At 46.0% G+C, this 288,358-nt stretch overlaps 1 protein-coding gene and 1 non-coding gene across 2 annotated transcripts; both read right to left on the reverse strand.

Moving 5' to 3' along the window:
* Positions 1 to 6,003: 6,003 nt before the first annotated feature.
* On the reverse strand, positions 6,004 to 240,413 carry LOC8052370 (calcitonin gene-related peptide type 1 receptor). The gene is made up of 16 exons (XM_040216633.1): positions 240,154 to 240,413; positions 210,360 to 210,556; positions 198,039 to 198,164; positions 191,943 to 192,037; positions 186,437 to 186,528; positions 175,797 to 175,944; positions 128,130 to 128,280; positions 123,296 to 123,356; positions 122,485 to 122,551; positions 112,754 to 112,839; positions 98,744 to 98,758; positions 82,771 to 82,906; positions 75,785 to 75,826; positions 69,357 to 69,514; positions 69,213 to 69,226; positions 6,004 to 6,125 (listed from the first exon to the last, which is right to left on the reverse strand). Exons 1-16 carry the CDS (start codon positions 240,411 to 240,413, stop codon positions 6,004 to 6,006), a joined length of 1,770 nt encoding a protein of 589 aa, XP_040072567.1.
* On the reverse strand, positions 33,606 to 33,678 carry Trnak-uuu. Its single transcript has one exon. It is a non-coding gene; the product is annotated as a tRNA-Lys (tRNA).
* Positions 240,414 to 288,358: the final 47,945 nt, after the last annotated feature.

The raw sequence follows: 288,358 nt of genomic DNA on the forward strand, positions 1-288,358 counted from the left end.
AAAACACAATAAGAAACGTAAAAAAGTGTTCCGACGCTATGGAGCCCAGAATTACGAAAAAAACGAGCGTAATCGTTTTACATCTTGGGAATAATATGTAACGAGCAACGTAGCCACATTACTCGTTACTCGAAATATGTAAGGTAAGTACGCTACACGTTACTGTTTTGAAGATGTAGCGAGTATGTTAGGGTTAACAAAGAAAAGTACCGCGTTACCAGAAACGCCGCTACTAGTAAAGCGCTAGCGCCAACACTGTACTTGAGTAGTCCTTCGGTTTTCCACACGTCTCGAGGTTTTGTCTTAAAATATGGTTTCACAGGAAGGCGCTGCATATTGGTTAAATGACTAGATAAAAGTTGTGTCTATAGACAACTGTACGCCTTCACGTGCCGACCCAGTCAAGCAGTTTGAGTATGTTCTTCCGACATCTAGGATATACTGGATACTTCGTCGCGCGTTTGCGCGTGCATTCCATATCAATCTCAAAACGTAAAAAGTAGCTGGATGTTTTCGTCTCAATTCAAGCAAAGTTTTGGGGTAGATAATTAAAGATTTGCAAATATATTGCATTTTTATGTCTCTGGTGTAAATGAAAGAAAACGCCAAAGGCAAGCTTGGTGGAATTTTTTGTTTTGTTTGCATGTTATTTACCATAGAAGTGGCCAACTCTGGGACTGACGTCTCTCCCATCTGTGGGGCATCGCAAGTTTGACCGCTTGGTATTTTGTCATTTCTCAAGCAAATGCACTAGGACTCTTCTCTTACACATTCAAGATAGATGTTATCAAGTTAAATGAAAAAAAAAAGATATATCTTTGTATTTCTTAAATAATAGAACAAAATGTCTAATATTCTGTTTGTGATTTTTGGAAAAGTTTTGCGACTTTGTGAGTGAGTACTATTGAGGATACTTTCTTGTCTTGGTCTTGGTTTGCGAACGCAAAAGAAGTCAAGGGACACACAAAAAAACGCCAGAAAGCTGAAATGTCGCTATCTTATTTCATATAATTTCGATATTACACAAACTAAAATGTGTTGTATGCATTTGCTTCATTTATCAACGTATTATCGTGGTCTATCAGGAAATTTAAATAGAATATAATATTGTGTGTATATAGCCGGAAACAAATCTTGAATCTTGTGAAATCTGCGCTGGAGAACGGCAAGTGTTCCCTGCGAAAAAAAAGTGGGTATCAATTTTATCACGGTAACATTCAAACTGGATTATAGTACCGGAAATCATACCGTAAACTATGCATACCCTGACCAAACTGCATGGCCAGTGTATACCGTAATCTGAACTGGATTACTGTATACCGTAAAATGAACCGTATACAACAGGGTGCTCCAGTGCGTCCAGAGGCCGGTCTTGCGGATTGGGAACGGAGGGTGCGCGAGTTACGTTTTGGTGGTATCGGAAAATATACGCACGGAGAAGACTGGGTCTCGATGCACAAAATGTAACCCTGGTTGGACTGGCGTGGGTCATCTCAGACGCTCTATATCCCACGCCAGTCCAACCTTGACATAGTCCTTGCTCAGCCTCAACCTGTTGTTGGGGAAGTTAATGGTCAGCAAGTAGTCGCCGTCCTTCAGGATGTTGTGGCACCCTCAGACATTTTACTCCAAGCCCTTCGGGCTGCTGACATACCTGTTACGCCACCCACTGAACCCGACTCCGTTGAGTCCGCTTCTGAACTCTCTTCGGATGAGGAGGATGACACCTGGGCCGTTGCGGCCGATTGAATCTTAAGGTGGCTCTCTGACCACCCAGCACCCGATGAGCTCCCCTCTGATGGAGACGACGATGTTGATCATGACGATTCGCGCCGCCCAGTCTTTTTAGAGCCGCACGAGTGGCACCCTTTCCGCCCGAGGGCCCCCGCCAAATGAAAACTCGGATCTTACGGAGACGACTTTCTCCTTTCACACTCTAGAAAAAAGGGTGTAGTGGGTACACCCGCAGGGGGTGTAAGTGCTGCCACATATACTACACCCATAAAGGTGTACACGTACATCTTAAAGCGAGGTGCATATATACACCCTCTTTAGGGGTGCATGTGTGCACCCCTAAAGAGGGTGCACACATGGTAGTGTCCATTCTCTCAGCAGCCGTCAGAATTATTTACCCAAAATCGTGCCGGCAGTCGTCACTCATTGGCGATATAATCACTTTATCGAACGGCGTTTCATCGACAGCTCAGGTTAGCTTTCCTCTATAAGCAACTCTTCTCTTTTTTTTTTGCAATGAGCCGCTCCAGACTATATGCGCGAGGTGATATATACGGGTATCACAGGTAGGGTAAACGTCTTTTTAATGAGCCGCCGCATACTGTCGCCACGAAGCGACATGACGGGTGGGCTGAGTCGGTGAGCTCAGAGACACACGCACGACGAAATGTCCCTACAGCGTGTATTTCGCGTAACGAGTGACGTTGAAACTTTAGTGTCGACGAAACGTCTAGAAAACATCTATCAACGAAAAGGTGTCCATGAAACGCGTGTTCACAAAACGCCCGGAGAGTAAGAAAGTCACCTGCAGTTTTCACATGACTGTAGACAGCTAATGGCAGGCGACTGCCGATAGAATTTCGGGGAAATTATTCTCCCGGCTGCTAGAAAATAGACACCGCCTAATTTTAGACGTAATCCGGAACGGAACGGTCAATTGCTGCAAAGGAGTAGGTTGCAGCGCACTTACGATGAAAATACCGGACTTGAAATATGTAATCCGAGATAGATGTTGACACGGGCACTGCAGAACCACACAAACAAAAAACACGGAAAGAAAGGGGTCTGTGACGATTCAACACGATGTGGCTGAAGAAGTAATTTGCCAAATCGAACACTAAACGCATCACATGAATTCCTTGGGCTCTTTTGAAGAAGTCGCGTTTTGCCGATGTACGTTGGACTTTTCAAACACTGGAAGCCTTGGTACCCTCGAATACGTTGTCACAGACGAAATCTCTCGCAGCCCCGCTGGTCGCAGCACAGCACACAAGAAACTAGGCCGGGAAGCAGACATTCCCGGATCGGAAAGAGCTACTACGTCACCCGTGAAACCTTTGCCACATGATCACGCTCCTGCCATTACTTGCGCCCAGACGGCGGACTCAAGGATCAAAAAAGCCTCCGGTTCATTGGTCCGACGACTACGTAGCCTCTTCCACGCTTTCAGCTTAGGGAGAGAAAGAAAAGAGAGGAGTATACGAAAATAGCAGCTCCTTCAAGGCCAAAAGTGGCTGCCCACGCGAAGGCTTATCTTCAGGGTTATCCCAACAATGAACACAGCTACAGGATTTGTCCCCTATATCCTCTTGAAAGTTCGACCCAAAGTTAATAGTGCAGTGGATGCTACCCGTGGCCTTGGCCTTCAGGCAGGTGCCATGCTCTGCCTTATTTCTAGCTTGGAGACTGTAGTCACGTGATCCTACCCGGAGACCCGATTGGCCTAAAACAAGCATAGCGTCTACTCGACTGTCAATACCGAGTGAACAAAACAGTTCCATACTTCCTAAGAAACTGCCCAACCCAAAAGTGACCCCCAAGAGGGCATTCAAGCACACGCTGAACGGGGCGCGTGGCTAGCGTGGTGGTGCACTGATACACCTAGAGGTTTTTAAGGGAGAGGAGGATGCTCATTGTCGGTGCACAAATACACTGGCTGAGCAACGGAGGGTGCATCTTTCAGAAAAAGGGTGCATGTGCTGCTGATACACCCGACTACACCCGATTTTTCTTAGAGTGCATCCTCCCTCCGATTACTCATGTCTGCGGAACCCATGGAAAGTGGCCTCTGTCGTAAACAATCACCCCCCCCCCCCCCACCCTAAAACTGACCAACTCCCTGTCTTAAGAGACGATGTTGCCTCCATGCTGGCATCTGGCCTTATCCGCGAATCCCAACCTGGACCCTTCCTCAGTCCAGTTCAACTGGCCCCTAAGTCCTCGACTGAATCTTGTTTCATCCTCGATGCCAGTCACTTGACACCACACCTTCCTGCACCAACCTTCCGGTTTGACCCTCTTCCAAAAGTCCTCCTCCAGGCCCCCCTTCCACCACATGCATACTTTACAATGGTGGATCTGGCGGAGGCCTTCTATTATATACAACTGCACCCACAAGCCCAACGGCTCACTACGTTTAGGCTGGACGGACGCTACTTCTCTTTTACTCGTCTCCCCTTTGGGATACGTCCTGCACCCTTCTTTATGCAGGCCCTCGCTACGGCGTTGGCCCGCACTCTTCGAGGTCGCGGTCTCTGGGCCTGGGCCTGCATCGACAACTTTTTATCTGCTCAATCCGACCCTTCTTTTTTGTCCCAACAAACCCACCATTTCCTTTCCGACTTAACGAGCTGTGGGATTCCTGTCAACCCCCGGGACGCGCTCACTACACCAACCCGTGACATTCGTTTTCTCGGTTTTCACTTGGACACTACTAATGGTGTCATCCCTCATACGCGCCAGCGCATCCAGTCCCTACACGACACCATCCAGCTCCTCCAGGCCCCTCAACCAGTGTCCCTGTACCAACGCCTTGCCGGAATATGGTGCTTTTAGTTTTCTTTATATCGGTCCCGGTACCACGCACTCCGACCACTTTTTGACTCACGTGAAACTGATGCCTCCACCGCGCGCATGGTGTGCCATTTTTTCTTTGTTGTGGCAAAATTTGCCCCACACCGTTCCCCTTGTGCCCCGCCCACCTACCGAGGTGTCTTTTGCTGACGCTTCAGCACACGGACTCGGCGTTGTGACCCCAAGTGCGGCCCTCGCCATCCTCACCAAGCCCGACCCAAGAATTTTTCTACGAAAGACTTTGGCCTGGACCATCGTGGCCCTTCTTGCGCCGCCCAGAACCATCATCTACACTGACAACAGTGCCCTGCGGATGGGCCTTACTGCAGGACACCTTCGCGCGCTCCCCTGGGAGCTTTGTGTTGTTTGTTCTTTTCTCAAAATAAACGTGGACTTGTGCTCAAAGTGGATCCCAACTGACCTAAACCCGGCTGACATGCCCTCACGACTACCTCACATTTTCCGCCCATTCGCGTCTGCGATTGGCTGAGGGCAGGCCGGCGAAGAGAGAGGAGGTTCTTGGTATAAAAGGCCGCGGACCATCTCTCCTTGGCAGTTGGGATCTAGAGCGTGCGCGGTGACCCACGTTAGTCCAACCAGGGGGGGGGGGGGGGGGGGGGCAGTCGGGCGCACAGGGTGCCACTCGCGTGGCTCTAAAAAGACGGGGCGGCGCGAATCGTCATGATCAACATCGTCGTCTCCATCAGAGGGGAGCTCATCGGGTGCTGGGTGGTCAGAGAGTCACCTTAAGATTTTATCGGCCGCAAGGGCCCAGGTGTCATCCTTCTTATCCGAAGAGAGTTCGGAAGTTGACTCAACGGAGTCGGGTTCAGTGGGTGGAGTAACAGGTATGTCAGCGGCCCGAGGGGCTTGAAGTAAAATGTCTGAGGTTTAAACCGTGACCAAACAGTCTGGCCGGTGCATACCCTAACCGGAACTGGATTACTGTATACCGTACAATGAACGTCGTTGCCCTACTCAAGAAAAAAACATATAATTTTCATACGGGTTGACCCGTTAGGGTCATATGATGTTATGGACATACGGGGCCCCGTATGCAAACAGGTCGTCCTATAGGTGAACGGATCGCAAACAGGGGCACCCGACCTGATACGAGTGGACCTGTTATGTAGGTCGACCTGCTTTGCGGGTCGACCCGTGTTGCAGGACCGCCCGTACAATTCCTGCTCAGAAAAAAGGTGAGCTAGCAATCTCCGGTCTGCCCTTCGTATTCCGAGGCTCTCCACTGAAATGAAATGCCGACACCCTTCCTAAAAGGAGCAGGCAAAAGGAACTTAACAGAATGACTCGAGTGAAGGTACAGTTGAGGAAACATATATTGCACGCATGACAAAGCAAATAACCCAGCACTGTCATGACATCAACAGAAAAACTGAGTTAGCTCTCAGAAGCAGCTTAAAACTGCAGCTTCCTTTTGATATATTGAAGTTGCTCCGCGATATACTTGTTCATGAGACCCTTCCGTTTCCTAGGCGGCACATACAAGGGTGCTTGCCAGGTGTACACGCCGAAAACAACTGAAAATGAAAAGAACATAAAAATTATCAATATATACCGCTGTTAAGTCAAACCCCTTTATGTCGAACTCGCAAAAAGACCGTCTACCAGTTGGATATAGCGTGTAATTATATATAAAAGTTTTAATAAATTTGACATCGAACAAGTACGCCACATTTAGAAAAGTTGTTTACTCTTGATTACAGAGTTGTGCCCGTTACCGAAAAAAAGTAACGAAATAGCGTTGCTCGTTAGTTTGGTAAAAAGTAACGCGTTATTGAGCTACGTTAATCTTTTACAAACGTAACGATATACCGTTACCGTTACTTTTCAGAAATAACGAACGTTACTTTTACGTTACTTTTCTGTTCGAGTACATATGTTTGGCCGAGACGTATGATAAGCCTCCTTAACAAGCTTGGATAAAGATAAAAGTTTACAAAGTGGTTTCATAGTATTTTGATGCGCAAAGCAGCTTAATTTTCGGCATGTATATTAGGCATTGAAACTGTAAATCACCTGATTTTGTCTCCTTTAGTTGATACATTTCATTCAGACCTGCTGGGCATGGCAACGGACTTTCGTTATTCATGCCCATCTCACGCGCAGAATGAGTCGGAGATGTTAGTCAATCGACTTTTATAAACTACAGCATGCGAACGAGGCCCTTGTGGAACACAACCAGCCAACCAACACCCCTCATCTGTACGCCGGTCTTAGTAGCAGTCCGGCTCATACTATTACCAGAGACTGATTTACTTCACTATCTGGAACAGGACACCGGTTACCAGCACACTGGCTATAATCACTTGCTGCCTCTTACCAGCAATAACTCTTAATTTTTCTGTAAAAAAAAAAAAAAAGGTTTGGTGTTTGTAAGTTTTCTTTCCAGGTTTGAAACTTTTTTTCTTTAATTGTTTTATCATGACCTTAGGGAATTAAAGACTAATCAAGCGAAAGATTCTTCTGTGTACAAAAGTAAATCAGGAACTTTCAGGCAGCGAGGGGGAGAGCGAGGGTAAAAATATTCCACAAAAGATGTTTATTTTTATTTTTTTTTTTTAAACTAGAGAAATTAGAAAATCGCTTTGCCACTAGTTGTCCACTGTTGTAAACGGATGTCTCTCCACGGCTCCCCCCCCCCCCCCCCCCCCCCGCTGCCCACTTCTGCTGCACAAAGCAGAGGGGGGGGGGGGGAAGAGGAGGGAGGGGAGGGGGCTGTAACGCAGCCATTTGTTCAAGCTTTGTGGGTGGTGACACTATAAAAAAAAAAGGAAGATGAACGGAATTAGCTGGTAGCCGAAGGTTTTTTTTGCCTTCGAGAAGTGAGTTTTTTTGTGGTTTTTTTTTAAACTTTACTGTGACGGATGCTGGTTCCGTGCAGCGATAAGTTGGTGCAGGATTTTGGGATAAGCTCGTGCAGGATTTCACCAGTTTTGGTCAAAAGTAACGAGTAACGAGTAACGAAATTTGACAGCCGATACCGTAAAAAAGTAGCGGAAATACTTCACTCGTTAGTCACTCAGAATACTAACGAGTACGTTACTGCGTTAGCGAAAAATGTCACGCGTTACCAGTAACGTCGTTACTAGTAACGCGTTTCCTCCAACACTGCTATTGAAGTAGCGTCTTTACTCATGAGGGACGCTCCACGCGGCTATTCAGTGGTCCCTTCTTCGTTTTTAAAGGTCTCACCGGCTCACCCCCCTACTGAAAAAAACCATTTGGCGCCTATATGAAAATAAACGGGTTCATACCGGTAACAGTTTAACCATACCGGTCTCCACTTTGTCAAAGGGGTCGCCCGTATGGCTCAAAGGGGTCCCCCGTATGAGCCATAACGGTCAGCTATTTGGACAAACAGGTCACTTTTTTGGCAAACGGGTCGCTCGTCTGGGCAAATGGCTCGCTCCTTTGGGCAAATGGGCGACTCGTTTGGGCAAAGTTGTCGCACGTTTGCTCAAACCGGTGACCATGTTGCAAACTGCACCGGTTTAATCAAATGGCTTTCCGGAGCCCGTTTGATACTGAACGTACAGATCGGCGGCGTGGGCACGCCTAGCGTTTCAGCCGTGGCAGCCAATGTTTCCGGAAGGCTGGGAGCGCCGGTTCATCGAATTCAGATCGCCCGCGTAATGCAAGTGATTATATTTATATTTCAATTGCGCTGATGTTCGCTTATACTGCGACTAAAACTAACATCTTTTTTGTTGTTGTTGTTGTTTTACGTAAACGCGCGACGTTGGTGAGCCAATATTTTTGACAGAACTTTAAAACTTTGTCCATCTTTGTTGCCTCAATTTACTTATTCAGCTCGAACCTCTCTCGCAGAAGACGCGACCGCGTGAAAGAATGTACGTCTAGACTCCGTTTCACTTTAATTCAAGACGCAGCGAAGGTAGCACGCGTACACGCGGCTGCAAGAACATCGAGCATTGTGAGAGCACGCCCGCCGTTGCAGCAGTCAAACTACGAGCTCGCGCTGAGTATTTTCTTCGCTCGGGCGAAAGCCGAGCTTCTGGCCGCCCCGCTGCCATTTCACAAAATTCAAGCGTGCTAAAATGCGCGCGCGCGCGCGTGTTTTTTTTTTTTTTTTTGAGGTTACAAAAACACATCTTTCTGGAATGCCTGGGGAGAGGGAGAGGGGCTGTTTCTGTGTGTCCTCGCCCCCTCCCTCCTTTCTTGTCACCCGTCACGTGACCCGCACCCGCGCGCGAGCTACACGCTCATAAGCATCGAGTTCCGGAAGGGTGCGCCTAGCAGCCGCTTTTTTCTTTATCTGCTTGTTGTCAGTTCCAGCTCGAACTTAGCGCGTCCACCTGCTTCGATCTGTCGTCTAACCCTGCTGTCTTATTAGGATGTCTCTCGACAACGTATTTGATGTGCACCAAAGCTATTAGTGTTTGAAAAGTCCTACGTCTACATCGGCAACAAGCGATTCTTCGAAGGAGTCAGGAATTCTTGCGGTTTGGTTGGGTTCGGCAACTGACAGCTTGTGCACCACATCGTGTTGAAACTTCCAAGAAGCCGTTCCCTCTCATTTGTGTTTGTGTGGTTCTCCTGCTTTGACCGTGTCGACAAATATCACGGATTACATCTTTCAAGTCCGCTATTTTTATGGTAAGTGCACTGCAACCTACTTCTTGGCAACGATTGACCGACTCGTACTCTTCCAGATTATCTATATAATTATGCAGCCACTATTCTCGCGGCAGCCGGGCAAATAATTTCCCGAAAGTCTACCTTCATAGTCTAGAATTACCTCGGTTCTTGTTTGGTTTGCTATCTTCTCAGTTGTGTAAAAGCTTAGAGTGCCTCTCATATTTCACAGATCGCTTGCACGTTTGTGCTTGTCTACAGAAGACGTAATAAACTTTGAGGAGAATTGAAAACAATCTTTTGTGTCTGTTTTCCTGTCCATTTGCAACGCCTACGTGAGCACATTTGTTCTACGTGTTTCCTCCATGTTATAAATAGGTTTATGAGTTTCGGAACGTCTTAAAAAAGTTTAAGATAACCAAGATAAACAAGGAGCCATTGGATGGTTCATGTTAAACTCCCAGATGAGATGCAGCCAAGTACTTAAGAGTGAATGTAGCCTCAAGGAAGCCGAGCTACAAGCTATACTGGCAGGAGCCAAACAAGCGGCCACACACTGCAACAAGACAGAAGCCCTTTACAAACACGTATGGGTATTCACTGATAGTAGGGAGGCACACGCAGAATGCGACAAGGTTGACACCTATAGCAACACCGTCCAACAGCTGCGAGAATTAGGCCAGCAATTTGCAGATGAAGGACGCGTCCTTCGAATTGGATGGGTACCGGGACACTCCGGCATATATGGTAACGAAGAGGCCGACAATGCTGCCAGAACGGCGCTTGAAGCTGCGCCTGCGAGACCAGACCAGGAGCAACAGGAACAATGTCAAGAAGGTGAAATTAATGTCCTCCCCTTCGACCCCGACGAGTTTCTGTCCCTGGGAAGGACGAAGAGGCGCAAGACACTGAAAGATCTGGTCCCTCAAGATCCGGACGGCGAATTACCTGCCGAATACAGCCGGAGCGACCGCGTTATTCTGCGCCGGATCCGCACCAACACGGCAATAACGCCTGCCCTGCAGGCTAAGCTGGACAGAGCCAGACGAGCCCGACATCCCGATGACCCCGGGCCGGTTATCGACGGTGACTGCACTCGATGCGGGAGCAAGAGTCCAGCAACTATAATACATCTTCTCTGGGAATGCAGAGCGACTGTACTCTCAAGGCGGGCCACCATATACAACCTCCCCGCTTGTCATCGACCCAAAACTTTCGTAGAGTGGACGCGACCAGGGGGCGACATACAGCACAGAAAGATTGTGCTGGACTCTCTGCTTAAGTTCATTCGAGAAGCCGGTATCCGGCACTATTTTTAAACATTTCATCCTCATCGTATTCCCCATCTCTCACCCCTCATCTTCCCCACAAATGACGTAAGGTCAAGGTGGTGAAAAAATCATTAAAATACGTCTTAAACAAACAAGAAGATAACCAACCTACCAGACGATCCCCGTTTAGGGCTAGCGCATAATTTCCCGATTCGAATGGCACGTTCAAACGTGTGGTCACGTGCAAGGTCGAACGGGCACCTGTATCAAACGGGCGCCCGTATCAAACGGGCACCTGTATCAAATGGGTACCGTTTCGAGGGGGTACCGTTTCAAACGGCTACCCGTATCCCATAATCACGTTTGATCCGAACGGGTCGACAAGTTTGCACCCGTTTGATTTACCAGTTTGCCACCCGTTTGAATTTCAAATGGTTTTTTTTTCAGTAGGGCCGCTGCCTGCTCCCTACGCAGAAGAGAATTTTATTTTTTTCTTCCGGGGGGTTGACGCGGTTGTCCAAAACAAGAAAAAAAAAAAACAGCTTTCTCTGCGAGCTGGTTTTCCACCAACAAGGTGCCACCATTGGGGAAAAGCCAGCCTGCAGAGCAAAACGGCGCTCTTGGCAGATCGATCTACCGGAAGACGCTGCAATTTTCGTTCGATTTAACCGCATTTTTTGCAATGTATTTTTACTGCAGCAGGGATAGTTCAAATTAACCGCGTTCGATAGAATCGGGTTTGACTGCAGACCTAAAAAAACATTGCAATCACATGTTAATTTGTTGCATAGTGCACTTATTAAAGGGCAACTCCGCTTAATTTCAAAAACTTTGAGATAGTGGCCGATTTTGCTTTTTGAAGCACTCAAAAACAATCCCCAATCCTTTGTTTCGCGAAAAATAAAATATTTTTTGGTTAATTTTATTTTAGCCATGATCACAAACCGAAACCGAAACGGTGGCAAAAGCCGGACAACATTGTATATTCGGCATCACTAAGCATGTACACCCACGTGATATACAATGGGAAGAAGGAGCTCCCCTCTTATCAGGATCCTCCTTTGTGCCTCCTGGATTTGCATAGGCGTCGCTATTTTCCCCCCAGACGATTATAGAAGATTAACCTGTCACTCAAAATTCTTACAAAAGCAGCTTCCCTCTCAAGGGAGAGCACGGCGCTGGCGCCACCCGTGCTCTCCCCGTGAAAGAAAACAAAATTGAAAAAAAAAAAGAAGCTGTACATGCTTGATGACGTCACGGACGTGCCGGTAGAAGGAATTTGGAGGAAGCGGAAATGCAGCCGGGCAGTGTTGTCTGGCCCGCACGTCTCATCCAAAACCAGCGGATTCGTGCTTGTCAAACTTTGACAGCGATTTTAATAAACTTCTAGGCTGAATTCCGTCGTAATATTTGCCATGGGGGTTTTGTAGATGATAACAAAGAGAACTGTATAGTTTTGCACTACTGGAAAAGAAGCGGAGTTGCCCTCTAAGGTACAGCTGAGAACAATTAGCAAGGATCTTATTGGTGTACAACGCAAAATAGGTCAGCAAAATTTTTTCCACCTTGAATGTTACCACCTTTTTAATGACAACTGTATTTCAAAATCGGCACAGCTTACCTGCTCTGAGCTAGGCTACGTTCACCCTAAACGGAGAGTGCCTTTGGCCGAACCAATCAAAGGCCTCTCCCTGGTTGCTTGAACTCTCTGCACATAAGTCTGCATGGGGGGGGGGGGGGGGGGGGGGGGGGGGGGCTCGTTGGTGACTGCACCAACGAGCACGCAGCTTCTACGGCAGTCAGCATAGGAATGAATGGAGTAATGACGGCTTGCGAAATCAACGGCATCTCGTGGCTAGCACACAAAACGGCCAGGATGGGTGCACTGAAGTGTCAGGGTGGGTTTATTTGACAGTTTACATGAGCTAAGCAAATATTCACAGCATCTGGCGGTCTAAACGAAAAGCCGTGAAAGTAGGTTCGAAAACGCCTCATGGAAATTACCAATAACTGTGGCCCATCTAGAGGTTGATCACATAATGCGGTGACAGGTGATCTATCCCAACGTTTCAAGAACATTAGTCTTTACTGAATATAATAAATCATAGCACGGAAGTTTAGGCATATGTCTATTATTGCTTAAATCTGTCACTTCAATGTTTTCAAGCGTTATTTGGAATGTCGTTTAGAAACTGGCGTTTATATTGGATCACGCCAATGTACTTGAATTTGGCACTAATATTTACTTTCTCACAAGCACTGAAAAATGTTTCTTTTTGTTGTAATGCACACAAAATCAACAGCGGATATAAATGATGATCGCCTCTGCCCCCCTTGCTTTATTAGATTGTCCCAAAATGAACAGAACAGCTTTATAACACTTTTCTGAACAAACGGCAGAACAGGATCTGTCATGACATCTGTAAAGATTATACATGACCGGGGAAAACTGCAGGAACACTGCCGCATGATTGAAACATTGCTCATAGAAAGACGGTAAATGATTGCTTTATGGAGCCTGCCACCGTACTTGGGAGCTGAGCTAGCGTGAATAAAGCATTAAAGTGAGAAAGAAGTAAAAAATATCAACAACAAACAAGTTTTTTTACGCTCCTGCAATGAGGGACCCAGAAGAACGAAGATTGAAAAAAAATTTTTATATCTAAGTCGAAGCCCATTTGCCCTTATGCTTACATGTCGAAGGAAGCCTCAAAAGCGGTTTAGTGCAGGCGATGGGTTGCAGTCTGAAGGTGTGTCCTTAACCAGCTGAAGTGTTCCTTTTCGGAAGGCACAAAACGTGAATTTAAAATGCTTCTTTAAGAATTGCTGCTTCTTGACATCAGGCTTCGGATCAGCATAAATCTACCGAGGCTGCCCTCCTCGTCCAGAAAGAATTCATCTTGCAAAATCTTGAAGAAAAAAAAGTTGTTCTTGGTATATTCATAGATTTCACAAAGGCTTTTGATTGTGTAAATCATAATATTTTACGAGCAAAATTGGATACATATGGGATTCGAAGGCATGCTTTGCAGTTAATGAAGTCGTATCTAGAGCATCGAATGCAACTAGTTTATATTGATGGATATTCGTCAAGTTCGAAGCGTATTCTGCCTGGTGTCCCCCAAGGAAGTGTATTAGGTGCTTTTTTTCAATATTTACGTTAATAATATTTGAATATTAACTAATCCAACATTTATTAACTATGCCGACGACACTAGTTTGCTTTTTTCAGCTGAAAATGTCGGTGTGTTATTTGACATGGCAAATCAGGCGTTAACTGCATTAGCAATTTGGAGTCATATTAATTCCTTACAAATCAACGTAGATAAAACAAAAGCAGTGATTTTTTGCCCAAAACATAAGGTAGTCACAATTACAAAAGATATCGTTTTGAACTCATCCAAAATAGAGGTTGTAAAAGCTTTCAAGCTCCTTGGTGTCATTTTTACCGAGACTATGTCATGGGATAGTCATGTTAACTACCTTATTTCTAAGCTGTCACAAGTAGAAGGTTTGATAAACCGCCACCGGTGCATGTTACCAGTAAGGGTAAATTTATTAATATATAATTTGTTATTTTACTCCCACCTAAATTGTTGTAGTTTAGTCTGGGGTACAACAACGTCGACGAATCTAGAAAAAATACACTTGTTGCAAAAAAAGCCTTAAGAAGACATTCCATTTGACTTCCACACAGCTAGTTTATTTAAGAAGTTTCGCGTTATAAATATACACGCTCTCTTTAGCTACAGACTTCTCAGTAGTCTAAGACTAGAATAAATTAGGGGTACAATCTTTTTGATAAACCTTGGACAGCTGCCTGAAAATATTCACACGTATTCTACCCGTCGTGCAGAATGTTGGGAGGTGGTCACTGCAAGAACGAACTATGGCACACAAGTGCTCGAGCATACTATCCCAAAAATACTTAACTTACTTGGAGATGAAGGATTTGAATTCAGTGCATTGTCCTTTGAGAAATTAGACTAATTTTCTCCACAAATGAATCTGAGTTTGAACCAAACATTTGGGGTCTTATAACTTCTGTCTGCAAATAGGCCACTTTTCTGTTACAGCCGATGATAAAATATATAGTCTGAAACACACTTTGTTAAATTGTGGTAATCAAAATTTGTAAATGTTCTTTTGTTTGCGTTGCTGTTATTGTGCCTTGTAGGCGGTCAAGGACTTGTCAAGCTGTGCCATACAGCTTTTTTCCTTGATCGCCATCATCAACATTCGATGGAAATAAAATCATTATTATTAATATTGTTATTATTATTATTAGTACCGTGGCCAGTATGAGCTGAAACGACAGGTGCGGCGCTTGGCACTATCAGCGCCGCCTTGCACATAGCTCCGTAATCACTGGCGCCGCACTGACGCTGAGAACAATCTACTCCTGTGCTCGTGCCAAAGCGCACTTCCGGATGTCTGGTAGCGAGATGGCGGCTGCGCTAAGTGCGAAGGCGACGAGGTCACATTCGTCATTCTCCATAAATATGAATGGAGATCTGCGTGTCAGCCACTTATCGCGAACTGATCGTCGCACAAATCGACGCTGTCCACAAACATACCGCAGAGCTTGCTTTGATTAGATTTTGCAAATGGTTTTACGCATAACTCCTGCCATTCAAGAGAACCAAGGATCGAGCTATGGAACCCAGGGCTACTTTTTCGCTCGATCCGGTCTGCCTGTTGTCGTATGGGATGAGCACAATACCGGCAGGTCGTGCGCTATACTGCTGTCTGATGCCTGTTAAAACATTCTCCATCTAAATTTCCCATCTACAATGCAGCGGCAGAAATGTTGGTTCTGTGTGCATGTTGGTGAACGCTCCAGAAAGGCTTAATCGTGCAGTTGTTTGCGGAAGAAAGTTAAATTCACTCAAGCGAAAAGCAAGCTAATAAATAACAATTTAATTTGTCCTTTCAGTGGCAAATAAACAGAGGCGGATTATCTAAAAATGTGGCCGTCACAAGTATCTATGGACATTGTGTTGCATGGTGCACTTATTGTGACGGGAATCGGAACGGCGTAACGAGCACTGGAGCAAATGTGTCTCGGCCCCACCGTGCGCAATTGATTGCCCAGTGATACGAGAAACAGCACTAAAATTTCCGAGCACAAATGTTATGGAGTTTCAGCTCATATATGCTGTAATAGTACCCAATATTCCCCTGTAACCACAGCGAATTGTGGCTACGTGGAGAAAATTAATGAGCGCAGCTGTATACAAAGCTACGCCTTTGACGATAGCCATAGCGATCTTAAGTAAACGGGGGTTAAAAAAGACTAATTAAATTCCTGCATGTTGACAACAAGAATGACAAAGTTGGAAACAATTAAAAATTATTTAACTGAGATACTAAAGACTGTTCAGTATGTGCAAACAGCACCTTACCCTATAATAAGTAGAGCGATTCCTTGTGGGTGTTAAATATCATAACGCTCTGTGCAGATGTCTGTGAGCAGGAAATACTTCCGTCAGGCTTGTCACTATCATAATGAATGGTACCTTTCTTCACATCGAAGCAACGTTTTTGCACATATTTCATTTTGTATATTATGAATAAAGATGCCAATCTCTCAAAGTGGGATATATGAAGTCATATTGATGGCTGCAAATAAATAACAGAGTTCGGCGTATTGGGAGCAAAGAAAAACAACTTTCTGCCCACGGCTGCCAGCTTGTCAGTGGTCGGTGCCCTCTTTGGTTAGGTAGTCTGAATGATGGCAGCAGGCTTTGGCAATCCGTTTGTCATCGGGCACGGCCGACTTCCTCCTCTTCACGTAGTGAAATAAGCCCGCTGAAGAAATCAAAGAGACAATCTCATAAAACACTGGAAACTCTAAATACTTAGCGAATTATATTTTTAACAAGGCTGTCTCAAAAGGGCAAAACGGTGTTTTTTACTGAATAAGATAATGGGAAAAAACAAAGAGCATCTAAAGATGGCAGGGTATCCATGAAGGACAGCCAAAATTAAAGATAGTTACGTTATTAGCCTACCGAATATTTTCTGGATACCGGATTGCAGTTCCTGAGCAACATGGAAAAACTGCACTTTCTTAACGAGTTGCAGTCATGTGGTGGACACTTTCCAAGAATATCCAATGCAATAAGGGCAGTCCTTTGTTTTCGGATAAGCCCCATATTCTCCCGAATAGTTGTGGAACAAAACGTTTAATGGGGTAAACTTATGCCCAAAACAAAATAGAAGATTAGCGTCGCAGGCGTTGATGTCGGCGAAACAGCACGATCAAATGCTGGGGTAAGACTAGCTCAGGCTCGACACGCGGAGCCTTATGTAGACGCGTGGGCTTCTGAAACAATCGGCGTAGAAAGTTTAGCGCGAAGAACATTCTAGCCTCGAGTAAGCAACAAGTTTATCGAATTTACCAGAATGCGAAATTACAGAAAAGACAAAAAGGTGTATCCGCGGCCAGGCATCGAACCTCGGTTTTTCTCGTGGGAAGCAAGCACGATAACCGTTAGGCCCCGGGAGCGCTGCCAACTAGGCCAGCTGTGCTCGGCAATATTACCCAATTTTTGAAACCCGAATTGGTTTTATAAAACTCGGGTTAATCCCAATTTTCTTCTGAAAGCCCACCTACCTGAGAGGCGAAAACCAGTTAAAGGTATGAAAATGATGAAACATTCCGGATTCATTTCAAAAGTACCTCTATGGTTACAAAAAAAATACCCTAATAATGGCCATATTTAACGATATTTAAGCATCTCTTTTTTTACGCTCCCCACCTTCTTAAGTGGTTTAGGACGCTGAGGGAACAAAGAGTACATTTTGATTCGACAAAGCGCAGAACACTTGGATATGCACAGTGGCGCTGCGTGAGGGTAAACGCGCGAAACTGATAACATTAACTTATCTGGCTTCGCAATTGGCCATAACCAATACACATATTCTTCTGAGCGGAAAATAATAAGTAAGATTCTGAGATCACTATCCTAAGTCTTTATAAGAGTTCTTATTATCCAGGTTTGAGAGCGATAAGGTAAATAAATAGAGTTTGAAAACTGTGGAATACACGAGAACATCACCTAGTTAACCCCCCCCCCCCCCCCCCCCCCCAAGTAGTGGCGCAACCGTCCCACCATTGGAGGGGCCGTATTATGTAGAAAAAAATCCTTTTCTTTCATTGAATTTGACATTTTATTTTCAACAATACTTTCAAAACTATTTGAATTTTGTGAGGAAAAAAAAATGGTTTCACTGTGTTATCATGTTGTCAGAGGTAAGCCTCGCCGCAAGTTTCAGACCAGTCAAAAAGTTGTCCAAGAGGCCCTGTAAAGGGATACTGAACCGAAATGGTTATTTCCCAGAAAGGCCTGAGGACCGTTCATTGGAAAGCTACAAACCTCAAGACATCACTTTTACAACGCTATCCTGACCGGATATTTTTGAAAAGGAAGACGCGATTGAGCGAAGCTGGCGGGCCGTGTGACGTCATCACGTCACATAGCTCCTCCTAGGCTTGCCTGGGGACAGAGGAGAAGGCAAGAAGCCCGGTAACGTGACGTCAGCTTCGCTTAATTGCAATTTTGTTTTGCCAAAAATACGGCAATCCGTTCGACATATTGTTATGAAAGCGACGTCGTGGGGTTTGTAGCTTCCAGCTGAACACTGCCTTTTTAGACAAAATTCAGATTTAGGTTCAGTACCCCTTTAAGCACACAACGTAATGCGTTCTTTTATTACGGGGCACACAGTGCTGCCGCCTTTTCCCGATTCATTCTCTTGGTGGCTACAAGAAAGTAAACATGTCAGTCAACAGACAGAGCCGAGTGTGTTCAAAATCAGCTAAGGTCGTCGGAATTCAAAAGAGTGCAATTTTATTCGGCAGCACCTGCTGCAAAAACGGAGGTATATACACAGAGATTATGTCTGAATATAATGTTTAAATATTTTAATAGCATTTTTATCACTAAACAAAATTAGTTAAAGTTAAAAGAAACGGAGACTGGTATGTGTTTTTTTTTCCACAGAATTAAAAAACATGGAGATAGCTAGTTTAATGCCAACAGAATTCACTGTATATTTGTGAGGCTCGGCAGAGCTTAGATGGGTGAATAATTATTGTGGACCGTAACTGCTACAAGTGCAAGCTAGATGCTTTGGATAACGCGCCAGTCGCTGCTCCGATCAAGGCTACCCGCTCGCGCTAGCACAGCCTTCGCAGTTAGTTCATGCTGAGGCGAGACGATGTATTGTGCCATTTACACATCCAAGAGAGCAAAACCCTGCTCATGTCGGCTCGGAGCGGCATGATGATGATACCGAAGAGCTATTTCCCGTGTGGTCTATAAAACATATGCAATGCATGATGCCGAACCTGCAAATTGCTGCATAGTTTGGAGCCGGGAATGTGGACATGCAGGAAGGCACGCACCTGCGATTGCATCCACTTTGGTAGGTGTGATGTGCTTCCTTCCCAGGGCTCCATAATTCATGTTACGCCTGTGAGGCTGGCTTGTCAGGCTCCTATTGATTAGGTCCTCGTTCTTGTAGAGGCACCGGGCCAACAGGATCAGCAGCGCGCTCTGCCTCCGGTGGGACGTTTGCCTCTGGGTGCGTTCCCGCATTCTGACTGCTCGCTCAGTGACAAGTCGATTCCGAGATGTTCTTTGCTGAAGCTCGAGGGTCATTTGATGCGCAAAGCATGTGTGCGACAAGGAGCCGCACGCGTTCGCTTTCACGCTGCCTGCACACACAAGAACACGTCATAAACACTCCGAAAAAAAAGAACTGGAAAAGTAAAACGAATGGGCGAGCACTCACCAATTAGAATTGGTGAGTGCTCAGGTGCCGAGAAAACCTATGCAGTGTTCAAACCAGGTTGGCAATAAGCAGAATGAAACTTTTTTTTTTCAGATTTTGAATGGATGTTACAGAATAAATGCTTCGAAATGCGTAACAACTCCCGAACCCATGCAGCATGAAACAAAACATAATCATTACATTCAACCATACTGCTACTCAACCAGATCGTTTTAAATACTCCTTTTTTGTTCGGTGTACAGATGAATGGAACAAGCTACCCGCACATGTTGTCAATTCCGAAGATCTCATGTCATTCGCCAAGGAACTAGAGCTTATGTATGCATGTAATTAATACCTTTTCATTCATATTTTTTTCGGTGCATGTAAATATGAGTTTTTGTTTATGTTTGGTATTTGTACCACCCCTGCCCTGGCCTTATGGGTGGCAGTAAAGATAAATATATAAATTAAAAATAAATCCACAGCTGGTTCCATGGGCACGCTGGCAGCTGGGACACTTTCCTTCCCAAGAACGTTCTTCGATGTTTTTTTTTCGAGAGCCTGAAAGCTTCGAGGCCCGAAATTTTGTAACTAGCTTTGTTTTTGTGTTCTGTTACGATGGCGATGGCGATGCGATGATGCGGCGAACTCGTTGGTTCCGACAAAGTATATTTGACTCAACGTGAACCCAAGCAGCACGGATTTTGGCCAAGCAATGGCCAATGTCTGGCGATGGTCTTTTGGCCAGAGGCCAGAGAGTGGCCATTCATTGGCCAATGCTTGGCCGATGGCTGATGGCCAGTGGCCATTGGCCAATGGCCAGATAAAGGCCAGCCACCGGCCAGTCTCTGGCCACTGTCTGGCCACTTGGCCAAGGACCATCGCCAGCCATTGGCCGATGACTGGCCAACTCTATGCTGCTTGGGAATGTGCTTGTTTTAATCGACTTACATTTAAACTTTCAAATATAAAAAAGACTGTTTTAACATTTATTGAATTATTTGTAATAAAACATGTTGGAGTGTGTTGTGAAGCGAAAAAAAGGGACTCTAACCAAAAATTTAATAAACATTTACCCGACGTTTCGGGACCAGTTCTGGAGGCAAGCGCCCTCGCGGAGCACGCTGAAGCAGCCGGCCACACACACGACTTCGAGGGAAGCACCGTGCTGGCCTTGGAGAGAAATTGGCGAAAGCGGCTCTTCGTTGAGTCTTGGTTTATTCAGCACACGAACGGGAACGCGAATAGTTCTTCGAGCTCCCTGCCCCGCAGCTACGTCTCGGGACTGCGTGACGTGAAACAAGCCCCCTACATCCATGTGTGCTTTTAGGCGATGCGTGTTCCTTTCTTTTCGTCACTCACCCGTGAACAAGAGACCGAACGGCTCCCGGAACGTCAGCTAAATGTTTATTAAAATTTTGGTTAGAGTCCTTATTTTTCGCTTCATGTCTATTCCTAACCAGACAGAGGGCTGCCGAACGTTTACCTTCGGAGTGTGTTGTGTACTAAGCTGAAGCTTGGCTTCGTTTCATTTTCACATAGCGGCGACCAACGTTTTTCATGTGCCGTGCTCAACATATCTGTTGTGCACCGGTTCTCCAGTTATCCGCTTGCTGCGATCGGCATCAGCCAAGTGTTGCCAACCTATTTTTCGAAAATACCCCACGTCAGCGTCCAGGAAACCCTGCATTACCCTACGAATGTTTCTTATTACCATACATTTCGCCCTACGAGGCAAATCTTTGCTTAAATAATACTGTTGCATGAATTATGATGATACAGGGGAATATTATTACAGTACAAAGCGAAGGACACGCATGCACGCGCTTACCTGCTCTATCTTAGAGCACCATGCTTGCATTTGCGCTGTTTAGCGTCAGCACAACAGTGATGTAGCTAGCGCACAGACATCCCCAGCCAACATGTTTAGCCGATGTGTCGTCAAACTAAAAACTGGGCTACGTGGGACCAGCCCTCGCGGCGACAGGCAGGGCGGCTTATTAGAAAAGAAAGCTAATCCGAGCGGTATATTAGCTTCCTTGGGCGTACCGCCTAGGGATTCGTCAAACTAAGGTACTATTTTGACAAACTAGGGAATTGCACCAGGGAAGGATATGAAACCGGCGGTTCTTCCGTGTTCGCCAAAGCGCACCTTACATCAGCGCGTAGAAAAGCCATTGAATAGGTGGCTGCCGGTTCTGGTGGGCTCGGGGTGGTTGCGCCCGCGGGGCCGCGTGTTTCGCAAGTGTAACGAGGACCGCAGGATGGACCAGAGTCATCAGAGGAAATTTGCGAGAACATGTCCAATGGGAAGATAGCTCTTCTGGCTCCAAAATCCCTCTGCGCAACTCCCACTCCTCCCACCACTTCCACCTGCTCCAGCTCGCCAATAATCTCCAACTTGGTGTGTGTGGTCTGGCGACTTGGATAATTTCCTTTTGCATGATTTCGCGGTGTGACAGCACACGGGTTGCAAAGCTATACGAAACTTGCGTGGCAGCTTTTATTTGGGACTTTTACTGTTTTTGTCGGTTGTATTATACTCGCCGTTGAAGAAGCAATGTCTGAAAATACCCTACTTTAGGCGTGGAAATGGCCGGACGGCCCTACAACCCTACAATGTAGCAAAAATGACTAAAATACACTACAAGTAGGGTAATGTTATGTCAAAACAGCCATAGTTGGCTTACTGATGTTTAATATACACAAGAAAAAGGAACAAGACTGGCCTATGGCCGTTACAGTCGGGAACCAGGAATCGAATGCCTCAGTCCGGGGGCCACGCTCAGCAAGCGCGCGCCCTTCTTTGTCCTGCTGCTGATGATAGCTGTTTGCAGAGCAACTGCGAACACATCAATTCTTCCCCCCTACGACGAAGTCCTTTTAACGGTCTGGGGGACGTCTGGCCCGTGGAGACCGCAGTTGTCTTCCGGACACTTGGGATGTTTTAGTTGCTGGCAGTTGTTGCGGAGCATCCGGCTCACCCAGGTCATCTGTCACGCTCCACCCTGCCGGTTGCGTCGAGGTCTCTTCTGCTTGTGTCGTTTTGCGAATATGGTCCAGGTGGCGACGTACCTTGCTACCGGCGCATTCAATGAGCCAAGAACGTGGACCTGTCCGTCGCAAGATCTTGCCGCGAACCCAGTCTGGCTTGGTCAGGAACTGGCGGACCAGTACTCTCTCCCCTCTGGCGAAGCGGCGAGCTGGACCCAGTGGATCTTGACTTTCCTTGGCCTCCGTTGCTGTCTTCGGCTGAAGTAGGTCAAGGGGGCAGGGTAGCTCTCTGCCAAACATCGCTTTCGCTGGTGTCACTCCCGTAGCACTGTGGGCCGTGGAGTGCTGTCGAAAGAGGAAGCGAGCAATTCGACGCTGTATGCTTCCGCTTGTATCTTTTAGAAGTGCCCTCTTGAGTTCAGCGACATATCGTTCTGCCTGTCCATTAGTTGCAGGGTGATATGCTGCTGCAGTTACGGCCTGCACACCGTTTGACGCGTAGAACTTCTTAATCTTGTTGGAGACGAATGCGCTTCCGTTGTCGGAGACAACTTTCCGCGGAATACCAAACGTAGCAAAAAGGCTCCGTAGTGCATTAATAACAGCTGCCGATGTTGCTTGTGGCATGTGACGTACCTCCACCCACTTTGTGCACGCGTCCACTACAACAACGTAGGTCTGTCCGTGCACTGGCCCTGCGAAATCTAGATGCAGCGTGTGCCAGGGTGTCTCTGGATGTTTCCAGACAGGCATTGGAGCCTTTGGTGGGTTCTTCTGTGTCGTTTGGCATTCACGGCAGTTCTGTACCGTCCCCTCAATCTCGCTGCCAAGCCCCGGCCACCAGACGTAGCTCCGTGCACACTTCTTCATTGCCACCATTCCCCTGTGGCCTGCGTGTATAAGCGCTAGGACATGAGGACGTGCTGTCGTGGGGATGATGATCTGAGAACTCCAGGTAAGGCATTCTTGGTGAAGTGCCAGTGCTGCAGCTCTCCGCTTGTATGGAGTGAACCTGTCACCTTCTAGTTTGTCCACTGCGCCGTTCTGTACGGCGGTGTGCAGCTCACACAAAGTGCTGTCTTGCTATGTCAGACAAGCGATCTCCGTGGCTGTGAATGGTGGTCTTGATAAGGCTTTAAACATTAGTATGTCACCAGGTGGCCATGGCTCATCCTCGCTGTCTGGTAGTGGCAGACGGCTCAATGCGTCAGCGTTTTGGTGGTTCTTGCCCGGCCGGTAGACAATGTTGTAGTCATATGAAGACAGTTTCATGCCCCATCTGGTCATCCGTGGAGAGAGGACTTCAGCTGTCGGTTTCTTTAGGCCCAGAATGCCCAACAAGGGTTGGTGGTCAGTGATGAATGTCACTTTCCTTCCCGCGATGTACTTGTCGAATTTCTGGGCTCCAAACACTACTGCAAGGCCCTCTCTGTCCAGCTGGGCATAGTTCCGTTCTGCTGGTCCAAGGGTACGTGAAGCGAAAGCGATCGGTGCCTCCCGCCCCTGGTCGTCACGTTGGGAAAGGGCGGCTCCGACGCCATAAGGCGAAGCGTCGCAGGACACAAAAAGTTATTTCCCTTCGTCGTAGTGTGCCAGTACTGTCTGCTTGATGAGCAGGCTCTTCAGTTGTTGAAATGCTTTCTGGTGCTTGTCTTCCGATCTCCACACAGTGTTCTTCTGAAGGAGTTCATAAAGACAGCTTTTCTATAGCTGCCCTGTCCTTCAGGAATCTGTCATGGAACGCAAGCATTCCTAGAAATGACCGTAAAGCCTGTTTACAAGTCGGAGCTGGAGAATCCATAATGGCTCGAACCTTCTCCTCTGTAGTGCGGACGCCCGATTCGTCAATTCGGTGTCCCAGAAAGAAGACCTCCCGAACCCCGAAGCAGCATTTGTCTTTCTGTGGCATCCCTTCCACCGACGATCACATCATCCAGGTAAGTGCATACACCTGGGATACCAGTCAACATGGACTCCATGAAGCGCTGGAATATGGCTGGCGCAGCCGAAATCCCAAATGGAAGCCATTTGACCCTGTAAACTCCTTTCAGCGTGTTGAGGGTCAGCACCTCTGCTGTCTCAGGAGCTACGCGGAGCTGTTGATAAGCCTGGGTCAGATCCAGGGTGCTGAATACCTTGCTTCCTCTCAAGTTGCTGAGGACTTCGTCTGCTGTCGGAAGTGGGTACGCTTTTTAGCTGCTAAGTTTAGTGTGCAACGGTCATCGCCACAGATGCGTAGCGTGCCGTTCTTCTTACGTACCAATACCAGAGGCGTTGCCCAGTTTGAGTGCGGAGTTGGCTCTATTATGCCCTGGTCTTGCAGTCGATCCAGTTCAGCTTCTACAGCTGATCGCAAAGCAAAGGGGACCGACCGTGCTTTCAAGAACTTCGGTGCTGTGCCCTCGACCAGTTCAAGTTTTACTGCAGGACCGACATGTCCTGTGATGCCTTCGCCGAACACAGACTTGTACTTGTCTCGCAGCTTGGCGACAAATTCGCCGTCCGACACATCATTGATCCCAGCGATGTCTATCCCGAGGTGTGAAAACCAGTTCCGCCCCAGAGGGTTACACCCGGCTCCTCTGACAACCAGGAGTGGCAATTTGCTGGTCTTGCTTTTGTGCGTTACCTGCACGTCTGTGGTACCCAAAACTCGAAGCGACTGGCCGGACCACGTGCGCAGGAAAACGTTGCTGGTTTCCAGCCGCGGCGGGTCGTTAGTCCATGTGGAGCCGAATGTTGCTTCACTGATGAGCGTGCAGGCTGCTCCAGAGTCGACTTCGAAGGTCAGGCACTTGTTGTCAACCGACACTTTCAGTGTGAACTTCGGCACACTGTAAGCAGTTGGCACCGAGTTGAGCTCGCACAGTGTCGACGTGTCCACTGAGCGTTGGTGACTGACGTCTGGTGCAGCTGTCCGCAGCAAGGTGTGTTGTGGTAGCTCTATGCTGTGGGTCTTGTGCGAGTTGTCTGTGTCTTTTCGTTTTTTGATGCACGCTTTTTCAATGTGCCCAATTTTCTTGCAGTAGTTGCAGGAGGCTGTCTTAAATCTACAAGTGTCCGGGCTGTGTTGTGCGTCGCACCGCCAGCATCGTTGAGCGTTCCGAGCTTTCGGACGGTTCCTGGGCCGATCTTGGTTCCGTGTCTGGCAGCTAGTTGCACTTGCCTTGTGCACGTCTTTGAATTCCGACTTAACCTTTTTTTGATCCTCCACGGCGTTCTCTGCTCTCAGAGCGAAGTCGAAGGCTTTCTGAAAGGTCAAGTCTTTTTCAGCGAAGAGGCGCTGCTGCACTTGCTCGCTCCGTAGGCCGCACACGAAGCGATCCCGCAGCATCACTTCCAGGGGAAGGACAGTCGGGATTGTCGCTTGATCTGCGCTGGTACCGAAGTTACAGTCGGCAGCGAGCTTCTTCAGGGCTGTCACGTAAGCACTGACCGTCTCGCCAACCTCCTGGTCGCGGCGTTGGAAGCGTGCTCTGCTGAAGACTTCGGAAGGGGTCGGGTCAAAGTGAGCCTTCAGAAGTTGGACGATCTCGTCGAAGGTCACCTGGCTTGGCTGCTTGGGTTGTACGAGCGCGCAGACCACGTCGTAGGTCTCCGCCCCGCACAGTGTGAGCAGGTGCGCACGTTTCTTCGAGGCGTCCTTTACATCGTTAGCCTAAAAAAAAACTGCAGCCGCCCGTACCACGATTTCCACGAGCTGGAGCTGCCGTCGAACTCTGGAATGCGACCAAACTCAGGCGTGGCCATGGCGTTGCGCTGTTGGGCATTCGTTGTCGAGGCAGGGTGTCCGGTGGGTCGTGAGGTTCCCTCGTCGCCAATTGTTATGTCAGAACAGCCATAGTTGGCTTACTGGTGTTTAATATATACAAGAAAAAGGAACAAGACTGGCCTATGGCCGTTACAGTCGGGAACCAGGAATCGAATGCCTCAGTCCGGGGGCCACGCTCAGCAAGCGCGTGCCCTTCTTTGTCCTGCTGCTGATGATAGCTGTTTGCAGAGCAACTGCGAACACATCAGGTAATTACCCTACGATTGGCAACACTGCAACAACAGTATTGTTTGCCCTCCGGAAAGAATATCCAGTCTTCTTAGAAGGAAGGCCCCCACTAGGACTGCTGGGACCGTGGCTCGGATGTCGTCGGCACCCACGAACCGCGTCTGCGAGCTTCCCGTAATTTGCTTGGTTCGTTTACGTTTCCGGTGACGAATCTCCCAGCCCTGGCCTTAGCCCTACATGACGTTGCTGGTGAACAACAATCTACGACAACGCAACGTCTTTGGAATGCGACTACTACGATCTGAGGCTCCTAAAACCTCAGTAACCCCCCTTCAATTGTAAGCTCGTCCATGTGAACGCACTTACCTTCACAGTGCCCCGACTCCTCGAACGATCATTCTACTGAGGACGCTGTGAGACGTTCCTGCGTTCCTTCAGCTCGCAGTGTGGTTCTCAAAATGAGCACTTGGTTCCGGATAAGCTGCTGCACCTTCACTCCCTCTCCGAGACGCATCCCAAGATACTTTTAGCGAAATGTAAAACATGGATGCAGGATTCGGTTTATGGCGATCACGTTGTCGATTAATACAGTGGAGCACATTGCTTACAGAAGAAATCATGCTAAGAAATGTAGAGGTGTGCCGTTCGTGGTACCTTTCCGATTGCTCTTTTGGCGACGCCATAACCTGGAGCTGGAACCTCCCACAAGCATGGCAAGCTGTTGCTATGCAGTGCGACCTGTCCAGCTTCCATGAAAGCTGAGTCCTACGAATTGACAGCGAGCCACTGCTCCTCATTCCTGCTAAAATTATTTAAATGTGTGCGTACTAGAAGTCTTCAAGTCGAGCCGCTCAGAGTGCAACTCGACTTGAAGATTATGAAACTATTTCCAGTGGGCCAAGTGCTAGACAGCTCGACGGGACAGTGTGCTCAGTTCATTTCTTTCTAACATGTTTATCGAATATCATAATGCCTCCCTGCAATCGACTCCACTCCTGTTACGGACGACCTGATGTTGGTGCCGCTTATCAGGAGACCCCGGAAACCACGAGGGTTTGCAGGACAACATCGACAAGGTCTACTACAAAGAACCAGCTACGCTTCTTCATACAGCATGTCGCAGTTTCGTCCTAAACGTACAGAACGCTGCGTTTTGTACTTTGCGTGTCCAGTGGAACAGGCCATAACACACTTGGGTGTCTTTACAGACCTGTTCCTCCTGCACCTAAAGTGTCGCAGCTCTATATAAGACTCTTATGAGGTTTATCTTGTAAGGTCGATTGAAAGTGTTCAGCAAAGGGCAACTTACGCTATTCTTCGACAACAAAGCTGGCTCCGGATCACTCACTGCTCTGACATTGTCTAGAATTCTGGCACTTCACTGGACGGTCATGGTTGATCTCAAGTCTGGCCCTTCAGTTTTTTGTCTCATCATGCTTCCCAGACAATGTTGTGCAACTACAAGGTCACGAGACAGCACTGATGGGAGTTGTTTGCAAGAATTGTGGCAGTGTAATTCAACTGTTTCCTACCGTAGTGCCCTACGGTAGGTGTGATTACCACTGTCCTTGATTTCCCCTTATGTGTACTCACGCAGAACCCCCCTAACAGTCATCGTAAGCTCAAACACTTTAGTGGATATGCAACTCGCCACCCTCACTCTCAGTGAGGTAGAGCAGTGATTATGGTGCTTTATTGTGAATTGTAGACTTTTACTTAATTTCTATTCAACATATGTTTGTCCTCACTCCTTTTTTACAGCGCAGCTCTTGGCCGCCCTTTGCCGGGCACAGAGTCCGTCCGAACTAAGACAAAAGTCTTCGCAAAATTGCGGAAATTTTTTTACAGTGCGTAGGTATCTTCTCACTATCAAAACCATGATTTCAATCACAATGGCCGCACAATTCACAAAGCAGCGGGGCTGCTTTTAAAGGAGCCAATATCTTTATTCGGGAAAAACACGTGGAAAGGAACAAATCAAGCCACATAAACCAACAAAGCTGAGATGGGACGCTAGGCGTAGGGCAATACCGCTACGAACCTTAGCACTCGAACAGCGCCAACATTACATTCAAGGCGTGTAACAGGAACAATTGTTTGCTGCAGACTAAATCGGTTGAGGAGATCTTCGTCTAATCATCTCGGTAAACGCAGAACGACTCTCACTTACAAAAGACAGCTCGATTGCATGCTCTCGATCACTCCACAGATGCCGGCAGCCATGTTTGTTATTGTTTAAACCGGAGCGGAAAGGCAACCTCGGGATATTTTTGAAAGCAATAATGCCACCAGTCAGATTATGGTCGTCAAACATAAAATATTGTCGATTAAAATACTATTACAACACGGCGATAAAATTCTACAACCAACATTTTACATGTCACTCATCTCCAACCTTTGAGAGCCGAGAGAAGGTGGTTAGTTTTGTAAGCACAGGGCGGGACCTAGAGCCCCAACCTAAATTGCGTCTAACAGCGTAAATATTGCCAATAATATATTTTGTTTGTAAAATTTCTTGTTTTATTTTAATGTTCTTATTTTTTAGATATAGTTTTAATGGATGTTGAGTGCGTATGTCAACGGAAGCATTCTTAAAATCTTTTTACCACTGCATGACCAAATGTAAGTGTTGCATTTTTTAAATGCTTTCATGAAGATTGTTAACAATAAAATGCAAGTTGAATAATTGCGCGTTCTAAGCTCGCCAAAAACTGTGTTGCTGCTCTTATCAGTAATGTAAAGAAAATTATATAGTATGTTGCAGATATTTTATTGGCTCCATAATCAATATCTTTTGTGATTGACAAAGGCATGTTGCATCATTATTATACACTGCGATTTTGTTTTCATCTTCCTGATAAATGAATTTAGTGCACACCACTAAATGTGCTGTGCTGAACTCGACGAGTATCACACAGCCCTTTGGTCGTAATTCTCATCTGCAGTGTGAACCAGTACCGCCATACCTCAAGGCCCTCTCACTCTGATTATCAACGCAACTTTTTTGCATTTGGCAGAAACGGTTTTATAGCTTAATATTTATTAGGACTCCTTCCTTTTTGCCTTTTAGCCAGATTTGAAAAATATGTTATTTTCAATCAGACTCTATCCAAACTCTCTCGAAGTCTCCTTTTAGGCGAATTTCTAAGAATCCGGACTGGGCTAATCGGAGACGGTTTTCCCAGACTTTACCCGATTTGCCTTTTAGACGGATTCCTCAAAATCTAGTATGGTCTAGCCGGAGACCGTTCACTCAGACTTTGCCCAACTCGCCTTTCAGAGGCATTCTTCAAAATCCAGGATGGGCTATACCCGTAGACTGTTTTACCACTCTTTATCCTACTTGCCTTTTAGGCGGATTCCTCATACTCCGGGGTGGGCTAGCCTGAGACTGCTGGGTCCGGCTTATTCCAAGTTACATTCTAGACAGATTTCGTAAAGCCCAGCTTCTTCAAGTCGGAAACTGCTTCTCTGAATTATTTCAAGGCTGAATTTAAGCTGGATTTAGTTTTCCGAGCTGATTTCAAGCCGCCTTTTTTTTTATTGGGGCAGATTAGCTATTTAGAGAGTAAACTGAAATATGAAGGAATGGGCAGAAGATATCCAAATACTGGGTAAGCTCCAAAATTGATTCCGAAGATATAGAACACTGGAAGGTGACTAACTTGATATCACTCAATCTATAGAAATAGAAATGAATAAACAAACTTCTTTATGGTTAGCTTATTTGGACAGCAGAAAGCATGCGATAATGTCAGCCAGGAAAACTTCAGCATGATTGTAAACCTGAGACTGGGGCAGAAAAGAGAACACAAGAGAAGGTAGTAAAAGAGGAGGCAACGTCTCACGTCTTTGAGCAGTTGAAGGATTATAGCTTAGATGCAAATCGGGTTAGGTTTCTTCAGAATATCTGCAAAGACAATAAGGTAGGTATAACATGCGAAGCACAAACTACACAACCATCAGCAATAGAAAGAAGCCTCAGACAGGGCTGTATACTGTCATCCTACATTTAAAAAAAAACATATCAGTGAAATGGACATGTGAATTAGGGAAAATCGGCTTGTTTTTTGACGCGAGTTATATGAAAGGAGGGAGAAATGTCGTACAGTTAATACCAGTACTGATGTATCCGGACAACATACTACTCGTTACAATTAACCAGGACACATTACAGGCACTAGCTCAGATATGTGAAGAGGAAAGAGACACCCTACCCATGAGTTTTATTAGTGATGAATCTGGAGTAATGGTGTTTAATGGCGAAATCAAGGAACCCCTGAGGATACAAGACATTGGAATAGATCATGTAGGAACATCCAGCTATCAGGGAGTCTGGATAAATCAGGGAAGTAAATATCTAGAGGAACACGAACACAATATAATTAGAAAGGTAACAATATTTCATTAATTAGGAAGCTTAAGACAGTATGGAACTGTAATAGGTATGAAGTGGTAAGTGGTACATGGAAGGGAGTGATGGTGCCAGGACAGTCTTTTGACATTAAGGAACTGTGCATGAAATCAGAGGTTCAATCAGGATTAGAAATTTGACAAAGAAGCGTGGGCAGTTTTGCATGGGAGCACATGGACATACACCAAATGAGGAATTACAGGTGTATATGGGCTGGTCGTCTTTTGAGAACAGGGAGGCAATTAGTAAGTAGAAATTATAAAGAGAGAACCGAAATCGATGAGAAGGGTTTGTGATGGAAGGTTTTTAAGTATTTTTACAAGAGAAGTTTGAGCACAAAAAAAACCTAACGCGAAAATTTATTTTTAAATACCGACACGCTAGTGGTGAGGCTGAGCAGATTACTTCAGTGGAAAACGAAATAAAAGAGGCAGAAAGGAAAGTGTGGTAAGGAAGAATGCAAGACGAATCGCCTCTAACAATGCACAGGTAAAAAAATAGGCCGCTAAAAAGAAAAATATGTTTGACAACTCTCTTGAAAGTATTTTACTGTTTGAGGCGAGAACGTGAGTTTTGAATACAAGGACGTATAGGGCTAAATTTCAGGAGACAGACACATGATATGCCGCGAGCCAGCTAAGAGACCAGTGGTGTTTCCGTATATGCATAATGTTAGCCAAAACATTAAAAAAATGTAGGGAAATCATGGCCCCCATTTCGGTTCTCCTCTCATCTTCACAAAAATTAAGCAAGTTATGTGGAAGGGTGGAACGTGGAGATTAGGGCTGGGGAATTAATCGATTAACGTCCCGATTAATAGATTTTTGTTTCAATCGCGATTAAGATTTCTTAACCTGTAATCGGTAAAATTTTAGCGAACCAAACTAAGTAAAAATTAAACGCTTTAACACAGGCCTGGACGAGAACACCTGTAAGAAGGGCAAACATAAGGGGAAATTTTAACATGAATAAATTTATTCATGTTAAAATGCACAGCTTAAGCTGTGCAAGCTGGGGTTGAAATTCCACAAAAGTACAGATGATCACACGAAACTCGGCCACTTCAGTGCCGTACGAGGGTCTATTTAGCACAGCAGGAACTATTGTAAACAATCAAAGAAGGTCGTCTTGCCGGTGAATTTCAACGAACCATTTTGCCTCATGCAACTGAAGTGTGTGTCTGTAATATCTCTGAATTTGCGTGCCTTTAAACTGTTCTTAACTACACATCGAGGTTCATTTACCATAATAATTGTATATTGCTCCATCTATCACATATTGATCAGAATCAAAATGGAAAATATGATTTCGTCTTTTTGCGCGAGACTGAATAATTAATTCATTAAAGAGTGGCGATTAATCTGATTAAAATTTTTAAGCGACGCCCAGCCCCACTGGAGACACACAGGTAAGTATGTGTCAAAAAAAAAATGCGCGCGAAAACTTACGTGAGCTGCAAAAGGGGGTTCTATACAGAATTACTCTGTCTTGTGGGAATGTGTACGCGGAGCAGTCGGGGAATTGCGTGAGCAAAAGGCTGAGTGAACATGCCTTGTCGTTGAGGTCAGCCCCTGATGCAATCCAGCAGTGCGTCGTAATAGGTGTGAACGTATATACCTTATTTCGACAAAACCGTTCTCTTGGTACGAAACAAGAATAGAGGGGAGAGTGAGATAGCGGAAGTCTTTTATTTTATTTCAGATTGTGACGAAGGTGCTTGTGTTAGTGCCCCATCAGTAGCCCTGTAGTAATCGGAGCTATCGCATTTACGCTAATGCGCAGCGTGAAACCGAAAAATGGGATGAGTTGTGAATTGAAGTGAATATGATGTACGTATAGTCGGTTACGCGGTGGCTGTGTTTTTCCCAAGATTAAACCAGTTGTAAGTAGCGCTGTGTGGTGTGCGTCTCTACAACTCGTCTGCCGTTACTTAGCACTTTTATACCCTAAACATAAGGAGCGCGAGATACTAGAGCATTTGGTGTTGAAGGGCATGGGGCTTGGCCCTGCCCTGCTTGAGGGGGTGAAGGATTTGGCCGCGACATTGGGCTTTGCTGGAGGGGATAGAATGACGGAAGAGAAAATGTTTACAGCCACAAGGAGGCGATCAGGGGATTGGTGCAAAAGTATCTAAGGAGAATTAAATGTTGCACAACTGGCCAGCACAACTGAGGAGGGGCGGTACAGGGGATTTAGGAACTCCCTCTCGCAAGGCTCCGGCCCAAAGTCTAAACCCTGTCTCCCAGTGTGTCCGGCGCTGTTTTAACGCCGACAAGGTTTGACCGGAGGAAAATTGGCGACTTCCTCGCCGGGGGGTGGGGGAGTGTGATGCTTTTAGTTTTTTTCCACCATACTCCAACGCTCATCCTAGTGATATCTCACACTGCCTGGTGATAGTTAGGGGGAGAGAAGGGGCTTAGAAGGGCGAGAGGAATCACATATTTTTCTTTTCAGACTTAGGCTAGGTGGCGCAAGCTACCGCTCGTTACAAAGCGTACAGCCAATAACATCCATCCATTCATCGATTTCAGCTCAAAATTGTTTTGAATCCATTAGATTCTTATCATCAAAATGTTCAAGGTAAAGAAGCTCTGAGTGTGCGCCAAATTAAAACCCACATTACCGGTATTCGTTCTGAACGGCATGCAATTTCACCGACACACTGACAATAACAAAAAAAAATTAGTCACATGACGTCGCAGAACCTCACGTCACATGTTGCATTATGGGAAACGTCCCTCCTCCCTCCCTGCTCCTCCTTCTTTTCCTCCTGCCTCCTCCTTCTCGAGAGCTGCGCTTTAATTTCGCGTTACAGAGATTTGTAACCGTCTTTTATTTTTTGACGAAAATAATCCCTGGGGAAGGGTACCAAGAGGGACAAAAGACAAACACAAATCTCCAAACACAGCTAGGTGACTGGTGCGCGACCGAAGAAATCCGCCTGGTCCGGGTATCGAACACTGAACCTCTCCATTAAAGGTGGAGCGCTCTACCAACTGAGCTAACCAGGGGTTAGACGTCGGCAGAGCAAACGGGTTTTATCAGCTGCCACCAGTCTAACACCAACAAAGGTGAAGCTTGCTATGTAAGGTTATAATTATAATGCAATTAAATGCAAAGATGCAAGCGAGCTGGACAAGAATGACGAAAATAATCCCTGGAGAAGGGGAACAAGAGGGACAAAGGACAAACACAGAGCATTTTTTTAGAGCGCAGCTCTTAGGCACCCGTTTCCGGCTTGAGCGGTACGCCGTCGGCGTAACCGCGCGGTGCATAATAGGAAATGTCCCATAATGCAACACGTGACGTGACGTCACGTGACGTCACGTGGCCCTGGTGACGTCACGTGACCGTCGTGAGGTTACGTGAGCCTGGTGACGTCACGTGACACTCCTGAGATCACGTAGCCCTCGTGAGGTCACGTGAGTCTCGTGAGGTCACGTGACGTCATGAGGGTTACGTGACCTGATGAATATCACGTGACGTCAGGAGGGTCACGTGACCTCACGACGGTCACCTGACGTCACGTGACCTCACGTCACGCGTTGCATTATGGGACATTTCCCATAATGTCCGAGAGCAACGCAATGCTAGGATCAGATAGAGCCAATCAAGCAGAGCCGAAAATTCATTCTGCGCTCGTTGTCTTTGTGGGTTTGCGTATATAACCAGCTAAAGAACTCGCGCACAGAAGAAAAGCGCAGGATCGCAGTAAACTGATTTTGCGCGGTTGGTTTTATTCTGGGATAGCAAACGCACGAAGGGGATTAACGCCTCCTGTGCCAATCAATCAGTACTTTGGGTGCTGATTGATTGGCTCCATCGGATCGTAGCTTCGGGTACAGTCGGACTTGAAGTAAAACTGAGTATGCCGAGCGCAAGTTCGTCTGCTTCATGCACAGGGGTTGCGATGATGCCAGAACACGCGGCACTCATTGACTGATTAAAAAAAAAAAGTAGTGCGTAGACCTTGAGGCATCTAGCATTGAGGCCTACCCACTATCCTTCCAATCAAAGCCAATCCGATCTCGGCGTCGTTCTGACGTCACCGCAACCCCTGCGCAAGAAGCAGGCGACCTGCTCTCGGCATGGAGGAGCGTCCGTGAGAAGATCATTTCTGCTACTTTCGCGGTGGCTCCTTAGAGGCGTTTTTCTCGAATAAGTGAAGAATATGCTATACAAGAATGAATCAACGACAAACAGTATGCGGAGGTACGTTAAGGATGCGACCAAGCACGGCGGCTTGGGAGTTTCTGGAGTGGACTAGATGTGAGACGGGAGTAATCTATTTCCCCTTAATTAAACTAAGCGGGATTCGCTATGTGCAACGGGTCCCATTTAATCAATGCGTATTACACGCACTCTTACAGCACCATTGTCAATAAATATATGCGACTTCATCGCGGTCGCGTGGGCCTCCCCCGGCTCCACTAAGTGCTGCGGTCTCACGCGAAGTCGCTCCAACTCATATTTCTAGTCGCGGCAAACACGTTTCCAACGTGTAGGAACGGAAGTCTAGTGGACCTGCGAACCTTACGCGGAGCGCTGAGAAACCTGTCTAAAAGATGCATTAAAGAGGCATCACTGTATCGCGTTATGCGGATCAAAATACCGTAACAAAAGACATATGAAGCAGCTTGCTTATTCAAGATTAAATCTGTTCGTCTCGTCGCAAATCATGCCGGAGGCGAAACTAAAACATACAATAAAAAGAATACGGGGTGCTAAATTTTTTTTGTTTTTTGTCGAGTTCAGAAGCTAGTGGAGCAGGCAAAAAGTCGTGGTTGCTCACTCGTGGAAATTACGACAGTTGTACTTGTTTTTTCTGTGCATCTATAAAGAGCATGGGGTCCTAGTTGCTTGAGAACTTGTTGCTAGTGAATGCATGTCCCCAAGTAGCTCATAAGATTTCCAGTTTCCTACTTTTTGGGTGTTCACAAACATCATTAATGTATAGCTGTAACGCGTGTAGTGTGCAACGCACCCACAGACCCATTCTTCTGCCGCCGATGTAACGCTGGCGACGGGTGGAGTGGCAACTTCAATAACGGCGTCTGCGTTACATTGGCGGCAGAAGAATGCTGGAAAAAGAAAGAAAGACAGAAGATATGCCCCTCCTTAGCGAGGAGCCCCAACGAGCGATTAAAGAAAACGAAAAGAACAACGACAACACACAATTAGGGCGCTAACTCTGGCCATGAGTTTTTTTTTTTTTTTCTTTATTTGTTTCGCGGGTTTGCCGCGTAGGGGGCAGAGATAAAGGCGTGATGCCTGACAAAGCCTCTGCCCCCTAAAGTCCAGCAGCTCAAAGTAGTTACATAATAACAGATTCTACAAAACATCATACAGTTAAAATAAAACAAGCGAAACAAGTCAAAGAAACAAGAAGAATAGACACTATATTCATTTCCTAAAAAAACTCTATAAACGAGTGTTGGTCGTAAGAAACCAAAAACAGTAACAACAAACAGTAACAACAAAAAACTAGAATGCAATATTGTGCTCCTCCGACATATCAGCATCACAAGCAAGTTCTCATGAAGGAATACAATGAAAACAAATCTTTGAAATTAGCTATATCTAGTGATTGTATTCTTGGTGAAATACACTATCCAAATGAGAATGCGATTTCACTGCCAACCAGGAAACTTCTACAATCCCTTTTAAAACCAGGTAACGTGTTGTTAAAGTTAATGTTGAAGTCCGTTCTATTTAGAGTTTTAGTTGTTTGAAAAATGAAAGTTTGTTGACCATAGTTGGTTCTTATGGCCGGCATCCTTCGCTTCGGATTTCTAATCGGATATGCACTAAGGCTGTTCGCTGGTGTGGTGTAAAGTCGATTTTTATGTATCCACAGTAAAAGTTTGAAGTAATATATTTGATCTGCCTTAAGAATATTATATTTGATGAAGAGTGGTTGTGTTCTTAAATTTCTGGCATCCCCTTTATAATTTTCACACATTCGTAAGATTTTTTTTTTTTTTTGCAAAAGGATAATTTTATTACAATTCGCCGCCGTCGTCGTTCCCCAGACCAGAATACCATAACAAATTTTGGAGTAGAATAAGGAATAATACAATGTGTGTTTTAACCAGGTCGGTATCAAATTTTGTATTCTATAAATGCATCCTGTTACCCGGGATAAATCAGCCTTTAGTTTGTTTACATGGCAATTCCATGATAGATCCTCAGCAAACCAGACGCCCAAAAATTTTTGTTCTGCTACCTGCTCCAATGTTGTGCCTTCGTATATTACTTTAATGGAACTATAGTCTTGCTTATTTGCTGGTTTAAAAATAATATACTTAGTTTTTTTTTGTATTTAATTGTAGACGATTTATTTGCAACCACATTGATAATTTTGAAATATATTCATTAGCCAACTTCTCGACGCACTTTTTCGTCGCACCAGCAAAGAATATATTTGTGTCGTCGGCATACATTATTAGTTCAGGGGAACCTGGTATTGTCGTAATGTCATTAATGTACACGAGAAATAACAGAGGGCCTAAAATAGAGCCTTGAGGAACACCATGTCGTATTTTCAATTTATTAGATGAATGGTCATTTATAGATACATATTGATAACGATCTGAAAGATACATTTTTATTAGTCTTAGTGCAACTCCTCGTACACCGCAGATTTCAAGTTTTTTCAATAGAATATTGTGCTGCACAGTATCAAACGCTTTTTGTAAGTCCAAAAAACTCTAAGAGTCAATAATTTGTTTTCAATATTTTCAACAATTTTATCCTTTATATCAATTAGTGCTTGTTCCGCAGACCTATTTTTCTGAAAACCGTATTGAGCCTGCGTTATTGTTTGGTGCTTCTGAAAAAAAAACTCGTTAGCCTGTCATTGATAATGCGCTCAAAAATCTTTGAAAATACTGGAAGAACCGAGATCGGCCTATAATTATTAATATTTTCCTCTCCTCCTCCCTTATACACAGGAATTACTTTGGCTATTTTTAATTCTTCGGGGAAATCACCAGACTTTTGCATCATATTTATTATATGGGACAAAATGGGATTGATAATGCACGCGGTCTGTTTTATAGGTAAAGATTTTATTCCATCATCTCCAGCGGCCACATCATTTTTTAAGTTTCGAATTATTCTTTGCACTTCATTTGACGTAGTTGGAATTAGCATGATAGACTGCATCTGATTCATCGTGGACACACTGTTATTTGTGCTGACACTATTCCCCATGTACGTGCCTACGTCAATAAAATGCCGATTCATTTCGTCTGCTAGTTCTTTTCCAGATACATTTCTATTGTCTATTAATATTTCCTTCAAGCTATATCGTGTTGACCTTCTATTGGTTAAATCATTTACGGTGTCCCATACTTTTCGACTATCATTGTGATGATGCAGAAACTTATCTTGATAATAATCGCACTTCGCGCTCTTCAGATCGATGTTCAGTTTGTTTCGAAACCTTTTGAATTCAGTTAAAAGAGAGAGATCCCGACTTATGATGAAAGCATGATACTTGCGGTTTTTTTCTTTTATTCTTTCATACAGGCCGCCAGATACCCACGGTTTTCTTATTTTCTTCCTTCTTTTTATCTCTCTCAGGGGAAATGCAGCATCATAATTCTGCCTAAATTTGGTCTCAAAAATTTTATGGGCACGGTCCGTTTCACGTTCTTCGTAGACGTCATCCCAACTTTCTTCTTCTATAAGGCAGCGAAAAGTTTGCAGTGAGCCGTCATTTATTGGGCGGTGCCAAAACGTTTGTTTTTCGTTGTTGTGCTCCCCAGTTAAATAAGACCCAAAGCAGAAGATGGGAAAATGGTCCCTAAGGTCGTATAATATAGCGCCAGCTGTAATATGACCACTATCTAGGTTTGTAATGCAGACGTCAAGAGATGTAGCAGTGTCTGTAGTCACCCTGGTTGGCAGTGTTATCACATTGTCACAGGCATACTGATGGATGATGTCGCGCAATTCTCTCGCATGACGGTCACCTGAAAGCGTGTCTATGTTCACATCTCCGAGAATAATGAATGACAGAGATAACGACCCGAGGATGCATAGTGCGTTTTCAAGAAATTGCATGAATTCAAACATATTGCCGGAGGGTGGTCTGTACAAGGCAGCAACTACAGTATTAGATGTTCTAATGAATAAGCTTTCGACATTTTCATCCATTCTTGTTAGGTCATTCAGAACTTGAGACTGTAGGTTATTTTTTAGATAAATAGCTATACCACCGCCCCTCTTTTCACCTCTGCTCAGATGTTCGCATTTATAACCCTGCAGGTACGGTGGTGTGTCTTCTTTAGATAACCAGGTTTCAGTGAGTACTATGGCTTCAAATTTCGCACTCAATGAGTGTAAAAATATTTCGAGGTCATCTACCTTATTTTTTATGCTTCTTGTATTTAAGTGTATAGATTTAAACTGTCCTTCACCTTTTCCATATTTTTTATTAAATGCCTGAGAATCGTAATAGTTACCATCAGGTTTAGTGTCCTCCATTAGAAATGCTTTGCGTGTATGGTCCAATGAACTTGAGCAGACTTGCTGCTAGACTTTCTAGCTTTCCTCGCGCGTCTCACGTGTGATGAGGTTCACGGGTGCGTGCTCGAGATGGGCTGGCTTTAGACGCTCGAGAGCGATGGTGTCTCGTCGTCCATTGATCTGTGCAACGAAGCCACTTGGCTTCTTTTCCAGAACCGGGAACGGTCCCATATAGTGTGGTTGGAGCGGTTTCCGTCTGGCTGTTTGGCGCACGAACACATGCGTTGCACTGTACAAGTCCTGAGAGACGTAATGAGTCTTGGCAGATACCGCGCGCGTAGGAACTGGTCGTAGGTCTGCAAAAACCTCCTTCAGCTTTGTGGCGTAGTCTTCTGGCCTCGTGTTTGGAGACGGGTCGACCTCGAAAACGTCCGATGATAATCGGAGGGTCGTCCCATAGACGAGTTCAGAGGTTGCACAGCCGAGGTCCTGCTTCAACGCCGTTCGAACTCCGAGTAAGACGAGTGGAAGCTGTTGTACCCATTCCTTGGATTTCGCGTGGGCCATGAGCGCGGACTTGAGGTGTCGATGGAAACGTTCCACCAGGCCGTTAGACTGCTGATGGTATGCAGTTGTCCGAGATCTCGTCATGCCTAGGATTCGGGACAACTCGGTGAACAAGTTGGATTCGAATTGACGCCCTCTGTCGGTGACGATTTCAGATGGGCATCCGAAGCGCGCCACCCAGGACGAGACGAATGACTCGGCGACGGTGGCTGCAGTCATGTCGGGCAATGGTGTAGCTTCCGGCCACCTTGTGAAGCGGTCGATACAGGTCAGGATGTATCGTTGCCCTTGAGATGTCGGAAGGGGCCCGACCAGGTCGATGTGAACCTTGCCGAAACGGGCATCTGGTGGCAGGAAGCTCGTGGATGAAGGCACGGAATGACGGTGAACCTTGGCTCGTTGACATGCCAAGCAGGTCCGCACCCAGTCACGCACGTCGGACTTCAGCCGAGGCCAAACGTAGCGATTGGCCACTAGCTTCTGTGTTGCCTTCACGCCGGGATGCGACAACGAATGAATGGCATCAAAAAGCGGCCTTCGTAGCGCCATCGGAACGAATGGGCGATGCGTTCCTGTGGACGTGTCGCAGACGATGGCGATGCCTCCTGGGAACTCAACATCCTCTAGCTGGAGAGAGTTGTTTGATGTGCGGAGCTGCTGTAGCTCCTCGTCGGATGCCTTATGACGAGCCAGCAACGTGATGTCGAGTTGCGGAGCAGGCGAAGGTACGGCGTCAATTCGGCTCAGTACATCAGCGGGGACGTTTGATTTCCCTTTGATATGCCGGATGTCCGTCGTAAACTCCGACAAGAAGGCCAGCTGGCGGATCTCTCGATGGGTATAGACAGAGCTTGAGTCGCGGATGGCGTAGGCGAGTGGTTTATGGTCCGTCCAGATGACGAAGGGGAGACCTTCGACAAAGTGTCGAAAGTGCCTACGGCCAAGTACGCTGCGAGCAGTTCTCTTCCAAAGAAGCTGTAGCGGGTCTGGGCGGGCTTTAACTTCTTGGAAAAGAAAGCTAGGGGCTGCCATTCACCGTCCACCTGTTGTTGTAGGACCGCCCCAACAGCCGTAGCTGAAGCATCTGTCATGATCGAGGTTCTGGCATCGTGTTGTGGATGTCGTAGAAGTACAGCGTCTGCAAGTACAGTCTTTACTTCGCAGAAGGCTTGCTCCGCGTCTTCACTCCAAGGCAGGTTGATAGTGGCACGTGCAGTCTTGGCTAGTAGAAAATCAAGAGGCTGGAGTAGCCTCGCGCAGTTCGGAATGAACCGACGGTAAAAATTTACCAGGCCGAGGAACTGGCGAAGCTTTGTGATCGAGCTAGGTCTTGGAAAGTCCCTGATCACTTGCACTTTCGACGGCAAAGGTCTGATGCCGTGTCGGTCCAGTCGATGTCCCAGAAACTCGAGTTCTGATCTCCCAAACTCACTTTTTGCGGCGTTGATGATGATGCCGGGGTCTGAGAGTCTCTGGAAAAGAGGACGGAGGTGATTGGTGTGCTCCTTCGTTGTCGAGCTAGCGACCAACAAGTCGTCAACGTAGGCAAATACGAAGGGAAGCCCGCGCGTGACAGCGTCGATGAATCTCTGGAATGTTTGAGCCGCATTACTGAGGCCAAAGGGCATGCGGAGAAACTCAAACAGACCAAACGGAGTTGTAATAGCTGTCTTTATGATATCTTCGTCAGCGACGGGGATCTGGTGGTACGCGCGGGTAAGGTCAACTTTCGAAAAAATGGTCGCGCCTTGGAGGTTGACAGTAAAGTCCTGAATGTTTGGGAGGGGGTATCTATCGGGCACTGTGCTCTTGTTCAGTGCGCGATAGTCGCCACACGGTCTCCAATCTCCGTTCTTCTTGGACACCATGTGTAAGGGAGATGCCCAGCTTCTTGACGAAGGTCGGATAATTCCAAGCTCGAGCATGTGCTCAAATTCTTCGCGAGCGATGCGGAGTTTCTCTGGAGCCAGACGACGGGGTCGGAAGTGAACCGGTGCGCCCGTTGTTTCGATGTGATGGTGGACATCGTGCGAAACCGGTCTGGTTCAGTCAGGAGCTGGCGTGAGGCTTGGAAAATCCTGGAGAGGAGGTCGGAATGGCCCGTCGATGTTAGAGCAGACTGACGCGAATCCTGCGGTGTCAGTTGTTGAGACGCCTTGCACGGAGAGTCGCGTTGTAGAGTCGAGCAGACGTCTTTCCTTGACGTCTACAAGGAGGCTGTGGTGTTGTAGGAAGTCAGCGCCGATGATCGCGTTGCCTACGTCTGCGACTAGGAATACCCATCGGTAGACTCGTCTGAGGCCAAGATCTATGGTGATGGACCGTTCCTTGTAGACGGGGATCGACGAGTTGTTCATCACGTCCGGGTCACCAAATATGTGGGGGGCCGCGAGGCCCTGCCACGTTATTTAAAGTGAGGACATAGAACGAGACAAGCGAACGACGTGTCTGCCTGTGATGGCGGCTTCAGAGCATTCTCTTGCACGCGCTCTCCGAGGCGCGTGCGCGTGCTGCGCCTTAAGCCATCTCTTTTATTTTCATGAGAAGAATGGATCTGTGGGTGCGTTGCACCCTACACGCGGACAGGATTTTAACCCTGGAACAATATGATTTTCATCGTTAAAGGTACTCATTGTTTTAGTGAGTACAGTCGTAGTGCCGAAATAAAGCAATGGTGCCGTGAACTATCGCATGTAGGGGTCACAGACTCATTCCACAATGCGAGCCAGATTGCCCAGGCCGGAGACCAACGTAGAGCCGGGTGTAGTCGAAAGGTTTCTGGGGCAAAGAAAAGCAGTGTAGGTGTTTCACGTTGCAGACCAGACCAGCCTTTCGGCGGCGCGCAAGAGTTTGCATTTCCCGAATTTCAATTTCGAATATAATACGGAGAAAAACTGAGGACAAGGCAAAGATGAGAACACCTGGGAACGTCATAGAGCCAAACCGCAGGATTGCAAGAATTAGGGGGTACCCGGAAATGATATCTGCCGCTATCTACATTTAATCAGAGCGTACGAGAGGATCGTCTGGTCCTCACCCAGCGTCAAGCGTACGAACGCGCTCGAACAGTGAGTTGAGACAAAAGCAGCTCACCTTTTCGTCCACTCACTATCCTTCCAATAAGAGCTCCACACTCTGACATACACACGCGCTCAAATTTTGTCCTCCACCTCAGTTGATCTTTGTATCATTCATGAGAACCATCTTGGTTCCGCCATTTCGAACAAGGGGCAAACACGTCATGAAATGAAACTGAAATCGTAGTCAGGAAAAGAAACATTTCTTAACACCCTTTCGTGATTCGAGCTTCAAACTCCTAAATAGTTCAAAAAAGCAAGTCGTACCACACCAAACTCTTAAGGCTCGTTCACACATTATTGCATCGACTACGTTGCGCTGCGTTGCGTCGCGCTGCACAGCCCCTCCCCATTGGCTCGTCTAAAGGGTCGCCATAGAAGCAGCTCAACGAAATCAATCTTAATGCAATCAAACGCAGCCAAACGCAAATGTCTGAACCAGGTTTTCCTGTGCGATTGACCTCTTACGATTCCCCTTTAGTGTTTGCATGAGTCACTTTAGCCAATATTTTCCTAGGAATGGTAAGGATGTCGTGCCTTTATTAAGATCACCCAGTAAGGATTAGTGATATAGCAATATGGTTGGTGGCTTTCGGGAGCGAATTTAAACTTATCCATGACATATATAAAGACGGGGATGCTTAAATCGGCATAGCTGTGTGTGGGTCACAAAGCAAGCTTCTATAACCAGATAAGGCATATTCTTATTCAAGCTATAGAACAGGCGATCTAACTAAAGTTAACCATTATGCAGCATAATCAAAGCACACAAAAACCTGTAACCCAACAAAAAAGTCAAACATTTATTTGAAATCAACCATTTGCACACAACTTTTCACCGCAACATTTAAATATATAACACGTTCGGTGACAACTTTTCAACAGCAAGATGACATACTAAGCATCAAGGCATTGCAGAAGAAAGCCCCGTAACCATGCTGCATGAGAAAATCCAACAGTTGCTCTTATTGACGGTGTCAACAGTTATACTGCAACCACAAACGCCACAGCCACAATATATAAAACGTGTTTTATACCAAACATCACACCTAAAAGAGTTTTCACATATTGGGTACATATAGTTGGCAAAAAAAGAAAACTCATCTACGCGTCACTCGTATCTATAGAAACTTTTTTGCGTATTAAAGAAAATGTATACGTAAACACTTTTATGGATAATCCAGTTAAAGCCATATTTCCAGAGCATCACAACCTGAATTAAGAAAACAAGTGTCGTTTTGAGTGGGAGGAGTTTTCGGATAAAACATCAAGTGAATAAAACATGCGCCACCCTTAATACATTTCTAACAAGTACCCCTTGAATCTACAGACAAATATACCCTTTTCAAAACCCCATCAAGCATCATTAGAGGTCATTATTTTTTTTGGCAGGCAACGTTTGATTGCAAATCTGTCTACACCGAACGCTGACTCCATATTCGTTTTTAATACATGCTTAGTCGTGTTCGCACCGAAAAATGATGCATCTATTGTGTCCACTCAGATAATTATAATGCAGCTACTAGACTACACGCACATATAAAAAGGGTATATTCATCTCAGCGTGATGCTCTATATTTCGTAACAAAATATTTGAAACAATCATTATTCCACAAGGTTGTACAACTTAAAAAAGAACACGAAATCAAAATTCACGTTGCAAAAAATGTCTCATTCGTATTACTCGAAAACAAGCTTTAGGATAAATGTATAGACACTCAATCCGCCCCTTCTCTTATTGAAACTCTAACTGTCCTGTATTTGGTGATTAGTTAGACTTTCTTAAGCTTTGTGTCCTTGTTTACTGCGTTCGCTTTGGTAAATGCCCCTTAATAGCGCAAACAACCGACTCAGGATTGGTAAAGATGTGTACTCAATGGATCGTCGCTCCGGTTTATATGCAACTAAAAGTTAATGCTTCGAATTTTTCCCCATGTTTTTTAAGCTCCTATTAAAAACATTTTCAAATACTAACTTCTTTTATTCCATTCCCCCGTTCCGAGCTGGAATATAGAAATCATATCACTTAAAAAGAAATATTTTATTAAATGAATGCCTAGCCAAATACTTAGATGTGTTTTTACGTCACATAGAATGTTTTGCTCAGAACAGAAATACAATCCAATTCGTCTTTAATACAAGACTTATCGTAGCTTTCCTCGACCTTCGACCCGACGAGAAACCCTTTTAGTCGTACCTGCTATTCGTATCCTGTGTCGTGACGGTTGTTTGTCAATCACCCCCACGCGTTTTTCGCAACTACTGCAGATCAGACGAAACGCAGCTGCTTCGCCAATGAACACCAGAATCAACAAGGACACACCAACGAGCCAAGCAAGAAAAAAGGGTCGCATGTCGCTGAGATTCAGAACCAGTTTGTCTGCGTTACGCACGCCGAAGAACCGGCGTGTCGCTGCACTACCATCGTAAAAAATATGTTCTTTTGTACTTCGTGAATGCATATTTCCTTTAGTACAGGCCAGCCTTTACCGCGCGACTCAATGTCGCATCGATGTCTTGGCGGTAGACTGAAGATTCCCTCATTTCTGCCCTACGGGGTACGAGACCGCGGTGTTTTCGGTTTCGACGTAGCCTTTATCATAAAGCTCTTGTCTCAAATCCTCGCCGGTACCCGTTCGAAAGTCGAGGGTAAAGAAGGTGTCCTTTCCGTCAGCGGCGAATTTGATCTGTCGATACTTCTCTGAATTCAAATTCCAAACATGAAAGCATTCACTTCCTTTCTTGACGGAACTTCCGTGTTCGGAGATCCATGCTGTTGACCCCTGCCTATAATATTGGGTAGGTATTTCATGGATACAAATCCGATGACCTCTGATAAGAAGGTCCTGAAATTAAACAAACTGCGCGCGACCTCTCCGTCGAGCAGAAGATTGTTTAAAAGCGACGTGATACGGCCCTTGAAAACAGTCGACATCACGACAAACATCAAGGCCATTACGCCGTACAGAACCCGATACGTTTGCGTGTTCAGCAAACGGCTGCGATGTTGAACGCTTTGTTGAAGGAATGCCGCCACCATCAGAAATATGACTACTAATGCATCGGCCTTCGGCCTTAGCGTAACCTTCGCAATGAAGCCATAGGTTAAGACCAGTAACCGACAAGAAGCAATAAGTCTTATTCATACCTCCTTCAAAAATGGCAAGATAAATATTGTGTCCTTGGGAACCGGATTTAGCTTGCGAACTTAAAAGGAATAACCAGCCGATCCGAAATGATGGAGAGCAATAAAGACGTCTGACAAATCCCTATCTCAGCGATTGTTTAGACTACTTACAAACTAGCTCAGATACATATCATCAATGGTAATGTAACGTCCTTGGCTGACTGAAGCTTTGCGGTACATCAAGAGCATTCTGGTAACGTTGATGCTTGTTTGGTTGCAGTTGTTAGGGTTGACACATTAAAAATATATAAAGCTCCCGTTGCGCGTTCTCCGCTGTTTTGACAACAGATCACTCGTGAGAGTTAGATGTTTGGCGACATTTCTTTCGAACTCGCTCGTCAAAAAAATAGTGCCGTTCTAGAAATCTATTACGTATCTACCGCTGGCTCTACCGTAAGGGGGCAGAAATGGTACATTAAGAACCGATGAATAATAATCTAGACAATGACTGGCGTTTTCCACTACGAGGAAAACAGTCATCAGGTAATTTGTCCCGATGATACGCAATAGGTTATTTAATTCATGATTAAAAATTAAAACTGCACAGGGACACGGACAAGAAAAAGAAGGTAGACGAACAAGGCGCTGACTTACAACTAAAGTTTAAACATGATTGTAAACCTGAGACTGGGGCAGAAAAGAGAACACAACAGAAGGTAGAAAAAGAGGAGGCAACTTCTCAAACTCAGTTGCAAAGTTTATTTCTACACGCCTTATATACCACAACTCAAACGCCGTCTCTACAAAAAAAAAAAGACAATTTCTTCTCATATTTTTGTTTTTGTAGAGACGGCGTTGCAGTTGTGGTATATAAGGCGTGTGCGAAATACAATTTGCAAGTGAGTTTGAGACGTTGCCTCCTCTTTTACTACCTTCTGTTGTGTTCTCTTTTCTGCCCCAGTCTCAGGTTTACAATCATGTTCAACTTACACCAGCTCGCCTGCACTCTGACTATTTTTTTAACTAAAGTTTATTCGTGCTAGCATGAAGTATACATACATAACGTCTTGACACATAAATAAATATAAAAACAATGTAATGGACGTTACGTGCTCCTTAGCCACCGTTATGCGCTGTCACTGTGTGTCAAGAAAGCCACATTCTTTTTCTGATAAACATCTGTTTATCCGAAACAGCTGGGTCGAACGCTAAGGCGAGGCTGACTGCAAAGCGCCACGCGGAGCCCTTTATGTATGCGCGTTGGCTTCTGGAACAATTGGCCTGGAACGTACGGTGACTAGAACATTCGGAACTCGATCAGTCAAGAATGTTCTCGAACTCACGAGAACGCAATGTTGAAAGAATACATAAAAGAACATTCTACCGACTGGAATCGAACCTAGAATTTCCGCGCGACAGTCAAGCGCGGTAACCACTCGGCCACGCACGCGCTCGCGCGCCGACGCGCGTGGCATTACTTCCGCCTTTTAAAAAGGACTCGTCTCGATGCCACGTGAAAGACAACTAAACAGAGCAATACCCCTGTCAGACGTGTTCTAAAAGTGCCTTTCACTAAGCTCCTTTATAAAATCGGCGAACCAGCGCACGCCCTAGGGCACGTGCGAACTCAACATCGGTAGCAGATTGGCCGATTTTATAAAGGAGCTTAGTGAAAGGGACTTTTAGAACGCTGTCTGACAGGGGTACAAGACGAGCAAAAGAATAAAAAAATACGGACGCTGGCAAAACACAATCCTCTCAAGGGTTTCAGAAGATCACAGTTCACAGTCTTATCGCGTTTATTACGGCTTGAGGCGCACGACGTGGACGACTTCCGGTCGTGAAGGGTGGCGTGGTGAGGTCTGTGTTCCGTTGGGAATCACCTCGTAGTTCAAATCCCCAACTCGACGAAGTACTTTTTAGGGTCCGGAGTAGCGCTTTGGGAGTTTCTCGCTTAGACCGCGTCGTCGTATGGGGGTCCAAACACACACACCGTCTCCGGGCTTGAAGCGAACGTCGATCCGGCAAAGGTTGCACCGGGTAGCGTCGACACGTTGTTGATCTTGAATTCGGAGTCGGGCGAGCTGGCGAACTTCTTCGGCTCGTCGAGCAATCACCTGGGCGTCGGGGATTCCATAGTCAGCTGGTTCGTGAAGTTGCATCGCGTCGAGCATGCTCGTTACTTTTCTGCCATGCACCAGCTGAAACGGGGTTATTCCTGTGGTCTCTTGCACCGCTGTGTTGTAAGAAAACGTGACGTAGGGTAACACCTCGTCCCATGTCTTGTGCTCTACGTCGACATACATGGCGATCATGTCGGCGATAGTTTTGTTTAGCCGTTCTGTTAGTCCATTTGTCTGCGGATGGTACGCAGTGCTTGGACGGTGATCGGTGCCACTGAGACGAAGGATCTCATTGGTCAGCTGGGCCATGAACGAAGATCCACGGTCTGTAATGAAGATTTCTGGGGCGCCGTGCCGGAGGACAATGGACACGATGAAAAACTTGGCGACTTCAACAGCCGTACCTGATGGAAGGGCTTTCGTCTCAACGTACCGTGTGAGATAACCTGTGGCGACGATTATCCAGCGGTTCCCTGACGTTGACGGCGGGAAAAGGCCAAGGTAATCTATTCCGATCTGGTGGGACGGCGTGGACGGGAAGAGATCGGATGTAGAAGTCCTATAAAATTATAAAATACAATAAAATACAATAATATACGCGATGGAGCGCCGATGCCGTGCCAACGCCAACTCCGACTCACCGGCTTCTAGCTGAACTCTGGGCTTTCAAGTACGTGCTTTGTCGCCGCTCCATCGCATAACACCTCGCAAGACCCAACGCCACGAAACAAGAAAGCGATAAGTTGTTAAAGTGAACTTTCGGGTTGCCTTTGGCGAGCAGCATTGAAACAGTGTGCCAACATTGCGAGAACAATCTGTCGAACGTGCATTCCTGTAACTATTTCCCCAAAGTCATACTATTTGTCGTTGTTTTTTGTGTGCAAATTTAAGTAGTGTGTTTTCTTCTTGGCATATTGTTTTCTAATATAACGCTGTTTTCTAATACAAACGGTCTCGTCTCTCTTAATTCACGTACCTGGTACTCACGATTCTTCACAATTGGCATCGCGATTTGTATTGTCTTGACGGCTTTGTTGGCGGTTTTTTACGTCGCTGACAGTCATGGCATGATCGAGTGTAGAGGTGAATGGTCTTCGGTAGCCTCGGCCAATAGTACTTTTCTCGAATCCTGGCGAGCGTCCTGCTGTAGCCAAGGTGTCCAGCCGTTGGGTCGTCATAGCATCCTTGCAAGATTTCTTCTCGAAGACTGTAAGGAATAACCAACAGCCATGCTGCGTGATTATTGACGAAGTTCTCTTTGTACAGCACCCCTTGCCGTATGGAGAAGGTAGGCAGGATTCGTAAGAAAGCACGGGAACAGCACTCGCTTGTCCCTCTAGGTGCTCGATGAGCGCTCGCAGTTCAGGGTCGTCACGTTGAAGTGCCGCCATGTCGCTGACATCCAGAGCGCCGAGGAAACACTCATCGTCGTCGTCTTCGATGCAAGCAGGACTGGCCTCGACTGGGGCCCTTGACAGGCAGTCGGCGTCATTGTGTTTCCGGCCGGACTTGTACACCACAGTCATGTCGATCTCCTGCAGTCGTAGGCTCCAGCGTGCGAGGCGTCCGGAAGGGTCCTTTAGGTTGGCGTGCCAGCAGAGCGAGTAGTGGTCCGTGACGACGCGAAAAGGACTTTCATACAAATATGAGCGGAACTTTGTTATTGCCGAGACGACAGCAAGGCACTCCTTTTCAGTCGTTGAGTAGTTCGTCTCCGCCTTGGACAGCGTCCGACTCGCGTATGCGATGACTCGCTCTGCCCCGTCTTGCATTTGGACTAGTACCGCGCCAAGTCCGGTGTTGCTGGCGTCCGTATAGATCTGTTTCAGCAAACTGGCCGAAATGGCCAAGAATCGGGGGCGCCTGCAGTCTTCGTTTGAGCTCATCGAATGACCGCTGGTGTTCTTCTGTCCATTCAAACTTCACGGCGTCCTTCGTGAGGTTCGTCAGGGATACAGACAGCTTGGCGAAGTCCCGAACAAATCGTTTGTGGTAGGCACAAAGTCCGAGCAATCTTTTTACGGTGTTCTTGTCAGACGGCGGCGTAAATGCAGCTACGGCGCTGGTCTTCTCGGAGTCAGGGAGAACACCTTTGTTGCTCACAACGTGGCCAAGGTAATTAAGTTCACCATAGGCGAATCGACACTTTGTTAGCTTGAGTGACAGGCCGGTGGTCTTGATGGCTTGAAGCACGGCTCGAAGTCGTCTCAGGTGTTCGACGCAATCCCGTGAGAATACCACGACATCGCCCAGGTAGACGAGGCAGCTCCGCATTTCAGACCTGCCAGCACGGTGTCCATGACACGCTGGAAGGTGGCTGGTGCTGTACAAAGTCTGAACGGCATCACTTTGAACTGGTAGAGTCCGTCGGGAGTGACGAAGGCAGTTTCCTCCCGGTCGCGTTCGTCAACTTCAATTTGCCAGTAATCACTCTTCATGTACATCGACGAAACATATCGGGAGTGGCGCAGTCGGTCTAACGTATCGTCGATGCGGGGGAGGGTATAGACATCCTTCTTCTTCACAGCGTTCAGTCGACGATAGTCCACGCAGAACCGCAGGTTTCCGTCCTCCTTCTTTACAAGGACGACTTGGGACGCCCACAGACTTCTTGAGGTTGAATGATGTCGTCGTTGAGTATTTTCTGGATTTGATCTTGAATCACCTTCCGTTCCTTTAAGGACACTCAATAAGGCGACTGGTGGACAGGTAGCGCGTCGTCGTCGGTAATAATGCGATGTTTCGCCTTTGGTGTTTGGCGAACTCTCGACGATGTGGCAATACAGTCACTGTATATGGCGAGGAGATCAACCAGTTGCCGGCGCTTAGGAACTGGGAGCTTGGGGTCGATGTCGAGCGGCGGCAACGACGTGCTCTTTTGCTGTGTCGAACAGGTTTGCTCGGAGATTGCGGTAACCACGGCTAGCGCCTGAAACTCCTCGACGTAGCCCACGGTGGTACCCGTCGTTAGGTGCGGCAGCTCCTCTCGAAAGTTTGTCACCAGAACATTTGTACGTTCTTCTTCGAGATCCGTTACGCCTCGTGTGACGCCAATTCCTTCTTCAAGGAGCAGTTGGACGCTGTCTTCCAGAAGAGCTTCACTGTGCATGGCTGCGTCGGTTATGACGGTGACGAAAACCCTCGACCGCGGCGGCAGATTCACATGGTCGGCTATAACTTGGATTGCGGATGACGTCATGTTGGCCTCCACCGGCGAGAGAACAGGCTTTCGGAGCGTCAACTGGTTTGCCTCGAGGTCGATGACGGCGCCATACTTGCAGAGAAGGTCCATTCCGAGCATAGCGTCCCTCGAACAGTCTTGCAGAACGATGAACTTAACAGTGCACGTCTCATTGCGGATTTCGACGCGAGCAGTGCATCTCCCGACTGGTGTGATGAGGTGCCAACCGGCGGTTCGTATTTGAGGGCCTTTCCACGGCGTTGTCACTTTTCGCAGGCGGCGAGAGAGCCTCCCACTCAAGACTGAGCAGTCTGCTCCGGTGTCCACGAGTGCTGATGCGTCGTGACCGTCGATTATAACGTTTAGGTTGTTGGACACCGAAGCAGGAGTGTCGTTGTAATGCGCAGCGTCGGGAAAGTGGGAGCGCTCCGTCGTTCTTGGAGGCTCTTTACTTCGGCCGTCTTCGGCAACGCCACCTCCAGGCGTTGCCGCTCCTAGCTTTCCCGGCGACGTAGGGGAGATAGTCTCTCTCGGCGGGGTTGTGCCGCTGGAGATGCTGAACGTTGTGGCAATGGCGAGCGAGATTCACGGTGAAGAGACGGCACTGAAGAGGGCGAGCGTCGGAGGTGCTCCTCGATATCGCGAGGGCGTTCGCCGTACCTCGGGCGTGGGTCGTTTGGGTGGAAACCACGCAGCCCAAGTCGACGGTAGGGGCAGCTGCGGTAGTGTGGTCGGCTTCCCCTCAGTGGTGGCATTGCGGGCGTCGGTTGGGCGTTCGCCACACGTCTGTCTTCTTCGGCGAGGGTTGCTCCGGGCGGAGGTCCTGGACTTGTCCTTCCTGGCGTTGAGGATACTGTGGCACCGGAGGGTCTCGTGGGGGTGGCGCCGTGGCCTGGCGGTTAGCTTGCGGCGGTCGTCGGGCCATGGCGGCGTAGCTCAAAGTCGGTTCCTCTGGCGTCGTCGTGTTGATGGGAACGTCAGGTTGGAAGGCTCGGTGAACTTCCTCTCGGACGACCTCGGCGAGCGACAGTGAGGACGGGCGATTCGCAGCGGGATGTATCTTGCGGAGTTCTTCCCGGACGACTTCACGGACGATCTCCCGAAGGCTGTCGACACCGCTGGTATTCAGGTCCAGAAGGGAAGCAGCGACAGTTGGAGCAGCAGACGCGCCGGCGATTCGGTGGTAGTGGCTTGCTGGGGCCGTCAGTGCGCGCGATTTTTGTGGCTTGACTCACAAAAGCATCGTCGGTCGTCGGGGGGTTGCGGCCCAGGCCTCCGAATATTTTTGCTCTGACGCCACGCATGAGGACTCGGAGTTTCTTTTCCTCGGCGGCCTCCGGATCGGCTCGGGCACTTAGCGCAGGACATCCTCAACAAAGCTGGTCACGCTTTCGTTGGGGCCCTGCACTCTTGTTTTAAGTACGTCCTGTGCTCGCTGGCGACGGTGGCGGTTAAGGAAAGTCCGCTTCAGTTCGGCAACGCACGACTCACATGTAGTGAAGGGGACTTCGTGGTTTTCAAACCAGTGCCCCGCAGTGCCTTCGAGCGAAAAGTAGAGGTTGTGGAGGCACTGCTTGGCCGTCCATTCAACGTGGCGGGCTAATCGTTCGTAGTGTCGCAGCCAGTCTTCAATGTCCTCATGGACCTCCCCGTGGAAAAGCGTTAGATTTCGCGGTGTGATTGGCAGGATGATGACGGGGTCGTTGTCGAGCTCTTCTTCTTCCGGTTCTCGGGCAAGAGACCCAGTTCGGGGTACTGACCTCGGGTATGACGGCTTCTTCGGACTTCGGCGTCTTCGGCGTCTTTGTCGAAGGGAAGCGTTCCAGGGCTGTGCATGTCGCTTGGCTGGGATGTCTTCGGAGGAGTACGCTCAACGGGCATAGAATGCAATACCCAGCACCTCCCCCAAAATGTCACGGGTGGTGGTGACAAAAAGAACAATAAATAACCAGGAAGAAATAAACGTTTAATGTGGCGAACTTGTGCCGAAAATAAAAAGGAAACAGACGATAACAACAGAGCTTCGCGTGCGTCGAAGTCGGCGAAACAGCTGGATCGAACGCTAAGGCGAAACTGACTGCAAAGCGCCACGCGGAGCCCATTATGTACGCGCGTTGGCTTCTGGAACAATCGGCCTAGAACGTTCGGTGATTAAAACATTCGGAACTCGATCAGTCGAGAATGTTCTCAAGCTCACGGGAATGCAATGTTGAAAGAATAAATAAAAGAACATTCCACCGACTGGAATCGAAACTAGACTTTCCGCGCGACAGTCAAGCGCGGTAACCACTCGGCCACGCTCACGGTCGCTCGCCGACACGCGTGGCAATATTTTGAAGTCAAACACCAGTGCACCATTGACCGTTTGCGCCAAAGTAACTACGCCAAGGCCAGGACGACAGAGTTAATCTAGACTTTAAAAATATTGCCGATGTGAATTTTTTTTTGTTTCTTTTATCACTGGATTGAATTTTTATTTTATTTTTTCCAGACACTTTAGAATATTTGGAATGTCAACTCTTTCCCAAAACTGTTTGAAGAGCCAATCGCTGGGAATTACCGAGGGTTCTGAACAAATAACGGGTTTATTTAATGCAAAAGAAGCTCTCTGTTATGGGGCACAGAGAAAGAAGTTTCACTGTGCTCAGTGCCACAGCGCAGATAATATTTTTAGTCTAAACATATCATCAGCAACGATATTCGTCGAGCGCCCTCTGTAGGTTGCAATGATTTTCTACCCCAAAAATTTGGGGGTGAGCAGACACTCAAAATTTATTAGAGTGTCTAGTTACTGAAAGTTTCAGAAGTGGAGAGCTTGGCATAATATTTTCAAGCGTTTGCTTCGTGATTTGTTCTTTGAAGTTCTTGCCGACTCATGCCGAAATTTTATTGGCTGGGGAGCGATGATAAACTGTTCAGTGATCTCCCACGCCCCGAATTTCTTGGGCTGTCCGTGAATATAGCGAAAACCAGTCACGAGGTGACCTTAAAGAGTGGGAAATTGCTCCCATAATTGGATGAGGCTTGAAAGTGGGTTTGAAGATGTTTTATTGTTTCGCTCTTATTTTTGGACGCTGAATGTAATGTGGACAATTAAAATCGTGTTAGATAGAAGTAATTTAACTGGACGCAATTTTATGGACATTAGATGTGTATGACATTTATTTAACTCGATGGCGTTAGTAGGCCTTGCCGCAGAAAATCCGGCGCCGGCGTTGACGTCCATTCGTGCGGAAAATCCCGGTATGTACCGGATGACGTTTCACGTCACATAACACGTAACGTTACATGTGACGCCACGAGGCTTACATTTTCCCGCTAAATTCGGCGAGGAATTTGCTCCTTCAATCTGGCAGAAAAACGTTTCCGCAACATTTGGCGGGAACAATTCCCGTTAAATTTAGCGGGTCGATAGAGTTGTGACGTCTTAGCCGCAGGTTACGTCCCGCGTGACGTCAAACGTGACGCCATGCACGTGTCGTCGCGCCGCCGGACCTCTCACGGGTAGCTCAAACAACCCACAAAGCTCACGTGTGAGGTAACGTGAAGCGTGGCGCAACCGACTAGACCACGCACACAAACCTGCACTTCTTGGGAACGAGCGTGGGTTTATATGAGAAGGCTTTGCGAACGGGGCCCCATAACTTTATCGCGTTCCACTCTTGAAAGTGAAAGTTAATCATCCCCCATTCATTTTTTTTTAATTCATCGATACTTGTCCGTTTTGTCGTCGCCCCGTTTTCAAGTGGCAGTTATTTGAGACGCTGAGACGTGCCGGCGAACCGCAGTTGCTTGAAAACCGGTTTCAAGCCTCTTGTGATACTGCCGACCGGCAGCAGTTCTACGCTGTCGGTCGCAACTCGACACTAGAGCGTTCAAAACCGGTCGTGCCATAGTCGGTCGCAGTCGAAGGCAAGTGTGTTAACCGGCCTTTACGAGTTGCAGATACATCCTCGTACTGGGGCTCCAAAAGCCGGTTCAGGCACTTACGACCGGAAGGGCTAAAAACCGGTTTTAAGCCTCTGGTGAGTGTTTACAACCGGCACACCTGTTGCGGCAGCGGTTGTAAGCACTCACAAGACGCCTATAAACTGGTTCTGAGTTCTTGTGGTAGTAAGCAGTCGCAGGCTTGAGAAACATTTTTAAGGCGGACGCTCGACGAGAACGTCTGAGAGATTTGTGACCGCCGCCATTGACCAGCGACGCGATTGACCTTTGGCGCTGGCCAATCACAGTGCGCCACTGGCGAATCGCGTCGGCCGGCGATCCCGCCTTTTTTTATGGCGGAGTGTCCAACTTTGAGGCACTTTTGTTGTGCGGAGATCACCCAGATGACTGGCATTTTGATAGATGTAAACAACCCCCCCCCCCCCCCCTGTAGAGCCTGAATGCTGCAAAGAGTTCCTATGAAGGTACACTCAGCGACTCCCATTCCAGGCACCGCAGTCAGAAAAACCGCGTCTTGGGGCGGTCGTTAGCGAAGACAGCGTCAGTAGCTGAAGTTTCACTTTTATAAAGCTGTTAAATCCAGAAAGACACAAAACAAGGTGGTATACTCCGTCTCATCCCGCCATGTGTATGTCACGGGTTCGTTGGAGAGGATTGCCGCGACGCGAAGGTCGCCAACACGTTCACAGCGCTCGGTTGGCATGGGAGAGCTCGTAGCGTCCAGTGCGGTTCATCGATAGGGGGGAAAAGGAGCATATATCTCGTACAGGCGGTAAAAGCGTATACGTTTAATTTCAGATACCGGATCGGACCGGCAGAAGGGTTATTTTATTCCACGACGAAATGTGTCATAAAGTAATGGGTCTGTATGCTACGGAATACGTGATTCTAATTGAATTTTCCACAGATAAACTTTGTGAAAAAACATGCGCCTAAACTTGTCGCACGGCTTTCCTTCACAAGCGTCCGAATGAATATCGGAGTCAGTCAGTTCACATCATTATTGTCAGGTTTCAACGTCTCTTAAACACTTGCTCTAATGGCGAATTCCACTGGTCGTTTTGGAGCGCGCCGGGATCGACTTTTCTGGAGCGAGCCTATTTCATTGGGCGATCGGGATTGAGGCCGACATGTTTCACTGGTCGTTTTGGATTAGCTCCCGCTCCAGATCTTGATCTGGATCCGATAGCGAATTCCACTGGGCGTTTTGGAGCGCGCCGGGATCAGTTGACCAGATCCGGAATGGAGCTCACAATCCGAATGGGGTCGCGCCGGCGATGGATCCCCCGTGGAACATGACCACTGCTCCGGGATCGGCATTTGCCTTCATGTCATTCGACTGCCGGGGAATCCCCTTTCCGCGGCCGCCGCGGCCGTTTCGAAGACATTTTCGCAATCGCGGTGCTAACACGTGTTAGACGCACAAGCGGCAGGAATGGCTCAGGAGCTTCTAGCAAAGATCGCCGAAATGCCCGTAGCGCGGTCAAAACCTTCTCTTCTCCTTCCTGGAAAACGAACCGGCTGTCGAGCCAAGAGGTAAAGGTCCTGTCACACTGAGGGGACAGTTGGACAACTCTATCCGGCAACACGGGGAAGTCGTGTTGCCGGCGACCCTGTCACATTGTCACATCGCGGCAACAACAACAGTCGGGAAACATGTTGCTGCCGCCCGGCAACAGTGTTGCCCGATTTGTTGTCCGACAGCCCTGTCACACCGCGCTGACGGCGAGGACAATACGGGGAACACTCCGCCATCTTGATTGTTTACCTCCGTTCGTGTGCGGCGCGGAATCGCTGGAAATGTGACTCTACAAAGTGCTAGTGCGTTCGAAGGGCCGGGAATTACTACGGTACGACATCAACCAGTGGCTGTAATTAGAAAACTTGACACGGGGAGTATTTTCCGCTCTTTATTTTATCGAGATGTTCTTCATTCGCTGACAAAGCAGATAGCCCTAACCGAGGAAAGTGACATCGCTGATATATGTTTGGCATTTACGCCACCGTATGAAGTGTTTCTGTCCGGTTCTTTCATGCAATTCCTATTTCTACTGTGAAATTGCGTTAGCACCGGCAGTACCCCAAACCGTCTTTTGTAACGTGGTGTTGAGCTGAACTGACAGTGCTTCAAAACTGCGACACCGACACCATCGGCCTTCATAACAATCGGTGGAATAAATATTTTTCAACGTTGTCTACTTGTCTACCGCCTGCTATGTGATCGATTCATTCCCCCAAAACGTCCTGGGTATTTTTGAAACAAATCAGGTGTCTGGTAGCGGCTGGTTCCAAGTTCCAAGCATCAACGTTTTCGAGATCGCGGCGCTAACACGTGTTCGCCGCACGAGCGGCAGGAATGGCTCAGGAGCGTCTAGCAAAGATTGCCGGAATGCCCGTAGCGCGGCCAAAACCTTCTCTTCTCCTTCCTGGAAAACGAATCGGCTGTCGAGCCAAGGGGTAAGCAAGCGGCCATTACCATTTCTTCTGAGGCGAGATCAGGCGAGATGCCCGCGAGAAAGGAAGTCACGTGTGTGCGCCGAGGACTGACCCGGCTGGCTTCCGGTTGAATCCGCCGAAATCGGGGGAGCGACTTTTTTCGGATCCAGATCGAGATCTGGAGCGGGAACTAATCCAAAACGACCAGTGGAACAAGTTCGTCTCGATCCCGATCGCCCAGTGAAATAGGCTCGCTCCGGAAAAATCGATCCCGGCGCGCTCCAAAACGACTCGTGGAATTCGCCACGAGAAAAGTGGCTCCCACGATTTCGGAGCCCTCGGCGCACGGGAGGCACTCACTTGATCGAATGACGTTTTAGCGAACGCCCACGTTTCATCGAACGACACTTTAGCGAAAGACGGACGCCGCGAAGCGGCGTTTTCGGGTGGGCCAAGTGAGTTCATAATTTTGTAATGAGTTGCCGCAGACTGTCGCCGCGAAGCGGCGTAAAGCGCAGCGCGACGGATGGGTTAACGCGCGCCCCCGTTATTCGCTAAAACGACCATTCGCTCAAATGTCGCCGTTCGCTAAAATGTCATTCGCTCTTGTGATATGGACCCTCGGCGCACACGCGTGACTTCCTTTGTCGTGGGGCATCTCGCCTGATCTCGCCCATCTCGCCTCAGAAGAAGAAGAAGCACGTCGCGGGCTGGGCTCCTAGATTGTCTCGACATCACAAGAATTCGTAATGGCCGCTTGCTTACCCCTTGGCTCGACAGCCGGTTCGTTTTCCAGGAAGGAGAAGAGAAGGTATTTGCCGCGCTACGGGTATTCCGGCAATCGTTGCTAGAAGCCCCTGAGCTATTCCTGCCACTTGTGCGTCGAACACGTGTTAGCGCCGCGTAGCGAAAACGTCTTCGAAACGACCGCGGTGGCCGCGAAAAGGGGATTCCCGGGCAGTTGAATGACGGGAAGGCACCCGCCGATCCCGGAGCAGTGGTCATGTTCCACTGAGGATCCGTAGGCGGCGCGACCCCGTTCGGATCTTGTGCTCCAATCCGGATCTGGTCAACTGATACCGGCGCCCTCCAAAACGCCCAGTGGAATTCGCCATAAGACACCCGCAAATCATGGCCGCTCATTCCAACCGCCAGAACCAACTGCCCCCGAGCTACCACTTCTTTCTCCTCAACCCGGTGGCTCGGCTGTGCGTGGCAGCGGTCGACGAGTCTCGTCGGCCAACCCGATACCTTACAATCCTCCCCCCTTAGATTAAATGTTCAGCCGGTCTTCACAAAACTTCAGCAGCTGGTCAGCATGTGCCAGTATTGCTGGTCGTCCAGTATTGCGGTCCTTCAAGCGATAGTCGTTCAGCCCCACTTTCCCCACCACCACGAATGGCCCCGAGCGTCTCGGTGCCAATTTTGCCGCCACGCCCTTGCTGGCATCGCTTAGAGTGTGCAGATCACGGAGAACTAGATCACCGATCCTAAAGTTACACTGTCGTCGATTTCTGTCGTAGTAGCGGCGCTGCTGCTCTTGGGCTCTTCTCTGGTTCTCTAGCGCAAACTCGTGTGCGTCTTGCAGCCTAGATGTCACCTCTGCCACGAAGCCTGGGGCTCGGCTGTCTGGTGTAGGAAGTTGACCGGGGTTTTGTTCCCATGGTTTGCGGAGCTGGCGCCCATAGCACAGAAAAGCTGGCGTGTACCCTGTGGTCACACTTTCGCAAGTTCTCATTGCGAATGAAACTTCAGGGATACGTTGGTCCCAGTCACAATGGTCATGGCAGTATGCCACGAGGCACTGCTTCACTGTTGCATTATGTTACTGCGTTGCTCAGACCACCAGAAGCGACGGTCAGCAGCCACGACGCCGCCGTCGCCGCCGCATCGGAGTACTCCGTGATCTGACTCGGACGTCCAACTTCGTCGCGGGGTGCTGGTTGCCCCGCGCTCCGTCGTCGTCGTCAATACGACGACGACGACGATACAATTATCACTTCCTTTTCAGGCTTTAGTAAAATTTGAACGCCGCGGAGTTGTCGTTGAGGCAGCCTGGGGGTATGAAAGCGTCCAACAGGTTATTCCCAGGATTGAGGGAGAGAAGAACTTCGTTAAGGATGTCTACCAAGCTCTTCAGAAGACTTCCTTGGCCTCCATACTGGCGACTTTGAAGGGCTACGGTGCTTCTAGGAACACATCCAAGAAGGTCGGCCCTAGTGGTAACGACAGAATTTCTCATTGTCCAAGAGTGTTATGTTACCCAAGGTCCCACTTACCTTTCCTCACTGTTAACATGCTAACTGGGTTAATGATACCTTAGACATTTGAAACAATTTTTCTTACTGATAACCTTTTCATTGGGCGACGAATGCACGACAGAGGGTTGGTAAGCTTTAACCATTGCATGTATATGTCGGTGACAGGTTACAGTAAAGTAGGAGCTCCAGCCATCCCTTTCCACTTTAGCAGAGTGAAGGCTGGAATGAAGGTCGCCTCCCCTTCAGCGTTCGCTTTCATAAAGTGGAAAGACGTTGGAAGAGCTTGCACTTTGCTCTTAGCATAACACCGACTATACGAAGGGTGGAGTGTATATTGCGTGGCGGTAGGAAAGCGTAAACATCTCTTTGCTGGCGCATGTTGGCGTCCACGGTTGCTAAGTGCTCTTGCGATTCAACCGCTGAAAGAATAGCAGTATAAGAGGAATTGTAGCGAATTAGATAATCTATATTTGGCGCAAACATGCGCGTGTCTGCACACTCTCCGGGTTAAACTAGATGACAATGTTGAAAACACAATAACAAAAAGGAGAATGGTCAGATGTGAATAGGCCGCTTAAAAATCGGTTTGTACACGTGATTTAATCACGTGTACAAACTGATTTTCAACGTGTACAAACCGGTTTGTACATGTGATTTAATCACGCGTAAAAACAAGCTAGGTCTATTGAAGCTCGCGCCTCAATAGACCCAGCTGGTTGAAGGCTGCCGAGGATGTATTCTTTATATGGGTCCCTCAATTCAGGTTCTTATTTATGGTCACTCCGAGGTACTTGTAATCATCAACCTGAGCAGTTGGAATGTTGTTTAGCCTGTATTGGAAACTTGAATGGTCGTTTCTTGTTTGTAATCTGAAGATAAAGTTTCAAGATTTAGCCTGATGTTCCACTTATAGGACCAACTTTGAATTTCGTTGAGGCTTCCGTTCTTTAATGGTTGAGCGTGAGCGCCGCAGATGGGGCATTTTTACATTTTCGTCGAAGAAAACAACCGCAAAACAACAGTAATCACAGTGGTCCCACGGCAAAGGCACGCAGACTAGCCCACGCGAGCTGCTGCCACTCACTCAACGCCAACACCGAAGCCGAACGCAAGCAGACGCGTCCGGGGACGGCCGGACCAGAGTACGGCTCTGGGCCGGACTGGATATGAAAAAGAAGCTCGCCAATCCAGTCTGGCCGTGGGCCGGGCGTTGCAGGAATGCAGGACGCTTTAAGAGGAGTCGACAGCAGCGCTCCCGTCGGCCTAATTTGTAGACCGCCTCACCTCAAAACATGAGCGAGAGAGGGCGGTGACCTCACTACCCGATTCTAAGCCACTGTAGCGCTAGGAACGGAATGAGAGCCACTTTTCCTTGACTTCTCAGCCTCGGATATCAACCCCCTTTCACACGATGGCGCAAATACGCATCGTTGGCTAATACGTATATCCTTTAGCTCTGGCGCACTATGGCCTTTGTAGCTGATGCGCCAAAAAAAAAAAACAATTCCATTCCTTCATGTATGTCTTTCTTGACGTTTGGGACAATTTGTCTGCTTTAAAAAGACTACAATCAAAGAAAGTGATTTTAATAGTGAAACTGAGTTACGACACTTGGAAATCGTATAAAAAAGAACTCTTTAAAGAAATATAAAGAATGTGAGTGTGCTAACTAAGAAACAAACGCAGATACAGAGTCAGACGAATCCTTTATTTATTCAATAAAAAACATAAGAACGCGTCTTTGATGCATTACATATATAAAACCTTGGACTCTTTGAAAATAGCAAAACTTTCCTTTATTTGTTTTCTTATTGTGCGTTAAGTTTTAGCAAATGAATGTCACATTCTGCACTAATACACTAATAATAAATTATTAATTTATTTGCAAAAAAAAAAAGCGACATACGACATTTGCACCGCAAACAGGAGCGGTAGTAAGGGTATTATGGTTCGGGCCGTGGGACGCCGCCTTAAAAAACCTTAAAAAAAAAAAAAAAAAACAGTTTTTCTTAAACAGTTTGGTTGGGACACGCGAGTCGAGAAATACATTTTGCGCAAAAAAAAAGTTTTTTTACCCCAATAATGACGGTGAAAGATTTATTTCAAATTCTGCTCGCAAGTCCATGACGTCGCGGAATGGTCATTCGCTCAACGAGATGGTCATTCGGTCTTTCCACCTCAACGTGAAGGCAAAGCCGATCCACCTCTCTTCCCCTACGCCCCAAATGCCGAGAGAAACCAAGTGGAAAGGAGGTGGCTACCTACTAAATCGCGTTTCTTACCTCAATATTGCTCAATTTTTTTTTTCGCGTAAAATTAACTTTTTTTATGCGTATCCCAACCAGACTGTTAAAGAAGAAGCTTTTCTTTTTTTTTCTTCTCAGGGGCTCTTTAAGAAATTACGAAGATGGTTGAAGCTGGTAGGAAGGACGAGAAATAAATCTAAAAGCTAGTAGATTTTTCGTGAAGAGATATGGCTCTTGAGGGGTTCTAAAGAAAAATAAGCATATCCATATATTTGCGAAACTTGCGGTACCAACTGCGAGTTTCACAAAACCTTTTTTTAAGTTTGTTAATTCTCCCTAAAAATTTTTTGAAGGTGTTATATTTATTTACTTATTTATTCCTAGATACCCTGAAGTCCCTTTCAAGAGTATTGGACGGGGAGGAGAAGAGAGAGGGGGTATTTATGATATAAACACAAAGTAGAACCCAAAGCGATACAATAATATCAAATTGTATCATGGCGACGGTTTTCAGCTTTTTGTGCCTATTTTGTGACAGGGCCTGGCGACATACATCAGTCAATCGTTATTGAACCCTAATCAAATAAGCTTCGATTGCTATATAAACAAACAGTCGCCAAGCTGACAGCGCGATAAGACACGGTCATGCAAACGATACGCAAACAGTAGGTTATAATGTATCTCCTTTTTCTGGTGTGCGCTTGTCTCTCGGCGCCTTCAGTTTGTAGAACAGAATTGACAACGTATACTGTACATTGCAGCATATATTTGACGAGGGTTTCACTCAAGCTCATAAAATAGGTTAAAAAGCTCGTTAAAAAGAAGCAGACAATGAGGAGCAGGTCACAGACATGGTGGTAGCACGATGACCGAACTATCGCTTGCCTTCATTCTCGTTTTGCTTTTTCTCATCATAAACCACCCAGGAAAAATGCGCGTCATTGGCAGATATCCGCATTGGCCCAAGAGCCCTTTGGAAAGTCACGCGCCGATGACTAGATGTCCGTAACTAACGTCCCTACGTAACACTATGCAAGGTAGCGACAAATCCTCCTCCGCTCTCCTCCCATTACCCCTGTCGTCTGCTAGCTCACCGGTCCGCCATGTTCTTCCTAACTCGCCCACAATGGCTGTGTTGAAAATCTTCCTAGTTACTCCGGCGGGTCGTGTCACGTGACAATCCAGATAGAACAACGCTGGACGCGTGTAGGTTTTCGAACGCCAAGGTACCAAAGCGTTAGTCGAGAGTGAGGCCGAGTCAAATCCGCCATGTTCTTCCTAACCGCAAACTAAACGTGGGCACGGACCAATGGGAGAGTTCGTCGGTACATCACTCGCTGTCACTACTAAGCAAAACAAAGCGTTTATCGAGGGACTTTAGTCGTAACAACTGCACAATGGTGGAACAACTCACATCGTAAAAAGTGCAAGTCATTCCATATAAGATGGCGATCGTCGGAGCGCGGCCAATGCTAGGAGACGACGAGAAACCCGAACAAAGTAGAAAGTGCAAAGTAAATGCGTTCACCATATCTAATCCAACCAAACGCATCAAGTGCGCCGTGATGTTGCGGTTGTACTCCGCCATTGTGTAGGATTTTCGCAGCTGCCAATAGAGGGCAGTTTTCGAAAGGGCCCTATACACGTTTGCAAGAAAGGCTCTTGTGCGAGGTCATTTTGAGCGATCCACGCGCCGCGTAACGTTTCCGACATGCTGGGGTGCGCTGGGGTTATTGTGAGCGAGGGCAAGATGGCGGCGTCTGCTGCATTGGCGACGGCCAGCGTCAGCGATGCACTTATTGTTTCGAAATGCAGGAGGAGGTATCCACACAGAATCACGGTACCCAAATCGAGTATCTGTGGAATAATATTAGCGCGAGTCGTCTCTGGTTGCTCGTTATTTTATTATTTCCTTCTCGTATCGCCGAGATAATGTTGGACACTTCGTCGGAGCTGCGGGTTAGCTTTACCTGCAAAAGGAAGTCTGCGAGAGCAGTTTTTCGAACACCGCTCGAGTCAGGGTCAATCTGTTCTGTTGTCCGCGAGACATCGCGGCCCCGACGACGCGGCGGGTGGCAACAAGTGTGAATGGCGCCGTTTTACTCCGCCCCAGTAAATTCGGTCGGCGGCAAGAAAGTTTCCCGCAAGTCTTGAATGAGCCCTAAAAGTTAAAAACTACAGTCCACCGTATCAAAAGCTGCACCCACAAGCAGTATGCTTTTGCTGTTTTTTTTTCTTGTTTTTCTTCAGCATTGTAATGCGAATTTGCAACGTTCACTTCAATACTTTGGAACAAAAAGAAATATTGTCGTTTTGCTCTCTTTTTTGTTGTTTTTCACCAGCCTACACAATTGTTACCGTCTGACGCAGCAGAGCGGCTTGTCGGTGATTCTGTTTGACGAAGTATTTTCAATAGGGCTATACCCATCCGACCCTTGCGGTGTATTTCTCCTTGCTCACAACAACTACGAATCTCAAATAGATGTAGGTACTAGTACCTGAACGTAAAGCTGAATTACATCGATAATTTATTAAACGCATCGCGCGGCGAGTCTAAAGCGTCTTATAGTGTCGCCGCGCTGCCAACGACGTATAGCGGCGCATTGGCCGATAAAAACGCGGAAGCTCAAAGCAAGAAGCGCCAAGACAATAAAACACCCCCTCCCCAATGCTTCCATATCTCTCAGTGAGTGTAGACTTTTCCAGCGCTTATGAAACGCCGAATCAATGGGATGAGAACGCACACTTGGCGCCTCATATTTCGTGAGAAAGAGCTACAGGGAACACTCAGAACGCCTGCCACAGCCCATAGGTTGGATTCCGTGTTTTCGGAGTTTATTTTTCGTCATATCCGAAGCGTGTTTTTTGGAGTTTATTTATTTCCGAAAATTCGGAGTTTATAGGAGTTTATTTCTGTTTAATTCCAACATCGCCGAAATTCGCAACTTATAAGTTCGCAGTGTTCCCTATGAAAAATAAGTAAATAATATTCACCTATAAACGTATGCTAGATAAAAATAAAAATAAAATGCGCTTATATTAAGCAATATTTCAGAAGCTGGATTTGGTATGGGTGCCCTTGCCATTGAAAACCTTAATTTGTCCCACAGCAAATGTTGCACACATGTGTGGCTTCGATAAACGTCGATACCTTAAAAATAAACTCCTGGAGGTTTTCGCTGAGAAGCACGTATTCATCCCATCCTGTTCTATGCTCCCCCGCAGCCAAGCGAAGTAGAAGCGTAAAGGACGTAATAAGGAAGCTTCAACTGTCCCTCTTCCCTATTTCATGCAGTCTCTATGGTCTAGACCAGGGGTGGCCAGGCTGACCCGGCCTAAGAGCCGCAAACAGAACCACGATACTTCCAAGAGCCGCGGGGGGGGGGGGGGGGGGGGGGGGGGGCAACTTTTGTTCAGGGCTATAAAGAAATCTCGGACTACTTTCAATTTATCCGAGTCAAAAGCGGTCCAATTTACGTAAGGTATCAGTAGCACAAAACTGCCCAAACCGCAACCTGTCTTTCGATTTAAAACGCGTTCCCTTTCTCTTTTTGGGGAAGTGCTCGTGTGACCGGGAGGGAGGCGGGAGAGGGAAGGGGGGGCGGGTTAGGGGAGATAGCTGCGAGCCGCACTTTAACACGAGAAGTGCCGCATGCGGCTCGCGAGCCGCAGTTTGGCCACCCCTGGTCTAGACTCTATAGCTTTCACTCTTACAAAAACACAACTTCTCCTTCCTTGTAAAACACAAATAGTATGGCCCAAACTGGAAACCAATACAGAGGCTTTTGTTATTACCCGAAAGTTCAATGACATGTCGTCCTGAACATTGACGAGATAAGCGGTAAGACCCCTTTTGTCAATGATCCGACATTTCAAAGATAACTCTGGTGGCATTTTCCGGGGATCATTGGCCCTGTACGCCGATTCAACTTAATTGTAAAAAACCTACTTTATTTTATTTCATTCTTCTTTTTTTGTGGGAGGGGGGAGGGAAAGGGGGATTGGAACATAAAACGTCGGAGTTTATAGGATAAATCTCAATTGACCAAAATTTTACCGACAGGTGTTTTTCGGAGTTTTTCGGCCGAAATTATGGAACCCTACCCATAAGGAGACAAAGATGGCAGCGCCCTGAAGAAGAACTCTATCTTTTCGCCAAGCATTTTTTTTTTTCCGAGAACTGTAAAAACATTTAATCACCGCGCCCTGTGCCTAACTTTTTTTTTTTTTTTTTTCGCGAAGTCTTTGTGGTTGTTTTCTAAGCAGACAAGAAAAAGATAGCCACGAGGACAATACAGCAGAACGGGGGACTATACAAAAGTCGACAGTAACGCGACCGCGATCTCCGTAACTGCTCGAGTCACTAAATAGATTCGCTGCTGGAGATAACACCTTACTATTTTCGGTAACGTAGTAACGTACATCTTACATTCTCAAAACGTAAATGATGACGCACTTTGGTCACTTATTTCGGGTAACAGATAGTGTACGCAGTCATGGTCCTCGTTATATCTTCCCAAGACTTAAAAAAAAAGAAGAAAAAAAACTTACACTTCTGTTGCTGGTTTTTTGTGTGCGTTGTGTGTCTCTAGGCGCCATTTATTTTAATTATTGCGCTCATCCCATGTACCTTAACAATTTTGCGTCACTTTTACAAGCGCCAACACTCCCGCTTCTTTTTTTTCTTCTTTTTTTAATATGGCGTTTATGCATATTTATTGCTACGTCAGAGCACTAATACATTTAAATTAGTAAAAAAAGTGTAAAGCAAAGTAACATCCGTTAGTTTTGGTTGGTAACGGTAACGCGTTCCTTTTATTTTGAAGTTACGTTGGTCGGTAGGCTGTTCCTTTTATCTGGAAATAACAAGTAACGTTTTGTTACATCTGTTTTCTTTTTTTGGTAACGCCCACAACACTAAATAAGCTACGCTTCGAGTATCGGCACTCCATGCACCAAATTAGTTTTCTGGTGCCGCCATTTAGTGCTTCGTGCAGAGCGAACGCAAATTGCGTTCCTTACGATTGACTAATGAAGAAATAAAATGTTCTTTCAGTTTTTTGGTCGCGAGTGTCATGAAGCTGAGCGCCACATTGTTCTGCTGTGTCGAAGACTATTTAAACATCTCCGGAGGATAAAAAATCGTTTCCTCTGCTTTCAAATAAAGCTACAAATTGGCTGGCAACAACGGTTTGAAGCACCAAAGATGTCCGAAATGTCGTTACTTCGATGCTTAGATTATTTAGTGGTCCTGTACTTTGTATCGCCTCGAGTCCGGACGCACCCGACGCTACGATCTGATGGCACCAGTAATCAGTGTCAAAAGCACACCATCATGGTGTTCGTCATGTTTCTGTAATGGTACTATCATCGCAGAACCAATCATAAACAAAAATAATCCCTTATGACTTGAGCTTTTGACGCTGGTTGATTGGTCCCCTTACCTCGTTGCGTCCAATGCGCCTGGACTTGAGCTGAAACAAGTAATATCAGTCCAGCTCCTTCTCGTCCTTCATAGAGGTGAACAGAAGATTAAGAGTGTCTTCGTCTGGAACCGTCGTGCGTGCGACTACTCAGATGTACCCAGCACCCCATTGGTCCGAAGGCGCCAGAAGACAGTAGTAACATCTGACATCATTAAATCGTGGCAATGGCGTCCAGCCACTTTGACTCCCACCGGTTGACCGGTTATAACCTGCATGGAGAGAAAGAACAGGAACGAAGGTCACAGTATGCCAGAGAAAAAGCGAACTATGCTGGCAGAAGCTGAGAGAGAGGAGGAGAGGAGATCGAGGGGGGAGGGGGGGATGTCGGAACGCCGAGCTCTGGTTGGAATGATTAGTGGGTACACGTAAAGCTACCTGCCTTTGTGTACAAACGCGGAAGCCGGACGCCGGCGTTCTGCGTTCTAACGGGTTCGACGTGTGCAGCAGAAATAAAGATAGGTAGCTTTGCATCTACCCACTAATCATTCCAACCAGAGCTTGGAGTTCTAAGGTCCCCGCTCACTCTCCTTTCCCCTAGTTTCTGCCCGCATAGTCACTAAGAGAACGAGAATGGCAGGGTGTGTCTTTCGAACACCCGGTCTCCAGAACGCGCTCTTTGCCTTCCGCTGTGCTTTGTCCGTGCGTTCGCACTTGGAAACTCGAGGTTTGTCAAGGTATAGGAAGCTCGCGCTGGGAGGCGGGGCGATTGAAACTCCTTCCTGCCGTTCTCGCCTTCTCATTGGCTAAAATATCAAGGGCGTATTACGGACACGCGAGAGTTTGTTGATACAGTCGGTGTGAACGCGTTACATATAAAACGAGAGTGACGCCACCCTTCGGGTTTTCTATTCAACGGGCATTCACTCGATGGCAATGCAGAAATCAAGGCGTATAGCTTAACGGGATATTTGCAGCTGCTTATTTCGGAATTTTTATTTCAAAGTCACTGAGCATTGGCTGCATTAGCATTATTGCCTAAGGATCTGTCTTTGCATTCTCTTGTTTAAAAACAAAAAATGCGCTAAAAAGCGTGTAGCCCAACGATAGACATTAACATACATGCAAACACACTACAGCGACGCATAGTTTCACAGCCCCTGATTGCTTCGGTCACACGACTCACCCTTTCTGATCAACTTTGCTAGAACTCTGCTTCCCAGAAAAAGTCTCTGACTGGTGTATTTGCGGGGTCCTAAAGAGTGATCCCTATATTTCCGCCTGATGACGTCGTAGAAGTTTTCGTCTCATTTGCTTGTGTGATGTGGTCGCCAAACGCGATCCTGGCGCTGTCACAGCACCGGCGGTGAACCAGGCAGGCGCCCATATCGCTACCGGTTCCACGGGAGCGTCAAATTCCAGGACTTGTGGCGCCGCAACGGCAGCGACACCCGCGTTGTCTCCTACTTTTTGCAGGTACTTCTAGCTCCAACCACCAGGATCGAGGCATCATCCAACACCATGACCCACCGGCTTCTGTGACGTCATTTGTTGCCGTTTTGGGACCACTTTTGATGTATGGGCCGGAATGGACGCTAAACACACCAATCGAAGAGCGAGCCCGGCACCGTACAAGATCTGAAGGGCGTTGTGGAGTCCCGTTTCCCTGAAAGGCTCCCACCCTCCCATAGGTATCTTAGGGACGAGAACTAGCTTCAGTTACATGTCGAAATTTGAATATAATAAGGAGAAATGTTTTTCTTTTTTTCTTAAAGTAACGCGTTGTTGTACGGGAGGCACCTTCGTATTTGGCAAACCCACGCACCTTGCATCTTGGGCCTGCAAAGACACGTTTGGATCCTGGCTGTTGCCGAAGGCGTACATGCGAATGCTGGTCCGAGTGGAGCGCCGCAGGCTGCTCTCGCGGGCGATCTTGTAGCGCAGCTTGACGCGGTCGAACGAGCGCGCCACGTGAGTCTGGACCTGCGAGAGCAGTGGACTGCCTCAGCCGGATGTGGCGTCAGCTAGTCTCTTTAGCACCGTGCACACATATGCGACAGAGTAAGACCGAGAGAGACCGGACCGGTTTTTAAGCCTCTTGCGACGTCTTAAGACCGGGTGCGCTGCAGCGGAGCTGGTCCTAAGAAGTCGCAAGAGGCTTAAAAACCGGTCTGGTCTCTCTCGGTCTTATTCGGTCGCAAGAGTGTGAACGGACCTTTAAGCCGGGGTCACACGGCTCATACATTATACAAGAAACAGTCTGCAAACGCCAGCCAGCTCAATTTCCGTGGCTCAAATGCCGCGTGCCCAAGTTTTCCTTTGAACTCATTGTTATGCGGCATTCGAAACACGGATCTCGAGGTGACACGAGTTCAAATGTGTTTGCAGACTGTCCTTTGCATGATGTATGAGCGGTGTGACCACGGCTTTACAAATTTGGTGCTTCGCTACCCAGCTAACTAAGATGAGGGCTCTGGTCAGCATATTTTGTTTTTCCGGTTAGAACAAAGCAGTATGCGGACCAGTTTGATTTTTGCTAATTTAGCGACGACCATAACACCGAGACTTCTATCTCGAGAACATCCGCATGTCAAATCTAAAGTCGTTAGTATGCTCAGAGTACTGGCACTCCTTTTCTTTTAATGTCCGACTCCACTACGACTGTCATTTGTCTGTTGCCATCACGTGACATTTATTTACGCTCCAGCGGCTCGTTACCACCACCATTTTGGTAGTTTGAACCGCACGTGATTCGTCACCACCAGCTGTGGTTCTGAAATCTAATCATAGCGATATCTTTTTTTTTAGCAGGAGCAACTGCCAAAAATAAGACTATATGATGTCGTCATCTAGCCGTCAAAAATAAACAAAAAAACTTTAAATTATAAGTACTTTTTATGATGCTCCTATAAAAATCATCAGGAAAGCAAACACTGTCGTATAAGGAGGCGCAAAGCCATCTTTGCATCTTCTGTCAGGCATATAAATGACAGCTGATACAATTGGTAATCTTTATTCAACTCACCAATATGGCTGAAGTTTCATGACTCTAGAGCTTAACTTACTTTGCGACTCTAGTCCTCTGCGTTCGCCGTCCTTCCTCAAGCCTTACACTCTTTAACAATATGGGAGTTCATTTTTTTGTACAACATGGAAAGAGCCAATGAAATGGGATCTGTACAGAAAGAACGAGCACGAGGTTGCACTTGCTCCTTGTCCCTTCGCAAATCACATTTTTCAAGTTTAATAATATTTTAAGCTTCTTCATTTTCCTGAATTCTTCAATCGGTCGCCGTGATTGGCTGACTCCGTTCTCTGAAGAAAAGTGAGCTCGGAGGTTTTAATTAGAGGCACAGTTTAAATATACCTGTCCACATACTACAGACCGTTTCAAGCAACAAGATATCTGCAGTAGATAAGCTCTGCCTCCAGTTTTCCAGCCCAAGCAGGACGAAAGGCCACGAGCACCTGCTGGAGGCAGAAAGATCCTACTTTGCTGCACTACAGATGGCTTACCCCTGACATCTTTTGTCAGGGGTAACTTTTGTTAGTTATCATTTCTACTTGTCGTTGCAGAGGGATACAACTGCAATACATGCTGCCTATACAGAGGTATGCTATAAAAAGTGCCTGATCGGCACCAAGGCCACCACAACCACTGCAGCTGTGACAAGTAATGCATAGCCGTTCAATGATTCATACTTTCATAACCTCATGTTACACGCCTGTTTGCACGAGATGTCGCACAAGTAAGAAGAAACAGCATGCGCTTCGATAGCTCAGTTCATTATTATGCCGTCATTACCTTGTAGGGACTGAGCGGCGAGTCTGTCACTTGTTGCAAAAGGAAACACACATCCACGGGTAGAACGTTTCCTAAATGCCTACTTGATGCGAGATAAGAATACGCGTCAAATGGCATCTGAAAGAGACGGACTCTTCCGTTTTCGGCCTATTTTGTTGTGCGCCGAGAAACTGAGGGAGTGGAGGTCACGAAAGCAGGCAGGGACGTCAGACAGCCGAGCTCTAGTTGGGGGTAGATGCGAAGCTATCTGCCTATCTCTTTTTACTCACACTCGGGACAAGTTCGAGTGCGAAACGCCGGTGTCCGGCGTTCGAACACTGAGTATAGAGACAAACGCAGCTAGCATTGCGTCTACCCACTAAACATTCGAACCAGAGCCCGGCGTTCTGAAGTCACCGCGCACTCTCGTCTCCTCCTCTCCCTTAATTTCTTGGCCCATACGAATAGATTAAACCAAGAATGGATAGTCGGCAGAAGGAAGCGCCTCCGCTGAAAAGCGAGTCGTTGGCTGGCTATTCGCGCCTCCATCAAAAAGGACGGCACCTAGCTGAAAAAGACTGAACTGGCGAGAACACGTCCTTTTGTGATGTCTGCTCGTCTCTTGTGGCTTCCGTGATTACAGGTCGGTGGTTTTTGCGCCATGGAACAGTTGTCCCGGTGACTATGTCGTAACTGTAGTATCGAGTCAACTCGTTACCCAGGTTGCTCTGAGCACAACCTACGTAACCGCGTGAACCAGACATTCCGCGTTTATCGACGTCCATCAGCACAGTGAAAGGATAGTAGCCAGTCCTTACATCGCTTCTTCAAATAAAGTCAAGCTTCCGGAAGCTCGCTTACGCAAACACGTCGCCGCAGGCTCGAAACGTGCAGGATAAAAAGCGGGGCAAACCATTTTAAGTCCAGTGCTTCCTTGCTCACATGCCTCAGCGTTGTGCGTTGAGCTTGCAAATGGCAAGGCACGACCGGTTTCAAACTGCCGTATTTGACTGATGAAGGGGCGTCCCTATAAGTCGCTGCAGTCGAGAATAGGGCTTTCCAGCGCTCATCAACCGGGCGAAAAATGTAGCGTCACTGAGCTGTGAACGCAGGTGCGGCGTCTGACCTACCGCACAACAGAGCAATAACGCATGCGCAGAAGGCCTTACACAGCCCAGCAAACCAAGATGGCACGCGCAGATGGCGATTTTCGGAAAGGCCCATAGTCAACGCAAACCTAGGAAACACAAGGTGTTGCGAGTTCCTGGCATCTCATTATCGCTCCTAAGCCAATCAGGGTGCTGGATTAGCCGGGAAGAACGTCGAGGATCGAATTGCCAACCAAGAGTTGAACGTTTTCAGCTACAGATATTTGCTAAAGAGCACAAGAAATTGGGCCTAGAGCAGCAAAAAACACACTCCGGAACTGTTTTAAATAAATATTATTCGTAGAAATACCATAAAACCAAAACTAACTTGCAGCTCTACTAGTCCGCCATCGTGTCGTGACGTCAAATGTTGCATAAACATCACCAGATGGGCAGCTGGAGCCCGTGTCACCCAGCGTCAGAAGTCATCAAAAGTCGTCAGAAAGCCGTTGCTTGTGGGAAACAATGAACTACGATTGATCGAGCTTGTCGAAGTCAAACAGCGACCAGCAAACGTCACGAGGTTTATAGCACGAGACGCCAGACGATTCGCCTCCGCATTTGATCCGCCGTCATCACCTCTGATGGAACAAGCCGTCGCGGCTGCACTCGCGAAATCCGACACATGTACCCAGATGCCGCCTCGAAAGCGGAATAATTTAGAAGGTTTTGTGTGATATTACGGTACGAACTATTTTTAAGCCTGCGACAAGCACGGCGCGAAGGCGTAGTGTTCGCGTCGGACTGCCCTGACCCACTCCCGTCGCAGACTTTTCGGTCGGAAACCGGTGAGATCTGCTGCCTTTCTTTGAGATGTTATCGCTCCACACACAAATCCGCCCCCCCCCCCCCCCCCCCCTGCCCGGCACCTCTATAGCATGCCGCAGGTAGCCTGAACCACACAACAAGCCGAAAAACCACAGACTATAGCTACAATGCACCACGACGCTGCGTCATCTGGTGTCAGATACAACAGCGTCGTCTGCTGAGGCAGCGTCGTCTGCTGTCAGATACAACATTTGACGTCACGAGCTGTCCCACCGCCGCCGCTGCTCGGTGTTGCCGGAAGAGCGGAGGTAAGCGATTCGGAGGTGTAGGCGTAGACTTCGAAATTCGTTTTCCCACCAAAAAATTCGTAAATTTGATTACTTCCTAGGCATATTGAGAGGTGGATATTCTAGTAGAATGTGAAGGTTTTATAAATATCGATGACAATCAATACTTCGCCGGAGCTCTTCGGTCATTTTAGGGCTTAAGAAGGCTGGAGATGGTCCAAAGAAAAGGAAAAGATAAATCGAATTGACAGTCACTTCCAGGCATTTTGCTATCGCTTCTCAATCAATGAGATGGCGGCCTTAGCCGATAAAAACGCAGAGGTACGAATTAGAGAGCAAGGAACGTGAATACCTTCAACCACGCCACGCGCCTCTTAGGTATTCGCCAACTGCAATGTATCAATCTCACTGGCTGAGGAGTAACACTCAGATCTTCAGGACTTACCCCCCCCCCCCCCCCCCCACTTCTTCCCGCTTTTCCTAAGCTGTCCCTGTCAAAGGTAGAAGATCGAATTATATAATCCGACATATAAGGCTACTCATTCCAACCTCAAACTGTTCTTTCTGGTATTTTCCCCCCATTGTCGTAGTGTTTTTTGTTTTTTTTTCGTAGACGCGATTTGCAGAACATTACGTAGACCTCAGTATTTATTTATTACCTTGTTTATTGATATTTCCCTCAGGGCCCGAAGGCATTACAGAGGGGGAGAGCACATACATGAAACAAAGATGGTTAAATAGGAACAGGTCAACAATAGTATATTTACACCAAACAAAGAAAAACAACAGGTCATGGGTCACTGCTAAAGTAGTTAGTAATCGAATTTCTAAACAGGTTACTATCAGTTTTAGTAGCAATCTACCCGGGCAGGTGGTTCCATTCCTAGGCTGTGCAGAGTAAAAAGGAAGATTGAAATGTTGCGGTAAATGAACTTAGAACTCCAACTTTGTGCTAATGGTCAAGACGAGATAAGATGTAAAAGAGGGGAGTAATCATCTTATTGCGTTGGAGAGAATTATGAAAATAAATTTTATGAAATAGACATAGGAGTGAACTTTTACGTCGCAATGAGACAAGTGGTAATTACAAAAAAAAAAAAAAATGTTCGTCCATGCGACAGCAGCAGTGCGATGGTAGTTGGAAAGAATGAAAGTGGCTGACCTATTCTGAATGGATTCCAATGCGGTGATTAGAGTATCGTGACCGGGATCCCAGATAGAGACTGCATATTCTAATTTAGGCCTGATTAATGTTTTGTAAAGAATCAATTTTATTGAATGAGTTGCCAATGAAAATTGCGTTTTAAGTAGCCCAACGGGCAGTTGGCACGGGTAGTAACATACTGAATGTGGGGTTTCCATGAAATTGTTAAGTGAACACCAAGGTACCTGTACGTTGCCAGTTGGTCCAAAAGGTTGCCATCTAGGTGGTAACAGGGACTGTTTGGTTTGCGGGACACTCTCATGTGTTTATGTTTACTATATTTTAGTTTCATTAGCCATAATTCACACCAACGTCGGCAGTTTCGTTTCATATATCTGTAAAAAAATAAGTTCTTCGAAGGTGCTGAGGAATGACTGTAAAAGATTTTATTTCTCTCATGCGGTCGAGCGCGCACTCACATCGTCGTTCGACATGGACCTTTTCCAAACACCCGAAAGAAAAATTACTTTACTTTCTTGCAGGTTCAAAAAATTACTTCAACCACGAGTTTCTGTTTTTTTTTTTTATCGAACTGAGCATTGAAGCAAGCTTAAGAACTGCTTAAAAGAACTGCATTTACCTATAAAACAGGAGAGAACTCGCCGACGGTTCACTGTGTAATCAAAGTCCCTATCGAGGGAAAAAAGAAACAAACGAGCAAATACGTTTGTTCTGTTGCACAACAGACACATGGGATGGCAACATAATCTTACGCTCCTGTTAGGGCTCACAAAAACCGCCCTTGTCTCAAAAAAGAAAAGAAGAGGATGGTATAGAAAGGGACGTATAATAGAGCCTTACTTAAGCATCAAAGGATTTACGAGAGCTTCTTGAGACAGTCGGCATATTTTTGTCCCTTAAAATCTCAGTTGCGTACTCGAACATTTTAGCATCAAGAGTCTTATCTGTTCCTAGCATCTACCCCTTGCAGTTAACGACAGCGAAAAAGACATTCTTTGTCCGTTATGATGGTACACACACACACACACGACAGTCAAACTCCTCAAAGAGAAAACTGCAAGGATCTGCTTGGCAAAATTTAAGACTTGCGTTTCCACCCACCTCTCCACTCAGGTAGCAGAAGAGCAGCGCGACGAAGCACCCCTGCGTAGAAAACACGAAACGAGAAAAAAAAAATCGCGATTAAGTGTGCAGAAACGACAAACGCACGCCGTCGAGGCAAAAGGCTTTGGAGGCAAAAGGCTTTGGAGGAAAACCTAAGATAGCGAAAGCAACAAACTCCCAATTTCCGAAGAGTTCTACAGTGTTGTCCCAGTATTGTGTTCACCTCCGCTCCCGAGAAGAGAAAAAAAGTACAAAATATGAGTTGTTCATAAATTAAAAATAAAAAAAAAACTACGTAATCATCAAACTTTTCACGGAAAGTTCGTATATTATGTATCGGGGTACCTATATTAACGGGTTCCGTATGAACAAGGCATGACAGTATAAAGCCATGAACTCCTTTCGTCTCGCAACAAAAAATCTACAAAACTCACAAAAGACAAAGGTTTGCAGGACCTAGAATTTAAAATTTTGGTATCGCGGAAAGTGTAGTGTCCGATTGCGACAACACTGAGCCCCTTCTCTTCATTTGAAAGGCCAGAACTGCGGTCTCCTTGGCAATAAAAGTTTAAATATGCGTGCGCACGCGTATCCAGGCTTTAAAAGATGTGAGCCAAAGAGGGCGCGGGTGCAGTTTCTAATATGAAGTACGAATCGGGCCGCTCTGCCCTGTCATCATTAATGCAAAGCTTCGGACTCGGAAGAAACAGCATTCATTTGCAGTCGAGACGGACGGACGGGTACTTTAGCAGCCGACTCTTTTCGACTCGTACCACTCAATTAGTGTAGCGGCTGCAGCGAACTGAATATAAAAAATTCAGTCTTCGGCGCGTGGTCACCTTTATTGTCAGACATTCGGTCATCCCTGTACAATGAAAACAACAAAAAAAAGGCTTTTTGCGTTTGCCCTTCAGGGTTGCACTCTGACTAAACGGCGCAACTAAACAAACTCTACCGCACAACATCCATCCCCGGGGATCGATTTCGACCCTCGTTCGTGCGTCACGGAGAACCCCTTCTACGGATAATTAGCTAAAATGTTTACGCTGTGAATACATCCGCTCGCATTCCTTTTTTTTAGCTAATCTAGTTTTCCTTTGTACGCGCGTGTATGGCCAGGCTAACAACCTGTTCCCTTGGACAGTGAGCAAGGGACTGCATCATGTGCAAACACACTCTTCGCTGTTTCTGCAAGTACGTGTTTTCAGGCCTAGCGCTTCCTGCTTACCCGCTACATTCAAATGATTTGACGTTATAATGACTGCACTGGACGAAGACATATTAGGGTGATGGACGCGTGTAGTTGAGATAATAGTCTCGCTTAAGAACATTTTCCTCGGTTCTAGACTATTATAGTCCTCTAAATTATCCACTTGACCGTACGTGCTAGATGTTCTTTTTTCGTTTCGAATGTGAACGTTAAAAATTTTACGTATGTTCGAAAAGTGATGATGGGCCTAATCTTTAATATGTTACGTTCTACAGGGTTGAGGCAGTTCACTTGGCTAAGGTCGGAAAAACTAAATTTTAGCATATTTATATCCCGGCTGAAGTATGCCAACCTCGCGAACCGTTCATGGTCAAACGAAAAACCACTCCGCGCGCAGCTGTGTGTTTAAAGTGGTTGAATATTTGCGTACACTAAGCGTAAACATTGATGTTTCGACTTCACTTCCCCCTGAGTGAATATACAAACATTGTATGTACACTGTGACGGTTTTTGAACACGACTTGTTTTTTTTTTTTTTTCCTTTTAAAACTTTCCACACATATAATATACCATAAAGCCTTGATATTTTTAATTCGTGCGCGAAATCAACATTAGTTTCTGCTCTCAGGTCTCGAGCTCTTTCTAAATAAACTAAAAAAAACAAAAAAAAAAACGCATCTCCACCTGGTGAATGATGTTGATTGGGGCGAATCTCTGCTGGTGCTTGTCTGCGTAGACCCTGAGCCGAAGCATGCCGAGCCTTTCGTTCGTTTTCATCCCTGTCACGCTGCGGTCAAATGCTCAAATGCGTATATAACCACGTTCCATACCACACATTCTCTTTCTGACATGGATGAAATCGAACGAAAGGCTCGGCATGCTGCGGCTCACCGCCTACGCAGACAAGCACCACCAGAGCTTCACCCGAATCAACATCATTCACCACGTGGAGATGCGGGTGTTTTTTTTTGTGCCCTGCACGAGCACGGGAGCACGTGCTCTGCTGCTCGTGAGCACGTGAGCTCACGAGCAGGAGCACGTGCACCCGACGACGGACGGACATACGGACATGGCTAGCCCCTAAGGAGCTTCGCCCCTAAAAAACACGTCGATCTCTTGTGTTCCTTCATCTGTTTTGGGCTCCCCAGATATCTCATCTGTACAAGGCAGCCAATTAGGACAATTATTCCAGGCTGACATCTCTATGGCACTTTGACGTCCAGGCCTTTGTCTCAGAAAAAGTTTCCGCCGCACTAAAGAGAGCGTCTCCTCCCACTGACAGGGGACTCTTGCCGATGGCGGACGGCCCGACCTCATTATCGTCTGACAGATAAAAGCAAAGAACACAACATAAACCGATCGATCTTCCGAGGAAATCAAACAAGTCCAGCCTTCCGAAGATCTTCCAAAGAAATGGACAGCGTCTCCCTAATCACAGGGAGATGCACGCGAGTTGGTAAAGGAATGCAGGGCTCTCCAATTAGAGATGTCAATACGATAGACGCCCGTGCTTTGTCGATCTGGTAACTTTTGCACCGCCAAACTCTGGACGTATGAAGCGAACAGAACATGTAGTGCATTTCTGGTTTGCGTCTACCGATGGGTATTCAAGATGGTGTGTTTTCGGAGGCAATTACACCACTATTCTTCGGATGGGAGTCTTCACAGAGTGTATTAAAAAAAGAACCAGTGCAGTGCCGGTGGCGATGTACCCTGATTAGGACTGAGCATAAGAAACTTCGGTGACAAAATGGCCGGTGCGTAAATTCACTAGACAAACGATATTTCAGTTGACTCGCGCAAGAACGATACTTACGCTGGGGACACCTAATGTCCTGAGCGCAACAATGCAAAACAATACTGTGAAAAAAAATAATTAAACTTTAGAAAAGCCGTGTCTAGACTGTAAGCTAACATCATCGAGAGCTTATATGCGCTGTTATTAATTTAAAGGAACACGACGCGATACTGGGTTAGAAATTTACGAAATATTCATACAATTACTTAGACACGAAATAACTAGCACGTGAGGTTGGAAAGCAAGAAACTTCATTTTGGCCGTTCAATTTATGAAATAAAAGCAGGCTATTTTTGTCTTTCTACTAGGAAATCTTGGTGACTTTATTGCCATCTGTCTAGTTTCAAGCGCTTCCGGGCGCATTACGGGCAAACGCGGTTGACGGACGGGACTCGAATACTGAGTAGCCAACCGGCTTGCGCTCGGTAACAACCGATCTGTCGTCCGTCATACCCGATATTAAGTATTATAACAGTCAGGATAAGAACCGTTGAAAAGTGGCTGGTGCATAGCTAAGGTTAAATGGTAGGCGTGTGAACTGATAAGAACCCGGCTGGAGTTACAAACTTTGATTTTTCAGCATCTTCCTAGTACAGAGGCACTTGCCAATATCCTGTCGAATGATAAGAGGTTTTACATTAACTGGTGCGTTACGTTGCATAGTGTCCATCAAGAGAATCATCTATGCGAGGTAATGGGTACATGTACTGTTTTGTGATGCTTTTGATATTTTGGTAATCAATACAAACGCACAGTCCAATCTTTCTTGCGCACTAAGACGACCGGAGACATTACCGCGATTGACAAGACTCTTTGAAAAAATCTTACAGCGTTTCAGGTGACATCAAGGTAGCACAGACGTCGCCAAATACGTGGCATCGTGCGTCAAATGTCAGTTACGAATAACTTCAAACCTCACCATCAAATGCAGCGTCCAATCCGTTCCGTTCCCTCAAACACATTTCGAAATTCTTGGCATCGACTAACTCGGCCCATTTCCACGTACACAGAATGTAACATATATGTTCTGGTCGCCATTTACTATCTCAGATAATGGGTGGAATTACGTGAAGCTTTAAATGCAGCAGGCGAACATATTGTTCAATTCCTGCGACAAGTTATTCTTCGACACGGTGTCCTTCGACTCATCGTGAGTTGTCGCGCCTCGCCTTTTCTTTCCCGTCCGTTTTGCAAAGAAAGGGAAACGCGTGACTTCAATACGCTCAAGCAGCACCATATCACCCTTAAAGTAATGGCCTTGTTGAACGAACGAACCGTGCCATCACCGACCTACTCGCAAGTTGCGTCAATGACCCACACACCAACCGGGACACTCTTGTGCCGTATGCAGCCTTTGCCATGAACATTGCTGAACAATTAAAAAGCACATTCTCTCCATTGAAGGCAGAGCATAGACGCTCCCTCGTTCCTGTTGTGCGAAGCCGGTACTAACGCTGATTGAAACCGAAGGGCGAAGCATTTCATAAATAGCTCTTAACACCACTTGCCAACAGTAGGAAAGAAAGCTCGGGATTTCACCCTGCTTGTGCAAGAACGGACGCAGAACTCACTACTCCATCATCACCACCATCTCCTGTACGGTGTGGAGACTGCGTTATGGTACACGAACATCTTCGGAAAAAGGGCCGGGAAGAAATGTTTTTTTCCCGATACAGATGACCTTGTCAAGTCCCCCACCAGCTGGGCCCCATGACATTTAATGTTTGTGAGTACGATGAGAGGTCAAATCGTAGAAATGCAGCAATCAAAGCGCTTCGTAACCGCTTTAGGCATTACATCCCTCATTCACCGGCATTCTAGGCACCTGAACGTCCCTGGTCTCGTCATCCATTCATCTAAAGGAGGAGGGCGAGTGTCAAAAGATGCAACAGTAGAGACAAAAACAAAAGGAAGACAAGTGTGCTTGTTTTAGTCGTGAGCCAAGCAACTGGGACGCTCGTCGGACTTTGAATAGACTGTTACAATGTGTACTGAATGATGTCTACTTTGCACAGTTCCTCATCTAGCGGAGTACCAAGCTGTAAACCAGCCCCTGCAAATATGGCCTTCTCTAGTTTGGTTTACGTTGCACCTTCATTAAATTGTTTTTTTTTATATCATATTTGGCAATGAGGACTTTCCATAACGAGCGAAAGGCCACGAATGCCATTCCGATCAAAGAATTGCTTTGATCGTCGGTATGCCGGACCGATGATCCCGCAGTCTTAGTGCGAAATACAAAATATATCTTCGCCATTGCGAGAGAAAACACATGAAGCATGGCTTTCAATAGACCATGATGAGGATGATAATGATGATGATGATCTTCCCCTTTGTAACGGCCGGGCTCAGACTGAGTTCGCTCCCAAGCCTGGGACCCCGTGGCTCTTAGTGGCCTGTGATATACAGACTTTCCCACCAGACCTCATGCACTTTTTTAGGTCGCCTCTACAGTAGGCTTGTGCAGACCGCTGGAGATCACGTTCGACTTTGTTGCAGGCCTGTCTGCATGTTCTCCCCGCCCTGTTCACTTGGATTGCTGAAGTTTCCCTGTTGGTTTAAGGAATCCCAACGCTTCAGCGAGCATCAGGGGGGTCTGAGGATGCAATCCATTGCCCTGCGGCCAAGTAGGCTGGAGACTCCACGAATCCAGAACGACGTGTGCCACCGTTTTGTCATGGGTCCCGCACGCCCTGCACACACTCGTGGTCCCAGTGTCGTTGAACCGCCGCTTATAGGGCAACATCCACAGGGCCACCGCTCGTGCTTCAAACAGCGGGAGACAACGTAGACTGTTGTCGTACAGCCGGGTTTCCGAAGTGATGATCTACTTATGTATCACGTACACATCCTTCGACCGCCCCCCCCCCCCCCCCCCCATGCGAATTGCACAGCGCCATCTAGCTGGAGGCCGAAGAGCATGCTCCGTCTCACCAGATGACTTCGGCGCTCGAAAAAGGCCAGGGCTCGAAAGCGTAGCTCTGAAGAATCCTTCACTCACACAAGCACTCACGTAGAGAATGCGCTTTCAAAAACCAGGCGCCCGCGCCCGTGCCTTTGCCGGGACTCAAAGGCATATTTGAGCCGAAGTGTATCGTCCGCCAAGTTGTGACCGGCAGGGCGACTGGCACGTACATGCGCAAGAAGAGCGTAATAGAATACAAACCCTTTGCTCGCAAGTGTGGGTGAGGATCGTTGACGGTGACCAGTAGGCATTGATTCTGATCGACGACGCTACGAAATTTACAAATAGCACAGGAATCTCGACGCAACAAATATGGCAGCTCACAAAGTGTTGCCAGACGTTCGAAAACTTTCGCATATGGCATATCTACTGGCGGAAAGTGCTTATCGGAGGAAGACAAATTATCGTTGCCGCGAATGAACTGTAGCGCAGGGTATTCCAAAACTTGCGATAGAGTTGTACCGAGCACTACATAACCGCATTGTCTTTGAAAGCGGTTCTTATATTGTTTCATAAACAATGCCCGGTGTCTGCATTATGTTGCTAAGGCCACGCCACACTCAATACTTACCATTTAAGGAAGAGGGGTTGTGGATAATGAGGGATCGATAAAAGTGCTCACACCAAACGCGGAATTTATCCTCACGTTCATAAACCAGCATGGTCTCAAACAAAGTCTATAGCTGCCAAACAAAAACATGCCTACGTTGAGTTCAAATCTTGGGTATTTCCGAACACGATTACTGCTTTAACCTCGAGTAAGCCTGATAATTAGTTCTTTCATGCTAATAACTCGAAGTAGAACCACCCCTAAAGTAGGTTTAGTTTAAAAGCGATCTCTTGTGTGACTTCGAATATATCGTCTCCTGAGCTAGAGTGAGCTCAAGATGGAGTTCACTGGTAGTACTTGGAACACAACCACTTCTAGACTTAAGGTAACAATGAGCTCACTTGCATAACTTGAAGCACTGTAGCCATAAAAAAAATCCAAGATGCGAGCTTGTCCTTACCTGGAGTGCGTCGGTGGTCCTGTTGAAGTACTGGTACACCTCCCAGGCTCCGCAGAGCTGCGGCTTGCGGTAGACGCCCAGCAGGAACTGAGTCCCGAACAGCGGGAACAGGATGATCACTGCGCGCACTGCCTTTCTGCGGAGAAAGAAGAAACCCTGGCTGAGCATTCGACTATCCGTCCCACTCCACTACTACAATAAAGGTGTTTGAAGCAACAACACCTTTAAAGGCCTGCAGTCGTCGGCTTGAACTAAATTATACTAAACAATTTATATTTTGGCGGTTTTTGTTTTTACTTTTGTAGGTTGCATGTTTTAGTCGCGAAGCCCAATTTATGCTCAAAGGCCGACGACCAGACTCGAGATTCTGCAAGGCAGAAGATCCTCCTCACCGTGGGGAGGAGGGATCTGGCAACGGTAGACAGGGTAAAAGGAGCGAGAGGAGAAAGAGAATTAAAAGTGGAAAGCGCGAACTGGCCGTCGGCCTTTAATGCAGCTTAAAAACAAGTCTCTGCGTCCATTTTTTCGCAGACACTAGAGAGTGCCAATCAGTGCGATCTACGGAGGGCAATCGACAAATGACAGAGCCGAAAACTATCCCTGTGATGCGGCACTGTGCGGAACACTTCACGGGCTCACACAATGGGCAGTGTCACGCCACAAGGTTCTTTAGTGTTTACGTGTATTTGTTTATGTTTATTTCAGTGTGTCGAACCGAAAAAAAATACGGGTTCGGTTACGGTTCAGGTTCAGGTAAATTTATTTTGTTTCGGTTCAGTTCCGGTTCGATTAATTCGATCCGCGAACCGGTTCGCGAACTGGTTCGGGGCGCTGAACCGGTTCGCGAAGCGGTTCGGAAATTATAAATGACAAATTGCAACATCAAAATAAATTACAAATAAAACATCTGAAATCAGCACATACGAAATGGGATACATCGTAGTGTAAGGCTCAGGGATTTCTACCAGGAATGGTTTCTTTATGTGCACTCAAAGGTTACCTCACCGACGTTTACGCATTCGGACTTCGTCTAATTGGATACGACGCAGTAACTGTATAATCTGCGACCTCCTTACAAACCCACTTACAAGTAGAACTCGCTAACTATCCCGCCACCTCGGCGTGTAAGCAATTGAAGGAGCAGTGGGGAGAAAATACAGCTTTCTTTATTTGAACTAGTCTTCGGTAACTCAAATTAGACCCTTAAACAAGTTTTCATTATACAAGATACGGAATATGAAAAACACTTCACCGAACGCAACGCCAGGAGGACGTAATAGGATAAATATTAAAACAGAAGAGCTCGATGTCTCACAAATATGTTAGCTTCTAAATGCCTATACGAAACCGGATGCATTATTATCAAACTCAGCAGCCTTTTCTTTTCTCATTCCGATGGAAGCAAGCTTCAAGAACTCGCGCGTTCTAGAAACGTGTTATGAAATGAGCACACAGCAGCATTTAGGATTTACGAGATTGTAGAAAAATAAAATCCCGTGACGCGATTTTTTTATTCTTTTTGCACAGCCTTCCAATTCTTTTCCGTGCAAGCCGCGACCAGCGCAATACTGGTTCCTATGACAAGATTCATGGATGCAGCGTTTGTCAAGATTCATGGATGCAGTGTTTATATTCCTAAGACTGAGTGGAGAAGAAAAATATGTAAGCGAGGTGTGTGTCAGTTGACGGCACTTAAAAAACAAATGGCATTGATAGCACATTCATTGTCAACAGCGCGTGGCCGAACCGTTTTGACATGAGCCGGTAACCGTTTTTTTTTCCGGTTCAGTTCCGGTTCGGGTTCATCGCGATAACAATATAACGGTCAGGACCAACTTGAATAGGGGGGAGACCTGTCTATCGCGCGCCCCTCCTATGGGAGAGCTACTGGAGCTCTAGTTGGCGTTGCGGCTACGAGGCGGCGCGCAAAGCCCTCCCATCGATTTGAACTGGAAAGGCTGCGCGATTCACGGTGCGATACTGAAACCGGTGATTTTGTGCAGCTTATGTGCGCAAATATGTCATTTTATTGAATTCACAGAGTAATATTTTTAAAAAAAAAATATATATATATATAGCTTTTTTCACTAATTACAAAACAAATTTTATGCGTGCTTTTTTATAGAAGTCCTACAGCTTCAACACAATTCGGGAAGTCGGTTTTTCCTCTTATGACCTACTTTGCCTGGTGCTCCTCCATCATGTTTGATGCAATGATCGTCAGAAAAGGCCTCGTAAACTTCCTGACGACGACTGCAGCCAGGGCCGGTTCTGTGATCTTGTCAGTCGTTGACTCCACAGGCAAATAGCAGGTTGCTCGCAATTGCCGGCAGAACCCTTTTAGTAAACGTCAGCAGTGGCTTCCTCAGTGCAAATAACCACGTCTGGGCAGAATTGGCTGCGCTCTCAAACGTAATCAGAAAGTTGACGAAGCGGGGGCTGGGGTTGCGCGGTACCCCACGGTCCAGGTTGTATGCTATCGTAACGGTTGTCCTGTTGTGTAGAGGGGACTTGAGCTGGTGCAAGCACCTGTCGCTGGCAATGTTGTCTTCAGCCGCTCTCACGAGGAAACCTCCGATGTGTGCCTCCGCGCTGGTTTGCAGTCCTGGAGCTGGAAAACCTACCAAAAATTTTGTTTTGCGTTTTTTACTAGTTTTAATTTGTTATAAACAATAAAATGGTTCCTTATCTGGGAACGTTTTAAGTTGTTTTAAGAAGGGTTGCAAAATATTCTTCATATTTCGTGGCGGAGCAGCAGGCTGCAGTCCTGGCTTTTGCAGCAGTGCACCGATATCGAACTGTGCCGCTCCTTTGTGGAATGCCCGTAAAAACCTACAAGGATAATAAATGATGATGAAAAGAATTTTGTGCAGAAAGGAGAGGGCGCCTTAGGCATCCGTTCAGCCCCACCGCAGAGAAGGGCGACTCTTCTCTGTGTGAAAAGAACTTGGACGTTAAAACGTACTTGACTCCTTGGTCCAACAGATTGCGTGTGCACAATGCAGTAGACAACGTTCTGATTGCTAAGGCCTCGCGCGTCTCGGACGTTAGAAATACGCTGAACGACGGTGCCGTTCTCTTCCAGTTGTCCACGCACTCGAAGAATCTGTTTTCAAGCGAAAATATCAAGGGGTCCATCGACTCCACCTCGGCCCCTCTGAGGCAGTATTCCTTTCGTTCACCGGGCTCGCCGTCCGTAGCAAATAAAAATCTTGTGTCGCCATGTATAACTGTTACAATTATCCTAAAAAAATGAATTGCACGCAAAAAATAAAAAATACAAAAATAGCATTTTTTTTTTTTTTTTTTTTTTTTTTTTTTGCGATGGTGGTGCGGGCGTCGCCGGGTGTTTCAAGTCAGCTTTGAATTGCACTGTTTGTCGATCGGATAAATCTCGAACACGGAACATCGTTGGCACCGCTCTGGGTTTTTTCTTTTTCTTTTTTTTTTTTTCAAATTTACATTCTCCTCATCGTCATCTGCTGTAAAATTTTGAGAGCAAAGGACAGTGCCCCCGCTATCACTTGGGCGCCATTGGGAGTTCTTTTCGCATTTAAGAGAAAAGAACGAAAAAAAACAAAAACATTGAAACATGTCCTGAATGCCTTTTTTTTCTTCTAATACAATATGACGCTATTATTTTTATTTTTCCAAATGACTGAGATGAAAAAAAAAGTCGAGACTTACCCGCTCTTGAGATTCTTTTAATCCATTCTGCGGATACTTGGTGATGGAAATTTGTGAAATAGAAATCATTCGCCCTTTTTGTTGTGCGAGGTACACAGCGGCACGCAACAGTGCACCAATTACCCGCAGTTCGAGTCGACACTTAAATTTTCGTATCGTAACACACAGATTCCAGAGGCGCAGCCACCTCGCTTCGGTGTTTCCCAAGGCGTCCCGGACTGGATCCGGGAGGAAAGGTAGGGGGGCTCCGAGCGCCACCACGAGCGTTCGTGAGGAATGCGCGTACTACTGAGCCGGCGCTGAGCCTCCGTTCAGTAGACAGGTCTCCCCCTTATTTAAGTTGGTCCTGATAACGGTTCGGGTTCGGGTTCAGCTCCGGAAAAAATACCGGTTCGGTTCCGGTTTTCGGTTCGGTTCGGTTCCGGTTCGACACCCTGGTTATTTATTGATGCGCACCAACAGAAATGTGCCTTCCTGTCTGTGCATCATAACAAACAAAAAAGAAACATGCACACGCACAGACACCCAATACACTAACATTATGCAAGCAAGAATACCGAACCTAAAAAAAATATTAAAAATCACATACTATATTTAGACATGACTAAGTTTTTTTTTAATGCCTAAAGGCATGAGCATGTCGACTGAAGGTGACACAGCACACTTAAAGGTTCCACTCGGGTGACAGGCCAAAGCTTCACTCGTTCTATTGATCTCAAAGAGCAAGAAGACAAACAATAAAAATAGAATAAAAATGGAAAGTTTTAGAACGGAGAGATTTCGAATCGCGGGTCGAAGCGCTTTAAGTGCCCCGAGCAGCTTGCGTGAGCGCTAGCGTCGGGGGCCCCTAGTGTGAAACTCTCGAATAAGAATTGCCTCTACGAACGCTTTGGAGGAAAGTACACGCATACGCATTTTTGGAGAAACACTTATTGCTCCGAAGATTTCGGGGTGAGGAAAGAGACAAATAGCCCAGCTATTTTCTTTTTCTTAAAATTTTGAAATTCATTTTATTTATAGAAGCAACAACACAGTACTACGTATTATATATCCGAACACCGATCGGCCAGTTTCATAACGTGTCCTAACAACTCTATGTTCAAGGCTATGATTTGTATGAAGAATTAGAAAGTTAGAAAGCGATAAAGTGCTCGTCTGAGACCTTGCTGATTTAGGTCAGTGAGAGAGAGGGTCATCTAATAGCCGTTCTTTATATATTCTCCGGTACCTAAAACTGTACATATTTAAGAAAAAAAAAAAAAAGACGGAGACGTCGAACGACGATAGGGGCAAACACAAACATCCCCCTTTTCGTCCGTCGTCTCCGTTTTTTTTTGTTTTTTTTTTCAAATATCTGTAACATTAACCAGCTTACCTGTTTACTTACTCTTTCTCCACTCAAACTACAGTTTCTTTCATCTTAAATTGGCAAAGGACGACCTCTACGTCTCCTTCGAGCCAATCATAGTGAAGGAGACGAAGCATTTGACAACCCTTACCAAAGTTACACGGGCGAGACCGTAACCCAAGCATTTGGAGAAGAGGGGACGAAGGAACTCCCCCGTTAACTCAAGCCCTCTTAACTCGTACCCTCTCTTGTAGCCTCCAGACGCAGATTTTCGTTCCTTAGAGGATTAGCGAGTCACTCGAAATTCGTACAGAAACGGCTTTCCTCTCTCTCCAGCCCGTGGCTCCGGTTGCACTGCACGAAATGAGTGTGATAGAGTACAGTCACGTGGCTCCCTCCAACGCGCCGACTGGCTAACATGGACTGTATACCCGTCGCCATTTTCGAAGTTACAGTGACTCTGAGTATACTTTAGTATGAATTTCAATCATGGGCCACATTCGATATTTTAACACCATGAACTATACATTTCCGTACGCGTGTATTGCAAGTATTAGAATTTGGCGTGTTGCCTGAAATCAACAACCTGTAGGTAGCACGCAGGTTTATGAAGCGAGAAGCATTAGATTTATCTTTTTATAACTCGAGCACTCGTGCATTGACTATGCGTATAAAAGAGAAATGTCGTACTTTGTTTGCTTATTGGTTGATTCTACGATTGCACGTACTTTTCATAGCATCATTATCATAATTTTTGTTTCTCCCCACTTAATATCATGGCCGTGATCTAACACGCTGTCAGCAACATTAATCGTGGAGGTATACACCTCTTCACCCTCCGTCGCATGGGCGCTGCCATCTTGAAATCACGTGACGCGGCCGCCATTAGGTTGCTTCCACCCGCCGCTCCGCTACCCCTCCGCGCCTTGGAGGATCCGTTGTTTTCATGTTTTAGAGCGCGGCTCTTAGGCGCCCGGTTCCGGGTTTCGCAGCGTCGGCGAAACCGCGCTCCATTTAGCGGAAAGATTGATGTCACGTGACCTCAAATCCAATTCAGTTTCCCCGCTAAATTTAGGATGGAAAATGACGTCGCATAACTAGCTGTCACGTAACCTATGAACAAATTTAGTTTCTCCGCTAGATCTAGCGGGAAAATTAACGTCACGTGACCTCAACAGCAACTTTGTTCCCCACTAAATTTAGCGGCATAATACATGTTACGTGATCTCCAATACCAATCTAGTTCCCCCACTAAATTTAGAGGGGAAAATGACGTCAAATGACTTGGTGTCACGTCGCCTATTAACAAATTCAGTTTCTCTGCTCGATTTAACAGGAAAATTGACGTCACGTCACCTTAACACCAATTCAGTTTCCCCCTCTAAGTTTGGCGTAGAAAATGAGGTCATATGACTTGCTTTCACGTCACGTTTGAACAAATTCAGTTTCTCCGCTAGATTTAGCGAGAAAATTAGCGTCACATGACCTCAACAGCAATTTAATTCCCCGCTAAATTTATCGGGGAATTTCATTGCTGCTGAGGTCACGTGGCATCAATTTTCAGCTACATTTAGCGGGTAAACTGTGGGAAGAGGGGTGGGTATGGGGGAGGAGGAGGGGAGGATACGGTGAAGGAGGATGGGAGGGTTCGGAGGGGTCGGGTACGAAGGAGGGGAAAGGGGAGGAGAAGAGAGGAGGAGAGAAGAGGAGGAGAAGGAGTAGGGGAGAGGAGGAGAAGGGGAGGAAGAGGAGCAGGAAGGAAGGAGGGGATGACGAGGAGCAGATGAGGATGGGAGGAGGAGATGGTACGGAGAAGGAAGGGCACATCCTCCCTTCCGTACCCTTCCCTCCTCCTCAGGAGCTACACCCTAATTTCGCGTTACAGAGATTTGTAAATGTCTCATTGTTTTGTTCTGTTTCATCGCGTTTTCCTGCCTTACTCCATAAAGTGTAGTTCTATACTTATATTTACTACCTAATTGTAGTATATCATTATGTGCGCAACTTCTTGAGTTAATTTTGTAGCAGGTCTTGACTATTTTCAGTGTCGGCGTAACGAATACGCGTGAAGTTGAGGTACAGGAATCAGCGTTAGCACTGAGGCACATTAAGTATGCAGATGACTAAAAGAGCGCGAGCGTTCAAAGGCCAATTACTTATGACAATTCAAGTTTGCCTACTAATAGCAGAGGAACATGCCCAATAAAAAGCACATCAATAAAAGTTGTTGTTCAGTATATATGGGAACTCTTCGAGGAGATATAGGAAACGAACGTTTAACTTGACTTTTATCTAATGTTAGGAATAATGATGGCGTCACCATAACACAATATGCTTTTTAATAATATCACAACTGCAAAGAATGTTTGACGCTGCAATAGTTTTTGAAAGATAAACATTAGCTTGATCGGTTTGTTTACTAATGTAAAGAAACTGTATATCGTGCTCGATTCCATTTATGCAGTATTGCAAGTGATTTGAATATTTTAGTAACATAACCTGTCAAATTCAATTAATTTATTTCAACACAAAGGTTCGGACCTCTTGCTTGAGAAACTGTCAAGGACAGCTTGAGAGCGTCTGAGGTCCGCGTCATGCGACGACGAAAATAAGTCGCCTGCACGAAAATCAGTCGATTGCTGGCGAATAGAGAGTTTTTGCTGGCGAATAGAGATTTACTTTTAGTGACTGCTGACACCAAAATCTAGAAAGTGAATATGTTCAAACAAATGACTGTCTACACAGGTCCAGGAAGTGACGCCAGGGTACCAGACTTGAGCTACACTTTCTGAGGTCACTTCATTTACGCCCTCTAATTTTATTTGGCAAATTTTACAGAAGACCAATGTCAAACATTAATTTAAAAGGCCTGACGTTAAATATCTCATACCTTAAATACGTCGTAAACAAATGCCCATTTAACAAATAGTTTGCTTTTAAGTTCAATAGTATGAAATCATTTTAATGAGTACATTAGCAGGGCCGATACGTTTTCTACCCCCGGCCTAGTTCGAACTGTCGAATTATTTCTCGAATACTTAATTTATTTAAAAAAAGTTTGATAAAATAATACTTTTTTATATGAATTCTTTGCGTCATCATATAAAATTTTTCCAGTCTGCGAAGTTCTCGAAATGTTGGTGCCCACGAAAGCCAAACAAACTTGTGAGTTCATCTGTTCTTTTTGATTCGGCAGAATTAGGCTGTCGACCTGCTTCTTCACATTACATCATGCATTAATTAGTCTATTCACTGGTTTCGTTTTTCTGGAAACTGGTGTCCTCGGATACTGTAGTAGACTATGGTAATAATTCCTCTGCATCAGTTTAGTTGTTTATCACCAAACATGGCCGAAATTTATGATGAACGGAGTCAGAAGCATCAAAGGTGTTCGCAAAATAGCCCAAAATTAGGCTCAAAACATTGTCAAAGTGATTCAGTACAACTATTTTTGTTTCTTTTTGTAATAAAAGGAACAGATTTATGTCCCATGATTAAGCAGAAACGGCAGAAAGCTGCAAAACAGCCGCGTTCACTTTGAAACCGAAACCAGCCAAAGTCAAGCAGTCTAATGAATGGATGAAAGCATGGCTGGATGAGGCAGAACTTTTTAAATCAGGCGGCAACTTGTGTCAACTAGCCATTTTTTTCTGCATTTATTTATTTTACACAGTTATATCTAGATCTGTGGCGGCGAGTGCGTCAGAGCCAGCTATCCACCGGTCAGGCAAATACTGAGATAAAGGGGTCTATACAAACGAATGTACGTGTTATATTATGAACGACAAGGTCCTATGCAATGTAAGCGAAAGGAAAAAAGTCATTCCATAGTTCTTTAGGCAGCAGCATGCTGGACGAAGGTCATATCTCCAATGCAAACAAGAGTTAGCGTACCTTTGACCTTTTCCATAACTGTGTATATTCTTCCAGCATATACTTGAATGCGCCCCCTTCTTTCGTGTGCTAGCGCCAACTCACGCCACGTTTCCACATGCTTCGGGTAATGACAAAATCTTCGCCCCACAGTGCACCAGTGTCATGTCACCACTTCTTTAGCGCCATCTTTCGTTGAATACTGTGAACCCTTCTCTAAACAACTTTCCTTCTTTCTTTATTTTCTTTTTTTTAGCTATAAGGAGATTGTTTAATGTCCGGAACGCGAAGTTGCTCGTTTCTCAAAGCTTCAGCGCAGGGGCCTATAGCAATGCTCTACACGTTCCTCCAAAACAGGAACGAAAGCTCGTTCCTTGTTCCTTGTCAATCTTGGAAAGAGTTCTCGTTACATGTTTCAGAGGTTCGAAACGAACGCGTGCCCGTATTTTTTTTATAATATTGGAACGTCTCGTTACCTTTGTGTTACCTTCGACTATTTTACGAAATACCCTGCTGCATAATCCATGAGTGAAATAAAGCGAGCAAGTTCAAATATCCATATCGAATGACGTGTCGTGCCGCCACGACACATAACACATAACACGTATCACATAGGTTCCAGTTCTTTGTTTTTGACCATCTCTCGGGCACTCCCCCATCTTTTGAAGTCGGAGGCGTGAATTGTCGATAATAAGAAGCCCACGAAATGCCTACTACATTCGGCTGAATTTTCGGATATATATACAAAAATGAAGAAACCCCGCTGTTCCTACCGATACCTCGAAAATATAACGAGTCCCAGTTCCAGTTTCACCGATTCAAGATGAAACGGCGGCGTTCCTGCGTTCCTCTTGAAAGGAACGCGTTCCGTGCAACACCGGCCTATGTGGAGTGTAAGTTCGTCTGCTTCTTTTGCAGGGATTGTGATGACGTCAGAACGTCGAGCTCTGATTGGCTCTGATTGAAGGATTGTGGGTAAACCTCGAAGGAAACTACTTTGAGGTCTACCCACTATCCTTCCAATCGGAGCCACTCAGAGCTCGGCATTCTGACGCCACCACAACCCCCACACAATAAAGCAGACGAACTTGCGCTCCGCATAGCAATATCCCCTAGAAGACAAGGTCTGCTGATGACGTTATCGTTAATGGATCCCCGACCGGACCCAACGTAAACCGGCCCCAAGCGATAAACACGCTGAATCTGGGCGAGATCTAGCTACCGTAAAGCGGCAGGCGCGTCCGTTGTTTGCGTCGCCGCGCGCCAGCGTCGGGTGACTTGTCAGGCGCTGCAAGACGCGCTTGGCAGCGATGCTGACGCAAGGTAGAAAGCGCTACGCGGATTCACTAGAGACGACGTTTGGGGGAGTAAAAGGGACAGGGCCAATATTCCAGGTGGTATTGCCTGATGTTTGTAACCAGTACGCTTCGAAAGCTGTAGCCCGGCCATTGTGGGTGCAAAATGCTTTTTTTTTGGTGCCAGTCTGGCAACCCTAGGCACGCCTCAGCTAGACTCGCACTATCATACGCTGTAGTAGCTATGGTGCCTGGAGCGCGTATCCGACTGGTGTGTTTAGCGTCCCACGAGCTGCCCATGCATCAAAAGGGGTCCCGAAGTGCAAAAAAAATGACGTCAAAGAAGCCGGAGTGTCCTGCTGTTGGATGTCGCGATCCTGGCGGTCGGTCGTAGAAATGCTGGAGAAAAGCGCACTAGCGAACGTGAGAGTCGCTGCTGTCACCGCGTTCCGACTTCTGGCTCCCGAAACTTCCGCGGACTGTCACACTAGAAAGCGACCTCCAGCAAAACAGTCGTCTGCCGCATCGACCACCGCTGCTGGGACACCGGCAGGATCGCGACAGGTGACAGCGTGACACTTGCATGACGTCGTCAGGCGGAGATTGGGGGACCCTTCTTTTTGGACGCGGTGTAGACACCAGTCGAAGTCGCGTAGTATACACGCCAGCAGCAAGATGGCGGCGCCCAAAGGCCGTAGGTACAAACGTCAATGATTAGAGGTGACTTTGCTCGCGTGCCAAATTACTCTAACAAATGTCCGAACATTCCCAGAATACGGTGACTTTCAGTCGCAGTAAACGCCACGTGCCTAAACTCAGTATACCTATTCACATACCTCGTTACAATCGAATTACCTCCGCCATGGAAAAAGCCGCATCATTTGTTACGTCTGCTCACGTCATTAATCAAATGACCAAGCCCAGTCTCGCTACAAAACCGAGGAAACGAAACAAAGCGGAACAGAAGAAACACAGTATGAATTACCTTTTGTTTATTTTTTTTTTGTCTTCGGCAGAGGTGCTTAATTGACATAAATGGAAATAAGCCAATGAGATGAACCCAGATAAACGATGGAGCAGGGTGTGTCTAGCGCTTGTATTTGCAACCTAGCGTCGCAATCACTTTTGCTATAGCAATTACAGAGACGAATGCACTACGTTGTTTTGCCTACGTCCCATGAATACAGGATGGCATATATCAGATCCTACAGCCCCAACTTTCTCCCCTCTCTCTGTATTTCTTTCTCTCTCCCTGAGACTGGTAGTTCAAGTTTCGGATTGTGCGAGTGAGACTATAATTCATTTCAGATTAAGTCCTAGCGCAGCCAACGCTAGGATGCGGTGGAGCCAATCAGACAGGGCCAAAAGTGCATCGTCATGGCGCTCGTCGCTTTTGGTGCGTTTGCTGCAACAAGTTAGAGGGGCTTAGAGCGATAAACTGGCAGCTAAAAGTGAGCCCCACCCGGCCGCCGCCATGTTGTACATTTTTGACCACTAGACGCGTTACTTTATAGTTCTACGTCTAGATCTTAACCAAGTACCGCGTGGAGAAAATCGCCTATTGATATTTAGTGAACGTACCGACAAGATAAGTTATGTTCTCTTTGTTTCAAGTCCAAAATGTGATTTTAGGACAAAACCCGCGCAGCTTCACAATGGCTCCGCTACAGCCGCGGTACGTAATTTGGGTTTTTATCGGAGATAGACTCAGATCTCTGGGAGGGGGGGGGGGGGGGGGGGGGCTAACGATATTGAACAATAGTTTATTATGTTTTTGCAGCAACCGCAATAGAAGTCTCGGCTCACGTTTTACGTAAAAGCCTCAGGATTTGGTACGGTCACGTGTCAACTGGTCCAAATTGTACAACATAGCAGCAGCTAGGGGGGAACGGGATACCAGTTCATCGTTTTACGCCCTTCTACCACATTGGTTTGCTGTAATCAGTTAAGGTATCCCATAGTTTACTCGTGCTCAAGCTAAATCAACTTCACATTCATCGACTCGTAACATCATGAATAGAACAATTTTTAACCAATCGTACTCAGCATACTGTGGTTAGCAACCAGTCGTCACCTTGTTCTCCTGTATCATCCGGAGTCCCCCAGGACAGTGTTCTCGGACCTCCATTTTTTTTTTTTTTTTTTTTTTTTACATTTGTGAATGACCTACTTGATCACATAACATCCTGTACTGGACTTCTTGCTGATGACGGCGTAATTTACCGATCTGTATCTAAACTGAACGATAACATAACCCTACGAGCTGACCTTAACCTAAGAGCCGACAGGTGTAAACAGTGGAGAATGACAATTAACTTTTCTAAAACAAATCTCGTTTCCCTCACGCGTGCTCATATCCTCTTTCTTTTTCTTACACCATGTGCATCCAGGTAATTACCAAGTGTCCATCTTACAAATATCTTGGCGTTCATTATCTGACGATTTCTCATGGAACACGCATATAACACACGTCCTGTCCAATGCTAACCGCCCTCTTGGCTATCTTCGACGGAATCTAAAACTAGCATCATCATCAGTGAAAGAACTAGCCTACATTAGACTCGTAAGATCGCAACTTGAATACGCGTCATCCATCTGGTCCCCTTAGCAACATCCATTGATAACAAACTTAGAGGCACTTCGAAATCGCGCAATCAGATTCATTTTTTTGGATTACTCACGAGACACCAGTATCACTTCTTTACGAATGAAAGCTAACCTTGATCTGCTCTCGCCTAGAAGAAAACTATCACACCTGCCTCTTTTTCGCATGATTTACTATCATAATCATGACATCAGAATTTTACTATTATTCACAGCCACTCGCATATTTCCTCACATTGATAAAGTCTGTAAAGTTCGCCCAATTTTCGCCTCGTCAGTTTCGTTTCTTAACTCCACCTAGCCGTTAACAATAACAGACTGGAATAGCCTGCCTAGCAGTATACCGTGACCCCAGAGACATCATAACGCATTCATCTGCAGCTGCACTAATAGCAAAGTCATTTTGTGTTTAGAGAAATGATTTATTTGTGCATCTTTCTGTTTAATCAGCTGTATTTCCTTAAAGATGTTTTGAATGTTTTTTTCTTCTATTTTTGTTGCTTTATTTAACAATATTCCCGAGCATGAAACCCACTTTTTGTTGGTTCCTTTATGTAATGCTTTTTAGCAGGTTCTACGACCTTGTCTAATGCCCGTAAGGGCCTTCAAGGTTAATAAATGATAATGATGATGATGATGATGGTCATTGCGCTAAATATTCTGGAAATAAGCTTACCAGACTGAAAATAGAGGAGCCGTTGCGATTTAAGGGGGTGCGTTCAGAAAATGAAGGGGGGGAGGGAGGGGGAGGGCGTGCACACCTTCCCTAAGGGGGTGTAGGGAAATCACTGTTTTCGGCTTCTGTCCCTCTTGTTGTGTGTATCATTTCGGCTTCCTCTGTTTCGAATTTTTGTTATGCTTCTGTATCATCAGCTCGCTTGCGCACTTAGTTCTTTTCAAGTATCTTTAGAGCACCCAATTACCAACCGCGAAACACCTTTACTTAATAAAGTGGCATGTTATTAAGTGTTACGAAAACATTTTGCTGCTTTATGAAGTGGGCTCCACAAAACAAAAGGCACCATTAAAAAGCTTCACATTTCATTGAGTACAAGTTTAATTATTAATAATATAACGAACTCTATCATCTACTCAAGAAGGTACACGAAAAAAAATAACTTAATAAAGCTTAGAAGGTATAAGCAGCATGGAACTGCTTCTCCGCGCTGGCTCGGGAGCATCAGCCACGCAGAATAAGTACGTTCTTTTTTTTTTATCTTCAGCAGACGTCACTGAACTCGACACTCGAGACATCTCGAGTGTCAACGGTTCTAGTCAAGATGTTTCGCGGATGCCCCGGGGGCTTCTACCTTCTCAGGTTTGCTGACCCGCATTATTCGCCGGGTTTCCTTTAGTAAGTCAGATAACGCTTTGGCTCAAAAACCTTCTCCACGAAAAAAAGAAAAAAGAAGAAAAACCTCTTCGGGTTCATCTGACATATAAAGTTCGGGTTTCGTCTTACCCCTAACTGTACGGCCGAACACGAGAGAAACAACAACCGAAATCTCCAGAGTTCTGCGTCTGTTTCAAGAGCGTACTATACTCTGTTCACACCTATATGCCGACAGTGCGGTACGAGCTATAAGCGCTTGCCGGTCCAATCAACCGCCTTCCTTTTGTCACCTGATCCTGCTCTCTGTGCTTGGGTATGGTCGAGCGCGTGATCACGTGGCTAAAATATAGACGTATTACTGGTCCAACGAGCCCGTAGCTTTCACCGCACTGTCAGCTTAGCAAATAACGGTGTAAGGTAGCGGGAGGCATTGAAGCACTTTCCGCAGCGATGACGCGAACAAAAACGGTTCGGAGAGATCCGGTTCTCCGAGGCTGCCTGCATAATTCGCGTCCCTTTTCACGTTCGTTGGTTCTGTTCGTGGGATTTGCGATGAATAGAGATCGAATTTCCCTCGTTAGCCCGGGGCTTCGGCGCCGAAGCCACGCGCGTACAACCGCGTCGACGTGGGTTGGGAACTCTATAGAATCAAAAGTAAGTTGGCGAGGCCTACCGACTCGACACAGAAATACGTGTGCAATGGAGGGGACTAAGCCACACGCGAGCGCACGCGCAGAAAAGAAACAAAAAAAAAAGAGTTTGATGAGACTCGAGTTTAACGCTTTCAAGAACTAGCGAAATTAAAGCGTCAAAATGGAGAAGCTAAGAACACAAGCCTAAAGGGTAAAAAGAAATATGTATGACATACTGCGGTTGCCATGGCCGCAGTCTCCGAAGGGGGCCGGCCATTTTGGCACTTTCAGCGCGTGCCGAATTATAAATGTAATATATATGTTTTGAAGTTATCATAGTAGTGCCGCTAGAAATCACATTCGCACATTTTTTTTTTTTTTTTCCATTAAGGTCACAAACTTGTAAAGGTGACCCCACACGAAGCCCGAGGTGGGGACGTGAACACCTCGGTGTTTAGAAACGCGATCAATTAATCGTATGGCCATGCAGTGGACCATACGATATATAGTTAGTTGCCAATTGGAGAAAACGGCACATGCGAATCGCATGATTCGCGTGTGAACGGCTCATGCGAATCGCATTTGTGTGTAACAAGTTAACAAAATTGTTTGTGATGTTTTCCTCATTAAACTGTGGCACCCACCAGGTGTATGCTTTTTTTTACGCAACAGTTTGCTAAATTACGTCACTCGATCGAAAAAAAAAAATTCTGATTATCATGCGTCGTGAAGCTTTTTTTATGTTGCGGAATCTTGTTGATCTTATATTAGCCTGTCAAAGCAGATTGAAAGCATTATTCATTCTCTCGACTAAAGTGGGGCATCTCAGACATTCAAGCTTTTAAGTTGAAGCTATCAACTAAATTGCGCAGCTGAAGATTTAATTAGCCTTCTAGCCAAATTGTGACACTTCAGCCGAACTCAGACTTCGAGCCAAACTTGTCATCAGCCAAATTAAATGTCCAGCAGAGTTGAAAGTTCAGTCGAACTCAGAATTATGCGAAACAGAGACGTCCAGCCGAATCGAAACTTTCACCAAGACTGAAGCTTCGGCCGAATAAAGACTTCGGAAAAAACTACATGACACCGTGAAGCCACTTCAGACTTCTGACGTTTGACGGGAGCTCGAAAAATTTTGAAGATGGCTAAGAATGTTTCGTTCGAACTAAGTGCAATATTTTAATAAAAAGCGAATCCTGACGAGTAATTAACCTCACTTAAAAGCAATATGCCTTTTATCGCCATAAACGTTGCTCATATTACTAAAAATGCCATGTATTATTATGCATTTCCCCCGTTTGTCTGCATTCCCTCAAATAAAAAGAAAGTCAAGAAATTTCAAACGGCCCTCGCCAATATATGTGAAAATTCGGCCGCATAAAAGGAGCGAAATTTCGCACTCGGCATGCTGGGTTTCTGATAATAGTTTATCTCACGTCTTCATTGTTTGACGTAAAGGTTTGTGAAAGTTAATTTTTGTGCTTTGTAAATAAAAAAAAATGACGTTTCAATAAATTTATATAAAGGAAAATTCTGAATGTTTAGATTTTATAAGCGAACTGGACATGTGCATTAACATTTTTTTAATGATGCCACACCAGTCATTCCTTATTTTACTAAATGGTACATGAGGTATATCATAAAGATTATGGTCGCGTTAGAAGCATATATGTTATAATTACGCAAAAGTTATGGCAACGACCCATATATTTTCACCTTTGAATGGAGGTAAAAATATGGGTTCTTTTCAAATGCGCTGCCTAATATGACGAAACCATGTATGCCAAGGAAATTCTACTACTTATATAAAAACACACATAAAGCTTTCCATAAGAAAAATAAAAAAATGAGCACACGCATTTTTTTCAGGATTACTTTGAATTTTGTATTTTTAGCATTTCTTCTCAAATTTACAGTTTTGTTTCTTCTATATAAATTGTATCTAAAGTAGCAATATCATTTTTTATTCGTCTTAGATACAAGCTTTCATTTATGATGTTTCTCATGCCTTATATAATTGAACATCGAAAGCTAGCTAGATTCAAGCTTGGACTATTATTGTCAAAGATGCGAAATTCAAGCATATTTACTTCTTAAAATAAAATAAAAAAATAAAAAAAACACACTTCGAGAGAACTATTTTATATGAAATCTTAAAGCAATAAAAGCAGTTATAATTGTTGCGAAAAAAAATAATCTAAAAGTTTCGAGACTTCAAATGGTGCCACTCATCAAAACTGAAAAAAAATGGCAAGACGTACACATCGCGACACTGTTAGCGCGACCATGCCATCGGCGCATTTTTGCATTTTACTTCTAAATAATATTAGCGAACACGAAATTTTATCGCACAAATTATAAAACTAAATAGCTCTTTTCATAGCAATAAGAACTTGGATGTCATCCCTTGGTTTCAAAGAGAAAACTGGAAAAACCGGCGATCACTTGTTCGCGCTAACAGTGTCGCACTTCCTACCTTCCGCCCAGACTGCCCTTTCGAAGCCCAAAACTCAAGAATAAAAAGAAATGTTTTGTAGTTTGCAGTTTGCAGTTTTGTTCTAGTTAAACATTCTCCACCAACACACACACACACACACGCACACACACACACACATATATATATATATATATATATATATATATATATATATATATATATATATATATATATATATATATATATATATATATATATATATTAAACTTTATGAGGACCCATTATTTTTTCTTGCACGATTTGAGATGAAATCAACCGCCTACGAAGCACATGTTAGTATTTTTTAATAAAAATTCAGTGACAAAAAAAAAAGACGAGAAAGAAAATAGACGCGTTCATCACCTCGATTCGCAGAATGAACTGGCGACCACGGGATCAGTTGTCGAGTAATTTATATGCCGCTAAGCCTCTTTAAGGCCGACTCCCACAGTACCCTCTTCTTACGTTCCGTGCCAAGGGGCACGTGCAACGTGCAGCCTTTGGGAAGATCATGGCGGCACAGCGCAACCCTGAGTTAGATTTCAGACGCTATGTTCTTCCCAGAAGTGGCGCGCGGCACGTGTCTCGAGCATTTCCACAACAATGAATGGCGCCACTTTTCCCAGGATAGAGGGGCTTTACATAAATGCTCGTCGAGGAATGCTCACCCCATGCTCGTGTCCAACCATAGGCTACCCTCTTCTATACTCAAAAAGACCGGCAGTTTGACGACGGAGCCATAGAGCGCCTGTCGCAGATTTGGAGCACGAAGATCTGGCAGCACAGAGCGATTCACGGGGTACCTGGACGCCAGCGCACAGCTTTTGCAGCAACGGGGGCCCGAAACATGGGTTTCAAACCCGACAAGAAAAGAAGTGGTAGCGCGAGGACCGCGAGGAGCACGAGCGGACACTCCACTGCTCGAGAGAAGTGTGTTTGGGCGTCTTGCCGCAGCGGGCAACCGTCACGTGGCTCTTCTCCAATCCGTTTTCTGCCGCTCTACTTTCGCAATTTCGGCGGCCGCTTACCGTGGCGATAACCAGGCTTTGTCAGTAGAGGAAAGGCTATGATCCACTTTGTGAGCTATCAATATCGTCATCATAGGGAAATCCCCGTGAGCACGGCAACAATAGACTCGAATCACTAAGCGTTCAAAGCATGCGTGACACCGCCATAACTGTAGTTACCAAGAGGTAAGCTCCCGTGCACGAGACAGCTCGTTCCGTCTCGTGCTCTGCTTGCACAAACCTCCAGCTGAGTCGTCTCGTGTGGAGAAAGACTGCAGGTCCCACATGCTCGGGGAAAGCGGTGGCGTACTCAAATCACTCAAACTAGCTGATAAGATCGGTCTTTTCGATCCCCGTTAATGCGCCACCACAGTTCGCGAAAGCGAGTTGAAAAGAAGTGCGCTTTTACGCCTCCACATCGCGACAAAGACGATCATTGGTCAGTGGCGTTGCGTGCCAGTATAATTGGGGCACACTTGTGCTAGTAAGCTTGTACAAAGTAAGAAACATTCCAACCTAATATTGTCCGTGGTTCCGGAAAGCGTATTTGGAGAACCTTGCAGAGGAAGTATAGGGCCGATTTCTGCACACTTGTTGTCACGTTTCTAGGGATATCCCATTGGCTTAGAGGGGCGAGGGGAGGAACCATACCTTTTGTTTTTAGTTTCCAGGCTTGGTGGCACAAGCTACCGCCCGTTATAAATGGTGCAGCCGTTAGCATCCATGCATCTACCCCTTGGGTAAAGAAAGGAGGGGCGTCGAGGATTAGGTGAACACGCCTCAATGATTCAGCAACAAGAATTTATCCGGCTGTCAAAGTAGCTTACAGTTATCGGGTAAGCAAACGTGGGAGCCGGCTAAAGGCTTGTTGCTGAATACCTGCTGCGTGTTCCCCTAAACCCCGCCCTGCTCTCTCTTCCTCAGTAAACTAGATGATGTGACGTCCCTGAAAACGTGCCAAACAGAGTGCCGAATGTGACCGGTTGACTTACTCCAAAAGCTTTTCTGAACGCGCTTCCGCAGAGTCACATCCAAAGATCGCTGCTGTAATTCGTCAGATACCTTCCTGTTTCCGTTTGTTTCAAGGCCCTCTCCGACTTACACGACCCCCCAGTAAAGCAACTTACTCATCGTGGGAAAAGTTCCTTGCCTCGTAAACTCGTTAACCACGGCACTCTTTTTCTTTCATCGCTCGATGCGGAACTTCGAGGCAACCCAAAATTGCCCTCAGATTCAATTTTCTGCTCTGATGGTCTTTGTAACGGCGCAAGTAAAGAGAAAGGGAACTACAGACAAAGACCAGGACATCAAACGGCGTCAGGCCTGTGTTCATGGCTGATGTCTCGTCGTCTATAGAGTACGTATCGGACGCGCCCGCATTGCCGAAACGGAAAGGCCCAAACTGAGGTCCATTAATATATATGGCCCCGATGTTTTTCAAGTTCAAATCGGTCGTTCCGTGAGGGATCGTGCCCCTTGTTGGTCTGGTGCCATCACCGATGCCTTTGAAGACTTTTGTTGTTCTTTGGGTGTCAACACGCGCGCGATCCTAGTTCGTCTCCTCTTTGCGGACGTCGTGCGCTCGTGTACCCTCCCGATGCGTCCACGCAGTTTTGTTTCACCCTCGAACTCGGCCAGTGGCGGAGCCCGCTTGGTTGCCTCCTCATTGCGTGTGCCCTATGCGATATCCATGTTGCCTTTTCGTTGGCGTGCCCCTCCTCGCGTTCCGATGCGCCAGAGACTTTTTCCAGTACACTTGCTCTCAAAAACGACAGTCGTTTCGCATGCTATACTTCGTTTCACCTGAAGTCCAGAAACCAAGCGACGCTACGAGCTGATGAGACCAATCAGACAGCGTCGAAGGCGCACAATCATGGTGTTCATCACGTGTCTGTAGCTGTTCTATTACCGCTTAACCAGTCATAAGCAGAAAAAGAGCAGCGACTTTCACTTTTGACGTTCTTTGATGGGTGCTATTAGCTCGTAGCGTCGGCTGCGTCTGGAGTTGCTGAAACAAAGTAGAGCTATACGCTGTTTCACTTCAAGTTGGACCGCAGCCTTCTTCCGATGCAACCCATCAAGCAAAGTCAAAAATGCGTCGTCCCGGCGCTCGCCGTCTTTGTGCATCTGCTATCACCCACCAAACCTGTTCACGAGCAGTGAATGAGCCGTGATCACGCCCGCAAGTTCACAGTTGTCATAGAAATGTTTGCGTTTAATTTTTAGTATCAAGACATTTCTTTTTAATGTATTTGGGATTGTGAGGTGCAAAAACACGGAGCCGCGAACTTGTGGATAACGCAAGTTCGTCTGCTTTTTGCACAGGGGTTGCGGTGACCTCAGAATGACGCCGAGCTCTGATTGGCTTCGATTGGAAGATAGTGGGTAAATATCAAGACAGTTAGCACTGGGGTCTACTAATTGGAGCCAAACAGAGCTCGGCGCCGTTCTGACGTCACCGCAAGCCCCACGCGAGAAGCAGACAAACTTCCGCTCCGTATACGCTGCTGCAAAGTATACATTGTAGCGTGTATCTAACCTAAATAGGACGATGCGAATTTGTTTCGCACCTGAGGTACCAACGTATTCTGGATTTTGAACCATATGCGTTATGACGCAAGCAGTGGCGAACTCGGGGGTGATAACGTCTACGGCGACTTGCTTTTGCGCGCCTCTGGTGGTGATTATGATTTTGTGTAGAAGGTCGCGTGTCTACAAAAACGGACTGGCTGTGTCTTCGCACATTCGTCTTACTGCATTGTACTGGAGAGGTACGAAAAGAATATATAAAAAAGAGGCCATAAAGGCTCTTGTCAAACATCCTCATAACTCTCACCTGGCGTCCACATGTTTGGGCAAAAGGAAAAGGTAGAAATTTAAAAACATGATTGGTTCTAAATAACTTTGAACCACACGGAAGAAAAAAAAATAAGTGGTCAGGTTTGAAGGTCAATAATTCGCGAAAACGCTTATGTAAACTTACAGATAATATAAGTGCTGCTTGGTTTTTTGACAATATACATGCCGCCTTTGATTATTCGCAAGACAAACATAACACAAAAATGAGTACATCACGGCACTGCGTTAAAAAACTACAACATTACTTTTCTTTTTTTTTAAATTTCGCTGAAGCGAATCGGTCATCATTGTCAGTTTTCTCGCATTCTTCTTTCTTTACACTCAACATCGACAAATAACAAACTCGATTCTTGCTCATAAAAACTTGCAAATACGAACGTATCTATTTTGACTTGCAGAACGATCTCTCACAGCCAGTGATGCAAACTCCCATGGTTATCAGTATCTGAGTAGCAATTCTTTGATCGCTGAAGAAGCTATCATCTCTTACTGAACACAGGATTTCTTCAGGTCTTGATACTTTCAGACAGACTTGTGCCTATCTCAAATACTCTACTCAAAATACTGTATTTCAAATACGTTTTTGAAGTATCTTGGTATTTTGAAGATACTTTTGATCGAGACTTTTTGATACTCTATTTTAATCAATTTCTGAGTATCTTGTAGTCATTATCTCAAACACCTTTCTGAAATTTCGCCATTCTCCGAGTTTTTTGGTATGAAGTGGCGTGGGCGTGGCACGGGCAGAAGGAAACATTGTCTCGAGTAACAAAATCCTCTTCCTAGCTCCGATAAACTACGCATTGAGCTAGATTTAGCTCGTGAAAACATCGCATTAATGCCAATTGTGACTCATATTTCACCTTCAAAGTTCGTACAATGAAGGTTTTCCCCTCGCCTTCCTAAAGCCGCCTTTTGTTTTCTGGAGCTTCCCCCGAAAAACCTTCAAACAAAACGGGGGGGGGGGGGGGGGGGGGGGGGGGTTACGGAAGTAAAGTTTGCAACACTGAGGCGCAACGCAGACCGGAAAACAACACATAACAACAATACATACTTCAGTGCCAAGAAAATAACGAATGGAAAGAAAAATGAGAAGTGAACACAAACAAGAGCCCTTTTTTTTTCTTGATATATATTTGACAGCGCTGCTGCAAAGCGTCAAGTTTTTTTTTGTTTTTTTTACATTTCTCCGTTTTTTTTTTTTTTAGTTTTTCGGTATGAAGTGGCGTGGGCGTGGCACGAGCAAACGGGAACATTCTTTCGAATACCAAATCCTGCCGGTAGCTCCGATAAGCTCCGGATTGAGCTAGATTGAGCTCGTGAAAACATCGCATTTGTGCCGATTGTGACTCATATTTCACCCCAAAGTTTGTACAATGTAGGTTTTCCTCTCGCCTTCCCAAAGGCGCCTTTTCTTTCCTAGAGTTTCTTCCAAAATATCCTCAAACCAAAGGGGTCGTTTTACAGAAGTAAAGATTGCCACACAAAGGCACAACGCAGAACGGGCAACGACACACGACAACAATGCAGACTTCAGTGTCGGAAAATAACAAATTAAAGAAAATGAGAAGTGAACACAGAAAGAAGACACTTTTTTTTCTGCTTGTTGTATATTTGACAACGCTACTGCAGAACGTCGAGATTTTTCTGTTTCGTTTTTTTCCTTTCTTTGCGTCGTCAGTCCCGCACTTATTGCTCTCGCGAAAACTGTCCTGTAAGCGAATATTGATAAGCAGAGAACAGGACAAAAAACGAACTACGACCAGGATGGCATCTCAAAATGCCAACAAGACTCTCCCAACGTTCAGTGCCTTTCTGAAGGCAACCCACTTGAAAAGGTGCGACCTGCGCCGTGGCTATATCCTGCTAGTTATAGTTGAACCTCAAAGAATAGCCCCAGTTGGTGTTTTTTTCTGTTCTTGTTTTCCGTTTTGTGCTGTTACGCGCAAATAAACAATTCTGGTAAACCATGCAGACTTGTGCCACTGTATGACTGTGTTTGTCACTGACGTCGATACAAATTACGCAGTGCAGAAGTATCTGCAAAAGTAAGTGAATTACATTTCTAAGTACGTGTACTCTACTCAAGATACTTTACAGTGAAAGTAACTTGAGTAGTACTCTAATACCATATCAAACAGGTATTTAGTAACTTAACTTAAATACTTTTATCGAGTGTTTCGTCCAAGACTGCTTTCAGGTCATTTCACATTGAGACCAACAGTCGACAGTCTAAAATCACTTCATTCAGATGACGTGAATCAACGTCACAGGCTGAATAATTTCCTTAAACTGTTACATTTTATCTTCAACACTGAATGGTCGGTAGCATTCAGTGTTGTCGGCGTTACCGAAAAAAATTAACGAAATACGTTACTCGTTAGTTTCAAAATAAAGTAACGTGTTATCGTCCTACATTACTTCATTATAAAAGGAACGCGTTCCCGGTACCGCTTAAAAGTACCGAACGTTACTTTTGCGTTACTTTTTTGATCAGGAATAACACTATTTTACTGTTTTGACGTTACAGGTATGGATAAGCGCCATATTTCAAGAAACTTTATGTCCATGCAGAAACTAAAAATATTTTTTTTTATCTTCTATATAGTTGAACCTAAATACCCCCCTAAAAAAACGCGAAGAAAAACGCAAAAAAAAAAACAGAAAAAAACTAATACATTCACATGGCTTAGAGCCTAGAAACCCAAAAAAGTCGAAGTGTAACTTTTTAAAGTTTTGGGTAAAAAAAGTAACGAATAACGTAACTCTGTCACCAATTACTCGAGATAAGCAAATAAGTAGTAGAAAATACATGTTATTTTAGGATTTTCTGGAGGTATTTTTAGTTTATGTGAATAATAGTAAATACAACGTGATATATGGATTGATTTTAATATGTATATGTTAGGTGATACCGACATGGCAAGAGAAATGGATGTCGTTATAAAGGCATACTGATGCCTCAATGTAATAACTGAACGCACCCAAATTACCGCATCTACCCAGACAGATTGATTTATCTCTTTTCTACAAATTTCAAAACTGAAAACATTAAATCCGGGATTATATATTCCACGATAAGCGACCACCTTCCGGTATTTCTTTCTGTAGCGGGTAAGTACGATATCACAGACGGTTGCAAATAAAACCCCTTTTTCCAAGACATTTCTACACAACGTTTAGACGCATTCAGGCAAGAACTATCTGTGATAACTTGGGATTTTTGTATTCCATGTAAAATATGCTAATGAAGTGTACGATACCTTTTTGAGGGAGTTTAATCGTTTATACGCCCATCACTGTCCCTATAAGACTTTGAGATTATCAAAAAAAAAAAAAAATGCGTAAGCCATAGATAAGCCTAGAATTTGTAAAAGAAATTCGTATCAAAAGCGTCCTGTATCAAAAATTTCGTGACATAATTAATTTTAACGTTTTTAAGTCTTTTCGCTACAAATAAACAAAAAGACTGCGCTCTCCAAAAGCAGAGTACTACAAAAGTTCATTTTTTTCCACTTCGGGTAACAGTAAAATAACTTTGAAAAACGTTAATTCAGTAATGAATCGAAATATAGTGCCAAAACCAATGGAAACACATATAAAGGATGATGGGCACCTTAGTGGCTTACAACTAGCCAACAAATTCAATGACTTCTCCGTACATATTTCTGAGCTTCCAGCATATGCGGAGAAGCTTTTTTGTCTTCCGAGCTCATAAACAGTGACTAGGTTTCCCTTAGCCCTACATACGAAGCTGAGGTAATCTCGAAGTGCAGGCAAATAGAAAATAGCAGCAGTACGGACTGTGATAACATTCAGATTCGCCCTATCAAACACTTAATAGATCTGATAGCTCCTTGTTCGTCACACATCTTCAATCTTTGCTTAGAAACAGGAGTGTTCCCAAAACGTCTGCAAGTCACTAGAGTTAATGTTATATAAAAAAGGTAACAAAAATGACCTTGATAGCTATAGGCCTATTTCCATTCCTACTTATCTCTTCAAAAAGATTGTAAAAACCATTGCATAATCGTTTGACAGCTTTTTCTAAATAACACGATGTGCTCATTTCCAGCCGATTCGGCTTCCGTAAAAATAATTCTACGGAATCTGCTTTACTTACTCAAAAATAATTCATGTTACAGAACGTTGAAGGAAGAAAAATTGTACTCGGGGTTTTCATTGATTTCACAAAGGCTTTTGATCCGCTAAACCACAAAATACTACTACGTAAACTCGAGCGCTACGGTGTGCGAGGTCACTCCCCTTCTCTACTCAGTTCCTATTTACAGTACAGATAATTTTAAAACGCTTTCATATATGTCTAAGTCAGTAACGTAAAGTTCACTATTAAATCTTGTAGCTTTTTTTTTTTTTCTAACGCGGTTTATGCAAATCAGTACCTTGTTCCAAAAGTCCAGCAAAATCAGAAATGCGTCACTCGCCATCCCGTTGGAAAGAACAGTACTGCGACCCTTCTTGACTCACTGGCTTCATAGTTGTTCTTTAGTATTTCCTGTAGAGCTTGAAGTACCTCCTTAAGCCCGGTTAACACTGCTTATACCTCATACAAAAGATAGCCTTCATAGAGATTCCAAAGCGAGTCACCGCGAAATTCGTAGTTCAAATGCCGCATGTCAATGAGTTCAAGGAGAATCTTGGCACGCGGCATTAGAACAATCTTGCGGCATTATAACCGATATTGCGGTGACTCGTCTTTGCAGACCCTCTTTTGTATGATGCATGGGCAGTGTGCATTCTGACAGGTTTCACTGTTGCCGTCCTTGCACTCACCCTTGTTTCGAACACCGAGTTTAGAGCGATAGGCATAGCGTCTTTTTGTTCCCCCCCCCCCCCCTCCCTTCGCTCCCTGTTGCATTGAGCGAGGCAACAAACGTAAAATACTTCAATGGTCCCAAAAAAACGTAGTAACCATAATAATATTTAGCATATAGACAGAAAGGTTTCGGCCCCCGGTACCCTTTGTCCAATCCTAAATCATGGCTTCCTCCCACTGGCCAGTCCGGTGCCCCCTCTCCCCTCATGTTGCACCCAGGGCACGCACACCCTCCCCCCCCCCCCTCCTCCTTCACCCCGTGCCACATCTATAGGTACGCCACTGCACACAAGTCACCTTGCCTAATCGATACGCACATAAGCAGAAGATAAAAAGAGTATACCGCGTCACCAAGGCGGACTTATCTGTAAGCTGCCCAATTCTTCCGGTTTAAGATTAGTACATTCTTAACACCCGAATTTCTAGCCTCGATGCAAGAAGCAGAAACCGCTGCCTTCATTGTAGTTTTCCTCAGACTTCAATTTGCCCAATGTCCTACATATCTATATCAACAATTTAATTCTTTTTGCCTTTTTTTTAAGAAAGATTTTGATAAAAATAGTGGTCTGAAAAAAAGTTGTTACTTCCATATAGTCGCTTAGTAGTAACCCTGCACACAAACTCGACTCTCTGGTGTCACGCTTCTGCGGTGGCGCCGCTGTCGGTTGCGCGCTTCCGCAGAAGCTTCCTCTCACGAGAGTCTGGTGTTTTCTGCGCGTGCCTAGTGCCCGCACCTGGTGTGAACATGACGCGGTCTTGCTCGTAAACAGCGCGTTGGTCTATAGACCGACACACTGTTTACAAACAAGCCCGCGTTTGCCCACACCAGGTGTGGGCACTGCGCGAGCGCAGAAACCAGATTCGCGTGAGGGGAAGCTTCTGCGCATGCGCCGTAGCGACAACAGCGCCACGGCAGAGACCTGACGTCGGAGTCGCGTGCTGGTTTATAATCACGCAGGGGGTTGTGGCTCATTATGTTCGCGCTTGATGCTTTGTGATTGGTCCCTCGGCGTTTTTAATCGTCTCATGCCGCAATCTCATTGGTTGTGAAGCGATCATAAGATTCCCGGCACCCGACACGCCTTCCGTTTCTTAACTTGTCGATGTCTATATATAAGTAATACTCTCTCATATAGTAGTTTCAAAGATTTAACTCAATAATAAACTTTTTTCGTCTCCGAGTAGGGCGGTTATGCTCACTGCTTTTGACGCGATGGCAATTTCGAGGCAACTTAGTTTGCAATAACTCAAACGAGTCAATTATTTGCAATGCCAAGACGAGCAAGACGAGCCATCACAGGCGAAGACGCTTATCAACTAAAAGTTCGACAGTAAAACGTACTACTATATTAAGGTTATAAAAAATATTGAATGAGCGAGGTGCACTTCTAGGCGTCTAAACTCGTCAAACACACAGTTCGGGCGGAAGTTGACGGTGCACACCGATTGGAATAATACGATAATGATTTCGCGCTTTTTTCGCCGACGTCCAATCGGCGCGATACGTGAACTTTCTGCTCCAACTTTGTGTTTGACGAGTATACACTCTAGAAAAAAAGCCCGCGCGTCTACTTTCCCGCACAATACTCGGAGAGCCAATGACCGCAACATACGGGGGCAGCTCAGCAAATGGCGATGCCGAAACATATGTTTAGACCAAAATACGCAGTCTGGGTTGTGACATTAAAGGGGCCCTGCAAGCACTTTTTTACTAATTTTTAATTTGCACCAAACCTGAGCGCACTAGCCGTAATAACTTAATGTAACTTTTCTTTTCTCGAATTTCGCTTTATTTTAAAAGTTATAGGCAAATTAAAATTACAAAAACAAGCAAAAAATAACCTCCCTCATGACATCCTTGGTTGCTTGAGTGGCCGTGAACTAGAGGAGGGATAGTGAGCTCAACGAGCGCTCACAGTTGCCGCGCTGCCGTGTCCACGGCGCGAGAGGGCGCCACTACAGCGTGTTCTGGAAAGGCTGTATACAGCGGGCAGCCAGAGCGGCTCTCATTGCGTTTGCTGCGCAATTAAACACTAATTCGGCATGACACTTCATTGGCCACAAACGACAGCAAACACGGGGTAAAGATCAGTTCAGAATGGGAGTCAATTCGCACTGCCGTACCGCGAAATGGCCAAAATGCAAGACAAAGCTACTCGCTGAAGGCCTTCGGAACGCTCGGAGCCGGTCGGATTCTCCAGTCCGTAAACGACCGCAGCGCCGCCGTGTAGATCCGGGACCTTTCCGTGTCGGCGCCTGATCCCACTACTCTTTTCTAGTATGCGCCGCCTTATCCACCGCTCGGTGGCGGGTATGTCGAAGGGTCATTTATTGTTTCCGTACTTTATAAACTGCATTTGTTTCTTTTCTGATCTAAAGTACAGAACAAAAACTACTTTTATAAATAGTTGAAACGGTTCGCGCCACTTATATTTTGTATTTCGACTAAAAAGAAGCTTTTAGCGGCTCTGACCAGTAGTAAGCCCAGGACCAAAGACGTCACATTTCGCGCGCTTTCGGTACCGCGGGTCGCCCCCGTCGGTGGAGGAGGTTTCCGCGGCGTTCGGTTAAAATATGATGCACTGATATTCAGTTACTCTCTCTGTGCCCGCTGGCTTGCCCGAACCCCAAGAGACGTGGAAACCGCAAAAAAGGTAGACGCTTAAATATAATTGCAGGGCCCCTTTAAGCAATGCAAAACGTCACGCTTGCATTGCTTAACGTCCCAATGACACATCTTGTTTTCCTGTGTTTTATTATTCCAATTTTATATATTCATGTTCAACCCGCTCGGCCTTTACCAGTCACAACTCAGATTGCGTTTTTTGGTCTAAACATATGTTTTGGCACCGTCATTCGCTGAGCTGCCTCCATATGTTGCGGTGATTGGCTCTCCCAGTGTTCTGCGGGAAAGTAGACGTACGGGCTTTTTTAAAGTGATATAAGGCCTCTATATTTCGTTACACCTGATGTTTGAGCGCAGCCGACGCTACGAGCTGTGATGGCACGTATCAAACAGCGCCAAAAAGCACACCGTCATGGCCAGGGTGCACGGTCATGGCTCTCGTAATCTACAAAATGTTCCTGAACTCTATTCAGGCCTAAACAGATTCGTATAAATAAGTAAGCGAAGGGAGTGCGTTGAAACCTCTAACAAAGATCTATTTAGGAGGTACACTTATCATGCTCAAATTTCACGAGTGCGAGATCCAGGAAAAAACATGGAATCCTACAAAAAAACATCTTGTTTGCTTTCCTATGCGGTAGAAAAAACGGAAACCAACCGTCTGCCTCACGCCGCAACTCACAGATGGGTACCATCACTGATCTTCACTAGGGGTCTGGCGACCATCAATGACAGCCATCTGTGACAGTGCATTAAGCAAACGGGGGCTCGGGATTGAGCAAACGGGTATGAAGCCATCGAAATTAAGAGCGGCTTTTACCGGAAGTGAGCGCTTGACAGTCTTTGAACTCTTTCGAGTGCTGGTTTCAACAGCGTCCAGGGCGCTGCATTTTTTTTTTATTTTGTCATCTCAAGAGAGCCAACTTCTTGCGCAGTAAAAACGCATGCAGACCCGAGAAGTCTCCTGGGCGGTCATTCGACGTGAAAATATAGGGCGTTTAGTTGAGCAAGTGTGCCCCATATACGTGGTAACTTCCATAAAGTACCAACGCAGCACTGTCATAAGAAAAGGTTTCTCTTGAGGCCAAGGCTGGCTGTCTGAACAATCACCGAACTATAATAGCCAACACAACAAAATAAGCTTTCTAGAGAACTTCGTGCACAAGTTCCTTTCTGACCCGTCTGCAACGCTCGGACCACTAGGACGTAAAGAAAATGGAAAACTGCCCCTAGAGAAACTTAACTGAGTTCCTAATAGGAGTGGTTTAGTATACGTTTCTTTTTGTTTCGGAGATAGCGAGCATTTCCCGCGTTTGATATCGACGCAAGTTGGTGTCTTTGATGTCAGCCTGTTATGATGCCATAGGGGCCCGAGCAACGTGACCTGAATGAAGAAACACACTTACCTGAACTGAAGCGGTTCGTTGGTGTGTGCGGTACGAAGTTTGGTGACTAGAATACGAATGATGTTGCACAGGAACACGAAGTTCAGCTGCGAAAAAAAGAAATGAATCGTGGTATTAATAAGCGCTTGGTTAGACTCGGGTAAAGAGAAAAACAAATCTTGTTTTCATCCCCTGATATTTTAGTGGGCACAGCTTATTATTGAGGTGCCAAATCGGGGGAATATTTTTCGGAGTTTATTGTTTCTAGCAAAAAGAACGAACCCTTAATATATTCCACGAGGATGCAACATACCAGATAGGCCGCTTTCAGAAGTATTTGAATCTCTTCCATCTGCCAACAGTAATCAGATTTCGTCTTTTTTTCTTTTCTTAGATTTGAACCGTTAATTGGTGACCCTGGAAAACCAGCTCCAACACCATCACAAGGCAGGCTTTGACCACGGACAGTGGGTTGCAGACTTTCTCAGTTCATAGTCATCTTCACAAGTTATTCTTGAAACTGATTAAGCGGCGCAATTTAACAGACATCCTTTCAAATAATCGTCGTCACAGCGCTTAAGCCAAGAGCGGAGCCCTCTCGTAAGCGACGTCGTCTTCCTCACTTTAATTTAGTCAATTTTGCTGTCCTTAACTACAAAAAAAAAGAAGAAATGAGTGGACCATTAGCTTTTCTTTTCACAGTCAGGCCTGTTCATCTAGGTTGTAGTTAAATTGATATGTTTCGAACTTCGGTCGTGCAAGTCAAAATTGACTCCGTAAGTGCGACGTCATGGGTCCAAACAAACCGTTGCTGGGGTCGTTGTTACCGATAAATACATGTGGCTGGGTTTCGCTACGAAAACCTGACCGTTCAGAAATCAAGAGTAGGATTTAATCTTCTGAAAATCACAGGTATAGAAAGCTTGAATGTCATATATGGTTCGACACAAGTGTGCCAGTAATCGCTTGTTTTTGAAATATTTGCGACTGCAACTTCCGGTCGTCACAATGCCTACTGCAGACGACGAATGCAAGAAGTATGGCGTCTGCCACACGCCGGCATGCCAAGCCGGCGCTGTCGGTTGAATCGTGTGAATAAGGACGATATTCTGATATTGCATTTCTTTTAAATATAATGATTTTCAGTAGCTTAAAAGAATTCATAGTGGGGTGCGATGCAAAATAGGGTTTATCAAATCTCCAGGCGGCGATCGAGATGATCGTCTGCTAAAAGATCGCATTGGACCCGGGAGGAAAGCACTTCAGGCAATCGGTCGAGACCCCAAATTTTGTTTTTACAAAATACCTTGACGGCGTACGATTTCTTTCTCATACTGGCCTGCACTACGATGGTAATGCACTTCAGGTCGTCGTCGTAAATGATCTGCATGACGTGGTTTGATTTTGCGTCATTTTCACCCCTCTGAACTAAACTGGGTCCTTCACAGAAAAAAAAAACGCACATTGCGGAGGCGTCTACGGCCACGGCAATGCACTTGTTTTTGTCGCTTGTTTACCGATGCAATTCAATGAAGACGCCCGCTGCAAGACACTCCAGCATATCTATCGTGTCGTCTGCTGCCAAAGCAAAGCGGGGTGTGTTACTTCAGAAATGGCTTTTATCGTTGCAATACGACACTGAAACGACAAGAACATCTTCATAATTAGATATGAAGAAGTTAAGTTGCTTACAAAAATTTATTTACTTACTTGTAAGCAAGAATCTAGCCTCATGTGGAGTCTCCATGCATTAGTCCATAGCAACGTCCCTGGTAACGGTTTGTTTGGACCAACGTTATTAGATTAGCTCAGTTACGGAACTGCTCATAGGCGCCGCATACACGAAAAGTACCCTCCCCTCACTCACCACGAATCGCCTGGCGTCGCTCGACGCGCCGCCAGACGGCTGCTTTGGCAACTGAATCAGGGTACGTACGTTTTAACATTACTAGAAACGTAAAAACCAACGGAAAAAAAAAACATTTTTGTAGTAACTTTTACTGTAGTTTAGTACCAAATGGGGGGCGCGTGATGTTTTCTAAAATCTTTAGTTTGCAAGGTTTTACGGTACAAATAATATTGTTTTCATACAACCATGCCTCAGTGGTGATTTCAGGTAGCACGTCCCGACCTAGGCTAATCTTAACTTCGGTGGTGTTCCGCGGCGCGTCCGCTGGGGAGACGAGGGTGGCACCCCTGTAACCCTTTCCACTGTATCGATTTCGGCTCCGAAATGGCCGATTGAATCTAAAATAGCTATTACGTGCAGTTCCTTGAGTGACCGCTGCAGAATAAATGGCGGCGTTGTGATCGCCATTTCGCGCTTCAGCTGGGCTCTTTGAAACGCACAGTTATGAAACGAAAATATAGATGGCGCTTTGAAGGACGGCTGGCAGATTGAAGTGAGTGAGGGGGGGGGGGGTACCCCCCTCCGCGGGAGTTCCACAACTGAGGTAATCTAATAACGCTGATTTGGACCCAGACGCTATGTTGTGACGTCATCACTTACGGGGTCAATTTGCCAATTACTATGGTCACTGAGAGCTTACGAGAAAAAAGGGCGTGGCTTATGTTATGTTCCTTGCCTCGCGATTGGCTCTTCTGTGTTCTTATCGGCTAATACCGCAATCTTTCTGGCTTCAAAGAAATAATGAGATGCACGAGACTCATCTGATTTCTTAAAGAAACTCTTAAGAAAATCCTTCAAAGCTAACGAACAAAAAAAAAAACCTAAGGTTTTAATGCAGGCATTCTAAAAATTATGTGTCTTAAGTTTTATTTCGTCATCGGCGTGTCGGATGACACCTTGTTCGCCTTTAAGCTGGCTCGGAGATGCCGGAAATGACGTCACGACGCTTTGTACAGATATTATTGCCGCATGTGTATGTAGTCTTTATTTCAGACGAAAGAGAAATCTGATGGGCTGAGATGAAAGAAGACAAACTTGTCTTCTCACGAGAACCCCAGCCTCGTGCAGGAAATATTCGTGCAGTGATCGCCCTGCGGCAATCGCTGCACACAAATTTTTTTTCGAACTAAATGCGGTTTACATTTATTTTTGTCTAAGTTAAGTGCGATGACTCAATTTACTGGACAAAAAGCTGTAGAAGTCCTCACCTAATTTAGATTTCCCGAAAAATGATTCAGCTTCCCTTTAAGCGACTCTGACTATGTAGCTTGTGACTATAGAGCTCGTGGCCAGTGACTACAAAGCTAAATATTTCTCTGAACTTCCGCATTTTTCCATGGCGCTTTATTATTAGAGAATTCGGTGAAACAAACTGGAATTTTCCTATTGGTGGCCGCAAATTTAGCAAGCCAAGTGAAAGAGTATAATGCTTTTTAAAATTGATTTAAATTCGCAACTCTTTAATAAGGCTTGTGTGCGTCCGTTTCCTTACATATTATATTGTGTCTTGCTCATTCAATTATTAACAATCTGCGTTCACTGTCTGCTTTTATCCGGCAGTTGACAGCACTAAGATTACTGTAAGGAAGTTGCAGTAATTACGTTACAATTGCTTGGTAATTAGTAATATGATGAATTACTTTTATGGCCTGGTAATTTAGTAATGTAATGAATAAACTTCAGACAGTAAGTTTCGTAAACTTGCTAATTAATTTTGGGGTAAATGAGCATAGTTAGTTTGCGAACTTAAAAGGGACATTTTTGCAGGATAAAATGTCGGATTTTCTATATGGGATCGGTGCCAAGCAAACGTCCTCGGACAACAACAACAACTAAATCGAGAGTGAGAGAGACAAATACGGCAATCAGACAAAATAAACGAGGCCCGTTTGAGCGCAAAGCCTACGTGGAACAAGTCAAATGCACAAAGGCAGGCTCGAGAGACTAGCAGATGGAAAAAGAATTCCTGTGAAAACATCGCTGGAACGCTACGTCTCATGAAACTCCGCACAAGGTGGATTAACGGTGCCACGTCATCAGGGTGGTACTAGGCTACAACGCCAAAGGCGCACAACCATGTGAGGTCGTCCACATTAAACCTGAGACTACAGAACAAAGAGGTCTTCAACCTTTTTGCCATTTTGTCAAGCTTCGACCATGGCGACCTGAACAACAATCGTCCTAAGTAAATAGTACATCTGAAATGCCTTATCAGGAAACCGAATATTTATTGCGCAGCCTTGGGCTTGGCAGGTAACCATGACTTTTATAAGTTGTAAAAGACAAGGAAGCGAACAATGCAAGTGCCGCACGCGGTATGTCTCTGCCGTTTACTTTGAGGGTTTTCTCGCAAATAAACAAACGATCAGACATTCCCACCCGTTCGTTCGGCCATATTTTAGGAAGCTTCCGCCAGCCCCTTCTTTTCCTGGCGGCGTTTCTACCGGTTACAAAAAAAAAAATGTATATCTCGTCGGGTGGTTCTCATTTGAACCCGTTCGCATTTCTACCTTCTCGTTTTTACCTTCTCGTTTCAACCCAGCGCAACACAACTTTCGCGTTTCTCCCTTTCTCATTTAAACCGTTCTCAAAACAAACTTTCGGGTTTTGACCCTTCTGAAAACGACTTTTCTCATTTCCACCTTTCTCATTTCAAATTTTCTCAAAACATACTTTCTGGTTTTGACCATTGTCAGAAAGACTTCTCTCATTTTAACCTCTCTCCTTTCGAACCAAAATTAGTCCAACATCATGATCTCGCAATCTTTCTGCGGTATTTATGGCGAATTCGGGTAATTAATTGGCTTCGAGCCCTTGCCTGTGGCACCGGCGACCAATAACGCTCCAGCGGCGCATCACGTCACTCTCTCCACCTGAATGCAAAGCACAATGGACTGGCGTTATTATTTGACTGGGTCGCGAGTGAGCTCTGTTAACTTCTTCTTCGATCATTCTGTGGTGCCATGAGCACGCTGCATACGCCAACAACATAAATTACGACTCTTTGAGATGTGAGTAAACAGAAGCGCCTTCACAAAACTTTTCAAAATATTGACATTACCACAGTCCGTACAGCTGACGGAACATTAGAATATAAAACCAATGAAAGGGCAGATGTATAAATCAGTGTGGTGCTGCCCGCACGCGCGTCAGATTTCAATAAACTTCGTTTGAATTTTCCATTAACTGTTGCCACGGAGGCTTGCCAGCGTCGCTTTCCATATTCTGTTTACTGTTAGTACCTTTTTTGGAATCCTCAGTCTTCTCATTGCACCCACCCTCCTTGAAATTGTAATGCGTGTTCAAGTTTCAAACTGCATCACTATGCATACTTTTTTTTTCAGCGGTGAAATAACTTGTTATTACAGAGTTGTCAAATAAAGTGATGTATGATGCAGCCCGTGTCTCAGAGAAAACATACCTTGCTCAGGCTGGATAAATTCTTCCAAAAATGTTGACTTTCTTTGAAACATAAATTATCTTTCTCTTCGTTGTTTTTGCTATCTTGTCTCACAGCACAAAAGGGTGCCTGTCTTGATGGCTTCGTTTCCCACTCGAACCCGCTATTTGCCGCCTCAGCGAGTATTGTTTCGTTTGGTTCCCTATCCCGATTCGGATGTGACGATACCGGATACAGTCTGGCAGACAAGCTGCCTGACCTCTTGGAGCTCGGGAAAACTTCTGCTGGTAAATTGCCGGTACACGCCTGAGAAGCGCAACCCGAAAAGCTTGCACCCGCCAGCCTTTGACCACGCGAACGCCCTTGCCGAAGATATGGGAAAACGTTTTTTTCAGGGAAAATGACCACCCGAATTGGCCATTACAAGCAATAACACACGACTAGCACAATGATCCATCCACTCGACACGACGATCTTAACGACATACAGCGACAGAAGAGAAATGAAGTACCGAATCTGCGCTAGCACTTTTGAAACCACGTCACCATGTGACCACGTAGCTACGTCAACAGACTCGGGGTGGCACGCAGGCATAAGGAAAATTGTTTCATGTGCTATGCAAGAGATGGTGCCGCTTCGCTTCATCTTAAACCTTTGTCCTTCAACTGTTTTTCCTTCTTTCTATGCCTCACTACGGTGTTCAAATGACAACGGGTTCAAATGAGAAAGGGTCGAAACGCGAAAGGTTAAAACGCGAAGGGCGTTTTGCGAATGGGTTCAAATGAGAATGGGTTCAAATGAGACGGGTATAAATATGAAAGGGTCGAAACGCAAAAGGTTAAAACGACAAGGGTGTTTTGCGAATGGGTTCAAACGAGAAGGGTTCAAATGAGAATGGGTTGTTTCGAGATACACCGATCTCGACAGATCTGGAAATTTCAGATAGGGCCATATCAAAAATTGGCCACATATAACCTGATATGGTATATCGGCCAGATATAGCCTCATAATCAAATCAAATCAAATCAAAATTCTTTATTTTTCTCCATTTGGAGAGGGAAGACAGAAAAAAAGCAACATAAGGGTAGCTTGACAGGTCTCCATCTCCCCTCAGAGTGATATAGCCAGATATAACCTGACACCCCTGGCTAGGTATGGAAATCCCAGATCTGGCGAAGTATGGAAATTCCAGATCTGGCCAGGCATTTCAAAAGGACACAAACCTGGAATCAGCACTTTATACATTTTTATTGTCTACAATTCCCCCAAGTGCCCGAGCCCACACTTGAGGAGTTTTGGAAACGGTGGTCCTTCAGCTCCCTAGTGATCACTAGTTTTGACCAATTTCATGGTTACACATTTTCGAGTGTAATTCGTAGTCACCCTGAAGAAGCCTCCCATAGGGCTCAAGTACCTGTCGTATCACTTTTAAATTTTCTTGTCAATTGCACCGTTTATGATACTGTGCATTCTGTCCCAACTTCAACCCAGGCTCAGCCGCCAAAATCTCTTACCATAATATCATTCTCGTGATTGTTTTTTGAGCAGGAATTCCTTAAAAGCCGAGAAATCACAACAACCAAAACCGGCATTTAGCTCGGATTCAGTGGAGCTGTTTATGATATTTTTAGCGTTTCTGACTTAACATCAGCATCTTTGAAGCTCTGCGAGAATGAGAATAATGTAAGTGATATGTCTGCAGCTTACCCAGGCTGAAGGTTGGACGGAATGCACAGTACTGACATTCGCGGGACATTTTAAAAGTGGTATGTCAGGTACTTGGGTTCTGTACGACAATTGTTCAGGGTGACTCCGAATTGCACTCAAATCTGTGTAACCATAGAATTGCTCGAAATTTTCGATCACTAGGCAGCTGAAGAAACACCGTCCCCATGATTCCTCGAGTACGGGCCGAGGCGCTTGGGGGATTTAGCAAATTGTCTATTCGGGCGTAATGTTAACACTGAAATAATTAAGCTACATTTAAATCTTCGTGAAAACTAACACAAATAATCTCAAACTTAAGCTTGTCAAAGCTGAAGTTTGGGATTATTTGTGCTAATATTTAGCTCGCGAACAATGAGTCATTCAGAGTTTGCTAACAAAGAATTTTTTTCTTCTTTTTTTACTTTTTAATATATTGAAACCCGGCTGCCAAATAAGTCTCTATATACGCCAGATATGTCTGCATATACCCCATATCAGGCTGTATATATGCCAGATAAGTCTGTATATACGCCATATCAAGCTGTATGTACGCCAGATAAGTCTTTATATAGACATTTTCCGCAGGGGCGCCGCCATCTTGAATCGTCGTCACTTCAAGTATGGGCGACGACAAAATAGTAAAACGTTTCAACCTGTAACCAGTAAAAAAATAGAGGGGAGCCAAAACGAGAATGTGTGACGGTTAGGCTTATATCCTAAATGTCTTCTACTGGCGTGGCGACGGCAAAGTAATGTTTTCGCCCATACTGGAGGTGACGACAATTCAAGATGGCGGCGCTCTTATGGAAAAGGTCTATATGCCAGATAAATCTGTATATACGCCAGATAAGGCTGTACATAGGCCGTATGTAATCATATAATGTTTGATATGGCCAGATATGGCCCTGATATAAGATTTCCATGCGGGACCCAGCAAAACACCCAGCCCCTTGTGGGACAACGCGCTCGCTAACTTGGGCTCTTTTGATGTTGGGGAATAATACACCGGTAGAAAAATGTCCGGGAATCTTTAGACAACGCATTTTGTTGAAGGTTAAGAAAAGCAGGACAAATTCCACTTTCGCAAAGTGAACGATGGAGAGGAGGAGAGGGAACTGGCCATCCCCTCGAACGTTGGCACCTGCAATAGGGTTCAGCTTTTGGGAGAAAAAGTTTAGACTACGTTCGAGTAAGAAGGAAAACGTTTCGCATGACGTCTTCTCGCGAGGGCGAACTGCCATGTCAATATTTTTATGTTTGACGCGGACGACAACTTACGAAAAATCATAAAGACGGAATCACATCTGCTTTTGAGTTAAGACCTTCACCGTTGAATGGATTCGAAACCGGGCTGTCCCAACGTCTCAACGTTCTTCATCTATTCCCTCGGTGTAAACCTTCGCATTCCTCAATCTCGGGTTGCTTCAAATCGTTTAATATCCAACAGCTCATTTGCGCCCTTACGTTTTGTCCAGAGTAATATTATTACATTAGGAAATTAATTGTATTATAATGCAATTACTTTTAGTCCGAGGCGATCTGTAATGCAATTTCTCACATTTTGCGCAGTTTTCAGAAGGTAACTAGTAATTCAGTTTAATTTTTTATTGAAGTAATTTTGACATCTCGGTTCTTTTCACGTGGCTATTTAGGTATTAGACGGTATAGGAGCCGATAGAATCCTGGGGGCATGAAAGCATTTTCTATACTCAGTTAATTTCAGTCCGACAGCAGCAGACGTTATGATACGAGAGATCCAATCAAGCAAACGAAAAAAGTGCGTCGTCATGACACTCATCGCCTATCTGCTTTTGTCATCACTGACAATCAAGCACAGCGGATTGGCTCGATCAGGTCGAGTTGTTGGCTTTGGTCGAACTTAAAGTGAAACGGAGTACAGAAAACTTCATACGATGAACTTGTGGTAATTCCAAGGTGATTCGTATGTGCACTGTCTCGAGGCGATAATGTAGTAGCATGGGAAAATCTGTATACGAAGTAAGTATAAAATAGGGTGCCTTCGTGTGCGCTTTCTTTAGAGTGATGACATTCTTTGAAGTATCCGACGCCGAGAGCACGCGCTCTCGAAAATATATACAAAGAAATGGCCGGTCACGAAATATCGCCCTTAAACTTTCAATGCCAAGAGCTCGTGCCGGAAAACGTGCTTGCTCCCGCTCAGGAACATCAAAGAAAAAAAAGCTTCAGGAAGAAAATGGCCAGACCCTCAGCAAAGCACACATGAATGCACCTTGGTATTCATTGGCTCCAGGCTTTCTCTAAAATAAGCTCTTGCTAAAAAAGGAAAAAAAACGGCTTGAACACATTTCAGAAAAACAAATAGCGCAACGTATATTCTATGGTGAGTAAATGAGGGACAGGAGGAGACGCGAACGCGCGGAGGCATCAAAGCGCCGAGCTCTGGTTGGAAAGATTACTGTGAAGACGCAAAAGGCTAGCTGCCTTTGTCAATTTACTTAGAGTCGCCTCCAATCAGAACGAAAAAGAGCGTGGTCTGCTCTTTACACAGTGTCTCGCGGTCGGACGCCGGACGCCGGAGTTCGCCGCTCGAAGGCGTTCGAACAGTGGGAATACAAAGAAAGGCGGCCAGCCTTTGCATCTACCCCCTAATCATTCAATCAGAGATCGGCGCTCTGACGTCCCCACCTGCTCTCATCTCCTCCTCCCCCTCAGTTCTCCACCGCATACTAGCGAGCGTTTTATGTAGAAACTCACGATGAGACAAAGCAGGCCAGGAAAAAGGACGATCCACTCGTAGTGGTCCAGAGGCTCAATCCAGCACCTACGAAAAAAAGATTAGGCACCAACGTCGAAAGATATAGCAACACAAACTGCGCAAGGCCGCACTACGGCGCTTAAAACAATTCGGTCACACTTGCCATATTTCATACAAAGGACAGTCTGCAGACAGTGGGGAGTTTTAGAGAACCGTTTTCGTCCTTCCGATACGGTATAATGGGCCCTCCGGCACGAACTGCGCACCGTATCGGACGTGGAAAAACGGTTCTCTGAAACTCCCTACTGTCCGAGACTTCCTTGTATGACGTTCCCTTGTTCTTAGAAGACCTGTCTTCGGGCATGTTTGAAGCATGCATTTGAATAAAGCAAACATGGTTGGAAGTTGCTCTAGGTGCTTCTGCCGGAAATTCTGTCATCATGTCTGAAGACCGCGTCTTTTGTACAATGTATAAGCAGTACGACTGAAGCTTTAGACTTTAACGTCATCGGCTAAAAAAGTACGCATCAAGCGTCACAACGAGATTCACCTCTACAACATGATGGGTTTCGTGGTTAAGTATTGTCAAAGCGAGCAGCTTCGGGGGATACTCCGATCACAGTTTGCTCGTTTTTTAGCTTGAATGGCGGATTGCAACCGTCGCATTACGTTGGTCCACATTGCCAGTAAAAGGCCTTCAACTCAAATGTATCAGTCCGAAATGCGTCAAAAAGTATGTAAGCTTACAAGTATGAAAGCAAATATTTTTACGTCAAAAGAATGAAAATGCGATGACTCGCGTGCACTCACTTCGTGTCTCCGTGCTTCGCCCGAAAGACGGCGTAGGTGGCAAGAAATACGGCGGGGAAACCTGCGACGTTTGAGAGAAGGCAAAGCCGAAGATTGCGTTTCGTGACCCCTGCACTCTAGGATCGAGTTCGAGAGAACGAAAAGCCGACAGTTACGTCTCGCGACCGCTGCACGCTCTAAGATACCCGGAGCGTTTGCTTTTCCGGTAAGCACCTAATAGAGACCCCTTTCAAAAGTTCATCGAGCACCATTGGCGGTCGCCATTGCTCGGACATCAAGTACACGATTGGATCCGAGTCTTTGCCGAACGGTGACGTCACACTCGTTTTCAATACGAACCGAGCCGAGTGCACGCCGAACGCGAACGCAGCTTTCGTTTCCAATACATCGTCAGACTATGCGATTTACCAATTACGGACAGGCGTTTTGCCGCGGACTTTTGAAAAAGGTCTATTGCTGCAACCTACGAAGATAGCTTGGTGAATAAAGAAACTAATATTTTCTTTAGGCATAAAATAAAAAAAAAAATAATTTCGGGCTGGCTGTGGTATTGAGCATTATGAAATGTCATGCTCGCTGCCGCAGCGCAGGCTGTATTTTTGTTTCGGGCCTAAACATATTTCCCGTTTTATATTTCCAAGGCGATCTTTCCGTAAATTGCAGTCATTGGCTCTGCCAAGTGATTCGCAGGAAAGTATAGACGCTTTAACGTAAACAGCGGAAATAAGGTAAGGAAGGAAGAGACAACAGGAAGGAAAGAACGCTGACTCACAACTGAGGTTTTAATGAAGAAGTAGTAAAAAAGAAGATATATGTCCAGTGCGGTAACATTAACAAAGTAAGGAAGGGAGAGGAGGTATAGTTATAAAAATTAACCTCTCTCTCTGAGTCCTCCCTTCCTTACTTTATTAATGTGACTTTATTAAGGTTCGCATCTCGTTACATTTCTTGAATCAAACTGCTTTTTCCACACCTTCACAAAATGGCTTCCGCAACACTTACTCCTCTGAAACTCAATTGGTAACTTTCACGCATAATCTAAACCTCATTATTGACCATTCCTCATTTGCGGATTGCATTTCTTTAGACTTCTCTAAAGCATTTGATAAGGTATCCCACAAACGTTTACTATATAAACTACACCAACTGAACCTTGATCAAACTTCTTGCATAGATTGAATATTTTCTTCTAAACCGTTCACAGTTTGTTTTAGCTAACAATTCTAACTCGCCGCCAACTGGTGTTCACTCCGGTGTGCCACAGGGTTCTGTTCTTGGTACTCTCCTTTTCCTTGTCTGCATAAACGATCTACTTTCTTGCGTTTCTTCTAGCATTCTCATGTTTACCGATGACTGCGTGGTTTTTCACGAAATAACTTGTGATGACAATATCACTAACCTCCAGTCGGATCTTAATGCCATCTCTAAATGGTGCAAAGCATGGTAGATGAACTTAAACGTTAATAAATGCAAATATATGCGCGTATCTAGAAAAGCTAATAGTTTTTCCACCTTCCTTCTGAATCACCATCCCCTTGATGACGTCACCTCATACAAATACCTTGGTATTCACATTACAGCCGATCTCAACTGGACCGCTCACATCTCGTATGTTATTAACTACGCTAGCAGATTGCTTGGATACATCCGACGTAACTTCTCAAAAGCCCCTTCGTCTTTAAAACTTTTGTCATATAACACACTAATCCGTTCAAAACTTGAATATGCTTCATCTGTGCGGGATTCTTACCAAGAAAAGTTAATATCTTGAAATGGTTCAAAATAATTAAGTTCGTTTTATCCTATCTAACTAAAACAGAACTGCCAGCATAAGCTCAATGAAATCGAGCCTCAACCTACCAACTCTAGCATCTTGCCGTAAATTATTTCAACTATGTCCATTTCACGAGCTCTTTCATCACCCATACCTGCGCCATGATTTTATTTTACCTTCCCCGTATATCTCATCCAGGTTGGGTCATGCTCTTAGGGTTAGAATTCCACTCTGCAAAAAATAACGCTTTTTTTTTCAGTCCTTTTTCCCACGCAGATCAGATGAGCGGAATCGCCTTCCCGCACCTACGGCAGCCATCGAAGACCACAATCTTTTCAAGAACGCCTTTGCTAATATTGTATGAGTAGGAGCCTCTTATTTGTCTTTGCTAATAACTGCACAATGTTGTACTATCTTATGAAATGCAATCCACTCCACTCTATAATGACTCAGGTATTCAGGGTAAATAGATAAATAAATAAATGTTACCGCACTTGCCATCTTTCTTCTCTTTTTGTAACATCTTCATTAAACCTCAGTTGTTAGTCAGCGCTCTTTTTTTCCTGTTGTCTCTTCCTTCCTCACCTTATTTCCCCTGCTGAAGTCAACATGTCCAACACACTCGCCCAGCCACTCATTTAAGTATAGACATTCCGGATTTCTTGGCGTGTGTGCCCATTGCAGCCATGTGTTCTTTATAGACCTTTTCTGTGTACTCTCGTCCCCAGCCACCTAGTACGCGTATCCGCTATGGGTGACAAAAAATACTTAAACATTTCAACCTGTTACTAGTAAAAAAATAACGGGGAGGCAAAATGACAATGTGTGACGGTTACGCTTGTATCCTAAGTGTTTTCTACCGGCGTGGCGACGGCAAATCAACATTTTCGCCCATACTGGAAGTGACGACAATTCAAGATGGCGGCGCCCTTGAAGAAAGGGTCTATAGACCAACGCAGGGGTTTGACGTCATGGAGTTGCGTTAGTCCAGAGTCGCTGACAGCTGAAGAAAAGGCAGAGCGTGACTTATCACCACCTCGCTTCTTGATTCCTTTTTGGGCCGTTCGTATCGTTTGATGCGGCAATCCCATTATCTGCGAAGCGATAATTAGGTTATTTATGATTCTTCACGCCCTGTATCTTTTCTCAGCTGTTGAACGCAATATAAAATACACCGTAATCCCCCAGCAAAAAACACACGAAAATAACTTTATAATGTGTCTGTTTCTTTGTTTTTACCGCAAAACTATTCTACGCATTTATGAACTCTGAATGGTAAGAAATAGCTGCCAAAGTTTCAAAAACTAACCGTTATCTCGTTGAAAAGTTATATAAGTGGTTTTCTGAAAATTCCAATGGTCGGCCGATGGAAGTCTCGAATACATGGAGCCGACTGTCGCCAGTTGCTGGAAACGAACAAAAACGGGCCCCGTATTTTCCCAATAAAAATTTACAGAAAATCTTATCACTTTTGATTCAGACAACGGCTTCTTCTGAAACTCTGTCATCTGGTTTGGACAGCCGGCGTTTCATTTTAAGAGGATAATGAGCCTTTGGGCGATGCATAGTTTGTTTATTTTTTATTATCTTTTTTTTTTTGGGGGGGGGGGGATAAAAAAGAACACTGACGTATCTTGAAGGAGTGCAGAAACTTTGAAATCTAGTTTGGTTGCTTTCAAAGTCATTTCCACGTTCTACAAGCTGAAACAGCTAAGAAAATAATCAAATAAAAGGAAGTTTTGTCGGAAAAATCCTAGGAAAAACGAGCGTTCACGCGTCGTAGAACTATAGCTCCTGCTGCCTTTTAGTCTGTTGCTACGTGCGTCCCATAAAACGTTCCGCAGATCTTTTTTTTTAATAAAGATATACGTAACTAATGCGTTCGAAACGCCATTAAAACTGAAATAAATTTCGTAAGACGCGTGTTGTGCATCCTCGGGGTCTTTCATCTCTTTACCCCTCCTTTCACGTTCTGAGCTCCCGAAGCGCCTTAGGAAAGTTGTTTAACGTTGCAGCGCCGTATTCCACACCTTTTCGTTGTGATTTCTTTTCGATATATTTATACTGCACGCGTTGAATTTCTTTTCTGCTACAGCAATCGCATTCGTCAAAGAAGCAATTCCACGTCCTTTATCTTTAACTTCTATGTTTTGTGGGACGAGGCTGTTCGGGTAATGTACTTTTGAGCCGCAAGAAGTCTTCTTCATAAAAGGAATTGCGTGCCAGAATGCAGAAATAAATTGACATTTCACAGGGCGGTTTCACTTGACGTACTTCCGGTCCTAAAACTTTCTGGGCGCCATATTAATGAACTTTCGCCGTATGTCTTTGTATGCGCGTAGACAGTGTTCTTCAGCTCGACTGAGGTTATTTTGCGCCGAAATCAACTCCCTGGACAGTCGGACATATAGAAGAGCATCGTTTAGTAACCGATTTCTATGCATACCTCTTTTTATTCAGAATTGAGACCACCCGGTTTTCGTGAAGATGCCTTCGATTGTCGCTTTCGATAATACTTGGGAGTGTCGTTAGCTTGTAGCACGCACGCACGGCGGAAAACCGTCAGAAGGAGACAAGCTCATGGTGGAAGTCGGACAACCGAAAAAAAGCCCTGCAAGCTTCATTAGTGTAAATTACACCTTTCGTTAGGTAAGAGTATCCACGACGAACGCTACACATGTTACACGCTACAAACCTTACACATTAGACTATACACGTCACATGTTATATGTTGCTATGAGTAGAAAACCTACACGTCACACATTACACTCACACACACTACGGAAAGTTACACAAAAGTGGTCGTGATGAACTCGCCACAGATTGATTACTCGTTATACGTTACAGATCGCGGGTTACACGCACTAAAAATAGTTACAGACAAGTGGTCACGATGATCGCTACAGACATTATACGTTACACGTAACCTACTAAACATTCAACATCAGCCATTATGCATTGCTCATTACAGATTATACGCGACACGTTACAAGGTAGACGGAGTTACACAAGAGCGACCGCGATGAACGCCAGTCGAGAGCTCCGAATTCACCGGCTCACCCCATCCGACGCTGTAGTAGAGCAGCACCGACTTCTGCTCCGCGAAGGCCGTCGTGATGAGCCTGTTCAGGTAGAAGGCCTCGCAGAACATCCAGTGGTACTGCGCCAGCCGGAAGTACCGCCAGCCGATGATGAGCAGCTTGCACCACGCCTGCGTGGATCGACGCCGGTATAACGAGGGTATAGCAGAACTCCGCTTAAAAACGAGTTCGTATTGTTTTGTAAGAACACGTTTCATGGAGGCACGTTACGCGGACAACTCTTCGTGGACACAGGTTTCGTTTACACTCGTTTCATCGACACTTTGGCGTGTCGTGGAAATTCGTTTTGTGGACACGTGCTCCTGCGTCGTTTTGCTGACAACGTAATCTATATTATTTTTTTGGTTTGTTTACTTAGTAGAGAGCTAAATTTCGAAGTTCTAAAGGCTAGCGCGTTACCCAGGCTCAGGCGTGTTTACCTAAGCTTTGGGGCCCCTCCTCCTGTCTTTTTCTCCGTAAACCACGTGAGACTCAAAACAAGTGTATTGCGAAAATATCAGCCCTGTTGTGTTCGACGAAGCGACGCAAGTTTTGTCGATGAAAGGAATGCGGGAAGACTTTCAACGGAACGGAATGTCCATCTAACGTCGCATTTCGACGAAATGATCCGTCGACGAAACGTCGATAGACAAACTGGTTACCACCGCATAGGAAAACCGACGACCTTAACATGTTAGGGCATAATATTTTGCACACAGGCACGAAAATTCTCAGCTAACAGGACCATATAGTTTGGGGTTTTCGACGTCACCTACCGGAAGCCAGCGGAGAACAGCGATTGGTCACGAATGGTGCGGCACTGCTTGGCTCGGACTCGGGTCCAATCATTCAAGACCCAAGTTCGGCAAGAACGCTGACAAACCATTGGAGTTCAATCGCTGCCGCGCAATCACCTTCGGCAGGTGACGCAACAAATTTAACACTGCACAACACTATGGGATAGCTATGTTATATTGAATGTGTTGATCCGCAAGGCATGCTCGCCCTATCAGAGCTACAACGACTCGCGAGAGACATTGCCGCAGACATGAAACATACCCTCAGAAAAATATTTATCCATTTCCTACAAAATTTGGATAGGAAGTAATATATGGAGACCAGAGGATATTCTACTGTCTACCGGCCGTTTCACCGAGAGAGGGCGAGTGAGAGGTTGGAAAGGGCTGCCGCGCACTTTCCTCCTCGCTCTTTGGCGAAAAACGGGGAAGACCCGGATGAGCAATACTGGGTGGGTCTGTTGCTTGAACTTTTGCGTTTCCTTGTCATTTTTGCTGTTGTCTTTTTATATTTTTTCTAAATTTAATGTCAACTAGTACCTGATCATCGCGGCACCATTATTCGAGAACGTATTGCAGAAAGAACAATCGAAACTGCCTAATATCATAAGAGGAGCTCTCGTGCGTGGGAGCCACAAGGCAAGTGAGACTGAAAAGTTTTTACTCTTTACCTCATCTCATATTATTACTTTTGCCAATCACCACTGTAGAGAGAGTTCTCGCTGTATATTTCGCATAGAATGCTCGCCGAGTTCTACCCCACGGCCGCACTGCGGAAAACCATGTGGCTGTTTTGTCTGGCACACAACGGCGGATCCCATAGTTTTCAGCTGGACCGCGTTGCTTGTTTTTCTAAATAATTGTCAGGTCGCCGTTGGTTCAATACGTAAACACGGTCTCAAGTAAGCAGATCTGAACACAATTAAAAGTTTCTGAACTTTATCTTGCGTCGATGCCGAGCTCAGGCAGGCTCATTGGTAAACATCCAAAGCGACTCAATATATGCTCCACATTCTATATCTCCCGACCTTATCCGTTGGACTAAAGTACATATTTGATATTGTGTGGCTTGTTAGTGGAATTATTTCCGATTTTTTTCAGATCAATAAAAGCACACTAGTGAAACTGGATTTTTTCTACAATTACCTGCGATTAAAATATTGAGTACGCTCTTTGACCATTTAAGACTTTGCTTGAGAATAATTTGCAAAACAAAAGGCTTTTTCGCACTGCATAACCCTGACGTTTATATCTTGAATGCGGCGATGTTCACACAAATTGAAAATTATACATCGCGCAGTAGCTAAAGGATTATTCACACCACCGCGCACAAAACAATTTTGGGCCAAAGTTAGTTCCATCAAGTTTTTTTTCTTTTTTTTTTCTTTTGGGGGGGGGGGGGGGGGGGGGGTCGCGATTTCTTGCCGGATTAAAGAGAGCAGTTAAATTAAATTCCATTTCTGGTGTGAATAAGTATATACATAGTGTGAGCTGGTACTGCAGCTGAAAGTTTTAATTTCCCCCAAATCCAATATATTTAGAAGCGCAGCCTAAATCTTCCACACCGATGCAAGCTCATGCATAGATTTCAGACAACTGAACTATTTATCGTTCGCAACAGGTCCACTTTAAAGCAATTATTTTCAATAGACCGACTTCACAGTCAGTTTTATAATGCCATCGCTGCCGCCAGGCATCGTGAGAACTGTGGTCTTTCCGCACGAGGGATAACCCCTTTGATTGTCTGCGCGCGCAGAGCAAAATATGCGCAAGCAAACCGGTGCTGCCTTAATCGTTCCCTTCAATGTAACAGTTGTTGTAGTCACAGTATGTATTCGAATTCAAAACGGCCTCCGCATCACAAAAGGAGAGTACTCCACGCCATGAATACTTTCTGCCACTTCTCGTGTTTTATTTACAGCGACCTTCCGTTACGCACATTATATTTTATTGTGGCGCACGCGGAAGAAGGACAACGTCTTTGGCGCACCTGCGTCCTCATTAACAGCTATTAAGACAGAAGTGCTGAATCAATGTCCTCTGATTGCTACTAAAACCGTGGCGATTGCCAATATCCTGGACAAAAAGTCTTCGGAGTGCTACCGTAACTATCGATACAAGAAGCTGCAACACGAGAACTGCGGCAGACGACAACACATAAGACGCACAGCGAAAGCCGAAGCGCAGATTCCCCCTACCCAACATGAAAAGAGCCTACAGGGACGCCCCAAGGTCTGCTTTCGGCCCAAGCCAGCATAGCCGCAGAACCCTACGCACGCCGGAGGGCGCTACTTTATTCAACATGGCGCTGCCCTCGAAATAACGGTCTATAGCTTTTTGGCCGGGTTTTCTCTAGACATTCAAGAGCCCTTAGCTTATAGAGAATGGATAAAAAGCGTGTAGAAAACAGGCAGAAGTAGCAACGCTTCTGCCCCCTTCCGGACTACATTAGGTCAGTTTCCAGCAAAACAAAAATCGGAACATTCATTTTTGGTTTGTCACAATACACACAGGGAAGCTGCCCTCGCCACTTGCCGTGCTCTCTTAGAAAAAAAGGGTATCGATAGTCCTCCATAAAGGGAGGAACGGTCTAACAGCCTATGTTCCTTTAGAAAGGGAGAAACTTCCGCCCCTGAAGCAGGTGAGCAAAGTTCCTCCGTCGCCCGCATCTCATTATGGCAGCTATGAATCTAGCAAATCGAGCTCAATAAGGCCTAACAAGGACGCTACGTCTTTTGTACGGGACGAGAGGAGCAGCAAATAAAAGCGTAACACGAGCTTTCCGCGAACTGTGTTCATTTCCGAAGCCAGATTCCCCCGCAGGTATAGAAGCTTCCGTTTCAAAAGCAGTTACTCAGTCTTCTCGTCGTCAGCACTGCGATGTTGATACCCTGTTACTTCGCTCACTTTCCGTCTTACCTTTGCTTTTCCTTGAGTCACAATTCCTTCGTCAACCGCGCACCACGGAGGAATGGCAAACCAATCCGCGAAACCAAAAGCCGCTCCCAAAAGAACAAACTCGAAGCCGCTGTTTATCGCGTAGCGTGAAAGAAGGTTGAATCGCTTGCCACCATGCAGATGGCAGGGTAAAGCAGAGTAATGGCAATTAGCTAGGCTAGGTGGCGCTAGGTACCGCCAAATACATGTTCTACAAAAAAAATATTTTTATTTCCTCAGACAACCATTGCCCTTCTGGATCTTCGGGAACATATATTATACACACATGTAGACGCATTACGCATGCTACAAACATCAGCTGAACATACATTGAGCGCATACACATACCTGGCACATAGGAACATCACTACAATGTGACACTAACGCGATCACTACACCAGAGCTCTACGTTTCTGTCTTTTATACTGGTTGTTTTGAACGCACGGAATTTCTCGGTGGCTGCCTAAGCATTAAAAAATATTTCCAGCATGTTGATTTTTTTCCAGCAATAGTATACCTCTGAGATTATTTTGAATGGCTCAGCGGATGCAATTCTTAATAAAAAGAAAACGCTGGATCACGTCGTAATTATTTGAAAGCCAATACATTCAGCCGCCCTAATGTGGTTCGAAGCCATGAGTTTGTTTTCCCGCACGGCTCATCCTAGCCTATAATTCTATTGTAGTGTTTGTTTTTCTATTTGTGCTGTTCGCGCAAAGCTGCAACTGCCGTCTTGAATTCATCTCTGTAGAGCGGATATTCACACAGCTGGAAGTAATGCTTTACGGGCAGAGAAATCGCTATTCAATAAACTTGAATGCAGTCGAAGCCGCGACTTGCGGGAACTGTTAAGTGTACGGAGCTACGCCGTGACGAGCTCGAAAACTTGTAGTGCTCATCCCAGCGCGCCACTTGAAGGGGAGTTTCTCCAGGAACCGTAGTATATTTAAAGAAAAAAAATAAATGATAGCTTTTTTTTATATTTTACCTACTATTCTTTTTTAATGCTAAACAGGTTGAGTCCCGTCGTCGTCAGCTGATTCGGTCCAGCTGGTCCGGGAGGACTCAGCGAGCGTTTTTAAAAAGTAAATCTACCTTCGTTCCGTCTCAACATATTGAAGATTGCCGACGCATACCGTGAGTAAAACGCTACGGGCGTGTTAATTGAACAATGGACTCCGGATTATTGTCCTAAATTTGCCGTTTTTGTGCTTCGTGTTGTTGGGCTGCGTTTGCACAGCGACGCTCACCGCTCGAGTAGATGATTCGGTCCTGCAAACGAGCGGTTATTCAGAATTTCAGGAAAACTTAAGTCACCACCTATATTTTCCTGTAAATCTCGTGTGAGTTTGTTGCGCTCATCATGCGGTGTGAATAAATGGGGGAACATTTTTTACCTGCATTCAGATGCATGAACTGAGATCATTTTTTACGTAGTGACCGTAGTGCATTTTATTTATTTTGAGGAGAGGTGTTGGTGAATTTATTATGGTATAGTCACTTGAGAGTTTAGAAATGTGGGAGAGCAAGCAAGCTTTCCCAACTTTTTCTCTATTCTCTCTGGCACTGTCCTCAAGTTTCAGTTTCAGTGGACATACCTACTAAGAGGTACAAACTGTTCTAAAGCAGGTAAATGACTGGTAAGTCAGGACGGTGCGGACTCCGTGTTTCGCGCTTTTTGCGATGTGTCTGGGTAAGTGCTCTTGCAAGGTATGCGGAATATTAAATTGGTTTTGTTATGCCCGTCGTTTGCGTCTCTTCAGCAAAACGAATGTGATCATCGACTAAGGCGCAATCACAAGCCAATGTTTACGGTACCAGCGCGTTTGCTTCGGTGCTTTCTGTAGTTGCATTTTACCCTGCTCTGCAACACCGTGTCGTCATGACAAAGAGCTGGAACGGTCACTGTTTGTGCTGGCTTACCGGTTGACATAAACCCTCATCGCCCGCATCGGCACTGAGTGCACTTGGGCTTTTGATGCTCACGCCTTTCATCCGCGGCTCGCCGCCAACTTATTCGGCTGCTCAATGGTGAGGAAGCGGCGAGAGTGACCTCTGAAGTAAATGTAAATCTTCGTTCATCCAATTATCCGGTGTCAAAGTGTGGAAGATGTCTATCGAGAATTGAGGGCGGGAAGTGAACTACGAGCGTTTTTTCTTGCTTTTGTAACCGAAACCAGAGCAGCGAGATAACTGCCTTGCGTACTCCAAAACGAGGGAAGCAATATGTTGTCAAAAACTTGTTTTTAGGGTTTTAAGCCAAGTAAACGAGACAAATATAATTAAATTTCGTTGTCTGTATGCAGGAGGACTTATGTCACACAACAAAACATTCTCTTTGCAAAACGGAAAAAAGTAAAACTCAGTCCACCGTATATGGGAGCAACTTCTTCGCTGCATAACCCATGCTGGCATCGTAATCGGTTTTAATATGGCCGCCACCACGTTGCGCCGCGTTCCCGCCCCCCCCCCCCCCCCCCCCCTGGGTCCCGCAATCCGGAGACGGCCATCTTACACAATGTATGTAGGGCTGCTGGCACTGCTCCGGAACTTCGCTGTTTCTAGCGGCTTCGTTTGCTCGTTTGATAAAATTAACGGTGAACACGGCGATGCAACCGAAATGTTCTGCATGTTTGGACTAGAAGATAAAATTGCAGGCGAGCTTGGCTGCCACTGAAGCTCAATCTACTCACCAACATTTATTAAACAACGTCCGCGCGCGACGTGCTCGAAAAACGATACCGAAAGAATATGAGTCAGGAGGGCGAAAGCTTCCTCCCGTCTGCCAGGAGAAGGGGAAAAACGTCTCGTTCCTTCCCTCTTCTCGTGTCCGCTTGGGGGCGCGTCGGTAGAAGGGAGGAAGACACGCCGTTGCTACCTTTTTCCTCCATTTTTTCTTAGAGTGTGTGCACATACGCAGACATCACAAATACACACACCACGGAGCAATCAAAACGCTAGTAATTCAGTAGTGTTGACTGACCCACCGCTATATGCCTTACACTTGAAAGGCAATGATTTGAACAAGGACCATCCCAGAACACAAAAAGTTTACAAGTATTTTTTTCTTAATCCAATATTTTATACAAAATGTGGTTTATAAGGGCCGGTGGACTGCACCCCCAACAATAGGGTGACTGAAATAACCGTGGTCGACCTAGAATGAGCCGTAAAATTCGGTGCCTGCACAAATCAATATAAACTTTTCGTTAATGTTGTATTTCGCAAGTCGGTTTTATCTTGTAAAATCAGAAAGGGAAGCTCCCTTTCTGCAAAAAAGTAGGGCCGAAAAGCATGCCAGAGTCAAAGACGGACCGCGACGCAGACGACCGGGTTTCGTGGAGGGGCGCATTTGGTAAACGTATTGATAGAGGGCGTCGGCGTCGGCCGCAGCGTTGCAAGGTGTAGCCGACCAGCGAAACAAAGCAGACGAAACGCAGACACAATCTGCTGACAGCAAAAGTGCCGTCCTTATGCAACGCGCTCTTTTTTAATTTTTTTACTATAAGTTTTGTTTTCATTGTCCGCATTTCTTTTCAAACCGAAGGCGCGTTACCAAAATATTATGTTCATCTTAAAGGGATACTTCAACGAAATTCAAAATATTCCCGTCGTGTTTAAAAATAGGTTGAATATGATCCACAATATCCGTAAATGACAATCGCACGTTTCTATTTTGAGCCTGGTGGCTGTATTTTTCGTTATAAACGGCCCACTCTGGGCAAGCGCTTGGAGAAGGCCCAGCGGAGACCACGTGAGATCCAACGCAATCGTGACGTAGGTCGTCTCAAGACGAGCAAAGCTACGGCTAGGCTGACGTCGAGAGGATGGCCTAGTCGTTCCAGCCACCGAAGCGGCTGCTTTTGTACGAATTTTGAGTGACAACTTAATCTTCTGTAATCTTGTAAGGGGACAATAGCGACTTCTGCGACACACAAAAAGCATTCCCGGGAAGAGGGGAGTTCCTGCTGCCCCTCTTCTCTCGTCGTGGCCGGAGGCGAGACAACCTCCGTCACTAGCTGTCAAGGTTCCTAGACGGGCATTACAAGCGAGGCGTTAGCGACATCCACCAGGTGCTCTTTGCTAATCGTTCAATTCGTTTTAAAATTCCTTATCGTGACTTTTTTAACAAGATATTGCTGTGTTCGATGTGATGCTGCTCCTTTGAACACATATAGACCAAAAAATGAGCGCCGAAATTTCGTTGTAGTATCCCTTTAAAAGACCACAGTTGTCGCGAGGAGTCTCGATACGGAGGTAGCGCCATCTATAAATACGTGTGCCAAACGTGTCCCGCCACTCGAATCGGTCGTCTGCGTCGCCGTCCACTGCTGACCCTGACAAATGTTTTGGCCCTATTTTTTTACAGAAAGGGAGCTACGATTTGTAATTTTACATAAAAGCGGCCTGTGAAATACAACTTTCAAACAAATATTTAGATTACTACGTGGAGGTGACAATTCTTACGGATTATATTACCCCGAGTCTCGTTATTTCAGTCACCCCAAATAAAGCACTGCAAGAGGCGATAATTATTTTACGCCGTCAAAAAAAGTAAGCTCCGCAAGGAATCAACTGGGTGTTATATCACTTCTCCGCACTGCATCTTATTATTTCATCGAGTGTAGTTTATAGAAATTCTATAGAAATATGGTAACAAAAAGCCTCTTGACAAGGGGCGATAAAAATGGTCTATAAAATTTCTATCGTCTGTACTTCATAGACTTCGGTTGTAAGATTCTCTATAGAAAGTATATTAAAAATTGCCAACATGGCGGGATTGGATAGGAAATTAGGAGTCGTTAAAATGTGGACAGGATGCCTATACTTCGTTTCAGCTTCCGTCCGAGCGCAGCCAAAGCTACGTGTGGCCGGAGCCAATCACACGCCGGCAATGGGTCACGCGATCTCGCCTGCACTTTTGTATCACTCCGCTGCGCCGCTGGTCGTCCGCGCCGCCCGCGCTCTCCGAGTATTTCGTCTGCTACGGGTGTATCAACGGTATCGTCTGCTACAAGTTCAAAAAGTGCCTGTTCACCTTCTGAAATTTAGTCACAGGGGATGTGAGTACGTAGGCTGACCGCTGGTGTCTGTGTCCGAGCTTTCAACCTGTTCGGCATTTCGGCATAGTTTCGAGACGTAGGTACACAATGCAAGGTGCCCGATGACCCAGCCGCTGATGTTTCCTTGTATTGTCTGGATATACCAGGGCTCGAGGCGCAGTCCTTTGCACCAGCTTCTCGGCGTTCAATGTGATTGGCAGATAAAGGGGTACCCTTATTTCGCCGCGTATTAGTGAATTGTAGTGGCCCGGACGCTTTTCTTGTTTACAACGCATTCGCGGTACGACGCGGCCGGAGTCTCCTGCCCAATTTGAAAGCAGACATTCATCACGACCTCTCGCGCCTGACGCCCGAGCGCGCCTTTGTGAAAGGACGTTTTGAAGCGACTCGGTGAGGAAAGCAGCGAAGCACATGATTTGGCCATTACGGGAACGAAATCACTCAGAAAAACCGAGCGCTGCAGCCGTGTTGCCAGCGGATTTACGTATTTTCTCCAAACCACGTGCATTTACATATATTAATAAAAACATAAACTTCAGATAATTAATTGAGTTGCAGATCATTCTTAGCAGTACACATCTGGAATATTGTGCATTGTTTACGCACCAAACGGTTACTAAAGAAAAAATACTTTTGCGGACTACTTTGTGGTGCGTAGGAATGCTCTTCTCGAAGTTGCGAACCGGCCCTCAGCCTTTGGCTGCGCTCGGACGGAAGCTGAAATGAAGTATAAAAACTGCCTGATATATATATATATATATATATATTTTTTTTTTTCGTTTTCAGGATAGGCATACTTAAACTTGTAAAAGCTCGAACGTCCTCAACCGAATGTTCGTGAACAAGGGTCGCTGCATGCAGTGCGTTAATGCGGATAGCCACCGAGTGGGAGGAAGAGTCGAGGGCGAGGAGGGAACAACGTCAGAGTGCCGAGGTTTGATTGGAAGGAGAGTGGGTGGACGACAAGCCTATAGACCTTTCCAGCGGCAGTCTCGAACGAAGCGATTTACAGCGCGTGTCCCTGGTTTTGAGAGTGTACGTCAGTGTTGCCCGACTGCGCTGAGCTGTGGAGTTTCTCGTCAGTGGGCTGCGGCAGCCTGCGTAGGCGGAATTCCGGACGCTGGTGGCGGCTGAATTGCCGCGTTTTCTTTTTTATCTTGTGTTCTGTGGCAAACATAAATTATAGAGGTCTTTAAGAAAGCAGTGCTCTATTTTTGGGAACAAAAACAAAGAAATGAAAGCTGTTTTGGTGAGTCCGTGGGCGACAGAACAAATGCAACTGGAATATTTGTTTCATTTATGTTCATTGTTTTACGGCACCGTACACTCAGCCGTGTCAATCTATAAAGGTCAAAACATTTGACCACACAGGATATCCGTACCGCATGGATATTCCCCGCCCACAACATAAAATTCAATGAGTCTCATCAATCGAACAAAAAATATATTGTACGTACCCCACCGTGCCGCGTTATCCGGACAGGACTTGAGAAAGGTCTCAAATAACACAGCATATCCAATATACAGTGTCGACGATAGTCACTTCACGACGATCGGACGGAATCCGGCGTGTTTTGGGGAACATGTAGAAGAGAGCTCCTTTTCTGCACAGCTTCAAAGCAAATGAACGAACGTGCTTATTCCGCCGCCACACCCCGGACCCGAACCTATCAGCTAGTTTTTGCGAAGACCCGGAACACAGCCTGGAAGGCTTTTTGGAGATTATCTTGACGGAAATAATCCTCCAAGAACGTCGAACTCCCTGCGTCGCGGGCTGCTTGACGTTCGCTCTCTTCGTTCGTTTCCTGCGAAGGCCGAGCAGGCTACGAGCCCTGGTATTCTCTAATTCTCACAGTGGAAGATAACATACAAAGGGTAAGCATCCTAAACAGGCGAATAAAATAAAAACTTCCAAGAAAAGCCACCGAACTCCGAATGCAAAATGCAGGTGGGGAGTCACGCTCACCGGGTTTCCACAGCTCAGGCGGGTGCCAGAAATTTCTGGCTGATAGGGGTCGCTCGATTCGCAAAATGGCGGCGGCCAGAGCGCTCTTTTTGCAAAGGTCTATACTCCTCGACAACTTTTCTTGGCAATACAGTGGAAGGTAGAGGCCCGCGTCCCCTCTCCCATTTAGAGCGTGCGCGGGCTCTCCTCCTCTCCCCAGAAATGGGGGAAGAGGAGAGCCTGCGTTCACTCAAAATGGGAGAGGGGATGCGGGCCTGTACCTTCCACTGCATTGCCAAGAAAAGTTGTCGCGGAGTATAGCTGCATTTGTCTCCGCTCACTGTTCGAAGGCCTTTGAACACCGGCGTCCGACGTTTGAACGCGAGATGGTGCGGGAGGATCAGACGACGCTCTTCTTTGATCTGATAGGAGAGAGAGACAACAGGCAGACACAAAGGCGGCCAGCCTTTGAGTCTATACCCACGAATCCCTCGAAGCAGGGCTCGGCGTTCCGACGTCACCACGCGTATTTTAATCTTCTCATTCCCCTCAGATTTTTTCTGCATTAGTGTCAACGGGTACTGTCGTGATGTACCTGCGTGGTGAAAACGAGGCGACTGCGCTCGCCCGTGTGCTACCTTTGTTGCGTCCAAGAAAACACGTGGAGTTTGAACGGAGGTTTCTTCGAATTCTTCGTGAATGACTCGCCTTGTAATGCGCCAGTGCGTTCCCGAGTCTTGACGCGTAGGGGCCGCGAAAGCGAGAGTACGGCTTCCACAATATTCTTCGTGTTGTAGGTCGGAAGCATTTTTGTTACCCACAAAACTAACCCGGTGCTGTGATGCACAAATTACATGGTGCAAGTTTCTTCGCAACTTTGCAGATGCGACATCACTCGCGCACAAAATTCTCCGAAAAAGGTCAAACCGCAAAAGTCGCACCGTGTATAGATCCGGCTTGGGGATAAGGCGGCTTGCTCTAGCTCAATCGCGTGTAGAGGCTAGCAAAGGGTGTGAAGGTGTTTTAAGCCGGAAGAAATTGTTTCATGTTGAGAACTATTTGTAGCGTGGTTAATGTGGTGTTATCTTAAAAGTTAACAAACGAAGAGACTCTGTCGAGTCCGAGTAATGTGGGCGCATAATAAGGACTCTGGTAGTGCTTTACCGGCGTAGTTCAGCCAATGCTGCTCGCTTGCATGCGTCAGCTGTGCACTTTCTCATCGGCATCTTGAAGCGGTCCACGCCTGTCACTGCATCAGTGACAGGAGTTGCCGAGACATGCTTTAGAAACGCAAAAAAAAAATGAGATACTACCGCCATCGTTTCGGTAGCATCTCTCGAAGCAATGGCGTGACTAGGACGCGTGCATGGTCCAACGTGGCGTGCGCGCGCGGGGGCACGCGAGTGATGGCGACGTCACATCGGTGAAGGACGAGTAGTTTACGCACATTTCCAGCGTCTATCACATATTGGGCGGGTTTACGTGATGAACTTCCGGTCTGAAAACTCGCCGGACGTCACGTTGATGAATTTGCGCCAAATGTCTTTCTATGCACGGAAGCAGTGTTTTCCAACTCGTTCGAGTTCTTTCGCGTCCTGATCGACGGCGCCAGCCAGAGTATATTCACGCACATACAAGAACATCGGCTGGTCCTCGAGTTTTATACATTCCATTCAATCCGTGGGCGGACCAAATGTAACCTTGGTAATATATATATATATTTTTTTGCCTTCTGCTGCCCATAGAGAGCCATTCGTCGTGCTCGTACGTTCCACCAACACAAAATATTACGCCTTTAACTAAGCGCCTTGTGCAAATTAACAAGGATAGTGGCGGACGCGCTGTCCATCAACATGGCGGGACGCGGTTTGCCGGAAGGGACAAGACGTTTCGTGTGAACTGCAGGGAGCCCCTCTTAGATGCCCGCGGCCTCCAGCACGCGCTCATTATCCTCCGTCTTGCGTTGGATGCAGGCTCTAAGCTCGCCAGACACCGAGGTATTGTCGAAGGCAGAAAGCTGGCGCCGGAGACCGAACTGAAAATCTCACTGCCCGCTCTCGTCCTCAATACCGAACAAACCAGTATAACGTTTCACTCACTGGACTATGGAACAGGAAATCTAACAGGATTTCTTGCTGGAAAGGTGAAATCCTTTCCACCACGAAACCCAGTTAGATTTCTTGTTCCATAATACAGTTAGCAAAAAGTCACACTGTTTTTTTTTTTTTTTTTTCGGTAGGGCTGTCAGTGACGGTAGGCAATAAATACAGATTCTGGGGAGTTGACGCTTGCGCGGCGTCTTCTATATTGCGGGAAGGACGTACTGCTCACGCTCAGAGCGCGTTTACAGCCCAGGAAATAAAGGTAGCAGCTCGCAGAGGGAACACTGCGCACGTAGAATAATAAAGGCCCCCCCAACGCCCCATTCTTCCTCCATGGAACATTGAGTCCGATGGTGCCAACTCGGAACTCGACCCGAGCCCGATGCCGAGACTCCTTCGACGTGTTCATTGGACACGAGTCCAACCCCCGAACGCCTGACGGGAGCACTCGCATACAATCAGTGTCTTCGCTCGATATCGCTGCGATGAGTGCGCAGGCGTTGCTTATTCTAGTTGGTGTTGGCAGAGGGCGTTTATTAGAACGATCTATGAGCTTCGACAGGTTCCTTTTTTTTTCACTGTCCACAAGATGAACACTCTGGGAAGACCGTAAAGCTTCGCTGTACGGAAACCTAGAACATTGACAAGTCAACGCATACTGAAACTGCGTAGTCACGGTGCGTTTAATAGATTTGATTGGATACGGGTTGAAGAACACACGCAAAGAAGGATGTGGAGAGGAGGCGTGACCTTGTACTTCTGTAATCTTTTTTTTGTCTTTTCTTTTTTTTTTATTGTGGTTGCTGGTTTGTAAAGCTCTAGATAAGAGCTTTCTACACGTAGCAACATTCTTTGATGCGCTGACTGCGTGATGGTGCAGGCTTTAGGAAGCAAATGACGGCGCAAAGCAAAATACCCAGCTGAATGACGCCATTTTGTTCCAGCGAAATGAGCATTATTCGCATTGGTTGTCGTTACTTGTAACAACTTGGAGGACGGTTTATCTTCGTTTTTAAGAGTGGAAAGCGATAGCGAAATACCTAATCATATCAACTCCCACTCGCTCCCAAGCCGCACAGGTGTGCCTTGCGTGGCTTTATAACGTAGATTTCTTTCATGGGGTGAAATTATTTGACGCATGCGGCGACCTCTAATCAGTCTTGTACACGTTACTAAAAAAATGTAATCGATTACAATTACTATTACTCTTGGCTAAAATGTATTCGATTAGATTACTTGATTACTCGACGGCAAAAGTAATTGGACATTACTTAAAGAGGTAATCGTTACTTTTCCGATTACTTTATTGTGTGAAGACATATTTAGCGCTCATAACAATGAACTACTTCCAAACTATATTTCACATTTGCACAAGTATTGAAGAAGAAAAACTGGCTCCCTCTTTGTGGTCGTTGCACCTTTACAATGCGGACACAAGCCTAGAATTCGTTTGAAGACGTTTAATGATTTGGGCGTTCGCCAGTGTGTGTGTGTGTGTGGGGGGGGGGGGGGAGAGGGGGGGAAGCGGAGGGGGCTCTAGGCCATGTTAAGCTTGAGCAAGGGTTGTCGCTCAAAGTTTGCGTAGCTCATTTTATTATTCACGTGTGGATGAGCTCGCATGTTATACAAAAGAGCAGCAACTCCAAGATTTGAAACGGATCACGTGTAGTATCCATTAGCGGAAGAGATCGCCCCGACCACTTCTCAACTCGAAACATTGCTTGTCACAAAGACCACGTAGGGGAAATGGGGAAATATTTCAACTGCCTTTGTTATATTTTGCATCCGCTTAGGCATTCTTCGGTTCTGGTTCTCCTACGGGCTGCGAGTAGGTACCCTAAGCAGGATTTTTTTTTTTTATTTCTGTGTGTGTGAGTGAGGGGGCTAGTTTGAACGAAGGACTCACAAAGCTACATTCTGCTTCCTCAAACTTCGCCCTGAATGGCCTTTGCCACGCATTGTGGCTTCCCAGGGGCTTCCCACTCCCAGTTCCAGCTCGAAAAAAACGGACATTGCACAGAAACTGTACATAGAAAGAGATTGACCTCGTTTCCAACAGCTCCGCCAAAATCTTTCTTTTTTTTTTATCGAAAAAAAAAAAAAGCAAATTTTATTTTTGTCATTTCATAAAAGAAAAGGCGTGTGCCCGGGGGAGGGGGGGGGGGGGGGAGGGCCGTGGACAAATTGTAACCGTTACAAGTAATTTTATTACTTCAAAAAGTAATCAAATTACTGTTGTGATTACTGCCTAATAAAAGTAATCAACTGATTACAAAATTACTCTACAAAGTAATCGATTACAAGTAATTCGATTACTTGTAATGCGTACGGTACAAGTCTGCCTCTAATTCTGATTACATGTCATGTTTTTTAATAACTTTTATTCCACGCGTGACGTCACGCTTCACGCGGGCATGGTGGGTTATTTGAAATTCCCGCCCTTGGTCATGTGGCTGTGACGTCCGACGACAATGACGCCGGCTTTTCTGCGACGCCAGCTCCTTAACGCTCTTGCGTTAAACGTAGGATTCAGGTGATTTTGTCGCCTCTGCAGCGTTCTGAATGCTTTGACCATTACCCCTTTCTCCTGCTTTTCCTCCACCGCGCACATTCTTTCAACCTCTATTTTTGCTCTCCCACACTTGCCCGACATTATGGACGTCCCAAGACAACAAGCGGCGAGCAACAAGCGCGACCATGTCTCCATGAAAGGTGTTTTTCCTGCCCAACCTTGCTTGCTTTGCAAGCTCACTCGAAGCGTGGCGCTCGTCTTTTTTGATTCTGCTTTGGTCGCACTTGAGGTGAAATGCCTTATTGTGCTTGGGAAACACCCTATCAAATAATTACAGGCACGTTCAGGCGACCAAACGCAACGAAATGTGGTAGGAGCGTCATTAGTGAAAACAATTAGGAAAATAATGGTAGACTGGTGAAAAATGTTTGTAACATGCCGTGCACAGAGCCAAGACCACGTCAAGGAGGGCGTCTAGGACGACGTCAACGACAACGTAAAGAACGACGTCAAGGACAACGTCGCGGATGACGTCCTAAAAAACAACGTCAAGAACGACCTGGAGGACCTCCAGGACGACCTCTAGGTTGACCTCTAGGACGACGTCTATACTCTGTGTCACTAGTTGCGTGCAGTACGGGCGAAGGCAACGCCAGGCGATGGGAGATTGGCCAAGCACTAGGAAGGCTGGGGAGGAGGAGATAAATTTCCACTCCTCTGTAACGTTCCTAGTGCTTTCTCTTTCTCCCCTCGCCCTCCATTGCCCTCCTCTCCCGCCTCGGCTTCAGAGTGCTCGCTCTTTCTCTCTTGGCCTGGAGTTTCCTTCGCCTGCACTGCACACAACTAGTGACTGGGAGTATAGGACGGCCTCTAGGACGACCTCTAGAACGACCCGACGTCAAGGACGTGTGGTCACGTCAGCCTCAGCTACCAACGCTTACGAGCTTACGCGACGGGCGCTTACGTGACCTTGATTACGCGACCTTGAGCTTCAGACACGGGCATTACAACCATCAATGCCCCTACGCACACTTAAGCCTAGTTCACATGCAGCGGTTTTGACCCTAGCGGGTTTCACATGCAGCGATTTTGGCCCTAAAGCGCCGCGACGGCAGAAATCGCGCCGCGGCCGCCCACACTAGCGAGAAAACGCGCCCGGCGCGCCGATAAATCGGTTAAGCGGGAAGATAAAGGGCGTGTCTCTGCACGCGCTCGTGGCGCTGACTGTGCTTCGGCGACATTTTGTTACTTGCCGCGATCGGCGTGCCACGCGCGTTTTCTCGCTAGTGTGGGCGGCCCTTTAGGGCCAAAATCGCTGCATGTGAAACACGCTTTACCTTTTGAGAGCGTCTGAGTGCGCTTAACTGCGTTGCGGCTGCGAAAAACCAGGACATCCCTGCTAATGTCGCGTGCCAAGCTATTCCTTGAATTTAACTCCACGCTTCATACGAGCCACAGATATGCCGGTGACTAGCTTTCGTTTCTCGACGCAACGCAGTCAAACGCTCTCAAACACTCTGATGAAGGCCGGTTCAGACTAGAGTGACTTCATGTGCGCTTCGCATAGAGTGATGCCAACTGCCTCTTTCCCTTTCCCACACCCTCTTCCACCGCCATTTTGTTTCTCTCATTGTTTCCCCGTGCGCCGGAAAGTGGCCTTTGTGTCCATCGGTAATCCCATCCGAGGGGGAAAATGCTAATCCTCCCTCCGTGGGTGCCACAACGCTGCTCCGAACTTGTGAGATAAGGTGCTTGTTTCCGGGAGGGTTATAAGCCCCACGGATTATCGCCGAGGAACAAAATGGCTGCTGGTTTGTCGGCGAGTGGTATTACAAAGGGTGGCATCACCCTAGCAAAGCGCACATGAAGGCTCCCTAGTTCAGACACTTGTGTTTCAGTGTGTTTGACTGCGTTGCGTCGAGAGCCGAAAGCGAGTTACCGGCACATCTGTGCTTCGTATGAGGCGTGGAATCCAATCCAAGAATCATCTTGTCACGCGATATAAGCAGCAGGGATGTCCTGGTTTCTCGCAGCCGCAACGCAGTCAAACGCAACTCTCTGAACCAGGCTTCAAGCCCAGCTGTGCGTACAGGGCTTTATAGCTGTTAAAAATTTGGCTGTTGACGATCCATACTTGATTTGAAGCTCCTTAGAAGTCTAAAACTTCCTCGAAGAACATAGAAACCAAGGTGCGCAAGTGAGCGCTGTGTGAGTATTTTGGTTTTGATGCGTTTGGAAGCTTGAGTGACAGTCTTTCAAGTGCGCTGTAACGTCGACCAACCATTATAGGACATTACCTTGAGGACACTACCATGAGGACATGACCTTGAGGACTAGAACATTACCTTTAACGTGGTTGGGCATATAACTTTACCACCTTTAAATACCGTAAGAACTATAAAAACAATATCCCATATTTATTTTTTTCATTCGACTTACGTTGCAGTGACCAGAGGCATTGCCGAAGTTATTTACTGGACGTCATATATGAGGGTGATGTTTAGAGCGCATACTTAGGCCGTGCTAACATTAATAGGCTGTGTGGGTTCTTATGAAAGCGAGGAGTCGCGAGCGCCACAATATATTATATTTACATATTTACAAAAAGAAGTAAATCAACGTGAAGGTTGTTCGTCCGTAGGTAAGGCCGAACACTAGCTCATTCTCGTGCTATCTATCTCTTGCGCGCCTCTCGCACATCCCTGCGTCCTCTTCTTCCTTGTGACCGTAGATCCTACAGAAACTCCCCCCCCCCCCCCCCCCCCCCCTAGAGTGGAAGCGGCTTGACGAGCGTTGAGTTTTATGCTGTTTCTTGAAAACGAACTTTCTTTCGAACTCTGCTACTCCTTGGGGGCACAGTGAGGAGATCCACGCTTGCGGAAGGTTCCGGACATTCCTGGAATGCAGGCTTCAGTCGGTCGATAGACACTGTGTCTGTGCGACCACTGATAAGCAGAGTCATGTGTTTGGCGTCTCTGCGTAGAACTTCGTATGGTCCGTTGTATGGAGGTTGAAGTGATCGCTTTACTGCATCGTTCCGAATGAAGACGTGGGAAGATTTTGACAATGCTGGACTCACGAATATTGAAGATGGTTGTGTGGCTCTTGGGGGGCAGGGTCGTAGCTGTGCCATGTGCTGTCGTAGGCGGCTTGCAAAATCCTGTATGTCAGGAATTGCAGGCTCTTTGGCAGGTGCAATCAGTTCACCAGGCAGACGTAAGGTCGTGCCATAAACGAGCTCAGCGGTAGTGCAGTTTAGGTCATTTTTGAATGCAGAGCGAATGTCGAGGAGTACTAAGGGCAAAACTTCAGTCCAACGTGATGAATGCGTGGCTTGTGCCATGAGAGCTGCTTTAAGTTGGCGGTGTAGTCGCTCAACCTTACCGTTGGCTTGCGGATGGTACGCTGTTGTATGAATGTGGTGGACCCCCAACAGCTGTGAAAGATGACGGAAAAGCGATGATTCAAATTGTCGGCCACGGTCAGTTGTGATGGCAGATGGTATACCAAAACGACTAACCCATGTGGTAATGAATGCGTGGGCGACATTTTCAGCTGTTATGTGTGTGATGGGAATTGCTTCAGGCCATCTTGTAAAACGGTCTACGCATGTGAGCATATATCGAAAGCCTTGCGATGATGGTAAAGGTCCCACAATGTCCATATGGACATGGCTGAAGCGAGCGTCAGGTTGGGGAAAAACATCGTGAGGCGAGGTGGTGTGTCGATGAACTTTTACCTTTTGACACTGAAGGCAGGATTGTGACCACCGCCTCACGTATGCGTTGATTCGTGGCCACACAAAGCGCGCGGTGACCAAACGCTGGGTAGCACGTATGCCAGGGTGGGATAGTGTGTGCAGTGCATCAAACACTGTGCGCCGGAAATGAGATGGAACGTACGGTCGAGGTGTGCCTGTAGATGTGTCGCAAACTATCGTTGTAGTGCTGCCGGGAACGTTGACGTCTTGTAGTATAAGAGACGTTTGTGATGAGCGGAGCTCACTTAACTCCTTGTCCGTTTGTTGAGCTTGAGCGATAATCGCAAAATCGATTATTGGTCGGGATGAAGAGATCTCATTTATGTTTAATCGTGATAATGCATCGGCGACGGGGTTGTCCTTGCCTGAAACGAACCTTATGTCGGTAGTAAATTCGGAAACAAAGGACATATGACGGATCTCCCGCGGCGTATGGTTAGAGTTGTTGGATTGAAATGCGTATGTAAGAGGCTTGTGGTCGGTCCATATGCAAAACTGTCTACCTTCTAAAAAATGGCGGAAGTATTTCACGGCAAGGTACACCCCAAGCAGTTCTCTTCCGAAAGTACTGTATCTTGTTTCGGCTGGTGAAAAGTGTTTTGAGAAGAATGAGACGGGATGCCACTGACCGTCTTTGAGCTGTTGTAGAACTGCGCCTGCTGCGGTGTCGGATGCGTCAACCATAATGGATGTTGGGGCGTCGCATTGGGGGTGAGTCAAAAGGGTTGCTTTGGAAAGAGCCTGTTTGATGGTTGTGAATGCCTCTGTAGCTGATTCTGTCCACGTAAGTTGCTCGTTCTTGCGCTTCGAACCTGCAAGAAGCTGGTTGATCGGCTGGAGTATGGCTGCGCAAGCAGGAATAAAGCGACGATAGAAATTCACAAGCCCCAGGAATTCTCTGAGCTTGGTAGTAGTGGGAGGCTGCGGAAATTTTTTGATCGCTTCGATCCGTTGCGGCAATGGGCATATACCGAGGTGATTGACCTGGTGCCCCAAAAACGAAAGTTCTGAGACGCCAAACTCGCATTTAGCCGGGTTGATGACAACTCCGTACTCGCTGAGGCGAGCGAAGAGTTGGTGGAGATGATGAAAGTGTTGTTTACGGTCCGTGCTGAAAACCAGGATATCGTCTAAATACGCAAAACAAAAGGGTAGTCCGCGAAGTATCTGGTCCATGAACCTTTGAAACGTTTGCGCTGCGTTTCTTAGGCCGAAAGGCATTCTGGTGTATTCGTACAGGCCGAAAGGTGTTACGATTGCTGTTTTTGGTATGTCGCAAGGTTCGACCGGTATTTGATGGTACGCTTTTACGAGATCGATTTTCGTGAAAATTTTAGATCCGTGCAACGCACCTCCGAAATCTTGAAGATGTGGAATGAGATAGCGGTCTGGGGCTGTCACGTTGTTGAGAGCCCGGTAGTCCCCGCAGGGTCGCCAATCTCCAGATTTCTTTCGCACCATGTGTAGTGCCGATGACCAAGCACTTGTTGAGGGACGTACAATGCCTAGTTCGATCATGTGATCGAACTCCTGTCGGGCGATTTTGAGGCGATCAGGAGCGAGGCGTCGAGGTTTCGCAAATACTGGGGGACCAGTTGTTTCAATATGGTGCGTGATGGTGTGTTTAGCTGGCTCTTTCGCGTCGGATGACCGCAGCAGCTGAGGAAATTTGTCTAGAAGGGAGTTCCATGGAGCCTCAAGTATGGGTGCTGATATGGTGAGGTTGAGGGACTCGGTCTTGAACGCGATTCCGTGAACGTAGAGATGCGTTCCCGCGTCCAAGAGTACGTTTCTCCTCAGATCGACAAGGTGGCCAAAATTGCGTAAGAAGTCTGCTCCCAGGATTGATTGCTGAACATCAGCCACATAAAACACCCAACGAAACGTCCTCCTCAGACCTAGGTCGAGAGTGAGCGACCGTTGTCCATAGGTCTTGATGGCGGAGCCGTTGGCAGCTCGCAAGGGGGGTGTTTCTGTGGGGCACCGTCGGTCCTGTTTTGTTGGTGGAATCACGCTGACTTCCGCACCAGTATCAACGAGGTACTGATGCTTAGTGGTGCGGTCAGTGACGAAGAATAGACGGCTTGTTCTGTGGCCCGCAACGCCGGCCGCCGTCAGCGCCGGGCCTGCCTGTTTTCCTGGAACGTGCAGGGTGACTCACATCTTCTAGCACGGTTGCCAAAGGTGCGGTGGTACCAGCATGTACCGCTGCTGTTTGCAGACCTAGATTGACGACGTCGTGGTAGGCTGTCGGAGAGCTGACGCGTTGTCGGACGGCGAGTGTCCAGCCGCAGCTGCTTGAGGTCTTCTGAGAGGTGTGTGACAGTCGATGTCAGCACTCTGTTAGACTCCAGCAGCTGGGGAAGTGTCTCATCCAACAGAGATGTTCGGTGTGAAGGGTTCGGATGAGTTAGTTGGTAAACGCTGGGCTTGTTAACGTCCATGATTTGGTCCGCCATTCGAGCTAGAGTTTCGACGGAGTCTGTTGCTGAGGTGGAGAGAATCATTCGGACTTGAGTGGGCAGTCTCTGGAGAAATAGTTCTCGGAGTATGCTTGCGTCCAAGGTATTTGCTTTGTCACCCAGTAGTTGCTCCATACGACGAAGTAGCTCCGACGGTTTCCTGTCTCCAAGCTCCTCTGATGTCAGAAGCTGTTGAAGTCGCCGTTGTTCGGACTCCGTCGTACGCCGTATAAGCTCGGCCTTCAGCATGTCGTACGGCATATCTTGAGCGGGTGCACGCAGGATATCCCGGACAACCGCCGCCACTGTTTGGGGCAGTGACGAGACGACGTGGTCAAATTTGGATTGTTGGGAAGTTATCTTATTCTTCCGGAACGAGGACTCGATGGTCAAGAACCAAAGTTCCGAGTCCGACGTTCCGGAAGAATAAGATAACTTCCCAACAATCCAAATTTGACCACGTCGTCTCGTCACTGCCCCAAACAGTGGCGGCGGTTGTCCAAAAACACCGTCCAAGAGGACGGTGTTTTTGAGTCAATCACGTCCGGGTCACCAAATTGTGGGTTCTTATGAAAGCGAGGAGTCGCGAGCGCCACAATATATTATATTTACATATTTACAAAAAGAAGTAAATCAACGTGAAGGTTGTTCGTCCGTAGGTAAGGCCGAACACTAGCTCATTCTCGTGCTATCTATCTCTTGCGCGCCTCTCGCGCATCCCTGCGTCCTCTTCTTCCTTGTGACCGTAGATCCTACAGCTGCTAAAACCGGGAGTCATGGTGCTGCCGATTCTACGTTGCAAAATAACTGTAGAAGCCCGACGTCAGCACGTGCTCAGCAGTCGAGCACACAGCTATGGCCGCCAGTAAATACTCCCTATTGCAAGAGAGGGACACGAATACATATTAGCAAAGAGGTACAAAAATTAGTCAATGAAACATGGGCACACAAGGCAGAAAGTTAAGGTCACATGATCGTTGAATGAGGCATGCTTATGAGGACGCCGGGTTTGCTACAAAATACCAGCATTTACCATCTCTTTGGGACACGCACTTCTAGACAATATGGAAAATGTTTATTGAGGTCGCCAGTTCTCGTTTCTTGTTGTAGACTGCAAAGACGCAATATTTTAACATGCGATATAAATGAACCGCCGGGAATAAACATTTTTTTCAATAAAAGAAAAAAAAACAAAAAAAAAAAGAAACGCGCAAGTTAATTTGATGTTTGGCATGTCTACCATACTTCGCCTCTTAGATGGCATGTCCGTGACATTTTTTCAATAGTTTACCAAAAATAAAAATTGTATTAACTGAACGTGGTGCTCCGCATTCGATTATATTTTGTGTTTCATTTGTATGATACGATATGAAGGATAATCCCGAACCTTCGTTGCCAAATGTTAAAATTCGCCCCCGGATTTCGGAAATCTGTTATATACCAGAAACTGATTGGGTTAATTTAAATTCTCTTAAGTACGGAATCTTATAAATACAAATCCTCAATCTCGTTTAGGCGTTTTTTTTTTTATATCAATTACAGTGTTTCGTAAAGTTTTGCCCAGATTATGGTTTCGCGACCGTTTTCCGGTCTAACATCGCTCTTTTGAACAACTTAAAATTTAAAATATGCTACTGCAACTAAATAATATTTTCCTCTTCATATTGTATTGGTCTTTTGTATAGTGTTCTGTGATATGAGTTATATGGGCTCATTTTCTTTACTAGGTCAACTACAGTTATGAATAATATGAGCGACAACACTCCATCTGCCCTTTTGCCATGACTACGCTCTCCCATATCCCCACATTCTCTCGATCTGTCAAAGGATTCAAAGACAGGGATCTGAACATCCAGCTCCAAGCTTATAAATTGAACCGGAGCGTCCTTAATGAGTGGCACATACTCATAATAAGCATCAAGGGCTGTTCCTTCACAGATACGCTATGACGCCATTAAAAATGAGGATATAAGAAACAGTTCTAGCATTTCAGGACGGGCGCGTATAAGACAAACATAAAAAGGAATATCACGAAGATACACAAAGAAAGTCCCGACCGTGCCATAATAAAGGATCAAAAAATCATCCCAAACAATTTTTTAGCTCCAAGTGCGTGTTTTTTTTTTCTTTGTTTTAATAGGTGTCCTATCAAACGAAACACGTAGTTAAGTCAACATGCGCCTCATTCTAACCCCGCTCCCCCCCCCCCCCTCCGCCCCCCCCCCCCCCCCCCCTCCCCCAAGCCCGCTTTCTTTTTTTTTTTTTTTTGTGATGGAGAGCTTTCACGGAACAGTATTTCACCTCCAATCAGGGCGACGCTACTGCAGAAGCAGGTGCCCGGGTAGCTGAGTTAAACGACGCTTCGTCGAAACTATCTCGTAGAGACTTCACTGAAACAATAAATTGTCAGGAAACTTATTAACAGGAAACAATAACCTTCCTTCAGGAACTGGGGCGCATTCACTTTGCGCGAAAGAAGGAAATAAAGCATAAATCTATAGAACAGCGCTATTCTTTATTCTTTATTCAGGGAACTCCTGCAGCGCCTAGAAGGCATTATTGCAGGGGGCGAATAATAACGAAAAGAACATATCAACATTTGCAGCACAAACTATACATTCCTGTAAAGCGTTCCAGTCCTTGACCGACCTCACAAAAAACGAATTTTTGCAGAGCTCCGTCCTAGTACAGTATTCGCGTATCTTGTGCACATGATCATTACGTTTGGAAAAATAATTTGGTTTTAAGAGGTATGATGAGCTATTAATACCAGTAGCTTCATGATAAAGGTTGTATAAAAATTTCAACCGTAAATTTTTTCGCCGAAGATCCAATGACGCCCATCCTAGTGATTGTTTCATGTTAGTTACACTAGAAAAACGGTCGTACTGGCCCAGGACGAAGCGTGCGGCACGATATTGTATTTTTTCCAAATCATCAATGCGATTTTTTTTTTGGAAAAAAAAATCGCATTTCTTCATTCATAGAGGTGATATATAGATAAAACTATTTTTACCGAAAACAGCAAATGAAGTTAGGTGAGATAAACTTCCAAACGTACGGAGTGCGTCAAATCTGTGGGTGGGTGCAGAAATAAACAACTCGGAGATGTGTTGCAGGATTTTATCTTTGTCAACTTCCTTACGCTCCAAAACCCACGAGAAAAATCAGATTTACGTCGCTCGGGCTTTACGCGTGTGAACCTCAAGATGGTCTTCGTTTGCTTATAGTGCCGTATTATTCGTTCTCCACCCTAGTGAAACCCGCTGTCCTCAGTGCATGCGGCAAGGGATCCCCCGCCTCTCGGCTGCTAAGAATGGAAATTTTTAAGGTATAAAGTTCACATGGCGGAACTGCTGTGGACACTTAAGTAATGTAAACACGCACTTAGCAGCTGCAAACCCAGCAACGCCAGGGTTAGAAACATAACTTTTATCAATATCGGACATAGAAACACGCTGTGTATAAAATGGCTCGTAAAATGGCTATGGTGGTGCCATTTTGTTAATATATGATTATATTTATTTAGGTATTTTAATCAGGCATAGCTTTTCTCAATATGCTTTGTTTCGCTATTTGCGGAATTCAGTACAAAGGCCCCTAGGCTTCACTAGCCTCATTCTTGTATGTTGTAAAACCTCTATTTTAAAGATATATAGATTATATTACATTGCATTATATTATATTATATTATATTATATTATATTATATTATATAGTTTAGGATTCGAAATTTGACGCTTCTCAAGGCTTCATGGGTGGCATTGACTCTGAGGTGCAGCGGTGAAGTTATGCATGATTTAATAAACTACGCAGATACTACTGCTTATGTTGCAGGACGCAGCTGATTTCGAGTTGGTAGAACATACAGCCCCGTACAATACGGGCAATATGACCTGCAACACAAAAACTGGAATTCTAGAGCGCCTGCACTTCCAACCTTTGCTATATTTCTATTTGTCAGGAAGTTAACCAACGTTTACTACCTGAACTTCGCGGTTCATCCCTAGTAGGAACTAAAATATATTTGGACACTAGCAGGGATGCCGAAAAAGCATGGACGGTGGTTGCAGCTTGTTTTTTCCGCGATATGAATGTCATTTGTCCGCCAGTCCTAAAAAAATGCTCAAGCACTAAAAAAAAAAAAAAAAAAACTCCCTTATACTATGCAGTCGAAACCAACATTTTGTTAAAAGACCTAATTTTTTATGGCCCAACCTTTTTAGCTAGATTTTGGCTTTCAGTGGCTTCGTTTTTTGCGCTAAGCTACGCCCATGCTCGCAAAGCGCGATCGCTGGCTTCTTCGTCAAATAGCGCGAAAAGCGCTTAAAGGCCGGCCCGCAAGCAGAGAGAAGGAACACGACCCCAACGAGGTAGAGGGGCTTAGACCGATAAACCGGGGTTTCTGTCTGCACTTGAAAGTGACCCCCACAAGGCCGTTGCTAGTGTAAGCAAATTTGACCACTCGTCACGTGACCAAACCAAATACGTGACGTCACAGGAAAGATGGCAGCGCCCAGGCAGCGGCTGGCCCCAGCTGGGCCAGAGCTTGTCGGATGCTCTGTTGGTTGTCATTCGTCTCGGCGAATCGATTTCAGACGCGAAAGCCGTCATATGAGCGAAAGCGACTTCAGAGTTCAGCGTGGTGTCTGACGTAGGTATAACGTGAAAATACCGAGGAACGGTGTGCATTTCGCTGGTGACCGACGGAAAAATTGCCACGAACGAGACAATCGGCCCTGCGTTGCTCGGACCTCGGATTGATTCGGATACCGCTAGGATAAATTTTAAGGCGAAGTTTCTATGCTCTCGTTGACCATCGGAATCTTTAAGGTCTCCAGTGGAGCGTGTGCAATATATTTGGATACACAGTTTAGTGACGGAAATTGCGTGAGTCGTGCTTGGCAGTGTGCAATCGCGGTGCCGCTACGTTAAAATGACCACAGCTCACTTTGGTTTTGCGGTGCACCGGAGAGTTATCTTGAAGCTTGTAGTTCCCGTGTTGCGCTAAATGATACTGTGCTGCTTCCTTGAAGCTTGTAGTTCCCGTGTCGTGCTAAATGATACTGTGCTGCTTCCCAAATTGTTATGGCGTAGACGTGAACTTTCACGGAGCACAGATGTTGCCTTTGGTATTGATTTCGCTTGTATGTCGCACGTTTTGTTGACACAAAAGTTTCATCAACACTCGTTACACAAATCGGAAGCCGCATGGACATTTCATTGAGCCTGTTACCTACCCAGACCGCACGTTCACGCCGCTTTCCGACGACAATCTGCAGCGGCTCATTACCAGAAACATGTTCTCACATCCATTTCAGTTCTGCTCGTCCAAGGCAGTGGCTAAACCCCGAAGACGAGGATTTAGTCGGACATAATGTCACTAAAGCAATGCAACTTTTTTAGTGATCAGGATAGACTCTCTTCTGTTCGTTTTGTTATACTGTCACGGACGCTTGCTCCAGTTCTGTTTTATATCAATATTTACTATTCTGGAGAGTTCCAGGCCATGCTCAGTTCTCATCGTATGTTCTGGTTGGAGGTGCTGCACACTTTATCCATAGCCCTTCATTCTGTGTAGACCCAGGCGGCATAGCAGAGTTGCCCGATAACAAGACACGGGTGGCGGATTATCCCGCGTCTTAAACCACCGGCGAGCCGGGAACCAAGTCCTGTCCCGAGCCCGGCAGAAAAACCGCAAGACGAGTGAGTACCACAAGGACGAACCTCGGAAATACACCAAGAAGAACCTAGGGAGCCTTCATGTGCGCTTTGCTAGGGTGATGCCTTCCTTTGTAATACCACTCGCCGACAAACCAGCAGCCATTTTGTTCCTCGGCGATAATCCGTGGGGCTTATAACCTTCCCGGAAACAAGCACCTTATCTCAGAAGTTCGGAGCAGCGTTGTGGAACCCACGGAGGGAGGATTAGCATTTTCCCCCTCGGATGGGGTTACCGATGGACACAAAGGCCACTTTCCGGCGCACGGGGAAACAATGAGAGACACAAAATGGCGGTGGAAGAGGGTGTGGGAAAGGGAAACAGGCACTTGGCATCACTCTATGCGAAGCGCACATGAAGGCACTCTAGAAGAACCTGAAATCCAAGCCAGTCGCTGCTGCCAGCAAGAACCACCGGAAATCGGTCGTTTGCAACATAAAACCGAAGCTGACTAAGCCAACAATGGCAAACCTGTAGCAGCAAACCATGTCCGCTCCCACCATTGTTTGCGTGCCCGTCGCACCTCAGACTCCAACGCCCTTTCACGCAAGGTGCATAAAGACGTCGTGGGCTGGATTGAACAATATGACCGTGTCGCCCGCCACAGTGGGTAGATGGAAAACCAGCTCCTCCAGAACCTATACCTCTCGTGGAAGAACCTGCCAGGCACTTGTTTGAGAACCACGAATCCTCCTTAACGTCATGGGACGTTTGCAAGATCGAGCTGAAGTGCACGTTCATAAGCCAACATTGACGAGAGAGAGTCGAATTCCCGATTTTGTCCATAACACTGCCCCAACGAGAGCGTCACCGCCTACGTGGAGAATGTTTTGCGCCTGATTGAGCACCGACGCAAACCTTGATACTACAAAAGACGAGAAGCTAAGAATCCGATCTCCCTCACGTGAGGGACAACACCTTCGGCAGCCTTGTCCGCAACCCCATGGCAACAGTCGAAGGGTTGGTTCATATCACCGAGGCTTCCAACATTGAATGTACACTGCAGGCCCGAGCCTGTCAATATCAACAACTCCCCAGCGTCTCAAACCTCGAGTCGTCTAGCTGCAACTTCGACGCCAGCATCTCAGGCGTCCGCGACATCATCTCCAACGTTGTCCGGGAGGAAATCAGGAACCTACTTCCTGCCATCAGTTGACCGGCTTTTATTTTGATTGCCGAGATTGTTTCGAAACAAGTTCGACAGGCATTTGGAGACTTCATCGAGCGAAGCGGCATTTGACGAACCGAGGGCGACTCATGTCACAAAGTCACGACGACCGCCACCGGCTACCCGTTACTATTCAATGCCCATTCAACGAGACACCTCAACGCTGAAGCGTTCCCGACATCAGAAAAAACCAGTGTAGCTCCGCGCTGAACAAAGTACACCGAGGAAAACGAAGTTGCTGTGAATGACCGACAGAAAACCACTCTGCTACCATTGCATGAGACCGTCCATGTGTACTGGCGGTGGCCGTACCAATGAATTGGCCTGCAAGGGTTCAAGCCGAACGACCCTCAACCACGTCTCGACGAGCCTCCGGGAAACATTGAGGATTATCTTCGCCGGCCGTTATCCCTGAAGCCGACATTACCCCGACGCTCCTGATCCCCTTCACCTCGACGGGAGGTAAGCACTACAAAGCAGGTGAGCGGCAATGCAAGGGCAGTTGGTTTGATGCGGTTGTCGTCTAAAAACAATATCTAATCATTTCTGACACTTATTATCTGTAAGCACGCCACAAAGCACACAATTTCAAACTTTGAGGCCGAATTCCGCTGAGTTACTTGAAGAAATAGAATGGTTGGTTGTTCTCAAAAGTGGACTCCAAGCATCACCAGACTTCACTTTGCCACAGGAGACTTACACAAGTTGCAGTGGTGGCGGGATGCAGAAAAAACTCGCCATTACGAAATGGAAGTGAAATGGCTTGGATAGCAAACAAATATTGTTGCCAGCTATCAAGTTGACGGCACAGCAAAAGGCACAGCCACGTATGCAAAATATGCCCGAGCTTGCTGCATTGATGCAGAAAACTACCAGGAAAATTTGCGAATTAGAAGCTAGCCCTGCAGGTTCAGTGCATTAGATTTGGGTGGCCGCACATGACGTATGATTACAAGACGGCATCAGTCGGTCAAAGTTGCCACTCGACCAAACTGAGCACCGACGTGCCAGGAGCGTCATCTGACAACAAAGAGCACACGTAATATGACTGAACACCTGACACAAGACTGTCGCAGAAAGAACTCGTTATGGAACTATTTGCAAAGAAGCAAAAATGTTGTAATCAAGTGGAAATAAACATATTTCATACACTAACCAAATAAACATATTTCCGCTCGCCTTTACGCCTTCAGAGTCTATACACAAAGAATTGTGTTCACCGCGTGTGCTGAACCTTTCAAGGACACTCGCATCTCTAACCCCTAAATATTAATTAATGGGACATACGAGACTGGCAGACCGGTTGCATTGGGCTGCACTCGTTCCACTCCTCCTGAACATGTGGCACATCCGAAAACCAACTCCAGTGATGTGAAAATGCTATTTATTAATTTATTCAATCCAGGGGCCTTTGTAGGCATTGCAGAGAGGATACTTAAAACTACACATGATAATAACGTTAAGCAAACTGCTGTAACTTACAAATTGCAACAACAAACACACCTCTGAGCATCTAGTTTAATATAAGTGTTGATGCATTGTTCTATATGTATGACACAATAGACCCTTTGCAAAACCCCATCAAGCAACACAACGGTCACCTTTTTTTTTTCTTTTTTCGGCGTAAAGCGCACCAATGGGCCCCAGTTCACGTCGAACGCCAATGCAGCAATCTTGTCGTACAAATAAATGCCCAAAGTATAAAGGCCTTGGGTAATTGGAGTAGTAGCTATGTAATTCGTTTCATTGCAGTTTGGCAAACGGCAAAGGCCACTGTCTCGGTGAATCAATATGCACGTTAGGGAGAGGCGCATGAAAACCTATCATCAGAGTGCTCGTCTGCACAGATTTGTCGCACATTTTCACTCGGTCTCTCTGATTGGCTCGAGGGGGCTGTGGCGGTTGCCCTTTTCCAAGTTACGGTGGAACAAAGTATAGGCAGCCCACACTTATGAATGAAGTCTTTTGAAGAGACCGAAAGGATGTGTCAACATTTTTGAACAAGACTGCACTTCGGCCAAGGGATGAACACAAATATGAATTATCTTGTGCAGGTAATTAAAACAAGTAAATAATTGACCGACTAATTCAATGCACTGTTGATAAAAAAAGTATTGCTGTAATTCATCCTACGAAAGAGAAAAATGTGCAGTTAATCTATGCGTATATCAAAACGGTTGTTCTTGTAGCAAGTTGAATAGCTTTGAAGCAGGTGCCTGAAACAATTTATTCATCCCCACACTCAATAAAACGTCATCCTCGGAGCTAAAAATAAGTGCACACTTCGCACTCAAAAAAAAAAAAAGAGATAAAGCGATCAAATGTAGAATCGTCGATTAGCACAAGACGTAACGATCGCAGGAGCTCCCTCGGTAAAAGTTGGCCTACGGCTGAAACAAATTCCCCTAGGTTCTACATCTGACGCATACATTTCGCATCGATTCTCAGACATTCCATCGTTCAAACAAAGCTAAGAGAATACGAAAATTTCATACTAAAAGCACTCAAAGTTCTGTCGATCCTCGTACACATCCGGGAATCCGAGCACCGGTACGGCGATACGGCTGACGCTATCTCACAAGCGTTAATATCCAGATGGTCAAGAGCGATCTTGCGTAAAAAGAGTATAAATTCTCATTCCTTCATGTTTTCACATTATACTTGCGTCAGCGAGCACGAAGAAGCCCGAAGTCGTCGGAAAGCAACTGCACATCGTGGCTAACGCGGACCGAACAAACTCGCATCCGCCAGCTCTGGGCGCTGCCATCTTACCGATGACGTCACGGCTCTTGTGAGGTCACGCGACGGGTGGTAACTTTTGCGTACAGCATGACGGAAACCTGGGGGGGGGGGGGGGGGGGGGGTGCCGCTTCCGAACTTCCGGTTTATCACTCTAGGCCCCACTACCTCGTTGCACGATCCTCACTTTCCTTCTCGCCCTTGCGAAAAAAGGAAATCGCCTCTCGCTTCCTTTTCGCCATTTTCTGTTTCTTTTTTTTTTCTTTTTTTTTTTTGGTTGGCTGATTGATTTTTTTTTGCAAGTTTGGGGGAGAGGGGGGGGGGAATGAAAGCTTGGAGGACTTGAAAGGATTATCCAGAGCCAGCCGGCACACCCGCGACAAGAAGCAGAACCCGAGGAGCTGTTTTGAGCGAGCTTGGATTGGCTTTTTTTAGCATGGGTTTACAGGACGATTCTGGCTGTTGTGAGAGCACAAGTAACTTGTTCTCTTCAAAGAAATGGTCATTGAAGTACCAATTTTGTTATAAATATCTGATGGCATTTTTCGTTGTTAGGCGAATTCATGCCGACAACGGGAAGTACGAGCAGCGTTTTTCGGTATCTCAGGGATCGCGTTCCATAGACCAGTGGCTCTGAATCATTATGGTTCGTGGACGGGCAGAAGTGACGGAGGATCCCATCCGTGGTGGGTCTAGCACTTTTCGGTGTAGAGCGTTTTGATGTGGGACATTTCGGTGCAGACTTTTCGGTGCACAGACATTTCCGTGTACGGACTATTTGCTGCAGAGGCTTTTCGATATGGGACTTTTCGGTGCACGGACATTCTATTGCATGGACAATCAAAATAGCTTTTTTTTTCTCAAACGTAATAAGCACTAATTTAGCTGGAAATTCATTTTCTTCACTTTATAAGTGTGTAGACTTGGTCATTGATCTATGGTCAGTTAGTGATATACGACCTAAGTGACTTTGTAAGGCGGAGCATTATCATGCGTGATGCTCGGAGGCGTTAGACGCTATGGTATATCGCGTTTGCGCATTGAGTCGATAGAGGTGGTCTCCTCTATAAGGTTTTGGCGTTATTATTGGTACTGCGTGTAGGAAAGGCCCCAAACGGAAGAAGCTTGAAAACTTTTTTGTGTACGATAGCTCAGAACAATCTTGAATATCTTCAAATGAGCCTCCACCACGTAATCGTATATCTTCGACTGTTAATAATTTGGTAATAATAAATTATGAATAAACTCACACGATGAAAAACAATGTAACTAGCACTTATAGCTCATTAAAGAATAAAGTAGGCGTGTGGGGGTACAAAATAAGTGTAATCAAAATAAATGTCGTTTTGAATCCAGTAAACAAGCTGCATTGGGTGAATGCTAAATTTATTTTATTTTGGATCAAATGTTTGCTCATTCTCGTACGAAAAAACGCGGAGGCTGTGTATGATGTGTGGTCAACGTCACCTTCCGTGCCGTAATGATGTTACGGGCCATAAGAAAACTGCTTTACAACCCTGGTTATACAGGGTGATTTCTTTACCGACAAGACAATGCTCTCAAAATACGTCAGAGTTACTCAATTGCACTCAATTGCGGTTTGTGCCTTATTTGTGGTCGCCAAAAACCCCAAATCATTGATTTTTAAAGAGGTGTAACCCACGTGAAGTTGTTCACGGCATCCTTAAAAACCTGATTTCACTCTAAAAAAAGTCTTTGCGTATTCTTCCCCGCACAGCACTCGGAGAGGCAATCGCGGCAACTCACGGAGGCAGCTCAGCGAATGACGATGTCGAAACATATGTTTAGACCAGAAAACGGAGTCTGAGTTGTGACATTAAGCAATGCAAAACGTCACGCCTTCCATTGCTTAATATCTCAACTGAGACCGCGTTTTTTCGTCTAAACATATGTTTCGACATCGTCATTCGCTGAGCTGCCTCCGCGGAATGCGGTGATTGGCTCCCCGAGTGCTGTACGGGAAAGTATACGCACATACCTTTTTTTAGAGTTGGACGCGCATCGTGTTAGCGCAATGTCTTCGACCGCCTTCTTACCTGACTCCTTCAACGGTGGCGTTGTGACAGCAATGCGCATGATGTATCACTGAAGGCCCTGTTACACTGAGGCAACAGTTGGACAACTCTATCCGGCAAAACGAGGAAGTCGTGTTGCCGGCGACCCTGTCACATCGAGGCAACAACAACAGTCGGGCAACATGTTGCTGCCGCCGGGCAACCGCGTTGCCCGATCTGTTGTCTGACAACCCTCTCACATCGCGCTGCCGGCGGGGACAACACAGGGAACACTCCGCCATCTTGATTGTTTACCTTCGTTCGTGTGCGGCGCGGAATCGCTGCAAATGTGACTCTACAAAGTGCTAGTGCGTTCGAAAAGCGGGGAATTACCACGGTACGACATCAACCACTGACTGTGATTAGAAAACTTGACAAGGGGAGTATTTTCCGCTCTTTATTTTATCGAAATGTTCTTCATTCGCTGACAAAGCAGATAGCCCTAACCGAGGACAGTGACATCGCTGATGTTCGGGATTTACGCCACCGTATGAAGTGTTTCTGTCCGGTTCTTTCATGCAATTCCTATTTCTACTGTAAAATTCAGATAGCACCGGCAGTACCCCAAAGCGTCTTTTGCAGCGTGGTGTTGAGCTGAACTGACAGTGCTTTAAAACTGCGACACCGACACGATCGGCCGTCATAATAATCGGTCGAATAAATATTTTTAAACGCTGTCTACTTGCCTATCGCCTGCTATATGATCGCTTCACTCCCTCAAAACGTCCGGGGTATTTTGAAAACAAATCAGGTGTCTGGTAGCGGCTGTTTCCAAGTTTCAAGAATCAACAATCATAATCATAGTGGTCGTTTTATGCTTCGATTTTTTAATCTTTGGTTTTCTGGATTATTTTTATTGTACTTCATTAGCGGATGAGTAGACATGCCATTTTATTTTACTATCAGTAATGTGACCTGGTCTCTCGGCAGTTCTAATTTCAAAACCAGGCTGAACGTTCACGACCGCAGCTGTGACCATTTAGAAAATCGCTTTCCGTAACTACGCAGCAAAAACATTAATCGAAAATATTTTAGCTCCACGCCAGCCCTAATTATTGTTAAATAACGTTGTCCAAGCCTTTATTTGAGTAAGACTTTATTGATAGGGGACTAGCTCTACCATCGAAGCTATCTATGTTGTCGTGTTTCCGGCCGGAAATTCGCTCAGCCAGCGATCAGGGCAGCACACGTTGTCCAACACAAGTTGCTGCTGTTTTTGTTGCCAAAAGCTGTCACACTGAGGCAACATTTTAGTTGTCGTTCATGTTGTCGCCGTGATGTGACAGGTTTTTTGGACATCACGGGGAGCGAGCAACAAGTTGCCCGACTGTTGGAGAACGTGTTGTGTTACTGTTGCTGTCGTGTTGCCTCAGTGTAACAGGGCCATTAGGCTTCATGGCGTCGGGCTGTGCCACGCGGAGATGGAGGCCACATCAAATCAGAACTAGATTTTCGCGCCCAAATTAGGCGGTTTTTCAGGACGCCGTGTAATATTCTACACGCGTTACATTCTTTTCGGAATAGACGGTTTGGTGTCTTTCGATTATGCCTAACAACTTTCTAACATCACTATTCCGTTTTCTTTTCTAACTAAAAGGTTAATTGGCGAATTTTAGGGAAGGAGTCGGTTTTAAGTTGCATTGTTTCTTGAACCTAATTCTCGCCTGGCCGTATAGCTCACCTACTCAAACCACAATTGCATTGATTTTCACTCGACGATTTAGTGGCTTTCGATTATGCCCAACAACTTCCCAAATAAAGCTATGCCGTTTTCTTTTATAAATAAAAGTTCTTAGCAAATGTTAAGTAATCTTTCGGTTTTTGTTGCGTTCTTTCTTGAACCTAATCTTTGCCTTGCCGTATTGCTCACATCCACAAAACGCAATTGCGTTAATTTGCACGTTTCTTTTCTAATATCTAATAAGCAAAAAAGAAAACGCTGTTTATAAAGCAGAGGGCAGTTTTTTTCTGATATAAAAAAGCGTGAAACGCGCGTCTTCCGTGCATCTTTTTTTTTTTTTTTTTTGTTTTCGGCCTATTTAAAAAAGTTAGGCACATTCGAAACTAAAGGCCCGTTCACACTCTTGCAGCCGAGTACGACCGAGAGAGACCAGACCGGTTTTTAAGCCTCTTGCGACTTCTTAGGAACAGCTCCGCTGCATCGCATCCGGTCCTAAGAAGTCGCAAACGGCTTAAAAACCGGTCTCGTTTCTCTCAGTCGTACTCGGTTGCAAGAGTGTTAACGGGCCTTTAGTCTATGATGGGGCGGGCGCTTAATCACGGGGTATTTTGTTACGCTTCACAAGCTTTATTACTGCTCAGAAGAAACCCACGCGTGGCGTATCACGTTGCAAACAGCTAACTCGGGTGTTTCTCAAGGAGCTCTAGAACTTTACAAGTGACATTTCGGTTCTTAATACATTAAAAAAAGTTGGGTAATTAGTCATAAACATTTAATTTATTAGGCATGAATAAAAATACTTCAACTCTTGCAAGACATTTACTAACAACATAAAATGGGTCTCATCGGCGTAAAGTGTTCGTTTCGTTTACATTAAAAAGAATTCGGGTGCGATGATACGAGAGCCCAACTACCCAGAACACAATTTGTGTCTCGAAACTCGTTTTCTTTCCGCCCGAAAACCTCAGATCGAAAACTGGCCGGTGTAATCGCTGTGTAAAGCGAAATTGGGGCGCAGCTTTAATTTCGCGTCGCAGAGATTTGTAAACGTCTTTAATCTTTATACTTGTTCTTTAAAGGTTCTTGAAAATTTTGCATTCGCGACCTAATCTGTCAAGCCGCGTCCGCGGACAGCGCGGCCTCCTCGGCAAGTTGATCCTCATCGAAGACAACGATGAATAGAAGGTACGACCAAAATCTAAATGCCTGCATAAAGCGCAAGTTTAAAATAATTTTAAGAGTGTTAATTGATTTTATTTCTACTGTATTCAAAATTCAACACTCGTCGCAGGCAGCATGAAAGGAAGCACAGCACTCTTGGCGCAAACGAGTGCCTAGTCAACGGTCCTACACTCAAACACGCATCACCACCTGACCTGTTTGAATAAAAAATAATTTCCAGTTCTTTTGGTGAAAAAAGGCGACTTTTCTACTGAGCGTGATAATCTGTGGACCGAAAAGTCCGGTAACCGAAATCGGTGGTTGACAGATTCTGGAAGACGAGGAATGACGGATACATTATTTTCCGCGCAAGTACTGTTTTGACGTTGCATTCCACATGAAATTGAATTTGCTCGAATTGGTGGCACTATGCCGAACTTGCTTGATTACTTTTCTTTTAAAGACAACATAACCAGGCATAATCTACAGATATTGCAGCTTTCGTTTTAATTGGCGAACAGCGCGAAGGACAAGTACGGACATAAAGAACATAACAGAGCTCTGCATTTTTACTACATTTCGTTCTTTCGAAACTTGAAGTCCGCATGACTATATTCAAAAATTGCTAAATCGTCTAAGTTTTTCTCTTTTTATAGTTCGTTTCATAGATTAATCAGGAATTAATTATAACGATCTGTCGGCCTCAAAACGCTCATTCTTGATGCCATCCCTGTGATGAGGGACCTGTCCGTGCAATCATGAACTGAGTACTTCAAATCGGTAACTTTGCTCCAAATTCGCTACTCAAGGCTCCCAACCGTCTATTCACTTTTTTTACGAGCATTCACAGAGTTGAATTACGACATGAAAAAAAAAATCTCTCAATTGGTTTTCAAGCAGTAGTTCTGTCACACCTGGGTTTGGTGATGTTTGAGAACCTTACTCTGTTTTACTTCGAGTTACACTGCAAATGCTACATGTGCACCGACCAATCAATGTCCCCTATTCCCACTTGTGCCCCATGTAGCGAATGCCGGCTGGGTTCGGGCACAGATCTCGCACGTGTTCGAGGACACATTTTGGCATGATTTCCCGCTTGGTGATGACGTTGAGCTGGTCGCTGTTTCGCTTCTTTTCTAGGTAGGCTGGGCAACGCCAGACACCTAAATTAGCCAAGCAGCCCCAAAACTTGCAGTAATACACCTTCCGTACTCCTGGGTTTTTTGAAGATGGTCGCTAACCTTCGCCCACTCTGACAGAGCCCTGAATAATTATGCAAGAACCACAGAGGCTATCTGGGCATTCCATTTCTTAATCTGCGAACAAATGGGAACATAAGAGAATAAAAACTTCGTGATACTTGCTCTCTTTTGATAAATAGCATAACATTCTAGTACCGCTACTTGCACTATTTTAAGCAAAAAAAAATTGTGATTTTGCGATTTAATTTTTGTCTTTCCCGCTTTTTTTTTTTTTTGCTGATACGCAACATATTTGTCGGCTGTCAAGGTTTCAGTTACACTTGTTGACAGAAACTAGATGCAACTGGCCACGAAGAAATGTTTTCAAAGACTGAAGATGTATAAAATATACCATTAATCGATTCACTTTTTATGGAAGTTTGTTTTTTACACTTCTTAGTTGCTTCAACGAGGCGGCCATCACTCAAGAAAACACTTGTAGTACGAACCTATATATTATGCGCAAGAAATGGTCTGACTGTGTTCATTTCGATACATGACTATATTGTCAAAATGCAATTCATTTTACATGCGTCGCCCTTTTACTGCAATATTTTAGACTTGCATTTACTCATGATTATTACTTTGAACAAAAAAAATATAGTGATACAATCACTCTTCAGTGTGTCGTTGTTAGAATGACCAATTTTTAGATCTCTGGTTAGAGCTCAAAGTTCAGATAAGAACAGCCACCTTTATTTCCTTCTGCTGTAATGTTCAAGTTTCGTTCGCTCCAGATAGATATGTGGGGTTGTAGCCAGACTTGTACACGTTACTGAAAAATAGTCAGGAATTACATTTACAATTACTCAAGGCTAAATTGTAATTTATTACAATTACAATTACCCTCCCATGAAAGTAACTGACCGTTACCACAAAAAGTAATCCGTTACTTTCGTGGCGTTACTTTTAACATTATTGTCCTCAAGTAAGGAACAAAGGGAAGAGGGCTATTAAAGTTCTTATTGTTGCCACCTGTTCCATTTAATGACGTTGAGTATTTTGTGCAACAGCTGGCTGTCGAAAGTCTCGTCAGACATTTCACGTTATTTCTTACTCAATATGTCGACTGCTACGCTTAACACCATTTGAGCTGAGGCACTGGATGGGAGCGCCATATTGTTCCTCACGAATGCTTCATGCTCTTCATTGAGCTTTTTTAGCGAAGCAAGGGAGGTACTATCTACCTCGAATGTAGAGCAAAGCTTCGTCGTTGCAGCCGTTGCCTGCTATTCGAGAGATTTAGTAGATCCTTCCGATACCTCCATTACCCGCGATAACGGTACCCGATAACGATATGATGCATACGCAAAGACGGCGGCGAAGTATCGGCTATCGTTATCGGACCGATCTACTAAAATTCTCTATTGACTAAATCGCGAAGCTGTGGAAGTCATCAATAGCAAAACATAGTTGTAACAGTAAGGTGATAATTAAATAATAAATAAGGTTTGTCTCGATATTATTCTTACTTTGGTTCTGAACAGTTCGAGCCTCACTTGAGACGTTGGTGAATAAAAAAAGTTTCCAGTATATGAATATAAGTAATAAAAGAAAAAGAAGGACACTCATAACAACAATTAATTAGAACGCCGGGTAAAACAAGGAAATGTAAACGCACGTTTGCCGTGTGCACCTTGGTGCCGTTCAAAAACGCACGGAGCACGAACCGACTGCAGTTTACTCCGGTGTTCTCCAGACAGGCGTCCACTGATGCCACGGGCAGCAAAGGGTAGAGTACTAAGTAAGCCGCGCTATGGCCCCACTCGCGAATTTCACTCTATCCTCAAGCCCAAAATATCTAGGGATGAAGGCACCCTAAGAATATCAAGTCTAGGTCAGCCACCATTATGTTTCATTTGTAAAAATATGTGCTTGAGATAAGATGCGTCCTGCTGGGGCAAAACAGGAAGAAAAAGGAAGGTTATTACCATTTTCTGAGTGCTCGCAAAAAGCTGACTCACAAAAAGGGTAGGGTACACGGAGCGTTGTCTCGTGTTGTGACATTATGAAAATGGTCCTAGTCACTATAACCGAGAAGGACATTGTTAATTCTTTTCAGTGCATTTGCCCCCTTGAGCTTCTCGAAGAGGCGCACAATCACTTGGTGTCCTCCTTTCCCCGTCTTCGATCGCAAAGAAAAAACAAAGGGACTAAAAAAAAAAGCGGAAATAGCTTGACCCCCCCCCCCCTTTTTTTTTCTTTTTTTGAAGAATTGTTCATTTGGATTTTTTGACATTGATGTTAGGGTCTAAAAAAAAATAGATTCAGGGGCTTGGTGTTGCAAAAAAAGGCTTTGCTGAACTGAGGAGTGCCAAGCCTATCTTTGCGCTGGTCGATTCGCGTGACAGTGTCACTGCACTCGAATTTACAAAAATGAAAAAAAAAGCTTTATCTAGAATGGGAGGGGGGGGGGGGGCTGGAGCTGACAAAAAAAATGTAACGGATTACAACGAATCCGTTACTTCAAAAATGTAAGGGAATTACTTTAAAATTACTGTAGAAAATATGTAATTATTCCGTTACTAAATTACTGATAAATGTAAGGGATTACAAGTAATTTCGTTACTTGTAACGGATTACGTACAAGTCTGGTTGTAGCGTATGTGACCGCATGCGGAAGTGTCTGAGTGTGTTTTAGAACTGCAGAAATAGAGTAAAAAAAAGAAGAAAAGCGAGTTTTCCCAGCTCCTATCTAGCCTGCGTAACTAATCCCTGATGTTTGGGATTGAAGCAAAGAAACTTGAAGGGTTACAGAGATTTTGTCGGGGGGGGGGGGGGGGGGGGGGTAAGCCCATTAGCACTCGTGCGAGAAGGCCGTAAAAAGCGAGGAGGAAAATGGAAGAGGAAAGGGGAGGAGAAAAAGAAAGAGAAGAGGGGGAGTCTTCTTTCACGTTGATGAAAATTTTGAGCGCACCCCTTTAAGTTAAGAAATTCAGAATAAGGACGGCAATGTATAAAACGAGGAAGTATTTTAAAACTTCATTCCAGTTTTTTTTTTCTTAATTTGATGAAGATGGCGGATTGAAGAGGAAAGAGAAATATATGCGTGGCATACCCAAAGTCTCCAACCCGCCCCCCCCCCCCCCCCCCCCCCCCGCCCTCCCTTTTTTTCCACCTAAAAAAATATAGCGACAAAATGAAAGGTCAGGGGTTTGAAAATTTGCACACACCTAAAATATCTTTTTCTTTTTTTTTTGGTCGGACTTTCCGACGGTTGGTTAATTATATTCGCAAGGTGTCCCACCATTTCTCGCTAAGTGCACTTCCTCCGACCTAATTTATTGGTACAATTTTGTTTTACGACTCAAGAAGTTATGTTTACTTTTACTCATCTTACTTCTCATTCTAACGAGTATTTTTTACTTCATCCGCTTCTGTATAATGAGGTAGAGGAGAAGTCAGTTTTCATCACATGCTGAACGGAACACTTCTAGCATATTTATGATATGATATTAAAAATGGGGAAGCAAACGGAGTTGGAAACTTCGCGGAGCGATAAATTAAAAGCGAGTTGCTTAATCATATGCGGCGGTGTAATGAGAAACTCGGTATATTAATTACCGCGTTCATCTTGGCATATTTGATCTGTTTCAAAAGAATGAATTACTTTCACATATGTCCCACTAGCGTGTCCCACTAGCTTGTCCCAAGCGGACCTTCAGTGGTAAAGCGAGCCGGAAGAATCTTCAACTCAACATAGAAAGCTCAAACTTTCAGCGATGTGCATTGAAAAGGTCAGTTTTCCGGTGTGAAATTTCAAAGATTAGCTCTCCGCCTGTAAAAATATTAGAGCAAAAAAGCTACCAAAGTTTACGTTAGTCACGTCCGCAGATGATCAAGTTAACGAAACTATGAACTTGTGCCGCCATCTACCGATAGGCGCAGCGAGCTGACGACGCGCTATGTTGCATTGATCTCTGTGGTAGTAGGCTGGATCGTGGATCGGGAGCCTGAAGGTCGAAAAACCGGCGGCCATTGCTTGACACCAGCCCAAACATGCAAGTCTATGGGTAGACTTAATAGAAATCAATTATTGAAGCTTGTGCGAAGTGGGTTGTAGAGGAAGCAACTTGTCAGTCTCGGCCGTCTGCTGCCATCGAAGTATTCTAGCAAGGTTCCACTGGCGTCCTGCGATCGTTTCTCAAGATTTTTGAACTATACGTAGAAGCGATAGAAACAAAAGCAATCATAACCGAGGTGGCATGTGCACCGCGCAAGCTGCATGAAGAAACACAATCCCACAATGTATTGCTTACGCAGTTCTTCGCGCTCGTTGGAAACAAAAATCGTGCCTCGTACGCGATCTGCAATCCTTCGTAAGCAAAATATAAAAGTGCATCGGAGCAAACCATTCTGGCTGCCCGCGTGACGGCGTGGATCCCCCTGGCTGCTCGCGGGGTTTGTGGAAACCGTGGGGGAAGTTAACAGCAGATAGAAAGGTATTTGCTTCTAAAACTTAAATGAATTGACAGCAAACAAAATTGTTACCATTTCTAGAAAACTTTGTAGAAGTTCGGTCGTCAAAAATAAAATATAAGTAAAAAATCTCACTTGTTCAAGTTTTTTTTTCTTATGGTTTAACACAATTGTTGGTGTCAAACAATGGCCGCCGGTGGTGCTACTCGACCCCAGCCAATCAAGCCTCGATCCGCGATCCAGCCTAGTGAAATAGATATCAGTGCTCTGTTGTCTGTTCACGGTGCCTATCGGAAGATGACGCAGCAAGTTTAAAAGGTCAGTAAGTCGGTCGTCTTGGAACGCGCGTTGAATGAACTTTGGCAAGTTTTTCAGCTTACATTTTTTTACAGGACAAAAACTGCGCCTCGAAATTTCACACTATAAACTTTACCAGTTCAATGTACATTCGGTGAAAGTTCAAATCATGTATGGGAGGGTGCCGATGTTTCCGACTTGCTTTACAGCGGGAGGTCCGCTTGGGACATCCTCTACTTCGAAAGAACCGTCATCCTAGTCAAGCCCTCACACTCTAAGAAAAAGTGAGCACCCCCCCTAGTAATCATGCGTTTTGACGGCTGTAACTACCCCACAGGCTTACTTAACTACCCTCTGGGCACGAGCCATTGAGCGTTACCACCCTGTTGGCAAGTGACAAGCGTGGGGTAGTCACGTCTTATAATCTCTTGAATTGCACATTCAAGTACATGCAGCCGTTCAATAGTAAAAGTCGCTTCAAAAAACTCAAAAAGTACTTGAAACTTGTTTTCTTTGTGCGTTGGTTACCATTTATTCAAATTTGAACCGGTCGAAACAGGCGTGTGGCTCAGTTCGCCTAAACTGGCAGAAAACAAACATGCAAAAGAGTACAGGCAACCTTGGCAGGCACCTAATAAAACCCGAGGCAGATAAAAGGTATCGCGGTTGTCCGTTTTGGTTCCGTCGCGGGTTTTACCATGTACCGCTTGTAAACAGTTGGCAGCTGGCGTCGTGCTCGAGGAATTTAACCAACTCTCTAGAAAAGCACAGGAAGTTACGCACAGGCGTGAGTTGAGTGGAATGTTCGCCGGACGAGATACTCTTGTCACCTTTTATTGTGCGGCTCAGTAAAGAGCGTGATCTCGTTAAAGGTGTGATCGGTCAGTTCTGCGTGCAGATCAGTTGCAAATGGCCTCCTCGGTTCCGCCGAACTTGCACGCCTGTCATACACAATTGTTTTTGCTTTCAAGTGCAGTGCAGTATTAAGCATTAAACACCACGACTGAGGCCGAACAGGACGAACGTACACAGATATCTGGGATCATGCCTGTGTATTTGAGTATTTCTCTGTCTTGGGATATATGATTCGCCTTCACTGGCTCATTTGGCACATTTTATCGAGCATACTCGATAAAAAATGCTTCAAACAAGTGTGTGTCATCCAAGGTGGAGTACTTTGAAGGGGACTAGGATTTCAGGCCTTTCGGCACGCGTTCCTGTTACTTATATAAAGGATTCCAAGTAAATTTCCAAAAATAAGGCGTTGGCAAACATACACGTAGTATTCGGTTTAGATTTTTTTTTTTTTTTAGAAAAGGTACTGCTGGAGAAGCCAGCAGGTGCAGCGCAGAGAACTATATTCTCGGCGTTCTTTGAAGCTTGAGGCCGGTTCAGACACTTGAGTTTGAATGCGTTTGACAGCGTTGCGTCGAGAACCGAAAGCGATTCACCGGCACATCTGTGCTTCGTATGAAGCGTGGAATCCAATCAAGAAATCGTCTTGGAACGCGATATAAGCAGCAGGGATGTCCTGGTTTCTCACTGCTGCAACGCAGTCAAACGCAACTGTCTGAACCAGGCTTCAGATAATTTAGCATACGTATTTCGCGTTCGCTGTAGGTGAAGGCACGGGCCCGAAAACGGCAATTCTGCACTGTCCTCTTGGCGCGAGCGCGAGCGCATAGAACGCATATTGGAAAGACACGAGCGAAAAGAAGAAAACTGAAACAACGCTTCGGGGAGGACCGGCGGACGGGCTTCGCTAGAATCACCTGCGCGCGCTCAGTGTACTCAACATTTACTCAACCGCCGCTGAAGTCATTCGGATATGTAAAAAGAGAAAAGAAAATGCATCAGCAAGTTCAGAAAGTTATGATAGCTGAAATTGGTTTCGATAATTAATACAATTAATTAAACAGGCTTCTGTATACTCGAAGTGTAGGCAAGCGAGAAAACGAAACTGATCAAAACGTGGCGTGTAGCGACTATTCAATTTGATTTATAAGGCGCAGTTCACTTTTTCAATGAATTACATAAGAGATACGAGCGCTTTCCAAAGGGCAGTAGAGGAAAATAATACATACGGATAGATCTTGCACAGTCTTTTCGTATTTATGCAAATTATGACAGTGGTCACCATCCTAATCGGTCACAGAAAATACAGCAGTATATAAGCTGGTGGTGTCGACTACTCGTGTATATAGGAATGTCAAGTGACAATAACTTATGTTGTACCTTGTGCTGTTTGTGACCGCGTTCATGTATAATATTGCATGGCGTCTGCATGTCGCGTATGTGTGAAATGTGGTGTTGAATATGTAGTACGTGCATGTCAAGCGACGCGCTCAGAGCAAAGACTGTTGGTTTCTTTTTTCTTAGTTTTAGCGCTGTCCGTTAGGTGGCGCGTGTCGCCGCCCAATTCAAGGAGTCGCGCTTATGTGTCTACTTATTTGAGTGAACAGCATGGAGGCGCTCGATAGCTCCACGGAGCAGCCACAAAGGGTTCGGCTCTCGGCCTCTCGTCCCAGTGGGATCAGTGGATCAGTCCCATAGCCAGTTGAATCGGTGTTCCGTGCGTTGAATAGTGCGTGCACAGACGTGGTGGGGATTACCAGGGACTTGAAAGTGGATAACGAATGCTAACAGGTGAGCAGGAGCGTTGAACGATCGAAACCGACGCCGCTTGAATCGGTGATGCCTCGCCTCGCCGCTGTCAACCGAAAACGCCGGATCACTTGCGGCAAGCACAGCAAGCAGATCCTCTGTTCCTTCAAGACATCATTTCATTTGTCGCTATACGATTCCTTCTTTGAATGTTTTCTGGCCGCGGAGTAAATGCAGCCGGCCGCGCCAAAAGCAGTCGCGGACCAACCCCCTCGAATGCCCCCCCTCACATCGCCGCCCCTCGTTATAGGCGTGGTGCCGGTGCTTCGAGGCGCGTTTTGGAGTGTTTTAGTGCGCACGGAAGGCAGCGAAGGGGCATGCGCACTTGAGTATCGTACTTTAGCAAAAAGCAGTCCAGCTCGCTAGGCCTTACTCGTATTGCTCCACTGTCGCTTGCCAGCCGCCATGTTGCTTTTGGGGGGGGCTCACTGTGACTACTTGTTGATTTCATGCCGCGTGACTACGCATGGGGTCGTTAGTATTGCTAAGAGGGGTAGCTATATCTTTGACGGCTTCTGACTACCCCAAATGTAGTACCCTACGACTACCCTTTTGTTGAGAGTGCAGAGTACTGTTTTTGTTTTATGTCATCTTAGATGCGCGAATTAGAACTGCTCTTATTTCCGCGTACCTTCTTACACTTCCGGTACCGGAGTGGTATAAATCTAGGACCACTGAGTAAGATACGCTTCAAAGTAACGACACTTCAGCCATGGATAAATAGATGGATGGATGCATGGATGAATGCTAACGATCGTGTGCTTTATAACGGGCGGTAGCTTGCGCCGCCTATCCTAGCAACCAGTTTCCAGCCATTTTTTTATTGTAACAATCGCCAATTGAGCCCGCTCTGCACTATAAAAGCACCGAAATGGCGGTGCCCAAAACACAATTTCATAATAGAGTTCCCATACACTAAGCATAGCGTAAATAACCGCATTGTGCTTGTTTTTACCTCAAGAACCGTAGCAAAAAAAAAAAATATATATATATATATCGGCTCTTGGCGGATTATTACTAGTTTCCCTCTATCTAGAAAATAAGATATATGCAGTAGAAATATTGATTAGATATATGTTATCTCATCAAGACGTAGACCTTTGAACACCAAAAGCATTGCTCTTTCCACCAACAACCAAATCTTGAAGGAACTACTTCTCGCGGCGTATGAACAAAGCGCTAAACCAGGGGGCCGGGGAAGAACCCAACAGACTATACGTTCAACCGAAAGGTTCATAAACGCCGTCAAGACATGAAACAGAACTTTGGCCATACCTGACAAAACTGTCACACGTAGAACTAAAACACGCTTTGGGTCGGTAAATCTCGGTAAATTAGTGTTCCGAGACCCAAATACCACGACTTCCGACGAGAACTCCACTGGCTGTCTCTATAATCACATGATTGCTTACGCCAGCCAGTTAGAGTGAGGCGCGATTGAGTCCTGCTGTGGTGGTCTACCAAGTGCGCTAAATTTGGTTGGCGATACAGTCATGTCTCGTTAATATGGACTCCGTTAATATGGATAAGCCGCTATACGGACACCACTTTCGGGGACAAACTGGGAAAATACGTGCATTATTGTCTCGTTAATATGGACAACTCACATTATGGACGATTTTTTACGGGAACGGAGGTGTCCATATTAGCGAGACATCACTGTACATGGCCCGCCAAATGTAGTTTACGTTGGTCACGTGATAGCCACCGCCATATCACTCGCTCACGTGACGCTTGAGATGTCACTTTCATATTGTTTTATTTATGCCGGTTACACTTTTGCGCTGATTTCTTTTTATATTACAGCTTTAAACGTACGCCATGTTAAAACATTTGAAATCAAGCACCGTGCATCCAAGCAATGGCTGCCAAGAGGTAAATAATTAAACCTGAACATTTGGCAGATATCTGTCTGATTGGGTAAAACATAGGAAATAAAGGAACTCCAACCAATCCCTACAAAACTAGCCCCCGTCAACTCTCCTCTGCTGATCTTCAAAGAATTGTAGCCGTCCCCAAAGAACACCCAAGTTGGTTCTGTAACGTTATGCTCCTAGTTGTGTAAGGATTGGATGGAGTTCATGCATTTCCTAAATGGATGCCAATGGCACCAGCGATTGGCTCCCGGTCCCCGGTGCAGCCGATATACTTACATAGAGATAAGAGCTGTAAATAGAGATGAATTAATATATGAAGGATGTACGCTATTAGCGGCGAGATGTTTTAGTGGCGCCCTCCTATGGTTACCTTTCGTGACGTCATTACTTTGCGAACAACAAGTTCGATGGTGTTTGTAATGAGCATGGTAGAAGCTTGAAATCATTGCGATCTTCAAGGAACACTACCAACACCGTTGGAATGGAAGCTCTTCCATTTCTCTTATTTCCGTCGATGAGAAATCCTTTGCTGACGTCATAGTCAGCATTCGGCCAATCGCGGAAGGCCGACCACAGCGACGCTTTCGATCGCTCGCGTCGCCAATATCGTTTAAGCCGGACGCTTGCTTGCGTCACATGACGAACGTTTTTAATGGTGAATTACCACAGGGCCCTTTGCGTCTGCTTATCCCGTCCTTGACGCGTCGACATCTCACAGCTAGCAGACGCACTACGGTTCTAGATTTGCCACGCAATTACGTTGAGCTTTTGAACGTTTGCCACTTGTGGCACTGACGATGACGCAAGGCTCAGGTTTTGGTAATCAGTTCCAGTTTAAGAACAGCCGGTAAACACCCCTCCTACATTATTCATTACTTTTTCTTTTTTAGAAGGGCGAAAAGAGAGGAAGCGAAAGTGGAGGGGAGAAAACAACGAATCATTGCGAGCAATGAACTTCGTGGGAAGAATTTGTCCCGCTCTTAACATGCTACAAACTACAGTCGGTTTCTATTCCAGTTCACTTACGGGATTGGACGCGACGATCTCGAATCTTCCGGGACCGGGGAACTCGTTCCAGATGAGGACGTAGTCGATGGCGATGCTAGCGATGCCGTACAGCAACAGGCTTGTGCACAGGTGCTTGTGCATCAGGATCCGCTGGATCTTCAGTTGACTGCACAGGCGTCGAGGGGAGAGTCGGAGGCGCGCTCATAGAGCTTTTCCCCTTTTCACTTTAAATTCAACCACTGCCAACGCCGCGATCACGTGGAGCCACCCATAAAGTCTCTTGATACTTCTTTTTGCAAGTAACGACCACCACTACAAATTACAAAGGACATTCCGTTCGAACGAAATAGGTTCATTCAGTTCAGTCTTCGGCTGTGCGGCGTCATTCGCTTCCTAAAACTTGCACCGTCACGCAATCCGCGTTTCAAAAACATGTCGCTACTTCCAGGAAGCTCTTATCTAGGAACTTTAGCCTCTCAAACAGCGACAAAAATGCATTGTCACGGCGCTCGTGTTCTTTCGAGGCTTGTTATTACACTCAAGCGCAAAAAAAAAAAAGAGAAATAAGCGCACAATATACGATCATGTACGTCAAACTGGATCTAACGCATTTTAAATAGACTACAAAAGAGAAATCAGTTGCTTATACATAATGCGATAGTTTTATTGACTACAAGAACGCGAGTTTTGCGACGTCTTATTGAGCATTCTCAACCCACGACATTGCGGCCGGTATTAGCCAAAACAACGACGAGCTAAAAAAAGAAAAAAAAACGCCGAAGCGCGGATTACGGCACAAGAGGCCTGGACATCATTTATCAGTCAAGCCAAGCTTTTCCTAAGCTGTAACTATACACCAACACAGTGTTTACAAACAAGCAAGCCTTTCCTTCACCAAGTGTGGGCAGTGCGCCTGCGCAGAAACCTAATTCGGGAGGAGTGAATCATCTGCGCATGCGCGGCGCTGACAACAGCGCCCCAGCAGTGGCGTGACGTCAGTGAGTTGAGTTGGTCTATAGACCGTTTCCTGTTGAGACGCAGCCGACGCTAGGAGCTGATGGGACCGATCAGACAGCGTCAAAAGCGCGCCATCATGCTGTTCGTCAAGCTTACGTACGTGTTCTGTCATCGCTGCATTAATCATAAACAATAAAGGACCCTTGACTCGCGTTTTCTGATGCTGCTGGATTCATCCCATTAGCTTGTAGCGTCGGTTGCGTCTGGACTAAAGCTGAAACAAAGTGCAAAGTGTCCGCCCCCCCCCCCCCCCTCTCCGACACACACACAGAAAAAGCGTTTTTCTTCTTTTTTTTTTATTCCAAAAATAAACTACGCTTCGCCGAACGCTCATTTTCCGCCTCAATGTAGCCTTAGCCGTCCGAGCCAGAAGTAAAAGTTTCAGAACAAACGGTTACCCGATTGAAAAGTTATAACGAATTTTCTGAAATTTTCAATCGGAAGAAGGCGGCCAATGGACCTTTCATAATGCATGCAGCTGAATAGCACTAGTTTCCGAAAACGGGAAGAAACGGGCGCTATTTTCCCGTTGAAAGTTTCAGAAAGCCACCCATAACTTCTGACCGAGATAACGATTAGTTATGAAACTTTCGCATATGGTTCGGGCCGCCAGCCGTATATTTGGGCGGAGAATGCTTGTTTGGCAATACGTAGAACACTGTATTTATTCGGTTAGAAATACACTTTTAATTTTTTTGGAACAATCTGGTGTATTGGTGGTATATTGGCTCTATGACCGTGCGTCTATGGAACGAACGTTTATGTACAAGAATTGTTCAAAGAGTGTGGGACATCTTGTAAATCCTGAGATGGGGAACGATAAAAACGGACGAACACAACAAAATCTCAAACGTGTTCGTCCGTTTTTTGTGTTCGCCCGTTTCTTTATCGCTCCCCATCTCAGGGTTTACAAGATGTCGATTAAATACCAGCTCGCCTGCACTCTCTCACTGCTTACAAGTGTGGGACGTTTAATTTCACCAAAGACAGAAAAGAGTAGAAAGCAATGCTTCTAACTTCCTCTGCTTTTTTTTTTTTCTTTTTAAATAAATTATTTAAATAGTGACCCGCATCAATATGTTTTCAGTGTAATATTACAGTGGCTTAAAGGGGGTAGTGTAACGAACGAAACCGGAGAAGCGGCACAGCGTTGGAAGAGAGACGCGGGTGGTGCTGGCGCTTGCAGCACCGTCGTTCCGGCTATGGCTCCGGCTTGGCCGCTTGGTCAGCTTGGCTCCAGCCCGCTCCGGCCGATATTCAGCTGTCGACTACACTGTCCTCTGCTAGTTTCACATTTTTATTCACATTCAAACACAAATCATGTCGTTGGAAGTTCACTGGAAACAAAGAATTGTTTTTGAGGTGTTTATATTAGTTATGTAGCGTGTTAGGGTGCCTCTTTCTGCCGGCCAATTGAGGTACCCTAACGGAGCTGGGGATCAAAGCGCCACCTACACCGTCTTTCAAGAAGCGGCCGTTCCCGATGCGTGGAGGAGGCTACGCGGCAACTGCACTACCCCCTTTAAGCCACTGTAGTACTATCAAAACGGCTCTGAGAACCGTTTGCATTTAGGCCCATATGCCTAAACGTTCACCATAAAACATGCTACAAATTCTAGGACCAAACACTTGTCTAGAAATATTGATTTAAAATATGTATATCTATATAAAAGGATAGAAGGGTATGCACTTGGGCTAGTTGGTGATCCATGTTTGTGAGGGTAAAGCGTTAAAAACAACGGACGAGTAAAAGAACGCTCTGTGTTGTTCGTTTCTTTTACTCGTCCGTTGTTTTTCGCGCTTTTACGCTCACAAACATGTATATCTGTATATAGTTTTTTGCGGCTGTTCCTTTTTTTCTTTTTTTTTTATTAAACCATTTTTAGTTGAAAAAGGACGTATTAAAGACAGAGGGGTTCCAACATCTGTTCCAATAGATTAGCGTGATCTCATCGCTAGCGTTAACATTCTTGATGTGCGGGTCCCCCGCTAGTCCCGACAAACAGAAACGATCAACAGCGACAAGTCTCAAACCAGATTTTTGGCGATTTGACAAATTTTGTAGAATTAAGGAGGCTATGCTCAAACACGAGCATCACACACGCGAGGATATTTTTTGGCAGACTTGTTCACTGGTACGCACTTCACGAGGACCGAACGACTAAACGCCTACCAAAGGTGCCATCGCAAGAATGCTGCATGTGTTGGAGGCTTGTTCGTATCGGTTGTTTTTGTATGTCGCTCTAGTGGGACTGGGGCGTAAGAAAACCGGTGGTTGTGGCGTTGTGGCTTTCCCTTCCACTGCAAAGGTTAGGAATGACGCAGTGCTATTCGGTTCGATCCGGAATCGGCACGTCCCTATACTTCGTGTCTCCTTAAGTCCCGACGCGCCAACGTTACCAGCTGATCGGACCAATCAGACAGCGTCAAAAGCGCACCGTCATGTCTACGTACGTGTTTTATCAGCGTTCAACCAATCATAAACAAGAAAAGGCCCAGTAATTTGCGCTTTTGATGCTGCATGATTAGGCCCATTCCTTCGGAGCGTTGGCTGCTTCTGGACTTAAGCTAAAACGAAGAATAATTATTAATTAAGGACCTGCATAAGAAGATGGCATGAGCGAAAACGTGATAGATTTTTTTTTTAATTGTTTTGCGCATGCGCATGCTCTTTTCCCACCAAGCGGCAGACAGCCGCGTTTGATTAAGGAGGAACGGGCAAAGGAAAATGTGCGACGACACCTGCTCATGCAAGCAGCCAGGGCGTTGCTTTCAAGTCCCTTTCAAGTAGGTTCATACGGAAGCCGCTAACGCCGCTGTATCCTGCAAACATTTTGTTGTTTTTATCTGTTGGCTTTTTAATTTGTCTCCAGTAACTAGTGTCACCTTAGCATGAACGAACCGCAAATGCGATGCACCGTTCACCTTAAAGCTGAGACTAGAAGCTCCCCCTTCAGCGCGAGCTTGCTGGCTTTTGCAGCGCTTCGTTTGCGCGTGTCTGCGCGTTCACACTGTCTTGGCAAGGGCAGAAAGCTCGCGCCGAAGGCGGAGCTTCTACTGTCAGCTTAAGGCCACGGTCCCACTGAATCTGGGAATTTAGATACTTTTTGGCAGGTCATTACTCATCTCCTTTTAAATCCTGTTTTCTGGGATTGGTGTCATTCGAAAGGCAATGCAATCCTCTTTCATTTGATATTATGTGTGTATTGGTTTATACTGCTCATGCGCATTTGTAGCGTTGCGAATATGATGGCGCGAACCCTCACTTGCTCCGCTAGTTCATGTTTTACGAACGATCCATTAAAGATAACACGGTTCCAATATAGCAGTTTTGTTAAGATGATGTCGGAGCAGAATGTGACGATACACTTTTTTGGTATTTGCACTACTTTGTTTTTTTCATCCCTCCAAATATTGTCCTAAAATTGACATATTTCAGCACAAATATGTTTTTAATGACAACCGTTAGGACAATGAAATTAGCTACAGATGTAGTGCTTATAATTGGTAATATGCATAAAAACATTTAATGTTGTGTAAAATTTTTTTGTTTAGATATTTTATATCAAACGTAGCACTTTTTTGTGCTTCGAGTCATGGTACTTCAAATGCCACTTAGGAAATAATTAAACTATGATAAAATCTTTTATAACATTTAGAGCTACAATGGTTGCCCAAGAGGTGGACGATGGCTTTTTTTCATTTTCAAAGTCATAACGCTCCAGGAGCCCTTCAAACTTACCTGTTTTTGACGCATATCTTTTTTAGACATCACACAGATTTACTGGCATCTAATAATATTTATTGTTTGGAATAGATACACATTCCGATGTACTAAATGTTCACAATGATCTTGCTTTGGTTTTTTAATAGGTGTAGAGCTTAGCTAATTTTAAAAACAATTAAAAACTGTTTGGGTGTTTTGTTGCGCTACCTGGCGGATGGCAGACAAACTGCTGATTTCTAATGTTCAAAAAATTCCCGAGGGCGGCGTTGGCGTCTGTATCATCATCAATCTCCGTGTCTTTTTACCTTCGCATTTAAAAAATATATTGCAAGATTTACTATCGATAAATAAATGATTTACGTACTGGGTCAGGTTCATAAATCTAAAACAAATAATTAGACAAGCGTAGCGTGATATAATGTCTTCATTATTCGATATGATTGAAATCAATAAACAATAAAGACGAAGAGGAAAAGAATACACCCGAGTTCACTTCATGCCTAGAGTCACTAAATGAGCTGCGCTTAGAGTATCAGAACTCCGTTCCCCAACATTGTTTTGGGCGCCGCCATTTTGGGTCTTGTGCAGAGCAAACGCAACTGCCGATCGTCATGATTCAAAAGTGCGACTTCTTCAGCATTAGATCCGGTGTCAGGAAGCTGATGCAATATTGCTTTGCTCTGTCGCGGAGTGTTTAAATATTTGTGGAGGACGGAAAACCGTTTTCTGTGATTTTAGAAAAAGCTTTAGATAACTGGCAACCGTGATTTTAAGTCACAATATGGCCAAGTGTCTCTACTCTGAAGCGTAGCTAATTTAGTGGCACTAGCGGGAACAGTGAGGAAGAAGCAGGCGTCAAAAGGTAGTGGTTTGTGGAACCCACGGGGCTTACGTCATGGCGCCTTCATGTATTACAAGCTCCTTGAACAAGGGCATGAATAGTATCATTAAATAAGCTACGTTTCAGAGTAACGACACTTGGGCATGTTGTGACTTAAAATCATGGTTGCCAGATATCTGAAGCTTTATCTAAAATCACAAAAACGCTTTTCCGTCCTCCACAAATGTTTAAACAGTCCGCGACAGAGCAAAGCAATATTGCATCAGCTTCCTGACACCGGATCTAATGCTGAGGAAGTCGCACTTTTGAATCATGACGATCGGCAGTTGCATTTGCTCTGCACAAGACCCATAATGGCGGCCTTCACAACACTGTCGGGGTAGAGAGTGCTGATACTCTAAACGCAGCTCATTTATTGGCTCTAGTTCCCGCAAAACTCCTTTTCCCTGACTGAAACTGAAAATAAATATGAACAATACACCATTATTATAGCTTATTTAGTTATAACCAACTACACATAATGAGAGGAGGAAGCGGCTGGGTAGGAGAAACGCGGGTTTTAAGTGCGACCGTTCTAACCGTCTCAAAAGAGAGAACGCGCGAGCTTTCGCTGGTTTAAAAAAGGCATCCAAAGAAAAGAGGCGGCACGCTGTGTTCTTTGTGTTTATGCGTCTAATTGCAAATTGTTGTGTGTATGTTTATACAGCCGGAAGTTAGTCCGCCTCATTGGGCGTCTAGTGTCTCAGCTGCAGATGAGCAATTTAGCCAGTGCCGTGCAACCGAAAACCTGGGGTCTTTAACGTGCACCACGCAGTAGGGATACACGACCGCACGCCGGTACGATGCTCTTCCAGATCGAAACGGGCAGGGGCGGGGAGGGTTCTGCAGTGGTCCGAGCTGGTGTGCGCTAGATCATGCACTCGGCCACCGACCCCCCCCCCCCCCCCCCCCCCCCCCCCCCCCCCCTTTGTGCGTCTAATTTATATACAGGTATAAGTATTTGAAGATCGACGATGGACGTCGATGGTCTCGAGGTAATGTAACGTAATAACATTATATAAATAATAAGTTTCTTGAAGGACTGAACGACTCAATTTTTCAATTCTTGGATTGTAATATGGCGGCAGCCTATTGTACTTACTGTTGATGAAGAGCAATATGAGGTGACGAGGTAATGATTAAATGATGAGGCTCTATAAGGACGACGACATTAGTGGGTGTCGAACCACAACGTTCAGTGCCTGACTTGTTTCAAGTATCGTGTACCCAAAGACTTTCTTCACCCGTAACAGAATATGGTAGAATCAATGAGGATGCTGCTTTACAACTGTACGTGGGACAGAAAAACTGCACTGTGCAGAAGCGCGGCTTATTCGTTAATATGAGGGACGGAGTTCTAGCAGCATTCCCTGATTGACTACTTGAAACAAATGGCCTCGTTGACGTAAAGTGTCCCCGTTCCAAAAGATTCTTGAAGCATACTTAAACCGCAAAGGAGTATGAGGCAAAAAATAAGAAAAAGGAGCCTGGTGTGAAAGGTCCAAATCACCACCGTAGCTTCTACTACCAAATACAAAGGCAGTTACACAATACACAAAGAGAGTTTTGTGATTTAGTTATATTTACACTCAAGGGCATTGATTGATATCCAACGTATTCAGAGGGATGACACCTTCTGGTCAACTAATATAGAGCCTTTTCTACTCAAGTTTTACATGGAAGGCCCGACTTCCGCTGAAATTCCTTACGTAGACGAGTTGTCCGACCGAATAAACTGCCATTACTCCCGATCTGGGAATCTCTCGATCTTCGTTCGTAGGATCATCATATCAAGGGGTGTGGCTCTTCGTCCGCCGAATATTGCTTCGGTGGGTGTTTTTACCGTGTAATATGAGACCGTCGCGTGCTGCTGGAACAAGAACCTGGCGATTCTTCACTGAACTGCTTCTTCCGTAAGCTTCAACAGGGCTTTTTTTCGTTTCGCACACCATCTGTTCTGCTTGCCCGTTAGTTGCAGGATGGTATGGTGCACTAATGTGATGCCTGGTGCCGTTTTGTTTTGTTCTTTCTTTCTTCAAAAACTTGTTTATTTTATTTGAAGCAAGATTTGGCGCGTTATTAGAGAAAAGTATTTTCGGTAGGGCAAAAGTGGGTAAAAGAGACCGTAGAACGTCAATGACGTGTTTGGACGTCGTGGCAGGCATCGTGTAAACTTCCAGCTACTTAGAGCACGCATCGACCATGACTCCGAAGATGCGGATACGTTTCGCCACCCACCGACTGAATAGTGGATCGTTTTCAGTTACTGTTCGTGATGGCGTTGGACTCAACGAAGACTTCGAGACTTTCCAGAAAGTTTCTGGGAACTATATCGTAACAACCTTTACAACATCTTCCGGACCCCGTGAAACACAATAGTTCGTGACGTTATTTTAGTCGTCATTAAAATGGTGAGGTGAGTACTGTAAATCCCGAAGCAGTTTAGTTGACGTCCGCTTCCACTGGCGTCTTGGAAGATTGAGTCTACTGAGCGTGCATTCCTGCAGAGGAAATTTTTATTGATAGAATATTGACACGTCAATCAACATTTGATTCCTTCTTGGTAAGATTTATTGCGAAAGCCCGTTACACCCGCCGAACCGCATCTCCCTATATCAGAGAACAATTTATACCCAGCCTGACATTCTCGCATACATCCGTTTGCTGGGCCACGCTACTTGAGCTAGCTGAGCACAGCTGGCAGCGGCGCGAGCAAGGCCACGAGGGGAACGTGATGGTGCTCGAGCCATCCCACTGTGAACCAATGTTTCGGCCACCCCACGGGTGCGTGTCGCCATCTATTGGTTGAACTAACGCCTTGTTCAAGATGGCTGCCGTGGGACCGCAGCTTAAAGGGTGAACAGAGTATAAGAGCGTAAGCGGGTAGTTTTGAGTGGTGCTCCCGCTGCAGGAGCGGTCCTACAACCGAGGTGCAATAAAGTGTGAGTAGCTTGGGCTTGTTAGCTCTCGCGATTAATGTTAGGATTAGACGAAGTATAATATTGTGCCTGTAAGTCCAGTAGTCATAATGTGATCAGTCTAACAAGCGTGGAGTGATTTATCGTAAATAAAACCACCAAAAAAGGAAATTTAACATTACGGTCAACACGGCACAAAGTTTGTTGTTCTATCTTTTCGTTATTAGAAGTATCAACTACATGGGAAGAGTGAAGGAATACTGGCAGACGGCAGCGCTGACTTTGGATTGCAAACACGCAGTCACACTGTCCATACATCATACAAAAGACACGGTGTTCGCGTCAGGCATCATGGCAAGATTATCTGCGTGCAGACCTCGAGCTTGCTCGCAGCATGTTTGCTTCATAAATATGCACGCTTTGGTCATGTCGGCGGACAGTGTTTGTACGGCTTGTGTAGCAGGGCCTTCATACAACGAAAAAGCGTTCTTGAGGCAGTTCCTGCGGACTGTCCTTTGTATGATGTCTTCGCAGAGTGACCTCTGCTGTAGTCAGGGCTGTTGTCCGCAAGGTTTTTTTACTCCGTTCGTGTCACTGAGCTGTTTGTATTTTGAAAGAATGGCCCATAGAGCGCCGTTTTTTTGTTTTTTTTTTTGTTTTTTGTTTACGTTACCAAACTTGCGTACGCTTAAGTCGAGATGCGACAGAAGGTCACCGGCAGATCCCTGCCTTGTATGAAGCGTTGCAGTCAGTTAAAGAAGTGGCTTGGCAAGCGGAATACGGAACATGAATGTGCGGGTGACTTGCGGTCGTACTTCGTGGTAAGCGTACGTTAGTTTTGTAACTTACGAAAACTGTGCTGTGTGAGCCAGCGTGCAAAAATTTGTGAAAGTCACATATGGCTTTGTAAATATTTCATAGCTGGTGCAGTCATTTGCGTCGGATTCGTTTACAGCGACCATAAAACCAACAACAAGAAAGTTACCAAGAAAAAAGTGCTCGATATTCTGTGCGGCAAGTATTCCGAGATGTAGCTATAAGAAGCAATTACGATGCACGGTTCTCCCGGTGAATCCATCGTTGTTATCGTTTCGGCTGTTGCGAACGCAGCCAACGATGGTGACTGAATACAGCGAACTTATGAAGCTTCGTCGAGTGCGTGACGCCGCCATGACTTTAGTTCACAGAGCTGGGTTATCGTACAGGCGAAAAACAAAACAAAAAAAAACTACCGCATTTTTACGTGGTGAATGATGTTGATTGGGGCATTGGGGCGAAGCTCTGGTGGTGCTTATCTGCGTAGACGCTGAGCCGCAGCATGCCGAGCTTTTCGTTCGTTTTTATCCATGTCACGCTGTGGTCAAATGCTCAAAGGCGTATATAACCACCTTCCATACAGCACATTCTCTTTCTGACATGGATGAACATGAACGAAAGGCTCGGCATGCCGCGGCTCACCGTCTACGCAGACAAGCGCCACCAGAGCTTCGCCCGAATCAACATCATTCACCACGTGGAGATGCGGTTGTTTTTTTCTGCCCTACACGAGCACGGGAGCACGTGCTCACGTGCTCGTGAGCACTTGAGCTCACGAGCAGGAGCCCGTGCACCCGACGGCGGGCGGACATACGGACAGGGCTAGCCCCTAAAACGTTTTTGGTCTCCCGAGCAGCTTGGAGCGTTGCACTGCGCAAGCAGACAAGTTCTGCACATGCACAGTGCGACACCCCGAAGTGCTTGGTTAAGTTATCTCGATGTATAACGGCGGTGGTTGCGTGACACAACTATCTAATGAGATCGGTCTAGTAGGTTCAATAAAGACCCCTGAAGTGCTGTGTTAGTCTTACTAACAGAGTTCCAGGTGCCGCATTTTCTTCCAGGAGCTGCAGCACCTGGAAGAAAATGCGGCGTGGCACAAAAATGAGACATCTTTCGTAGCAAACGGGGACTGAGCGGTCCCTCATTGCGTATGTCTCGCATATTTGTAGACAGTGGTTGTCAGTACTTGCAGGATATGCGAAGTGTCACTTTTATCAAGGAACCTAAAAAAAACAAAAACAGTTGTGAGACAAACGTTGCGAGGAAGAGTTAACCAAATGTACTAGTCATTCCTCACGCATAAAAGGAGAATATGATGATGGCCGGCAGCAGCAGGAGGGCAGACACCGAATGTAGAATGATGGAGAGTCCGACCATGAATTTGTGGTTCTGAAAGGAAGGAAGAAAGCAAAATGTCTTAAACTGAGATTCTCGGGCGGAGTTAGTGAGGAGGTAAATATAATGAAAGGCAAGATAGCGGCTCCGTTAGCAAACGACAGAGTTGTCCCCAATCTTAGAGGCCTGCCAGCTTGGCAACATGGAGGCACTGTGCCTTTAAAATCCTCTGGCAAGTCAAAAAAATAATATTTAATGTTAGGCGTTGAATAGGTGCATCAAGACGTCACCGAAAATTGTTTCATTTTAGAGTTGCGTAGTTTTTTTTAATGAAAAATAGAAATACGAAGCCCAATTCAAAGTGCCCGCCAGTGCCCTGTGACGTAACAATGTACTGCAAGGTGTCGGGGCGGTCAGAAAGGAGACATCGACCTACGTCACAAAACGTTGGTTCGCCGGAAGTCACTGAAGTTTCACTCCTCGTGCTCTCTGCGGTCGTGCCAAGACTTTTTTTATTCCGTTTTTTTTTTTTTTTTACGAGTGATTGTAGAAAATGAAATTTTAGTTCCACTAGCCTTTTATCGCTGCACCGTTGGTTAGTTTACGTGTGGTGAAATTTGAGGACGAAGCGTCAGTGGATTGACGTGATGGAGGTCAATGATGAAGGTGTTGCCAATACAAGCCGGTGTACGAGTGCATGCCATCAGTCCGACGGTACGCAGCCATACTGGGAACAAAACAAGCAATCGAGTTTCGAAAAAAATAAAATTTAAAACGCTCACAGAAATTAGGATTGCTAGCCTAAGACAAGCCCGATCGCTTTGCTGAAGTTTCAGACACCGAGGTCGTCGAATCATCGAATACTCTCCAGGCTGAAGATGCCTGCTGCCTAGAGAATACAAACTGTTGAGTGTACCAAGTACAAGTAAACGTCGAGCATAAAGTAGCTACGTGTTTTGTCTAGAACATGAGTAGAACTTGGTTACTATTAGCCCCGTGCGCGACCGAAAGCGTCGCTGTGGTCGGCCTTCCACGATTGGCCGAACGCTGACTATGACGTAGGAAAGGGGATTTATCATCGACGGAAATAAGAGGAATGAAAGAACTTTAATTTTGACGGTGTTGGCAGTGTTGCTTTAAGAGCTCAATGATTTCAAGCTTCCACCATGCTATTTACGAACACCATCGAACTTGTTGTTAGCAAGGTAATGACGTAACAAGGGGGAACCATAGGAGGGCGCCACCAAAACATCTCGCCGCTAATATAGCTTTACTGACTCCTCTTCTTCTGCCTTTACAGCAACATTAAGCGATGAAAATCAAATAAAAGAAACTTTGCCTGCTTGGATCGCTCGCGGATGTGCGGAGTATAACAAAAATATAACACATATTACACGCGGTCGCGGTAAACACGAGGAGAAATACAACTCACGTGACTTCCGGTGATGCCTCCCTTCTGACTACCCCGACACCTTGCGGTGCATTGTTACTAGTGACGGGACGAATCTTTATCCGAATAAACATTCGGAGCCAGCTTCTCGATGCAGGTTGAAAGACTCAGAAAAGCCAGCTATCCGTTACCACTACTGGCTAATGTGGCGGACACCTTGTTGAAAAGGGCAAAAAGCCTCCAAGCCAACAAACAAGATGTAGGAAAGACAAGACCGGTGGTAATCCCGTACCTTCACAAGACGTCACACAATTTAAAGAACGTGGCAAGTCGGTATGGGGTCCGAGTGGTATTTTCAACCCCGCAAAAAATGAGCAAAATTTGCTCCATAGTCAACTCGCAAGCCGAAGGTGCCACAAGGCAAAGGTGCACAAAAAAACATGCTAAACCTTTTGTTCCGTGCACTTCAGGCGTCGTATACAAGATTCCACTCTCGTGCGGCAAGATCTACGTAGGGCAAACAGGCAGGTGTCTTAATGACCGACTTCGCGAGCATGATTATTCTTTGAGAGCCACAGTGGGAGGCCATCTTGCAACACATTGCAAGGAGTGCGATTGTAATCCGCTGTTCGGGGAAACAATAACCCTAGAGAGGCACAAGGATAAAATGACCCGCGAAGTGGTAGAGGCCTTCTACATCATATCCGCAGCTACTAAATGCATTAGTGTTGCATCGGTGGCCTCAACACGCAAGGAGACAGACTTTTTAACACGGACAATGCAGAACTCGCATGAGTCACGGGTGCCGCGAGACATCAGACACGACGGCCCAGCGGCAGCCGACCATGGATGATGTGTTCGTCTTCCCCTCCGACACGGGTGACCGGGCGCGAGCGAAGACTGATGCAAACACACCCTGCACCACGACAACGAAGGCACAGCCAACAAAGGTTTTAGGGTTTAATCAAAGAACCAGTGTATCAAGCCTGTGCGCGCGAGGGAACACCCGACTTTGTGTTTTACATTCCTGTTTTATATTTCTGCTTCCTCTTCTTCCTTTTTCATCTTTCTGGGGAGCTGGACGATGTTCTTTCTTTTCTTCATCTTTGTAAATACAGTTGTGAGTAGCGCTCTTTTCTGTCCCTTCTCTCTTCCTCATACGTGTGCGCTAATGCCGTTAATATATTTATTGTGTGTTGCGCAAATTTATGTATAATACCCATAGCAGTTCGCTACATTTTAGCGATCACGGCGAAACCGCACAGAAACCGAGACCGTGGATTGGTTAGTCCTACGTCACCGACACCGATCAGCTCAGCTGGTCCTGGGAGCGTGCCAGGGTTTAGAACGAGAGTACAGTATATACCATACGTTGAAATAAACAAGACAAAATCTGGTTATATAATGTAACAGTACCTGAAAAAAAACACAACTAACCGCATTCGCGAGGTTTACGACAAGGTTTACGCTGCCGTCTGCAACCGGCGACGAATCTCCGAATCTGCCGAATATTTGTCGCGGGAAGTTCGGGAATTTCCGAATCTGTCCGAATCCGAATGTCCGGTGATTCGTCCCATCACTAATTGTTACGTTACAGGGCACTGGCGGGCACTTTGAATTGGTCTTGGTATTTCTGTTTTTTACTAAGACAACTACGCAACTCTAAAGTGAAAATATTTTTGGTGATGCTCTGATACACTATTTTAACGCTTAGCATTAAAAAAAAAATTGGCGTGTCAGACGGTTTTTAACCTTCTTTCACGCCTCCAGCGACAAGCTCGGGAAACGCAGCTGGCTCGCTGTTTCTACGCATCTCCTGGTATAGCAGCAGGTCGTTGCGAAGTGGCAATGATGAAGCAGCCGTGCCTGAGCCATCAGATAAAGATTGGCGTTTTACTAAGGCACAATCAAGCTTTTCACAACATACGACGGTTCTGAACTTATGAGAAGACTCGAATGACTGGCCTAATTGCAAGTCCAGAAAGAAGCCATTCTAACGAGCATCGAAATAAAGTAGAAATCCTTTTAGTTTCATACATTAGACCCATTGCAGTGCTGCTTTGAGCAGGCGGTATTCGGAAAACAGCGCCAGCTGGCTTCAAACCCTGCGTTGGCGTGTGCCATAATCATTTTCACACTGTGCAGCTTGTCGTCTTCATGACACAGTTTGTCACAGTACGCAAAGCCATTCAACAAAACGGCAAAATAATGTGGTCCGTTTATTGAGCCCCTGCAGTCGCAAAGACCGACTACATTTCCGGCAAACAAATTACCCCGACAAGCCGAGCACTGCACTGTCATATTGTAACGCCGGTAAAATAGTAACACGCTGGTGACCATGTTTCTAGATGGATAATTCCCAGCACCTTTTTTAGTTCCTTCATTTATTTTGTTTGCTCGTTTTTTAGCCGTTGCTTGAAGAAAACGCATAACATACTGCGCCAAACTAACGCAACCCATACTTTAGTAATCCTAACTTTGCATCACTTTCAAAATTCTTTCTTTAAGTAATCCCTAATTTTAATAATTTGAATGCCGGTTTCCTTTTTTTGTTTTTAATATCGAACGCAACTTGTCGTCTCGGTGACGCACTACAATGCTCAGTCAAAAATAATTCTTTATAAAACACTTAATATCTCATGAGCAAAATGTTAATTGATGTCTGTATCTCTCCAACCTAGAACATACTTCTTGTATTGTACTTTTCGTGACACGGAACTATGCAGTGGCATCACAGCCTTGCACTTTGAGATGCGAGACCGAAGTGCCACTCATAGTGTATCACCATTTAGTTATTCGTAAGTGTAACTTTCTCTTTTTCACAACCGCCGAATGCCAAGTTTATTAGTAGTTCCTAAAATTGGTGTTCGCCTTGAAGCGAAATTATGAAACACGTAGATTCGTCATTCTGTAACAAAGAAGGAGCTTAGCGAAACAAGTCTCCTAAAGACATAATATTATCGAGTGAAACCACAAGATACAAAAGCATTGTTTTCATCGCTTGTTTACACTTTCTGCTGCGCGTAAAAACATAACAGCCCAGATGGGTGGAGCAGTAAGCAAACCAAAATTGAAACCACACGGGAACGCGTCCGGGTAGACTCGGGCGTGACACTCAAAGGGTTGATGATCATTGCCATAATTTATGTGTTTTGGTAAATGTCGATGACACTTGCGTTTTGCCAATATAACCAACGACCCAAGCATTAGGGTTTCTCTGCATGCAGTGACAGTCCCAGAAAAAAAAAAAGATCAAGTAAGAAATAATACATCGGAGGAAATGACAGAAAGAGAGAGAGAGAGAAAGAAATAGAGAAATATGATTATAATGAAATGCTGAAAAATGTGCCTGAGCCCATGATTTTGACAGACTACATTACACTACCGGGAAAAAAGATAATGAAAAAAAACTTGGCAAAATAAAATAAAATAAAATGATAACCTCCTTTTCTTTCTTTTTTTGAGTGAAAGGAATGGCACTGGCCTGCACAATACAGACTATTGAAGGTATGCGAACAATCACCTCTTACTCCGGCAAATGTCATCACAGTCTGATGGTGTTAACTCAGCGATGGAAACCGAACCTGATGCCGAGCGTCCTTCGACGCATTGATTGGACACGAGGCCCTACAGAGCCCGAGACGCAGCACTCGCGTCCAATACGCGTCTTCGTTCGATCTCGCTGTCATGACGTCAACATTCTAGTGCACAGACTTTAACTATTCTAAGTGATGTTGCACCGACCCATTAGAGCCGCGGTCATACGGCTGCTATACATCATGTGAAAACACAATCGGCAAAATTGTCTGAGACGTGTGTCTTGATTGTATGACGGCCCTCTCACATTGACCATGGAAACACTGCCTGCAGACATGTTGGAAACACACATATGTGCATGAGTTAAACATGCTTCGAACAAGCTATTAAGCATGAGCAGTTTGAAGGTATGTTTCTCAGTCTGATGACGTCATCGTCGTCCAAATACCTTTGGTTATCGCATTTCACCTTGCAAGGGGATCGAAGGGCACAAAGCTTCTGCATGCAGACCACAGGACGAGCAACACCAGTGTCTCCTCACGTGAATCGCTCCACACTCGTAGATGGTGTACTCCTTGTGGAAGCCCGGGTGAACGTACCAGGTTCCGTTGTCCCAGCACAGCTTCTTCGAAAACCCTGATGTAATGAAGAAGAAAAACAAGAAATAGGGGTTACATCACTATGGGTCTTGCTCAAGTTCCACTGAGAACAATCTTGCGACGTGGAAGTCCTCTGCTATGGCGCCTGGAGCGCGTCTCCGACCCGTGCGTTTACCCTGTGCTTAAAAGCGGTCCCTCGATTTGCGACTGATGACGCTATAAAAGTGTCATGATGTTGCCTGCCGCAAACTTGGCGACTTGGTGCAGCAACGAAGGAGAATGAGGTAGACCCCTGTTTCGCCGTAGATTTCTCTTTAGATTGACAGTGCAGGGAATATTAAGCAGTCAGGAGCTTGGACGTAGTGACGTCAGCGATACGCGCGTTCGTTTTCACGTTTCGCAGGAGCTTGAACGACCAACCATCCGGTATCGCGAGACACGACAGCATGGCACGCCGGATCCTGCGACGTCATTTGTTGCGACTTTGGGATCGTTCTTATGTGTAAGTATTTATGATGTACGAAAAAGTCACTAAAATTTAAAAAAAAGATAATGGTTTGAAATGTTGTCGTTTTTTTATGGTCTCCCATTCCCCGTATATTACGCGGGTCCCGATTTCTTGCGCAATCTCTTTGCTTCTCCCCACCCCCCCTCCCCTTTCCTGGGTTTCTCTGATCCACAGCTTTTGACGCACCCTCACGTTTCAAGTTAGCGGCGAAACTGAGATTCTTAATTTTCAAAGCAAGAAATGATGTGACACAGAGTTCATTTCGTGCAGACCACGTTTACGTCTTCAACGACCTCTAAGGTGGTGATTTCTCGCCTTTAGTAACATCAGGACATGCCAATAAAAAGATAGAAGCCTTTGGCTATCTTGTTAGACTCCAGGAAAGTCGTCTTAATGCTGCAGAACTTGCTTCCTTGCCATCAATGCGGTATTTATTCGTTCTAAAACGAATTTTTGTTCGTCGGCGAAACTAGAGACTCTTTTCTTTTTCAGAACTGCAAAAAACCCTTTGATGCCTTGGTGATAAGCTTTTTGAAAAGCTACTTATGCTGAAGTGTAATTAGTTCACTTTCGAAGTTTGCAAATTTGTTTTTTGATCAGATAAACATTTGTATTACTTCAGAATTCAATGCTCCAATTTCGTGCCATATTTGATACTTGCGATACATATGATGGTGTTTGCACTGCACTACATCACTATATGTGTCTGTGGAGCATGACCTCGCTCAAGAAAAAAAAAAGTATATTTCTGTTTGAGTATTTATTTGTGTCTGTAGTAGTCCTATCTGACTAAGCGTTCGACGCAGGCGTGACGTCGCCATAACTTTAGTTCACAGGAGGTAGACGGCCTGCTGTGAACATGCGATCATGCGAGGGGTGTGCCGTCTCGCGCTCTGCACGCGCAGAGCTCAAGCGAGGTTTTCGCACGTGGAGAAGGACGGAAGTTTCCTCGATGCATTGCGGAAGTGGTAACATTGTGAAACTGCCTAGTGAGATTGCTCAATCCGAGATTCCTTTTCCCCGTCGTTACCGAAGCATTGTAGTTATTGCAAAGATGCAAGCGAACCGGATAAGAATTATGTTATTCGTGTCCAGCTCGCTTCCACCTTTGCGAAAATTGCATTATCATCATAACCTTAAAATGCAGGCCGGTCACCCTTGTTGGTGTTAGACTGGTGGCAGCTGATAAAACCCGTTTGCTCTACTGACGTCTAACTTCTGGTTAGATCAGTTTGTAGAGCGCTCCACTGCGAATGAAGAAGTCCCTGGTTCGATGCCAGGATCAGGCGGGTTTTTTCGGCCGCGCACCAGGCTCCTATATTCGCGGTCAGGTTTCCGCGAAACCGCTGTACAAGCGCTTCCCTCCTCTGTTCGGATTGCCACAGAAAGCTGACCGCGAGTATAGCTGTGTATGGTGATTTATGTTTTTCCTTTGTCCCCCTTGTTCCCCTTCTCCAAGGATTAGTATCGTCGGTTTACAGAAGTATTTGAGGGATATTTCGTCACTTAAAAGAAAAATGTATAGGGTGCGGCCGTGAGGACTAGGAGCGTTTTGGCAATTCGAATTTCAAAAGTGCATACCTAAAGATGAGCACGCAAATGCATGTTCGCAAGAAGTTTTATCTATATTTTTTTAGAACTCAAGTCAGAGGTGGTAAAATATTAAAAGAAGGGCGAAAACGGTGGTCGTGAATTTTGTATGCCCTATACCGACGGTCGTCGTCTGTACAATGGAACGTGAGCATGCTCCCAAGTGGTCATTATTCAATATTGCATTGTGAGTAAAAATTATCGTGAGTATCTTGCTCATCGCCAGCCTCTCCTACTGGTTTTTAGTGGTTTTGCGTTCAGCAAGCCACCCGGGAGCTATCTCATTAATTAGTGTGCGGACAACAAACAGGCTGGTATAGGTGATTAAAAATGCACGGCCTCCAATTTCGCTTCAATTTTAAGATTTCACTACATCACAATTAAGCCTTAAGAATAGACCTAAAACTTGTTGCGAAGCACGTTGGCGTGCCCAATTTGAGGCGCGTATTTTTAAAATTTGAATTTCGCAATCCGTGTCAAATGTGCTAGTCTTCACGACCGAACCCTACATCTGAGTATCTGTATTTTGACCATGAAATACATGCAGCTCAGTATTTGTATAGTGGAATAGCGTTTTGAGTAACTCTACCCAGCCCTGCTTCCAAGCAGGGGAGAATACTTGATTCGGTGACTACAGATAGGTCTTGGGTCTTTAGGTCACTCTTTTACTCTTAGTAACCACAAACGACCCTCTCAGGCTACGCCTTCATCTCACCCTCACACCCCAGAGGCTCAAAGTGTGGAAGGCCAGTATGGCGGGGGGAAAAAGGTGTCCCGGACAGTTAGCAGGGAGCGTCGCAAGGTAACGCTGTCAAGCTGACAACCTGGGCACAGATACCCCGACCCACGCGACAACCGAACCCAGTCCGCAGTAATCTTTAGCAAGAGTCTGTTCCCGATCAATAATTAACGCGATCCATATCCCGGAACGAGGGGCGAAAGGGGGAGGGAGAGAATACTTGTCGGCTTTTTTGGGGTGTTGCCTGGAAAACTGTCACTCACCTGTCGTCTCTCCCAAACGTGAGTACGGACCAAAAACAAAACAAAAAAAATAATAATGTAACCCCGGGTCGGTCCCTCGACAATCGCAGATGCGTCGAGGAGGGATTAATGAGAAGGGTGGGCGAAGTGCCGAGCGCAGTAGTCAAAGTGTCGCACGAAAAGATATACGGAGAGCAGTAGCCTTTTTCAAAAGTAATATCGATAACATTGTTGAAAAGGGGGAAGAGGGAAAGGGGGGGGGCGATGTTTGTGAGGCAGTAGGCGCTTTCACGCCACTGGTAACGCGCTCGTTTGGTTTACTAATAATCGGTTCTCGGGTTTTGTCGCAGTTCATTAGTGAATTAGCCGATAGTCAACGCGCCGTCCTAGCATTTCCGCCTTCGTTAGTGCTTTCCTTTCACTTGGAGTCGTCTCTCTTTCTCCCTAAAGTCCTTGGATCTTGGGAAAGTAACGTCAAGCTCCTCGTACGAGGGCAACTTTGGTTCACAGAATGAGCAGTTTTTTTTTGATCGGTAAATTCTTCGTGAACCGATCCAACTCCCCAGGGTAAGGTTGCTTTATAAAGACATTTGTTGAATATCAAGATTTTGAAATCCACATGCCTGCCAAACAAGCGCATATTCTCGCACCGCCACCACATGCGGTGACGGTGTATCACGGCATTAAAAAGATAGTTTTCGTATATCGAAATACGCGAGGACAAGGATACAATTCTAAGCGAGATGTGGAGATAAGCACTACTGATAAGTTGCTTCCGTGAAAGGTGTCGAAGACGCTTATATTGGAGAAAAACGTATTTAGTGCGATGATGATTCATACCGAACTTGGCGCGACAGCTTCAGAACGACTCTTTCGAGTGAGGTTCGGTCGTCTGTATGTTAGCGCCTGTTTGTGTCTGGTAAACAGGCTGGAAAGACAATGGTGCTACTTAGCCAGTGTCTGGGGACGTTAGTTTTCTCCTTCTAATTACCGACAGGATAAGAACGGCAGGGCTACAGCTCTTTCGTAAGCCTAGCCTCCAGCACACACTCGTTGTGCTTGAGTGCTTTCACTGCGCGCCTACGCTCGAGGCACACGAAATACCGATGCGTCATATTAATAAAATTAATAAAGTTTATTTATATATCGGAAGTTGTAGGAAGCCTGAGCTTTTTTTATGCAATTCTTATCAAAGGTTTAGGAAGCTCGCGCTGGAGGACAGACAGCTGAAAAACCTCCCCGCTGTTTTGGTAGGTGCTTCGTGGCGATATGTTGGCATGAATGTGAAAGCAGTCGTGACGGTCATAGGCATGGCATATTACTTTCTTCTCTTTTTTTTTTTTTTGAAGACGTGAAGCTTTTGTCGACGAACAAGAATTTTTTCAAAACATTTTTGTTGAACTCAATACAAGACATCAGTCACACATCTTGACAGATATCAGTGCTCCTATTACACATCAGTCGAGCAGTTTGAAATACTATAATACCTCCCTGAAAAATGTGCAGTTCGAAACCTGTCTTTTCGTGAACCAGCGCAGCTTGCGTACCAAAACTTACGCTTTTTGTACAATGGCCCCCAAAATAAATGACAAAACTAAATGTTCAGTTGTTTTGTTGTCGTTGTTGTTGCTTTGCTAAATTGATATACCTTTTGCGGAGCGCTCATTTTCGCCCCAAATGTCACGCTAGCGATCACAACCAGATGCCAAAGTTCCGGAACGAACCGTTACCTTATCCAAAAGTTGCGAGTGATTTCCTGAAATTTTCAGTGACAGAATGACGGCCAACTGATATCTCGAGTACACGGAGCTAAATGCCCCGAGTTACCGAAAACGGGCGAAAGCAGGCCCCATTTTTCCATCCAAATTTAACGCAAACAAAATCACTTATAACTTTCTTTTTTTTATATTAAAATAACATTTTTTTTACTAAACCTTGGCATCCGGTTCGTACAGCTGGCGCTACATTTGGGCGGAGAATGAGCGTTCGGCAACGTGTTATTTAGATTTACGGTTTAATAAAACAACTATAATTCCTTTTTTGGTGGGCACACAGTGTATTTGCGATTCTCTGAACGTTACTGTATCGGGTTACGCTGACAGCTTAGCAAACGCAGGTTATTATATTTACACTTCTTGCATCAAGATTCGTTCTTTCAGCGTCTACTGCCGCAAAATCATTGGCTTCGAAGCGATGATTACAGCCTCCATTGCTGACCTTCTCTTGCCTTGCTGGTGAGATGCGGAGCCGCTGAAGCGGGCGTTGACGAACCTCAACGAAAGCATATGCTGGGCAGGCGGAAGCAGTAGAATATAAAATGACAATAGCCTGTCCTGCTGGGGTAATGACGAAGTTAAGTGAACAAAATAAGGGAAAAATATAAACGAAGAGACTTAAGACTGCATACGTGTAAGAATGCGAAAGCATTCCTATAAGCAGCGCGCCACGTCTTACTTTTTCGCACGGCGCTCCGGCAGTGACATCACGCTTCACCACTGCGAAAACACGGCGCCCCGCTGGCTTTCTGCTTCCGTGACAAACAGTGCATCTGCGTTGCTGTGCTTTTCTTTGCCTTTTATTTCTAAGGCGCGTCTGCTTTGACCTTGAGCGCCCCACCGGCTTCCGTGACGAAGCATCTGCGTTTCTGAGCTTTCGGCCAATGGAAATTCAAGTGCCGTTTTCGCTGTTAACAGCGGCTACATACAACGCCGGCTTCGCTCCATGGCACGGTTAATGGCATTAAAAAAATATAATAAACGGATGGTTCGTTATGTCGGCGCCCATGCACATGTGCTAAAAAGCGTCTATAGACCGTTTCAATGGTGGCATTCTGCTGCTTTGTCTACTGAGCTGTGGAACGTCTTCTGACCATGCTTCCAAATCCACGTGACTCGGCATTTTTTGCCCGGGCGATAAGCCATAGAAAGGTGCATAGGAAGCGCTGGCGTGATGGCCTTACTCTGGCAGGGCTGCTCGACGGAGTGGTAGTAGGCGTGCGCGGGGCAGGGTTTCTCGACCATGCTTCCTCCCTGAGTGTCCTCGTAGCACGTCCAGCCGTCCCAAGTCCGGGGGCAGTGAGGCTCTGCTAAAGAAGAGACGAAAGGAAAAAAATATAGTTCCATGCGTTTGCTCTCGCCCCCCCCCCCCCCACCTCCCCCAAAACCTCCCTTGCAGCAACCGTCCTCATTGTCAAATCCCACAAAAAGAAATGACAGCGAGACCAAAAAATTATACGAGTAGTTGATTCAGGCATAAACTACCAGCGATCTTTGTCAGTTGCAGTCTGAAAACACATACGATGTAATATTTAAGGGGCGATCATTTAAGGGAATACTACATCGAAATTTAGGCGCTTATTTCTTGGTCGATACATGTGCAAGTTAGAAGCATCACATCGTACATCCCAATCTCTCGTTCAAAAAGGCACGAGAACGAATTTTAAAACCAATTGAACGATTAGCAAATGGCACCTGGTGGATGTCGCTAAAGCCTCGTTTGTAATGTCTGTCAAGGAACCTTGACAAGTCGTGACGATATCTTCCCCTCGAAGAACTGTGGAAACAGTGTACTGGAATATGGGGCAGTATTGGGACCGGAGCGGTTCCCGTGAGGCGTGTGGTGTAGGGTCAGTATGGCGGTGGTTGTGCGCATGCACCACGTGCACGAGCACGGGCGGCTGCACGTCCGGGCTGCAGCGACTTTCTGCTTCTCTGTCGACAGTACTGGCGCAATTATTGTCTACAGGCGCAGCTTCACAAGCTCCCATTGAGGAGCCGCGCCGGTCCAAACACTGCACCGTATTCTAGTGCACTGTACCATGGGTGCTAGTATCTGCAGTGTGCGCGTGGACGTAGCCTTTGCAACCTTGTACTTGTACGAACAACTCAAATGCGAATTGTGAAATCCCATCGTCGTGACATTCTTCGGTACCAGTTCGATGACTCCTAGCTTCCACCGTGCTTTTCATGCACGCCATAGAACTTGTCATTCCCCAGTGACGATAAGTTTTGTCAGGGCACTCATTGGCCACGAGCGCAAATCCAAATATTCGTCGGCGGATTGATTGTTGACGAGCGCATACGTCCGAGTGCCACTATTCTCGTGTCCAATCCGTGAGCTGGGCTCGGCTGACGTCAGGTTGGCACCGTTGACGCGCTTTGGGAACCGCGGATGTATCATAGTGAAAAGGCGGAGAGCTTTCCATGGAGAGAGGGTACAAAATAGTCCGCTATGTTTTCAAATGTCCGTACCGAAAAGCTGGCTTTTGACTTTCTACCGTATTTCTTTTGGCCAACTAAACGATATGCGCTTAGTAAAGTCCCAATTTAAAATCATTCATCCCAGTCCAAAATTAATTTCATATCCCCTTTAAGGCCACGGTCCTACTGAATCTGGCAGTTGAAGGGGTATTCACACAGCCGGCACGCGCGCATCACGAGTCGAAAACGCGAGGCTTTTGCACAATGCAAAGCCTGACATTTTCGTCGCGGGGTGCGCGTGCCGTGGTAGGAACGTTTATTTCACTTTTTTGCATTAAGAGTTGCTGCGGTGAAAGGGTTTAGGGTACAGGAGCGGGGCTTCCATTCTTCTCTGTCTGCCCGGCTGGTGCGACGGCGTCAGAGGATAGATGTGCGGTAGGTTCAGGCCTGATGTTTTGCTTGGGCTCAGTGGTGGAGAGCTGAATACCTTGAAGCCGCGTGCCGATAAGGGGAGCTGCGTGGTCCTGAATGTACGGGAGGAGCGATCGCCAGAGTTCGATAGCGGTCACTTTGGGGAAGGAGGGGTCCGGGCAGGCCCAGGCATGCAGCGGGTAGGCCTGAAACTCTGCTGGATGGTAGCCAAGGTGCGGGTTCGGGGCTCCGAGTATAGCGGGCAGTCCCAGAGCAGGTGCTCTAAATCAGCGTTTTTATGGCACAATGAGCATGCACCAGGAGGTCTGGAAGGTTGGTAATGTCATGTCCAAGCATGGCTTGTGTGTGCCTGCCCGCGTGCGTGGATCGAAGGCGGACCTCTTGTGTGTGAAGGTGTGTCTCAAAAAGCTCTGTGAGGTCATTAATGCCACTGCAGCTTTTTAGAGCTGCTAGCGGTGTGTAACGAGGGCATGCACCCTCGTTACACACCGCTTGCAGCAGAGCAGAGTTGTATATGTAGAGAGTTTGGCCATTCGTTGGGACGTATAGGAGACAAATGAGGAGGCGCGATTGGCCGAAAGCGGGCGGGGCGTGTTCCATGGCGTGTTCACAAATTCGAATGTGACCAATCGGAATCTGGAAATAATACCCTGGCGGTGGTCGCGGAAAATACATCCAAAATGATGTTGGAAGAGTGCGACTAGCGGAACGATCGACATAATCCTTACGCCAAGCGCCGAGGGCCGGGAATCTGCCGTCCGAGCGGTCACACTCTATCCGAGCAAAAAAGAGCTGAGCGACGCGTTCGTTTCTAACATCTTTTTGCGTGATCATGATCAAAAGAATACGTGCACCCTATTTTCAACTACGAAGAGTTACTATACTCTACTCTTACGCGCTTAATAAAACCATATACGAACACATACCTTTGATCAGAGCTGTTTCTCGCAACCACCGCTAGGGGATTCATTTCGGTTTCTGTTTGGTTAAGAGAGCATGCCAAGCCCTCTTTCCGAGTCTGGCGCACGCCCTGGCTCTGCCCGCGCCTCCCATTGACCAAACTCCTCTATACACGGCTCCGGCTTAGAGTACCGGCACTCCATTCCCCGACATTGTTGTGAACGCCGCCATTTTGGGTCTTGTGCAGAGCAAACGCAGCTGCCGATCGTCATTATTTAAAAGTGCGACTTCTTCAGCATTACATCCGGTGTCAGGAAGCTGATGCGATATTGTTTCGCTCTGTCGCGGACTGTTTAAACATTTGTGGAGGGCGGAAAAGCGTTTTCTGCGATCTTAGATAAAGCTTCAGATAACTGGCAAGCATGCTTTCAAAGGAGCGATGCAACAATTTTTGTACTTTGCGAAAAGATGATTGCGAAGCAATCATCTTCCGCAAAGTACAAAAATTAAATTGGAAGATGATTGCGAAGCAATCAACTTATAATTTTGATGCATATAGCCGAAGTGACCCGCCTCCCTCGTCGTCAATACAGTGTAACAAATTGGGACGTATGTCTCGAAAATGTTCGCTTCCTTGAGCCGTCAGAGGATATACTAAGAGCTATTCCTGCATGTCTCGTTCCAGCCACATATAAAATATCGTTAAGGATATCTCAGCCGTCCCCGGATTTGAAGTTCGTACGCTTACGTGCTGTTCGCCGCCGCACTCAGCGTCGTGCGTGCCGATCTGGCAAGGTCTGGCATTGGATAGACTGTCGTCGTGTTACATCAGCTTTATTCCGTCATACTCGCGCACTTCGTCGTCGACAATTTCGGCAATTTGCCTCCTCATTAACCCCATGCACACCTAAGCCAAGATATACAAAGTACTGAGAGGTATGGACTGCTCTCCAACACCTCGAGATGTGTTCATCGGCCTCAGTTTTAAAGCTGGCCTTGAATTATCACGACTTGCAGATAATTTTGCGGTGCGCTTCATTGTACCCCAACGTCCTTCTGGATCTCCATATTCTCGATCACTGACTGGTCCTGCACGAAATCCGGAGAGTATGGATCATCCTTTCACTATGGCGGAACTATATGCGGCTCTTTGGAAATGCAAACGCCACAGTGCTTCTGGGTCTGATGGCACTACTTAGCAAGCATTGCGTACCCTGAGTGACAAGTCACGCGTCGTCTTGCTCGAACGCTTAAATTTGGCGTGGACTACTGGTATTCTTCCCCAAAATTGGAACTATGCTGCAGTAATCCGCATTTTAAAACGAGGCAAGCTTTCGTCGGAATTGTCATCGCCTTGCCCTTATGACCTTCTGTGCTGGAAAACTTGTAGAACGCTTGGTGCTTACGCTTCTTTAGTGGTACCTTGACAATATTAAAGCATTGCCACCTGATATAGCGGGATTCAGAAGTGGGCGCTGCTCTGCTGACTGTATTGCGAGCCTTACATTAGCGTTGGAAGACGCTTGTTCACGAGGAGACACTGCTTTGGCAGTGTTTCTTGATGCTGAACGTGCTTTTGACTCGGTTCAACATGATATAGTTCTTGCCTGCTTGAATCACCTTGGCATAACAGGAGGAGTGCTAAAATACTTCTAAGAGTTTCTCAGCAACAGGACAATTAGTGTTTCCATGCGCAAGAATACGGGAGCCGTGCATCCACTGTTGTGTGGGTTACCTCAAGGTAACCCACGCAACAGTGGATGCACTGTTGCGCTATTTATCATCGTAATGACAATACCTTTATGCATGCATAAATCAGCACACCCTAGTGGTATTATCATTTATGCAGATGACATCTATTTGTGGGCTTCCCATCCTGATCGACGCGTTCTACGTCCCTTTATGCAAACATCTCTCGCGCGTGTTGCAAACATGCTAGAAGATCTCGGACTTTCCGTCTCAGCGCAAAAAACAGCGGTGCTCGCTTGTTCCCGCCGCCCCTTCCGTCATGGATCTCGACGGCTTACTTTACGTAGGACTCAAGTACCGCGCGTGTGTAACTATCGATACTAGGGGTCGATCTTGATTCCCGATTATGTTGGCGTCGACACGTTACGGATCTTGTACGTCACACGGCGATGACGACATCTCTTATTCGTCGACTTCGTGAACTTGAGTGGGGATAGGCCCCTAAAGCCCTACTATTCGTGCACCGGGCGCTTAACCTTTCCCGCATTCTTTATGCGGTGTCATATTTGCCGCCTACGCAATCTCTATGGGATCAGCTGGAACGATGCCACCGAGCCCGAATAAGAATGGCTCTTGGCTTTCCCTCCTACTCCCGAATCGATGCGACGTGGACTGAGGGCCGAGAGATGCCGGTAGCTTCGTACGCTGTGAACCGTGCTCTTAAACATGTCGCTCGGCTTGCTGAGTTGACCAGTGGTCTCTCGCTGTTCACTGACATTCAACAGCGTCATCTTTCACAATATGGCGGTCACTGCACCTCTCTAGTTGAGGCTCTCGGCTTCATAACCTCTGTCCATTCTCCTCCAGTTGACTCCCTGTGGAGAAAGCACCCGTTCACCATCTACGAGGACATCCCGGGTTTCCACGGAAAATCACGACATCCCTGTGTGGTTAGTCGAGCCCAGACAAAGCAGGGGATGACGTCTCGACATTCCTTGTTTACGGTCATTTATAATGATGGCTCTGCCGACTTCATTCATGATGTCGCGTCGGCAGCTTACCTCGTCCCATCAGAACCCTGTTCATGGTCAGGACGGCTCGACCATGCCGTGTAGTAGACTACAGCTGAGCTGCGTGGAATCCACGCCGCTCTTCTTCACATCACGACGAATCCACCAAATAACTGGCTTTTGGCAACAGACTCTTGGTGTGCGGTGCGTACGATCCTCAGCATCAACGGCACCAATGCTGATTTGGTTCGTAAAATATATAGTCTAGGTCATCTACTTGTCTCCCATGGCTCTAACCTGCAAGTACAGTGGATACCTTCGCACATTGGCTTACCCGGAAATGAGATGGCTGACCATCTGGCCTCAACCGCTCTAAAACTGCCCACTGCGACTTTGAATCTCCCCAGCCACTCTGACCCGAGACTGGCTATTGGGTCATTCCACGTGAAACGTCCCAGACGTTGCGCTCGGCCACCTCCGATTTAAAAAAAAAAAAAAAATCATGGGCTTCGGCCACAATGTCCGTAGCCATACACTAAAATAGTTTTGACGAAAAAACATTTGTGATGACGTGTGTGCGATTTTAATTTTTGAAAACAGTGTGAAACTAGGCATCACTCAATAATTTACGAAAAATCTACTTTTTTATGAAACACCCAAGAATATTTTTTTTCTTAATTCGGCACGGTTGTCGGCTTACAATGTGGTTGAGTTTGTGCTGTTTTGTTTAATTTAAATATATTTCTTTAAATACACTATTTTATTCACAACTAAACATTTTGTCATTTTATTAAACATATATATAATTGCTCGTGGGACCTAATATAACTTTTTACTGGTTTCACTCTAGGTATATAACCTATAAAAATAGTTTAAACCGCTCAATTAAACATCTTGCAGTAAGAACAAAATCCTGAAGTTGCCAGAAAGTGCGTTTTCGCGCATAAACAGCCGTTTATTCCACCCTGAGGTGGTCCAAGTAAATATACAAATTATGGCGGGTTTGGAAGAACGGTTGATCATCTTTTGATTATGAAAGTTTAATCAGAGTAATTTTTGTTTAAGGCGAGAAAACAATTTTTGAAGTTGAACTCTCGCACCACTACGCGGCGTCGCACCACAACCCGACGCCACCTGCGACGATAGCCGAAGCGATTAGGTCCGAAGAAGCACCGGAGTTTGCTGCCCGCTTCCCCTCGTCCCTCTTTTGTGGCTGTAAGGGAAGAAACGGCGGGTATCGTGTACTAATCGGAGGTGCCGCCAGTCCGTCGCCATAGCAGGCCCGTTGTGCCCTTTGTACCCGAGGGTGGCTCCTCACACTCCGAAACGCGATGCCTAATCGACGGGCGGCATCAGCTGACGTGGACTTCGTCATGCCATGCCAAAGGTCCCACGGCGACCTCCAATTCCTAAATAAAATGAATAATTATTGACCATAATGTTTGTGGTGCTTCTCTAAAATATTTTAGACGAGAAACAAATTTCATGGGGTGATGGTCGTTTGAACTCGTAAAAAAGGAGTGAAACTAGGAGTCATTTATTAATTGATGAGAATTAAGATGTTTTTATAGAACAGTGGACTATTTTTTCCTAAAAACCACATGGTATTTTGATTCTTGTGTAATAAGGATCATGGATATTCGCTTGAAGCAATTTAAGAAAAGAAGTAATATATGATTATTTTAGCCATTTTGATAGTTTGGTTACAAGCTATCTCGTTGCTGCAGGTGATTAAAAATTGTTATTGGCAACTATGTGAATATACTGCAGAAAAAAGTTTCGTGCGGTACAACTAAATATCTTGCAGAAAAAAACAACTTAATTTGTACGAAATTTCGTTCTGCCGTTTAAAGAGCCGTCAATTCTGCCTTGAGGGGGTCGAAAGAAAGATGCGAAACATGGTGACTTTTACAGAAGAGTTTATTGCCTTTTGTTCATGACAGTTTAATTAAAATAATTTTGTTCTAAGTACGAAAAAAAAAATTTGAAGTTGAGCTTTTACGTCGCAACCTGGTGTCGTTTCTTGTGCCTCTTCTCTGCACAGCACGGTACCGTCGCGCCCGGCGAAGCGTGCGACGGTGTAACGGTGTGCCAACGCAGGTAGGGAGCCGGACCTTGAGTTGTCGGGTACATCTTGGTGAAAAGGGGCTGTTTTTCACTCTTGTTGCTTTATGGCTTTTCCCATTTCGACGGTTTTACGCGGCGATGTCCTCCTGTGATCTTCCAGTGTCTTGATGTCAGGAGATGCTTAGCGCTGCCGATTCAGAGCATCCATTAGCAAGCTAGCTGTTTCCTACATACACAACGCTATCACTCTCTCTTGTTAACGTCAGGACGGATGTAAAAAGCAGCACAAAAGACCCGTGAACGGGCAATCTCGAACGACGAGGCGATGTGGTGTTGACGAATGCGCGCCGTTGAAGGGTCACGCGTCGTTTGTGTTCAAATGAACTTTGAAATGACAAACTCTTGCATTGCTGAATAGGACGTAAGTCCAGTACGTAGCGTAGATGGTGAAGCAGGCTTAAAGTGAAGGTGACTTCTTGTCCCTTTGACGGGGACGGCTGAGCTGAATCTTGGAGTGAGTCGAGCTCGTTTTTCTTCAACCATTTTTTTCGGCACCCAAAATATTCTTATGTTCCCGATGTTATTTTTGGCCCAGGTAAACAGATGCTGGGGTGTCATGATTTGGTTCTCGAAGGGACTTCGAAGACTGGCCCTTGCTGCCAGACGCTTCAATGTACCCCCGACTCCGTCGCAAGCACTCTTCCCTTGGGACGTTGCGAAAAGTTTCCATTCAGCGGAAATGCCGAAATCATTTTTGTGTTGACAGAGGTTTGCTAAGCTTTTTTTTTTATTCTTATACTGAGAGCTTTATCCATCGTTACACCACCGTACAACGTACTTGACGAAAAATGAAGCTCTTTCTTCGACACACTTCCGATCTCAAATGGTCGTTGAAAAGCCAACTTCTCGCTTGCCAGTCCTTTCTTAGCTTACTAGCCCAGAAGCGGGTTCCTCAAAAGGCAAGGAATGAGACTCGATACCCAGTGTCAATAGTGCGGACACGTGCCTTTGTTTATTCATTATTTCCGATGGGTCATGTAAAGATTCCCGCACTGGCAATATAGAACGAAAATAATGCTAGAAGCGCAATCTGGGCTTGTGACGATGCTTCAAGCGTCCGAGTTAACATACTGAATCAGCGCGTTTCAGAGTTTTGATCATGCGCAGCCTTCACTGCGCTCCAACTAAGCACGAACCGGATCATAGTTCCGCTTTTCACCGCAGCATGCGTGACGGCTAGATTTCGCGGCGATATTATCGTGTTTCAGACCTCCACGTCAGCTGATGCCACCCGTCGATTAGGCATCGCGTTTCGGAGTGGGAGGAGCCGCCCTCGCGTACAAGGGCACAACGGGCCTGCTATGGCGACGCACTGGCGGCACCTCCGATTAGTACACGATACCCGCCGTTTCTTCCCTTACAGCCACAAAAGAGGGACGAGGGGAAGCGGGCAGCGAACTAAGTTGTTTCTTTGGACCTAATCACTTCGGCTATCGCCGCAGGTGGCGTGCTGTGCGGGGAAGAGGCGTTAAGAAGCGACGCCGGGTAGTGGTGCGAGAGTTCAACTTCAAAAATTGTTTTCTCACTTTAAACAAAAATTACTCTGATTAAACTTTCAGAATCAAAAGACGATCAATCGTTCTTCCAAACCCACCATATTTTGTATTTTTACTTGAACCACCTCAGGGTGCAATAAACGGCTGTTTATGCGAACGCACTTTTTGGCAACTTCAGGATTTCTTTTACTGCAAGATGTTTAGTTGAGCGGTTTAAAATATTATTGATAGGTTATAAACCTAGAGGGCAGCCAGTAAAAAGTTATATTTGGTCCCGGGAGCAATTATATATTTATTTAATAAAATGTGGAAAATGTATATTTTTGAATAAAATTATGTATTTTTTAAAAATATTTAAATTAAACAAAACTGCACAAACTCAACCAAATTGTAAGTCGACAACCGTGCAAATTTAAGAAAAAAATATTGTTGGGTGTTTCATAAAAAAGCAGATTTTTCGTAAATTATTGAGTGATGCCTAGTTTCACGCTGTTTTCAAAAATTAAAATCGCGCTCACGTCATCACAAATTTTTTAGCCCATGATTTTTTTGTTTTTTTTTAGATTTCGGAGGTGGTCGAGCGTAACGTCTGGAGTGTGTAAGAGTGTAACGTCTGGGACGTTACACATAGAATGACCCTATTAAGACTTGATACAACACAAACATCCCGTTCCCAGTGTGGCATCTGATGAACCTCCTCCTCCAGCTTGTACGTGTGGCCTAACACAAAAGTTTGCTTCTCTTCTCCACCGCTTAAAGAACAGACTGCGCGTACACGCAAGTGAACCTGCACCACATCAAAACAACAACCAGCCCCTTCTGCGAGCACTGCGATCAGCCAGAAACGCTGACGCAAATATATTTTTTTTAACGTGGACAGTACAATGCAGAAAGAACTGTCCTTCTAGCTTCACTGAACAACCTCGGTGTTTCACCCACCCTTGTGGATATGCTATTCCCCAAGGGTCCCCCATCCACGTGCACACGTCTCCGAAAAACTGTGTTCAGCTTCTTGGATGCCTGTGGGCTTCTGGCACGGCTGTTGTGAGTGAGAAAATACGACCGCCACTTCTCATTTTGTGCTTGTGCGCCAGTGATAGTTTTTTTCGTAAAGTTTCCTGCGGGAATTTTGTGCACATTTTGTGATGCTCGCGTTCTAGATGTGCCCATTTTCTCACTTTTGACTGATTTCTTGCCGACTCTTTATTTCAGTTTAATTTGTTAACTTGCGTTTCATCATCCTATATTTTCATCGCCATCTGTTCCCCCTCCTTTCCCCTGCATTCATTCTCATCAAAACTGCCATAACCCAAGCCCGTGAAACTTTTCCACAGCCAGTGAGAAAAACCTCACATCAGGCAAATACCACCACCACCATCACCGCCACGGTATTGAGTCAGTTGAGTATAGCTGGCAGCGGCGCGAGCAAGGCCATGATGGGAACGTGATGGTGCTCGAGCCATCCCACCGTGAACCAATATTTCGGCCACCCCACAGGTGCGTGTCGCCATCTATTGGTTGAACTAACGCCTCGTTCAAGATGACTGCCGTGGGACGCAGCCTTAAAGGGATGGTGAACCAAATTTGGATTTTAGAAAAAACAATGCAGGAAATGTTGGCGGGACGCTACAATCCCTACAACACTACTCGTAAGGCGATATATCGAATGGACGGCCGTATTTTCGGAAAAAGAGGTCGAGATTGTACAAGGCCGACAAGGCGCGCGACCGTGAAGAAACCTAATTTTCTCCTCTCTTCACTTCACTCCCTCAAGGCCGCGAGGCGGAGAAGACGCGAGGCCGTTCCCTCTCCTTCCCAGAGAAAACATGACGTGAACATTTCTGTCAAATGCGCCTCCTTTTCTTGAAAAATGCGGTCATCCGTTTCAGATATTGGTGTATTAATGATGTTTTGGCGTTTGTAGTATCCCGTTGCACGCTTTTTCCGCATGTTTTGTGGAATCCAGATTTCGGTTCAGCATCCCTTTCAGAGCTAAAGTTATAATAGACCTATTGCTAAATTACCCCAGCATCAAGGAAAATGCACGGATGGGTGTTCCACGCGTCGCACGTGCTGGCCTCAGCAGTAGTAACTTTTCTAAAGCAAATGCCTGAAACAAATTGCATCTTGCACGCGCGTTCGCCAACGCTTTATTTTGGTTATTTACTTCGAATATTTTATGCGGGGAAGGCGTGCGCGTGTGGCGCGTGGAACACCCCTCCCTGCATTCTCCTTGATGCTTGAGTAACTTAGCGATAAGTCTATTGACCCTTTTACCAATTCAGCGACATCTAGTGGCTGAAATATCAGTCCAAATTTTTGTATATGCTAACAGAGGAGAGATTCTTGTACCTCTTCATCAACGGTAGACGCACGAAAGTTACGGTATCTTTCGATTGACATTTATTTCTCTATTTGCTTCAGTTTCGATCATGTCAAGACAATACCACTTTGCACACGGCGCTTATAGTTCAGTGAACCTCTCGATAAAATGAGCATTTTATTGTCATAAGCTGTTTAGGGCGTGCTGAAGCCGAGCATTCCAAAGACTTACATGACAGCCTCAAATGTATAGCGCTTAGAAGCTCATAAGTCACGTCTCGGTGACATCGAACAAAAATACAACGAACTATAGCGTATTTTCAGCATTCCTTAACTCTCCGGCGACATCTGTGGACTGGAACGACCTGCCCGGAGCCATCGTCTCTGCTCAAGACATCGATTCCTTTCGCCAAATGTTAACCTCGCTATTTTGTTAACCAACTCCCTTATGTAATACCCTGACTCAGGGTTCTTAAGGTATTTAAATAAATAAATAGATGCACAGGGTTCATATCTGTCTCTTTCTTGATATCGTTCCTTCCCCAGCCATCAAAAGGCCACCATTAATGTAGAAATGATGCACACTTAGGTGATGATAGCTACTGATGAGTCCAGACTGAATTTCGGAAAGTGTCTATTAAAAAGTAGGCTGCCGCTTTAAATCTTCAAGAATATTTCTTTTCAGTTTTACAGTAAGAGCACGGTCACTTCATTGCCTTAGTCCCTCTTTGATGGACCGTTCTGCCGCATTTGTTTCTTTCTAGATGAGAGTCAATTTTCTAAACAAACCAAACGCTCACTATGACATCGACGTAATAAGAGTGATTGCAGACTCTCAGTTTTGACGTTGTTAGTTTTAATAATGCGAGAATTCCAAACTTCTACTTTGTTTTTTCAAGTACACCCTGAATTTATCATTAAAGCTAAATATAAGTAGACGAGGTTACAACTCATGGCATCACACGGAGGCAAATCCTGGTCCTGACGTCAAGGAGGAGCCATAACAGTGCACCACCGAAACAAATTGGCGCTAATGGTTACTAAAGTGTTGCGCATCCCAATACACTTGTCGCTCTAGGCGCTTTGCTGCTCTAGCCCTTCTTACCGGCGTCGGACACCTGCGGAACGCTGACCATGGACTGGCAGCAGCGCCACGCTGCGTTGCAGCATTGCTTCCACTTGCTCAGGTAGAGGGCGTTGCCGAACGAAGACACCACGTCGCTGTCCTCGGTCGCGTTGGGCTCGGCCAGCGTACAGCCGCGACCCAGCGCGCAGTCGCGGCACAACTGATCTCCGCACAACCTGCGAATAAAGAACGCGCGCAAGCCAAAATATAGAAGGGCCGCGTGACGTAGAGTCAGCGATAGTATGAGCTGGCCTATAATAGGTTAGTGCCAGCCGAAAGGGGTAAACATTGAACGGTTTTATGTGAATGCTCGGTTTACAGTCACAGCGATAGGACATCTTATATGAAAATAATATATGGTAATATATCTTGCACTATCTTTTGCACCATGCGTACAGGAACCATTGCGAACGACTGCTTTGACAGTGGCACGCTCATTTATCTTTTTCACACAGATGCCCTCTAACGGACGTCACGTGAGACTCAAGTGGCGTTATGCGACGTCACAGCAACTGCGGCCATTTAGCGGGCGCTGCACAAAACTCTTATGCGCGGCTGTTCTCAACACATGCTGTTTATTAGGCTTTGCATTGAATCAGCTCGCGTGTCTCAGAAAGGTTTATTTAAATTTTATCTAAAAAAAAGTTAATTTCATTTTCTGGATAAAACGCTAAATACATGTATGGCGTAGGCCGCATTCAAAGGTTTCACCCGTATTAATCTATCCACCTATTCAGGCCACCGCTACCGAGTTTTTTCTTAATAGAATAACTCATGATATCTGGAGCTATACCCAGTGTTCTGCTGCTCTTCTTTTTAGTCTTTAATTGTCCGTTGATGCTATAATCAATGCAGTTCCTCGTTCGTTGACAAACGGTATATCTGTGTCCTCTTCGAGTAGAGCATGTAGTCGGACGACGATAAACAAGATGTAACCTTGCAAAAAGAATGACATGCAAACTACAGGCAAAAAAAAGAACTACGTTTTTCGAAATGAAACCTAGCTACCGAAGAAACAAGAGTGGGAAGGTCTAGAAAATTTCCCGTGATATAATCATTAATGAAACAAATATAACTTTCAATTTTGAGTATTCTCTTTCCAGCATCAGTTCGGTGATTAGGCAACTTCCGTTTTCCAGTCTTTCGAACAAGAACTAAGACTTTGAATCTTTGAAGACCAATATTGGAAGCATCAGTGTGTTGATTTAGCAACTTTCCGTTTCGTTATCCTTAATCTAATGAACGTGACTTCGACTTTGAACCATTATCTTTTGAGCATCAGTTTGGTGATTAGGCAACTTTCCGCTATTTTACTATGACTTTGGATCACCTCTGAGGCATCAGGGTGGTGATTAGGCACTTTATGTTGTCTAATCCTTCATAAAACAAATTTGACCTTGACTTTGGAGCATTCTCTTTGTTTGCGTCAGTCTGGGGATTAGGCAACTTCCTGTTGTCTACTCCTTTCTATAACGAATATGAACTTGACTTCGGAGAATTTTCTCTGAAGCATCAATTCAGTGATTAGGCACCTTTCCGTTGTTTAATCCTTCATACACAAAATATGGCTGACTTTTATAGAATTACCTTAGGAGCATCAATTTGGTGATTAGGCAACTCTCCGTTGTCTAATCCTTCATACAGCAAATATGACTTTGACTTTGGAGACTTACTTTTTGAGCAACAGTTTGGTGATAAAGAAACTTTCTCGAATATAATTATCAAACTACACACTATAATAACAAACTACAAAACCATACAACAATTTTGACTTTTAGTTTGTAGCGTGCTTTAAATTACTAACCTGCTGTTGATTGACAAGCATTTTACTGCAGAAACATCTGCGCCAATATCGGTTTTAGTCGCACATTTCCAGATCACTATACCTCTCGAAGGGCAGATAAAATGTAAAATAAGTCTCATCGAGTTTGTTAGGTTACCAGCTTCAACGCAACATTTTGCCTTCACTCTACCTTCATATTATATACCTTTTTACCCCAAGCCACCCTTCCAAGCTACGCAACTGTCCGGACACTTAAAACTTTTGGAAGGGTTGCCACCGAAAAGCAAGACCAAATCAAACTAACTAAAAAAAAGCAATCGAAACCAGCTTGTAAGGGGGAACAAAACCTCCCTGAATAGCATCAATAAACCCCTTCTTTCGACATCGGCTCTCACGACCACATCATTTGTCTCGCTTTTTCGCACCCTGATCGAGCATTCTCTCGACGTCGACGAAACAGTCAAGCTGCGACACAACACAACAACGAACTAAGAAAGGCCTAACTCGACTCTTTCTACTCTGTCCTTACGATGTCCCCAAACTTGTCGCTGGTGAAAGAGAAATGGGAGGATACTGCTCAGGACGAATCGACCAAAACCTCTCGGACAGTTCGTCGAGCGTGATGGAGCGCTCGCGTTGAAGGCAACGCGGCCAGCCCTTCAGAGCAAAAAAGGTATCTCGCTCGGTGCACCTCAAGAAAGGTTCATCTCGCCAGAGGACAATCAAGAGGCGTGTTCCGTGCAAAGGGCAACATCCTTTCGTTCCTAGAGTCGGTAGCTCGAAAGAGCGATCGACCGGCTGGAGCTAGTTTCTTTTGTTGGTCGCTTCTGGTCAAAAGAGTCCATTGGATCTTTCTTTTTTTATTTCTTTTGTTTTTCTGATTGTGCTTTAATCGAGCACGCTGGACGATCTAGTGCGAGTGTAGCTCTGATGGAGAGACCGATTTTGCTCAAGGGTGTTTTAGCGTCGTTAAGTGGTGCCGAGGAAAGGAAAGAAAGGCGAAAATGGTTGGGATCAAAGACTTCGCTAGTGGGTGTAGAAGTTCCGACGACTTCATCCTGTTTTTTGGGCTGGGGAGCCGCCTCCTACCAGGCAGCTTGTGAAGAGGCCCACACGGCGTACTTACGTTGTACTCCAGTAAAATTATAAAAGAGCAAAGTTCGAGCAATTTAATATCAATGTTGCAATGTTGTAGGCGTTGCCGAAAAAGATGAAAGGAAATGCGTTACCCATTACTTGGAAATAAAAGGAACGGGTTAGCCACCTACGCAACCTAAAAAAAAAAACGCGTTACCAATAAAAAGCAGCTCAAGTTACGTTTGGCGTTACTTTTTTTATTTATGAACTAAAACGTTTTACTGATTTGGCGCAACAAACCCCAAACCCCATGAGCGTTGGCGTTACGGTGCTTCTAAATTGGAGTGTTTGTGTGCGAAAAAAAGGCAAAATTTGTAAAGTATATGAAATGAGCGCAAGAATTTCTTTAAATTGTGGCCTAGAAACGCAAAAATATTAAGTATAGTTTCTGAAATCTTTAATAAAAGATATAACGAGTAACGTAACTATATTACTCGTTACGTGAAATTAGTAACTTGAGTGCGTTATCCCGTACTGCCTTCAAAAACTGTAACGAGTACGTTACCCCGTTACCAAAAAAAGTAGCGCGTCACCTATAACGCCGTTACTTGTAACGCGTTACCACCAATTATTGTCCGTAACGCCGTATTTGTCACGCGTTACTACCAACACTGATGCTAAGCAGTCAGGAGACGGGCTGAGGGGGCTGCAGCCCCCGGGCCCCGGCCCTCGAGGGGCTCTGAGCTGTGGGTCGTAGAAACAATTCAATACAAAAATTATTTTGAAGGGAAAAATAAAACATAAAAAAGAAATATATATAAAGAAACTAAATAGTTTGGAAAATATTTTCACAGCTTTAAACAAGAGAGGCATGACAAAGTTACTGGCACTGCAAGCGAAAGCGAACAACACTGTGCGTGGCGAGCTTCTTTGGTTGGTGTGCAGAATGGCCCGATAAATTTGACGAGTTACTGGCGGCTCACGCTAAACCTCCGCGTTCTTTTCGAAGCGGCTTTGAGCAAAAGAAGACACGGAGGAGTCCCCAACCTTCTGGAATTTGTCATCCTTTTTCAGAAAAATAAAGGGAAACTATGCTGATTACCTTGTCCCTTTGTACTACTCAAGCTCGTGCCTACTGTTATAGGCGCCGTTTACATGGATGCGACCGAAACCCATCGAATCGAGATTTGACTACTTTGTTTGTAAGGAGATAGGTAGAAGAGGAAGACGTAGGAAGATAGGTGCGTTTCATTGATTCGATGTGCTACGATCGCCTTTCTGTAAACGTAGGCATAGTGCTTGCAAACAATTTTTTGTTTTTTTATGAACTGCTTAGCGAAGGGGACAGAGCAGTCGTCTTCGGGGCGGTCTCACTGAAGTTTGTCATATAATTGAAGTCAGAAAGAAGACCTAGACATTTCTTTTATAGCATCTTTTCCTCCGTTTTGGGAATAATGGTGGATCTTTAGTCAAGTTTGTGTTTACGCTGAAAGCTTCACACGTCTTTTTATTTCTCGATGTGTTCACGGTCTTCATATTGAGCCTCTGGGCAACCTGGAGAACGTTTTCTTGATAAAATTTAGTTCAAAGTATGTTTGCCTTTCACAAGCCAGAAGAAATGCCTTCGGCCTTCCAGAGAAAAAGTTACATAATAAAACATTCCTCGGAATTCACAATAACAAACAAAAAAGAGAGAGGTGACTGCGCAACAAGAAATGGACGATATTTTTAGTTACTGGGATTCGTTTTTCTGCCTTTGAGTGGCTGATTTTGTTAAACCAGAAAGTGGCAGTAGAAGTATAGCTAACCATAACACGTCATTCGTCTGCACCATCCATATTTTAGTGCTTTTGTTTGAGTCACAAAAGCGAGCAATGTGGCAAGGCCTTGTTTTTTTTCGGTTGCGCAGTTCTCTTCTATTTGCATTTCGAATGTCAGAGCATACGCATCTAATTTGACAGGGGGGGAGGGAATTAAGTTGAAAACAGATTCCAAAAAGAAGAGGATCAGAAAGGCTATGAAAGCTGACCAAATATGCAGCCAGTTGTCCCAAGACATTCAATGAAGACTCTACCACCTGAATAATCAAAAATCTAGACAATGACTACCGGGCGCAATCCATCATGCCAAAGAGACTGGTAAAGAGGCTGGTCCGTCTGACGAAAAGGCAAACAGCGCGCAGAAAACGGGGACTAGAGGAAGTGCAAACAGGACAAGCGCTGCCCTGTCCTCGCGCTCACTATGTACTACATGTAAGCGTCTTCCAATGACACGGAGGTAACAAGACATGGCCAAGCGAGAAAATCCGATTCGAAGTGGGAAGTAGAGGTCGCGGTTGGTGGGAACCCCAAAAGGGGTGACCAAAACAGACCAAAACCGCTGTTGGCGCCAAATCAGCTCTCATTTTCGTCGAATAGCGTTTTTTTCTTTATTTTTTTACTCTTGTTCGGGGCGTTTTCTTTTTTTTTTCGAAACTGGAAGTTTTACTAGGCTTCACCTCTTGTGAAGACATGTCTACTCCAGAAGCTTCCCATGGCCACGGTCCACCTTTCAATCATCCATCATAACCACGAAAATCGGTGCACTATTGATCACTGGCGAAAAAGATAGTTCGGCACTTCTAACCCATAGCGCTTACTGGAAAGCGAGTCGTGGCAGTCATTTGATTACCCCGTGGCGTTCGCCTATAAATAGTAATTTACTTAAAGTTATCACAACATTTAACCCGTCTTGAATGATGTCATTGCTAAAGGCACAGATATAAAAACATAAAAACACTTTAGGCTTTTCAAAAAGTAGCGTGTAACCTTTCATATCATCAGCATCGTTGTCATCATCATCATCATCACGAGGGCCTCACAAGAATGCTGAGCCCAGGGCCCCTAAATATCTTAATCCGGCTCTGTATGCAGTGTTGGTGGTAACGCCACACCTGTAACGCGTAACGTCACTTATTTCGTGTAACGGACAATGTAGTTAGGTTACTCCTCACTACTTTTCTCCAAGACTTCAAACAAATTACAAAAAATTCGTGTTACTAGGCGTTAATTGTTATGCGGCTTTTGAGCTCATCCCACACGCGTCCCAAATTCTGCCTTCCTTTTCCACACACCCACTCCCCCTTCGATTAAAAATAATAACTACCACGCCCTTGGACTTTGGGTTTTAAGGTTTCTTTCGCCAAAACAGTAAAACGTATTAATTCGTCAATAAAAAAATAAAAACATTTCACTTTTTATTTGTGATTGTATCAATAACGCGTTCCTTGGTAACGTATTTTGTTACTTTATTTCGGTACCGCCAATAACACTGATGTGAAGATAGTGGACGAACGAGTGAGTCTTTGAAATGCCTGGCCGTATTACTTTGATCATGAAAATAATACATTTTCGAAGAGGCGCTATTAGTGAAGCACGGTTTTATACAAACATGAACTAGAGAAGGTTACTCGGTGGAGTATTTCGTCGTCTCGTTAGTTAGATTTATTAAAATGTGTATAATAATGAGCTGATTCACAGTAAGAGTGTCTCGCATTTAATAGGGCAATTTTTTTCAGTCTGTAATAATTTGTCTATGGCAATGAAGCTTTGTTTCGTCATACGTCCATGAACTTTATTACAATATTTATGAATTTTCAGAGCAAATTTCATTTTGCAACTTAACAAAAAAAGTAAAAACAGACCAAACAGCTCCGCCGAATTTCTCAATCAATAACAATCGACATTTAAGTTGCATTACTCTACTTTTGCAGCATCCACCGCAAATTTACTTATTTTTGCTAGCTTACAACTTTGGGGGTGAGGATATATGTAAATTAATAGATGAACGGCGTAATTACGTTACCTCTGTTTCCAATCAACGTTCTTAAAAGTAAGCGAATAAATGTATTAAAATTCAGTTTCACGACTATTAGTTGACATTCCCATTATCTGTTGAAAAAGATTGTGAGTCATCATCCGCATCAAGATAAGTAATTTCATATATTGATGCAGACGATGTTTCAAGCTTTATCTAGTCTTGTTAGCAAACAAGCAGAAAAACATAATCCGCTGTGTTATATTAAGAATACTGTTGTTCAAATGACAAAAAGCTAAAATACAAAATCAACCCGAAAAAAAAAACTCTAACAAAGACTTTGTTTCCGTTGTGCCACCAAGTGTCCACCTATATTGGTGTGTGAGTACAGTGCTCCCTAAACGTATCCGGAACACGCGAACATGCTTTATGAAATAGGGCTCCGTGGAACAGCCCGAACAGGGAAGGCCGCTCGCTGGACCTCCAGAACTGTTCTAGCCGACCGGCCAATCCATACGTATCGTGAACCGTTTGCACGAAGTTGCATAGGTGGCTTGCGTTGTTCGTCTGTTTAGACGGCGGGAAGTCTGTCGACCCGAGTGTATGTTGTCTTCGCTGAGGGTGAGAAATTTAGCCAGTTCAGTACCACTGTCTTGGGGTTAGGGGGGGGCTTTAACGTGCATCACGCAGTAGTGGTACACGACCGCATGTTGGTGCGATGCTCATTCATATCGAAACAGTCCCGAGTGCGGGGTGAACCAACGCCACCTAAGGACAAGGCCAGTGAATGACGTCATCGTCGGTGGATGCCCGCCCCGCCCCAAGCGGCAATCACGACGCGAAGTGACAGACGCGTACGCGGAGCGCAAGTTCGTCTGCTTCTTGCACGGGGGTTGCGATGATGACAGAACGCCGAACTCTTATTGGCTGATTGAAAAAAGAGAAAATAGTGGGTAAGCTTTAAGGTTTACTTACTATCCTTTCAATCAAAGACAATCAAAGCTCGGTGTCGTTCTGATGTCAACGCAACACCTGCGCAAGAAGCAGACGACTTGCTCTCCCCATACAGTGTCTTGGCGTCGCCGCGTGTGACGTTGTAAAACGCTGCACGACGCGCTGGAGGTGATGCTAATGCAAGCTAACGTAATCACTATAGGTCAGGGGTGGCCAGGCTGGCCTGGCCTAAGAGCCGCAAACAAAACCACGGAACTTCTAAGAGCCGCGGGGGGGGGGGGGGGGGGGGCAAACTTAACTTTTGTTTAGAGTCTGATTGTACGTATGGGGGCATAAGGTTGTACGAATGTACGTATGGGAGTACAAGGCTGCCAAGCTGCGAGCTGCAGAGTGCTTTATTATGAAATCCTTTCTTTTTTTTTCCCCCAGGGAAACTTGGAAAAGAGGGGGGGGGGGGGGGTCCCCTTACAGGGGATCCGCGAGCCGCACTTGGACTAGCAAAGAGCCGCATGCGGCTCGCGAGCCGCGGTTTGGCCACCCCTGCTATAGGTCCACGCAAGCTGCGTGGATCGACGCGGTGAACAAGTCGTCTTCTTTGGCGTAGCAGTTGCGGTGGACGAAAGAACGATGCTGATCTCTGATTGGCTTTGATTCAAAGGATAGTGGGTAGACCTCAATGCTAGATGCTTTGTGGTCTACCCGCTACTCTTTTCTAATGAGCTAATAGGAGCTCGGCGTTTTGACATCATCACAACCCCTCTGCAAGAAGCTAACAAACTTTCGCTCCGCACAGTAATTACGTTTGGGGGCAAAGGCACGCATGCCTTGTCTTCTCGGGGGTATTAATAGACCCCAAGACCCCTGGGTCTTGTAGCGCGACCTTTCGCTCCAAGTGTTCCGACCTTTGGTGTGTCAACATACTCGGTCTCCGATTCCGCGGCGAAGCTGTCTGTTATCGGATGACTCATCTGCATGCATTTCATGTTCCTACTGAATCCACCATTCAGTATAACTTTCGATTATGGCGGTCAGCTATTTAATGTAGTGCCAAGGAGCGGCAAATAGAGCCCATTGCCTGGCATAAAGGCCATAGACCTCTTTCGAAGAAGATGAAGCCGGTTGGGCATAAGACGTCTTTTTTTGCCATCAGAGGGCCAGCAGGACCAGTGGCACATGCGATGTCTTCGATCGGGAGGGTGCTAAGGCTGCTCGGTGGCAAGCTCGACAGCTAGCTGGAAGACTTGAAAGGCCCGCATTCGCGAAGACCGTCGCCCGGCCAACACCGGTGTCAAACCATGGAACCCCACCTTATTGGAAAAACCAGCATGAAAATCAAAGTGGTCAAGCTGGTAACTAAGCTGGTCAAACTGGTCAATGTGGTAGTCAAACTGGTTTAACTGGCAATCAAGCTGTTTTGAGCTGGGCAAGCTAGAATTGAAGCTGGTCAGTATGGTTTAAGTAAAAACCAGCATGGTCTAAATAGAATCTGGTTTTAGATTCGATCTGGTGTTGCTGGGAGCTAGTTTGGTCCTAACTGGTCAAACTGGCTTTCCATGGAGCCAATGTGGTCAAGCTGGGAGACAGCAGGTCAAGCTGGGAGACAAGCTAGTGAAACTGGTCGAACTGATTATTGCGGTGGTCAAGCTGGTCTTGTAGGAAGCGCGCACGCCAAGGTCCGCTAGAGATGGTCGAAATGGCATTGCTGGGAGCGCGCGCGCGCCAAGGTCGGCTTAGGCTGGAACGAGACCACGTCCTGTTCTTTGTCCTCTCGTCTTTGGTAGACGACCGAGCGCTTCAGACGCGCTGCAAGCTGCCTTTGCGTGCGAGAAAAAAGAGAGAGAGGAAGTGGTAGGAACGTAGAATTTGACATACGTTTGGCTAGCTTGCCCAGATTTTCGAAGGGACGGCTGTGTGCGCGTTGTTTGGAGACTACTTGAGCCACGGTGCAAGCAAAGCGGGTTTTCAGGAGACAGGGAACGGCAGTCCGTTCAATGCGGGAAAAGGTCGGATGTCCCGACTGAGGCGTCGCTTCGTGTCTTCGAACGTGTGCGTGCTCGTGAATGACTGTGGTGCCGAAGAGTATCGCGAATGATAATCCAAGCCACACAAATTTACTCGCCTCTGCCGACCACGCAAGAGGCCGCTTCGCCCCAATTACTGGCGGAACCCAGGTTCGCTCCTTTCATCCGTGTAGTATTTACAATTGCTATTGCCTGTTTTTGGTTTGTGTCTAGTATTTTTCGTGTTGAGATATAAGCAATCTGGTTTTATTAACATTGTTTGCTTTGCACCGTGAACCATTCTTTGTGTGTCGGTTAGTACTGTGTCAGCGTCGAAGATGTGTAGCATCTGAGCTCATGTGAGCAGGCCGCAACCACAAAAATAATAAATCGGATGCCAAGTTGGCTTTTCTGAAGAGCTTAGCGTGTTTATTTTGTGTATTAATGTAAACAGGAACTGGTTGGGAAGTCCACCAGCATGAACAGCATGCCAAACTGGGCATGCTGGGGCATTAACCCAGCTTGAAGGTGGGACCAGATCAACCAGAGTGACCAGCATAACCAGATCAACCAGCGTGACCAGTATGACCAGATCAACGAGCATGACCAGCATGCCAAACTTGGCATGCTGGGGCAATAACCCACCTTGAAGCTGGGACCAGCTTAAGCTGGATTTTTCAATAGGGCACTCCGGGGCTGCTGGACTTCTCGCGTGGCGGGAAATTCCGCCGATTTGTCTGTAAGCCGGGCACGCAGGGAAGCCTTCACCAGGCGCTCAAGACCGGCCTGCTAAAAGTCAGCAGCCCATGGTGGCCCCTTGAAGACCGCCATCGCAAAGACCGCTGTTAGGCCGAACGCTCTTCCCCCTCTTCAGCCGCAATATCAACCTCGCGCCCGCATCCACAAGCTCCATTTTAAACTATTGTCAACATTTTTTTTATTCATCTGAACAATACAAGTCCATCATCTCTGGACGCGGCAACACGGGCCTTCAGGGTATGAGCGACTTGTCCTTCTGCGGTGCCGCCGCTCTCCTAAGCCACTATAAATATCTATCTATATTTAAGAAGTCCATCTGTTGCATCGGTTGAAACCGCGATTTTGGCCTTCAAATACCTCTCCTGCTAGTGCAACTTCATTGTGCGACTACAATATGAAGCTGTTTTTCAGTTGCTTTCTCAGTTAGAAATGAGCACGTTTCTATAACGGATATTTATTCGGTAACAACCTAATCTCCTAAAGCCCCCTTTCATCTTCAAACTGTGGAAGATAATAGTTCCGCTTTCACAACGTTACACAACTTGTTTCGACAGAGCGTGTGTCGAAACAAGTTGAGGCTCCCGATAGACTATTCCACAGGTTGTGCGCGGGTAACCAAAGAAACGATTGCACTAGGCCGATCGTCCCGTTTCATCGTCCCAATACCCTATGCTTCTTAAATTATCCATGACCCGGGAGAGACCGGCTGCACTCTAGAGTGGTAGCCAGACCGCCAGAAAGGCATGGCATGCGGCAGGCCTTACTGCTGCTCCTCGCTAATGGCGCAGTCACACTGGAAGCGGATCCGGAAACGCGAAGCGGATCCGCGCGTTCTCAACCGCAAAGCCGCTAGGATCGAGCGGTTGGAGCGCGTTTTTGCCAACCGCTTCCTAACTGATTTCTCCCAACCGCCTTCACGAACCGCAAAGCGGCAACCAATTACAACGCGACGCTGACTTGACGTCAGTGACTTGCGAAACAAGATGGGACCTGTCGCTGGTGAGGCGTCCGAGGCACTGTAGCCCTGGCATTGCAGCAAACAAATCAACGGAGAAACATGGTGTTCAAGTCCGTCTTTTGAAACCGCCGCGAAAAGAATTGACTCGTAATCTTAACAGGCTTCGCACCGGTGATTTGGTTCGGGTAAGAGTTTGTTCATTATTCCGGGTGCCACAGCCCGAAGCTCGCTGCTTTGTTAGTCTCCGTAGAACGTCAGAACACGCTCCTGAGCAACTGAAATGTCAGCTTTTGTACCGACTAAAGTAATCGTGTGAACCATTGAAAGCTTTCGACACCGTGCATGACCACCACGAAGGCTGATAGAGACGTCGTGAGCTTGATTGCGTTGCCAACGCACTACCGCAGAGCGGGCAGGGTACCTGCGCTAGCTCGACCTGTAACGTTTACTACTAACAAAATAAATAAAAGGAACATATTCAAGGAATAAAGTATGCGTACCAGACGATGCAGAGGTAATCCATACGGCGTTTATTTGCGCTGCATGTCAAGCAAACAGTAGACTCGCTCGACGTGCGAGTGACGAGAGGAGAGTCCGCCACCAACGAAGCCTCGACGTGCTAGCATCGAACACATTCCCCCGCAGTAGAGTGCCTTCATGTGCGCTTCGCATAGAGTGATGCCAACTGCCTGTTTCCCTTTCCCACGCCCTCTTCCACCGCCATTTTGTTCCTCTCATTGTTTCCCCGTGCGCCGGAAAGTGGCCTTTGTGTTCATCGGTAATCCCATCCGAAAGGGAAAATGCTAATCCTCCCTCCGTGGGTTCCACAACGCTGCTCCGAACTTCTGAGATAAGGTGCTTGTTTCCGGGAGGGTTATAAGCCCCACGGATTATCGCTGAGGAACAAAATGGCTGCTGGTTTGCCGGCGAGTGGTATTACAAAGGGTGGCATCACCCTAGCAAAGCGCACATGAAGGCTCCCTACCCCGCACCACTGTCCCCACCACCACTCTTATCTTCCAAAATGATAAGAGTGAACAACGAGGGGGAAAAACTGGCCCTCTATCCCCCCAAAAAAGGTCAGCCAATTCATGCGGGAAGGGTCCACTTCGAGGAAAAGTTCGGGGACATCCTCTTGTGAGTCAGCAAGGCGCGCCAAGCTGAACTTTGCTTATGGGCGAAGTCGAGGGAGTCGCACGCAATTTTCGCGGGTCCATGCCTCTTTTTTCGATGCCTCAACTCGTGATGCGTGCGAACATCCCGAAGAAAAAAATCTTCAGAGTGCCAGAATAGCAACATTTTGCTTTGGATCGTGAATTAAAGTGGATTTTGAATTGTATAGCAGGGTTGCCAAACGCAACTCTCAAAAGATCACGCGTGTGACCGCCGAGAAACCTGCCAACCCTTTCTCCAACCGCCAACCGCCTTTGGGTGTGTCTCAGTGTTGGACAACATACGCGATAAAAGTAGTTCAGTTACTAAATACCTGCTTCATAAAGTATTTAAAATACTACTCAAGTTACTTTCACTGTAAAGTATCTTGAGTAGAGTACAAATACTTAGAAATTTCAGTTACTTTTGGAGATACCTCCGCATTGCTTAATTTGTATCGACGTCACTGACAACAAAAATTATACAGCTGCGTGAATCTGGTTTACCAGAATGATTTACTAGCACGCAACAACACAAAACCAGTGTTGTACGGAACGTCTTTCCAAGGAACGGCGTTCCTGGAACGCGTTCCTTTTAGGGGGAACGAAGGAACGCCGCCGTTCCATTTTCCATCACTGGAACTGGAACGGGAACGCGTTACATTTTTACTGGAACGGAAAGAGTAACTGCGTTCCTTTTTTTGTTTAGTGGGGTCATTTTCATTCTATTTTTACGCGGGAAATTTTAAAAGTATAAAAGCTATATCTTTACGAAAATATTGTTTTTAACTCGTTCACGCTTTGGTTACTTATTTTATGATTTATATTGTGTGGTACTCGTTTAGTAAAAGTCGGTTGCTGGAAACTTAGTGGGCATCAATTTTTTTTTTTTAAGTGACCTAGACTGCGGTACAAATACCAAAACGTTTAGTCGCACGAAAAGACACGAAGAGGGACGTTTCAACTCAGCTACGTTATTTGCTTCCACGAATCCTCATACACCCAGAAATCTAAGGCCAACTACAGCCATTTCTGAACTTTCATAAATAGACCTACAGTTACAAAAAAATCACAGGTTACTATTCATCGAACGCACTTTTGTTTCCCGAACATTGGTCACTTAAACGATCCACAGAAATTAACCTTTAATCCTTCTCCCTTTGTCCCCCACCTTCAAACTGAACAACGAATCCAACCTTCACAAAGAACTACTTGTAGTTTTCAAGACTGACCTTCCAAAAGCATACCCTCTCCTTCACTTGCTAGTCTTGAGGACAGCAACATCGAGGAGCAACTGCTGTTAAGTTCGAACAAAGGACTTTGTTAGATTGAAACGTGTGAGGTTGTAGTAAAACGCTCGTGCAATGTGGGGTAACAGTAGATTTGGCTTGTCTGAATCGTTCACCACAAACATGAATCTGATTAAAAGCTGAGATTTTTAAACTTGAATATATCAACAACTAAAACCTTGATTCCGCTTGTTTTCTTCTCCTGGTGCCCCTCCATCACGACATCAAAATTCGTATGTTCCCATATGATGGGATAGAAAAGAAAAAGAAGAAGAAAGCTTTGCTTGATCTAACCAAATATGGTAATTAGAAAAATACAAATGTAACGTATATTTAACGGAACGTTTCATTTTTTAAACTGTAACGGGAACGAGTTCCTTTTCTCACAGGTGGAACTTGTAACGGGAACGCGTTCCAAAATTCAGAAGGAACGAGGAACGAGCTTTCGTTCCTTTTTTTGAGGAACGGGTACAACACTGCACAAAACGGGAAAAAAAACGTCGTACGGTTGTTTTATGCAGTCATATTATAAGAAGCAGGATATTGTCACCAATTAAAAATGATGAGGTGGCGAATAGCTGAAGAAACTAAACATTTAATGGGGCGAACTTGTTCTCAAAACAAAATAGAGAAATACTAGCGTCGCTGGCGCCGATGTCGGCGAAACAGCAGGATCGACCGCTGGGTCGAGACTGACTCTGGACCTCCACACGGAGCACCTTTTGTACATGCGTGGATTTCTGGAACATCCGGCGTAGAACGTTCGGCGCGTAGAACATTGGTAACTCGATCAGACGACGAGGTTTTCAACTTGCGAGAATGTCAAGTTGAAAGAATAAATAAGATGAAGGGTCCGCTCCCTGGAATCGAACCCGGAGCCTCTGCGCGAGAACCAAGCGCGGCAACCATTCGGACACGCATTCGCTCTGCAACGCGCGTGGCAATATCACTGATAATGTTACAAAACATCTCTGGGACAAAAAGAAAGGTCGCTTTGGGGAGGAGATAGGACCGTGGCGCCCCAAGCGGTTAACCTTAGAACTGCACGGATGGGGACAACAAATACCATAAGTCGGCGCTCGGCTGACATGACCGAATGCGGCGTCAGCGTTCGGCTGGAGTTCATGTTCTCCGGTGAGGGGAAGGAGGAGCTCTCTTTTTACCACTCCGGCTTGCATGAACAATGCAGCATGCACGGTGCCCAGCTCAGCACAAAAGCCCATGTAGGTCAAGTTCGCATCCTCTGACGACTGCTTTCGGGGGAGATCCGGCCCTTAACGTCACTTCGTCGATTGTTAGTATTTTTACATTACACTGCGCCCCGCGCTCTGTTAAAGAAAATGACATGGACGTTCACACAAGGCCTGTGGTCACATGCACAGGCCTTGTGTTGGGTAAACACCGAGGTGTGGGGACAACTAACGGGACAAAGCGCCTCGCCAATAGTGACATCGCTGAATATCACATCCTGCGGCGCACCTTAGACGCATTGTTTAAATACAATCCATATTCCGTATATGGGGGTTCACTATCAACGAACTTGGGATACGGATATGAGTGAATGGATAACAAAAAGAACCTACATAACAGTCCCGGAAGTGGTCGCACCTTCAATTAGGTTGCGTTTAGAAATGCACTCAACCTTGGGGGACGCTTTGTTGGCATTTTGAGTGGCGTCCAGCTCCTAGCTGATTTCCTGTCCTGTTCTCTACTTAACAATGATCGTTTGCAGACAGTGTTCGCGAGAGCAATAAGTGCCTCAGTGACAACACAAAAAAGAAGAAAAAAAAGAAAAACCTCGACGATTTGCAGTAGCGTTGTTAAATATACAAGAAAAAAAAAGTATTATTTTTGTGTCCACTTCTCATTTTCTTCTTTTTCTTGAAGCCCAAGTCTGCATTGTTGTCCCAGGTCATTTCCCGGTCTGCGTTGAGCCTCAGTGTGGCAATTTTTACTTCCGTAAAACCACCCCTTTTTTTTAATTTTTGGAGGGAACTCTAGGAAACAAAAGGCGCCTTTGGGAAGGCGAGGGGAAAACCTTCATTGTATCAGCCTTGGGCTGAAATATGAATCGAAATCGCCAAAAAAGCGATGTTTTCACGAGCTCAATCAAAGCCACCGCAGCTAATCGGAGCTAGCACCAGGATTTGGTTGCTTGAAAGAATGTACACGATTGCTCGTTCCACGTTCACGCCACTTCATAGCGAAAAACTCGGAAAATGGCAGAATGTCAAAAATGTATTTCAGATAATGAGTACAAGATACTTAGAAATGTAATCAAGATAGAGTATCAAATACTCTCGATCAAAAGTATCTGCAAGATACCAAGGTACTTCAAAAAGTATTTGAAATATAGTATCTTGAGTAGAGTATTTGAGATAGGCACAAGTCTCGTGTGTCTGAACGGGGTCGCACGCAAACGGCATTCGCAACCGCTTCGCGAACGCGGATCCGCTTCCAGTGTGAATTCGCCAAAAGTCTAGGCAGTTCTTTACGGCCGCTAGAAGTTCGTGCCTCAACGGGAGCTCTCGTGAAGGTGAATGGGTGCAATGCAGGCAAGCGCTGACTTCCTTTTAATCTAGTGCTGATGTTCTACTTTGTCAACGAGGCAATCGAGATTGAAGTCATGTGCCACCCCTCTCCATGGCTAAAGAGGCCCCATAATGCAACGAGCTCACTGTTGCATGCATGAATTTATGAAGTAGTATATTCTTCATATGTATAAAGTAGTCTATTCTGCATACGTATGAAGAGGTAAGGATATAAACAGGGACTGCAATTAATATTCTGATTATAATGATTAAACATGATTATGAGTAAAGCTTATATATTATATTTATGACGAATATGATTACACTTGTGAAACTGATCTCTAATTTAAGAAGGGCCAGCCGGTTGTTTCAGACGCAAAGGTCTCCAAGAGCCCACCATTGCTATCATTTAGTGATGGAGTCCCTTCAAACGCGGTTTTCAGGGGCAAATGTATACACGTCCATCCACTCACAAAGACCTGCACAACTGCACTTCTCAATAAAATTAAGAAAACCCATATAGGACACGAAGAAGCCAGTAAGAGTAGACATACGCTATTATATTTGTGCCAGGAAAAGCACGAACCGCCCGGCAACGTACTTTACTAGATTGCACTTCTCAAGCAGCCTTCGCCTACATCAGCAGTAAATAGCAGCTGACTAGGTTCAACTGCACAGCCAGTGATGAACGAGCCAGAAGAAATATTCCGTCTTGTTTCCAGCAAACAAAAGCTATAGCAGACAGCATCTATTGTTGGTCCAAGGTTCACGCATGCGCTGCTGGCGTCTAGGCGGAGGTTATTTGTGCGAGACTGAGTGTATGAAGAGATTTTTTTGTTTGTTTTCGTTTTGTGTCATATAGCCTGGCAACCCCTACGTCGGGCCCCCAAAGGGTAGTGGATAATATTATGCTACCGTACCTGTCGACTCCGAGACAAGCGTTTCGTCCACCGGTCTACTGCTCGTAAAAATTGATGCGATATCTCTGTCTTCCTGAACCTGGATCATATCCGGCCATAGCTGATCTTTTCGGGGCTAACTACGTGCTAAAGTTGGCTCTGGGGGTTACTCGTAGTCAAGACTTGGAATGTTCTGTTCTTAACATCTGATGAACGTCCAAGAAAGTTTGGCGATGGAGACTTATCGATCGCTGGAGGCCGCAGGGGCTGGCGAGAGTCTCTCTAGTAGCCGTTGGGGCTAGCACCGTATTAACTTTTATTTTTGCGTAATAGAGCGAAGCATTGGCTCTATTAAACGCCCGAGTAGAATAACTGTAAGTTGTTTGTACTCTACACCAGATATGTGCACGTTACCCCAAAAAAGTAACTAATACCATTACTTGTTACCAGCTTGAAAATACGTTGCATGTTACCAATTCTCAAAAGTAACGCGTTACCGTACTTCAAAACTAGTTACTCTTCATGTTACTTTTACGATCAAATACTTAACAGCTTTTGTCTCATGTTTTATTCTTTTCTTTTCAGTATTCGTTGCACTTAAGCAGTCGCTGCCACCTAAAGTTTCTACTAGTTAGGTTTTCCCGACTCCTTGAGAATGCTTCTCTGGCTACGCTGAAGAGTCGTTCTGCTGACGCGCTTAAAAGAAGGAGAGTGTTGAGCTTCAGGATCTCCTAAACTTGAAATTCCCCTTTCTTGTTTGTTCTCTCTGCTTTAAAAGTTCAAAGTTAACAATGTGTTCTATGTCTTACCGTGTTGGCAAACTAGAGGTTTACATTCGATATGTACACGATCCTAAAAGGTTCAACCAGCGAACCTCATTTTGTTCCCTGGGTTAAGAGCATTTTCAGCTGTAGAGTTTGACGGACGTGGTAAAAGATAAACGTTGCTATACTGTCATACTGTTTCGTAGTTTTTCGGGTTGCTCATCTGCCTTTGTCGCAATGGACGAATAATCAGGTTAGAATTAGGTCAAGGCTGTTTAAGATGGATTCACCCGCCATTCGTATCTTTTTCCTCATAGATGGCGCAGAAATTTTCCGGAACAAAGGAGCTGCATGCCCACACCTGCGCATGCAGATCTTGTGCTCCGGGTGAGCTTGGCCGAGGGGCTGTTCGCCGCCGATCTAGGCGAGCTGGATTTTGTTTGTCCGCTGTGTCCGTCAAAACCGCCAGAGGCCAACGGCCGGCGCACAACACAAGTCAAAGAGATAGCCCTGCAGTGGTTTCCGACTGGGTCCGAGGTTGGAAATTGGACACGAAAGCAGGGTCAACGATCGACTGGAAGTTCTGTCCAGTGAACGCGTCGAAAGACACTCAGCGTCATGCTCGGGCCAACTTTACCACAGATTATAGATTACCTTTGTTGTGGAACCCCCACAGGGGGGGGGGGGGGGGGGGGGGGGGGGGGGAGTACTCCTCCTCACTCATTTCAGTTCGCCTCCCGCCGTTCGAAGTGCCATCTAGATTTTAGTTCTATAACTGTGCGTTCAATAGAGCACAACTGAAACACCATCTAGAAGCCGTGCTTTAAAACGTACGTATTCCTTAGAATACACTGCAGCTACCATAGCAGCCGCCCGGCGCGTTGAGCGACGGGAGGCGAGTCGTGGTGAGTGAAGGCGGGGGGAGGAAGGAGGGGAGGAAGAGTAGCAGGAGGATGAGGAGGTGAGGAGGAGGGAGGAGGGCTATACCATCCCCTCAGTACCCTTCCCTCCTCCTCCTCAAGAGCTGCGCTCTAATTCGGCGTTACAGGGTGCTGTAAACGTCTTTCATTTTTTGTTTACTCTAATTCTTATTATTTCACTTTATCATTTTGATAGCAAGTCAGATTATTGCCATTTTTGGCCAGTCAACGCCCGTTTCAGTGGCACGGTATATCGGTAGTGCAAGAGAAAGCCTTCAATGGCGAATGTAATCTGGAGCGTGTCTAAACCGTCTATACTGCGTTCACCTTTCAGTTGAGATTGGAATCTCCACCTTCAGCGCAAGCTTTCTGGCTTTGACAACACAAGTGTAAACGCGCAGGCGCGCGCAACCAATGCTTTGCGGAAGGCAGCGCGCTCGCGCTAAGGGCAGAGCTTCTAGTCTCAACTTAAATGTGAATGGAGTCTATATATATCGGTGATTTAATCTCAAATCATGCAGACAAAAAGGGTCAAATTTTTAGTTTCGCTGAAAAAATATAGGTTATGGCGTCGTCTCTAAAACCGCAGTAGCCACAAATCGCAAGTTCGTCGGATTTTTTCTGTTCTCAACTTACGAATTGTAAGAGGCCGCGGCGGAAAGCAGTTTTTTTTTCACATCCGTCGTGGGTCCGATGTTTCACTCGATCTCCCGTCGTGGATTTTCAGTTCACATTATATTAACTTTTTTCAAGCACTCTGTGAACACATTTAAAAGTCTCTAATACCATGAAATAATTTTAGGCTTTTTGCTTTTTTTGTGTAAAAATGTCAAAAACGCCCCCTCGGTCAATTGTTGACGAACTTTGACATTTAATTACTGACGATCTACCTGGGTTAAATCAATATTTTTTGTGTCCACGGAGAGTCCAGAACACGCTCTTTATAGATATTATAAAATGACTCGGCTGTATAAAATATCCTTTGCGGGACGTTTACGTTAATATTATGCGAAAACCAAAAAATACCATTTTTAAAATCGATTTTCTAAAAAAAAACATTTTTTTTTCTTAAAATGTAGATAAGATAGTTGTCTACACAAAAAGCAAGTCGAGAAAGTGTGTATTTTGTTTGCATGTTCTATATTTAGGCATCAAGTTCGTACAAAAACGTGTTTTTACGGCTCGAAATGGACTTGGGAATTGCGCGCCTTCACAAACGGTAAAATATTTTTGCCTTTTTTCAACGTTCCCACATAAAAATAAAATACAGTAGTTCCACCCTGTAACATTTATTGATTATTTAAATTATAGGCGGCAAGCTACATTGGAGGAGTTCAAAAGAGGAAGCAAGACTTCTATAAGTAAACCAGCATGCAGGCGTCGTAAATTTTTAATGCGTAGAAATCGGCAGACGTCGTACTGATTCGGGGCCTTCATTGGACTATATGAACGGCCCGCCCTTTCGGAACCAGCAGATGACCACGACCTTTCGCGCTCGTTGTGTTAGATAGGACGGCCCGTGACAGTAAGGCGGGCAGCGCACCCTGTGTCGCGAAGAGTGAAATGGTACGAATGTGTCGTTGACGCGGCGAACATCTCTCTCCGCGGAGATCCGATAGCACCGAAGGGTTATGTCTTTTGGAAACAGCAAAGCCCGGAGACTGACATTAAAAACGAGCGTGTTGGTAAATATACTTGTGTTTATCTTCCCGGAGACTAGTTGGGTCGAAGTCAGCCTCCTTCTTAACTATAACCGTTTGTGAAGAGTGGCCTTCTCCCAAGATGAAAAGTTAGCGCCGGCTGACGTGTTCTTTTGAAAAAGGGAAGGGGAAGAGAAAGTTTGAGTAACTGCAGTAACTACCTCGGAAGCTACTCTCCCGATATCAGGCTCGAGGCATGTTACGTCTCGGTTACCTTCTCGCGCATCGCTGCTCGAATCTATTCTTTACTTTGTTCCGCACAGCCACTGTTCCGCGCAGCCATCGTGGCTGTGCGGAACAGAGTGAACAATAGATTCAAACATCATCTGCCAAGCTTCAGTGTCGTGGGAGTGGACTCGGCGTCGGTCAGTTAAGATTTTTTTTATTTTTATTTCGTGCGTGTTCCTTCGTCCCGCTGAACTTTCTTTCTCGGGTGCAATTTTGCTGAACATTTTTGTTTTTTTAATGTTTTATGACTCACTGTTTGTTAGCATTGTTTAGTTGTTGGGTTTATTTCGTCAGGGCGTAGCGGCCTGGCGGTGCTGTAGAGAGCGTGTTCGCACGCATTCGGTTGTGTCCCGTTTAGGGAAGGCCCGGAGGAGTTGGTTTTTGTTCTTGCCATGTGCGGCTGAGTTTTTCCGTCTCTATTAGATCTTTGTTTTTTTGTTTTACCTTTACGTGTCGTCGACTTCTTTCTCTGACCCTCCACCAGGCGTGGACCTATCGCCTTGCCACCGCTCGAACCTAAATCTTTTCATTTTTTTAACGCAATTTTCGTTAAGATCGGAGTTGGGTAATTTTATTCTTACTTTATTTATTTTTATTCCATAACCCTCTCCGTGACACTTTCTCCGTGTGTTTCGGATGGTTTCTGTGTCATCACTTTTCTGTATTACGGCAGCGAAAGGATATTCCCTGATTATCTGATCGATGTGCGGTGAACAAACCCTAGCGTTTGGTTTCGGAAAGAATTGTATATAATATATCAATGATGTGTGACTTTCTATTTCTTAGTAATATGACAGCTAATAACTAGTCATGCTAGCTTACAGTGAAAGGTTTATAAATCAAAACAATACAACGTCTGCGCCTCTTGGATATTGAAGGTCTACTGGGCCTGCTGATTTGGTTTGATATATGTTTCTCGTGGTTTCCCGCTCTTATCAAAACATAAATAACTATTCAATAGCACGAAATACTTTTATAATTGATTAGAAAACGCAGACAAAAATTCAAGAAAACGTTTTCACAATCCATAGAAACGCACGGGTCGCTGTGTCTGACTTAGGTCTTGCAAAAAGAAGACGGCTTTTTCCGATATTGAGGCTTAAGTATAGAACATAAAAACAAAATACACACTTTGTCGACTTGATTTTCAAGCAGATAACGACAATATCTACATTTTTACAAAAAAAATAGAAAAAATAAGAAATGCTTTTTTTTAGAAAAACGATTTTAAAATTGGTACATTTTGGTTTTCGCATAACATTAACATAAACGTCCCGCAAAGGATATTTTATACAGCTGAGTCATATTATAATATATATAAAGCGCGTGTTTAGGGCTCTCTGTAGACATAAGAAATATTGATGTAACCCAAATAGATCGCCAGTAATTAATTGTCAAATATCGTCAAGAACTGACCGAGGGGGCGTTTTTGACATTTTTACAGAAAAAGAGCAAAAAGCCTAAAACTATTTCATGGTATTAGAGCGTTTTAAACAATCTCACAGAGTGCTTGAAAAAATTTAATATAATGTGGAGTGAAAATCCACGACGGGAGATTGAGTGAAACATCCGACCTACGACGGATGTGAAAAACACTGCTTTCTGCCGCGGCCTTTTAAAATTCGTAAGTCGAGAACAAAAAATCCGATGAACTTGCGATTTGTGGCTACTGCGTTTTCAGAGACGACGCCATTACATATATTTTTCCCTAAGTGCAAGCGAAGCCAAAGGCACGAGCTCAGTGGTTCTATGCCCTGCACTGAAATTACACCAGCTGCCATTTTCGAGGCCCTGTTTCTCAGCATGTACGGTACCTTTGCAGCGTGAAATGTGTAGTATCGCATTTTTTTTTTAATAAGTGGAATGCACATGGGATGGTGCGAGAACGCTACGTGTTAAGCCATGCATAGCGCTAGCTCGGCCGAACTTGCGTCTTCTTTCCTTTTGAGCTACGTGACGCCGTAGAATCAAAGAGCTGAGTTAGATCAGCACATTCACGGTTGTCTCGTGTTCATCAACACCCACCTTGGTGCACGCACGTACCCTACCTAAATCAAAATATGAAATCTCTACACAGATAAAAAATAAATGTGATACGGCTTGAGCCCTCACGCAGAGATACGCCAAAGCGCATGTTTTTTCGCAAATATAAGATGTGAAGCGGCCGACAGAAGCACGGGAAGCCAAATCAGCGCTGTGAGCTGCAGTCCCTGGATAAAGTATTGATAACCGCCGCTGACGAACGCGTGAGACACGTACCACGAGCGAGAGCCCCGCCGCAGTTTCCTTTCAAGGGCAGCTCCATGGCGGCTCCTTTGAGAGTTTCTGCATTGGTTGCGCGTCTGTTTCCTACGTGCCGCCGCGCAGCTATTCACCGAGATCGATCACGCGAGAAGTAAAAAATCCTGGGAAGTGCAGGAAAGTCGATGTTCCACGCGCTCCGGCATATGTTCCCCTGCTTCTGCCTCCTTTCCCTCCTTTTCTGTTTTCCATGCGTGGTGGCGCAAGTGGCGCCACTATTCGCCGAATTCAGCCACGCGACCGCCCTCAAGTGACGGAGCACGGCGTCTACAGCAGGGGGAGGGGTTTTCCCGCATAACTCTGGACTTCAAGATGGCTGAAAGCGCAACTCGGGCTCCCGTAGGAAGCCTATAGAGGAACTCTAGCTCCCTTTAGTGCTGCGCCGTCATTTGCTCGCAAGCGCTGAGCGAGGCACCTGCTCGTGCATCGGCCTATTTGGTGATTTGATGCCGCTTTCAAGACAAACAAAACATATCAAGGGGCTTTACGAAGAGCGTGGGATTCTTCGGTGTGACCGGGGGATTCGCGGAGCGCGAGGTTACGGGGCACTTTCGCACCGTTGACTGACTACACAGGTCGTGACATCGGCCGCGGTCACTCTCAAATTAAAAGTCGCGCTGCAGCAAAACACAACACATGGCATCACTTCGACCTACATGGGTCGCCACTCGTTTCTTCTATTTCTTGTGCGGTGGGGCAGACAGAAATCTCACACAGTCCATTCTCCCGCCAAAAGGCAAAATTAATCTCGTCGGTGTCAAGCAAAGGACTCTTGACGCCTGTCGCCGTCCGTACACGCTCGGGAAAAGAGCAACAACAACAAATGCTCTGGCTTGAGGCATTTGGTGCTGGTGTCGCTATCTCGTTGAACCCAGTCAAATTAAATCTAGTTAAAGCACCCTGTTAAATTTATCTGCACATATGAGCAAATACGAAGAGATTTGGTCTTCTTGTCATGGTCTTAAGATTAAGGTAGAAGACTCGTCTAGTACGTACTTCCATTTGTTGTGTCACTTTCATTGTCCAAAGAATGGTAATTTCAAATTTGCCTCATTACGCGCTCAAAACAGTCAAAATGGTCATAATTCTGTATTCTAATAAAAATCATCAGCGCTGTCACGGAAACCTTCAAGGGTCGTACGACCTTCATTACATCTTCATAATTACCCTTAACAAATATCAATACCCTGGTGCCTTCCTGAAGCTCAGGGTTATGTAGCGAAATTTGCCCACTGACTGAGGAGCGGGTGAATCTCCCTTTAGCGGTGTCTTTACTATTCAAAAGTAACAATATACCATTACTTGTTACTTGGCCTTAAAGTAACTAAGTATACGCTACTCGTTCTTTTACCAAAAAATTAACAATACTTTACTCGTTAGCGAGAACAATAACTAGGTAGAAGTAACTCGCTACTATAGTTACGCGTTACGTACATGTCTGCGTGTCACTATAAATGCCGACGGCTTGCACTTGTGGAAAAATGTTTTCTACAGATGTAGCCAGTCCTCTCATATAGGTATTAGCGTCACGCCTATACATTTTGCTCTGTTTTTTTTTTTATATATATTTTGTGTAAATAAATATAGCAATACATGCGCAATATGTTATATTTGGGTAATGTTAAGTATGGAAAAATCCTGTTTATAAATTAAGGGGTTTTGTTTTTCAGAGAAGTTAATTTCCCTATATTTGCGTGGACATTTCCTTTTTTTTAATCTTTCTATGTTGGTGTCGGTGTTTTGGAGGGAGCATTTTGCGGGGCCAGAGCAGCCGCGAGGTTAGAGCGTTTCCCCCGCGAGACGTCTCGGGTTTTGGGAGGCTGCACGGACAGATCCCTGGGAGAGCCCGCGCTTGGAGCTGCTCGCGGCTTTTAACTGAATGTCCTTGTGCATAGAGGGTTTCGCCACTTAGTGTCAAGTTGTCGCTTTTTACCCGATGTAATAGTTTAGCTGTTGGCGCCAGACAGACTGGAAACAATCCAGGCAATGACTCTAGAAGGAATTTGATTATTTTTTCAGCAATGTCATACCTCTGAGAGTATTTAAATGGCTCAGGGGATGAATCTCTTATTAAAAAGCAAACGCTCGATCATGCCGTAGTTATTTGAAAGCCAATAAATCAAGCCGCCCCAATGCGGTTCGAAGCCATGAGTTTGTTTCCCCGCACGGCTGCCGTAGCCTGCATTTCTATTCTAGTGTTTGTTTTTTCTATTTGTGCTGTTCGCGCAAGGCTGCAATTGCCGTCTTGAATTAATCTCTGTAAAGCGGATATTCACTCAGCTGGAAGTGATGCTTCACGCGCTGAGATTTCGCTTTTCGGTCAACTTGAATGCAGTCAAAGCCGCGACTTGCGGCAGGTGTTTAGTGTGCGGAGCTACGCCGTGGCGAGCTCGAAAACTTCTAGCGCTCATCCCAGCGCGCCACTTGGAGGGCACTTTCTCCAGGAACCGTAGTATATTCAAAAAGAAAAATAAAGGCTAGCTTTTTTCCATCGAATTTACCTACTATTCTTTTTTTAATGCTAAAATTCCACACTGTAAACATACGTACTTTCCGTCACGATTTCGTACTGTTCAGTCGATTCCCCAGAGCGCAATTGCTCTCGGGTACGAGACAACGAACAGTCACATTGGCCACTGTACAATAGGAGCTTACTGTTCAGACCAGCGTTTCAACATGACTATCCGCACGTCGATTGATTGCCCCCAATCCCTCAAGTGGTATTAAACGTTTTCATGTAAAGCGGAATATGAACCTGCGACACCCGACCCCTCCGATCAGGGCTCGACCAGCAGCATCAATGCCCGACAGTTTACGTCATCTCATCTTGTTATTACACTACTGATACGCGAACACACGGTCACATCGGCGATAATTCCAGTCTTCTGTTCACAACCCACAACACTGCAGTCATCACGATGTTGCTGCTATGTCGCTGACACGCACAAATACAGAACCACGTTGAACTCCGGTTGCACTCGGCATCGGAAAACAGAACCGAACTCAGCACGGAACGCACCCAGGCAGCCAGCAGCAAAACCTGCCTGTCTTGGACGCAGTTCCTGCGATTTCCATAAGTCGAAAACGTAGACACAGTTCTGCGTGGTTTCGCTAATGTACCGCGTGAGCCCCAAAATTTGGAGATAGCCATCCTACCTAGTGTACGTGGCGCTGCTGGCACTGCCCCGGAACTTCGCTGTTTCGAGCGGCTTCGTTTGCTCGTTTGATAAAGTGAGTTATAAAAACGTCGATGCAACCGAAACGTTCTGCACGTTTGGACTAGAAGACGGAATTACAGGCGGCCTTCGCTCCCGCTGAAGCTCAATCAACTCAACAACATTTATTAAACAACGTACTCGAACAACGAAACCGAAAGAAGATGAGTCGGGAGGGCGAAAGCTTTCTCCCGTCTGCCTGGAGAAGGAGAAAAACGTCTCGTTCCTCTCTTTTTTTCGTGTCCGCTTGGGGGCACGTCAGTAGAAGAGAGGAAGACGAGCCGTTGCTACTCTTTTCCTCCATTTTTTCTTAGAGTGTATGCCATCTGGTTCAAAACGCTAGCGCTACATTCGGGGCGGGGAGCGGGAGGGGGGGGGGGGGGGGGGGGATGAGAGTTGGGCGATGAGTAGCTCATTTTTACGGGGAAGAAACCACGGAACCTTTTTGTTTGGGACACGCTGAAGCATAGACCGATCTCAACGTAGAATAGGCTACCGATGCAGCAATTCATCGAGAGTCTTTTAGTATTCTGCAAGTGCGACAACCTCACTGGAGCTCTGGCCTCACGCAACCGCCGAACGCTTGGTGAGATCCGTCTCTTTCACGCTGTCTTCCGCAATACAACGGAGCAACATCCACTATAGACACTGACAAGATGAGAAGGGCACGGACGAGCTTCAGTCAGTTGCACTGCCTCCGGCGCAAGCTTTCTACCCTCGAGAACAATTAAGCGCCTCGTGCCATAGCCTCCTCTGTACTCACAAAGCCTTTCCGTTCGACGACGGAGCCATAGAGTGCCCGCTCGCAGATTAGGAGCGCGAGGATCTGGTAGCACAGAGCATCAAAGAGCCATTTCTAGGTAACCGGGACGTCAGCGCACAGCTTTTGCCGCAGCGACGACCCGAAACACACTTGTTCGCTCGAGAGAAGTGTGTGTCGGCGTCTCGCCGCAGCGTGGCGCCAGTCACGTTGCTTTCCTCTCATCCGTTCTCTGCCGCCCACCTTTTCCCTTTCGGCGGCCTCTTCTCGTGGCGATCTGCCAGGCTTTGTCAGTATATGGGACGCTATGCTCGCGCAAATCGCTGGATCGCGCACAGCCAAAGCACCACAGCAGGCGTGAAGCTTGTGCTAGGGACCGGGCGTTCGAATGATCCGCCCCGGCGTTCTCCCTCTGCCAGTGGTTATACCACAAACTACTCGGTTTACCTTTAAAAGAAACCGCACTGCCTATTTCTTATGTTTAATTTGAATAAGAGTCCTGTTCACAATATCAAATATACCCCACTGAACATAATATATCGCGGTCCGTTGCCTAAAGCTTCCTGAAAAGAAAATTAGGAAAAGAAGTGTTATTGAAAATTGTTTTGTTCACAAATACCCGAAGTGTATTTTCACAAAGTTTCATTCTTTCTTCCTGCAGAAATACAATGTTCCCAATAATTTGCGGTGCCCGGAGGCAAATAAAAGGAGAGATCTTGATATTTTTTCGTTTCCATTTTTTGCCCTACGAATTTGTTTAGTTACTTTTTGTACTGGAACGCGACTAACAACAAAATTTCCTTCTTCTTGCTGAAATGTAACGAGTAAAGCGCGCGAGTAATTATATTTTGTTGTTTTACTGATTGGTTTAATTTAAAATATTTTCTTCTTTGAAAACAGACAAATCGAAAATAATTCATTCTGAAGAGCAATGACACAGGGCGCTCATCTACTCTTTGTCCGTGTTTTTTTGGCGCTTATTTTCCCACGATGTACCAACTGGCCCATCTAAGCATTTTATTGAAGAGCAATAATAGCAAATAAATTACTCTTACAGTCTACACTCCAGACAATCTGTTCAGTGCCTAACAATAAGAAATTTTAGACGCTGTACTATGTCTATAACGGTGGATTAATCAGTGAATTTGGTATGTCTTTGAAAAAAAACGACCTTATTATATTCAAGTGAACGTACAGAGCTTGAGCGTTGCACAGCACCCTTTATCTTGACTGGCAGCATACACTTTTATTTATTATTTATTTTTAATTTCTAAGCCAGAAGTTTAGATTAGTTAACCCTTCTTGCTAATGTCATTCCTTAAAGAGTTGATATAAAGTGCGTTTCAATGCAGCGGTTTGTCGCATTTTGAAGGTTGAGAAGGCGCTCTCTTTTGTGTTTTTTTTTACTTGGTCTTGACACTCCGTAAGCGCGAGATGTGTAAAGCTTAGCGAGGACTGGGACACCTTGAGAAGACACCCAACTCCCGGAAACATTTCCAAGTGCTTACTCTTAGTCAGTACACGTCACTAAATGAACTTCCCCTACAATAACAATTTTAGCGAAATATTTGCTCACGAGACTCATTTTGATTTAGGAGATATTCCAGAATCTGTTTTTATACCTCGGACGTCAACACAAAAATAGAAGGATGTTTTCGATTCACCCCCGAAAACACTAAACCCTGCCCCCTCCCCCCTCCCCCCCAGAAAAAAAACAAAAAAAACATTTTAAGCGCGTGGACGAGACACGTACGTTCCCCGCCTAAGCACCAGCGTTCCCCGAAAAAAAAAAAAGAATTGCGCATTATTTAAGTCGCGAGACACTTTTGGATTATTAGGAGAGCCTTCAAAACATGCCTGCCATTTCGGGGTCGACTTTTCCAAATTGAGGTATGCTTTAAAATCAACCTCAAAGGGGCACTCAAGTGGATTGTGAGATCGTCCATTTATTGTCATAACTGAAACTACGGACTCTAAGCACCTTAAAAAAAAAAAGACGAAATCACATTGAATAGCAGCCGATTTCCCTATTAAAATAAAATGAAAATCGTGCCGCGCCCCTTTTTCTGTGCTGTAGCGCAAAACACCAGGGGTCGCCATTGAACGGGAAGGCAGTAGGGAAGGGCACGCGACAGCAAATCACGACTGGCGGCTTCTTTTTGGACTCATTTTTTCAATGCGCGCATATTAAAGAATTCAGCCCGCCAGGAAGCCTTCGTTCGTGATTGGCCGTCGCGTGCCCTCCCCTGCTGCCTTCCCGTCCAATGACGACCCCTGGTGTTCTGGGCTACGGCGCAAAAAGAGGGGAATGGCACGATCTTTGATTGAATTTTAATAGGGAAATCGGCAGCTCTTGAATGTGATTTCGGGTCTTTTTTCGATTCCTTAGAGCCCGTAGTTTAAGTTATGACAATAAAAATACAATCTCAGAATCCACTTGAGTGCACTATTAATTTTGAACGAGAAGTTATTTCGAAGCTTACCTCTATTTTGGCATGTCGTCCCGAAATAGCCTCGCGACCTAAATAACCTCGCTACCTAAATAAGCCAAATATCGGACAGTTTTATTTTCTGTCCTGGGAAATGTTTCATTCTTTGTTGCTGTCAAAAATGTCGTTTTCTTTCTCGTCACTTTTTTTATTTTTTTTTTAATTTTTAAAGATTTAGGCAAAATTTGAGCAGAACTCACTCGAGCCTCGAGTCATTCCGGAAGGCGAAGGCCGGGATGTAGGAGTAGCAGCGAGCACACGTCACGTGGCCGTATGTGACCGGGTCCAGGGCCTCACCGGTCTCGATCCGACACAAGCCCAATGCGTCGTTTCTGAACGCCGCACTTTCTTGAGTGTCGCTTTCCCGCTTGACGCTCTGGACCTGATAGGAGGAGACGCCTTGTGTAATAAAAACAGGGCCAGCGAACAATGAGACAAAACGGTAGGGACACCAGACCATAAAGCAGACAATGCGGGCAACGAGTGACAGGCAACACCAAGAGGCATCAAAACAAGCGGGAGAACTAGCAATCAACGAAACCAACGTCCAAAACAACGACCTACCAAGTCGCGCAGTTCTGTGGGTCAAAGCTTTTTTTTGTTGTTGTTGTTTTTTTGCCTGGAAGTAGAGGTTATTAATGAACCCAAAGAAGACAAGGTAGAGCAAAACCTAACCTTCATTGGTCAAAGGGTCTAACATCTTTTGGCCTAAATTGCTAAATAAGCGCCACCGTTTGGCTGTACTTAGTTGTTCGGTTTTCGCATGGGAACTTTGAGCCAAAATTGTTAAACAAGTGCCAGATTAAAGGCTGTTCACACACTTGTGACTGCTTAAGACCGTGTACTCTTAACCGTCTAAAACCTCTTACGACGAGACAACACGCTGGCGCCACCTTGGGTAGCCCTGGCACCTAAACATTTCCCATATTTTTTTTCTATTTTTTTTCGCGAATCATTTTCTTGTCAGTTAAATATATTTTTACAATGTTATAAACGATCATTTCTCATAGATAGTACGTACAGTTGAACTCGCCAGTACAGCAAAACCTTCGCTCTAGTCAGATGCTGTTCCAGGGTCGTCTTACAAATGGCTCAGCATGCAAGCCTGTCTTCTCGTAGTTAAAGATCACAAGAACTCGGTCCTAAGCAAACGCGAGGGTGTGAACGGGTTTTTAGGCTTCACCTATGGTTCTTTGGGTCAAACGAGGCATCTTTGACTTGAGTTTGGCACTTAGAAAATTAGGTGGCGAGTCAGGAAAAAGCCATCAGGAGGCCAAAGTAAAGTTATCCCGCATTAACTAAAGATTCAGAGCAAAACAGCATTAGGCTCAAGTTAGGCCCCAAGAACTGCTAAGGTGTGCAAAGTTAGACATTTTTCTGGCGTGTTATTTATGAATCGATGAAGTAATTAAGAAGGCCAACGAACAACGAAGCATAAACTCTCGGTCCGCAGAAGCAATAGTTAAAGCCATGAGGTTTCAGCGCGCAGCAGAAGCTATACGTACAAGAACAAGCTCCGGGCTTTCAGCGTCCCTGCCAAGCGTGCGCGCAAGCACGGGGACTACAAGCACCATTCTGGTAAACATAATCATGCTTCTATATCTTTGGCCCTACTCGTACATAATGGGGCATCCACAAGAAGGAGAAATCAGCCAGTCTCCTTCGCGGATGGCACATCAAGTGAGACATACGTCATCTAAATTTTGACGCCTCGCGGCGCCGTCCTCCTCCGTGGCGGAGGCCCAGAGGCTTTGTTTTGTCAGCACCAAAGCTCCGCGGAGGGGCGGCGGAGTAGTTCGCATTTAGCTGCTTTTAGCGATTCTCTTTTCCCTGGGCTGGCCACTGGGGCCACCGTGTTTTTTTCGCGCTTTCGGAATTGCCTGCGCCATTACTGTTTCATTAGCGCGGTGGTAGAATGTCAAAGATGAATGACGACGCCATGGGTTTTCGCGCTCACAGGACGCCTCTTTAGTTGTTTGCCTCTGTATTTGAGGGTGGACGCAAGCGGGTAGTTCAACGAAGGCGTCAGGGGGCATTCGAAGGAGTATTCGATACCCCACTGAGTCGCTTTCTAGCAGTTCTTTGTACAACTGGTTCTGTACACCAAGTTCTTTCTTTTCCATCCAACCTTTCACCCAGAGCTTTCCCTTGGTAAGTAAAAGGTCGTTGTCCGTTTCTAGCAGCGCTGGTGCCATAACGGCATACCGCCATTTCATCTGCGCCTCCATTTTCCTCGACTCTCACGCTCTCTTCAGCGTGCTCCCAGCGTTGTTGTCGAGAGTGAAACCACTGAATTCGGCTGGTAAGACTTATATCCCTCAAGGCTCCCCGTCGTCCGTGTGGATGCTGGAGCCAAGGACGGAGTTTCACGTGTTGCTGACGTCACGACATCCGTCCACTGAGTTCTCTTTCGTGTAGATACCCTTAAGGTGAGACAAACTAGGTAGTTTTTACTGCATTTAAGGTGAAAAGGTAGGAGCATAGGTATATCGGCAGATAGTAAGAGCTAACGACCTCACCAATACTTTTAAACATGGTGGCTCCGCTCAACGCGCAGATCCAAGTGCCCGACAATCAAATCATATTTGTTTATCAGCGCATTTACTTTAACATTAATTATCTTGATATAGAGTAACGCGCCAAGTATTATTGCGCCCTAAGATATGATAAAATTAGTAATAATATTAATACTAATACTGCGACGCATGACCTCCTGAAAAGTGCCTATCTGGTTACCTTTCTTCATAGCTCGCAGAGAGGAAATTTCAACGATCTACCTTTGTTGAATCTTAGAAAACGTCTTGATCGAGAAATTTATATTTAAGTTGGACGTTTAAAAGCGATGTTTCACAAGTTCGGAGATGTTCTACAGTCGCTTGTGTGTGTTTCTGTGTACGTGCGTATGTGCGCACGCGCGTGCGTGTGTGTGAGTCTGTACGTTTTTTGTCAACATATTCTGGGCAAGGTAATTAGTCGTATCTCCCTTTTTGTCTAAATAGATTGTTTCGGGTGACAGATACGTCGAAACGCAAGTTGACGACGATGCATGGCTGCAAATAAAATATAACTAGTTTATATTTAAGACCATATAGACACTAAGCCCTGCGAATATTTGTTATCCCAAATGGTAGCTACTGATCACTAAGCCTTGCGAATATTTGTTATCCCAAATGGTAGCTACTGATCCATCCGTACACAAGTTCCTACGCAAACATTGCAAATCTGAACTTCAAAAGTGGCATCTAATCAATAGGAGCTCTATTTAAAATCAGTAAAGCACATACGGTATGAAAACTATAGTGTCATATCTAACGGAGAGCTTACTAAACTCGGCATTCAATGGGCGTAGTGCTTCTCAGCTGTCAAAAGTCTAACAAACAAGGAATCCCCGAGAATAAAGTGGAGGAGCCAATCGGAGCTAGGTAGTCACTCTTTTGTATGATCAAACAATTGCCTAAACAAGTATGCGCAGGGGTGAATTTGGGGGGGGGGGGGGGGGGGGGGGGGGAAGCGACCGCCCTCCCCCCTCTACCCCTAAGCTCCTCAAGGACTACTTTGTTTTAATCAAATCATTGATGTACACCAGTCAAAAGTTTAGGTTTTTGTGACATAGCAAATATTGGGTCAACAAAATGGATCTCGGCAACGTTTCAACCGCAACATCATATTTTCACGAATGACAATTGATGAAGTGATAGCTCAAAAACTAAACGCTTAATGGGGTGAAATTTTGCCCAAAACAAAAAGGAATCAGAAGGTACCAACAGAGCGTCGCCAGGCACGACAGCCAAACACTAACCATTCGGCCACGTACGCGCTCGCTCAGCGTCGCGTGTGTCATTACTCCCCCCCCCCCCCCCCCCCCCCCTTTAGAAGCGCATTGTCTGGATGCCACGTGCCGGGATATGAAACAGAAAAACATATAAACATATGTTCAAACTAAGGAGACATGTAGAAAAACAATTCCATCGAGCGTAGTACAAAACGCAATTCGCAGTCCTATCAATAGCAGCATGGCTTGCGGCGCACGACGTGAACGATATCCGGTCGGGGAGGGCGGCGTGATGGAGTCCGTGTGCCGTCGAGCATCACCTCGTAATTCAGATCCCTGAGTCGACGAAGCACTTTGTAGGGTCCGAAGTAGCGCTTCGGGAGTTTCTCGCTTAGACTGTGTCGTCGCATCGAGGTCTAAACACACACAGGGTCTCCGGGCTTGAAGCGAACGTCGATCCGGCAAAGGTTGTACCGGATAGCGTGAACACATCGTTGATCTTGAATTCGGAGTCGGGCGAGCTGGCGAACTGCTTCGGCTCGTTGAGCAAACGCCTGGGCGTCGGGTCACCCATCGTCAGCTGGTTCGTGGGGCAGCATCTCATTGAGCATGATCGTTAGTTTTCCGCCATGTACCAGCTGAAGCGGTGTAACCCCTGTGGTCTCTGGCACCGCCGTGTTGTAAGCAAACATGACGTAGGGTAACAACTCGTCCCGAGTCTTATGCTCTACATGGAAGTACATGGAGATCATGTCGGCGAAAGACTTGTTTAGCTGTTCTGTTAGTCCATTTGTCTGCAGATGGTACGCAGTGGTTCGGAGGTGCCTGGTGCTACTGAGACGAAGGATCTCTTGCGTCAGCTGGGCCATGAACGATGATCAAATGAGGACTTCTGGGGCGCCGAGCCGGAAGGCAATGAACTCGATGAAAAACTTGGCGATTTCAACAGCCGTACTTGATGGAAGGGTTTTCGTCTCGGCGTACCATGCAAGATAACCGGTCGCGGGGATTATTCATATCTTTCCTTACGTCGATGGTGGGAAAGGACCAAGTCGATCCGTTCCGACGTGCTGGAATGGTGCGATTGGGGGAGCAATCGGCTGCAGGAGACCTGCCGGCTTAGTCGGCCAATTGTTACATCGCAGGCACTCGTGGTACGATTGTGTGTAAAGGTGGGCGGTCTTCAGGGGCTTGGGCCAGTAATACCTTTCACGAATTCGGGTCACCGTACGGCTGTAATCAAGGTGTCCAGACGTCGGGTCGTCGTGGTAGGCTTGGAATATCTCCTCTCTAAAGTCGGTAGGGATTACCAGCAGCCATGGCGAGTTGTTGTCTACGAAATTTTCCTAGCAAGGTACACCTTATCGTAGGACGAAGGTCGGCAGGGCTCTCGGGAAGACACGGGAAATAGTACCCCCTCGTCCTTCGAGGTGCTCGGTCAGCGCGAGCAACTCAGAATCGTCTCTTTGACGTCGTGCCATTTCGTCGGTGTTCATCGCGCCTAGGAAGCACTCGTCGTCATCGTCGTCACTGCTACCGGGAGGTGTCTCGAGAGGGGCTGTGAACAAGCAGTCGGCGTCGCTGTGCTTGTGGCCTGACTTCTAGACCACATTCACGTTGAACTCCTGCAGTCGGAGACTCCATCGAGTGAGGCGTCCTGGAGGGTCCTTTAGAATCGCAAGCCAGCAGAGCGAGTGGTGGTCCGTGACAACGTGGAACGGGCTCCCGTACAAGTACAAGCAAAACTTCGTGATTGTCCAGACGACCGCTGGACATTCATTTTCAGTCGTGAAGTAATTTATCGACGCTTTGGACAGTGTTCCACTTCCGTAGGCGGTGACTCGCTCGGTGCCATCTCGCACTAGAACCAGTACCGTGCTAAGTCCTGGGTTACTTGCGTCCGTATGAATCTAGGTTTCCGCATCTTGATCAAAATCTTCAAGAACCGGAGGAGTCTGGAGTTGCCGCTTCAGCTCGTCGAATGCCTGCTGTTGCTCAATGGCCCATTTGAACTTCTGGGCGTCCTTTGTGAAGTTTGTGAGCGGCGCGGAAATCCTTGCCAAATCGTGAACGAAGCGCCGATAGCACGCCCATAGTCCAAGGAATCGTCCCACGGCCTTCTTGTCAGTCGGCGCTCGAAATGCTGCGACGGCGCGAGTCTTCTTTGGGTCTGGGCGAACGCCATCGTTGCTAACCACGCGGCCTACAAACTTCAGTTCGTCATAGGTTAACCTACACTTCGGTGGCTTGAGAGTGAAGCCGGCGGTCTCTATGGCTTAAAGAACAGCTCGGAGTCGTTGCAAGTGCTCGTCGAAGTCGCTTGAAAGCACTACGACGTCGTCGAGGTAGACGAGACTGCTCGGTCATTTCAGTCCAGCCAGTACGGTGACCATGACACGCTGGAAACTTGCTGGTGCCGTACATAATCCAGAGGGCATAAACTTGAACTCGTACAGTCCATCCGGCGTGACGATCCCCACGTAGCACGAGACCGTTCTGAGAATATTCCGGGAATGTTAAAAAAAAACATAGGCAACATTATTGTAATGTTGCAAATTTACGTAAGAACATTCATTCAACGTAGTCAGAATGTGGTGCAGGCACTTATCGCTACATTCGGGGTATGTTTTCTCATGGACATTCTTAAAACGTCTTGAGAATGACATAGAACATTACCAGGGCATTCAATCAACATTCAAATATCCTAACAAGGTTCTAAGAACGTTCTCAGAACATCCAAAGAACGTCTGCCACTTTCTTGAACTGCTGCAAATTTATTTAGGGACATATTTTCAATATCCTCAGAACGTGGCGTGGGAACATCGCTGCGTTCAGGGAACATTCTCTGAGGTCTATTTACAAATATTCCAAAATTACGACTTGCTTAAGCTACAGACCCAATGTGGTGCACTACATATATGGATGCGGTAAAGCTCCTCACAGGGCGACATTTATTAATCGAAACAGATTTTTTGAAGGCGCAAGCTCAAGCTAGCGGCTTTGCAGCGCACGAGCCTGAACAGGTACTAATGAAAGTTTACTCCTACCTGTCCCTTGTCAACTTATTTTATTTAAAATGTTCTGCATGCATAACAGATTACTCACTCCGTGCTTAAAAAGAGATACACATGGCATCTCACATTCAACGGGAAATACCCTTTTCAAACTTTTAGACCAAAGATAGCAAAATTCTGGTCCATTTGAAACTGCCTCTCTAAATACGCAATGAGTGCCAAGTTCATTACCAAGTTTTAAAGACCATTGCTTTTTTTTCTGCACATTCCTCGGTAGACACATATGAAATAAAACTGATCCCTTTGTAGAAACCCCACATAGTTTGCATATTTTTGACGGAAAGTTGCATATAGTGGATGGTGTTTCAAACCAAAGGTTGCGTGAGAGCTCCGTAAGGTTTGCTTTACCTGCGAAAATTCTAGGAATGTTCGCAAGCGAACGTCCCAAGAATGTTGCGCATATGAATGCTCAGAGGGGAACGTTCCGAGAACATTGTGCACACGAATGTTCGCCAACGAACGTTCCTAGAATGCTGAGCAGCTTACCTTGTAGAAAATGTTCGCATACGAACGTTTCTAGTACGTTCCGAATGGTGTTCTAGCGTTCCTTCAACCATCAGAACATCTTAGGAATGTTCGCACGACATTGGGTGCTACCTGGGGAAGGTGTCTTTTTTCGGTCCCAATCGTCGGCTTCGATCTGCCAGTAGTCGCTCTTCAGGTTCGTCGATGAAAAGTATTGAAAGTGACGCAGCCGGTTGCGTGTCGTGTATGTGGGGCAATGGGTAGATGTCTTTCTTCGTCCCCGCGTTCAGCTGCCGGTAGTCCACGCAGAACCTAAGCGTTCCTTCCTCCTTAATCAATGCAATTGGAGAGGCCCACGGACTGCTTGAAGGCTGGATTATGTCGTCGTTCAGCATTTCTCGCACTTGCTCCTGGATGACCTTCCTTCCGTTTACAGAGACTCGATATCGCGGTCGATGCACAGGGAGCGCGTCGTCCTTGGTAACGATTCGACGCTTTGCAGCGGTGATTTGGCGCACCTTCAACGACGTCGCGAAGCAGTATTCGGCGAGAGAACTACTCAGCTGCCGTCGCTTTGGGCCCGGAAGCTTACCTCAATGTCGAGCTGCGCTGGCGACGTACAGTCTCGCTGAGGCGGCGATGATTCTTCCGTAATCGCAGCGGATTCGGCGCAGTTTCGGAGTTCCTTGAGATGCCGCACAGCTGCACCCTTAGTGAGGTATTGCGTATCCTGACGGAAGTTTTTCACTAGGATCACAGTGCGCCCATCCTGAAGTTCAGCTACTCCTCTTGCGACGCCTATTCCTCTTCCTAAGAGAAATTGAAGGTTACCTTTCAGAAGAACTTCGCCGCAGGAAGCTGCCTCGGTCACGGCGGGTACAACAACACTTGATCGCGGCGGCAGGTTCACGTGGTCAGCAGTGACTCGGACGGCGGATGACGCAGTTTGGGGTTTCCGTGAACGCGGAACAGGTCTCCGCAGAGTCAATCTGTTATCTCAAAGGTCGATGACGGCACCGTATTCACACAGAACGTCCATGCCGAGAATGGCATCTTTGGCACAGCCTTGTATAACGACGAAGTTCACAGGACGCGTCACGCCGTGAATTTCTACGCGAGGAGTGCACCTTCCGTCAGGCGTTCTGAGGTGCCTCCCAGCGGTTCGTATCTGCGGCCCATCCCACGGCGTCGTCACTTTTCTAAGTCGGCAGAAGAGCCTCCCACTCAAAACTGAGTAGTCTGCTTCTTTGTCCACGAGAGCCGATGCGTCGTGGCCGTCGATAGCATCGTTTAAGTTGTTCGGCACTGTTGCCGGAGCGTCGTTGTGATGCGTGGCATTGGGAAAGTGGCAGCGCTCCGGCGTTCGCGGATGCTCTTTACATTGTTCGTCCACGGCATCTTCACCTACCGGAGTTTCCGTGCTTAGCTTTCCCGGCGAGACAAGGGTGACAGGCTCTAAGACGGGGTCGGTGCATCGGCGAAGCTGGACGTCGTGGCGACGACGACCGGGACCCGCGGCAAGATGCAGGCGGGGGAAACTGAGGTCGGTTAAGGTACCTGTGGTCACTCACCGTAGTGTGGGCGTGGGCCGCTCCTGTGGAAGCCGCGTAGTCGTATTGACCGCGAGGGGCAGCGGCGGTAGATATGGTCGGCTTCCCCGCAGAGGTAGCAGAACGGGCGTCGATTGACCGTCCTCCAGACGTCGGTCTTTCCTGGCGCAGCTTGTTCTGGGCGGACGTGCGCCCGGTCTCCTGGCGTCAGGAGTACCGCGGCCCTAGAGGTTCACGTCGGGCAGGTCCCATGTACGGATGCGGGGCTGGTTGTGCTCGTGGGACCAATGCGGCGTAACTTAGAGCAGGCTCCTCCGGTACTTCTACGGTGGTAGGAGCCTCCGGTTGGATTGCCCGCTAAACTTTCTCGAGGACAGCTTCGGCAATGAAGAGTCGCTGGACGACTTTCGCCTGGCAGCAACCTGCGCAGTTCCTCCCGGACGACCTCGCGGATAATTTCGCGGATGTCCTTACCAGCAGCATTTTCGCCACTAAGCAGCGCGGTTGGAGCGGCGCTTGGATGCTGCTGGTAGTGGGAGGCGCGCGCTTGGAGTGCGCGCTCGACGTTTGTTGCCTCGGGGACGAAGGCTTCGACGGTGACCGGCTGGTTGCGGACGAGGCCTCCAAAGATGTCGTCTCTGACCCCGCGCATGAGGATCCGCAACTTCTTGCCGTCTGTTGGCGAATGGGTCGGCACGGGCGCTGAAGCGCAGCAAATCTTCCGCAAAGCTTGTGACGCTTTCGTTGGAGCCCTGGGTTCAAATCCGGAGATCTTCCCTCTCCCATCTGTGTAGTGTGGCGAACGTCCGCTGCAACTCTGCAGCGCGGGAACTTGGATGTTGGATTCGGACGGCACGTGTATCACTGGGGAACTGAACTCGTTAACACCCCCCCCCCCCCCCGGCCTGCGTTCGCGGCGACAGTATGCGGCTGCTAATTACAAAACTATTAACGCTCCCCCCCCCCCCCCCGTTCCAGCCGGCAACCCAAGCACCGCTGGCCCCCATGCAGCTCCGGAAAGGGAGTCCCATGCTATTTAGTTGAGTGCATGGAGTTTCGTCGACAACATTCGTTTTTTTTTTTTTTAGTGTTCATCGTAAAAACGAAATGTCGTAGATATAGCGAAATGCCTTGACAAAAAGAAAATGTTCAAGAAGAAAATATAAAAAAGTAAGCCCACACTGAGGATCAAACCAGGGTCCGCTGCGTAGGAGGCGGACGAGTTAGCACTAAACTACACTACCGCTCCGGAAACTCATTTTAACCGCAGCTTATGTTGACGGTGGCAGCTTCTATCTAACGAGCCACCCGGTCCGGCGTGAGCACCATTGCTGAAGGGCGTCTATCACTGCAGGGTGTCTTCCTCTCCCTCTTTTTTTTCTTCTCCCCGTTGGGGGTCCAGGCAATCGGATCCACGCAACTCGACCACACCGATGTCCCACGACGTAAATGAAGCCTCGTGGTTCTCCAATTAATGCCTCGCAGTACCCTCCAGAGAAAAGTGGAGGTTCTGAAGGAACTGCTACAAAAATAGCCGGTACAAAAATCATCCAGGTCGAAACCGGCGGGGGCGGTGAGGATCGAACCTAGGAGGTTCCCAGCGCAAGCTTTCGCTCCACTCCGAGCTGAGACGCGTTAGCCCACTTGGCTACCGCTTCCCTCCCATGCAAATCTTGGAAGCTTCGAGAGGGTCATTCTATTCCATTGGCACCAAGATCACCATGGAGCATCATCGAACTGAATGTGTTCCTGGCCGATACAAGCGTCTTTGACACTGTGCATGCAGTGCCCTTATCAATCCTGCTTTTCTCCACTGGTCTCTCAAAATAGTATTGTGGTTCTCGCGTATTTAAATGCAGGAAAATTATGTCTAAACGCATCCAAAAAATACCACCGCATGTGGTGGCGGAACGAGAACGTACATTTGTTTCGCCGGTGTGTGAATAGCAAATACCCATATACAAGTAACGTCTCTATAAATCTACCAGCGACTTTAGATTCGATCACCAAGAATGGAGAGGTCAAGGAGAAGCTGCTCATTCCATGAACCGAAATGGCGACCGTATGGAGAGTGTGGTGCTCCTTTCTCAAGGTACAATGACTTTAACCCGACCTAGCACCACTCCTCATCTAGCACATGTGCAATGTGCTCGGGGAAGAGCGGCACCAATGCGCTTCTTCGACAAAAACCAACAACAAAAAGGCTTATCTCTCTTTCTCACCCCTCTTACGAAAGGAGGATAACAGAGGAGAGCACACGACTGCGAAGGATGAGAAAAATTGAGGGGCTTGAAGACGAAGCTAAGGAATTTAATGTTTCTTTAAATGTTGTAATTACGGTCATAATAAATGATGAATCGATTTCAATCGGGTTCTTTTACATAGTAACCAGAATCTGCAATCTTGTGTGTGTGGGTGCGTGCGTCTGTGTTGTTGTTTTATTTTTCCTTCTTTTTTAAGTAAAAGAGAGATACGTTGTGGCTAAATTGTATCCGAATTAGAACTTCGCCATGAAAAAATCGAGAAATCTTCAGTCGAAACTTGGATTGCGTACATGTTTTTCTTATGAACGCGCTTTCAAATTAATTTCTTCGTGCTGTACGATGACACTATTTCCACGCGTCTCTAATGAAACAGGTTGTACTTTAAAATACTGGGTCGGAGTGTGGGGTGAGCACTTGTTTATGAACTTTGGAAGCGTGGAGCTCGTGAAGGAGTTATATGGTTCCCATATAACCTTTTTTTTTTTAAGAAAGTAAGGTTGCATAAATAAGTTTTGATACAAAAGCTTTTTTTAGATTGTTCTTTCGAAGTACAATGCAAGCATGACGTCCTGGCTTGGATAGTTGGTGTCCTATTCTGTGAAAGCATTCACTCAAAAAAAAAAAAAAAGGTTGCCAAAGTTGGAATCGCACGTGCTTTTCCACGTGAGTAGAGAGTTGGCAACGGCCAAGGTCATCACAAAGAGGCCAGAGAGGCCTCTTTGTGATTACCTTGCTCTTACGTCGTCGTGGACAATATAAAAAAGCCCAGGCGAACGGGTGGCGTACAAGGCCTCTGCACTATCTATCAGAAGATGGCAGAACCTTTATCTAGTCTTCAGCGGCTGTTATATTTTTGTCGTCACTCCTCGCTTGCCTGGCTGCCGCTGAGCTAAACGGACACTACAACGAAATTTCGACGCTTATTTCTTAGTCTATACGTGTTTAAGGGACGAGTATCGCATCCGACAAACACATCTCCTGATGAAAAAGACCCGAAAGGAAACTTATGAAGGACTTAAACGATTAGCAAATGTCGCTAAAGCCTCACTGGAAGATGGCTGTCTCCCATATAACTATGCTTTCACTGATTCCCCGTGCGCTCAAGTATCTGCAGTGTACGCGTGAAAGTATATTTGGCAAGCTTGTGATTGCACGTACTTGTACGCACAAGCGGAGACATGGTGGCGGCCAGAGGCCCTGCTTGCAATGCGATCGCCTTGTTGACGTCAGCCTCGCCGCAGCTTTGCTCGTTCCGAGACAGGCTCAGTCTCGATTGCGGCGGATTCACGTGCTCTCCGCTGGCTGCTCTTCGAGTACTTGCCAGAGTGGGCCGTTTAACGAAAAACACAGCCATCAGGTTTAAGATACAAAGCTGCGATTGTCATTTACGGATATTGTGAATCATATTCAGCATATTTTTGAACACGACGGGTATATTTCAAATTTCGTTGGAATATCCTTTCAAAGGGCGCTCAAGAGCTTTTCATAGTAGCTTGTCTTTGCTTACGCATTGTTTGGAGGCTTTAGTCAATAAAAAACGAGACACTTAAGAATGCTTACGTGTAGGAATACGATGCATTTCTACACGCAGCGCAATCCTACAGGCAGCGCGCTACGTCTTCCTTTTTTACGCGGCGCTCCGGCGGTGACATCTCGTTCCCCAATGCGCAGGCGCAGCGCCCGCGCCGGCTCCACGGCTTCCATGACGATGCGTCTGCGTTGCTGTGTTTTTGGCCAATGGGACTTAAGGTGCCGTTTCGCTCAGCCAGTGGGAACTTTGGTGCCGTCTTTCACTGTTACAGACGGAATTTAGGTGCTGTTTTTCGCTGCAACAGACAATGCAGGCTTCGCGCCATGGGACAGTTAATGATTTTGCATTAAAAATAACCAATTTTAGACGGCAATATGTTCCAGTAAACTCACGGCAATAACGTACACGGGAACTATTCTCTTTTGAGAAAGCAATTTTCGCGCCCCTACCACCCCCCAAAAACGTTTAACAATTAAAATTGTTAATTTCGTCGAGATTCCGGATGTTACTCATATGGCTATTGTTTGGCGAGCTGGGCATTATGGTTTCATACAAACGTCAGATTGTTGAGCCTAGTAGGCGTAATACAAAAGTTCTTGTTTAAAAACGCCGTACGACGGCGCCCTCCAGGGTTTTCTTAAAGAACCAAAAAAAGGGATTTGCTCAGATTTTTTATTCAATTTTTAACAGGGAAAACGGCAGCTCATCACTTAATTGCGAGTTTTTAGGATTCTCAGAGTCCGTAGGTCGAGTTATCACCATAAGGGTACGGTCTCACTATCCACTTGATGCTGGTTTCGAAGTGAAACACTGAAGCGTTACGTGACAAAAAAAAAAAGAAAAAAAAGCAAAATGAAGCGTGGCTGAATCCACCGGGTCTACTGATTGAGCGATAATTTTGAGGGCGCTTTATAATACGTTCGCGGTATAAATGACGGTAAGAGGTTCTTCATTTATTTTGCCTCGCACTACCACGATCGGAATTGACTTAGCAATGATTTGACGACCAAATTGTGAGTTACGAAAAAAAAAGAATAGAAGAACCCCTGAAATGCCTGTCGTGCACAGCATAGCTTCCATGATTGCTCTACTTTCTTTCGTCCGAAACCACTGAAGGTCATCGAAGCCACGCGATCGTTGCGGTTTTTTCGTACCGTCCCCGACTGTACACTGCATGATACAACTACTGAAAACAAGCGATTGCCATCCCACCCTTCTTTTATTTTCATCTCACGGATTTGAAATGTTGTCATCAAAACTATTCCTGTGGTGGAGAGGGCTCTTTTGAATCACTAACCGAAGCTTTAAATATTGGTGCTCTCGAATACAGTTTCGAAATAAAATATGTAAAAGCTCCAATGTCGCGTTAGCGCTAGCAGCTCGTCCCGCAGTGTACGTGGCTTGCGCGTAACGCCATTTCCGCACACTTAGGAATCATTTCTACTCACTGCCTGTTTCAAAGTATCACGACTAAGGCGTGATACTTAGATACTACACGGCGGTCACTGCAGACACGATGGGGGAATCATCGGCGCACACGCCTCGGGCATGTTTGCTTCGCACATATATGTGCTTTGAACATGTCTGCAGACCGCCTTTTGCACGATGTATTGGCAGAGCGACCGCGGCTGAAAAGCAACCCGGTCGAGGGAGCGCTCTCACAAGATGGACGTCTACTCTTGTAGATTACTCAATGAGGCTTCGAAAGCTATTGTTCAGAACGACAGAAAGGAGCAATATCTATGCGTGAAACATCTGGTACGTCGAAGAATTACGCTACTTGATTAATGGCTTTGTCTATGCTATGGTAGTCTGGAAACCAAGGTGTGACGATCGCACGTGCGAAAGAGGTCCCGCGATTCAGCCTACAAAGGGGGAATGGCATCTGACCGTCGACACGATCGTCACCGTGCGCTCCCACTAAGTGGGTGAGAGTGCCTGGTTGGCATCAAAAGCAAGAATCGCAAATCGTGGAGCATACGGTACTGATAGCGCTGCTGCCGATTTGCACATGATACTCTCCTCCGCTGGCTCGATCGCGGGATCACTCTCTCCCGTTTAAGAGAAACGAGGGATGGTGAGCCGAAATACTTTACTGGAAAAATACATCCAGTGGCGGATATAGAAGGCGATGTGGAGAGATAAAGAGGAAGAAGCAGGACTACTGGAGGGCACGAGAGAGCGTGCACACTACAGGGACAGTGTTTCGATAAACGACCAACCGAACGGACACGACTCTGGTCTCTCCTTTCTTTATAGTGGGATCAGGATGTCCTGACCCTTTCCTTGAGTTCCGCATGTGTAAACGTTTAGGGCGGGGAAAAGGACTGGGGAGGGGGGGGGGGGGTCAGAAAAACATCTGAAACGCTGCCTCCCCCCCCCCCCCCCCCGCTGGAACGCGCCTTCATCCACCCCTGAATACATATCACTTTGCGAAAATTCCTCTGGTCTTGTCGCCGACACGAATTGCGTCAATGGAACCGATGGAACGGCTGGACGCACGAGACCTTGGGGGCTATCCTTTCGAATTGTGACGGGCGGCTGCACACAGGCACGTAACGCACTACTAGTGACGAGTACTTCTATCCAGTCTTGTACACGTTACTAAAAAAAAGTAATCGATTACAATTACTATTACTCTTGGCTAAAAAGTATTCGATTAGATTACTTGATTACTCGACGGCAAAAGTAATTGGACATTACTTAAAGAAGTAATCGTTACTTTTCCGATTACTTTATTGTGTGAAGACACATCTTTAGTGCTCATAACGATGAACTACTTCCAACCTATATTTCACATTTGCACAAGTATTGAAGAAGAAAAACTGGCTCCCTCTTCGTGGTCGTTGCACCTTCACAATGCGGACACAAGCATAGAATTCGTTTGAAGACGTTTAATGATTTGGGCGTTCAACAGTGTGTGTGTGTGTGGGGGGGGGGGGGGGGGGGGGGAGAGAAGCGGAGGAGGTTCTAGATCATGTTAAGCTTGAGCAAGGGTTGTCGCTCAAAGTTTGCGTGGCTCATTTTATTATTCACATGTGGATGAGCTCGCATGTTATACAAAAGAGCAGCAGTTCCAGGATTTGAAACGGATCACGTGTAGTATCCATTAGCGGAAGAGATCGCCCCGACCACTTCTCAACTCGAAACATTGCTTGTCACAAAGACCACGTAGGGGAAATGGGTAAATATTTCAACTGCCTTTGTTATATATTGCATCCGCTTTAGGCATTCTTCGGTTCTGGTTCTCCTACGGGCTGCGAGCAGGTACCCTAAGCAGTATTTTTTTTTTTTTATTTCTCTGTGTGTGTGCGTGAGGGGGCTAGTTTGAACGAAGGACTCGCAAAGCTACATTCAGCTTCCTCAAACTTCGCCCTGAATGGCCTTTTTCACGCACTGTGGCTTCCCTGGGACTTCCCGCTCCCAGTCATAGCTCGAAAAAAAAACAAAAAAAAAAAAACGGACATTCCACAGAAACTGTACTTAGAAAGAGATCGACCTCGTTTCCTATAGCTCCGCAAAAATCTTTATTTTTTCCGTTGGAAAAAGAAAAAAAGAAACAAATTCTATTTTTGTCATTTCTTAAAAAAAAGGCGTGTGCCGGGGGGGGGGGGGGGGGGGTCCCGTGGACAAATTGTAACGGTTACAAGTAATTTTATTACTTCAAAAAGTAATCAGATTACTCTTGTGATTACTGCCTAATAATAGTAATCAACTGATTACAAAATTACTCCAAAAAGTAATCGATTACAAGTAATTTGATTACTTGTAATGCGTACGGTACAAGTCTGCTTCTATCTAGTTCCTTTTTTAGGTAACTAGAGAAGTATATAGTTTTTTTTTTAGAAAAGGAGCGAGTAATACACTTAGTAACATTTATGGCCTAGTAACGAGTGATGCAATTTCGTTACTTTAAAGGAGTAACGTGTACAGCGTTTAAAGAGCCTAGTTTTAATACTAACCTGAGTATGCCTCTATTCCGACAAAGGCAGGTGGGCAACCCGAAAAAACAGCTAAACAGTATTACAGTATTTCAACTGTTATCGCTGAACACATCAGTCGAACTCAACAGGTGGGAGTCCTTCACCCAGAGAACACGATAAGGTTCGTTTATTAAACCTTTCAAAATCGTGTACGCACCGAATGTAAACATGGAGGTTGCCAACACCAGCAGGCACAGATCCTATTGTCAACTTGGTACTTTACTAAGCAGAGAGAACAAAAGAGAGAAGGAAATCCCATATTCACGAGTTCTTCCTGAAGAACAACACTGCCGTTCCATCGAGCGCGTCAGTAGAACACCTCTTCAGCGTCGCGGGAGATATATTCTCAAGGAAGCGGGGAAACATAACTCATAAGAACTTTCAGAGGTAGCTACTGCTTAAGCAGTACGACTACTGAAAAAGAAAGAAGAGAAAAACAATGAACCAAGAATCAAAGCAGTTATCTATTTGGCCGTCAAACTAACGAGAGAAGTAACCCGTTACTTTTGACGTAACGTAAACCGTTCCTTTCGAGGATTCGTAAAGAACAACATATTTAGTTACTTTTCGGGGAGGTAACGTGTTACACGTCTGGGTGGCTCTCACCGCCTTCCGCCGTGGACACCCGCCGAGAGCGCGGAGACACCCGTGCCTGTTGCCTCGGCGATTCCGGTAGCTCGGGGCGCCAGCGGCAGCCCTCTCCCTCGGCGGCCTCTGAACGCGTGACATCTGTGGACTCCGCGATGCGCGTGCGCTCTCTCGGGCGCGCGTGCCCACCTGCCCGTTAGGTGAGGATTTGGCGCTGTCGGCGCGCTGTCCAAAGACTTCGTCCCACTCCTAATACACCGCACGAGACACTGCCTGTAGACACTGCTTCAGTCGTGTTTCTTATTCCTGTGACGGCCTTGACACATTGGTTATACAAAAACTATTTGGAAACACGTTTGAAGCAAATATGCTTCAACACATGCCTGACGCATGTCCGCAGACATCTCTGCCTTTATGTCTTCAGCAAACAGCGCGTGTTTTGGACGCTGAACGAGCGGCGCGACTACGGCCTCGTGCAAATGAGCGGAGCATAATGTGTGTCCCTAAATCCTTATCTGGTCACAGCTCCCCTTCTAGAGCAGCGGTCGGGCAATAGGGGGGAACGTCACATCCTCTATTCGCTTCTGCGGGCACCCATGGGACAGTATGCGGTACTCAAGGTCCGATCCCAAGGGTCTTCATCATCGATTCGTAACAAATGTCGCACCACGTACGACAGAGGTTTTCTTCTTGTGTGTTTGTGTGCGTGTGTGCGTGCGCGTGTTTGTGTGCGCGCGCGTGCGTGCGTGCTTGCGTGCGTGCGTGTGTGTGTGTCTGTGTGCGTGCGTGCGTGCGTGCGTGCGTGTGAGTGCGTGAGTGCGCGCATGTGTGTGTAGCTAGTCAGTTTACATATTTCCATGCTCATTTCGGAAAGTGACTTGCCAGCTGATCGATCGCGTAGACAATCCCCTGAGGGTGGTTTTGAGTTATCAGCATTCATTGTTCGGTTCATCGCATATGCGGTGCACTGCCGCCCTCAGGGCGCGACGCGTACATATTTCACGATTTCTACTCTCGTTGAAAACCCTCGTTCCTTTTAAAAAAAATCTATTTTTATATTTTCCTCGTTTCTTTTTTTTTTTTCTTTTTTGTGAGAAACTTTAAAATCCAGGCAACATAAATGGCCCCAACTTTTTTTCTTTTTGCTTCCTCTCATATTTTTAAAGAAAACGCTCGCAGCAGTGTCAGCGATCGAACGCGCACTCAAAAAACAAAATGTTGTGCAGCTCTTTTATTGCTTTATATTTTCATCGGTCTGTAGCTTTTACGAAGTGGCTTTGTTGGTAGGGTACGCACCCATTTGCGAGTACCCCCCTCCTAAACTTGGACGACGTTAAGCTTCGCCTTTAAGGGTGGGACGCGACAACGTTCTCGGGCCCCGTTCGCATCGCCTTCTCATTCACCATGCAAGCGTGCCTTGCGTGGCCCAGTAAGTAGTGTGTCTGGCGCGTGAAGGAAGGGTCATAGGTTCAAGCCCTGCCTAAAATTCTTCAAAATTTTCTTGAAAGGAAATGAATTACTTAATAAAGCGAAATCTTTTGAGACTTGTAGCGACCGCTAACCATCTAAAGCATGAAAAAAAAACTTTCGGGTATAAAATTTTAATTTCTTTCAGATATTACTCAGGGACATCTAACGTCAAAGAAAAAAATATATAAAAAAAATTAAAAGACTTAGTTTGGGTAATACCATGTGTCCTCATATGAGGACAACATGCAATAAATGGTAAAACATTTATAAAATGTCTACATGTGGTATGCACTACAGAACAAAACGTATGTTTATTGTGTTTTTAAACAGGGAAAAAGAAAGCTGCTGGTGAGATAATAAAGATCTTAAAGGGAAAATATTGCCGCACGCAGGGCTGAGAAAGCAACGCTTGGTCACGGACCTCTAGAAAGTTCTCGTTTATTCATGTTCCCCAAGTAACTTCTATAATTTATTCCTGCTTTTGTTTTCTAGAAAGTGCGTGTTCATTCTCGCCCCGACCACGCGACCCTCGAGCCGCTTTTGCCGAATCTTCGAGATAGCGACGCACTCTAGATAAGAGGCCGCCCGCGACCTTGTCGAGTCAGTTTCGCCCCAGCGTTCGACTCTGCTCTTTCGCCGACTTTGACGCCTTCGACGCTCTGCTGTTATCTTTCGGTTCCTTTTTATGTTCGGGCACAAGTGCGCCCTATTAAACGTTTAGTTCCTTCAGTTATTCGCCGCCTCATCACTTGTCCTTTGTGACAATATTCTCGTCGTGTTCAAAAATAGGTTGAATATGTTCCACAATATCCGTAAAATACTATCGCACGTTTTTATTTTGAGCCTGGTGGCTGTATTTTTCGTTATAAACGGCCAACTCTGGCAAGCGCTCGGAGAAGGCCCAGCGGAGGCCACGTGACATCCAGCGCAATCGCGACGTAGGTCGTCTCGGGACAAGCAAAGCTATGGCGAGGCTGACCTCGAGAGGATGGCCTAGTCGTTCCAGCCACCGAAGCGGCTGCTTTTGTGCGAATTTTGAGTGTCGGGTTAATCTTCTATAATCTTGTAGGGGGACAATAGCGACTTCTGCGACACACAAAAGGCATTATCGGGAAGAGGGGAGTTCCTCCTTCGCCTCTTCTTTCGTCGGGGCCGGAGGTGAGATAACCTCCGTCACTTGCAGTCAAGGTTCCTAGACGAGCATTACAAGCGAAGCGTTAGCGTCATCCACCAGGTGCTCTTTGCTAATCGTTTAATTCGTTTTAAAATTCCTTTTCGAGACTTTTTTAACAAGATATTGGTATGTTCGATGTGATACCCCTCCTTTGAACACATATAGACCAAAAAATGAGCGCTGAAATTTCGTTGTAGTATCTAGATTGACCTTAGTTAGCTCATAAACATTACACAAAACGAAACATTGAGGGATTCCAAACGCGATGCTTTTCGAATCCTTCTTTCACGAAGCTTTGCAACATTCAAGCTTTTCCGTGGAAAGGCGCAAAACACTGCGGGCACTGTGGTACAATGCACCGACAGCAGATGTAGCTTGTCCCGCTACGGCAGCTTGAACTACGGCAACGCTGCGCGTACTTTTGGTCGGTCTTCTTCGGGAAATGATGGCCCCATCTAACCTTCTTTCGCTGCATGCGTCGTGCAGGGCCCTCTTTTTCTTCACTGCTGATATAGAACCACTGGGAGGACGCCCACAAAGGTCCGAGCTTTGTGCCACTTACCCGCTGTGTATCAGCGACCTTGCTACACGGCTTCCACACTCAAGGTGGTCTATGAGTTCATCGAGATCTCTGCCCCACCTCCACTCAAACCAGGCGTTCACGACTCTCACATTCAGCGGGAGGTAGAGGATTTTCAGGTACCCCCTCTTGTTTCGCACGTCGTTCCTGTACAGTGCCGCCATTGAATCCATGAGGTCCACACCCCCATGCGCTTGTTGTAGATCTCCACTGAGTAAGGTCTTTCTACGTCGATGACTTGTTTTTCTTGTCTGTTGTATTGCTGTGATGTGCCTACAGGATGGCGACCAGCGCAGCTTGGCACAACATGAACAAGAGAGTTATCAAGCCATCGGGTAACTGTCACATTGTCGCTCGAGGTGCACGCTTTCCCTTCCTTTTCTCTTCAGGTCTTTGAGTGGTTCCAGTTTTGAATCGACACACTGAAGACGGTTTGCACGGCACGTTCCAACGTACAGTATGCCATCTTCTTTCAGTTTCCTGATCAGCGGCAAGGATGTAAACAGGTTGTCCGCGTACACCTTGTGATTTTTTCCTTCAATCCCTCGGGTCAACCTCTGCACAACATCTCCAGCCTCACCCCATTCACCGGCTCTTTTCGACCGACCTCCCCTCCCCCCTCGGTAGACCTCGAATCTGTATATGTATCGTGAAGCTCCTGCACGAACCCAGCTGACTTTCAAACCCCAGCGCTTGGTCTTACTTGGAAGGTACTGCTTGATAGACGATAGTCCCTTGAAAGGGATCGTCATCTCCTCAACTGTTCAATACTCTTCCGGGTCAACAGCCAAACAAAATCTTTTGTCCAGGGTGTCAGTAACAGGTCTAATCTTCAAAACGCGGTAATCATCAGTTGTTGATTCGTTGTTGTCATATAAATGAAGAAATCTTCGAAGCTGCTCGAAGCGATTGACAGACATCGCGTCAGCAACAACACCCATCCGAAGACCGCTCTCTTTTGACCAGTAGTGCCGAATTCTCGTATACTTGATATAGGTCATTTCCAGACAAATTCCAAGAAAAATCTTCAACTCAGGCACCGTTAGCCGCAGGTTCTTTTTCCCCTTCTGCACAAAATATAGGTTTGTTTGGAAAACAATATGCTCCAGCAATGACTCCGGGAAGAGACCAAGAAAGTAGTCAATTAGGTCATCTCCGTGAATGTTGACACGGTGCTGTCCTGTGAATTCAGGAGGCACACTTACGTGGTCGTTGTCCTTGTCGTGAGTCCATATAATGCGTTTTACTCATCTTCGCTATCACTGGAGAGATCTAGGAGAGCATCGATTTCCTCTCAAGCCCTTGAGGCTTTCACCGGCTCGCTATTGTACTTTCAGAAATGTATTTTTTCAAATAAAACTATGTTCTATGTTCTATGTTCTATGTTCTCTTGAGAGGTTTTTTCTTCCTGAGGTCATCGCAAAAGCTTTCAAGTATTTTGTTCTGGTATCAAGTACAGTTATGTTTCACCACAAAACAGTTTTTACAACCACACTTAAAGACGAAATGTTCGGCGCGCGCACGTGCAAAAACAGTGAAACAAGTAGCACAACAGTCCTGTCGTTTTCACCATTATTGTTGTGGTGGTGCTGTATGTGAAATTACCATCTAGTGCATAGTGTCCTCATGTGAGGAGAAGTGTACTTTCTTGTATATCTACATTATAAATCTACAAAAACATAAAGGTGCTGGTGTGCAAGCCAAATAAATTTTTATTAACCAAAAGATAAAAACATAGACTAATACAAATGACTGCGGCTGAGTTTGGATTTTTTTTTTATTTCCGAATTTTACAAGATTCAATATTTCCCGCCAAGCTGGAGGAGGGAACCTTAAAAGATGGCACAGACGACTAACGCCATCTATGAAACACACTGTGAGGCTTCTCCTGTCCTCGACTGGGGACACCATGTATAGGGAATGTTGTTAGAAGAAAACTTATACTTTTTTTATTTTGTTAATTAGCTGTCCTCATATGAGGCCGCTGTGGATGAGAGGGTTAATTCGCATTGCGTGTCATGTTTTAATCACTTTCATTCCACGCGTGACGTCACGTTTCACGTGAGCGTTATGGGCCATTTTAAATTCCCGCGCGAGGTGACGTTATTGAGATGCCTTGACCATAGCTGTCGGCAAATCAAGATCTTTCCGTCACGCCACCGACGGCGACTTTTCTACGATACAAGCTTGTTAACGTTCCCGCGTTAAAATGTGGACAATAAACTTCCACCGTATAAGATAATCTAATTACAGTGCTTGTGTCTGTGTGGAGTGAGAAGGAGGAAGGGAGGAGACATTTGAAATGGTTTGTCAGTCAGTGACACCTTAACAAATGGAGGGCGTGGCTTATAAAGATTACGCTTCTTGCTTCCTGATTGGTTATTTGACATTTTTTATCCGCAAATTCCCGAATTGATTGGCTGTGGGGCGATAATGAGATCCGTGATGTTTCCGTTTCTTAAGTTGTCAGCGCCTACAATACTTCGTTTCAGCTTAGGTACGAGCGCGGTCGATGTTATGAGCTGAAGGGCCAGTCAAACAGCGAAAGAGGCACAACGTCATGGCGTGCTCTCGGTAGTTGATAGGACTAACCGGTATCCGCCGTCTCTTTCTTCGTGCTCCTCTGCCAGCTAGTCCTATCAAGCGCAGAGAGCACGCGATGACGTTGCGCTTTTTGCGCTGTTTGATTGGCCCTTCGACTCATAACATCGTCACCGCTCGGACCTAAGGTGGAACGAAGTATAGAAATGTGAAATATTCGAATCGTACGGTTCAAGTTTATTCGATGGTTGCCTTCGGGCCTTCTTAAAGTCGCCGAGTTATTGTCAAGTCACTCGCTAGACAGAGTTATAGATTTTCAACGGCTGAGGCTTACCTCAATGTCCTTTTCTAGGGTTGCCTATACGGATACAAATCGAGAGAGAGGGAACGACGAGAGCAAGCGGGAACGTCAGAACACGGAACTATAATTAGAATCGGTGGGTAGACACAAAAGCCGGCTTCCTTTGTCCCTACTCGCCCAATTGAAACACATTCGATTGCCAAATGCCGGCGTCCGCGGTTCGGGAATCGAGTTCGAACTCATTTGAACGGCGAGTAGAGACGAAGGAAGCTAGCTTTGCGTTGGCCGATTAACCGTTCCAGCCAGAGCTCATGGTTTTGCCGTAACCGAGCACTTTAATTTTTTTCTCTCCATCGGTTTATATGCGCATGCGCTGAACATCCGCCTGATAATTCGCCATTTTCGGTAGTGCTGAGCATGGGGCAGAGTTTGCCCCATAGTAAGCCGGAGTTAAACCAACATTTCGATTGAAACACATGGTAGTTTTTGTTCCGCCTTTTTTTCCGAGAACATACTTCCATACAGCATATATTTGCTTCAAAATTCGTTTTTTTTTTTTTTTAACGATCTTTTTAGCTAATGCCGCAATCTTCTTGGCTGCGTTGCAGTACTGGAGTGCTCGGGGATCACCACGCAATTTGCTTCTTAACCTGTGAATGACTATTATATACAGAAGGATTTGTTTTAGACCGCAGCTCCTAGGCGGCCGTTTTCGTGTTCCGTGGCGTCGCCGTCGGCTTCGGCGTAACCACGCTAAATTCGCTAAATTTAACAGGAAAATTGATGTCCCGTGATCTCAGCACCAATTCAATTATCCGCTAAATTTAGAGGGGAAATTCACTTTCTCCGCTAAATTTAGCGGGAAAATGGACTTTACGTGACCTCAGCACCAATTCAATACCCCGCTATACATAACGGGGAATTGAATTGGTGTTGAGGTCACGTGAAGTCGATTTTCCCGCTAAATTTACGGGAGAAACGAAATGTGTTCATAGGTGACGTGACACCGAGTCATGTGACGTCATTTTCCCCGCTAAATTTAGCGGGGAAAATGTATTCCAGGCGAAGGGTGGAAGAGGGGATGTACGAGGTGCAGGAGGGGGAGAGGAGGAAGGGCACACTCTCCACTCCGTACCCTCCCCTCCTCCTTCTCAAGTGCTGCGCTCTTATTTCGCATTACACAGATTTGTAAAGTCTTTCATTTTTTTTCCTCTTTTATAAGGCTATCAAAAATATTTCGCGACGTACCGATATATGGCGTCGTGCACTTTCAGAAAATAAAGCCCTTCGATAAAATTCAAGCTTGCATGTACCGCCTTGTTAGCCTTGTTGTGGAAACACGCAAAACACCGTGCCATGAGCCGAGTGCTCCGCCGCCATTCGCTTCCAAGGGCCAATGAGACACGGGCCTCGTGCACTGGCGCATTTCACGCTACTTGCTAGAGAAAAGCAAACACATCGAGGGCCTTTAACAGAAAAAAGGCAACGTTTTGGTGCAAGGCCTTCCTTGAATTTAAGTTTTGTCCTATCCAAACACATCTTTGATGTAGTTTATACATTTCGATGCCATATGCACCGCGTTCCCACAATTTTTTCTTCCATGCAGATTATTGAAGTAACGCGTCAATAGCCTGCACGTTTAAAACACGTGTAGCTCCGATCCAGCGGGAAAAAATATCAATAACCCTTACACATGATTGATGGAAAAACGTCTTTTATCGAAACATGGTGTGTTCTATTTTATGCATAAGTGAGCAAAAGCTTGAGGCTGTGTCGTCGTCATGCGGAAGACCCCTTTGAATCTAAAGTCAAAGGGGTCTTCCGCATGACAAAAAGACTGTAAACGTGCCTGATGTGTTTTCCTTATGCTCAAGCGCGCGCATAATATCACAGAGAAACACGCCCGCGCATTTCAAGGGACAGAAAACTCATTGGTAAAACGTGCATAAAAGCTATCCCACCACCCCCCACCACCCACCCCCATGGCACCTCCCAAGAACAAAAAAATTGAATCATTTCAGCAACCCGATTTTCAAAAGATTCTCAAGAATTTAGATTTTATATCCTTTCTTTCAAGAACCACATAGAAAAACAGTAAGGAACTTGAATTTGCTGAAGTGGTCTTTTCCATAGCTCTTCTCGAAAGATTAAACAAACATTCGCACAAAGGACGCGTGACATCATAAACAGGAGCTAATGGACCACGACAAAATGTTGATATAACACTCAACAAAACCAACCCCTCAAAGAACAAGCAAACAACTAAGCAATCAAAATAAAAGGTGGACAGTAAAATCAAACAAACCATCTCTTCCATTTAGCGATTCGTCCAATATCCTTAGACACGAACAAACGTCCAAACGACAAAATCCACGCAACACAAACCACAAACATGAACACATCAACAATAACAACAGGCAACATTCATGGCCGCTTTTCAAGCCACCCTGGAACCGTAGAGCACCAATTTTACCGGATGAAAGAGGGTGGCGGTCCACACTATGAAGCCGATGGACGCGCAGAGCAGAAGAGGTGGCCGCATTTGGAAGAGCTGCTGGCAGAGAAACACCGCTGGAAGGCCAGCAGGAAGGACACGGGCCAAGCGGATTGAGGGTGACCGGGCAATCGATAGTTGGGCAGCGTCCCCTTCTTTGTAGTCAGCGTGGTTTTCTCCGGGAACCGTCTCGATCCGTCTTGATGCCCCTCCTCGTGAAGTGGCCTGCATCGACGAAGAGCGGCGGTGGCGGAAGAGCGGCGCGCGCCCCGCAGGCAAAACTCTCCGTCCCTTTTGTGTTTCTCGGGGTCCGGGAAGTTGTCTGCAGCGTCCTTCTGGTTTCGAGTGCCCGATCCTATCGGCTTCCTCCGCGTCCTCCCGACTCTGAAACAATAGAAAACGAATGGCTTGGAGTAAAAGACAGTTAACCACGTTAGAATCGCGGAACTCTTTTTACGAGCTGTGTCTTCGTCGATTACGGAGATTCTTTCTTTATTCTTTATGTCTTCATCTTAATGCGTGGACTATAAAAAGAGCAGTCGCGAAGTTCGGAGGACTAAGTGAATAAAGGAATAACAGAAGAAAAAAGACTACTGAGGTTCAAATTATCGTCATTGGACGTACCCGTACGCCGTTCGAGATGATTGCGTTAGGGTTAAAGGAAAAAAAACTTTTTTTTATAGAACGCTTTTAAAAGTCAGTTGCTCATTGTTTAAAAGGACTGAAGCACTACACAATGGCGGAACTAACGACACGACAGAGCCTGAGATTCTAAAATTACATGAACAAGTAATGAGGTGTCATTAGTAGAGTTTCGAGAGTTGCAATTTTGACGGTCTTTTGTGTCCGCCAGTGCGCAGGAATTCCACAGCATCCAACAGAGGGCACATTTTCGAAAAAGGTCTCTATTGGCCGTCTTCTTCCAGAGGTGTCGGAAGTTTCGCGTACGTTCTTCGGATTTGTAAAGAAAAGCAGTTTACTCCGAAATATTTAATGTGTACAGCCGCATTCAAAGAGACACAGAAATGGAGAAGGAAGGAAATTGCGTTTAAACAAAAATGGCTCTTGTCTTAGCCCGGTGATCAAGCGGCCCACACTGACAAAAAGAAGACAGAGTAAATGAGCACATTGGAAACAGCAGACCACTTTTCTGAAGATGAAATGGCAATAAAAGCACCGCGACTTTAAAACACAACACATTTTTATACGCTCAAAAAAAGGTCCGAGTTAACGTTTTTGCGAAACACGGGCGACAGGCCATCATGGCCAAGACAAGAAAAACCCCGGTGAATCGCGAAGCTCATGTATACAAGGAGTTTTCAAGCGCTACTTGGGTGGGAAAAAATATTTCGTGTAGATAAACCAACGACGGAGCGCATTTACGTTTTTACAAAGGTGTCTTTAGGTGGTGCATTTGCCATGCTCGAAGATGATGAGTGAAGGCATCAGGAGAAAAAAAACAAGCAGAGAAAAACTGTTTTCTTCCTTATGTACAGGGAGAAAAACAACCAGCAGCTCCTAGTTGACGCTACTACTCGTAGATGGCGCAACATGTGAGCGTTTGTGGTGCCATCTAAGAGTAGCGGCGTCAATCGCATGGCTTTTGCCGTTTTTATCCCTGCGAGAAACATGTTTTTCTCGGTTCTTATTTTTGTTTTCCTGGAACTTTCACTCGTAATCTTTGGCTAACAATTGCAATACCTGAATGTATCATGGTGAAAAGTATCGACCCACTTCGTTAACTGGTTTATTTACATTTTTTTACACTCGAATATTGCTTGAGAGCCCCCTGAATACAATTAGATCTGCCGGTACAATGAACAAGTTTAAACGTACTGCTCAATGTTCCCGCGCATCGGATTTTTTTTTTTATTGTATTCGTCATTTACTGGTATCCTTTCACTTTTTCGTTGCGGTTGTCTGCGTTGTGTTCTGCTAAAAAGTAAACTCGCAGACTTTTTTTCTTTTTTAAATTGCGGAGATTTTAGATTTTTGCTTTCCAGCCATAATAATATCGCCATTATAAAATAATAAATTTAAAAATAAGAAAACAAAAATAATAATATTAATGAGACATTCGGGGAGAACGTGTTCCCAAATACATTTTTGGCGCATCGCCCCGTAAGGAGGAGCACTCCAATCACGATGCAATGCAGTGAACGCGCAGGAAAATAGCGATATATGACGAGGCAGCCAAGCGCGTGTCGTCTTTGGTTTAAGGTCGGGGGAAACAGAAGCACGTGGGTACGTTTCGGGGTAAACTAAAGCAAGGGTGCCCAAGGAGCAGACGAACTTGCATGCCACATACGCTCGACTAAATCTGTAGTCTTTAATTTCCCCGGAAAGCCCTTGGCAGAGTCAATGACTGCAATCTAATAAGAAGAGACCTAAAAAAGTGAAAGCCGCTTACAACTCCCTGTAACGCCGAATTAGAGCGCAGCTCTTGAGGAGGAGGAGGGAAGGGCGCTGGGGGGGGGGTTAGACTAACCAGGGGGGTCACGTGACCTTGGGGGGTCACGTGACCTTGGGGGGTCACGTGACCTTGGGGGTCACGTGATCCCCAATGCCGATGATGTCATCAGTGACGATGACGATGCGGGTACCGATGACGTCATTAGTGACGTCACTGATGACTTCACCAGTGATGATGACGATGACGATGCGAATGTCGGTGACGTCATCAGTGACGTCGCTGACGACGTCATCAGTGATGATGACGATGACGATGCGGATGCCGGTGACGACATCAGTGATGTCACTGATGACGTCATCAGTGATGATGACGATGCGGATGTCGGTAACGTCACCGGCATCCACATCGTCATCGTCATCATCACTGATGACGTCACCGGCATCCACATCGTCATCGTCATCATCACTGATGACGTCACCGGCATCCACATCGTCATCGTCATCATCACTGATGACGTCACCGGCATCCGCATCGTCATCGTCATCATCACTGATGACGTCACCGGCATCCACATCGTCATCGTCATCATCACTGATGACGTCACCGGCATCCACATTGTCATCGTCACTAATGACGTCATCATCATTGATGACGTCATCATCACTGATGACGTCACCGGCATCCACATCGTCATCGTCATCATCACTGATGACGTCACCGGCATCCACATCGTCATCGTCATCATCACTGATGACGTCACCGGCATCCGCATCGTCATCGTCATCATCACTGATGATGACGTCATCAGTGATGATGACGATGACGATGTGGATGCCGGTGACGTCATCAGTGTCGATGACGTCATCGGGGGGTCACGCGACATCGGCGGGGTCACGTGACCTCGGGGGGTCACGTGACCTCGACGAGGGGGTCACGTGACCTCAGGGAGTCACGTGACCTCGAGGAGCGGGTCACGTGACCTCGGGGGGTCACGTGCCCCCCCCCCCCGAAGTCACGTGACCCCGGGGGGGGGGGCTCGCGCGGTGCATTATGGGACATTTCCCATGATGCACCGCGCGGTTACGCCGACGCCGACGCCGACGCCGACGCCGACGGCGACGCCGCTCAAGCCGGAAACGGGCCCCTAAGAGCTGCGCTCTAAAAAATGAAAGCCGCTTACAACTCCCTGTAACGCCGAATTAGAGCGCAGCTCTTGAGGAGGAGGAGGGAAGGGCACTGGGGGGGGGTTAAACTAACCAGGGGGGGGGGTCACGTGACCTTGGGGTCACGTGACCCCCAATGCCGATGATGTCATCACTGACGTCACTGATGGCGTCATCAGTGACGATGACGATGCGGGTACCGATGACGTCATTAGTGACGTCACTGATGACTTCACCAGTGATGATGACGATGACGATGCGAATGTCGGTGACGTCATCAGTGACGTCGCTGATGACGTCATCAGTGACGATGACGATGCGGATGCCGGTGACGACATCAGTGACGTCACTGATGACGTCATCAGTGATGATGATGATGACGATGCGGATCTCGGTAACGTCATCAGTGATGATGACGATGACGATGTGGATACCGGTGACGTCATCAGTGATGATGACGATGACGATGTGGATGCCGGTGACGTCATCAGTGATGATGACGATGACAATGTGGATGCCAGTGACGTCATCAGTGATGATGACGATGACGATGTGGATGCCGGTGACGTTATCAGTGATGACGATGACGATGTGGATGCCGGTGACGTCATCAGTGATGATGACGATGACGATGTGGATGCCGGTGACGTCATCAGTGATGATGACGATGACGATGTGGATGCCGGTGACGTCATCAGTGATGATGACGATGTGGATGCCGGTGACGTCATCAGTGACGATGACGTCATCGGGGGGTCAGGCGACATCGGCGGAGGTCACGTGACCTCGAGGGGTCACGTGACTTCGGGGGGTCACGTGACCTCGGGGGGGTCACGTGACCCCCCACGAGGTCACGTGACCCCGGTGGGGGGCTCGCGCGGTGCATTATGGGACTTTTCCCATGATGCACCGCGCGATTACGCCGACGGCGACGCCGACGGCGATGCCGACGGCGACGGCGACGGCGACGCCGACGCCGCTCAAGCCGGAAACGGGCCCCTAAGAGCTGCGCTCTAAAAGTAAGTCTGGTAACGGACACCGAGCGTGACCTGGCCCTCCGATCGCAGAGTGCGGACCTTGTTTAAAAAGCTTGACTTAAGTCAATGGTACCTAGGAGAAAAGACCTGCGCTCTGGAAGAGCAGTGCTGTCTGAAGTTACTGGATACTGGGAAGGTAGCGCAATCGCCTCCCCTGCTTGCTAGCAGGACACCAATAGATACTACGTTCAGGCGATCAAACTTCGCAAGGTTATTGCCTGATTCGTCTCAGTTGCAATGGCGATCGCCATTTTGGTCCATTAAAGCACCGAAAAGGTCGTTCTGAAGCGGTCACGCCAAGATCGCAGTGGAGCATCAACGTGTACTGAAAGCATTCCTCGCCAACACAAGCAGCTTCTGCACTGTGTATGCAATCGACTCATCAATTATGCTTATCGGGGTCACACTGTTTACGCCTAAGTCCTGCTGGAGCGACAAAAAGAAACGACAGCGACAAACCTCGAACGCATTGCTCGCGATGGTACCTTTGGCAAGCGTTTAGTCGCTCGGTGCTCGTAAAGTAAGCACGAGCGATTGCTAGCCTGCCAAAGATACGCTCCCGTGCATGATGATCGTGTTTGGGCATAACCTCCTTTGTTCTACAAAGCCTGTCAAATCGTGAAAGGCTCTGGTATGAGGCTTGTCGCTCTCGTTTGTTTCAGTTTGTCGCTCTTCTGGGTCTGGGGCACGATGCATTATACAAAAGACAGTCTCCATGCAGATTCGAATCCTAGTCACAGCGAGATCCGTGCTTCGAATGCCGCATGTCAATGTGTTCAAGGAGAAAACTTGGCAGGTGGCCTTCGAACCATAGATATCGCGGTGACTCGTGTATGTAGACTTTCTTTTGTATTATGTATCAGCAGCGTGTCCCCGGCTTTACAGTAAAATATTGCTCTTCTTGCCTATTTCAAGACAGGAAACTTGTTTTTTAATATTTCGAACCATCCACACCGCAAGTGGGAACAGTACAAAGATGTACACGCTCGTTTCGCCATGTGCGGATATAACCAAATTTTCGGCATACAATAAACGTCCGTATAAAGCTACCCCGTCACCAGCAAATTTAGATCGGCTCACCAAGAATGGAGAGGTAAGAATAATTTGCTCAATCCATAAACCAAAATTCCGACCATATACGGGGAGCTGGGCGTTACTTTCCCGGGATTCAGTTACTTTATGCCAACGTTATTAGATTAACTCAGTTATGGAACTGCTCACAGAAGCTGCATGCACGGCCAGTACTCCCTCTAACTCACCACGACTCACCTTCCGTCGTTCGACGCGCCGGACGGCCGCTATGGTAACTGCAGTGCATTCTATGAAATACGTACATCTCGAAGCCTAGATGGCGCTCGAGCACTGCTCTATGGAACGCACATTTATGAAACGAAAATCTAGATGGCGCTTCGAACGACGCGAGGTGCACTGAAGTAAGTGAGGGGTTTGGGGGGGGGGGGGGGGGGGTGGGGGGGGCTACCTATTTCCGCGGAAGTTCCACAGCTGAGGTAATCTGGTAACGTTTCTTTATGTGGAGCGCAAGTTCGTCTGCTTCTTTTGCAGGGGCTGTGGTGACATCAGAGCACCGAGCTCTGATTGGCTCTGATAGAAAGATAGCAATTGGTAGACTTCGAAGCAAGCTGCCTTGAGGTCTGCCCACTATCCTCAATCAGAGCCAAGTAGAGCTCGACGTTCTGACATCACCACAACCCTTGCAAAAGAAGCAGATGCACTTGTGCTCCGCATAGCTTGCGCTAGCATCGCTGCCAGCTAGCGCGTCTCCCAGCGTCTCACAACGAGGACGGTGCTCAGCTAGCACACGCGACAACGCCAAGAAGGACGTGTGCCCTGTGTGCGGCGAATCTCCAAGAGCTTAATGTTTGTCGGTTGGGTCGGGCCGCGATCAGCCAACGACGATGTCGCGCACGACCATCGTCTTTTATATAGCTGTTAGACCTCGTCGTCCGCCGAGTTCTCGTTTCTTCGTTCCCCGAGTGCAACGCCGTAACGACTTGCCATTTCTGCAAAATACTACACGATCAACATTCGTGTTCACCTCAAGAACCGAATATAAAGGTGGTCCGCCTATTCGCGGAACATTGTTAATTTACGCTTTCATTCGTTGAAGGAAGAAGTATGTATACATATTGTTGGCGTTTGGCGTAAGGGTAATCTACAGGGTGCACCTATAGGTGCATTTTGTAGATTACCCTTACGCCAAACGCCAGCAAGCATCGTTTCTTGCGTCGACAACTTAATCTTGTAAGGACTACTTTGTCCAGCGCATAAATATTGCGCACAAATCTTCTCTTTTTTTTATGCGACAACTATAGATGACAGACCGTAGTGCTTGATTTTTTATACGTCATTCGCTCGAGGACAGCGTGTGCCACGGGTTCAACGGAAGTGTGCAGTCTGTGCCTGCCTTGGTATCCGGGCGCTGGCGAAGGCAATCCAACGCTACCGGCCTACAGCTGCCCTGGGAGTGCCTCACAGCTATACGCCATTAAAGTGCCCGTTCGCCTAGTTTCCCGCAGAGCACTTGGAGAGCCAGTGGCTGTGGTTCGCCAGGAAAAAGGCCCGTTCCCACACTTCCGTTTGCTTAAGGGGGAGTCAACCGCTATTTCTTTGTGCCCTTTTCCTCATAGATGGCGCAGAATTCTTCCGGGACAAACGGCTTGCATGCTCGCAGTAGCGCATGCCGTTCGGGCGCACGAGGTAGGCTCGGGCCACGGGCTGTTCCCCGCCGATCTCGAGCTAGATCATCTCCGCTCTGCGCCCGCCGCTGCCGGAAGCGGCCAACGGGCGACGCGAGATACGAGCCAGTACATGCGTAGATTATACTGGCTCACATAACATAGAACAAGCCCTGATTTCCGAATGGATTCGAAGTTACAACCACGTTCGAAATTATCGAAAACACAGGGTGCCGCGTTGTGGCCGTTTGGACCACCACATTTCACACGCAAGGGCTATGCAAAAAAAAAAATATATATATATATATATTTACATATATATATAGGTGAGGCAGAGTAGTTCGAGAAATGGACCGGGAAAATGTAATAAGTCAGAGATCCGTACTTGCGAAGTTGCTATGCTAGGAGTTTGTTCTATGTATTTACGGCAGTTTCGCCGAGAGATTCGGCTTCGTCAGGAGATGGCATTCATGTCATAAAGTACATCTATACCACCTCCTGACGAAGCCAAGCCTCTCGGCGAAACTGTCGTAATACACAAAATAAACTCCTAGCATAGCAACTCCGCAAGTACGGATCTCTGATTACATACATATATATATATATATAAAAGTGGCGCCGCTCATTGTTGTGGAAATGCTCGAGATACGTGCCGCGCGCCACTTCTGGGAAATTCATGGCGCCCGAAATCTAGCTCAGTGCTGCGCTGTTACACCATGGTCTTCCCAAGAGCTGCACGTTGTACGTGCCTCGTGCATCAACGCACTTTGTACAACTTTCAACACATGAAGCAGCCTTATGGCGAATTCAACTGGTCGTTTTGGAGCGCGCCGGGATCGACTTTTCTGGAGCGAGCCTATTTCACTGGGCGATCGGGATCGAGACCGACGTGTTTCACCGGTCGTTTTGGATTAGTTCCCGCTCCAGGTCTTGATCCGGATCCGAGAAAAGTCGCTCCTACGATTTCGGCGGATTCAACCGGAAGCCAGCCGGGCCAGCCCTCGGCGCACACACGTGACTTCCTTTCTCGTGGGGCATCTCGCCTGATCTCGCCCATCTCGCCTCAGAAGAAGAAGCACGTCGCGGGCTGGTCTTCTAGATTGTCCCCACATCAGAAGAATTCGCAATGGCCGCTTGCTTACCCCTTGGCTCGACAGGCGGTTCGTTTTCCAGGAAGGAGAAGAGAAGGTATTTGCCGCGCTACGGGCATTCCGTCAATCTTTGCTAGAAGCGCCTGAGCCATTCCTGCCGCTCGTGCGTCGAACACGTGTTAGCGCCGCCATTGCGAAAACGTCTTCGAAACGACCGCGGCGGCCGCGGAAAGGATATTCCCGGGCAGCTGAATGAAGGGAAGGTATCCGCCGATCCCGCCGATCCGTTCGGATCGTGTGCTCCAGTCCGGATCTGGTCAACTGATCCCGGCGCGCTCCAAAACGCCCAGTGGAATTCGCCATTAGTGTGCAGAGCGCTAAAAAGCCCCGAGAGAGACTGGCATCGAGCAGGATAACCTGGATAAATAATTATTTTAAGAAAATATATCAGCGATAATGTTTAGAAACAAACAAACTTTTCTGTTCTCTAAAAAGTATTATAATGCAGACGAATGATTGTGTTATTTTGTCGTATGCTATTCATTCGCGCATCTCTACTGGGCACGGAAGACGCGTAGGGAGGACCTAAAAATGTTATACAAATAGTCAAATACGGAGTGCCCCCCCCTCCCCCCTTCGAGGGGGGCGGCACTCCGTATTACAAGAAAAGAATTTTAGAAATAAATGAACTGCGTAAAGGACGAGGACAGAGGTAGAAACGAGTACCTCTGTCCTCGTCCTTTACGCAGTTCATTTATTTCTAAAATCATGCACCAACTAGCCCGCCAAAAGGTGTTACAAGAAAAGAAGTTAAAAAAATGTAACGCAAAAATAAATTATGCATCGTCGACCGCTGAATCTCCACCCAAATGAGGTGCTAGAGGTCCGAACCAGATGCCAAAGTTTCAGCACTAACCCTGATCTTATTAAGAAAATTATGAGTGATTTTCTGAAATGTTAATTTGGAAAAATGACTGCAGTGCAGGTCCAGCTCTCAAATGTATGGGGGATTGGTGGCCGAGTGGACTAGCGCACACCAGCTCGGAGCAAGTGGAGCGAAAGCTCGCGCTGCAGAACCCAGGATCCGTGATCCAATCCCACCCACCCTGATCCCACCCCTGCCCGTTTCGATCTGGATGAGTATCGCACAGGCGTGCGCTCGTATATCACAACTGCGTGGTGCACCTTAAAGACCCCAGGTCAGCGGTTGTACCGCACTGGCTAAATTGCTCATCTACAGCTGGGAGGCAAGTGGCCCATTGCGGCAGACTAAGTTCTAGGCTGTACAAACATCCACAGACCCCAACTTTTATTACTATTATTTTGATCTCCTGCCCAATACACAATTCCAATATTTACAAGTCCGCAGCTCAGCATGCGCATGTGCGTCGCTTCGCAAAGCCGGCAAATCACGCTCCATGAGCACGAACATTGAAAATGGAACCGGCTCAGTGCCCTTTTTTGGAAAGGTCTATTGGCGACATCAGCGATCAAAAGCGTCGCTGTTATCAGCCTTCCACGATTGGCCGATTGCTGATGATGACGTCAGCAAAGGATTCCCCATCGGCGGAATTAAGAGGAGTGAAAGAACTTTAATTTTGACGGTGTTGGCAGTGTTCCTTTGAGAGCGCAATGATTTCAGGCTTCCACCATGCCATTACAAACGCCATCGAACCTGTTGTTCACAAGGTAATGACGTCGCAAGAGGTAACCATAGGAGGGCGCCACCAAAACATCTCGCCACTTATAGACAATTTGAAACATGGAGCCCCGACTGGTGCCTCATGCGTGCAAGCTAGGGTGCCTAGATGTTCCCGCCGCTCCGCTGTTTAGGGAGGCGACAACGTTTGTGATACCTGTTGCCGACAAACCAGTGTTGCCTACCTCGTTACCATGGCAGCCTCCGCTGTTTCGTCGACCATTTTGTCACACTCGCCGGTCGTGCGCTCGCGCTACTCCGCTAATCCTCGTTAGGGCTAGGGAGCGCCCACCGCTCTCGTTCCGACGGCGAGGTTTCGGCGTGCGATGCCGGTCTGTTGCGTTCCATTTTGTCGAGGGGACTCACGTTTCGATAAACGCAACGCATACTTCCTGCTCGCAACTTCAAAGTATGAAACACCCGAATAAAGAGAGCGACAGCCACGACGACGGCCATCCCGCTGAGCCTCCGACTTGTCCGACTCCTCTTATGAACGGAAACGGAAGTGGCCTCACAGTGTTGCCGGTGTGTCGAAACTACGAAAACTCAACGTTGCGTACGTTTAGCCAAATAAGAAGTGGGTCAAAATGGCGGTGGGAGAGGATCTGGGAAAGGGTAACAAGAAGTTGGCGCCACCCTAAAGCGGAGCGGAAACATGTAGGCACCCTAGTGCAAGCACGTGCAGCGTGCGTGCGAACGTACTCGTAGCTTTAACAAGCTTGTTAATGCACGGGCATGCCTGCACGAGCAGAAGCATGGCGGTGGCTGACAGCACGTGCTCACGAGACAAAAAGCAAACAAACTGCCGTCGTAGAAGAGTCAGTGCTGAGAGCTCATGCAGGGACGCGCTTTTTCCAGCACTCCTGCGCGAAGAATAGAGTAAGAACAACAGGTTTTATTCATCTTCCCGGCCACGATCTCGACAAAATAGCCCGTACAGTCCCAACTCATTAGTAAACCAATTTGGATCAGTAATCTTCACGACACCAACCGGCTAAAAAAAGCGACTGTAATTGAAAGGAAGTGTCACGCTAGAAACTCAATTGTTGTTAATATTATTATTATTATTATTAATATTATTATTATTATTATTATTATTATTATTATTATTATTTTATGTTTTATGTATTCGAGTGGTGATACATAGAACCTTTATTTGTTTCTGTACGTGATTTTTTTTTGCCTTGGAGGTTAGCAACTGCTTTATCGTGATCGCGATCTTTTTTTTCTTTTGGTATTTTGTACTAAAAATGAGTACTTCTGTTAGCGCCACACGTTAGTACGAAAGGCTGTAAGACTCGATGATCATAAGTCCCCTTTGAACCCATGAGTGCTTACGGTTTTGTGTTTAGATTATTTCCTACCTGGCTTGGACATCTCAACTCTGTCCAATATCGAGAGCCTCAGGCTCCCATTTGAGCTACGCCTAAGACTTAGTCAGCAGTGCACTGTTTGCTCGACGATTTTTTTTCTGCTACGCGTCTGGCATGTCACCGGCCGACATTATTGTGTTTGTGTTTTCTGTTTTTTTTTTTTTTTTTAAACTGCGATTTAGTTTATTTCTGTCTTTTTTATTATCAGTCCATCGGCTGGACTAGAACTTGGACTAAAAACCTTATCTACTGAATTTCTTGACACCTGACTTTTTTTATGATACCTACTGCTATTGATTCCACGCGATTTCAGTTTAGTCATACAAGTCATTATTATTACTATTATTATTATTTTTTAGAAATATGCGAGTAAAGTGAAAACATATAGGACTTCTTTTCAAAGTTTTGTCTTATTAACAATACAACTCAAAGATCCGATGCTCCTCAGTTATGTATTTTTCCACAAAGCTGTGCATGGAACATTAAGTTGTTATGAACTTGTCTCTCTGCTCTCCTTATCCGTTCCACGCGTGAGCAGTCGCAACCCCAACACGTACTATGTGCAAGGCCTTTGTTCGCTTTCTCCCATGCTGCGTATTCAAAATTGTTTTAATATACTCAGCGCGAGATTGATATCTTTGGCAGTGAACGCTCGTTTAAAAATGCCCGTAGCATTCAGCTTTATTAGTATCAATGTTTTTTTTGTGTGTGTTTTCTTTTTGTACAAGGAGTATTTGCGTGTACCAGCATTAAGGCTTCGGCTGTTCCTGGACACAAGAAAGAAAGAGTAAATAAAGAAAGAATAAGACACACCAGAAAAAACAAACTTTTTACAGAAGCTACATGGCGGTGACATGCCTCCATAAAACAAATAAAAACCTCGACGATTATATAAAAATACACTGATCATCAACTATCGGTAGGGAAATCGTTGTTTTTATATGTACATTACACAGATATCATCCGTTATATTTCACTATACATCCTTAATTAAAAAGGTGAGGTACAGCTGCAACGGAAAAAGAGTAGCAGAAGTGACCGACGACCGGAGCGGCAAAATCGCGACACGCGGCGCTATTGTCCGCGAGCGCGCCGATAGCGAGAGTGCCAGTCACGTTCCATGTCTCAACGGGGGGTGGGGTGGCCGGCAAAAAACAGCCCATCCTAAAGCCCTCATTTTAACAGCTATCTTATCTCTCAATTTTCTGCCGGCCACCCCCGCGTTGAGACATGCAACGTGACTGGCACTCTCGCTAACGGCACGCTTGGGATCAAGAGCGCGCGTGTCGCGATTTTGCCGCTCCGGTCATCGGTCACTTGTGCTACTCTTTTTTCCGTTGGAGCTGTACGTACACGGGGCCCATAATAATTTCGACTCTTTTTTTTTTTTTTGGTGCCGATACCGGAAATTTGGAGGTGGGTGGATATGAAAACCTTCTCGATATATTTCCCTTGAAGCCGAATGCGCTTACACTACAGGTTTGGCAGCTTTCCATTGTCCTGCTGGTGCCACTTTAAAGCTGTGCGTCACACCTAGGCTTGGATAGCTCTTTCCGGCTCGTCAGTGATACGGGGGGGGGGGGGGGGTCGTACCCAAGCAGGACCAATCGTCCGGCGGGTCGCACGACGCGTCGAAAAAATGGCATCTCCCCATCGGCCCCTGGCAAATTACGACTTATGTGAACTGAAGCGAATCCGAAATTAGTCGATGCCTGATTGATTTCGAATTTTTTTCCGACGCTCCATTTGCAGTCATTGATTAGTTGGAAGCAGCTTCCCAGGTGTAGGTATGACGCACTACTAAAAGCTGGCGCCGGCAGGCCACTAAAAGCGGCCGCACCCATGGTGCAAGTGCATTCGTCTACGGGAGGAATATATCGAGAAAGTGGTCATATCTACCTATCTCTAAGTTGCCGGTATAGGCAGCGAATAAAAAAGATTATTGTAAAACACCCTTCATGAGAGACTAATAATGCACTTCGAATTATGTATGCAATGAATATGCATACATTAGGTTCCATTAAAACCATAAAGACAATCTGAAAAGAAGTGTCAAACTACAGGCCGGATTGTTTTTACCCTTTTTGTCCACTCGTATCTGTGTTTTTTTTTCCTTTGTGTGAACGTTGCTCTAGTTGTACAATATACTCAACAAACACTTCACACAATAGTAGAATACACGACAGGATCTCTTCTACCATCTCATCAATAGAGTGACATAAATCTGCAAAACTATTTTAAAGCACTTGTATCTTTTTAACTTTTACACTGAGTCGGAAGACGTCATAACCTTGCTCAGACTGACGGGCGTTGAAAAAGTTAACTACGATGCCCTGACGCGAGCGTTCGCGAAAAACTTCCTGCTGCGTGCGAACGCCATCTACGAACAAGCCATGTTCCAAAGCCGTAAACAAAAGGCAAACGAAGCTGCCGACGACCTTGTTGAGAACTAGTACAAGATGACAGAAACGTGCGACCACAGGAACTTGAAAGAACAGCTAATAAGAAATAAACTCGTTGTGGGACTCAACAATGTCATGTTGAGTGAAAAACTCCAGCTCAACGCAGACCTGACATTAGAAGCCGCAATCTCCACGGCGCGCATTTCAGTGACAGTGAAGCAGCCGCTAAAGAAACTGCGTCCACTAGCGCAGTCAAACACGACCGTCGTCGAGGTCCACACGTGACGAGTCAAAAGCAACAAAAAGCAACCGTTTACCACCAGTCAACTGTACCAGGGAGTTCTTTGCCCCTGCAAGTGGCGCGGCTCGACAACCCGTCCACAATAGGGCTCCAAGTACCCAGCAGCTGACAGCATTGGCAACGGATATGGCAAGAAAGGACACTTTGCGGCAGTCTCCCTATCAGCTAAAAAGAACCAGCCAAATACACAAAGCCATGTTGCACTCGAGGAGGTCTACTATCCTCGTAGATTCCAAAAGTTGAACGCGCTGCCAGCAAGTGCAGGCTAAATTCCCTCGACAGAATTCCCCCTTTCAAGTACCGCCAATCATTGTTGTGCAAACGCGCAAGACTCGCGCCAGGAGCGGGTGCTTCCCTGCCATTTGCTTCCAAGGGCCCATCATTTAAGTGTCGCAGAGGGATCGGTGGCCGAGCGCCTGAAGCGAAAGCTCGCGCTGCAGAACCCAGGATCCTGGGCTCAATGCCCACCTCTGCCCGTTTCGATCTGGATAAGTATCGTTCAGGTGTGCGGTCGTGTATCACTACAGCGTGGTGCACGTTAAAGACCCCAGGTTAGCGATCTTACCGCACTGGCTAAATTTCTCATCTACTGCTAGGAGACTCGTCGCCCGTTGAGGCAGACCAAGTTCTAGGCTGTATAAACATACACACAACCCGAATTTTGGATACACGACATCACGCCGGTACGGTGCTCATCCTGGTCGAGGCGGGCAGGGGTGGGGATTAAACCCAGGATCCTGGGTTCTGCCGCGCGAGCTTTCGCTCCACGCGCTCCGAGCTGGTGTGCGCTAGAGTCACTAAATGAGCTGCGCTTAGAGTATCGGCACTCCGTTCCCCGGCATCGTTGTGGGCGCCGCCATTTTGGCTCGTATGGAGAGCAGACGCAACTGCCGATCGTCATGATTCAAAAGTGCGACTTCCTCAGACTTAGATTCGTTGTTAAGAAGGTCACGCAATATTGCTTTGCTCTGTTACGAACTGTTTAAACATTTGTAGAGGGTGGAAAGGCCTTTCCTGTCATTTCAGATAAAGCTTCAGATAACTGGCAACCATGATTTTAAGACACAATATGGCCAAGTGTCGTTACTCTGAAGCGTAGCTTATTTAGTGGCACTAGTGTGCGCTAGAGCCACTAAATGAGTGTCACTAAATGAGCTGCGCTTAAAGTATTGGCACTCCGTTCCCCGACATTGTTGTGGGCGCCGCCATTTTCTTTCGTATGCAGAGCAGACGCATCTGCCTATCGTCATGATTCAAAAGTGCGACTTCCTCAGCATTACATTCGGTGTTAGGATACTCACGTTATATTGCTTTGCTTTATCGTGAAATGTTTAAACATTTGTGGAGGACGAAAAAGTGTTCTCTCTGATTTAAAATAAAGCATTAGGTAACTGGCAACCATGATTATAAGCCACAATATGGCTAAGTATCGCTACTCTGAAGCGTAGCTTATTTAGGGGCAGTAGTGTGCGCTAACCCACTCGACCACCGATTCCCCCTCTCAGTTATACTCTGCACGATCTTAGGGTTCTCACGAGCCACGCTTGTAGTGAATGCAAGCGTTTGACTACGCGCGCCGACATAACAAACAAAAAGAAAAAAAGAATCAACAAAAGTCTCGCCTTCAGAGCCTTATCAGGCCGTTCTGTAAGAGTATGCCGAAGTCTAGTTAGAAGGCAACACGTGCTGGCGTCTGCAGTCATATAACTGCTTGAAAGCAAAACTCTATTTTGCTTTCAAACAGTTTTAATTATGTTGATTATTTACTTGTAATTATTTATATAGAAAAGATGTGTGCCTACAGTGCAATCTCGTAGTAATACTTTTGAGAAAATCTTGTTTTTTGGCTCATGTAAATAAATTAGGCATCGCGGGAAGATGAAACTTTGAGAATGGGACGCCAGCAGTTGGAATAAAGCGCGAACATTTGAGAGGAGAACGTCCACTGGATCGAAAGATAAAAACGAGGGAAGAAATTTCCCTACGAGCGATGTCCACCAGAGCCTAATATTGTCAAGACAAGCACTTACGTTGCGGACATCTTTAGTATTTACTCGTATTTATTTGAAAAAAGAACATGTCAGCAAAAAATTAACATTAGTCTTTTTTTTTTTTGCTGCCAAGTGTATTTTACTTATATAAATGTCATATACGTCCGCTAGCCTGGGGTATTTAAAGGACCAATGCAACAATATTTGTACTTCGCGCAAATACCGCTTAAAACGGATCCCTAACGTTAATGACCTATGAAACACGCGTTCGTTTTTAACCCCACGCAATAGAAGTTCCAGAAAAAAATTTAAGAAAAACGAGCAGCGTTCACCCCCTCAACTCGCAGCCAGAACAAGCGGCCACGTGATCTGGAGCCGATTATATGCCGCCAGTGTTGATCATAGCCACGCGCTGGGGTTGGCAAAGCGCAGGACACGCGCTGAGTTCCAGGCATTGTTATGGCTCGGCTGTTGTCGTCGTTGCAGCGATTGGACACGGGTCAAAACCCGAATGCTTCTCGAGCTAGCAATTGTCACGAGCCCAAGTCGAGTGCCCACGCAATGCTCGGGTCCAATCTATGAACCGCATTCAAATATCGTCACTTGGGTGTACTGGGACCCCCGAGTTACGTCATCAAATTTTGCAAAGGAGAGATTGAATGAAAAGGATCGCTTTTGTCCTTGAAATTACACCGCAACAAAGGAGTTTCTTGGCCAATGGCGTTGCGTGTGAGTATCCTTGAGTCCCAGGTGTGCCAGTAAGCTCGTGTATAGAGAGATACATTCCAATTGAATATCGTTGCACAGCTCCTTTAACGTGCGTCATGCAATAGGGATACATCACAGCACGCCGGTTCGATGCTCATCCAGATTGAAACGGGCAGGGGCGGGAGATTGAATCCACGATCAGTGGGCTTCACAGCGCGAGCATTCGCTAGAGTAACCAAACATTGCAGTTGGATTCGAGCTGGAGAGAAAAACAGCAACAACATGAAAATTTCCGGTCTGATACAATTAGTACTGGGTAGCTAAACTCGTGGAGCAAAACATTCTTCGCTTTTTGACGTAGCGGGGGGAGTGACCAAAAGAACGCCGCAAAGTTTCCTCCTCCCTGCGCGCGCTCAACTTCGCAACTTTTGACGAAAAATCCCCCGCGATCCCTAGGCGGTGCACGAGAGCACGAGACAGCGCGGAGAGGCGAGCGTTCACGCCGCTCGCTGTACGTTGTCTTTGAGCTCTCTAGCGCCGACAATCCCGTCATGCCTCACCCAGGCGAGGAGCGAGAGCAGACGACGAGAGTTCGTCTGCTGCGATGCGGCATTCGCAGAGCGGAACTGAAAAAAGAAAAAAAAAAGTTGGTTTTCTGCTTGAAATCGCGTTCCGCGGGCCACAAACTCAAACACGAGCTTGAATTGTTAGCGTCTGATATTTCACAAAGGGAAGAATCGACGGCCCGTGTTTTATTTGCAAAATTTGAGTCTTTTGTAGCCGTACAGACGCTGAAACCTACCAGTGTGTAATGAAAGGCCCAGGATAACCACAGAGGCCGCGAGATCTAGCATCATTTGTGTATGGGTGCAAAGTGGAACATTTTTCGACAAACTCCCACAGTAGAAACCTGTGACGCATTCACTCAGCGTCCGGGAAGGCTAAACATGGAGACGTTGCCCTAGACTCAAGCGAAGTCATTTTTGAACGGCAGCTATCTTGCCCCGCCATATTTTGTTTTGAGAAAGCTCTCGGTTCTCAATGCCCTCACCAGGGAAATAAAAAGTCTTACAAAACGTATGGCTAGATGTTTCAAAGAACTAGATTTAAGCCGTATCCTTTCAGTGGTTCACCTATAATACTATGCTTAAAACGAAGCAAGCTCTTGCGCGTACAGTGCCATCAGTTTTCTCAAGTGTATGCTGTTTTGCATTCCGCTGGTTTCGGAAACTTACGCCGTCTGTAGATATCTTTGACAGCCAAGTTGCTTAATTGGAAGTCATCGCAAATGTAAGTTCCACGTTGCAGGCAACCAACGTTTATAGATAAACGATGGCAGCGACTGCACTCTCGCATTCCCACCCATCACGTCGAACAAAAAGGCGCTAGTTTTGGTTTGAGGTCGGTACTTTTCTACAACATCTATGGCGACAGCATCAGTCTGCACTCGGTGCATTCGGCAAGTTCGTTCGGGGCCTGTTCTCCGTGCAGCACTTCGCGGTTTTAATGCATTAGAACTCTCACAGTGCAATTCTGGATGGCTAATCGGTAGCCCGTCACTGGCCTCACCGGCGGCCATTGCTTGACGACAGGCAATACGCCGCGTCCTGTCTAGTTTTCCCTTCGTTTTCGTCCGTGATGTATTGGCCTATTACACCATGAGGCAATCAATACACGCATGTCTAAAGGCCCGTTCACACTCTTGCGACCGAGTACGACTGAGAGAGACAAGATCTCTTAAAACTTCTTAAATTTTTTTAGAATGAGGGAACACACTGGCATTGTGGCGCCATCTATGCGGTGACCCTGGAACTGCATTTCACAAGAGCGAAGGTTTTGCGGGATTTCCGAGGTCAAATGTGCGTAATACCCATAGAAAGGCTCGTTTATAACATTGACAAAAGTTTTTCGAGCCAAGAAAGAAAGGATAATGCGCGAGAAATAAAAAAAAAAATATGCCGAAACGCCGAGTTTACACTGCATCCCAATAGATGGCGCCAGTGTGTTCTCTGGTTTAAGAAGTTTTAAGGAACCCAGGTTTAAGAGGTCGCAAGAGTGTGAACGGACCTTAAGGGAGAAACTCGCAAAAATTGGAAGCTTGTACGCGGTGCTCGAGGGCGAGCATTTTATGACGTGCTGCGATGATTATATCGGGTGTTTGGAGATCAAATCGACATTCGTCAAGCGTTTGAACATCGATTAAAACGAAAATCGGCCGGAGCACCATTGACTTTTCCGACGTCGCTTGCTTCGGTTGCTAAATAAATGGCACGTTCAGCGACTGAACGGCACGCTCCGAGTTTCAGTTTGTCACGGAAGCCCTCTTAGCAGTTCAAAGAAAAAGCTGTCACCATGAAGCACTATGTCCAAGCGGTTAGAACGATGCGAATGTCCTCAGTAAAGGCCTTCTAACTTATCGTTTGCTGAGCTTTGATGACTCCAAAATCACGTATGACTCCTCAATAACCCTCGGTAGCCCTTGTCTAATTAAACACATCACAGTTAACGCCCAAGAAAGTCGCTCTCGACTTTCAACCACACAACATTTAGTTAAACAAGATTGGTATTGTAACGCGTTTAATATTCTTGCCGATTATATTAACTGTTATTTGCGGAAACACTGATAGAAGTTTCATAGTAGAGAACAACCAAATAAAATTGAGTTTTCCCGTTTCTCTTATAGCCTGCATAAGATCGTGTCAAGCGACGACTGCCGGTGGTGCCGCTCGACCCCTGCAATACAGGCCTCTATCCGCGATCTAGCCTCCTAAGAAATCAGTGGTGCCAGTACTATTAGACATAAATCGTTTATTTGCATCGGTGCACCCATACCTGCCAGAGGTCGGGACGAGGCGGAAAATCGTACATCCGGCCTATATTGAAGCTGGTTTTCGGCCGAAATTGCCTCGGCACTCGCCAAGAAGCAACGTGCTGTTTCGGAGACTCGTTTGTGTAATTTATTTGTTGAGTCATATTACAGTGAAACCCGTTTAGAACGAACCCATGTACAGCGATTTATTGTCGATATCGAACTAACGAAAAATTTAAATAAAAATGCATGTAAAAAGTATGTTCCATATCGACCAACACATCGGCTATATCGAACTTTTTCCCCCTGGGAAGGCTTCCAAAAACGCGCAAAAAATCGTCTTCTAGCGTGTCCCTTCCCCCAAAAAAGAAGTAGGAAAGAAAAAATATCATGAAAGCGCAAGTTGCGAACGAAATTGGGCGAAGAGAAACAATTCAGAAAGGAAGAAAGTTAGAAAAAAAAAACACTCCGCACGCACGCGCAGAAAAAAACAATTTCATCCCAAAGCGTTTGCCCACGAAGAGAAGTGATTCAAAAAGGCAGATAAATTAAAAAAAAAAACTCTGCACGCATGCAAAAAAAAAAAAAAAAAAAAAACTATATATATAGCGCGTTCTAAGGCGGGAGTGAAGAGATGAGAGAGAAAGAGAAGCTTTCGCCTTACAAAGAACTCATCGTGGAAGTTCGTTGTAAATGTTTTTGTTATATCGGAACTACTTGCTATATCGAACTGATCGTAGCGTTTCCTTCGCTATAAATGGGTTTGACTGTATTGGGTCCCGGGCCACTGTGTACACCCCAAAAAAGAAATGTACTGTGGTAATTACGCCTTGTCTAGAAGCAGGCATGTAGCCAGAATTTTGTTTAAAAAGGGGGGGGGGGGGTGCCCATGACAAAGTGCTATATGAGGGGGACGGGCGAGAGGAGGCCCAAGCAAAATGGAAGATTTCGGGGGGAAGGGAACGAGCCTTATGCCCCCCCCCCCCCCCCCTGGCCACGTGCCTGACGAGAAGGGGTATTGTAGTTTTACATATTGTCACGGGTGGTGACTAATAAACAAGAAATAAACAGAAATAAATAAACGTTTAATGTGGCGAACTTGTGCCAAAAATAAAGAAGGAAACAGAAGAAAGCAGAAGAAAGCAGAGCGTCGCGGGCGTCGAAGTCGGCGTGTCAACAGAGTCGAACGCAGGGCGAAAACTGATTCGACAAGGTCGCGGGCGGCCTCTTATCAAGAGTGAGTCACTATCTCGAAGATTCGGCGGAGAAGGTTCGAGTGTAGCGCGCTCGGGGCGAGAATGAACACACTTTCTATAACAAGAAAGCAGGAATAAAGGATGGAAGTTTCGCCCGGAACAAGAATAAACGAGAACGTTCTAGAACTCCGTGACCGAGCGTTGATTTCCCGGCACAGCCCGCGGCAATATTTATAAAAAGGTGTAGTGCATTATCACGCTTTAAAAAACGTGTTTAAAAAATCACAAATTTTTAAAGGTGTGACGTTTACATTTTTTATAAGGTCTATTGCTACACTTATTAGGGTGTTAGTTATTGGACACCCCACTGAAATGTATAGCCTGGCGAGAAGGGGTATTGTAGTTTTATATATTTATAAAAAGGTGTAGTGCATTATCACACGTTTTAAGAAACGTGTTTACAAAATCACACATTTTTAAAGGTGTGAGGTTTACGTTTCTTTCATAAGGTCCATCGCTACACTTATTAGGGTATTAGTTATGGGACACCTTACTTACATGTATAAAGGTGTGAAAATGTTTAGCGTGTATATACCTCTAACGGAAGAAAATCTCTTTCATGTGATTACATCGCGTGCCCATGAAACGATCTGTAGATGACACGTCGTTCGATGAACCGATTTGACCGCCAATGAGTGACGACGGCCAGTAGAATTTCGGGGAAAGAATTCTGCCGGATGCCGGGAGACTTGACCGTATACCCAAGAATCACCCCGGTTCTTGTTTGTTTCCCAACATTCTGAATTGTATACCAGCTTATTAGTACCTCTTCGGATATTACAGAAAAACAAACAAACAAAAAAAAAACGATGGCAGCCGCAAAAACTCTGACAGCCCGGCTTACAGTCATGTAGGAGACTGACAGGTGCTCGTCAGTCACCACCATGCCTTGAAAACTACCGGTTGCGAAGAACCGGAGCGCGCAGAGAACTTGTTGTTCCACGGCCATCATAGACACGATTGTCCGCCGCCTCAAAGTTCGGGCGCCGAACGAAGCTCGTCGCAGAGTCAACGCACAACGGCTTTCGATAGCAGGTACTGTCGTCGAAAGTCGTCGTTGGGGAGTTGAAAGGCGTCCCCGGTGGTCTCGGTAGCGACGCCGACGGTGGCGGAAGATAAGCTCGGCCGCAGCGTACTGCACTGCCAAGCTGACAAAGTTTAACTTCGCCTCGATCCGAAGCGAAGATCTCGAGCTCAAACCGCGGCTCTCGCAAAGTTTGGAAACGTCACTTTGACGTCAGTGACAACTTCGACAAACGAGGTTTCTTTTTAACAGAAACTTTGGAGGGATTTGGAGCGTCAGCCGGTCGCCTAGGGACAATCTGGAAAGCATTAATTTTAGCTTGGCGTAGGGATGTAGGGACAAATGGTCGCTACGTCATCGGCGAGGCCGTTCAATCAGCGGGCTCCTCGCTCCCCTCACGCGCTGCACGCGCGCCTCGATGAACTTTGCAATATTCTGCCTCTCTCAAGGAAATGAGCCTTCGAATGATTGACACCTCGCTCGGCGTGACGTCAGCGTCGCGAGAGTCCAATTAGCGCGTTCCGCAAACTTCGGGCACAAAGTTGCGCTCCACGAGTTTAGCTACCCTAGTGTCGCCATCTCGATCGTTTAACACGTTGGAAATAAAATTAACAGGGTGATTTTATTTACACAAATACTCAAATTCAACAATATT

This window comes from Ixodes scapularis, unplaced genomic scaffold (genome assembly GCF_016920785.2).
Source record: "Ixodes scapularis isolate PalLabHiFi unplaced genomic scaffold, ASM1692078v2 PGA_scaffold44__24_contigs__length_19508400, whole genome shotgun sequence".
NCBI lineage: Eukaryota > Metazoa > Arthropoda > Arachnida > Ixodida > Ixodidae > Ixodes > Ixodes scapularis.

Coding starts and splice junctions, on each gene's coding strand:
- LOC8052370 (XM_040216633.1), bottom strand. CDS start 240,413: ATGGTCTGGTGTCCCTACCGTTTTGTCTCATTGTTCGCTGGCCCTGTT. Junction 123,357..128,129: donor CTACTACAGCGTCGGATGGG/GTGAGCCGGTGA, acceptor CAAACGTCGCAG/GTTTCCCCGCCGTATTTCTT. Junction 75,827..82,770: donor GGACCACCGACGCACTCCAG/GTAAGGACAAGC, acceptor TTTTCTACGCAG/GGGTGCTTCGTCGCGCTGCT.